Source organism: Leucopleurus acutus (assembly GCF_964270905.1).
Source record: "Leucopleurus acutus genome assembly, chromosome: 17".
Classification (NCBI taxonomy): Eukaryota; Metazoa; Chordata; class Mammalia; order Artiodactyla; family Delphinidae; genus Leucopleurus; species Leucopleurus acutus.
The window spans coordinates 69213668-69502025 of NC_139159.1; the positions used below are offsets into that span (position 1 = coordinate 69213668).

The 288358-nt window shown below is 44.9% G+C and overlaps 5 protein-coding genes across 8 annotated transcripts; 3 read left to right on the top strand and 2 right to left on the bottom strand.

The window, feature by feature from the left end:
* Positions 1–1905: 1905 nt before the first annotated feature.
* On the top strand, positions 1906–3943 carry TRMT12 (tRNA methyltransferase 12 homolog). The gene is given in 2 exon segments (XM_082858906.1): positions 1906–3273; positions 3276–3943. Coding segments are annotated over 2 exon segments (1359 nt in total). The 5' UTR covers positions 1906–1973; the 3' UTR covers positions 3335–3943.
* An 11807-nt stretch (positions 3944–15750) lies between these two features.
* Positions 15751–27514, top strand: RNF139 (ring finger protein 139). The gene is made up of 2 exons (XM_082858905.1): positions 15751–16080; positions 25688–27514. The coding sequence occupies exons 1-2, from the start codon at positions 15900–15902 to the stop codon at positions 27499–27501; spliced, it is 1995 nt and encodes a 664-aa protein (XP_082715031.1). The 5' UTR covers positions 15751–15899; the 3' UTR covers positions 27502–27514.
* Positions 27515–28405: 891 nt separating this feature from the next.
* On the bottom strand, positions 28406–66241 carry TATDN1 (TatD DNase domain containing 1). The gene is made up of 12 exons (XM_082858908.1): positions 66202–66241; positions 56107–56172; positions 55463–55512; positions 51353–51416; positions 49684–49827; positions 49540–49582; positions 41285–41370; positions 41115–41155; positions 39371–39447; positions 33033–33103; positions 31751–31877; positions 28406–28532 (listed from the first exon to the last, which is right to left on the bottom strand). The coding sequence occupies exons 1-12, from the start codon at positions 66221–66223 to the stop codon at positions 28430–28432; spliced, it is 894 nt and encodes a 297-aa protein (XP_082715034.1). The 5' UTR covers positions 66224–66241; the 3' UTR covers positions 28406–28429.
* On the top strand, positions 66238–74846 carry NDUFB9 (NADH:ubiquinone oxidoreductase subunit B9). Its single transcript, XM_082858907.1, has 4 exons — positions 66238–66459; positions 69424–69616; positions 70194–70307; positions 74578–74846. The coding sequence occupies exons 1-4, from the start codon at positions 66359–66361 to the stop codon at positions 74707–74709; spliced, it is 540 nt and encodes a 179-aa protein (XP_082715033.1). The 5' UTR covers positions 66238–66358; the 3' UTR covers positions 74710–74846.
* Positions 74847–75018: 172 nt separating this feature from the next.
* MTSS1 (MTSS I-BAR domain containing 1) lies at positions 75019–240062 on the bottom strand. 4 transcript variants are annotated; one of them, XM_082858902.1, is made up of 15 exons: positions 239930–240062; positions 238942–239176; positions 218227–218288; positions 215531–215604; positions 111835–111919; positions 109588–109679; positions 108142–108216; positions 91861–92018; positions 90547–90654; positions 89171–89268; positions 86677–86896; positions 81816–82010; positions 80366–80539; positions 79856–80018; positions 75019–78464 (listed from the first exon to the last, which is right to left on the bottom strand). In XM_082858902.1, the coding sequence occupies exons 2-15, from the start codon at positions 239011–239013 to the stop codon at positions 77764–77766; spliced, it is 2277 nt and encodes a 758-aa protein (XP_082715028.1). In that variant the 5' UTR covers positions 239014–239176; positions 239930–240062; the 3' UTR covers positions 75019–77763. The 4 variants fall into 4 exon arrangements, with proteins under 4 accessions (XP_082715028.1, XP_082715029.1, XP_082715027.1 ...); XM_082858903.1 differs by lacking the exon at positions 239930–240062 and adding an exon at positions 82843–82962 and having other exon boundaries at positions 238942–239689; XM_082858901.1 differs by lacking the exon at positions 239930–240062 and having other exon boundaries at positions 238942–239688.
* Between the last annotated feature and the right edge of the window lie 48296 nt (positions 240063–288358).

Below are 288358 nucleotides of genomic sequence, written 5' to 3' on the forward strand. Positions count from 1 at the left end.
TGGAATTAGATCTTTCTGGCCACTCTGGGAGGGTCAGTTTGTGAAAAAGTTTGCCCAACCTCCTCTCTCCTCTCCAGCTAATCTCCCTAACCTACTTCTCCTTTACTAAGTAACTATCCTCTTCTGTATTTGAACTCATGGGTTGTCTACAAGCTTGTTTATTATGGTCATTGCTGGTTACTTTTGCTTTGTTCTGATTTTAATGAGTTCAAGTGATGGAACTGGTGGGGAAAGTGAGGTCATGTGCTTGAGTGACGGGGATCAAAGTGGCCATCTACAAGTGTGGCTCATTTGTAAATCTGCAATTTTAAAAGGACCACTTCCAGCACTCAGACATTGCTGGCTTTCAATCATATCCCCCCATATTTTGTTTACCTCAGGTTAAAAGTAAGGTGTAGTCTGGGTCAAAGTTTGTATGACCTTAGTTTAATTATTGTTGCAAGATGTCAGACTGATGTTGGAACAGAAAGAAACCTAGAGAAAGAACATTTTGTAAGATATGACTTCTTCCATCCCCTGCTATAAATAATAAAGGGAGTTTTGATTTGTTTGAGACCCAGAAAAAATTTTTCCTGACTGCGTCATAGATTTTCTGCAGATTTTTCTAGTAAATAAAAATAACATTTGTTCATCATATACAATTTATAACTAGAGAAAATGTATAAAAGAAAATGGAATCATCTGTAATTGCATCACATTACAGGGAATCTCAGTGAGTCAATGTTCACATATTAGAGCATGCCCTAATAAATTTATTTATGTACAAAAATTAATAATTGCCATGATCTAAGGCACAATTATAGATTTTGCAGTTAGCACTGCAATAAGAGTAACATCCCATGTCATTAAAATTTCATATGATCATCATAATTGTATAATATTTCCATCAAAAGGATGTACCGTAATTCTTTTAACCTTTCATCTTTAGGTTTAAAACAACAAGGACCATTTTAGTGTATCAACCTTTGTCTGAATTTATGATCATTTCTACATTTATGGAATGGGTTAATAGTTAAATAAGTATGAACATGTTCAAGCCTGTTTGTGCTCAAAGCAATCATTCTCTTAATAACTATAGTATTTGCAAAGCCATTACTCATGGCCAGGAACTATACAAGATGCTGGGGCCATAGCAGTAAACAGAAAAAGAATATCCCTTATCCATGAGAACATTATTTGCTACCAGGGGAGAGGGGCTTTTAAGTATAAACAAATAAATAGCAAAACAAGAGCTAAAGAAGAAATTACAGTGTTAAATAGGCATAATGTGGAGGGAAGAGAGTGTTTAATGAAGGCCTCACAAGAAGATGACCTTCAGACAAATCACCAGCCATTGTATCTTCTAGGGGAAGGGCATTTCAGACAAAGGGGACAGCAAGTACAAAGGCAAGAGCACAAGAAAAGGTTTGGCCAATTTTATAAAGGAAGCGAAAGGAGATTGGTGTCCCTAGAATGTGTTTAGCCAAGGGAACAGTTCCATCTCAGGCTGAGATTTAGGTGCCAGATTTAGGCGCCAGATTTAGGTGCCAGATTTAGGCGCCAGATTTAGGTGCAGCACGGGACTACGGGAAGGCTTTCTCCAAATTTATTGCATCATTCCAGGTTCACTTCTTTCTTTTGATCTGTGAGCAGCATTGCAGAGAGTATCTGAGGGTTCTGGAGGATACCAACTAATCTGAAGTTTTTAAGCCGGCAGAATTCCTTCTTGTTATTAATTTCCCTTTAGGCAGGAACAAGGAACGGTTGGCCACAACAAAGATGGCGGCAGCGGCCTCACACGGCAACGGCAACGTCGACGCCATTCATCAACGAGCGCGATATCATATAGTTCCGCCTTGCCGGTCAAACGTCACTTCCGGCCCCAGCCAGCGGCGAGCGCGCCTGTCTTCCGGCTTTGGGCTTGGATGTGCGGACGGAGGTGAGCGGTCTCCGAGTCTCGCGGAGGGAATCGCAGGAAATGCGGGACCAGCAACATGGACAGGTCAGGCGGGAAGTCCGCGGCTGTTGTCGCAGTTGTGACTGAACCTCGGTATACGCAGCGATACAGGGAATATCTCGAGAAGCAGAAACTCCTGGAGGGACAGCACCGTGTGGAAAAGATGCCGGATGGCACCGTGGCGCTACCGGTGCTGGGAGAGGCCCTCACTGAGCAGCACCTGCTGGAGCTGAGGAATCGTGTGGCTCCAGGCAGCACCTGTGTGGTAACGCAGCTCCTGAATCCTGTTCCTTCAAAGAAGGCCCAGGCTTGTTCACCTGCCCAAAGGCTGTGTCTTGAGGTGAGTCGCTGGGTAGAGGGCCGCGGAGTGACTTGGTCAGCTCAGCTGGAGGCTGATCTGCCCCGATCTTGGCAACGACATGGCGACCTCTTGTTGCTGAGTGAGGACTGTTTCCAAGCCAAGCAATGGAGAAACTTGGAACCAGAACTCTGGGAGACGGTTGCCTCGGCACTTGGCGTCCAGCGTTTGGCCAAACGAGGGCGGGTGTCACCGGATGGCACTCGAACTCCAGCAGTGAATCTGCTGCTGGGCGACCATGGCTGGGTGGAGCATGTGGATAATGGGATCCGATATAAGTTTGACGTGACCCAGTGCATGTTCTCCTTCGGAAACATCACTGAGAAGCTTCGTGTGGCATCGCTGCCCTGTGCTGGAGAAGTGCTGGTGGATCTCTATGCAGGGATTGGTTATTTTACCTTGCCTTTCCTAGTTCATGCTGGTGCAGCCTTCGTCCATGCCTGCGAGTGGAACCCCCATGCTGTAGTTGCTCTGAGAAATAACCTTGAGCTCAATGGAGTAGCTGATCGATGCCAGATACACTTTGGGGATAACAGAAAACTGAAGCTCTCAAACATTGCGGACAGGGTGAACCTGGGGCTTATTCCCAGCTCTGAAGAAGGCTGGCCCATTGCCTGCCAAACGCTAAGACAGGATGCTGGAGGCATTTTGCATATTCACCAAAATGTGGAATCTTTCCCAGGGAAGACTCTCCAGCCTCCTGGAAGCAGTGAAATGGAAAAGGAGTATTGGTCTTCTCCTCAGCAAATGATCACCAACCAGTTGAAAAATGGAGCTGCCAGTGATTCTAGGAGAAAAATGCTGTCAGCCGCCACCAAGCCAGAGTGGCAAAGGTGGGCAGAAGCTGCAGCAACTCGAATTGCCACTCTTCTTCAACAGGTGTACGGGAAACCGTGGAAGACACAAATCCTGCACATCCAACCAGTGAAATCCTATGCTCCCCACGTGGATCACATAGTCCTGGATCTGGAATGCCGCCCCTGTCCTCTAGTTGGCTAGAGAAGGTGGATCCTGAGACAGGAGGATCTACGTGTGAGTGACCCTTAAAGCATCAACTCAGGCTGGGGCCTCACCCCTCTTGTCTCCTGGTAATCTATTTTAATATTTTGTTGCCCTAAAAGCAGGCTCTAAATCAATGCATATTATTTCATTTGTCTTCCATTAACACCCTACAGAATGAGCTACGTATCTGGAAGAAGTAGTGTGGCTCATTGAAATGAGGCCTGGCTGTGCAATCGTGAGTTCTGACCTCAGTTCTGTCTAACCTGGGGTACATGGTTCCAGTATTCCTTTGGCCTTGAATTTTCTCATTTGCAAAATGAGGGATTCTTGGCAAGGTCTCACATGGCTGTCACCTAATAAATAGTTATACACAGGGCATTGGTTATTTTAGAGTGAAGGACGCAGTGCTGTTTCCAAAATCACTGCAGCTACAGTATGGAAACTCACCTGAGTGGGGCCAGGATGGAAGCAGGGAGACGGGCGAGGAGGCTTCTGTGGTGGTTCAGGCATGAGATGATGGTGGCTCGGACTAGAGTGGTGGCAGTGGGAGGTGAATGGATTTGAGAAGTAAAATCAATGAGTCTGAGCATTGGAGTCCAAAGCAGGGCATTCGAGTGGTGCTGCTTGGCTATGACTGACTAAACTAGGGAGGGAAGAGGACAAAAATTACTCTAAATTACCTCCATTCGTCTTCTTCAGCATTCCTAAATGAGTAGGTGCGGGGAGGGTGTGTCTTAGGTTTATTGTAGTAGAGAAAGTGTTAAGAATGACTGCTTTAAATGACAGGGCAGGGAAACTAGATTTCCAGCCCTAGCTAGTGCAGTAGCTGCCAATTGCTAGCTCATTTTTAAAGTTTGAATTAAAATCTTAGATTTTTACAGGCCTCAGACTCCCTTTCCATCTTCCTTCCCTGGCCGAGAACATCAGGGTCAACATAAGGAGCTCTAAGGAATGTGAGATACTGTGTTTTCCAAGCCTCCCCTTATTTTATGGCTGTCTGCCAGTGCCATTGTTTACTGTTGGAATGACTACATGTAAGGAATCACTGTTTACCTTTAGGATGACTAATTGTCGAGAATCAATTTTCAGACCTTTGTTTTGGTGCACTTTGAAGCCATCTGGGCTTGTTTTCCTCATGAAGGAAATACAGAAAAGTGTGGTTTGGGACTTCCCTGGTGGCCCAGTGGTTAGGATTCTAGGCTTTCACTGCTATGGCCTGGGTTCAGTCCCTGGTAGGGGAACTGAGATCCCGCAAGCCGTGTGGCGAGGCCAAAAAAAGGAAAAAGGTAAAGTGTGGCTCTATCAGGATTTTGATTGTACCTGGCATTTGTCTGGCTGCGGTTGGGCTGGGCTGCTTGTTCTCTTGCAGCAGTGCCAGTAAGGACAGGATTGGTGCTGCTTGTGTTGTTCTGGAAATATTAAATGCCTACTATCAACATGAGCCACAGGAAATATGAAGAGCCATTAGATACTGTCTCTGAGGAGCTCCCAAGCTAGCAACAGACATAACACAAATGCTGCAAGAGTCAGAACGCAGTAAGTGCTGTATGAGTGATAGCTCGTTGTAGGAGTGTAAAGGTGGGGAAGGAAAAAAAGCTGAGAATTGAATGAGGAGGTCTTCAGAGAGCTAGTGTTTGAATTGGCTCTTAAAAACAGGGTGAGATTTTGTTAAGTGGAGTCTGATGCTGGTTGAAGAGACTAACAGGTGCCAGAGTTTGGAAGCTCAGAGTGTTTGGGGCGTGGCCATTAGATCAGTTTGGAACAGAAGCAGCAGTGAGAGATGTGCTGAAGGTGGGGGTCGCTGTAAGGATTAAAAAGAAGAGTGTCTAGTGCAGAGTAGGCCCCCAGGAAATGTTGGCTATCATGTGACCCCGCAGAGGGAGCCTGCTAGATTCCATTCCCATCCCACAGAACGGCCTTCCTGCCTTTGCCTTCATTTCACACACTGGGTTTCTTCTCACACCTGTGCCTACAGCAACCTCTCCTCAAGCTAAAGATGCCAGGCGGGGTTTGAGCCAATCCAGGGGGAGAAACAGGGAGGAAGATGAGTTGGAGCTGCATGTCCAGGGGCTGAGGAGTTAGCTTCCTGCCATAAGCTGTGGGAGAGGCGGCTGATGTCACGTGCACCCAAATGAATTCATTCAACTTGTTATACGTATCAGGCCCTGAGTGTTAGTGGGGAAGGAAGATTGACATGGGCTCTGCCTTCGTGGCATTTAGGTTCCACTCATTCAGCTCCTGGCTCCTCTACTTTCTATGTGACGTGAGGCAAGTCATGAATCTCTCATGATTTCGTTTCCTCGTCTGTATGCTGGAGTTAACAATTGAACATATCCTGAAGGAAAGTTGTTGGGTTTAAATGAGTTAACGTATGTTAACTGTCATCACAGTGACTGGTATATCGTGGATATTTCAGTCTTTGTATGAGGGGAACTACCATTTCCCAATTTGGCTGTGAGGGATTGCTGCACATCTGCTTTACTTACAGCAGAGTGACTTTATTTTGAAAGCCATTCACTGGTTTATTAGGATGTTCTGTGAATTTCCCCATCAGGCACTATGCGGAGGGCCAGGGACGTAGAGGTGAGTAAACCTGAGTCCTGCCCACAATGGAATCACCATCTGGTGACATGGACACAGATGAAGCAATGTCAGTACTGTGTACTAAGTGCACATATAGAAACAAGTGGGTTTTTACAGGCACATGTAGGATCTGGGTTCTGGGAGGTGGAGAGGGTGGCTGGGAAGGCGAGAGCAGGGATGCCTAAGCTGAGAGTTAGAGAGTGCGCAGAGTTACGTGTGATGGGAGAGAACAAGGGTCCCTTAATAAGCCTCTTCTCCACCTGAGTATATCCATTTACAGTACTGTTTTCTCCAAGCACTTGCTGGATGGCCTGACCTGGAAGAGACATTTAGTGGCACCAAGGAAAAAAGACCGAAGGGGTCAGGAGGCTCATGGCGTCCTTACGGATTCAATCCAGGAATTTGTAAAAGCTCTAAAGTCTTCCTTTACGGGCATTAGTATTAGTTGCTGATTAATGTACCCACTTGATGGAGAAGTTGTGATTAAAAAACAATAATAATGATTTTATCAAACTCCCTCAACCGTGAGCTGCTCTATTCATTCACTCCATAATTTTAATAAATTACATGCATGTATTAATACACGAATATAATGTATATATTTAAAAGGTACAAACAGAGAAATTTAAAACGATGAGACACAAATATATAGAAAAAGCATTTTTTTTTTTTTTTTTTTGAGGTACGCGGGCCTCTCACTGTTGTGGCCTCTCCCGTTGCGGAGCACAGGCTCTGGACGCGCAGGCTCAGCGGCCATGGCTCACGGGCCTAGCCGCTCTGCAGCACGTGGGATCTTCCCGGACCGGGGCACGAACCTGTGTCCCCTGCATCGGCAGGCGGACTCTCAACCACTGCGCCACCAGGGAAGCCCAGAACAAGCATTTTTAATTCAGTTTCTTCCACCCTGGGCACACGTGTGAGAAGAAACCCCAGTATATGTCACTCTGAACAGCCTCAAGGTGCAGCCACTTCACATGGGTGAGCCATAAGACTAGTCATTTTCAAACTAAACTATTATTTTAAATGATTAAAACTATTTTCATATTTTTAAAAGCATTTTTGAGTTTTGTTCTGGAATATAGTTAGGTTACTTGGAAACAGTTTGATCTCTTTGAGTCTTGCTTTTAAGCACTTGTTAGAGCAGCATATAGTCTAGGATTAATTTTTTTCTATTTTTGAAGCAAGACCTTTCTTCGTTCTCTGACGCCTTGTGAATTATGAGATTTTCCACTCTTGCTGTATGTAGGAACAGGAATTATCCACCACCCTGTGTGGTGTGAGCTCTGAGTATTTTTTCCTATAATCCTTTCTGGTGGGTCTTTTGTTGGCTTTTGGTAGTTTCCTATCATGTGGGCTGATCATTACTCAGCTGAAAACTTGTAAGGTAACAGTCGGCAGATCTCTGGAGTTCCCTTTGTGTGCGGCTTTCTCCTCCCTGGCATTCTACCCTGTGAACTCTACTTACTTGGGCTCCCAGGACTCACCTCCTCACCTCAGGGAGTTAGACTGCTGGCCTCCACTCCATCCTCGTGCCACAGCCTGGAAAACTTTTCCAGGCTGTAAGTTGGAGCAATTGTATGGCTCACCTGGTTTGCTTTCCACCTCTCATGGACCATTGCTCTTCATCGCCTATGTCCGATGCCTTGAGGGCCGTTTCATAAATTTTGTCAATTTTTGTTTAACTATTTAGAAGTTTATAATAATTGTTTTGACGTAAATGTACTAGCTTTCACAATCATTATTATTGATGAAATTCACTCTAGCGATAATATACATACTTCAGCTGACACAATGTTTCAACATGTAAAGCACATAAGAATTTCTTGCTACAATTATGTTTAGAATGCTTACCTATATTATAAAATGAATATTAAAATATTAGCGATGATATCTTTCTGATTAGATATAATAACTTGCAAGATTTCCTGACCAACAATCACACACAATTTCAGAGAGGCCAGAAACAGTGAGAAAATAGGTATTTGTCTCTTTGGGTTTTTAAAGGTCAAGGTTGAATCCAAGGTAAGTAGAAAATATTGAATATGATGCTAAAACTGAATTTTGGCACGACACACACATATTAGGTAGGTAGGTAGATACAGATGGATAGACTGTCCTAGTTTCCCTTTTTTTCTTTTAGTAATTGAATTTTATTTTAAGATCAAAGCTAAACGTACAGTTTCAAAATTCAAATAAAAGTAGCAAAACTTTATGGAAAAAACAAAGCAGTTCTGCAGCACCACGGTGAAGCAGCTGTCCTGCAGCTCCTTTCCCTTCACTTTGTGTGTCTACTTTCAGCACTTTCAAATGGACCTATGTGCCAAAGGAGATGCAGGACCTAACCTACATGTACCAACAGGAGCCGTGAGAGTCTGTTGAACTGGGTGCTGAGGGTGTGGGATGGGAAGCAGTTTGCATTCATATAGGACAGAGAACAGTACTTGCCCACCCTCTATCATAATATAGTCTGAAGAGATCTAGACCATCTCAACCTTCCACAGAATGTCACACTGACCTATTACATTCATGACATCATTACTACTTGGGCCAGGTAAACAATAAGTAGCTAGCATATTATACTCCCAAGGATAGGAAATAATCACTAATAAGAACAAGCAACCTTTTACATCAGTGAAATTTTTAGAGTCCAGTGGTCTGCTTGAGTGTCAAGATGTCTCCTTCGTAGTAAAGAACAAATTTTTGCATCTCACTCATTTTATCAATAATCGGCCACCAAGAATGCACACCAAGCTCCAGGCTTCTTTGTGGGAATTGAGAACTTGAGAATTCTGCTCCGACTCATATGCTGGGTGACTGGAAGGCTGCCAGTCTTCGGTGGGATCCAGAGCACATAAAGGCTCTGTAGCAGGTACAGGCTGCTGTGTAATGAGCCCTATTGCATGGGCCATTCAATACAGGAGATTCTACGGGACAAGAGTATCTGTGATAAGCATAGCAGCCATGGGAGTTTATGGCAAGCTGCAATTGGAGAATCGCAAGGTAGACTTCTAGGCTCTGTAGCAAAGCCAAAGCATCTGCAGTGGAGAACCACACGTCATTCAAAAATGGCCCCTTGCATGCTGATGGGCCTTGGTAGGAACTGAGCATCTCATGGGACATCAAGTAACCCTTCATGAGCTAGGTTTTGTCAGACCCACCAAGTCGGTCCATCATAAGGTGGAAGCGGTACACCTGGGATCGGTGACAAGTAGGGCCAGGGGAAATGAATAGGCAGATGGTCCAGACTCCCGTATCATATGTATAACACTTGAACCAGGGTCCCTCCCTCAGTTCACAACTGCGGCTGCTTGAGAGGCTCTTTTGTCTAGCTGATTCAGGACAAAAAAACCCAAGCTAAGTTCACCAGTGGGTTTATTGGAATATGGGTTCAAAACTAAAATAGACTTCTGCCCTACAGCCCAAATCAGGAGTGCTGTTAAAAGACAGGTGAATTCTCCAAAAAGGCAGAATTTGGGGCAGTATTCCTGGTCATCCACTTTGTGTGGAAAAAGTAGTGGCTTGAAGTAAGAATATATCTTCTTGGAAGGTGGCAAATAAGTTGGCTAGATGATCAGGGGCCTGGCATGAAAAAGATTAGATCAGGGACAGGGAAGCCTGGAGAAGAAGCAGTGGAGAAATCTGCGGGATTCGGCACATGAGTAAAGAACTTTGTGTTGTATAACAACGCCTACCAGGATAATCCACCACAGAACAGGCACTCAACAACCAGGTAAACAGACTTGGCCAGTCCTTCAGCAACCGCAGCCACCAGCTGTCCCAGTACTGGCACAATGGGCTGATGTACATTGTCATGTCCCAGGGATGCAGGTGAGCAAGAGGCCAACAGCACGGCTTCCACTCACCAAGTGGCCACTCCCTCATGTTCAGCACTGAGCCCTTGATACAATGGCATCCCTCAAGGAAACCAAGCAGCTACTTGGTAGCAAGTTGATTACATTGGGCGCCTATCCTGGAAGGACAGTGACTGACCTTTACTAGAATCTTCCTGTCTCCAGGTATGAGTTTGCCTTTCCTGTCCACAAGATGTTGGCTAGACTACTTGTCCAAGGGTTTACAAGTGTTTGATCCATCAATATGTATCCTGCATAATATTGCCTTTGACGTAGGGACCTACTTTACAGCAAAGGACTGTTTCATGACCATGGGGTTCACTGGTCCTATCACATACTCCAGAACCTAGAAAATGCTGGCCCGGTGGAGTGGTGAAAAATCCTTTTGAAACTTCAGCAAAAGCTTGGAAGATGTGAAGATGGGATGCCGTCCCCCAGGACTCAGTATACTAAATCAAACTCATTATATAGTGCCATGTCCAGTATAGAGAGAAAATGCAAGTCTGGGAATGAAAAGGTAGAAATAGAATTCCCCTTGTAGGCTAAATAATGGCCCCCAAATACGTCCGTGTCCTAATACCCAGAACCTGTGAATATGTGATCTTACATGGTAAAAGGGACTTGGCAGGTGTGATTAAGATGGGGAGAATAGCCTTGATGATCCAGGTGGACCCAATATAATCTCAGAGGTCCTTGTAAGAGGGAGATGGGAGCAAGTAGTAGGAGATCTGATGACCAAAGCAGGATGGAGTGATGTAAGGAAGAGACCATGAGCCAAGGAATGTAGGCAGAGCCTCCAGAAACAGAAAAAGGCAAATGGATTCTCTCCCAAAGCCTTCAGGAGAAACGCAGCCTTGCTGACACCTTGATTTTAGATTTCTGATCGCCATAATTTAAGAGAATAAATGTGTTGCTTTAAACCACTAAGTTTGTGGTAATTTATTATAGCAGCAGTAGGAAATTAATACACCCACTTTCTGTCTCCACTGATTCATGTGCTTCCCATCCCCACAACTCTGCTCTAGAGCAACGCTCCCCAACCTTTTTGGCACCAGGGACCGGTGTCGTGGAAGACAGTTTTTCCACGGACGGGGGGGAAGGTTCAGGCGGTAATGCGAGCGATGCAGAGAGGCGGATGAAACTTGCTCACTCGCCAGCCGCTCACCTGCTGTGCGGCCCGGTTCCGGTTCCGAACAGGCCCGGGGGTTGGGGACCCCGGCTCTAGAGGGCTGCTTCCTATCAGGGGAACTGTTTCATCAGGAGACACAATTAATAGATCCATTAAACTTTAACCTACTGAGGTTTCCCAGTAATTTGAGGCTCCTTGTGCCAAGAGGCCAGCAGACAAGAACGAATCACCATCCTGGCTGGAGTAATTGAACCTGATCAGGAGGAAGTGGAGTTACTGACAATGCGGGCAGAAAGGAATGTACTTCACACTCATTGCGTCCGCTAGGCTGTCTCTTTGATACTTCCCTACCCAATATCAGGAGTAAAATGGGCAACTTCCAAAATGGCAGAATAAGGACCTCCAAAAACTGGCTCTTCCATAAAAAGCAATGAGAACACTGGCAAAAATTGTCAAAATCAACCTTTTCAGAATTCTAGAAACTAAAGGCTTGCGACAATCTAAGGAGCATTCACTCAAGAAAAACAGCTAAGTCTTGATTAAAAAGGAAAGCTTCTGGCATTTTAACTTGCTCTATTCCCAGCCCCTCACTTATAATACAATGTTAAATTGTTCCTAATTTTAGGGAGAATGCCTGTACTGTGTTTGACCATTAAGTTATATGCTGTCCTTAGGTAGTATCCATAGAGTCCCATTATAGTGCTGTTTTTAAAAAAATCATCCTTTTTCCACTGCACTGTAGTGTCACTTTTATGATAAATCAGGTGATTGTATATGTGTGGGTCTATTTCTAGACTTTCTCTTCTGTTCCATGGGTCAGTTTTTCTATCCATGTACCACCAATACCATCTTGTCTAAATTAGAGCCTTAGAATAAGTCCTGATATGATACTGTAAATCATTCAACTTTATTCTTTAAGATTGCGTTAGTTATTCTTGATCTTTTGCATTTTCTTACGGATTTTAAAATCAGCTTGTCAATTTTTTGAAAAAAAGTCCTGCTGAGATTTTTTTTGGGGGGAGGAATTACATTGAACCTATAAGGTAAAGTTGACATCTTTGCAATATTGCATCTTTCACCTTGAAGCTTTTGTTCTACTCATTTGGGTGTAGCTATGAAATGAGAAGTGGTTATCAGAAGCCTGGATGACAGGATCCCGTCCAGGGTGAAGGATCCTGTATTTCCCGTCTGTCAGAGGGATACTATATCCATCTTCTCTAGGCTCCCTGCCTTGACAGATGTTTTTAACTTAGTATTACTTGTACTCTTTCTCTCAGCAGTATCTAATCCCTCAGATTATTCTTAACCATCACCTTAGATGACTAACATACTTGAGCCTATCCTATATTTATATCCTAATATAAATTCAGTACCACTGAATGGTTATCACATATAACAACCCACACTAATAAGCAGTATCTTCACAGTACTAACACAGTATGTATCATAGGGGTTCCAATGAGTATTTCTCCTAAAATCTGTTTACCATATACCATACTAAGTACCTAAAACATGTTGTTTTAATTTGTGTAACAAGCATGAGCAATTACTTGCAGAGGATCAGATCTTAGGCTGTGGAATCTGAAAAGTGTGAGTTAGAAACCTGCCACTCTTAATTGCCTGTGTCCTTGGACAGATTTGTGGAGGATTAAATTGGATAATACATGTTATATGTTTTGTATCTTACCTGACATTATTAACCTTTTTTTCTCTTTTTCCCAGATGAGGATACTGAAGATTAGAGCTTAAGTACATTGTCTAGAAACAGAGAACTAGTGAGAAGCAGAAGTGGGTAAGCATACTGCCAGGCATATAGAAAGTGCTCAGTAAATGTTGAATGAATGAATGAATGAATGAACCAAAGTCAGTCAGTATGTACACAACGTTGACTCCAAATGCCACTATATTCTCTCATGTTTCCTTTGTTAACTAAACAACAACAGAATCTTCCTATTCATTTGGCATTTACAAAACGAGAAAATTCAAATAGCTGAATTTCCATGAGCACATCTGAAATTTACTTTAATGAATGAGAAAAACTATGAAGTAATTTAGGATCAGAGATTATTTTCCAAGTAGTTCCCAAGGTCTGAGATAAAGTTATGATGTGTATTTATCCTTTTTGGGGCTATCAATACCTACCCTTCTTCCAGCATCCCCACCTTCCATTTGAAGGAAATACAAAATACGTTGGCAGGGAGAGCTGGGGTGGGTAATTCTAAGTGCTTGTTTCCTGCTGCTTTCTCCCACTAAGGAAGCTGCTTGTACCTGCCCTCTGGTACAGCTTGGGTACAGATACATGGTCCAATAAGCTTGACCAATTGCATAGTCACTCTTGGAACCTGAAATTCTGAAGAATAATTAAAATAATTCTTTAATAAATTCCCTTTTTGCTTAAGATAGCCCAGAATCAGTTCCTGTTGCGTGTAACAAAGACTTGGCTGATGTAAATATCAACCGAAAATTGAAACTAGTTTTTACACATTCTACATCTAAAGGCTTTTTAGAGGTACTAAAAGGCTTCTGAACCATTAAAGCCAAATGAACAGATTGTTATTTTTGAACATGGGTAATTTATGAATACACACACACACACACACACACACACACACACACACACACACACAGCTACCCCACATACTGTTCTGGGTAGACTCAATTTAATGTATACCTGAGTTGTGCAACATTCAAATCAATGTAGAAGCCAAAGAGATTAGATTCAGTGAATTGCAGCTATTTCTTTGAAAGCTTATCTTTTATCTTAAAAATCCCTAAAAGCATTCTAAAAACTACCTCATTAATGTAAATTTAGATTTAAGGTAGTATTTTAAAGTACTTGCCAGGATCTTATTCATACCTTCATTTTATAGATAGGGAGAGTGAGACCTAGTGAGTTTAAAGAGACATGCTTGAAGTCATATAAGATAACTGTGCCACCACTCCTGAAAGTTCTGGGCCCAAGGTGGAATTTAGTTTTAATTAGAAATTCTTATACTAATAAAATTTGTGCATCAAATTAAGATCAGAAACTGTTAAAACATGGATAGGCAAGAAAGTATAGAGGAGGGACAAAAATCTTTTCCTTCCTAGGTTCTGTGGCTGGGGCCCTGGAAATTAAACAAATAAAATAAAGATTAACAAGAGAAACACAAGAGTTTATTAACTCATGCCATGCACATACGTCCAGGAGAAACTAAGTGTTGAATAACTCAAAGAGGTGGCTACAATTCGGGGCTTATATAGCATCTTAACAAAGAACAATGCATTGTAGAGAAGTGATAAAGGAAAAGGGGTTTAGGCTTTTGGCGTGGCAGACTGTGGGAAGGTGAATGGGGGGAAACTAATGGATAAGGATTAGCTTAATAAGCTTTGCCACTGATTGAGTCTAAGAGTCGTCCTCTTCTTGGTAAGGGAGAGGGAGACACCTTTACCAATAGAAATTTATGTCCTATTTTCAGGCAAATGGGAAGGAGGGAAGTGTTGAGCTGGAGAGCTTTTTGTTCGTTCCTGCTGTTTCTCAACTGTCTTCAGTTCAAAATAATCATGTCAAAGTAACATATTTTGGGGTGGCATGTTCTGATCCTCTACAAAAACAAAAAAGTATGGCCTCTTCTGCCCTGAGAAGGAAAGAAGGCACTGACTGTGTGTTCTTACCTCAAAGATTAGAAACAAAGACAGAGGTCAGAGTTCTTGCCCTTAAGTCACATTAGTAATGAGTTCTTGGTACTTCCCTGGTGGCACAGTGGTTAAGAATTCCCCTGCCAGTGCAGGGGACACTGGTTGGAGCCCTGGTCCGGGAAGATCCCACATGCCGCGGAGCAACTAAGCCCGTGCAGCACAACTACTGAGCCTGCACTCTAGAGCCCGCAAGCTATAACTACTGAGCCTGCGTGCCAGAACTACTGAAGCCCGCACACCTAGAGCTCCGCAACAAGAGAAGTCACTGCAATGAGAAGCCTGCGCATCACAATGAAGAGTAGCCCCGGCTCGCTGAAACTAGAGAAAGCCCCCGTGCAGCAACAAAGACCCAACGCAGCCAAAAATAAATAAAAAACCAAAAAAAAAGGGTTCTTGCCCTTGACATTAGTATAATGTGGCCGACCACGGTCCGCAGTTCTGCCTAATCGGGTAGTAGATAGAAAGGATGATGTGCAGAGATGAGAGGGATGTTTTTCTCGGTAGCGCCTACCACTCCAAGCCCAATACCACGAAGGGTGCCCGCTCCATACACCGCACGCAGCGACGCCTCCGACAGGCGGCCTTGTAGCATCTTCCTCGGAAGGTCGACCGCTCAGACCCTGCTTCCCGGTGGGGTGGAGTAGCTCTGGCAGGCGGCGCCCTTTGGCTCTCCTCCTGCCAAGCAGTTCTGAATCATGTTTATGGGACGTTTAATGGGCTCTAATAAAGCAGCTAATAATTCCCTCCCGACGAAGCAGTGACTGCCTCACACGCCAACGCCTTTGCGGGTGAGGCGCCCACCCTGAGGCTGGAGGGCGCGGCTGCCCAACAGCGCCTGCGCCACTGGGTGGCGCCAAAAGCAGCAAAGGCGGCCCCGGCTCCGGAGATGGGCGGAAACCATGGCAACGATAGGGACGTCTGCTACGCCGAGCGTGGTGACCGCGAGGGGAGCGCCCCTAGCGCCGTATTATGACGCGAGCGTCGGCGCGCGGCTTCCGCGGTCTCGCGTGACCGCGGGAGCAGCCTCCGGGCCTGGCAACAGCAGCAACTGCAGAGGCGGGCGGGCGAGGTCAAGATGGTGGCTCCACGGGCGGGGGAGGCGGTGGAGGGAGGAGGAGCCAGACCATAGCCGGCCGGAAACACCGACACCCACAGGCCTCCCGGGAGCCGCCGCCGCCGCCTCCGCCGCCTGCTCCAGCTCGAGAGACGCGAGCGGGCGGCGGGGCGGGCCGTGAGAGAGACACGAGAGGAGGGAGGGCGGGGGCGGAGTCGCCCGCCTTCGCCTCCGCCCCCGGCCGCCGTCCCGGCCCCTGCCCCGCGCGGCTCTACCCGGCCCGCCCAGCCCCGGTGTGGCAGCGGCTTATGGCGGCGCTGGGGCCCCCGGAGCAGCAGGTGCGGATGGCCCATCAGCAGGTCTGGGCGGCGCTCGAAGTGGCGCTCCGGGTGCCCTGCCTCTACATCATCGACGCCATCTTCAACTCCTACTACGATTACAGCCAAAGCCGGTTCTGCATCGGGCTCCAGATCTTCCTCCGGCTCCTTGGTGAGGGGGACGGGGTAGCCTGCGTCCGGGGACGGCTCCGCGGGCCGAGACGTGCAGGAAGGAGAGGGCGGCCGAGCGCAGGCCGTGGGGTGTGTGTATGTATGTGTGTGTGTGTGTGTGTACGTACTAGTTTCGCGGGCCGAGACGTGCAAGAGGGAGAGGGCAGCCGCGCGCAGGCGGTGGTGTGTGTGTGTGTGTGTGTGTGGTGTGTGTGTGTGTGGTGTGTGTGTGTGCGCGCGCGCTAGTTTCGTTTCCCCCCTGGGGGCGTCTTTGCGGGCCGGACGGGAGGAGGAGATGACATTTGTCTCAGAGTTGACAGCGGAGTGGTCCTCCCTGCGAGTCAGTCTCCTGTTCATTTTTGCCTCTGAGGGAGGGCGGGGAGAAAGCAGCGAGGTGTGAGCATGCGGCTCTGTGCCTGCTGTTTCTCTAGGGGAATGAGTGCTTGACCGCGTTCTATGCGACAGCCTTGGAAAAACAGCAACTCTGCTTACGTTTTTGATCTCGCCGTGTGTGACCTTGGGCTCGTCGTGCCGAGGCCTGGGCCTCAGTTTCCCCCTTTCCAAAATGCAGGGTACTCGTATGTTGTCATTTAAATGACATCCAAACGAAAGAGAATGTCAGACCTTGAAACTGTTAGAAAAATCCTCACGAAGAAGGCGATACTTATAACGAGTCCTAAAATTTTCCATGAATAGAGAAGAAGGTATTGAGAACGGTTATAAAAACGTGGCTAGGAAGTGATAAGACTTGAAAATCAGTGTCTTGGTTGCATATGAATGGAGTGTTAAAAGAATCTTATACTTCACTCCCCATTTTCACTTGCATTACCAGAGTGAGAAGGATTTACGCTTAAAAGAAGTTTTTGAGTAATTGAAACGTGGCAAATTTTGTTGATGAGGTAATTCTTGTGTTAGTTTTTAGTGAGGCTGTGCTTTTGAAGTGTTGCTGAGGACGAGCTGATGGTGAGATCCTTACCAAGCCTTTCTGAATTAGGAGCCATCTGTTGCTGCTTTATTCCTACTCTTTAAAAAAGTGGTAATGTTGAGTTTTGTTTATAACACCACTTTACATTTGTTTGGTACTTTACTTTTGCAGTGCCTTTTCACTGGTATTATCTAACCTAACGTTCAAAAATCCCTCAAAGGAGGGTGGGTGGTGGTATTCTCATTTTACAAATGAGGAAACTGAGAGATAGAGGTTAAGTGTTTTGCTTTTGATACACGGCAAGTAATTGGTTGCCAGCACCTGGGCTTAACAATCTTCTGGCCTGGTTCGTCTTCCTCCTCAGTACAGCTGCAGTCCAGATACAGAATGCTATAATAATGATTATATGCTAGATCTTAAAACTAACAGATGTGAACGTGATGTTCTTTAGCACAAGACTTCTCAGTAACCCACCAGCTACTTAATCCCAGCCATCCTGCTTACCACTGCAAAATGTAATGCCCTCTTATTTGTGGCAAAAATGGAGCTGTGTGATTTCCAATGTATAGAAATAGCGAATCATTATGTTGTACACCTGAAACTAATATAATGTTATCTATTGATTATACCCCAATAAAAAAAGAACATTAGCTAGCTTTAATGTTTTGTACTTAACATATTTTGTTTAATTCTGATAGGGAATACAAGTGAGGTTAGTTAAATAATGTTACAATGAAATTAATAAGAATGGGGACCTGTTGGGAAAGCATTTTATTCCTGCCAGTTAGAAGTCACTCATTATGATCATAAATTAACAGGCAGTTGCTTGTCTCATTATAGAAAGGTGGTCCCAGCTGAGCCTGATAGATGCCAACCCCTCCCCGCGGTACCTCTCCACGTTAATTGATGACATGCGTGCAGTCAAGACCTGTGCTGACTCCTGGGTTGGGGAGACTGAGAAATGGAGAACACTGATCACTTCTATTCCTGAACCCCACAGGAGAAGAGAGAGTTTGCTAGAGAGAGAGCAGAGGCTCTAGGGAACTTTATGAAATTTGGGATTACCAAGTGTAGTTTTGGGCACTGAATAACCAAATGTATTGTAACATGGACTCGAGGGTGGTCGGAGGGGCTTTCCCTGCTTCTGCTTTGAGAGGAGGGAGGAGGCCATGGTGGAGGAGCTGGAAAAAAGAAACCAAAACAAAACTGGGTTTGAGAGGATTCACATACTCATTCTGCCAGTAGTGTAGCCACTGTCTTGAGTGTTCTTCTGGCATGTAACTACAGGGCCTCTGAGAGCCCCTTGGGGACCAGGTGCTTTAATGCATTGTGCTCAGAGTTGAGCTTCAGGCTAGGGAGCTTTAAAGGAGTATTTTCTTTAATTAAATCTTCTGTAGTTTAAGAACACTGAATAAAGTAATCTGGTGTTTTCCTTGTACTATATCCATGCTTCTTATTTTTGTAGTAAATCATGGAAGTTTGCATTTGAGAGGTTAAAGAAGAATGTGACCTCAGGCAAGTTACACCTGCTCTGTGCCTCCCTTTTCTTATCGGTACCTTTTTAAAGATGGATCATAATGGTGTATCTCTCTTATAGAGTGTTAAGGGCAATAAATAAGGACATAAGTTCTTGTAACAGTACCTGGAACCTAGTAAGGGCCATTTAATTGTTAGCTACTGGTAAACATGGTAGCTTTAAAAAAATTTTTGTAATACTTCAATTAAGACCATACTGTGTTACAGATATTTCAGTTTTTGGAAGTCATCAGCACAATGTTGGTGCTGTTTATTAGAAAATTTTGATCCCAGAGTATTCTCTGGGTCAGACTTTATGAGAGATACAAAATATTTTCCCAATCTATCATTTGACTGCTCCTCACATTATGGCAGTGTAATTATGCTAATTTATGACATTTGTAAGAATGATAAAATTATTAAAAACTGGTTTTGGTGGTAAAAAATTTCATCCTGAATAAAAACAAATGTCTTAACTATTTGAGGACCATTCGATGAAGCATCTTATTTGTTATGGAAAGTGACAGGTTTGTGTGTAAAAGATACCAAAGGATGGTTGAAATCAATTGTTCTATCTGGTTAGTTTTTTAATAATTGTAGACCTCTCTGTGCTACTGTATATAAATCTCAAAATTTGTCACTCTCACCTTTTTCCTTAAAATGGAATTGTAAACATGGAAATCTAGTCTGTATCCAGTTTTATTTAGTGTCTGAAGAATTTTGTCTCCTACCCCTACAAAAAACTATTACTACACTATACTTTTATTTGGTATCAAACTAATAAGAGAATTTCAGCAAGTCAGAATATAAAGCATCTCATTTTGGAGATCCAAATAAGGTCATATCACAATATATATAACTTTTAAGAATATTAAGCTATTCTTAGGAGGTGTTCAATGCTAAATGAAATGCAGCCCAGTGCAGTGTAATGCTGAATTAACAAGTCTAAATCCAAGGCAGAAAATGCAAGCATAGGAGTTTGTTTTAATAGTATTACTCATATAATGACAATTCATTGAAGTGGAAAGTCCTTTCTAAACATAAAAGAAAATCCAGAAGTTACAAGGGTAAATTTGAGTACATAAAAATGAAAAACTTCTTTATGAAAAAATTCTTTTTTTACAAAGATTCTTAAAAATGACACATTAAGGGGAAAATATTTGCATCATATTTAGTTGAAGTACTAATAAAAGTTTTACTCTGTCAATAAGAAAAACTTATACTCCCAGAGAAAAATGGGCCCAGGATAAGCATTTCACAGTAAATGAAATGCACATGGTCAATAAGCAAAACAAAAATTACTCAGCCTTATTTATAATTTAACAAATGTAGTTAAAACAAAATTTCACTTATGAGATTCGTGAAGAATTCAAAGTTTGAATAAAAACTAGTTTGGCAGAAGTATGGGGAAATAGATGAAGTTAAACAATTTTTGTAAGGTGTTATTTCTGTGTAAAGCCATTTGGTGCTATCAACTAAAATTCATCGTATACCTTTTGACTCACAATTCCAGTTCTGAGAACTTGGCCTGAAGATATAGTTGTGCAAAAACTGTTGGCAAGGGTATTCATTGCAGCATTGTTGGTAATAACAAAACAAAAACAAATTGTTAATCTAAATGTCTATTGAAAGAGAATCTGTTCATTGTACAATATTATCAGTTTCAGCCATGCAATGAAATTGTTGAAAACAATGAGATAGTTATTTTTGGTGCTGTAGAAAGAACTCAGAAAACCTGTGAAGTGAAGCAGTAGTAATTATGACTGCATTGGGATAGCCTTAGGGGTTCTCAGCAGAGATACCGTTGACATTTTAGATGGGATAATTCTTTGGTGGGGGCGTGGGGACTGTGGCCGGACGACTGGAGGGGAAGGGAGGGTGTGTAAACTGATCCTGGTTGAGAACTACTGAGGTGGACAAATAGACCAGTAAATAGCACAGAATAGAAAGCCCAGAAACAGACCACCCATGTATGTAGAGAAACTTGATGTGTTTCAGAGGTAGAATTGGAAGTATACAATACATTGAGGTAAATACAGACTATTAAGTTAGTGGTTATTTATTCACGTGAAAAAAATTATACTGGATCCCTACCTCACATCAATATATAAATAGTTCGGACTTCCTGGTGGCACAGTGGTTAAGAATCCACCTGCCATTGCAGGGGACACGGGTTCAAGCCCTGGTCCGGGAAGATCCCACATGCCGCAGAGCAACTAAGCCCGTGCGCCACAGCTACTGAGCTTGCGCTCTAGAGCCTGTGACACACCTACTGAAGCCCCTGCACCTAGGACCCGTGCTTTGCAACAAGAGAAGCCACCACGATGAGAAACCCGCGCACCTCAACGAAGAGTAGCCCCTGCTCACCGCAACTAGAGAACGCCCGCGTGCAGCAACAAAGACCCAACACAGCCAAAATAAATAAATAAATTTATAAAATATATATATAAATAGTTCTAAATGGATTAATATCTAAATGTGAAAAGCAGAACTTTAAAAGTTTTAGAAGAAAATATAGAATTTTTTTTTTTTAGGGTTAGAGTAAGGGAAAAGTTCTTTAGAAATATGTAAAAGCAAATGTATTAAATAATGATTGATAAGTTCAATCAAAAAAATATAGAATTTTTTTTTTAGGGTTAGAGTAAGGGAAAAGTTCTTTAGAAATATGTAAAAGCAAATGTATTAAATAATGATTGATAAGTTCAATGATATTAAAATTAAAACCCTCCGTTAATCATAAGCCAGCATCAGAAAGTGAAAAGAGCGGCCACACATCTGGAGAAGATATTTGCATTACAGATAGCTACAAAGAGTCCGTAGTCAGAATATTTTTTAAATGACTACAATTCAATAAGGAAAAACAACTCCGTAAATAATTGAGCAAAAGATAAACTGGCAATTCACAGAGGAAGAAACATTGAATGGTCAGTAAATCGAAAGGTGCCCTCTTTGATGAGTAATCAGAAATGTAATTTTTAGAAAAGGTTAAAAAACTCCACTATTATAATGAGATCTCCTTTGGGTAAAAAGCAAAAATAAGTATTTATCCATGAATGTGTGCTTATTTATGCAAAACTTGGTTAACTTTTCATTTAATACCTATAGGGTTGAACTTTTAAAAAAAAATCATGTTCCTATATTTCTTTTTAATAAACACATAGTTAAAAATTTAATTTAAAAGCAAAATTTATCTTATTAATAAAAAACTTAGAATACCCTTTTTTTAACCTAAAGTAAGAGTTTGATAGAAAAATTTTCTTTATGCTATAGTTTGTCAAGTACACCTACAGACTGACATCCCAAGATGTTTTATTTACTTTGTTCTATATTTCATTGCATATGGTTCTCTTGGGAGTAATGTAGTTAAAACATTTTTGTACTGTTCCGTCTTTATTCTGTCAGGCATTGAAATGTTTTTCCACAGCTTGCTTTAGATTTTATATTAAAGGTATTTAAGGTACCTGGGGAGTTATGTCTTATTTCCTTCTAATTTTTAGTCCCCAACTTCCAGAAAGGTTAAGGGTATGAATGGACTTTACACATAAAAGAATTAAACACTTTGCTGTGTAACATGCATGGTGGTTTCTTTTTTGTTTTCAGCTTGTTTTGTTTGCTCATTTTTGGTAATCCAAATTGAAAAGGCCCTGAACTCTTTCATGAATTGAGTTCATGTATATCTTCAAAGCTCTGAATTGATTTTGATACCTGCCGTTTTCCTACCTTGAGCACTTTAGTGAGGCTCTCTAATCACTGGAGAATTGGATCCCTGAATTGTGATTCCAGTTAATTCTATGCACCACTGTCCCAAGGTGATTTTTCTTTATAAAGTAGCATTTATATATAGCCTTGATTACTTGTTGCAGGTCACTCTTAAATCCTAATGAGGAAACTGTCCTGGGGCTTAATTTACTTAGGCCTACAGGTTAAATATCAAGAGTTGCATGTCTGAAGTTGTGAAAATGCAATGAAACTTTGATATTATTGACAACACTTCCCGAAGGCCATGAGAGGGAATATTACTTGAGAGATTTGGAAAGTTGACTTTTTTTTCCTGTGAAATGAGAGCTGATTCTACATTCCATACACAGGAACATGAGTATAAAGGAAAAATTTAAGAATTTTAAAAATTAAAATAATTTTAAATAATAAACAATAATAAAATTAAAATAATTTTATATTATTCTTGAAATGTTTGGTCATTATTAAATCTTGGGGAATAATTTTAATCAAGAAAGAGTAGTATCAGGGGCTTCCCTGATGGCACAGTGGTTAAGAATCTGCCTGCCAGTGCAGGGAACATGGGTTCGAGCCCTGGTCCGGGAAGGTCCCACATGCCAGGGAGCAACTAAGCCCGTGCGCCACAACTACTGAGCCTGCATGCCATAACTACTAAAGCCTGCACGTCTAGAGCCCGTGCTCCGCAACAAGAGAAGCCACTGCAATGAGAAGCCCGCGCACCGCAAGGAAGAGTAGCCCCCGCTCACTGCAACTAGAGAAAGCCCGCGCGCAGCATCGAAGACCCAACGCAGCCAAAAATAAAAATAAATAAATAAATTTAAAAAAAAGATTAAATGGAGACAAATCAACTTTAGGGGTGTTTACTTTAAAAAAAAAAAAAGTATCAGATTGTTACTTGCTAGGAGACATCCAAACTTTGAGGTAGTCTCACTACACTATTTGTCTATCACACTCTCTTTTGTCCAGAAGTATTTCTAAAACCCAAATAATTCCTTAATCTGTGTAAAAATAAGCATCGGGGAAAAAAAGCTATTAGAATAAAAAGATCTGGTTATAAGTTACAGCACAGTTCATGAATATTCACAAGTAAAGATTAATGTACCACTTTGTGAATAGCAAGTTAAAAATAATTTACAGTCCCTGCTTGACTTTCTCCCTTTTAAAAAGTAACATAATAGAACTGAAGTTATCATGGTTTTGTTTTGACGCATTTTAGGAGATTAAGTTTTGTTTCAGGAAAAAATACTTTTGTTTTTCTGTGTAGAGAAAGTAAGATTACATATGGCATATGGTGGCTGAGTAAATTCCATTTCCTGTTACCTTCCACAGGAAGGGTTTCTAAACCTGCTCAAAAAAAAAAAGCCCATTTTCTGTTGAAAGGGCTCTTTGGGAGGATTATTAGTGGCCCACTTGTTCAGCGAATTGGGTGGTTCTTGCGCAGAGGTTGATGTATCTTCCAGGTGATTGTTTTCTTTTGTTGTCCTTTTCACAAATGACCTGACAAATAGGCACAGGATAAAATTTTAAGTTTGTGGGCAAAGTCATCATTTGGAGGAACTTGGCCCTTGCTTTTAACTGCAGTAGATTGTGGAATGGCTCTATGGTATTATGCAGTGTTGGTCTTGGTTGCATGCTGAAATCAGATGGATAGATAGATGGATGTTTAATTTGGAGTTTGTCACTTTTTCGGTACTCCAAGGTCTGATTTCTCAGCTTTGTCTTACCTTTTCATAGGTTTCAATTTCCAAGTGGGCTGTATTTTATGGTTGCCTTTAAAAATAGAACACAGAATTCAACAGAAACGTTTATTTCCCCAATTATTTTATTTTCTACAAAATATTTCGGGATCTATAGATGTAAAAGGCAGGATCCTTGCTTGCTAGTAGGTACCTACTCAGATAACTACAAACTTCAGTGTCAGGTGGTATATGAGTATCAGGAGTTTCACCAAGTTCTGTAGATGTGCTGAAGGAACAGTCAGTATCAGGAAAAGTGGGTTTGTAGGATGGGTAGGATTTGAACAGTCAGGGATTTGGGAAGTTGATGGGGCCGTTCTGCCAGGCAAAGAGAAGAATGTAAATACAGCTGTAATCATGGCAGAGAAGAAGGGGTATGTTTGGGAAAGAAATCTGGAGCATTGGTGTGTGTGTTGGGAGGATTATTACTTTAAAGCAAATTGGGTCCTTGAATGTTAGGACAAGGAGTGTAGGTTTTAATTGATAGTAATTTCAGAGCTGCTGCAGTATTTTGAGCAGAGACATGAAGAAAGGCAATTTGGTGACGGCTTGTAGATGGATTTGGATGAGAGAGTTTTCAGAGACAGACTAATAGGTGGGTGTCACTGAGAAAAGGAAGGTATAGGTATTAGTAAAATTTGTCACTGATTGTCAGAGTTTGAGGATGAGGGGCTAGAGGTGCTGTTAGGAGAATAACAATGGTACCTCTGACTGACATTGGAAATCGCGAGGAAGAGCTGTTTGAGGTGAGAGTAGGTTCAGTAGGTTTTAGAAGTTTTGGGTGTTGCAGTTGTAATGTAGAAGTGTAAGTAGGTGAATATTTGGGTGTGGTTCCCATAGCTGAAACCTTGGATAATAATGTTTATCGTAATCTCACTTAAAAATTTGTCAGAGCACCAAGAAAGATGGTGCTGGATGCACAACAGACTATACATTGGTTGCTTACGGGGGGGGGGAGGGGGAAGATTTATTAAAACGTGTGGTTTTCTGAATGTTACTTTCGTAATTTGAAGAACAGTAAAAAGGGTTGACTATTTGAAGAAAAAGATTCAAACATACAGGAAAAAGGAAACTTGGAGGAAATGTCTGGTATCTGAGGAAAGTATGTACAGAAAAAAAGTGAATTTGGACCTGAAGGAGAATGCTCAAATTTAAGGGGCAGGAAAAATAAGAGCCAGCAGGAGTTCAGTTTGAGTAAAAGGAGGAATTAGGGGTAAGTGTGAAACTTAAACTTGATTTCCTAAAGAACACGTTTGAGAAAAAGAAATCTCAGATTTAATAGGAACAAGTTTTCCATTTGGGTTACTTTTAATTCTTAATGTTTTGGTAATGGAATTATCTTAAATATTTTTAATTATGAATATGTTCTTTCAGGTTTCAAACTTCTTAAACTGTATATCATGACAAACTCATCTTGAAGATAATTTAGTAATTTGGACATATACTACTACCTGAATTACTTTGGAAATTAGAAAATAAGGGGTAGGATTTTTAAGGATGTTTGATCTGTCCTGTTGAACTTTGACTTTACAAAAAACATTTATTGGCCTTTAAGCCTAAATTGTATTCAGGCTTAACATTCATCAGTTTGAAAATATTCATACTTCCTTACTAAAGGAAGAATATCATAACTGTTAGTGGAAAAAACATTCTTTAAAAATGTTTCATTCGAATGTCCTTTCTTTTTTTTTTAGGTATATTTGTATCCAGTATTGTTCTGATCTTGTCACAGCGATCACTTTTCAAGTTTTACATGTACAGCTCAGCCTTTCTATTAGCTGCAACTTCAGTGTTGGTAAATTATTATGCTGCTTTGCACATTGACTTCTATGGTGCCTACAACACATCAGCTTTTGGAATTGAGCTGCTTCCTCGAAAAGGGCCCTCGCTGTGGATGGCACTCATCGTTCTACAGCTAACATTTGGAATTGGATACATTACACTACTCCAAATTCATTCCGTCTATTCACAGTTAATTATTTTGGATCTCTTGGTTCCTGTAATAGGCTTAATCACAGAGCTACCATTACACATCCGAGAGACTTTAGTTTTTACCTCTTCCTTGATTCTCACGTTAAATACAGTGCTTGTCTTGGCAGTGAAACTTAAGTGGTTTTATTATTCCACAAGATACGTTTATCTTTTAGTAAGGCACATGTATCGAATTTATGGATTACAGTTATTAATGGAGGACACATGGAAGAGGATTCGTTTCCCAGCTGTACTGAGAGTCTTTTGGCTAACAAGAATTACAGCTCAGGCTACGGTATTAATGTACATTTTAAGGATGGCAAATGAAACTGATTCCTTCGTTATTTCTTGGGATGATTTCTGGGACCTCATTTGTAATCTTATAATTAGTGGATGTGATTCTACACTCACTGTACTGGGCATGAGTGCTGTAATTTCCTCAATAGCCCATTATTTGGGTCTTGGAATATTGGCCTTTATTGGATCAACTGAAGAAGATGACAGGCGGCTTGGCTTTGTAGCACCTGTTTTATTTTTTATTTTGGCTCTTCAGACTGGTTTAAGTGGGCTAAGACCAGAAGAGAGACTTATTCGCTTAAGTAGAAACATGTGCCTTTTATTAACAGCAGTCCTGCATTTCATCCACGGAATGACAGACCCTGTATTAATGTCTCTCAGTGCCTCTCATGTGTCATCTTTTCGTAGACATTTTCCTGTGCTCTTTGTCTCTGCTTGCCTGTTTATTCTTCCTGTTATACTCAGTTACGTTCTTTGGCATCACTATGCACTAAATACATGGTTGTTTGCAGTTACAGCCTTTTGTGTGGAACTCTGCTTAAAAGTAATTGTTTCTCTCACTGTTTATACGTTATTCATGATTGATGGCTACTATAATGTCCTCTGGGAAAAGCTTGATGATTATGTCTACTATGTTCGTTCAACAGGCAATATTATTGAATTTATATTTGGGGTGGTAATGTTTGGAAATGGGGCTTATACTATGATGTTTGAGTCAGGAAGTAAAATTCGGGCTTGTATGATGTGCTTACATGCCTATTTTAACATCTATTTACAAGCAAAAAATGGCTGGAAGACATTCATGAATCGTAGAACTGCTGTAAAAAAAATCAATTCACTTCCTGAAATAAAAGGGAGCCGCCTACAAGAAATAGATGATGTATGTGCAATCTGCTATCATGAGTTTACAACATCTGCTCGTATTACACCATGTAATCATTATTTCCATGCACTTTGCCTTCGGAAATGGCTGTACATTCAAGATACTTGTCCGATGTGCCATCAGAAAGTGTACATTGAAGATGATACCAAGGATAATTCAAATATATCTAACAACAATGGATTTATCGCACCCAATGAAAATCCAGAGGAAGCTGTAAGAGAAGCTGCTGCTGAATCTGACAGGGAATTGAATGACGACAGTTCAGACTGTGATGACGACGCTCAAAGAGAAAGAAATGGAGTGATTCAGCACACAGGCACAGCAGCTGAAGAACTGATTAATGATGATACTGATTAAAATAGCATTTACTAATCATTGAGGTATTTGTTTAAAATTCAGTTCATCCAAAATGGAGTAATATGCTTCACTTCAGTGTGTAACCAAGCACAAAAACAGTATCAATGTTGAATCTGTGAATGGTTTTCCGTTTACTGTGATGTGCTACTGTAAATATACCTCTTCAATTACTTCTGGTCTCTTTGGTGACCTATTTAAATTTGTGTACATTATTGTACATAGAATAAAATTTTCACATTTTTATGACAAATTTGAACAAATAACTTTTTAATAGATGTAATAATATGGTGCGTCAACTGTGCCAAAGATTCCTCAATGGAAGTATATAATGTATCTAACTCTGGACCCTAGTTTTTCTTTAAAATGGATGGGAGAGAATAAAAATGCAAATCAGGGGAAACCGTATTAAATCAAAGAAATCAGATAATTTGGACCAACCAGAGGATAAATGCTAAATGTAGAGTATTTTTAAAACTAAGGAAAAAAAATAGGCTGCCAGAAGTGATTGAGACACTTTTTTGAAATTTGAGAGTAGCATTGGGGTCGAGCTGGGTTTGAAAGTCACAATTCGGAGAGTGTGTGAGTTGAGAAACAGGCTTATTTATATATCAACTAACCTTTGGTATAAACCAGGATGTGCTATTTTGATGTAAAAATCACTATATTTGTTAGCCAATCTGTTTGCAGAGTTGACATAAAACTGTCCTTTTGAACTTTTGAAGAGATTACAACATGAAATATTTGGGGGATTTCACTATTTTAAACTAAGACATTAAGTGACTTTAAAAAATTCTCATCTGACTTCATGGGTGGCATACAGTGATATAATACCTCTTTAGACAACTTCCAGAGAATTCCTTTATTGAAACTTTTAAGTTTTACCATGAAATTTTATGTACATGATGGAAAAATGGGAGACACATACCAGTTACATGTCAGGAAAAAATATTTTAATAGTGTTGTTATATAGCGTATTGGCTAGTTCCAGTGGATCTTCATCTCTTACTGCTGACATTATTTCCAGTATTTGACTAAAACAGAACAAAAATGGATGGTTACATTTCTAAGTACATATTCTGTTTTAAAGGTATTATCTTTTTTCACATAAAGGAAAAGATACTGTTTTAGCATCTTTTAACATAAAAAGCCGAGCAGGCATTAAAGTTTTCAGCAACGTTAGCAGAAAGTTTAACTGCTAGGATATTTAAAACAGAGCAGTTAAAGACAAATTTCTGAGACAGTCTTGCATATAACTAGAGCCAGGCACCAGGTTCAAGTAAATTACAAAACCAGCCCATATTATGTGTACCACAATTACGGAATTAACCCAGTGGAAATGAAGAGTCCTTTTAAACTGTGGGTTAATTACACATTAGTGGGTCATGATGCGCTTTTAAAAAATAAAAAGGAAAAGCACACTGCATTTAGTAAGGCAAGTACTGTTTCATTTTTGTTTGGGTTTTATACATGCAAGTGTACTGAGTCACAGTGTGGTACTGTGGGGATAGCAGTTAAAATTTGAAAGCCACTGCTTAGAGAACTGGTCGTAAAGGACAGCAAGAAATTGCTGCATCACCACCAGCAGACTGACAACAAAGGAAGTTAGAGCAAGTTACTTAGAACAATGTATGGTTATTAGGGGGGATGGGGAGAGAGAACGTCCTATGTTTTCCCCTTCAACAGAAAGGTGTGAATCTTTCTGTTTCTTTGCCTAGAATAATGATAATTATCAGTAGCTGTTTTCTAGCAATATTATATGTAGACAATATTTCTTATACATGAATTAGAAAGTTCAAAGTCAGAATTAGACATTGAAATATTCTTTGTCTTAAGCTTTTTGTTCCCTTTATGGGTTTTTAAAATATGAACACCTAAAGGAATCAGGGACAGAGATTACAGATTAACTGGAACTTTTAAATTCTATAGGAGTAACAAAAGCCTTGTTTATATTAAATGAACTGACTATACAGTTTTTATCTGACAGTCAAAATAGGCTAAAAGCAAATCTGTTAACACTGAAAGTGACACTAAAGATTCAATTTTCTTAGCAAACTAGATTTTTCTTCTATTAACTACTTGGAATTGGAAATACATAATACTGGGAAATCAGTATGATTCCTGCCACCAATCTCCCTTCTGGTCCTTTCTCCACACTGATACCAGTTAATAGCTTTCCTGCTTAAAATCCTTTGGGTTCTGATAAAATCTAAATTCCTAAGGGTGGCACACAAAAGCCCTCACTCTCTGGCCTTACAGTACCTTCCCTATCACTTACCGAGCATCCTACTTTATGCCACACTGCAGTCATTGTTCCAAGCTCTTCTTCAGTCTGCCTTCGCTGAAGGTGTTTGTCTTGGTCTGGCCTAACTCCTGGTCCAACTTAGTAAACAGATGAAATGTCACCTTAGTTAAGCACTCCATTTCCCCTCAGGGCAGGCAGCTGCTCTGTCCTGTGGTCCCAGTTATATGTTCATACCTCTATAACAGCACTACTATCTTGGATTATACTTTTTATCTGCTTGTTTGCTCTAGGAGGATCCTTGTCAGACTTGGTTAACGCCTTAACTAAAGTGCCTGGCACAGTGTACCTACTCATCTGGTGGGATGAGGGTGGGAACGGTCTTGATTCTTCTGTGTAGTCTCAGTAACTTGTACCTTTCCTGATATTTGGCAAGAGCTCCAAAATGTATTTCAAGGAACTTATAATCTAATGGGGGCGGGGGGTGGGGGCAGAGATCTCTATACAAATAATTGGAACATAAAACTCTTAACAGATGGAGTTTATAAAAATGACTGTAAGTAGGAATTAACTTGCTAATTAATATTTCGCATTAGACTAGGGGCATGTGTATTTCTGAAATGTGGTTTAAAATTTTTCAGTTTGCAAATGTTGATTTTCCCAAGCTCTGCCTACTCAGAACTGGTATTCATGATTGCAGTAGATACTCAAAAGCCTTCTTGGTTCTTAATAGTCTGCATTTAGAAACACCTTAAAATTTTGTCTTGAAAATATGCAGCTAAAGTCAACAGCTATACTTTTACTTAAGATTAAGGCAGTGTGGAAAACCAATTTAGATACACTGTTGGCAACTACTTCCTCTAAGCTGGCTGCTGGAAAACTGCCAGTTTCTTGTCTCTACTGTCCTTTTAAATCTCCAAAGAATTACTGAAATGTCTCTGGACTGAACTTGCAAGTACCTACATTTCATAAAAATTACAAGTGTTTCTTTACTAATCAGAGTTTAAATATATTCCTCACCCTACAGATTTTAAAACATTCAGTTTTAAAGTCTTTGCCAACATCAGCATGTTAATAAAGGAAAATCTTTCCAGTGTTTCTTTATAGAATAATTCTTTATTTTTCTGCTCACTGAATTTTAGATCTGGCTTATCTAATATATTCTTACCTGTTAAAACTACTAAAAAAAGATGGAGCATATTAAAGGAATTACTACAACAATCCTATATTAATTTTTATGAATGTGTGATAAATATATCCAGTTGCCCGAACTGGTAAGCCATACTAGATTGATACAGTCAGATTTAAATTACTGCTTGTGCAACAAAAGAAACTGGATGACAGGCCCATTAAAATAAACTTTTCCTATAAATTACAATATGCTGTACAGCTCCTTGGCAGTTAGATGTGTAATACCGCCCTTTTCACATGTGCTCTGTATTAGTTTAAAAAATGATTCTGAATTAGTTTTTTTTTCCCTAGGAAATAAAATTCTATAAAGTTCTGCCCTTTTTCTCGGTTGGAAAAAGGAAATCATTTCTATAATTTGTCCTTTTGTTCAGAGGCTTAAAGAACTGTGTTATTTCTTAGGTTCATTCAAGCTGTCAAATCACTTAAAATACAGATACCATTAAAAAAAGGTCTTCTGCTAAGACTGTGCTTTTATACATCAGCAGGAAACCTGCAAGATAACAGAACTTAAGCCAGGTAAGGTGATTCTATGTATGGATAGCTTTAAGATCTTTTTCCCTCCCTACAAAATGACAAATGACCAAGATCACATGAAGTTCTTACTCTGTAATAAAACCACTCTGGGTTGAGAGGATATGAAAAAAGGAGCTGATACACAGCAATTAGGCACGAATTCCTCCAAATAACTGCATTAAAATGGTGTTTGATAACTTCACTTGGATTTCACCCAACTTTAATTCTGTCCCTTGAGTTCATTTTGTAAATGGCATTTGATGGTTGACTTCAATGTTCTGGAGACCATGAAAACAAGATACTTACATTATATGGCAGGGTTCATTTCTGTCTTTCAAACAGTGCCCATTTTCCCACTTCTTTTTGGTGGGAAATGAAGTTTTTATATATTTTGATCCAGCATGTGTACTTTTGACTCCACACCAAGGTGCATCTAGAGTTAAGCGAAGAAAGAGAAGTCTCTCAAAGAGATTTTTACCTTTTTAAATTATTGTTTTTTTAATGAATATTATTAAACTATTATATAACCTCTAAAATATACACCATGATTCAGCTTAAAAAATGGTAAAAGGCAACAGAAAACAGCTTTAAGAAAAGTACAAGATAAAATCTTGAACTGTACAAATTCTTAAACTTTTATTTCTTTTTTTCCCCACTAACAGTATTGTTGGTGTATGGTATGCTTTAAAAAATCTAAAGCTAAAAGAAATACAACTGTAACATGAAAACATTTAAGTTAAACTTCTGTTTGCCCCTACTGAATGTAAAACAGTGGCTTTGATTTTTTTTGTTTTTTGTTGTTGTTTGTTTTTTTTGGCTGTGCCACGTGGCATGCGGGATCCTAGTTCCCTGATGACCAGGGATCGAACCCCGTCCCCCCTCCAGTGGAAGCTTAATCACTGGACGGCCAGGGAAGTCCCAAAAACAGTGGCTTTGAATACTGGGATTATTTACTTACCTAAATCTCTAATAAAGAATTGTAGTAGTTTACACATTTTACAACCATTGTATTTTTAATAAGATAATTTAGTTTTCATGACTCCCCAAGGAAATACACCTGATTTCTTCAGAATGGCTCAGTCTTGACTTTACTAAAAAAGTCCATGTGTATAAGAAGAGCCTTGAGCTCAGGGTAGAGATAAAATTTTTAGCTTCTAACTTTGTCTTACTTTGAGAGGCAGCAGATTAATTGCTAAAATTCTTAAATCCAATTGATTTAAATGTTTGCACTTTACTTAAAAAGTATTGTACAATTAAGCCATTACAAAGAAGACATTGTTTAAAAAAAATTCTGAATAGTTTTTGAAAGCCTGAGGTGAAATGCTTAGTTAAGACTCCTGTTTAATACAACAGCCTCCTTAGTTACCCACATGGTCTGACGTTCCATTCTTAAGTGCTTAGGCTTAGTCAGACTTCTAAAATTGAAAAACTCGCTTGTGTAAATATTTTCCATTACAGCTCCCAAAGACTTCCTGAAAAGTATAATTGTTGAGGTGGAGCATGCTAATAAAATAATACTTGTTTACTTTTCTCTAGCTCTTTTTGGGTATGGTTTAATATGAAAATTAAGTTCTAAAAGCAAACTTACCAGTCTCAATCATTAATTTTTCACTAGGTATTGACTTCAGAACTTCCAAATTAGCCTCAGTTTTCAGTGAGCTTGAAAAAAAAAAGTTATTCATATATAAAATAAAAAGGTGCATTTAATGAACAGCAACTTTTTCATATTATAAACTTGTCTAAAACAGATTACAGAACTAACCCAAAATCCTGAAACAAAACTTTGGTTGGCTACAATGGAAGTATACTTTAGAAAGTATTCGCACATTCCCATCCTTACAGAATCCAGGTTAAGATCTATTCCAACCAGATCCTGCCTTTAGGGGGTGCAATTTTTTGTGCCTTCGGTTGATCGTCCAATAACTTTCTGTAACAGTCTATGTTAAACAATTCTTTGAAAAGAATTTATTTGCGTCTCTGGGTAATTTGCATAATTTAGAGCTCATAAGGCTGCATTTGAAGGTATGGCCAATTTCTTTATGGGCCAAATACCCAGGGATTCACTGGTATGAAGGAATCAGATACTCAAGGTTCATGTTTCACTAATCAGAAATAGAATCTTCACAAAGGATGAAAATCACAACCACTGTTAGAACTATGAGTATTTAACATGGTATGAAACTAGAAAGCTGGTTAGGAGATGCCAGTTTTATTATTCCTGTTTAGACCCCACCACAACCCACCCACAAATCTGGAAACTTTTAAGATCTTCCATTACTCCTGATATTCTGAAATGTGATAATGTGTCCGGGCATAAAACCTTTTCATCCATTTAGGCAGCTGGAATCTTCCAATTTAGACTCTTCCCCACCCCTAACTGGGAACATATTATGGAAAAACAGGGCTTTTCCTCTTTCATTTTCTTTCTTCTCTCTGGGACTTCTATTAGTCAATTTTAGGACTCCTGAATTGGTCTCCGAGGCCGTGTTTCTTTCATACCTTTTTTTCTGGGGAATTAATTTTCATTTTCACACCCTGAGATAGACAGGATTATTGGTTCCAATTCTCTCTCATTTGACAGAATTACATATCTGCACCCTTGCCATGATTTCTTAGTAGGAAGAAGGAACCTGACTCTGGCCATGGCCTCAAGACTTGCTTTGACCAATGGGATGATATGGCCAAGAGGCTTGGAATGCACTTTCGTGATTTGCAATGGCACCCTCATGATCTTCTGAGATTAGCATGCACTAAGTAACTGTTACCTCTTTAGCCTGGGCATCCCGAATGAAAACACATGGCGAAGATCTGAACCCAACATGGAGCCTGTGGCAGAGTTCACCTCTATCAATTAAACCCCAGCTGACCCAAAGACCCATGAGTGTTTAAAAAAAAAAAAAAAAGTTTACTGTAATATGTCAATGAGTTTTGGGATGGTTTGCTATATATGTGATGACATACTGTCCTTATGTTGCATTTTTAACTTCAGGACTTGATATAACTTTTCATTAATGGAGAGTTTCAAATATACACATAACTAGAATAACACAGCACCCCCTTCTCCATGTATCTATTACCTATAGCCCCATCAATTATCAACTCCTGGATGATCCCGTCCCACCCACTGAATGCTTTCCTCTGGGATCGACATAAGCATTCCAAGTCTTAGTCCTCAATAATCCAGTTTGTTCAGGTTTCTTGAGAAAAAATTACTTTCCCCCCTGAGTATAAATGCTTGCTCCTTTGTACTCTGTGCATGGGAGTGGATATGGGGATTGGTATCTTTCTCTATATAGGCCTTCAATCACCCTGTTTTGGTCGCCATTCTAAGTCCGAAGCCTTTCTGGGATTCTGTCTGCAACACCTGCTCCCATCTCCTCTGAGGCCCTTTAGTGGTACAGTCGTCTAAGTTTTCTCTTCCAATTTAATCTGTCTTCCAGAAATCTACAAAACATTTCTCCATTAGCAAAACTTTGGCCTTTTTTTCTTTACTTTTCCTTTTTGAATATAATTTTATTTTAGCATTTTAGGAGGGGTAGGAGGGAAATGTGTGTCTGGTTTACCGTAAGTACCAGCCTTTTGTTAGTGTTCTCTAGAAAAAAACAAAATTCTTATTTTCAACCAGCTTAATACTTGGTCAATATATTTTCTAAAATATGCTGATATATTTGATATGGATACTAAATTTAAAACATGACCAAATTTTTGGAGTATTTGCATATTTTTAATCTCATGAAAACAAACTGTCTGATTGACTCTTTTCCTACATATATTAATGCTTGTAAAAACTGATCTACACAGACATAGAAAACAAACTTATGGTTACCAAAGGGGAAAGGGAGGCGGGGAGGGATAAACTGGGAGTATGGTATTAACAGATGTACACTACCATATATAAATAGACAAACGAGAAGGATTTGCTGTATAGCACGGGGAACTGTATTCAATATCTTGTCATAAACTATAATGGAAAAGATGTATAACTGAATCACTTTGCTGTACACTTGAAACAATATTTAAATAAACTACACATCAGTTAAAAAAAAAACTGATCTAAATACAGAACTATATACTATCAGAAGAAATATTTTTAATCAAAGCCAGAATCTCTATTAAGGTTTCCCATTTAAGGAAGAGCATGTGCATAATTCTGTGGTCAAATTTGAAACTTTCCCATTTTCTTGGGGGGAAAAATTCTAATTTAATCTTTAGAAACCAAAGACTATATCATAATGTAAACAGATTAAATTACCATACCCCAGAAACTCAGATTAAGACTACTCTAAACTGAATTTCAAAAGAAGTACAGAAATATTGACTTCAACTAAATAAACTACTGACCCATTAATTCTGAGTTAATGTAGGAGAAAAAAAAAATCAAGTAATTAGCTTAAAGCCAAGTCTTTATAAACTCAAGATCACTTAGAAACCTCTAAGACAGAAGTACAGTTCAAGTTTGTGAAATAAAGGTCTCTACCCCGTTCTCTTGAAAATCATCCCAAAATAAGAAGAAACAGCATGTTTTGATGAAACTAGGAGACATTTCTAACTCATCACAAAATATAAAGCAGAAAGTAGATAGAGAAGTGGTAAACGATCTATGTTTACGTGCTAAGTGACTTAAGTGCTATGTGCTTGTAGAGAGATACTGAAGATAAGCCAACCAATTCTCCCAAGGAAGTTCTAAGAACTGGAAGAACTAGGTACCTAGAAAGGATGGGGCAGGGCAGGGGACTGAAATGGGGATTGCTTGAAAAGTCAGGGTAAAGAGAAGATGGGATTCTCAGATTACTTTCCAATAAATTGGTGCAGAGATGACAACTGCCCGGTACCCTGGCCCGAGAGAGAGAGGCAGAGACAGAGAGAGAGATGTGTGCCGTCTCTGGACTGGAAGACAAGCAGCACAGAGGAGGGCAGGGTGAGGCATGGACTAGAAATGGAGACTGACTGCTTACTGAACGGAGACATCCCCTCTCCAGCACCATCCTGCTTCAGAACATAGGTATGTTTATGAATTCTCATCCCATTTTCCCACCAGGGATCAGAGGAGCCCTCTCTGGAGAAACTGAACAAACCCAGAGGAAGATCTTGACAAGCTGACACTAAGGATTCCCCGGCGAGAAAGTCAGTTGGCCATCTGTGGGCCTGCAGTTGATGGGCTATCTCCCCACGGAGCTTCCAACAGCTTTTCCCCCTTCACTCTTAAAATATACAGCAAAGAACTGCCTGACATTTGAAGAAAGCCTCTATCATGATAGAGACCAAAACAAAGAGGAAAAGGAACTCAGAGGAAATAAAAGCATTAAATGGCATATATATATAACATATCTTTAGAGAGATGGGAAGATGCTGCATCTACCAAACAAGAATACGGTAGGAAAAAAAACGAGAGCTTTCAGAGACTGAAAACAAAAGCTTAAGTAAGTTTCCTTAAAAAGTTGAAAAAGGGAACTCCCTGGCAGTCCAGTGGTTAGGACTCCAGGCTTCCACTGCAGGGAGCACAGGTTTGATCCCTGTTCGGGGAACTAAAATCCTGCAAGCCGTGTGGTACAGCCAAAAAAAAAAAAGGTTGAAAAATAAAGCACTTGTTTGAGAGGAGGAAAAAAATTAGCTAGAAATTGTAGAATAAAAAAATGAGATCAGGGACTTCCCTGGTGGCGCAGTGGTTAAGAATCTGCCTGCCAATGCAGGGGACACGTGTTAGAGCCCTGGTCCAGGAAGATCCCACATGCCATGGAGCAACTAAGCCCGTGCGCCACAGCTACTGAGCCTGTACTCTAGAGCCCATGAGCCACAACTACTGAGCCCACGTGGTGCAGCTACTGAAGCCCGTGTGCCTAGGGCCTGTGCTCTGCAACAAGAGAAGCCACAGCAATAAGAAACCCACACACCGCAATGAAGAGCAGCCCCACTCGCCGCAAATAGAGAAAGCCCACGCATTGCAACAAAGACCCAACACAGCCAAAAATCAATCAATCAATAAATAATTTTAAAAATGAGATCAGAGTATCAGCCTGGAAGGTACAAAGAAAGAATAGAAAAAAAAAAAAATTGAGAAAACTTCTCAGGCCTGACAAAGATGAGCCTCTAGCTGGAAGGGGCCAGTGGAGAATGACAAAAACCCATCAAAACACCTTTGCACATTTTGATAATACCAGAGATAAATAACTAAAATATTCCACAGGGAAAGAAGTATGTCACAGGTAATGTATTGGGAAACAGAATAGAGACTGGAACCTAGAACTGGGATATTGTAAATCATCAGTGAAAATGATCTCTAATCTAGAATTTTATGCCTAGAAAAAATATCAAGTGAAAGTATGTTTTTCTTTTTTCCCCTTTCATTGACTATCCAGGTAAACTTTCAAGATGAAGAGAATTAATTCATTTGCAAACATGTGTTCCATCAAAACAAAATAGAATACATGGGATTTAAAAATAGGAGTTCTATCACAGAAAAGACACTAGTCCAAACTGTAGCAGAAAGATAGAAGGGTCAGGAACTAACGAATTATCTGATTATCCACACAGGTTTCCTTATGTGGAAAAATAGAAAAAAGCATTTTACAGAGTTGTTGAAAAGTGTGAAGAAGGCTTCAAGTTTTGAAGAAAGCCAAGTAAATAAAAATATGAGGAAAGTTACTCCAGGAAAATAAAAAAGTGGTACATCACATGGTTCAGCAGTCAACAATATTTTACACAGACATAATAATGAAAACACGTAATATGCATATAACCAAAAATTCTCAAATAACTACATTGAGAGGGCTATAGAGGAAATAATGGAGGTGCGGGGGCAGTACTGGATAAAGAACTAAAGTGCTCAAACACCTTAATGGGAATAGACAAAGGGAATGAATTAAGAGTTAATAGCATATATGTAATATTTAGATACAAGGTGATAAAGAGTAAAGTGGTTGGCTCTGGAAAAATTAACTTGGGGTAGATGGCATGCTGGGAGACTGTGCTTATAAGTCTTTTAATACTACTTTATGCATGCATTATTTCCATGTTAATATATAAATTAATCAAATCATCAATTTATTTAAAATATGAAAGAAGCATCTAGGACATTTAAATAAGTCTGAACTCTATAGCAAATAATTAATTTCATGATTCTATATTCCAAAGTGGAGTTTAGTAAAAAAAAAAAATTAAAAAAAATAAAAGTACTTGGAAAAGTAGTGATTTGAAGGAAATGAAACACTGAAGAGGGAAAGGAAGTCTTACTTTTTGCAATTTATTTTGCAGTTTATTTCATGAGCTACACTGATAACCTGAGGAAAGACACTGGTAGAAGCTCATCAAATTATTTGGAAGAAAATGAGCCCAGGGACCCAGCTATGCTAGCAGACTGTAGTGGGTGCACGAGGTTTAGTGTGTATAACAGCAGGAAGGTCACCAAGTGAGGAAGAGGATACAGGTTCTCACACTTTGAGTGACTTTACACCTGTTTCTTAACTTCTCTGAGCCTCAATTTCTTGGCCTACAGAGATACAGAAGACGATTATGTCATAGTATGACCCTTCCCCCATAGGTGGACATCACTTGTGTATATGTATATGCAATGCTGTGAACACATACGTTTTAAAGGGATAAACTGATCCGAGAATAAACTGCATTGCCAGAGAAAGGTACCTGCTAACCTCAACAGAAAATTATTTTCCATTACTGGAAAGGATAGCAGTTTATAGCTTTCAAGATAGCAGTTTATAGCTTTCAAGCTTTAATTTGTAATAGTAACATACTGTTTAATTTCTTACATTTATCACTAAAATTCACAGACCAAAGTCAATGCAAAACACATAAATTTTAATAAAAACAAATTTAAATCTTTATCAGTAATTCCCTATAAAACAATTTAAGGAATCTGCTTAATTATAAAAGTTAAAAAAACGAAAACCAAAAAACAACTCAAGGACCTACCAACCATTAAATCCTATGTAGAGACCCAAGTCCATCAAAGCAGCTGCTGCTTCCTTGGTACCGTCAAATGAATGCACCTAAGGACATGAAGGCATAATTTTATTATAATAATTACTTTTCTTTAAAATTCTAAATAACATTAATAGGACTGTCTAAGCAAAAATATAAACGCAGTAGGGGTTTTTTGAACATGGGGTTTCAAATGTGGCCCCTACAATTTTTATTTTCAAATCAAATTTCACAATTATAACCTGTCATCATCTCCAACGTGATGAGGCAAGGAGACGGCTGCCTAGAATTTCTGTCTGTGGCTGTGCTGAGGTCTCTGCACCAGCACTACTGCTGTACCTCCAGGAAAGGGGACTGGAGGAGAGAGCCACATTCTAGGCAAAAGCATGAGGAAAAGGTAAAATGTTACAAGACTATTTAAAAAATATTTTTAAATGTTCAATTTTTTTGTTACAGGATGCTTTTTTTTCCTAGAAGAGAAGTGAATTTTAAGAGAAAAATTTAAGATGTATAGAGATTGTTAGAACATTGCTTAGAAACTGTAAATTGTTATACAGTCAATAATATCAGCTCAGCAAGCAAAAAGGGTTGAGATGGAATTTTTCTCCTTCAAAGATAAAGGAGTTAAAGCAAAATTTTTCACACTTCAGATGTATTTATGTAATCATAAGTGACAAGACTCCTTTAAACACACCTAACAAGTGAAGTCACACTAATATAGCATCCAGAGAGTCTGAATACACTGTGGGTAAGATGTTTCTCAAAAGTAACTGTTACACAGCTGCTCAAAAGGGTTTGTTCTTCCCCTCAGCACTTCCAGCTGACTAGAAAGAAAACATAGCCTCCATCAATATAAGATAATTTTAAATACGACCCTCATAAACCATTTTAGAAAATTAGTTATTAATTCTTTATTTGGCAATTTTCTTTTGATAAAAGTCAAACATTTAGGTTGGATTTGTTGTTGCTGTTAAGTTTTTTAAACTACAGCTGACCCTTTAACAACACAGGCCTGAACTGAGAAAGTCCACTTACATGTGGATAACAGCTTTTTTGCTAGAGACCAGTGAGTCTCTCCTAAAATTACATGTGAAAATTCTACATATGAGCATTTTTCTGAGGCAGATTTTCAAAGGAGTCCATGATCCAAAAAAAAAAAATTAAAAATCACTGCTATGGATACCCAAGCTAAGTGATAGACAGATACTATTTATGGAACTTTCTCAAGACTAATGACTGAAATGACCATAGAGAAGTGTTTCGAGCAGAAGCAAACTACAGAAATGAGAATATGTCTCTAATCAGAGTGGTAACAGTAAATAATTACAGTTGACAAGAAATTAAGAAGGCAAACCTGAAAAGAGTGCTAAAATATTTTAAAATATTATTAAATTTCGTTTATATTTTGCTCAAAATTTAAATTGAAGAACACTAAAGAACGGCTGATGGAAGAAGCGGAGAAAAAGAAGATCATGCAGACTATTACAATGTGCAGGACTAAATTCATGGGATTTTCTTGTGAACAGAATTCTGTACTCATTTTTGTACTCTGAACAAAGTAAATGTAACTAAAATAGTGTGGTTTATGTTTGTACCATATCTGATCTATAGATTTAACAGTAAATTTATATGCCCTTCTAATAAGAGAGAGCAGAACCTTCGTAACTTTATTGCTGACATCTGAATCACTTTATAGAGGCCAACATCATTTATTAAAAGCAGTTTCTATACTTACCACTCCACCTACACACCGATCTCTATTCCTTCTCATTATGTCTGTGAATTTAAAACAGAAACAACTTGATCTTTGCAAATTCTTAAATTTTAAATGAGATTTTAGCTTTAGCAAATAGCTTGATATCTGCAAATTCTTAAATTTTAAATGAGATTTTAGCTTTAACTCACCCAAAAATTCAGCATGTGAGTTCCGACAATGAAGAAACATTGGTAATTTTGTTTGTTCTGACAGTTCAAACTGTTTTTCAAAATATCTGCAAAATGGAAAAAAAAATTTCCTCATTAAAAATTTTATTTTAGCATGAGAAAAATAATTGTCAAGTGATTTTTTTTTTAAGTTAAAGGGCTTTTATTCTCTAGAAATGATAGAACAGAAATAGTGAATTCAGGCATTTAAAACACATCAGGCCTAGCCGAAAGCTTTTATAAAAACTTCCTGAAAGGGTTACTTCATTTTCTGGGATTACAAAATTATTTTCAGAAATGTTTGTTAGTTTTTCCATTGTAACTGCCAGGTAAATTAGGTAGCACTTTACCATTGATCGCTAGAAGTAAAGAGCTGTAATGTTTAAGTTTACAGACTGTTCCCCCAAATAATTACTTTTAACTAGCTTTCTGACTAAATCCCAACAAATGAAGTGGACACCCTCCTATTACCCGTGGGATCCCTTCCCCGAAGCATGTGTTGGTGGCCGAAAAGACATGGCCAGCCCCTTGTCCCGAGAGCTGGCTGAGCACCACCAGTGGGCATCAACTCACTCCAGTGAGAAGCCACTTCTACTCAGTGTTTTCTATGTGCTGTTATACAAGGAGTTATTGCCACTGAGCAAAAAGAAGGATTCCCTTAAAAACTAAACACAAAGAATTTATGAAACAAATGAGCACAAAAACTGAAATACTCTATTTTTCAGAAAAATGAAAATTACATGATAAAATGGCAGTCCTGAACATTTTAGAGTACTTTATAAAAAGAGTTTTAAGTGCCTTATACCATTGTCTCATCTAATCCTCAAAATAACCCTAGGATAGATAGGACAAGAGCTGGTGTCAGAGGGGTGTAAGACCTTGTCCAAGATCACAACACACAAGAGGCTTTCAAGAAGCCTCTTCCCGGTCCCGGCATTTAAGGACAATATCCAGAGGACATGACAGGGTGGGAGTTCTGTGTGTCTTCATTTCAGCAGTGTTCCCTCTCGTTCTCATTAATGGTCATGTAGTTTAAGCTAAACCAGGAGTTACAGACAATAGGTGTCGTATTATTTTCTTAAGGGGTTTACCTCTTCTAGGCCCCTAATTTGGGGGACCAATTTCTCCGTGTATAACTTAAATCTCTTTTGCTGTGTTTTCCTATATCTTGTCTCCTTGAAGTGCCAGACAGCTATTTTCCTAAGAGCACCCCCTTTGTAAAACTCTTGAAAATGCTACATTTTAAAATTAGAAATAGAAATGTACTTCTCAAAGAAATAGTCATCCTAAAATTGGTGGTCTGTGTCTTTATTATCCAATTTTTTTTTTCAGATTCTGCTGGACTAGAATAAGCAAAAATATTTTTAGTTAGCATGGTGCTGAAACTTCACAGTGTAGGAAATATAAACGATCACTGGGACAAAATATTTTAATAATTACTACTGGTCACTATTTCCATAACCTCTAAAGTAATTCAGATGTCAGCAGTTAAGTGCTCTCCAGTCATTATGTAAACTTTACTCTATGTTTGGCTTCTGGCTACACACAGCCATACAACCAAGCCACAGATGTACAGAATCTAATGATCAGCTTGGAAATAAGCCTTCCTATCGCAGAGTAGGCAAAAGTACAATTTATGAAAATAACAGACACCCAAGCAACGTGCTTACAGAATTTTATATAATACGAGAAAAGAAAAGGTCGACGTGCTCAAGCCAGCTAGGTATCATAAGAAAACCATGTGGTAAAAAATCATTCCCAATGATACAAATTGAGGATAATTGGTACTTAACATCAAATGACTAGGGTCTTTAAAGAAAAAACAACCCACTACGGTAACTAGGAATAACAAAAGAAGCTAAAGGGCAGGAAGTGGCACCTATATTTTTTTAACTCAGGTGTTTTTTAAAAAATATTTATTGATTTATTTATTATCTATTTATCTATTTATGGCTGCATTGGGTCTTGTTGCTGCACACAGGCTTTCTCTAGTTGCGGCGAGTGGGGGCTACTCTTCGTTGCGGTGCGCGGGCTTCTCATTGCAGTGGCTTCTCTTGCGGCAGAACACGGGCTCTAGGCGCGTGGCACTCGGGCTCAGTGGTTGTGGCACGCAGGCTCTGGGCGCAGGCTCAGTAGTTGTGGCGCACGGGCTTAGTTGCTCTGAGGCATGTGGGAATTTCCTGGACCAGGGTTTGAACCCATGTCCCCTGCACTGGCAGGTGGATTCTTAACCACTGCGCCATCAGGGAAGTCCAGTGGCACCTATTAAGAGACTTCTCTGCTTCTTTTAAGATTTTTAAAAATTCATAAATGAGAATCATTCTTTGAGTTGGATTTGCTCACTTTAGCAAAGCTGTAATTTGCTTCTGATTGTAAATATTACTGCTTCTTACATTTTAGGGTCAACAATAGCTAAGGTCAGGGCTTGAAAAGTTCAACTTCAGAGTACCAGCTGTTATTACAGGCATACCTTGTTTTACTGAGCTTCTTGGATACTGTTTTTTTGTTTGTTTTTACAAATTGAAGATCTGTGGCAACTCTACGTGAAGCCAGTCTATCGGCCATTTTTCCAACAGCATTCGCTCACTTTGTGTCTCTGTGTCACGTTTTGGCAAGTCTTGCAATATTTCAAACTTTTTCATTACTGCATTTGTATTGTATTATTGTATTTTCATTATTGTATCTGTGATCAGTGGTCCTTGATGTTACTATAGCAATTGTTTTGGAGAGCCACAAACCTTGCCCATACCAGACAGCGAACTTAACAAATATTCTGTGTGTTCTGACCTACCAGCATGTTCCCTGGTCTCTCTTCCTCTCCTTGGGCCTCTCTATTCCCTGAGACACAACAGCACTGAAATTAAGCAACTAATAACACTACAATGAATTGCCTCTAAGTGTTCAAGTTAAAGGAAGCGTTTCATGTCTCACACTTTAAATCAAAAGCTAGAAATGTTTAAGCTTAGTGAGGAAGGCATGTTTAAAGCCACAACAGGCCAAAAGCTAGGCCTCTTGAGCCAGTCAGCCAAGTTGTGAATGCAAAGTTAAAGTTCCAAAACAAAATTCAAAGTGCTACTCCCGTGAACACACAAATGATAAGAAAGCAGAACAGCCTTACTGCTGACATGGAGAAAGTTTTAGTAGTTTAGATATGACATCAAACCAGCCACAACATTCCCTTAAGCCAAAGCCTGATCCAGAGCAAGGCCCTAATTAACTTTGACTCTATGAAGGCTGAGAGAGGTGAGGAAGCTGCAGGAGATAAGTTTGAAGCCAGCAGAGGTTGGTTCATGAGGTTTAAGGAAAGAAGCCATCTTCATAACATAAACGTGCAAGGCGAAGCGGCAAGTGCTGGTGCAGAAGCTGTAGCAAGGTATCCAGAAGATCTAGTGAAGATAATGAATGAAGGTCGCTGCACCAAACAATAGATTTTCAATGTAGATGAAACAGCCTTAAGTTGAAAAAAGATACCATCTAGGACTTTCATAGCTAGAGAGGAGAAGTCATTGCCTGGCTTCAAAGGACAGGCTGACTCTCTTGTTCGGGGCTAATGCAACTGGTGACTTTAAGTTGAAGCCTATGCTCATCTACCAACCTGAAAATCCTAGAACCCTTAAGAATTATGCTAAATCTACTCTGCCTGTGCTCTATAAATGGAATAACAAAAGCCTGGATGACAGAACATCTGTTTACAACATGGTTTACTGAATAGTTTAAGCATACTGTTGAGACTTAATGCTCAGAAAAAAAGATTCCTTTCAAAATATTACTGTTCATTGACAATGCACCCATTCATCCAAGAGCTCTGATGGGGATGTACAATGAGATTCATGTTGTTGTCATGCCTGCTAACAACGTTCATTCTGCAGCCCATGGATCAAGGAGTAATTTTTACTTTCTCGTCTTCTTATTTAAGAAAAAACATTTTGTAAGGTTATAGCTGCCACAGATGATGGATCTGGGCAAAGTAAATTGAAAACCTGGAAAGTATTCACCATTCTAGATGCCATTAAGAATATTCGTGATTCGTGGGAAAAGGTCAAAATATCAACATTAACAGGAGTTTGGAAGAAGTTGATTTCAACACTCATAGATGACTTTGAAGGGTTTAAGACTTGAGTGGAGAAAGTAACTGCAGATGTGATGGAAACAGCAAGAGAACTAGAATTAGAAGTGGAGCCTGAAGATGGGACTGAATTGCTGCAATCTCATGATAAAACTTTTAAGGAATGAGAAGTTTCTTTTTATGGATGAGCAGAGAAAGTGGGTTCTTGAGATGGAATCTACTCCTGGTGAAGATACTGTGAAGACTGTTGAAATGACATGACAGACTTAGTTGATGAAGCAGTGGCAGGGTTTGAGAGGACTGACTCCAATTTTGAAAGAAGTTCTACTGTGGGTAAAATGCTATCAAACATCATCGCGGGCTACCAAGAAATAGTTCGTGATAGGAAGAGTCAATCAAAGCAGCAAACTTCACTGCTGTCTTATTTTAAGAAACTGCCACCGCCAGCCCAGCCTTCAGCACCACCACCCTGATCAGCCAGCAGCCACCAACACTGAGGCAAGACCCTCCACCAGCACAAAGACTGACTCGCTGAAGTCTCAGATGATGGTTAGCATTTTTTAGCAATAAAGTATTTTTTAATTAAAGTCTGTACATTGTTTTTTTACACATAATCCTATCACACACTTAACCGACTACAGTATAGCGTAAACATAACTTTTATATGCACTGGGAAACCAAAACATTCCTGTGATTGGCTTTATTGTGATGGTCTGGAACTGAACCCCCAGTATCTCAGAGGAATGCCTGTAAGTTGGACTGAGGCAACTCCAGAAGACCCAAAGCATTCCAGCAGCGCACCTGAACCCAGTGTTACTCCCTCCTCTAAGCCAGAGGAGAGACTGAGGCTCCTTGCCATCATCTCTGAGGTTTCCTAAATCCGCAAATGATTATTTTGAAATTTTGTCTGATGTCTGACTAAAAAAAAGAAAATGACCTGCACAGTAGTAACCCCAAGAAAAATGCCCGAAGCAAATGCCTCCCACTCAAGTGAACAGAACTCTAACTTGCAACAAGGAAAGGAGTGTAGTAGCACAAGGCAGAGAAACTGAAAATACAGGGTATGCCTAAAGGCTAACCTTTCCATAACTAAATCAGGTCTTTTCCTTGTCTTCTTGCTTTTCTTCTCTTTTTGCTCTTTAAAAAGCACTTTTCAAAAATCCCACACAGAAACTACGGCCAGTAGCTTCCTTTAGGTTGGCAGTATTTCTAAGAATAATACAACAGCCACAATTTATGGAGCTCTGACTCTGTGCCAGGCACGGCACAATGGCTTTACATACTAAATGTTAAAAAGGCAGGTGGTATTATCCCCATTTTAAAGATGAGGAAATTGAGATTTACAAAGGAATATATAGATACCAAAAGGCAGTTATGATTCAAACCTAAAGATCTGTTGATTCCAAAGGTCTTTTAATACTATGTTATCTACTGCCTTTACTTACCATTATTTTTCAGATACTTTGTCTATTGCACAGTAGTGGGTGTTTTTTCGGTCTTGCCTCCTAATCCATTATACTAATTTATTTTCTATTTTTCTCTTCTCACAGGTCTTTTTTTTGACTATACTTTTTTACTTAAAAAGTAAAACAAAAATGACAATCACACACAGTTAATTGTTTCAGATGGACAACTGGCATATATAAGCACAGACCAAAATGTAAATTCTTTCAATAGACTCAACAGTAAAAGCTGAATTATAGGCTTTTTATCCATCATGCTCTACAGGAATCAAAAAGACACTTTCCTTATTATTAAAAATTCAGTGCACATTTACGACGTGCTAAGAGTACTGTGCTAGGCGCCATAGGAACTAGAACATGAGGAAGGCTTGGTCTGTGCCTTTGAAGAACTCAGAGACACTAGTTTGTTGTGGGAGCGGAAGTGGTAACACAAACACTTTTATTACAATGTGAGAAATGCTGAAACAAGTACAGAGTGCTATGTGGCAGAGAATAGGGGTGATGCTGTTAGTACGTGCTATAGGAAAGGAGGGAGCAAAGGTAGAAGACATGGGTATATGTTTCCATAACAACAATCCAAATGCAATTACTACTGGTTTGTCACTCTTTTACTAAATCATTTGATTATCTATAATAAAATGAAATTTCAAACTCAACTGCCCATCTATTCAAAATTTCTACTGTACTTTAATTCGTCCTTAGCCTTACCTGTTCTGGAAGAGGCCTAGGTCACATCCCATCACCTTAGCAAAGCCTTCTGACTCCCCCCAGAAAGTGAGTCTTTCCCTCTGCTGTTCACATACCTTTTTGATAGCACTTTCCAACCTATTTTAATTATTTATGTCCTCTCTTATCTGTAGAGGCACTTATTCTTCTTTGTATCCGACTGAGGAGACACTTGGTAATCATTCACCTAATCAATGGAGTTCAACTCTATTACAGATCAACATCTGGACAACTGGCATGTGTGTTGAAGCATAAACTATATACTGCTATATATACATCGTTTTAAGTTCTGATCTGAAGATGATGGAGCAGTAAAAGAGAGCTGATACTATCAATGTTTTCATTAAACACACACACAGATCAGGTTTAAAGTATTTAAGTTGCATTTTAGAATCAGTTTAAGTCATCTGGATGAAAAGTCATATGGAGGACTCTGCCACTGTCCTTGATGGTCACACCACACAATCTGTTTGCCTCATGAGGCTCATCTTGGCCAAAAACAGACATGAAAGTGGAGGAATTGAGATGTGTGGGCTTAACCAAAGAAGGTATTACAGCCAACTGTTTCTCTTTTTAAATGTGAATATGTGAACTTTTAAGGTTAAGTGAACTGACCTACATGATATTCGAGAGGGGTACAGAGATTTAATAATCCTGCCAGTAATCACGTGAATGTCCCTGAAAAACACGGCAAATAATATGCTGCTAACTAAACAGCTCTGAAAGGTTCTATAACTGTGAATGAAGCCTGAAAGCAAGAGTCCATAGAACATTACTCTAACCCATCCTGTGTCACCTGGTTATGGTCCTTCAGGAATTCTGGGCCCTGAAGTCCAGGGTACGACAGGCTCACTGGTCAATCTGCGCCTCACTGGAGGCACTTTCACCTGGACCAGTCACACTGGGATTGCGTGTGTGGGCAGGGGAGGGAGTGGGAGGAAGTACACTTCTGGCAGGTATGGTTTAAAAAGTCCCTTCAGGCCATCAAGCACTGGCTTAATCAAGATCATATGACAAGAAATAGTTAATTATTAAATATTATGAGACAGCTAGATGGTATCTTGAGAGAATGTGATCCAGACTCCTCTTTCATGTATGAGAAACTAAGCAGGATGGAGGGTTGTTTATTCTTAAATGGCTCCAGGAACAGATACTATACCTTATTCATAGTTTTGTATACTATGAGTATACTATGAGTTCCCAGCAGTTTCTAGCACATATTACTCCATAAATATTTGCTGAATAGATGAATAACTAAATTAGCCTCCTTTAGAAACTCATTTTAATGTTTTACTGTCTTGACAAGTAATACACTGTTTTTGAAATTCAACAAAATGCTTATGTCTTAAATTAAGCCTATAACATAATTTTTCTTTTCAGCCTTCAACACTACCCACCAGTCTGGTGACAGGAGTTCCAACTAACAGCTACAGGCAATGGGTTGTAAGAAGTCTCTGAGGCTTGTGAGCTTGGAGTTTCCTCAGAAGCCACCACTCCCAACATGGATCCTATGAAAGGATTCTCAGGTTCCAAACTGACAATATTCAACACCCAGCAAGAGTAAAATATGCTTTTCTAGCTTTGGTGATTGATCCTATAATCTCTTTTTATTAATAATATCTTTTACTCTTAAATCATATGCCCCACAACTGAATTTAATTCATTTTATTGGAATGGTTCATGTATGAATGCTCTTATTAAACAAACAAAAATCGAAAGTCTATCACGTAAACTCATCCCTGTTTCTACCATTAAAATCAAGTTAAATGGTTAAACAATTAGGGAACTATATGCTTCCATACCTTATGAATTCCATTCAAGTACACATGGAATTTGTTTCACTTAACTTTTAATATACAAAGGGAAAAACAAAAAAAGCCTCATGCTTAATCTAACTACATTCTGAACTGATAAAATCTACTTAAAAATCACCCTTAAGATTTTACAATACGATAATTTCTAAAGACAACAAATTTCCTTACTTGAGCTGAGTACCTTTAGGACAAAACTGCAGTCGGTCAAAATCTTTAAAAGATAAAAAAGAATCAATAATTACTCATGACTTGTACACAACAAATCAATTATTTTCAAACAAAGTCACTCTAACGGGATAAGTTGGCACTTACCAAGTCCACATTCCCCTATTGCTACAACTTTCCCCTTGTTGTTTTCAGCGAGATTTAATAACTCCATCAAGTAAAGATCAGGGTTATTCTTTTCAAATTCATCACATCTTGTAGGATGACACCCAACTGTACTGAAAAACATATCTAGCACAAAATAATGTCTTAGGATTATTTTCAAAATATTTTTTCATATTTAATATGCAAAAATGATATAATATCAAATAATTTCAACTGGTCAGTTTTTAACAATACCCATAAACTAGTCAAACTACCAGAATTGCACTGGGTTAATCACATAAGAATTTTTGGAATACTAACAAAGTAGGACATGAATATGAAAATTGCCTTAATGTACTGGTAAAAATAATTCAACTCTTCCAAAGTTTGGTATTTACTGAGCCTTTTGAATGGAAAATGAAACAGTTTCTTAGGTAATGACATTTCATTCTACAATTTTATCTTTAATATTCACTGTTTACGTGACTCAGGTTTCATGTATTAACAGTTAAAATGCACTCCTTTCCCTTAAAAAGGGTAACAGAGGTGGAAGTAGGATTCATTTTTCTAATAGAAAATAAAGCTCACTTATTTGGAGGCTGTACTTTGGTATCTTAATTGTATGGAACACAAGTGTGAGGTTGAAAAGGGCTTAAAAAGCTTAAGGCGCTTGCACCTGATGAACCCATGGGAGAGACCTGTTGCCTTCCTCAGGCTCCCACGAATATGTTCATGCATAAAAGGAGCTTTTAAAGCAGTGAGGTAGCAGGTATACGCAGAGGAGTGGAAAAGGGTTGACAATGGAGATCCGAGAACTTTTAAAAGCATATCTGTTTGGGGAATAACAAGTATGCAAGATAATATTCTTATACACATCAAAAGCTTCTGGGAAGATGATTATTTTTATGACTTTAATCACTAAGAAAAAGTGTCAGTGGATCCTGAAGAGAAGTATGCATTTTAGAAAGATTTCAATAAAAAACAGCTTTTAATGAATAAACCAGTATTTTGAAAAATAACATGGAATGCCTAATTCTTCAGTGTCTAGCACATGAAGTATGCTCCCTGCTGCTCCCCAGCAAAAAACAAACCAAAAAAAGGTTAGGTACATGAATGCCAGGTAAAGGAGGTGTTTTATGTAACTAGGATTCTTGTAGGAATCAACTCCAAAACTTTACAGACTTTAAATAAATGCAAATATATGAACATAAAGTGAGCACATGAGGGATTATACATTATATTATTATTTGCATTCCTGGGGCCTTGCACAGTGTCTCTGATCTGCATGATGAATATTTATAAATATTTATAAATGATCTTTTCACAGCCTAAGTTAAAAAAGAGCAAATAAAAAGCAACTCATATCTTAAACACATTATGGCATATACACAAAAATTCTACATCAGGAATATCTGAGGTTAAATTTTATGCCTAGTGAACTTAATTCTCATTAACTGAAATCTTAAAATAATCCTTATTAAATACAAGAGGGTTCATCAAGCATCTGATATAACAATGGGCACTTTCAATTTTTTCATCTTAATCGTGTCACACTGAAATTGGTCTATCTTCCTGTTGTGTCTACAGTATCTGTACCTGAGGCAGTTCTCAGAAAGACTTCTTCAAAATAACTTAATTCACATTTTGGGGGGTAAAAGTAATATGAGGATACCATTTGTCTGTGCCAAATGCAGTGCATCTTTACTGTCTTGTAGATTTCCACCTGTAATCACAAACTGAAACAGAAAGAAATAAGTCCACTTTAACAGGGTGTCAACCACAGTTTCCAAAACGTGCTTTCCTGCTGCTTTTTTCCAGAATGCTTCTCTCTCTGTCACATACCAACCCTCCTTTAAAAATTCAGCTGAAAGATCACCTCCTGTGCAGAGTGGATCCTGAATACCCTCTCCACGTGCGCACACACGCACACGCACACACACACTACAAAGAATTTGTGACTCCTACTAAAATGTATTCACATGTCTGTCTTTCCTATTAGACCATGAGTTTCTTGAGGACAGAGATCACATTAGGAAAGAATGAATAACTAAAAACTTCTGAATTTAGAATTCTGTTAATCTAAATTAGAGATTCAATAGTGTTGACTAAACAGTTCTCCAGGTGTGGTCCTGGACTCTCCAGGGGATATGTTAGGTCAAAACTATTATCATAATAATACTAAGATGTTATTTGCCTATTCACTCTCACCTGTCATGCGTGTGCAGTCAAGTATTCCAGAGGCTACATGATGTGTAACATCACAAAAGACTGCAGCAACAGACATGAAAGCTCAGCAGTCTTCTATTAAGTCAGACATTTAAAAGATATTAAAAAAAATACAAATTCCACTCATGTCACTAAATATTTTTGGTTTAGAAAATACTTTTCATAAAAATATGCTATTTATTTTACATAATGGTCTACTGTTTTAAAATGAATTAACATATAGATACAGTTGACCCTTGAACAATGTGGAGGTTAGGGGCGCCATTGAAAATCTGTATATTACCTATAGTCGGCCCTCTGTATCAGGGGTTCCACATCTACATATTCACCCAACCTCAGGTCACGTAATACTGTAGTGTTTACCACTGGAAAAAAATCTGTGTCTAAGTGAACTCACAGTTCAAACCAGTGTTATTCAAAGACAACTGCATTTAAAACTTTTCTGTTTTAATCTCTAATACAATATATATCAATAGATAGAACCCACATAAGAGCTCTTTAGGGTCCTCAATAATCTTAAAGAATATGAAGGGGTTCTGAGGCCAAGTTTGACAATCACTGGATTAATGTATATTGATAAAATTCTTTGTAGGGAAATGTATAGCTCTTGGCAAGGAAGCCCTTCTACAGAGGTAGCTATCAGAGTCCACTGCAGTTAGAACACCATCTTTGCTAACCTGTTTAAGGGAAAATGTCACTAAAGAGCTATGTGTTGATGGTGACTACTGAGGCAGTGCTGCTTAAGTGCACATTCTTCTGAAGAAGTGATTTAAACACACTGAGGTATATATTTTAAAGCATACTTCAAGAGACTCACTGAGCTAAAATGAAGAATTCATTCTAGGTACACACGTAAATAGAACACACAGAAAACACAGGAGATAGTGCAAATGATAAACAGACATTTTCACAGAGTGATAAACTTCTGAAATGATAGACACTGAGTATCTATTCTGCCTGTAAAACATAGTATATATTAACAAAAATATTGAGAAAACTATTGTTTACTAACACTACCTAATTCTTTAATAAAGGATGAGGTGGGGACTTGCCTGGTGGCACAGTGGTTAAGAATCCGCCTGTCAATGCAGGGGACACGGGATCGATCCCTGGTCCCAGAAGATCCCACGTGCCGCGGAGCCACTAACCCCGTGTGCCACAACTACTGAGCCTGCGCTCTAGAGCCCGCGAGCCACAACTACTGAGCCCGCATGCCACAACTACTGAAGCCTGCGTGCCTAGAGCCCGTGCTCCGCAACAAGAGAACCAACTGCAATGAGAAGCCCACGCACCACAATGAAGAGTAGCCCCCGCTCGCCACAACTAGAGAAAGCCTGCGCACAGCAATGAAGACCCAACACAGCCAAAAATAAATTAATTAAAATAAAATACTCTGTAATGTCCTATATGGGAAAAGAATCTAAAAAAGAGTGGATATATGTATAACTGATTCACTTTGCTGTACACCTGAAACATGTTATAAATCAACCGTATGCCAATAAAAATTAAAAAAAAAGGATCAGGTGCCCACATCCAGTTTTCAATTATGTAAAATAGTTTGTAATCAAATCTAAGGACAAGACTAAGGGACATATACTTTCCTCTCCCAGTTTACGATGATGACGATGATGATGACAACAATGACAGCTTCCACTATAAACATAATAAATGTTGCTTACTTTATGCCAGGTACAATATCAACTGCTTTGCATTCTATATTTTATTTAATCTTCACAACAATTCTGTTTATTAGCTATTATTATCATTCTTGATTTAGGGATGAGAAAACTGAAGTCTAGAGAGATGAAGCACCCCAGGTTACAAAGCTCTGAAGAAGGAAGCTGGGGCTGGAACCAAGGGTTGTGATGCTGTAACTGTGCTTTTAATCACTACCATAAAGCTACAAGGCATTGGATTAAATTTCAGTTTGGAACCATGTCCAAGTAAATTTGATTTCAATTCTTCAGTTCAGTCATTCCTAAATCCATGTGGGTGTTATAAATGTTAAGATTAAACTATTCACGGATGACACACGAAAACTGTCTACGAAAAATGTCTCCTGCCGTATCAGTCAACACAGGATGTTATGGTCATCAAGCCCTCAGCCACTGCAGCCGCCTCAGACTGTGCACCCTGAGGAGACTCAGGATGGCGAAAAACAGGATACTTGCTCTAGATAGTGAAGGTGCACATCAAAGGAATGATTTCAATGAGCCCAGACTCTTGCATCTTCCCATATGTAGAAAAGTGCTAAATTCATTAACTTGAGATTTTTTTCTTTAACTAGGAGTAATCTTTTGATGTTCCACTACCTGTTTTTTGTTGTTGTTGTTTTGGGTTTTTTTGGCGAAACTCCCATATATCCTGGCTCCTCCCTTCCCTCTTCGGAGCAGTCCCTCAGAGCCACCTGAGAGGATTAGGCAACTACTAGTTGCCTCTTAAGAAGCCTGGTAATTCAGCAAGTATGCCAAATAAAACATAATTCTCAACCTTTAGGTTATGCAGTTTTTTTCAGTTGACAAAATTTAGGAGATTGGTATTTCAGAGTTTGCAGAAAAACATTTTATAAAGTGATTTACCAAGCAAAGAATGACCACATAATGAGAAATTATGTTGTAACTTTTATCTTTATTACTTCTGAATAATAACTAATATAATTTTAGAGTTGAAGACTGCAGAACTCATTTAGCCAGAAGTATCAGTTTTTAAAACTGAGGTTTATTTAACTTAGAAACAGTAGCTACTAAGTGCCCTGATACACTACGGAGTTTAATCTTTTTTTTTTTTTTTTTAATATTTATTTATTTGGCTGTGCTGGGTCTTAGTTGCGGCATGCGGGTTCTTTTAGTTGCTGCATGTGGGATCTCGTTCCCTGACCAGGGATCGAAGCAAGGCCCCCTGCTTTGGGAGCGTGCAGTCTTACCCACTGGACCACCAGGGAAGTCCCCTTTGGAACTTAATCTTATTTCTTGTGTGCATGTGTGGGCTAGCTTGCTACTTAAAAAAAATACTGATTAAAAAGAAATATATATTCAAAAAATGTGACACCAAACTAAAATTCTTTTGCTTAGAACACTCTAAAAGTAGTAGGAATTCTCCTGATTATCAAATTACCACCATAAAAATTAAAGTGTTCTCTCAGTTATTTGAAATGTTATACATGGTATAAAAGCTAAACTTGGTGATTAGATACATGTCTTTTTGATGATTGCTTACTTCTAACAAACGCTAAATTGTTACAAAATCTACTAACAGTTGCCTCTTAAGAAGCCTGGTAATTTAGATGCGTTTTAAAAAACTTTTCCAGGGAGACTTGGCCATTTACTACACTTCTGATCACATGGAAGATCCACTCACAAGGTTTGTGTCACTTAAATTGCTGAGAACAGAATATTTTGATATTTTATTTCATTAACTTGATAACATTACATGTTGACGATACATATCACAAAATGCTAAATGTGGTTTGGCTTTCTCTTCTTTTCTGCAGTATTTTAACCAAAATTTAGTTTTTTTAAAAAAAAAACCCATAAGGGTAACAAAAATGAAATGTTACCTTTTTAACACCAATCTGAACAGCTCTCTCTATTACATCCTGTAAGTCATCTGTAAAAGATGAACCCCACATTAAGAAAATGTAACTATAAATTCACTTACCCATAATTTAGTTATCCTTTATTAAAAGAAAAATACATAGAAAAATCATATTTACTGAAGTCAAATCAATACTATTTGATGAGTGCTTATCATATAAGCAAAGACCTAGCGATACTTTAAAAAAAAAAGAAACCCATATAAGGCAAAATAGATGAACAGTTATCCATTCAATTGTATTTTTATTCTGTTGACCACAAAGGGGAAAAGTCTGTTTGGCTTTATGGTTTGCCTTTTATGCATATGGTTATCTAAAGTTCTATATTCAAAGTTATAAACTTCTACAGATAAGAAGGGCTTGATAACACTTTGTTGTAATAGGTATTTTATAAATGTTCATGATCATGTTTTACCAATATAGCTTATATGTGTTTCACTTTGTTTATAGTTTTATCCAAGATGCACAATAAATTCTTTAATATTTCAATTGTAAGAGTGGATGAAGCTTCTTATGGTCTCCCTTGAGTCAGAAAGTTTGTCTTCACAGATAAACTGTTTACCTTAATAAAAGAAACATTTACCAAAAAAAAAAAAAGAAACATTTACCTTGATGCTTTTGAACCCCCCTATAAATTCCTCTGAACACAGGATCTGTCAAGTTGATACCAATGTCTGTAGAAAGCAAAAATAAAACACATGATCATTAAGAGCCTCTATTTGAAACTTTTACTTTAAAGAAAAGGTCCTGTTACTAACCTTTTCATTCACACATTCATTCATTCAAACAAAATCTAAGTGCCTACTGTTTGTCAGTCACTATGCTAGACACCTGGGATACAAAGATGAAAGATATTAAGTCCTGCTCTCAAGAAACTCACTGTAGAATTGGGAAGGCATTCCCATTAACAATTAAGAAATCACAAGTAGATACTAGCACGGTGGGACACAGAGGAGGCCCACCCAACTTAGTCTGGTAGTTAGCCCATAAGGGGCTTCCAGAAAGAATGGATTCTTGAACTGAATCTTAAAGGATGAGTTGGAATTACCCAGTAGAAGACAGGAAATTGCAGATAAGAGGAAGCAGCAGAAGCAAAGCTTCTGGGGTCTGAAATAGCACGGTGATCACGGAGAGCTGTTACAGGCTGTTCTGACTGGTGGAGAGAAGTGTAGGGAAGGGAGTGACCAGAAAAGGGCAGACTCAGCTATGTTACAGACACTTGTCTTTAAAATACCAGATGCAACAAGAAGCACTGATGGCTTCTGAGATTTGTATTCTGGACATCTCATTCTGGTGTCTTTGTAGAAGGTGGGATTAAAGGGGGCAAATGGAGTCAGGATAGTTTACTTGGAAACAGGCAAGAGCTCATATCTGCAATGAAGAGAACCTGAATTAGGGTAATACGAGTGGAGACGCAGAGAGGGCAATAAATTATTTATTTCCTTTATTCACCAAATACTTAGGAAGACCAACACTATGTCAAATACTATGTAAGGAGTTGGGGGTGATGAACAAGACCTGACGCTTGGTCCCTGCCTTCCAGGAATTCACAGTCTATATGGGAACTACAAATAATTCGTGATATATAAGAAGCTGGACTGTGAGCAACATGAGGCAAGAAATGTTTATCTTCTTCAATGCTGTATCCCTAGAACCTAGCACGATAGCTGGTATATAGTAGGATCTCTATACACTTGTTTTTTTTTAAAATTTACTTATTTTTGGCTGCGCGGCTGCGTGTGGGCTTTCTCTAGTTGCGGCGAGCGGGGGCTACTTTGTTGCGGTGCGCAGGCTTCTCATTGCAGTGGCTTCTCTTGTTGCAGAGCACGGGCTCTAGGGCACACGGGCTTCAGTAGTTGTGGCTCGCGGCCTCTAGAGCACAGGCTCAGTAGTTGTGGCACACGGGCTTAATTGCTCCGTGGCATGTAGGATCTTCCCGGACCAGGGCTTGAACCCGTGTCTCATGCATTGGCAGGCGGATTCTTAACCACTGTGCCACTAGGGAAGCCCTCTCTATACACTTTTAAGCCTGTAAATAATTATTTTATAGCTTTGTGCTTTGGAGCACAAAGAAGTAGCACTAACAGTTTTGGCAAGAATGATGAAAAAGGTTCACATAAGAGCTAGATCTTGAAAGCTGAAGCTTAGAAGCTGACAAACAGAAGAGGCATTCTACATACAGGTGTGTGTAGGTACACACTGCATCCGGAGAACTGGAAGAGACTCACTGTGCCTGTGGAGCTGAGGTTCACAATGCAGAGCGATTCTGCAGTGCCTCTCTTCTTCTAACCTCTCCCCTCCCAGCCTTCCCCCACCCCAACATTCAGCAATGTCTGTATTCATTTCTAGTTGTCACACAGAGGGGAGTGCAATTGGCATCTAGGCTTGAGGCCATGGGTGCTGCTAAATATCCTACAATGCACAGGATAGCCTCTCACAACAAAGAATAATCTTACCCCCACACCAAGTGCTGTTCTTGATAAATCCTGCTGCAGAGTATAAGGCGACGAGGGGAATAACGACATGTGAAGTCAGCTTGTGATGGCCATGGGCAACAAAAACACCTTCCCTATGTAAAATATACACCCTTTAGCTTTTAGCACTAGGAGAACCTCCAAGTTCATGGTTGGGTAGGACAGTTGCCTACCCACAGACCCCCAAATTATTTCTGCTGAGTTTCAGCTGCTTCTTGGTATATTCTCACTGATTTCTACCAAGCTAGCCCTCAACAAGCTGTGCTGCTTCAACATTAAGCCAGACCTTGAAAGATGAATGGGAATTTGGAAAATCCAAGAGATGGTGGGGAGAGTATTCTAGTCATTTGTAACAGCAAGAGAAAGGCACAATGCAAAAAACTTCAAAGATATTTGGGCAACAGCATATATGTCAATAGAGGGTAGGAGATGAATTCACAATTGATACCCTTTATAGGGCTATTAACACACAAATGTTACCGAATACTATAAATACAAGGTAGGGGTTCAGTGGAATGGCCCAAATCACAAGAAATCAGCATCTACTTTCTTTTCAAGTAAGGAGGGGCAGACTGAAAAAGGAACCCAGGGAAGGGTGCAGAGGTCTTTCTGCCTGCAATACCCCTTCATACGCTCAGTCTACGGTCACCCGCCACGGATGGGCATTAGGAACACAGAAACGGCCTGTGTCTCTTCTGGCCCATTTTATTTGTGCAGCAAAGAGATCAGAATTTTTCTAAAGCAATCTTTTGCTAGAAAACAAAGTGAAAAACAAATGAAACAGCAAGCAAATTTAACTAGTGAACTTTATGATGCTAATTTTAAAAGCAAATTGAAGATTAACTTGGAGGCTCAGTTTATGAAGCCTTCCCGTGTCCCTGTCTCAACCCTAACAGGAATGGATGCTAAATCTTCCATGCTCTGAGGCCAACTCCAGGTGATGGATGCTGCTGCTTCTTAGAACCTACCTCTTCCTGACGTGGGTCAGTCTTTGAGGCCCCGAGTCATAGTGTACATCAAAGGTCTATATTCAGCTTTGGACCCAGGTGAGCCTTGGGCTTTACGATATCCTGCACTGGCTCAGCCACTAATTTCTTCCTTTTTACGAAAAGAATCTCTTGTGACTTATAGCTCTTGGCCCTTTCCTTTCTGACATGTGGTTTGCCTGAAGTGTATTCCCCAGCCAGTTATTAAAGCTGCTTTCTATCCTCTGATGAATAGGCTGCTTCACCTTAGTCAGGTTTGGTGAAGGGGCTCAGGATGTCACCCCAAAATATGCTGCTTTGCCATATTGGCAAAGAACATTCTTATCACCAGAGACTGGGAGTCAAGTGGAAATGGATCTGTACAACCAAACCCAAAATAACTCCTATCTTCCATTAGTTTCCCCATTTTTTCCTAGTCACTGTCCCACAATTTGCATAACTTAAGTCCCTTTGTCTTATCACATCCCCACTTGGCCTTTCGGTAAGCTTTCTGGTCTAAAAGCTTCTTTGGGTCTTCATTTTCCTTTTGAAAACTCCCATGTATGTGAAAAAAAAAAAAAAGTATGCTTTTCTCCTGTTAATCTGCCTTATGTCAGTTTTATTCTTAGGCCCAGCCACAGAACCTAAGAGGGTAGGAGGAAGTTTTTCCTCCCCTATGCAGGCAAGTAGCTTCTTTTTCTGGACACTGTGATTCACTTCTGTCTCCTCTCTCCTATCCTGGGTGGCCTCTGGGCCTCTCACTCCCCACCCACCGACTCCCCAGAAAACACCAACAGAGTGATTAAGATAATTAACAAGTCAACTTAGAGGCGTCAAAGAAAAGTTCAAATTGATCATCAAAAAATATTCAATCTGTGAGCAACTTCCAAGAAATACAATAAAATGGGGAACTGCAGTTTTGGAAAGAGAATGGGCTTTGGAATCAGAATTCTTGGAATTATGACTCATCAGCTGAATGATTTGGGGGCAAATGAGTAGGCCTCTGAGCCTCAGCTTCCTCACTAATAGGGAGGGTGGGCATAAAATTTCTCCTTCCAGGAGTGAAATGTGGCTCAAATTGGAAAATGAATGTGAAAGTATCTTGCAAATTAAAAGCCTTATAAAATGTAATTATTATTAGTATTATTAGTATTATTACTGGACACAGTATAAATTCTGTAACATGCGAACAACAAATGGAATTTTAGTCAACATTAGCTATACTGTCATACTACCTTAAGTGGTTAACACTCCCAATCAAGACCTCATTATTAAATAGCCAAATGTAAGTCAGTTTGGTTATGATTCAGGATGCAACCACGAAAATAAACCAGTCAAAATCCTATTTATTTAACTTGTTCGAAATGTTCTGATATATAAGGGACAGTATCTTTTAAATTCAAAAATTCCTATCAGATGTATGCCTACTGTCAGTAAACTAAAAAAATTAAATCCTGTACAAACATCGACTTCTAGCTTGAAAAACTAAGTACATGAGAGGTAAGGGTGAGAGAGCACGACAGGAAGAAAAAAAGGCAAAGCAGAAAATCACTAACTCTGATTGGGGGGGGAATACTGAGGGATTCATACATTTAGTGGCATGCCATCTTATAAGGATAAGCAATGTTTCTTTTCCATTAATTTTCTCCTTAATTAGCTGGCTTTAAAAGCATTACTGCATTACTGCTAAGAACTGTTGCCAGTATTAATGAGTTTTATTTTTCAAAACAATAAAAGAGTGGAAAACTGTTTGTAACCAAAAGAAAAATACATCTCCAAACTGATGCCTCACTGGTCTCAATGAATCATGTCATACCACTGTCACCATGAACTAGGGATACAAAGGGACAGCAAGTAGAGAATTTACGATTGTTTTAGCCTTTAGATATAACTTCAAGTTTACAGGAAATAAAAGCGATTAGAGAACAAGCTAACCACCACTACATGGCAGACCAAGTTGCTTCTGCAAGGCAGTGCCATGAAGAAATGCACTAGATCAAGGGGTTGGCAAGCTACGGCCTGCGTGCCATTGTCTATTTTTGTTTGCCCCTAAGGTAAGAATCGTTTAAAAGTTGAAAAAAAAAAGTCAAAAGAAGAATAGCTCTTATGACATGTAAAAATTATAAGAAACTAAGGTTTCACAGTGTTCACAAAGTTTTATTGGAACATGGCCACACCCATTTGTTTATATAGTATCTATCTATGGCTGTTTTTGAGTGACAGGTCAGAGTTGAGTAGTTGCAACAGATGTATAGCCTGCAAAATAAAAAATATATATCATATGACCCTTTAAGGGAAAGCTGGCCAATTTCTGTGCTAGATTCAAAATCTGAAGGACACTCAAATACATGGCTCCAGATTGGATATTGTTTTGGACAAGACCACCTTGTAAAAGAGGCTCCAGAGAGATCCTTTGCCCCTTCTTCCATGTGAGGACACAGTAAGAGGGCACCAGCCACGAACCAGGAAGAGGGTCCTCACCAGAACGTAATCATGCCAGCACTCTGATCTTAGATTTCCCAGCCTCCAGAACTGTGAGAAGTAAATTTCTGTTGTTTATAAGCTACCCAGTCTGTGCTATTTTGTTACAACAGCTCAAAACGGACTAAGACAATCTATGGCATCACCTTCTCTCTCAATCTGTATATACCAAGTAGGTGGATTTTATCTCCTAAGCTCTCAATCCGTGCACTTTTTTCCATCTCCACTACCACCATAACACCTGAAGCAACCAACTCCAGCTTGGATGCTACTCTGACCCCCTTTCATTCTGTTCTCCACCTGACTGAAGGTTTCTTTTCATTCATAAATCAGATCATGGTACTCTTACCTGTCACTCCTGATACACCCTTAACATGGTAGGATCTTAGCTCTGCAAACCTCTAGCTGATTCTGTACAATTCTCCCTCCTCCCTCAACCCCTTCCCCATTTCTCTCTGCTCCAGACCCGCTGGTCTTCTTTCAGTTTCTCAAAAGTGCTATGCACCCTTCTGCCACAGAATGTTTGCACAGGCTGTTGTATTTGGAACCTTCCCCCTGCCTTTCTTTGCCTACTTAACTCTTAATCTTTCAGAGCTCAGTCCAAGTGACACTTCCTCAAGGAAGCTTTTTCAGACCTCCCAGTCTAAGTTCTGTTCCTCATCAAACGCCCAGAGAACCATATTCCTTTTCTTCAGGGCCCTCTTCTCTGTCACTGTGGTAAAGTCATTAGTGCACTTAAGAGGCTGTCTCCACCACTAGACTGTAACCTAGTTTCTACCCACCACTGAGTCCTAGCATTTAGCACATCAGGTGGCACACAGCAGAGATTCAGTAAATATTTGTAGAATGAATGAATGAATGAATGACAAGGTTGCTCAAGGGAATCCAAGACAGGGAATAGAAAATAAGGTCCAGTCCCTAGCGAGATGGGATTTGTAAGAGATGGCCAGCAGCCCCAATCAGCCTGCTTCTAGGGACACAGGGCAGGATCAGAATCCCGTTAAAATAACACAACTACTGATAAATCTTAGATACCTAACAGCCCCCAGCTGGTTGGCCCCAAGGGGTAGTTGCTACTAATTACTGCCAGCTGCTCACTGGCTCATTTGGTGGGAGGCAGTGCAGAGGCTATTAGATAGGAATCACCTTAAACCTATGCTTCTCAAAGGAGGGGTATTCCAGAGTATGTAACACCCTGAGATTCCCTGGAGTATCAATTTTACTTTGGAAGATTTAGGGGATAAAATATCTTTTAATTTTAAAAGGGCACTATGTTATTTCAAAGTTAAACACAGGACATCCAAAGAAATGTTTTAAATGCATCCAGATTTACACATCACTGCTGCCACCCCATCACCCCTGGGGTATACTCCACTCTTATGTCCTTAAGTGACCTTTGGTGGGTGAGTTTCAGAGCATGAACCAGCCAGCATTGAAAAGAGAGCTTCCACTCCATCCCAAGTTCTATCACTTTGCAATGATTAAGCATAGATTCTTATTGCTTTCAGACTGAGGATATAGTCATCTGTGGTATGATACTCAATGTCACAGAAATTAGTCTCAAGTATAACCGAGGACACAATGTTGAAGTGTCCTCTAGGAGGGAGCAATGTTTCCCATAAAACACAAATACATCTGCTTCCCGCCCTCCTTCCCCACATTAGAAACACTGGTTGTAGTTGTAAGGGGCAGCCATTGGTTACGTAATTTGAGAAGGGGGAAATTTAGGATTACAACCTGGTGATAGTCAGCTGTCCTAAATCAAAATCTAAGGCTGCTCTTATAACACTGGTTTTTCTATTACTATTATTAAATTTAAAAATTTTTGGCCGTGCCAGGCGTCTTGTGGGATTTCAGTTGCCCGATCAGGGACTGAACCCGGGCAATGGCAATAAAATCCCCGAATTGCAACCACTAGACCACCAGGGAACTTCCTCCACTGGTTTAATTCTTCATGCAACTGTTCCATGTAAAGCTTGTTCATGGACCAATTGTCCATGGGCCTAATATGTTGTTTTCCAAAGTACTGCTCATGACTATTTTGGGCAGAGATTTGAGTAGTGGGTCATAGGCAGAACTTTTTAAATGGCATGGAATAAATATTAACCATCAGTAAGTCACAAAACAAAGATAGAATGTATAGTATGATTCCATTTTTGTTGTAAAAAACACATCGAATATATTTGCATATTTTTATGATTCTGTATAAATTTTAAAATATGGGAAGGATATAAACTTTAGACACCGGTTACCTCAGGAGAGTGGAAATGAAGGAGAGCATACAAAAAAAAATTGTTCCAATTAAGCCCACCTTCTTTAAGAAGTCTTTTCTAGCTTATCTGGTTGAGATTCCTTTATAAATTTTCTTACAAACTTAGTACTAAAATAACACATCTTGTTTTACCCACTCATTCATACTTCCATTGAACAGTCACTGTACTAAGCCCCTGGGAAACAAAGATAAATACCACCAAGTACCTGCCTTAAAAGAGTGTTGTCTAGTGGGAAAGGCACATACATATTTTAATTATAAAATAACGGGGTGAAGTAAAGGGTAGAGTTATGTAGTATTAAAGAACAGGTAAAAATCAAACAGGCAAGAGGAGATTAGAGGCAGAGGGGACATTACAACCCCAAACTGCCACTCTAAAACCTTATCATAGGCAAGAAACAGCACCTCCAAGTGTTCATAGAGCATAAAAAGGATGAGGCCGGAAAAGCGGGCAGGACCACACCACAGAAAGCTCTGTATGCTATGTTAAGGCACTTGAACTGTCCTGAGGACAGTGACTGAAAGATTTGAAGCACAAGAAAAATGTAGCTGACTTGGTTTTTATAAAGACCACTCTGGAGGCTACACCACAGAGCATGGATTTAAGGAGACAAAACCTGAGGCAGGGATTTAGTTTTTTTATTACAATACAAACACAAACCTTTAAAAGAAAAAAATAATTGTCTTTTGTGAGGTGTTTCATGGCTCTTACCCCATCTCCCCCATCAATTATATCACAGATTGCAATAAACAGGCTGAGAGACACCACACCTGGATAGTGTCTAAACCTCTGATGACCTTCCCATCCCCCAACCCCACCCCAGGCTCTCCGACAGCATTTTTAAAAACCTCTTTTGTGGCACTTTAACAATGTGCTACTTAAACATTCTCCCCTGCATTTGCTTTGACTGTACATACCTCTCCAGTCTGAAAACTAACTGCACCACTAGATTCTTTATAATTCCACATACTTAGTACAATGTCTCTGTAAAAAATATTGCCTAAAGTAACTGTTCTAAGTTTATAATCCTAAGCTCTCTCCTGAGTGCCAGGCATTTCCAATTGCCCAATAAATGTCTCCACCTGGATGTCCTGTAAGAATCTCAAATTTAACCTAATCCAAATGGATCTCGTTACAACTCCCACCCACTGCCAAACTACCCATGCTTCCATTTCATGTTTAGGTAGGTATTTATCCCAACACCGAGTCATCTCTGACTGTTCACTCTTCCTTACCTGCCATAAACACTCAGCTGCTAAATGCTGCATATGTACCTCTCTTCCATTTCTCTCTCCCTTTTCCAGTGCCCTTGTTCAAGCTCTGAAATGCTTCCCTGTCTGTCCCTATGACCCACCAAACCTACACAACAGCTGTCTACCTTACTAAAGCAGAGACGTGATCACTGTCGTTTTCCACCTTCAGGTAGCTGGAAACTTCACAAAGACAAGGATCATGCCCAGCTTCACCCACTGCTGTATGCCATAGCTCAAGGCTCCCAATATGTAACTGGCATTCAATGATTTACTTAATGAATGCTCCTTGTCAAAAGCCTTCAGTGAAGCTCTACTCTATACACAGAAAATTAAACTCAGCAACACATTCGAGTTCCAAGTCACCCTTCCAATCCTAGCTCTTACAACCTCCCCCAGGCTTTCCTAAGTCTGGTACTAAATATGCTTACTCCTTTAGTTTCTGTCGAATTTCCCATCTCTTGTTCTACCGATGCCAAATAGATTATTGTACTTGCCAAGTATAAAACTTGTTTCTCTTCCCACTGGGTGTGTCCTCCAGTTCCCCCACCAGATGGTGATGCCAGCAGAGCAGGGGCCGTGTCTGTGTTCCTAGGCCAGTGCCTGGCCCACCAGAGGCGCCCAGTTACTGTGATATGAATTAGTGAGTCAACGAGTCCCTCGAAGCCATCTTCCTCTCCGCCAAAGAAAAGGGAAACCGCGGGGAGGTGCACGTGGGATGGAGGAGAACATAGTGACAGGCCTTTCGTTTGCTTTTTAGTAGTTTTATTTCCTTTTTTTTTTATTGAACACAACACATATGTTGGAAAAAGCATAAACCGTAACTGCGCAGCTCGTGAATTTTCACAAAGAAGCACACCCGTGAAGCCAGCACCCATACTGAGATCCAGAACACTACCGACACCCAGAGGCCTCCCCTCACCCTCCTCCAGAGTGCACTTTCAACCCTCAAAAAGCCGGACAGCGGGCTTCCCTGGTGGCGCAGTGGTTGAGAGTCTGCCTGCCTTTGCAGGGGACAAGGGTTCGTGCCCCGGTCCGGGAAGATCCCACATGCCGCGGAGCGGCTGGGCCCGTGAGCCATGGCCGCTGAGTCTGCGCGTCCGGAGCCTGTGCTCCGCAACGGGAGAGGCCACAACAGTGAGAGGCCCGCGTACCGCAAAAAAGAAAAAAAGCCGGAGAGCTCACGTCCTGGGCACTGTGGCCGCGGTGCGCGAGACCCAGGAACCGAAAGAAAGGCCCCAAACCCGGGAAAAGTCTTACCTACAAATTTGAAGCGACTCATGACTGCGGCCCCAACTCCTCCCTGACGGAAGCGGAAGCGGTCGTCCGTCGCTCCGCCCGCCGGAAGCCCCGCCCCTCGCCGCCGACGTCCGGCTTCCCGGCATACCCCGCGGCCGCTGAAGGTGAAGTGGTAGTCATGGCGCTCTCGGTGCCGGCTGCCTACCTGACCCACCAGCAGAAGGTGCTGCGGCTTTATAAGCGGGCGCTGCGACACCTGGAGTCGTGGTGCATCCACAGGTGGGCGAGGGGTACCCAGGGCGCGGGGAGGTGACCCCGGGGGCCGCCACAGAGGCTGAGAGGCTCTGGGGACCGAGCGGCTCAAGGACTTCTGGGACGGGGTGGGAAGGCGGCCCCTTGCCCCGCGGAGCCCTCCCCTAGACCCGGGTTCGAATGCAGGTTTCGTCGCCCACATCTGGGACACTTTGAAGACTTGTGTATCTGGCCCGGGCCTCAGTTTTCTAATCAGGAAAACGGACGCGGGACCCAGCGCAGAGGGTTGCATGACGATTAAGAGAAAGGAAGTGTCAAACATGGAAATGGTCATGCCTCCAAGCGCTCACTAAATAATAGCTTCCTTCGTGACTTTCTCGTTCCTGGTACTGGCAGTAATCATAAATGCGTTATTTTCTTTAGTTCTCACAACTCTGGGTGTTAGGGGTTATTTAGCCTTATTTTATAGATGAGAAAATAAGAGGCTAAAATAAGAGGCAAGAGACTGACTTGCTCAAGGCCCAGCAGCTGGTAAGTGGCCGAGCCAGGATTACAACTCAGGTGTCTTAACTCCAAAAGATCATCATCACCCCTCCCATCAGCTTTTCTCTTTTTAGCTTCCTTCAGTCCTTTTCATTAGCTTCACATCCCACCGAATTCTTTACCTCCCACATAATTCTCTACTTCTTTTCTCCCTCTGTCCATCTGGGACTAGTCTTAGAACACAGTCTTAAAACATATAGGCTTTCGTGATCTAGATGCAATGCATGGTGGGGTGACAACCCAAGATGTATGAATGCCAGGCCTCCGTGCCCTTAGCAGAATCCTAAAACCTAGTGTCAGGAGAAGGGCTTCTGAGAAAAACCTCTAAACAATGGGAAACTGAGTACATCTGGAAGAGTTGTGGAGAGGATCCTGGAAGCCCAGATTGTATATTTGGGATTATTGTAAAGTCATTGATCTACTTCTCTTTACTAGGCAGGAAGATGGCCAGGTTCAAGGCTGTAGGGTTAGTTACTTCCCTAATTCTTTTATTCGTCTGAAAATTTGCAATTCAGGTTCTGTGGTGGTTGACAAAAGTTAATAAGGCTTCTTTCTTAGCTGTAGCAATTTATGGATTAATGAGGAAGATGGACATATAAACAAACAGATAACATACAGAATTATCTTTCATAAAGATGAAGGAAGTCAAGCCATCAGGCATTCAGGTATTGTTGAACTACATCTGAGAATATTAATATTGGAGGAAAGGATAAAAGTAGTTACTGTGATAACACTGACTCGTCATTTCTTTAAATCTCACTGACATCTTTTCTCAGTACTTGCCTGATTTTTTTCCTTCCATTTGCCCTCATAGTGCTATTTGTTCTGTGTGGGTCCATCCTAGGCCCTTGGTCATTGCTGTGTATACTTTGGGCAGCCTCATCTAACGCTGGGACTTGAGTTACCACCTATGCTCACTTGTCTGTAGAGCTGTATTTCCAGCTGTTTGCTAGATTACCTACAGTTCTCTAAAACTGAACGTATGTTTCTTTTCACTACCTCATTTTGATTCTCTTCCCAAATTCCCTGCCTCAGCTAATGGCATTACTAGTAATACAGTCACTCAGCTTTAAGTCTTAGCATTATTTTCAAGTACTCCCTACTTACCCCTCTGCCAACAACATACATACTTGTATGCCGTTGGACACTGATTTTTGTAAATTCTCTCCCCAGTGTAATAATGTTCGTAGCTTACGTTGGGCACCAAGGATGTACCAAGCACTGTCTGAAGTGTGCTGATATGTTTTAGCTTATCCAATCTTTAGGACAACCCTAAGATATAGGTACTGTTATTAACTCTTTTATTAACTCTTCCATGGCCTAAAGACTTTAAATAATTTACCCTAGGTTACACAGCTAGGAACTGCAGAGCTGAAACAGTCTTAAGCTATCTGACTCCATAGCCTATTCTTGTAACTTTGTAGTCTAAATGTTTTTCTCTTGTCACCATCCATCACTGTTGCCTGCTTCAAGCCCTTGTCATCTGTGGCCTGGATTATCAAAGCCCCATTACTACTGAACCATAAAAAAGAATGAAATAATGCCACTTGCAGCAACATGGATGGACCTAGAGATTATATATTAAGTGAAGTAAGTCAAACGGAAAGATAAATATCACTTATATGTGGAATCTAAAATAAGGTACAAATGAACTTAATTACAAAACAGAAACAGACTCACAGACAAAGAAAAATTTATGGTTACCAAAGGGGAAATTGGGGGGAGGGATTAATTAGGAGTTTGGGATTAGCAGATACAGACTACTGTATATAAACTAAACAACAGGGTCCTACTGTATAGCACAGGGAACAATTATTTAATATCTTGTGATAAACAATAATGAAAAAGTATATATATGTATGTCTAACGGAATCACTTTGCTGTACACCAGAAACTAACACAAATTGTAAATCAACTACAATAAAAAATAAAAAAAAATCTTAAAGCCCCGTAAATGATCTCTGCCCATGGTTTCTTCTAGAACCTGACCGAAACTTGCCTAAGGTCAGGCAGCTAGTGTCAGTCAGAATTGAAACCCAGGTCTGTCTGATTTGAGCAACACTCTTTGCACCATGTATCAGTAATACGTGCCTTCTACATCTTTGTGTCTCCAGAATTTAGCACAGTGCCGCACAAGGTAGGAGGAAATGCAGAAAGTTGTCATTGAATGAATGTTGAATGATCCTACAGAGGCGATAGAGGAGACAGGGGAAAGGGGTTAGGTTGTATTTATCAGTAATACAGTAGCTTTTTGTTGCTGGTGTTTGGGGTCTGTCAGGGAAGCCGTCGTAATGATGTGGCTGCTCCATTGACAGGGTCCAGGGAGGGGCTGGGAAGTCACGCTACTCACCTGAAAGGTGTTAGTGGAAGTACTGCCTCTTGTCAGACAGTAATACTGCCTAATTGAGTAGATACCATTTCTAATCTCCAAAATCATTTTGGTTTAAGGGACAAGTACCGGTACTTTGCTTGTTTGATGAGAGCTCGGTTTGATGAACATAAGGATGAAAAGGACATGGTGAAGGCCACCCAGCTGCTGAGGGAGGCAGAGGAAGAGTTCTGGCACTGTCAGCATCCTCAGCCATACATCTTCCCTGAGTCTCCTGGGGGTACCTCCTATGAGAGATACGAGTGTTACAAGGTAGGTGAGGACCACAGGTGTCTCAAATCCCGAACCTCAGCCTTGGAAACCACTTGCCCTTTTAGGGGCAGCTAGGACATTTCTTTCCTGACAGTTACACTTTTTTTTTTTCAGTGTCAGTTTTCTCTCTCCCAGATGCCATCACGACTTTTCTTTCCCACTTCAGTGCCAAGGTCTTGCAGTAAACTTTCCGGCAAAGCAAAGTGCTAAAGGAATTGGTAAATAACTCATTTTTGGACCTTAAAGTTAACCAATTTCAATTGGTGCTTAGTATTCTAAGTGATATTTCCAAATAACATACAGCCACGTTGGATCTTTAGAGAACTCAGGTAGGGGAGGAATGATGCCGGTTCTCTTTGGACTGACCTTGCTGTTTTTCATCCCTAGGCTGTTTCACTCTAAGGCATTCTCCTTTGTCTCGGTCCTCTGCTGTTTTGCTTAGTGTCAGAAACAGTCTGATACTTGGAATGGTTATAAAAATGCACCTTGATTTTTGTCTTCTGTCTCTTGAGCAGGCCCTACCCTTGACATGTAAATGTGTCCTGTGGAATGACGCCGTGATTTCCTCTCCTGACAGGTTCCCGAGTGGTGCTTAGATAACTGGCATCCTTCCGAGAAGGCAATGTATCCTGATTACTTTGCCAAGAGAGAGCAGTGGAAGAAACTGCGGAGAGAAAGCTGGGAGCGAGAGGTGAGTCTTGCCTGTGTTTTACCATGTAGTTTGGCCCACATGGTCAACACCTGGAAGGAGCTGAGGTTTGGTTCCCCACGTGCAGAGGTCCAGATTCCAGCTCCGACAGTTACTCTGGCCCCTTGCCTCTCAGATATACTTTCTCTTTCAAGTGTGTTAAATGTAACGTTTACCGCCATCTTAGGAATAGGTTAAAATGTGTTCCCTGGTCTTCTGGCTTTTCTGTTCTCTGATTTTGCTTCTTCCCTCCTTCCCCTCCATAGTCCTCTGCCTGACCTTGCTCTGCCCTACAGTCCCTTAACCTTCTCCACCAGCACCTTGGGTATTTTTCCACTCATGATGTCTGATTTATATTTTAAAAAAGTCAGTCTTGCTGTAGTGTGAAAAATATATTGGAGAGGGCAAGTGGAGAATTGGCGAGACCAGTTTGGGGTTATTGCAGTAGATTAGTCCAAGAATTATGGCAACTAGCACTAGGGTGGATGCAGTGGATATGGAAGGAAGTAAATTCAGGATATTGTCTGCAGGGATGTGAAGAGGGATTGGATGAGGGGTGGGGGTGGTGGGTAGTGAAGGACAGGGAAGAATCAAGAATGATTTCTAGGTTTTAAACTTCAACATCTGGAGGATGGTTGTGGTGTTTATTGAGATAAGGAAGAGGGGAAAAAACAGATATCAAAGGGACAATCAAGTGTTCAGTTTTAAATGTTAAATTTAGGAATGTTAAATTTGAGAATCCTGTGAGACATCAGGTGCAGGTGTCAGAGGGTGACTTTGGATGTACGAATCTGGAACTCAACTCAAAGGAGAGATTTGAGCTCAAAATAGAAATGTGGGAGTTATCAGTTGTTTTAAAAGCCACAGAATGAGGGTCTCTTCTGGGTGCCCTCTCCCCCATAAAGAAAGTGGAGGGAAAGCCACAGAAATGTTTGAGATCCTTAGATCCAAGAGAAAGTGTTTCAGGAATGGCCGGGGGATTTCCCTGTCAGCCCAGTGGTTAAGACTCTGCACTTCCACTGCATGGGACATGGGTTCGATCCCTGGTGGGGGAACTAAGATCCCACATGCTGTGCCACATGGCCAAAAAAAAATAAACAAGAATGGCTGCGGCCAAGTCATCTTTGATTTGATGGAATAGAGTGAGTACTAGAAATAACATCCAAAGGTTTTGGCTACAGGAAGGGCATTAGTGGCCTTGATTAGAGCCATTTCTATCACACGAAGACTGATCAGAAGGTGAGGAAGAGTAAACAGGAGGGAGTGATGACTCTTGAGAAGATTTCCTGAGGAGAACGAAGAAATGGGGCAGTAACTGGAGGCTGGGGGGATTACTTTCTTTTAAGATAAATGGTGCGTATATGCTGATTAGATCTGGGGTGAGGGAGAAATTGGTAGTGCTGAAGAGAGGAAAGTTTTTGAGAAGAGGGGTGGGATCCCAAGCATGTGTGGGGGCCTTTGGAAGGAGAAGGGATTCTTCCTCCATTCTAATTGGACAAAAGATGTGTATAAATACATTTGGGTTAGAAGTTTTGATGATGGGGAAATGACAGACTTCGATGTGATGGCTTCTCTTTTTTAAGTGAAGTCAGGAAAAGCCAGGAAGTGGGCAAAGCATGTTTGGAGAATGTGGAAAAGGTGTGATAATTGTGGGCAGAGGATGAGCTTGCTGGAGAATAGTAGTAAGATTGCCACGTGGTGGTGAAGGCCCATGTGAAGTTGGGAATAATTAACATGTTGTGACACCAGTTTGTTCCAGTATTTTTTTTTCTTTTTAGCAATACTGAGCTGTATGGTTGCAGGTTTGAAGGTAGACGGTGTGGTTGTCCACTGTCAAGAGTGACGAGGAACTTGTCGTGATAGAATCTAGGTGGATAAAGGAGGGAAGTAGACAGGGAGGCTGATGCAGAAAGAAGGGCAAGTTGGGTGTGAGGACCTGTGAACTGGCAGCATCTGTGAGTTTCAAGAATTATTTTCAAGGGGGCATTTAAGCAAATGAGCTGGAAGGGGACACTGGTTGGATAGTGGGTTACTTAAATTCATGATTTTGTGACCAAGGAGGGCAGTGTTTTCTAAGAAGTGTGTCAGCATTTGGGAACTCAAGGCATATTGATTCATGGAGAGCAGCAGATTCATCCTGCAGGTGGTCACTGTGATAACCACTTCTCCCCAAAACATTCCTCCTTTACCAGTTCTGTCTCTTTGACATTATTAAACAGCACATGTGCTTGAGGCTCAGATTAGCCACAATCCAGAGTTGGTTTTTTTGGAGGAAGCTTCAAAAAATCATGGATCTGGAAAGTGGGTGTCTTAGGTCTTCTCCTCTATTAGGACAGTGATGGTCTCGGAGATCGCTGGAAAAGGGGTAGCTGGGCAGTGGGGGCAGAACTGAGCACACTTGTACCTGTGATTTCATGTTATTTCTTGTCCTCATTGCTATTTGGGGGGCTTTTAAATTAACATCCCTAATGTATTCAAATTGAAGCTTCTTAATAGTGCTTTTGGAGACCTCTTAGCTGAGACACAAAAATAAACATTTTGGGGGGGAAGAGGTGGGGGAACCATAACAAGGGGGAATTGGAATGGTAATTGTCAGGGTTTTGCTTAATGAGTAAGAGGTGGGGTAGGAGGGTTTGTTCTCAGCATTGCTGTTTTAAGAATGGGAAAACATTTAAGGAGAACGGCTTTTGTGTCTGAGTTAAAATGTGGGCATAAAGATAATGCAGTTATAGAGTCCCTCCCATCAAACCTCTTAAGATAGCCTCATCCACCGGAGGGCAGAGAGTAGAAGCAAGAAGAACTACAATACTGCAGCCTGTGGAACAAAAACCACATTTACAGAAAGATGACAAGATGAAAAGGCAGAGGGCTCTGTACCAGATGAAGGAACAAGATAAAACCCCAGAAAAACAACTAAATGAAGTGGAGATAGGCAACCTTCCAGAAAAAGAATTCAGAATAATGATAGTGAAGATGATCCAGGACCTTGGAAAAACAATGGAGGCAAAGATCGAGAGGATGCAAGAAATGTTTAACAATGACCTAGAAGAATTAAAGAACAAACAGAGATGAACAATATAATAACTGAAATGAAAACTACACTAGAAGGAATCAATAGCAGAATAATGGAGGCAGAAGAACGGATAAGGGACCTGGAAGACAAAATGGTGGGATTCAGTGCTGTGGAACAGAAGAAAGAAAGACGAATGAAAAGAAATGAAAACAGCCTAAGAGACCTCTGGGACAACATTAAATGCAACAACATTCGCATTATAGGGGTCCCAGAAGGAGAAGAGAGAGAGAAGGGACCAGAGAAAATATTTGAAGAGATTATAGTCGAAAACTTCCGTAACATGGAAAAGGAAATAGCCACCCAAGTCCAGGAAGTACAGTGAGTCCCATACAGGATAAACCCAAGGAGAAACACGCCAAGACACATAGTAATCAAATTGGCAAAAAAAAATTGACAAAGAAAAATTATTGAAAGCAGCAAGGGAAAAACGAAAAATAACATACAAGGGAACTCCCATAAGGTTAACAGCTGATTTCTCAGCAGAAACTCTACAAGCCAGAAGGGAGTGGCATGATATACGTAAAGTGATGAAAGGGAAGCACCTACAACCAAGATTACTCTGCCCGGCAAGGCTCTCATTCAGATTCGAAGGAGAAATCAAAAGCTTTACAGACAAGCAAAAGCTAAGAGAATTCAGCACCACCAAAGCAGCTCTACAACAAATGCTAAAGGAACTTCTGTAAGTGGGAAACACAAGAGAAGAAAAGGATCTACAAAAACAAACCCCAAACAATTAAGAAAATGGTCATAGGAACATACATATTGATAATTACCTTAAATTAGATGAATGGATTAGATGCTCCAACCAAAAGACACAGGCTTGCTGAATGGACACAAAAACAAGACCCACATATATGCTGTCTATAAGAGATCCAGTTCAGACCTAGGGACACATACAGACTGAAAGTGAAGGGATGCGAAAAGATATTCCATGCAAATGGAAATCAAAAGCTGGAGTAGCAATACTCATATCAGATAAAATAGACTTTAAAATAAAGAATGTTACAAGAGACAAGGAAGGACACTACATTAAAAAAAAAAAGATAATGCAGGTATATACAAACAACACTTTTCAGTAGTGAGGATCAGGGTGTGTCATGTGACACAGTAGAAACAATGCCGACACTTCCCTGTAGCAGAGAGATTGGACAGTCAGTTCAACTCCTTTTCTAATTGTTCCTTCCTTACCCCCCCTTCTAGGTTAAGCAGCTGCAGGAGGAAACCCCGCTTGGTGGTCCCAGAACTGAAGCTTTGCCCCCAGCCCGAAAGGAAGGTGATTTGCCCCCACTGTGGTGGCATGTTGTGACCAGGCCCCGGGAGCAGCCCATGTAGAGAAAGAGAGGAAGATGCCTCACCAGTCACGCTCGCAAGTGAAATAAGTTACAGGACATACACTTGCCCTAATAAAATAACTCCATATGGTATGACTGACGTGTTCTTCTGAAGAGTAACATGATGCCAGGTGACTGGGCCACTGTCGTTTTCTTAGCAGTTGTGCATATAAAGAAAAGTACCTGAAACGTAGTCAGATGTATTCTGTTCTTCCCCATTAAGTCATATCGATAACACATGGAATCGAGGGAAAACTGCAGCACAACTAGATACAAGGTTTACTCTGAAGATTTAGTTGAACAAACTTGAGTTGAAGGCTTAAACTAGCTATGGTGACTGGAGGGCATAAGAAGCCAAGAAGAGGCACGCCAGTACTGAGGACATAAGATACCTTTTCTGTTTTCTAGATTCCACTAATGGAATTTTAGCTCTGATTAAAGGACTACTCTAAGAAGCACGCATTCAGCAAATAAGCATGGAGTTCACGGGGTTCTCAGGAGTGGAGTTTGATGGCATCCAATGTGGGTGACACTTATTTTGGAGGCAGTTTTCCAGCTTTGCTCCCTCTACCGTAGCTTGGATTGTCTGAAGACACAAAGGTAAGGGTAGCAGAACTCTAAATGTTTGAAGTTTCTTTTTTTAAGGGTAAAGCCATTTTTAAAGCTCAACCAAGCCCAGCTAGTTTTAGTTCTTGGTAACTCACTGTTTAGGCAACTAGTGTTCTTAAAATGCACAAAAATGATGTTGTCAGCTTTCTAACTAAGCTCAATCTGAGTCTCAGGCCATTTTCTAACACTTCACTAAGACCTCCACCTGAATTTCAATAAGACTTGAAATGCAGGGCTTTTTTTTTCTAGTGGTTCTTTATTTATAATGTAGGCTGAAGCAACTGATACAAGGTAAAAGGGAGACACGTTACACAATTGTTATTTATACAAGTTTAGAACAAAAAACTGCACAGGGAGAGGTCAACTCTCAGTACAAACTAGCAACTAAACCACAATAATTTACCTTTAGAAACGATTTCTTTATTTTTAGCTGTGACACTGCTTTTACAATATGCAAAAACACAAACAGAACTACCCAAGGCGTTTTGTCACATTCTTTCTACATTGAATTTGGCAACATTTTATATTAAATTTATTCAGATTATACTAACGTTTAAAAACTAAACAAGTGAAAAGCTGTACCAAGGTACAGTTACATCCATTTATTTGAAAGGTTTAAAATACCACTTTTATCTATCGTAATTACCTTGCAGTGATTTCTGCTTTTGCAAAAACCATCTCAAGCATCATATGCACAATGCATCAGCTACTTTTAGTCATCAAGATTGGTGGGCTAAACCACAGGCACTACTGTTGCTTATATTCTGTAAATGGAGCTTGTTTTTCAAAGAAAAAAAGCTTAAACAATTTCTAATAATCATGCCTTTGCTTGAAAGCTGTAACATAAAATGTTTTTGAGCAATCACAGCAGTGTTAAATGTTAATATAGAGAACACTGACTATACAGGTACGTTTCTTTCACATCCAGTGCAGTTATGTATTAAAGCAGAAGATTATGTAATTGAAGATTGGAGCCAACAGAGATCTGCAGGACCCACCAGGCTCCTATTCCTTGAGAGGTTCGGTCCCAAACGAGCACTTTCAACTGACCCGAAGGGGCTGGCTTTTTTAAACACCATTGCATTCCTCAAACGTGGTCCCTTTAAATCTACACATCTCTGCTGGCTTTAGGGGATGGGCATTGTAACAAATTTAACTTTCACTTAGAAAAGACAGAAATCCATTCCAAAAAACACTGCCTAGAATACAAAAAAAAAGGGACAGTATGGTGGTCAGATTCCCAGTGACAGAAATAAATCCTCCTCTCTTCGATGTTTAGTGTGAAGCCAATTAACTGCCATTATTTAAAAGAAGATAAGAAAAACAAGCCTCCAGACTGGTAAACACATTGGCAAGTTGCCAGACTCCAAGCTGGTTACCCTTGTTAAATCCGCTCCAGTTTTTCCAAAATATTTGGGCTTTTCAACGCGCCCAGCCTGCTAGGCACAGTTAAGTAAAAGGCATTTGCTATATCTAAGAATTCCCTGCTATCAATCATTTTTAAATGTTTTCACATTTTTAAAACTGCCTTACCCTTCTGGATGTGTTTGGATTCAGTGAAAGTGGGTATAACTAACAGGTAACTGAAGTGGGGGGTTCTATGTCTACCCGGTGGCGGCAGCATGCATGGGACTGGAGGTGGGTGCTGTGTGCAGTCAGGGGTGATCGTGGGAGAAAGGAAGTCCTTAAACACCCTGCAGAAACAAACACTGCAACCCAGTGTGGCTTATTCGGATGCATTTACCATGAAGCTACTAGAAATTCAACCTACGAGGCTACTGTTAAATGTAACAGGATCGGCTGTGTTGACAGTGTGCCCCTCCCGCGACCCTCCCCCCAGTCCCAACACAGCCTCTACCATTTCCAGAGTTCCCTCACTCCTAATGTTGCGCATCAGCTGACTCCCGCTTTCCTCATTCCGAATGTAGTATACTTGAATAAGGATTTTTACCCCTTACCCATTTTGTTTGTACATTACACTAACTTGAATTTGTGTCTAAGCCAGACTACTACAATGCATCTACAAAAGCTTGCAGGAAAGAAAAGAAAAGAAAAAAAAGCTAAGTATAGTTATCCTTTTTTCTGAAATTACTACTTCGTGGTTCCCCTGCCCGACCTCCCCCCCTTATTATGCATTTAAAATTTTACAAAGACTTGTAAAAAATGGAATTTGGCACCTTCAGAAAAATCAAAAGGGAAACTTAAGATTAAAATGTGCAGAAAGAAAACTCAATATTTACAAATTAAAAGATCAAGGTTATGTCAGTTACATATGTTGCTTTTAATTCTTATCTAAAGGTGTCGAGTACTTTCAAAAGAGCTGTGTTCTGAGTTGCCTACAAAATCTTTTGTTTGATTACAGATTGGAATGGATCAAGACAAACTAGGTCTATTAATTAGACAGTTCGTTCCCCACTGGCAGCATTTCTTGTGAGCCTAAGAGAGCCTAAGTGAAGCGCGGGGCTGAGCGGTCGTTTGTCGTGGTCTTCTTCAGTTTCACGCCCCTGCGGATGGCGTTCAGCATGTCTTCTCCTTGCGGGGCATCCCTTGGGCTCAGGTCTGCAGGGTCACTCTCTGGAATCTGGCCTGGGGAGGCAGTGGCACTTGGGGGATCCCTTTCCTGGTCTTCGGCCTCGCTTTCTGGAATTGCTTGTCTGTGCTCCTCGGGGATGCTCGGCTTCGGGCCTGGAAGAGGAGGGTTGACGGAGGCTTGGCCGCTCCACATTGAGGAGGGCATGCTGGTGCCACCCTGGGGGCCCTCACCCACGGACGGCGACTCGGGGCTGTGCTCACCCCGCTCCTCGGGCCCATCTGGAGGGGCTGACAACACCCCAGGGAGGTCTGGGACGGTGGGGGTCTTGACAGGGATCACAGGTGTTTTGATGGGGATGGGACCAGCTCCTATGGTCCCCCGGCGGACAGAAGGCTTGGTGGAAGGGGTCCGTCGGATGGTTGCAACCCCTGGGGTGACCATAGCAGGTCCGAGGGTGGTGGGGAGGCCAGCAGTTGAGGCTGGGCGCTTCGCTTGGAACATCCGTCGGTAGGACTGGCTGATGTCGCTGTTTCTCGGAATGGTGGAGGATTTGTCAAACTCCTGCTGATCTGCCTCCTGGTCACCACTTACAGAGAAATAATCGTAATCTGAAACTGATCATAGGATCCGATTAGAAATCGCCGAGGCAGTGGCTGTGCTCTTTGATTCTTTTGTGTTGGGAGGACAAAGGGCCCCAGAGGCCAGGTACTTCACCCGCAATCTCATCCCAAGCCTTCCAGGGTTTCCGGGCCAGGCTTAGCAGCCCTCACCATCTAAGAACTCCCTGACAGGGACCGTCGTTTCGTTCACCAAGGGAACGCTCAGCACCAAGAGCAGCGCTGGACACAGCAGGCCCGCACTCAAACACCGCTGAGCGGTGAAGAATGCAAAACCACCAGGCCGCAGTGAGGCTACCTCTGAGCACCTCTGGGAGGAATAAAGGGGGTGGCAAGAGGAAATAACCTCTACAAGCCCTCCAGCCCGGAATTTGACTTGAGAGACAAGCCCCACACGGACCATCACAGACCTCACTACGTCCCTCATGATCAACTCGTTAGGCGAGGGCTAGAAAAGCAATGGAGCTACTGGTAACAAGTCTCCGAAAACAAGGCAGAGACAGGTTCCATCAGTGAGGGGTGCTCACTTTCTCTCCAAAAATGGGGTCACGTCGGAGGGGGAAGCATACAGACTGAACAGCATAGAGCTCGTTTCTGAAGAGCAGCGCTCTGACATTCGGGTAAGTTCTGTGTGGTGGGGTGGAGCTGTGTGCTGTATGAGGGGGTGGTCAGCAGCGTCCCTGGCCATCTACCAGATGCCAGCAGCACGCCCTCCAGTTGTGACCATTAAAAATGTCTCTAGCCGTTGCCCAATGTCCCCTGGGCAGCAGAGTGGCCCTCCACTGAGACCCACTGTCCTAGAGACTTGGACTGAAGGACTGCTGACAGGCTTGGTCAGCTCTCATAGATCTTTCCTAGCGGCTGGCCTGCCATCTTGCTGGCTTGTGTGTGTGTGTGCTGGGGAGGGCGGTGAGGGAGGCAAGTTCATAGAGAATTTGGCTGGAGTTTGGGCTTCAGACTCTGACAGACCTTCGACCCAAACTCCAGCTCTGCTGCTTATTGTGTGAACTTGGGCCTCAGTCTCCATGTATGTAAAATGGGGATAAACAGACTTATGACATAAACGATTGTGAAGAATTAATGGGAAATTAAAGGAAGTGCTTGGTACAAAGTGCCAAACACAAATGATGTTATCATTAACAGCATCTGTCTGCCTTCAAATTGGGACATCCCTGTAACCCTGATGGTGAGAAACCAAGTTGTGAAATCTGGCCACTTTGCTGCATGGCAGTGACCTGACAACTACAGACGAGCCCTCCAGAGCATTCCAAGATGCTCTACTGTGGCTGGACGGACTCTCGCACGTCTGCCTCCTCCCAGCGGGGAGGACCCCCTTCCTCACCTGGCACTGCTCAGGAAGCCCGGCTGGAAAGCTCAGGCTCTCCTACCTTGGGAGGGGATGGTGTCCTCAGAGCAGCAGGGGGTGGTGGTCTGGGTGCTGTAGCCGCTGGAGCACTGAAGCGAGTCCCGGCTGCTCCTCTGGGTGTCAAGCTGGAGGCCCCGAGACAGGGCCAGGGCCAGTTCCTCACAAGCCTCCATCTCCTCTCCAGGCTGCAGGTGGGAGGAGAGAGACAGATGAGCCACCGGGGCCGCGAGTCCCCTGTCTGATACCCCCAGAGCCTTTCTGCACTCCTCGTCCAGTGGGGGCCTCAACAGGACTCCTGCTCCCGTGACCACCACTGCCTGTGGGCCCAGGGGGCCGCCAACTTGCTTGGACCCTACCCAGGCTCTAGAAAGTTCTAGAGTCTAATTCCCATACAAGACCTTCCCTGGGGGCCTTCTAAACGCTGTAGCAGGGAGTAGGGGAAAGGGGCTCGGATCCCTCCAGTTGCTGGCCAGCACGTGGCCCCCGCCAGGTCTCGAGGGGCCCAGCCAGCTGTAGAGAACAAGAGCGTCACCCTGGCGGCGGCCGACACGGTCATGCTCCGCGGCCTCTGAGCCTCCTCGGCAGCGGTGGGCGTGCCTCCCGCTGCGACGGGGCCTCCACCGCTGGGGTCTGGCTCTCGCTTGTCTTTGCGGCGCTGAAGGGTGTTCACCAGAGGCTGATCGTAAGGTCCTGGCTTGGCCCAGTCCTAAGTGGAACAAGTGTGGTCAGGTGCCAGGGCCTCTGCCTCCACCGGGAGGCCACAGAAGCCTCCAGACAGCTGCCCGCCCACAGAAGGTAGCTGGTCCCCTCGGGGGAAGCTCAGGCTGGGACAGGCCAGCAGCCCCTCCTCTGCCCCCACCCGGCACTAGAAGAAGGGAGCAGAAAATCCTCTGGGGGTCCCCTGGGTACCTGCCCTTTCCTCACATCCACCCAAAGACTGAAAACCCACAACAAGGGGTCAGGTAGCCTGAGGGAGACTCTTAGTTACAGCCATCAAACAACTGACCAACTGCCTATGGTGTCTGAAGGCACCGGCCAGTGGAGAGCACATCCCCAGGGACCAGGCCCTCCCTTCCCATGTCTGGGGCCCCCCCGCTGGGGCCTAGCAGCTCAAATGACCTCACTCGCCTGGAGTGGCCACCAGGGGGCGCTAAAGGTACTTCAGCCACTCTCCCTGAGGCTGAACCTCACTTCTGGGAAACTGCCCCAAAGGGCGCTTCAGGATGTACTCTCTGAGGTCCTCACAGAGGAAGGGAAGGCCCCTGGGCCAGAAGAAAGATTCTGAGGGGTCCGCACCACTTGTGAGGGAGGCAGTCAAGGCCTGCTCGAGATGGCGGGCTGCCTAGGGGCCTACTATTCAAGTTAGGGACCTCCTCTCCAAATAAAGGTAGAACATCCTCCTGGCATCAATCAGACTTGCTAGGAAATAATATAAAAACTTTTCGTTTTTATATTAAAGCAAACATGTTTTAAGACTAAAAATAAAGTCTGCAGGTACTTTTAAGATAAAACATAATAAGCCAAACCGTATTTTGGGGCATGGTTCTGTTACCATGGCCCAGTAAGGGTTTAAGGGAACAGTCTGGGGAACATGGCCGAGGAGGAGAGCCCCTCCCTGATAACAGTGACACCCTCAGGAAACCCCCAGGAGGGCAGAACTTGGACTTACAACTTGGGAGCGACTTCCCTACAATGCCGCATCTGGGTCTACTGGGGTCTAACAGGGGTTAACTGGCGTCTCCTAAAGGGAGCTCCTCCAATCTCAGCTCCGTGTGGACATACCCGTCTCAGCGCTGCCTGCTGCTTTCCGGTTCTCCCCAGTGGGAATTTACTTAGGGAGGAGGTGTTATGGGGAAGAAGGCAGAGTGTGAGAGGAAAGGGGTGGGGTGGGGTGGGGTGAGAATCGTGGGGCAGCAGGGGGGTGAGCACAGAGGCAATGAGGGACGGGGGAGAGGGCGAGAGGAGGGCGGAGAGACACAAACCTTCCAGCTAGGGATCTGAGATGACGGGAACATGCCGGGCCCAATGGTGTAATAATGAGCGTAGTCTGGAAGGTGGACAGAGGTGGCCCGAGGGAGCAGGCGGGAGGCGGGCAGGCAATGAGGGAAAAGGCTCGCCCCTACGGGCCCCACGTGGGGCTCGCTTGATAAACTATAGTGAGAAAACCCGTTAGACAACTGGAAACAAACAAAAAAAGGGAGGAAAAAAGGAAAAAAAATTAATATAAGAGGATGAGTGTGGAGATACAAGATGGCATTGACATTCAAGGGATGGGGGAGATCTGAATATCTGCAAATAAAACAAACATCAGGGCTCTGCCACTCATGGATGGTCCAGGATGCGAGAGAAAAACGCTAGCTACGGTGCAAACAATGCCTGCGTATTTGACACCAAGTATTCAGTTGGGGAAATATTTTATCTACATTTTAGAATAGTTTGGAAATGATCCGTGTCCCTAATGTGTGGCGCTCTCAATGGTTTTCGATTATTTCACTAATAATTTCACAGTGACGGTGATTCGCTCATCTCATTGTGCAAATTTTAAAATTCAAAAGCGTCAACTGAAAGCTGTTCATTCCAGGTTTCCAAAATCATCACTGTTCAGGAGATTCCAAATCAGGGTGAAGGGTGGGGTGATGGCAACTAAAAGGCAGGAAAGCACACAGCCTCTGACGCAGTGAAGTGTCACATCCAAGGGCACGGTGAAGAGGAGGCCATGGTGGGTGGGGTGCAGGGGAGGGGAAGGGGGGAAGACGGATGACCATCCATGTCCTGGGAAGAAGCCTTCACACCTCCAAGTTCCCCATACCCCTTTCTCTCCCTCTGGACGACCGCAGAGTCATTGCTCAGGGCCAGGCCCCCATTCTGGAAAAAGCCCTCAGTCCTGTCCCTCCCTCTGGCCCCAAGAGGGGCCACGCTTGGTGGAGATTTTGAGTTTCCAGGTTCCTGCGGCTGTGCGGGGAGCAGCTGGCAGGGGATGGGGGAGAGGCTGGGACCCCAGCCAGTCACCTTCTCTGTGGACGCCCAGGCGCCCATGGTGGAGCCTGAGCTGACTGAGGTAGGCGAGCTGCACTCGCTCACGGACTGGCAGGTTTCCGAGGCTTCAGAGGAGGCCGAGCTGGACGAGTTCTGCAGCCGGGGAGGGGCCACACACCACCGAAAAAGGACAGTCATAAAAAATAAAAAGATGGGGGGGGGCAGGAGGGGAGAAGGGCACGCACGGAGACAGACATGCATACAGAAGAGGGAAGGATGAGAGAAGCAGAGGGTTAGGGTTATTTTTTCCCCCAAAGCTGCACCAACACAGAGGCCTCCAAGCCCTGGAAAGGAAGCATGAGACCCAGCGAGCCCCAGACCTGCCAGACTGCAAGGCCCCCAGAACCCCGCCATCTGTGTGTGTGCCTGTTTCAGGGGAGTGTGGTCAAGGCGCTGGACTCCCTGTGTTCTCTAGGGCCTTTCTTCCTGTGCCATAGGCCCAGGGCCCAAGGGATGCCATGACTTTTACATCTCTCAGGTGTCCAGGCGTTATTGCAAGAGGACTGACCCCCAACTTGGGTTTTTGCTCCATGTCTGCCTGGAATGGCCCTAATTCCTGGACTCACTTCCTTCATCCCATGCAACCTCTGGATGTGGGTGGCTTCCAGCTATGAAGCTGCATCTTCACAAGACATGATTTTAGGTCTCTCTGCCTGGGGAGTGATTCTGAGGTTTGAGGCAGTGAATCCCAGTGGTTAGGGCAATGTTTCCAGTGGCCGCATAGGGAGAAATGAAGCATCCTGGCGACCTCTGGGACATCACGGAAAGGAGGTCTGGCTTGCGAAAACATCTCTTCAGCCTGATTTTATTAACCATCCAGTCCCTGCCAGTCTCCTGGTGTCGGCCAGGGAAACCGCTCCCAGCTCCTAACCTTCAGCAGAGGCAGAGACTGCCTGTTAGCTCACCACTACATCGCGACATTCTGGTCCTGTCCTGGCATGTGGCAGGTGTTTAAAAGTGGTGAATGGATGAGTGACAATGACCATATCTCTTCCATGTAACTGGGTCCCCCAGGATAGTGCTTTGGGCCCACCCAGGTATCTGCTTTAAGTTTTCTTCGCTGTTAACTGCAATCTCATCCCATTTGTATAAGGAAGTCTGCGCCTTCTCTACTATTTCCCTGGAAGTGTCCCTGTATTCACTGGCAAGGAAGCCAGATCCGTGTTTCTGTCCACCCCTTTCACCCGCCAAAGAAAGGTTCCTACAAAAGGACAGATCCTTAGCCTCCCATCCTGCAAGAGCAAGGAACTGAAAAGGCATTCCACAATGTATGCAGCTCCGAGGAGCCCAAGCAAGGCCAGGCCCCGTGGTGGAGGTTCTGGCCACTTCCCCAGCTCGGTGTCTGGTTAGCCATCCAGGATCTGAAGTCTGAAGGTTCAGATTGAAGTCTTTTTTCTGCCACTTCCCAGTCAAGGAACCATGGACTTAATCTCTCTAAACCTCAAATATTTTTTCATCTTTAGAATAGGGATTAATAATATCTATCAGATGAAGATTAAATGAGATATTGTGTGCGTGTACCTCTGTATATAGTGCTTAATCAACTATAAATAAAAATCAGTTATCACTGTAATTTACCAGGACTATTTATTTTGGTTCCTGTAACTCAAATGTGTTCAATTTGAAAAAAGAACCAGTAAATCATCCCAGGACTGCAGGTTCGTATTTTCTTTTGACTTCTACTCATTTTTTTCCTGAAGAACTCCTTGCCTTGATGGAGTGAACGGTTCTAGGCAGGAGCCTTAGCTGCACACGTGGTCCATGACTCCTGGGCACACATGGCATAATTTGAAAAGAGCAGAGTGGAGGAAAACGGGAGAATTCTGAACACATCCTGCCACGTGGCATCCATTTGCATCCGTGTACCTGAGGGATCGCCCCCTTTCAGACGTTTGCTTCCTTCCTCCCACCCAAATTAAGGTAACACTACTTCCTCCAGGAGACTGTACCTACCCTCTGGTCTGTGTGATGTGTACAATTTCTTTAAATTTCCCCTCTGCCTTAGAAGCAGCTGTAATGCCTTTTTTAAAAAATAGAATTCTCAATTAAATTTTGTAGTATCCCTGATTTTATTAAAACTACCCTGGAGTTGCTAGTCAAGCATATCTTTGGTACCGGCTTTCAGATTTCAGTAAATCCCAACAAGCTGCCTTCCGCTTCCCTCGACATTACTGGAGACAGAAAGCCCGCTTCATTCAGCCTGATCCACACACGCACAGCAAGGCTGGAACACACAGCTTCTTTTTTTTTAGAAAGCAGTGTCAGTGCACAATACTTTGTTAATGTGTCAGTTGTTAAAAACACACACAGAATGACGCTGCACATTAGAAAAGCCTTTGAGGAACCGCAAATCCCTGCTCCCCCTCTGACCACTCTCACTCTCTGCTTGCAAGACATGCAGGTGCTGTTTAGCGCCACACATAGTGGGGACGGACAGGGGACAGGTGGTGACCCCTCAGAGACTGAGCCAAAGCACCCCAAGCACATCAGGACTTAAAGCTGCAGCTCTGGCTCCAAGCGTTTCCATTTGAAATTGAGTGTCAACCCCAGGAAGACAGAGAGAGGCCACAGTCCCTGGGGACGGCTGTAAAATGCCGAAAGGAGCACCGGGCTGAGCAGCTCTGGGTTCACCAATGTCAGCCATGTCAGGCGAGTGACCTAGGCTCCCCAAACACCTCAGATGCTTCTTCTACGTAGAGTGCTCCCCAGAACACTCTGCCAGGGGCACCTTATGGCCAGGGCGGTGCAGAAAGGGTGCTGGACCAGTTGCCAGAAACCCTGGTTCCAGATCCTCAACCTGCAGGTCACATAACTGTGCAACTCGGGCAAATTGCGTTACATCTCTGAGCCTCCATTTCCACACAAAACAGGGGTAACAACACTCTGCATGGTTGTTGGCACTACACAGTTAACACAGGCAGACGCTCCTAGGATGGTGCCCGGCACACAGGAGATATTTGGTGACTGTCAGGCAAACTGGATACCTGGATGAACAAGACAAGCACGTGACCTTCTGAATCCCAAGCAGCTTGAACCAAAGGCTGTGGTCAGCCTCAAAATGTACACGACGGGCTTGGAGCCACCATGCTCCCCAGCGGATGGCGCTGAGAGGCACCCTGGAGGTTCACGTTTCCCAGTGTCTACAGGTCAGGTCGTGCTGCTTATTAATCTAGAGGCCAACCCACTGGCACAAAAAGAGGACAGAGGGGAGCAGGTGAAGGGTGGTCCAATGCCCAGCTCCTGCCTTCTGCTCTGGCTGGACCCACTGGGCTGGGCGCCTAGCGCCATCTAACCCAACTGTGGTCAGAGACTCAACACCTCCCCTTCTCCCAGGAGCAAGGTGCCAACAGAACTACCTGCGTGGGCTCTGAAGATGCTTTCTCATTCTCAACACAAATTGATAAAACGAAGCTGAGAGTGCCAGGGCAGGTCTCCAAGGCACTGTTCAGGGACAGAATCTCCACCCCCATTGGCAAATGCCCATTAATTACTACATCACGCTAAGCTGGGCACTTACAGGGACGCCAGGGAGTGGCCAAACCTCTTAGAGTCTGTGTACGTGTGAAACCTCCCCAAATCAATGCAGTGACTCAACCATCACCGGCATAATGATCGTAAGCGTCAACCCCCCACTTACGGTATCTCTCCCTTTAGGAGAGCAGCTCCTCTAGAGATGAGAAATTAAACCAGAGGTTTCCCGTCAGAAGACAGGGGTCTGTCCAAGCCCAGGTCCCTCTCCGGTTCCAGCCACTGAGGGTGGTCCAGACCCCAGGTGCTGCGGCTGCTCCAGGAGCCAAGGACCCTTACCTGGTTGGGGGCCTCCGGCGGCATGGGGGATGGCGACTTGGACTGGAAGGCGTCCTGGGAGATGAACCCTGAGTCATGGGAGGACACGCTGGACAGCCTCACAGGCGCCTGCTGGGCCAGGCTGGAGCCGCGGTAGCGGTAGTGGGAGCTGGGCGAGTGCGAGTGGGAGCCGTGGGAACCGCTGGACCGCGAGTCGCTGCTGTTGACACTGTTCAGGCTACTGCGGGGGCAGCGGGGGAAGGGGGACAGACGACACGGGACGACAGGGGAGAACATCATGCAATCAGCCCCCGGCCCCAAGAAGCAGTGCAAACGGCGAGCCATGTTTTCTAAACACCCAATCATTAAGCTAGTAAACAAAAGTGTTTTCCTGTGAGCAAGGGGGGGGAACACCAGCCACAGAGACTCAGTTCTCCGACGGCACAATGAGGCGTCCTTAGGATGGAGGTCCGTGACTCTAAAGCTCTGCTCTGTCACCTGCCACCAAAGCCAGGGGACCCGATGTCCGCAGCACGAAAAGGGCTCATCTCATCTGCTCGCGACCACTGTGACCCTGAAGCCAAAACCGCTAAGGCTTCAGCATGACCCGGTTGGAACACCCAAGCGTCTCCTTTCGATGGACCATCTGGGTCCAGGAAACCAAAGTCAACCCGGCCAACCATCGCTCGGCACCCAGAGACTCCTCAAGGAGTCCCCCGTACAGAGTATCAGCAAATCGACTCTCTTTGTGTCCATGTGTTTTACATTTTATTTACAAAGTTGGTGCTTTAATGAATGGCTTGACCCTGAACACAGGTGTTTCTCTGTTAAAATACCTGTGGGCCCAGCAAACAGAACACCAGGCAAGAGGCAGGCAGCTTTCAGGGACTAAAGGTCATCAATCTAAGCTGTTTGCTTCCAGGATGGAACGGTAAACAGGATTTCAGAAAATGACACATGCCCTCTGGTGTTCTGTCTGCGTTCCATTTCCAGTCGTAAGAGACAGGTCCTACACTCTGTCTAATCACTCAGATTACGAAACCCAGAAAACTGGACAAAGTCTTGTGGTCCAAACAAGCAGAGATGACATACAAGAGCAGCTGGAGAAGCATCAGAAGGCGTGAAATAAACAACCCAGCCTGGGATTAGGATGTTTGTGGTTTCTGCTCCTAAACCCGCAAGAGATTCTTGTCAAATTTTGCAAACTCGGACAGCTAATAAGGTAGTCTAGGGCTGCGTGACTGTTCTATACCAGAATTACTTGTTCCAACAGATATAGGGCAGTGTGCTGGAGGGAAATCACTGGGGACATTTGCCAGGGATAATTATCATGATTTTTTGCTTTTCCCCCAGTCAGCCAGAGGAGGGCACTTGGACACTGACAACAAAGCTCATTGCAATTCCACTGCAGCAAGCTCAGAACTGGTGGTGTCCACGTGACATGATTTTCTATTGAAACTAAAACTGTAGAAAGAAAAGATACTTATGCAGCTTTGTTTTACACTAATCGAGATAGAGTTTTCTTGGTTACCAAACAAAAAACGTCCTCAGTAAAAAACTTAAGTAGGTGTGTCATACACACGAACACACACGCAGCGCACAAAGGATGACAAGAAACCAACCTCTTCAGGTTGCTGAACGTCAGGATAAGCATCTTAAGTCTGAACTTCCTGCTCCGTGTACACCGCACAAGCTCAAATATGAAATGAAACACACGCACACATGTGCAGAGAGATATTACCAGACACAGATTCGGCAGATCTATCCTGCTCTTTGCTCTCAACGCTAATTCACAGGAAGTGGGAATTCATTTGGCTTTGAAAAGTCAAAGAAAAAGATGAGCAGGTGAAGTGTACCAAGAAAGGAATGATGCACAAGGATGTTTCCACCCTCACGGGAGGAGAATAAACTTGGCGGTCAGCAAGCCAAGAATGGTGCTCAACAGAAAACTGCCAGGAAACAGCGTTGCCAATGGCAGAACTATTCCAATGGATTCTCACTGTGAGTCACTAGGTAACGCTAGTGCTTCACAGAGCAGTGATGGGAGTGGTTAACAGATCAAGAATTCTATTTACTTTATGAAGCCCTGAGACCAAAACTGGGGGGCAAATGAGGGCATGAGCCACTGTTACTGCCTTCACTTGTTCTGGCGACAGCAAGATGAGTCTGCACAAGAATCAACCTCTGTTTGCCCTTTTTTTTAGCCCATGTGCTTCTTACTCTGCTAAACAGGAAGATCCAATGCGAATTCGTAAGATGGGAAAATCCGTACAACGTACACTGAGTGAGAAAGCTGTGGCCACTGGTCTAAGACCTGATGGGATTTTCCTTATGACCCGAAACTAATCCAGAGACTAAAGAGTGAGACCAAAATCATGATGGGATCCTTTCACCTGATCACCATTTCCTGTTTCAAATGAGCCATTTTAGAGCTCAAGACTGACTCTAATGCTCACATTAGCATAAAGAAAAATGCTGTGTCCCTAAAGCGGTGGCCCAGCCCGGCCTCACTTACCTGCAGACACTTGATTTGCGGGACATGGTGGTGCTGGGGGAAGAGGGTGGAGTCTGGTACGACCAACTGTAATCAGAACCTTTCAAGTCCAAAATCACCTAAGGGGACAGAGCCAGGAGGGTAAGCAAGGTGTTGAGAAGCGAAACATTATCTGTCCAATCTTAACAGCCATCATAACGTCGAAATTCTGCCATCATCGAGGAGTGGGGATCAAAGAAAAACATGTTGTTAAGATTTTTTTTTTTTAATTAAAGAATCATAGTACCAATCCATCAACATCACAATCCTTTTTCTGAGACAAGCAAAAATATAATTAATGCGAAGAGGGGAGGAAAACCACGACATATCCGTCAAAAAAGAAAAAGAAAGATTTACAGTTAGTTACATTAACAATTTATAAGAGCCACTTACACCCAAGGTTAGAATTTGTAGGGTTTTTGCTTACACCACCACATAGACAATAATGGTTTCAGGACGTGTTGATCTTATTACATCTTAGCTACCTGATATTCAGTGGTCACTTGTGCCCTGTTTGACCCTTAAAACCTGACAGAATCAAGAGAAACCAATTCTTTCACAATTACTTCTACATCTGTCTCCCTCACTTGACAAAGAGCTGTTTGAGTATAAGGTCTACCTTCCATTCATACAGTAGGTGCTCAATAAATGTCTACTTACTGAGTGAATGCCTGCAGGCTATAGTCTGATAAACACAATTTCATAGGATGGAAAATATAAGCTCCCAAATTTGTCTCCCTAGTTGGCTCCCAAGGCAGTGATAAGAATTTTATACAAAAGGCAAAGGCCAGCACATGATTTATCACCTGTTCACCCAAATATGTCTCTTCCCACTGGATACAGTGTTAATGTCACATGAACCAAATGAATCAACATTTAAAAAGTCACCTTTTTCATAAGATAAGAGAAATCCTCATGCACTACATACTTAGAATGGGAGAAATTCAGTAAGAATGATTCACAATGATGACCAAGGTACACCACTGTCATGTCCCTAGCAGAGTTTATTTCTAGAGGGTCAGTGAACACATGGTTAAGAGCATGGGTTCTGGAAATTGACAGCTTGGTTTAAGTCCCAGTTTTACCAGTAACTACCTGATTAAGTGACTTTATCTCTCATTGCCTCAAGGTCCTCCTCTGTAAAATGGGGATAATAGTAGAGGAAGTCTATGTAAAGAGCTTAGAGCAGAGCCTGGTACACAGTAGGTGCTGTATAATGACTAAGGAAGATGATTACTATGCTTCACAGTGTAAAACATGAATGTCATTTAAAATGAGATATTGCTGCAAGGAACCCTCAGGGCCTTGAACCTTTGTCTCTTTGGCTTTCTCTCCCACGCTTACCCCTTGACTCCTACCTGTTCACTTGAAGAGGGCAGCTTGTGAGGGTCCATGGTCAGGCTTTTCAGATCTTCTGATATGGTCTGCAGGTGAGTTATTTCCCCTAGCATTGAGATTTCTTCTTCCTGAAAGTAATTCACAACCTGTTATGAGTGACTCACTTTATCATCTTGATCCAACTGTTTTTATTAGGGACACTATCTAACACTTTCAGCTTTTCAGAAAAGGCATGCAGGGACTGATGCATCTTTGCCGAAGCTATTACCAGCCCTTTTTTGGAGGAAGTGGAGAGGAAAACGAAATCAGCCACAATCATGGAGAGACCTGTGCACCTGGGACAGGGGTGAACGAGCCACAGCCAACACGTGGGCCTTCCTCGAAGTGTCTGGGGGCTGGCGGGCCTGCTAGGGTGGCCCACCTGTGTGTCCTCACGGGATCCTGCAGCACAGCCCCTCTGCAGGCCATGACCCGCCCTCCCCACCCCCGAAGTCACTCGGCTTCAGTGGACGGCAACTATTTGGAGATGCTTTGGTCCAGATCTGATAGCCCTTTGTGACAGCACAAGTGTGTTCACTGGAGGTTAACTTCCCCCTTCTTTCTTGGTTTTTTCCACCAACGGAATCAATGGCAAGTGAGGCAGGAACGGGGGACTATGGAAGAAACAGCCATTCACGTTACCAGTGCACCAAGCTGCAGCTGTGGGACCAGGGAAGCACGAGTCAGGGAAAAGTGCTACGCTCAGGGGAAGAACTCGGATTTGGGCATCTTGCTACGGCTGAGCAGAGGGAGTTGGGGCACGTCTACCAGCTTCAAGAACACCTACAGTGTAAGTTTTCAAGGCATGCAGCCGATTTACTTAAAAAATAAGTCTGCGTTGATTCACTGCGGCTTTTCCCATATTAACCTCACAGTCACTCCTTGGCATTCAGCTTGGTCAGTGGGTCTCAAAATCAGCTGGAGGACTTGTTTAAAACCCAGATGACTGGGTCCTCATCCCCAGAGTTGTGGATTCAGTAGGGCTGGGTTGGGCCTGAGCATGTACGTTTCTAACCAGTTCCCAGGTGCTGCGGCTGGCCTGGGGACCACGCTTTGAGAACCACTCTGCAGGGCCTTCTTGACTTGGGGAGAAAAAGTAAGTGGAACCATCAGGGCTTAGAATATAGAGTGGGCCATGCAGCCATCAGCAACTTGCAGACAACTATTCACCCATAAAAATGACTCCACCATCATGATTCCTGACACACTGCAGCTTCTCAATGCCTCCAGGATAAATAAGGAGGCTCTCCTCCAAACTGCCAGTTTATGCCTTCTGGAACTTTCCACCAACTCACAATCACGGGCCGCAGCATAGAGATGAAGGTGCAGAACCGGCCACGTTCTTCGATCAAAGCCTTCCGAACTGCCTGCTTTTCTGTTTCTTCCAACAGGAGATACTTATCGTTGACGTCTTGGAGCGCGCTGTCCAACTGGGGCTGGATGTCACCTCGCCCTGCAAACGAAACAAAGCCCCAAGCTTGGCATGCTGAAACACCAGCTCCTGGAACCAATGCCCTCCTCCCTCAGGTCCTTGCTGGAGTAGAAACCACAATCTTCCAGGACTTTTAAAAAGTATGTATTTATACCCAGAAAGGATTTAAAGAAGCTGTTTTTCTAGGGCCAGCCACTTCCAATTTCCAACGCCCAAAGAGCACATTTATCCTGGTTTATTCACGACAAGTAAAATTTCCTGGGGTAACTCGTCCTGACCTGCATTCTGAAGAGGCTAAGGGATGAACAAGGTGAGGGCCTATGGATTTTTCCAAAAATGGGCACAAGCTGGCTTTGTTGGGTCATCCTCAATGAAAGAGCCTCTGTTTAGACAGAAGTTTCTGTCCCGGAAGACAAAGGTGGCAGGCATCAGCTCTCTTGGCTCTGGGGGGCCCCTGGGACGCCCTGGCAGTTACTTTAATTCCCTAGTGGAGAGTCCTGAATGCCCTTCCTGTAGAACAAGCCCAGCAGCAGAAACACCTGCAGTCAGGTCTCCGCTGGTGGAGGACTGAAGGGGGCCTGGGTGCGGAGCCTGGCCCATGCCCGGGAGTCATCTGGCCCTGTCCACACAGCCCGGTTATGCAGAGGCACCCATTTCTAGACTTGTCGACAACTCTAGAACTTGGTGAGGCAACTATCTTCATAAAGTCTTATTTGAATGCGGCCATGCCCATTCATTTACAGGTTGTCTATACCCGCTCTCGTCACAACTGCCGAGTAAAGTTGTTGCGACACAGACTGTTTGGACCCTGGACTGAGAAGGTTTACAATCTGGCCTTTTACAGAAGTCTGTCTAAACATGGGCAAACAGGCACTGTGTCAGAGGGCATGGCTACTGTAAACGTGATCTGGGGACAAGAAGGGGACTGTCCCCGAGACCAGCTCCTGAGCTTCCACACTGGGCTCCCATGCTCACCTACCACCTGAACCAGAGGAAGAATTTCTAAACTCCTTCAGGACGGAGGCTTGGACTCTCCGAGTCCAGCCCCCAGTGAAATGCCACCTGTGTATACAAGTACTCAATAGGTGTATACAACAAGTACTCAATAGATGCTTTAAACAGAATATTGGAGTGGAGGGGCAGTAGGGGTTATCCAAGCAAACCTGCTCCCAGTTCAGAGGAGGTGGAGGCCTAGAGAAGGGGAGGGGCTGTCCAGGGCCATTCAGGGGTGCAGGCAGAGTCAGGGCAGAGCCCACACGGCCTGACCCTCTGACACTGGACCCCTCCTCCTCCTCCGCCGGCTGCCTCAAGCCGAGGGACTGGATTCCACTCGCCTCCTGGGAAGGGGCCTGACTGGCCACCACGTACCCCTCCTTAACAATGCAAATGCCATAGAGCAGGAGGCCCCAACCCCTGGCCTGTCGGAGGCCTGTTAGGAACCGGGCTGCACAGCAGAAGGTGAGCGGTGGGCGAGTGAGGGAAGCTTCGTGTGCCGCTCCCCACCCCTCCCCATTGATCCCCATCGCTCCCTACACCTCCCCATCGCTCCCGTCGCTCGCCACCCCTCCCCACCGCTCCCCGTCGCTCCCCACCCCTCCCCGTCGCTCCCCACCCCTCCCCGTCACTCCCCATCACTCCCCGTCGCTCCCCACCCCTCCCCGTCGCTCCCCACCACTCCCTGTCTCTCCCCATCGCTCCCCACCCCTCCCTGTCGCTCCCCACCACTCCCCATCACTCCCCGTCGCTCCCCACCCCTCCCCGTCGCTCCCCGTAGCTCCCCACCCCTCCCCATCGCTCCCCACCCCTCCCCGTCACTCCCCCGTTGCACCCCATTGCTAGCATCACTGCCTGAACCTCCCTCCCCAGCCCCTGTCCATGGAAAAATTGTCTTCCACGAAACCAGTCCCTGCTGCCAAAAAGGCTGGGGAGCGCTGCCGTAGAGAACACTAAATGCAATGTGTTATCTGGTTTGAAAAAGTAGAGGGTCAGGGAAAACTGCCTCGTATGTAGGAATATATTCTGTATTTTCTCACAAGCAGATGAGAAAGCTTCATTTGGAAACAGAGGCAGTCAGGCGTCAACAACATCCAACTAGCAAAAGTCACTGGATTTTTGGCAGGGGTTAAGTCCTAAGTTAGCACAAAAAGGGACTATCATGGGCAGTCAAAGGTCACCCTCGAAACCGCCTTAGATGGCATTCAAGTATAGTCCGTGCTCCGTATGTGGAGCCCTCACTAGTCAGGTGAGCACAAATGTATGCTGGGTACAGCAATACACAGTGTTTAATTCCATGCTGGAGGGATTTTATCCAACGATTACATTACGTGAGAATTTGCTCTGAGAAGTTTCGCTGTACTTTCAAGGTCACCCACTCACCCATTCCTCCACTCAGTCATCGGTCACCATCTCCCATCCTACACCCCCCATAATTCTACCAGTTTTTCCAGTTTCTCTACCATGGTCACTGTTTCCATTCCTTCCGCCAGGATGCCAGAGAGCCACCCTCACACATTACCTGGCCCCTGAGTCACAGGTTTCCCAAGTTTTCAGTGGACAAGACACTTGTCAAAGCATCCTCCCATTCTCCCAGGGGACTTGCAGGGAAGCAAGGGCTCCCTCTTGACACAGGCCTCATGGAGGGTGGGCGGGTGGGTGCACCTCCAGCCCCATGAGATTGGGAGTTTTCTCTATTTTTTTTTTGGCCACGCAGCACGCTGCCGTCAGGGATCTTAGCTCCCCGATCAGGGATCGAACCCAGGCCCTCAGCAGTGAAAGCACGGACCGCTAACCACTGGACCACCAAGGAATTCCCCAGCATTTTAAAATAGAGGAACCTCTGGGAATTCCCTGGAGGTCCAGTGGTCAGGGCTCCATGCTTTCACTGCGGAGGGCCCGGGGTTCGATCCCTGGTCGGGGATCTAACATCCTGCAAGCCCTGAGGCAAGGCCAAAAAAAGGTTTTTTTTAAATAAATAAAATGCTGACTTGCGCAGATGAATCCACATACACCGAATGTGTACATGATACAAGTCCTCTGGTAATGAAACTCCCCGTGTCTCTGCAACCTGCCAAACAGCCTGGCCAACCCCGGGCCCTGCAGGTGAGGCCACATGCTTGCGGCTGCTCCAGAGGCCTCCTTGTAAGCCTCTCAGCCTCTCCAAGGATGCTCCAACTAAGGAACCACAGAGGGCTGCAGACCGGGTCAGCATGTTCTTAACTCCAGAGCAGGGAGGGCTGATGATGGTAGCAATTTCTTTCAATACCAACTTATAACTATAAGAAATTGGGGAGGTATCTTTATGTCCTTTCACAAGTTATAAGGCACACACCTATCTGTAATTAATGACACTGACTTTTAAAAATACACTGACATAGGAAAGCAAAGTGACTAGACCCAAGTGTTACCTAATCTGGTAAATATAAGCTTAAATTAGTCTATGATTAGTCAAGTTATTTTCAATGTGTATTATGTTATAACTAAAGGACTTCCAAACTGTAGTATTCTAAAATAAGTATAATCTATAAAGACTGCTATAATTATAGTGAGTACATTTCCATGTGGGATATATCATAACCTAAAAACACAATGTTTATTTCTTAAATTCACTAACACAACATGAATTATATTTATTAAAAAACGACTGTGGAAGAAATTATTCCATGTCCCTGTTGGATGTACTGGTTTTAAGATACAGTCATCTTTCTAGATCCACAAATTCAGAGTTGTATTGGCACTGACTTAATATACAAAAACCTGTTCATTTCCCTCCCATCAGCAATGCGAGGAGAGCCACTGCCGATGACCTCAGTACAGGTCCTGGCCATGCCAGCTCCCACATGGACTTGACCCTGTCACCTATTTCACCTCTGCTACTGCCACCCTCACTGTGCCACCTTCATCTCTCACCTGGACAGCTCCATCAGCCCCTAATAGGCCACCCTGATTGCATTGAGACCAGCTCGCCCAGAACAGCCCCAAATTCCTTTCAAAATCTTATCACTTTTCAGTAGCTCCCATTGCTTTCAAGAAAAGTCTAATGTCCTTAACAGGGCCTGGCCTGCAAGGCATGCGTGGGTCAACTTCTTAGACCACCCTCTGCCTTTCCTCCTCCCCTCCTCTGTCCACATCCCAGGCGCTTCTCCAGGGTCTGGCTCCATACCTACACATCCACTCTCCCTCCCCACCTGTCTAGCACCTGTTCATCCTGCAGGTCCCGGTTCTTCACGAAAGCCCTCCTTGAACTCTTTCGCCAGACTAAATCCTCTTACTTGATTCTCAGAAGCTCCTTATACACAGCCTTCACGACACTCCTCCCAATTCTAAGTTTATCTTTATTTCTCCAGTTCTTTGATTGACGGCAGTCTCCCCTACTGATCAGGAAGCCCCACGAGGACAGAAACCACAAATATTTTTGCTCAGTGCGGTATCTTCTCTGTCAGCACACCTGCTTGTAAGGCAGGTACTCAAATATTTGCGAATGAATGAGGCACTGATATAACAGCCTGATCTGAGTTTGCTCACTGGCTCAACCGTCACGCCCTTAAATGGCCTAACAATGGAAAATGAGCAAATTCCAGGGCTGTCCATCAGCCAAAAGAAGAGAGGAGGTGCCTTCAACAGGCTTTCCAGACAAAATTCCTGAGCAAAGCATCGCTTGTGACCTTTTCTGGAAAATCTAAGTCAACTCAGTCTCGAGAATTTTTTTTTCCCCTGCTGGTTTCCAGGTCTTGGTTGGATTCATGCTGGAGAATTCCGCTGAACAACAGCCAGCAGCCCCTTACTCCCTGCACAGGGGAAGTCATATGGTTATTCTCTTTACAAAAAATGCTCCTGGGGCAAAGCACTATTAATGGGCACCGTGTCATGGGCCAAAGCAGCACCCCTAAAGGAGAAAAGATTTGACTTTTTTTTTTTTAAAGGAGATAGAGGTCACAAAGCATTCTGGAACGAAACCAAGATCCCGTATTTTCCCAACATTTACATTTTAATTTTCCTTAACCTACATACACATAAACATTCAACGCAGGAATTAACACCCCCATTTGGCAGAGGGGGAAACTGAGACTGAGGGAACCAGGGTGGCTTGCAAGTCCCTGAGCTAGGAATGGGCGCAGACAGATGCAACCCTCCGTCTTTCTCATTCAGAAGCCCACATTCTTTGTAGCTTCATGCTCACAGCAAACATAAACCCTGGGGACAAGGCGGAAGGGGCTGAACGTTCTACATAGTAACAGCCTGATCAAAAAGGCAGTCAAGTGATTAGCATCATCTGGAACCTCCCAGCCTCTCCCTGCAGCCCATACCTGAGCCTCGGGGCTGAACCAAGCCAGATGCAGGCAAAGGGCTTTCCAACGGGGCGAGAACCAACCCAAGACACACTGGGCCAAGCTCACCATCAGGAACACATCCGAAGTCCTCTTTTCCCCCAGACAGACGTATGGAGAAGCCATTGGAACCCCACAAAATGACTTCCATCTGCCCCTGACACACTCATGCAAATACCGTATTCCATCTGAAGACGCCCACTTTTTCACGTTTATACCTTACAAATTAAGATGTCTTACAGTCGGTGGGGATGTCATCGTGTAATCGGCATTTTTGTTTTCTTTTTTCATCAGTCAGAAAATAATAGTGGGCTTCCCTGGTGGCGCAGTGGTTGAGAGTCCGCCTGCCTTTGCAGGGGACACGGGTTCTTACCCCGGTCCGGGAAGATCCCACATGCCGCGGAGCGGCTGGGCCCGTGAGCCATGGCCGCTGAGCCTGCGCGTCCGGAGCCTGTGCTCCGCAATGGGAGAGGCCACAACAGTGAGAGGCCCGCGTACCGCAAAAGAAAGAAAAAAGAAAATAATAGTTCATCTTACAACTGATGGCATCTGAAGTCAATGGAATACGGGATATAAATACTTTTGAAACATGGGGGTATAGTTTCAGAAATAGACATGCAAGGTGATGCTGGAGATTAGAATTTGGAGTGAAAAATTCTTTTTCCACCAAAAGGTGGCTATCCTTATTATCGCTACATATATCATCTTCTACTCTTAATATCCTGCAGCGGTTTTTGATCGATTCCCCAAAGCAAAACCAACCAGAAATCAAGAGAGAGAGAGATTTGATCAGATAAGATTGGAAGCTTTTGGACTTAACCATTTTCTTTTTTTTTTTCTTTTGACTTAAACGTTTTCAAACAAACTCAATTTCTGTTATTCTTTCAACAGGCTGTGCCTCAGTTTCCACTCATCTGTTAAATATAAAAAACAGTACCGGGTTCACATGGTTGATGTAAGACCAACCAAGTGGACTCATTCACTAGAGCATTCAGCGCAACGGCCAGCAGGTGGTCAGTGCTCGGGAAGTGGCAGGTGCCGTCGGCAGTCGCGCAGCATCTCTGAAGTCCTCCTTCTAACCCGGGGCACCGCAGCCGGGGACGGCATGCCTCCGTAACGATAAAATGCGACAGAAACTCTGAAGCGGCGAGCTCCAGTGAATCCATCAGCGTGCCTGGCGAGGGCACAGAAGCTCTGTGCCCACCCCCGCCCCACCTTGCATCCTACGGAGCTCTTCACCTGGACGCTCACTGGTTTCCTTTATAATAAGTCAGCAGTTGTAAGTACCGTGCTTTCCTGAGTTCTGCGAGTCCTTATCACAAATTGTCAAACCTGAGGCGGTTCACGTGAGAGCCTAAGTTTGAGATGGGCTGGGCGGAAGGGTGGGTAGCCTGCGGACCCCACTTGTGGCTGGTGAATCTTGAAGAGGAGGAAGTCTTGTGGGACTGAGTCCTTAGCTAAGCCAACTCCGGTAGTTAGTATCTGAACTGATGTGACTTGCAGGACACCCTGTTGGTGTCAGAGGACTGATGTTAGAACGTAAAGGCCTCCACCATCCCGGAGACGGCTTGAGGGCAGAGGTTCCTTCTGCTTCCGTGGCTGCCAAGGGGGTGCAGCCCAGAGGAGGCGCTTTATATCTACTTCCTGAATGAGCGAAGATGCGCACTTGCCTCACAGGGCTCCTCTGCGGCGGTCACTGGGGATGTATGAACGAAAGAGAGGCGCCGCAATAAACCCCCCGAAAGCTGTGAATGGCTTGCAACTCAAGAAAGGCAGGACTACACCCCCAGTCCTGCACCCGCACCACCGGCTCAGCGTTCTCGGGGTAAATCAAAACCACATTGTGCAAGGAATCAGTATTTCAAGCACGTCGTCCTTTTTGTCCTCCGGCAAAATTAACACGGAGACAAGCACTGGGCTCCTGCTGGGCGCTCTCCCTGCCCCCTCCCCCACTGTAAATACATCTTCCCAGCTTCTAAATGCAGCCACAGGGAAGCCAGGCGCTCCAAACCTTGACAACAGTCTCGTCACGCGCAGGGACGTTTCAGGGCATCTGTTTCCGCTCCTGCAACGAGCCATCTGTAGCCAAAGTCACAAGCAAGGCACCTGATGAGCTGCGTCGGGGCGAGGCTTTCCCAGAGACCAGCTCTGCGGAGGAAGGGAGCTCGCAGCTCTGGGCCTCGGGGGGATCTGTTCGGTCTGTTTTTACCTAGAATTCCCTGGTGTGAAGAATGACGAATGAGTCCCCTGGCCTCCAAGGACTACATGCTTTCATCTCAAAATGCAACAGTCCCTTTCAGGAACTTCTTGGGTGGGATTCCAACATCTCTATCGACTGCAGTTAGGTACAGCGTTCCGAATGCCACCCGGGGTCTAAAAAGTAAAGTTTGACCGCTGCTGCTTGTACTAAGATAGAAGGAGTCGGGCCGCCCCTTCGTTATGCTTTCCCCCGTCGGCCCGTTAGCACAGGCTGGCAGGGTCGGCTGCCATCACCCACTGACCTCTCCCTTCTCTCTCCTTGCTCTGCTGACTGCTTTACCTGGCACTTCTAGGGCCAGAACCTTATGTGGGGCTGTGGTTCTCTAACACTGACTCATTAAAAAGTCCATTTCACACAGGTTGCCTCATTTAGTAAAACTGTACCCATTCCATTATTTCCTGCATAATTAAATGTGTGCACTCCTATAACACCTTTCCCAAGCCTAGAATGAAGCAGTGACTCAATAATCTTCCCTGCTACGTTACGTGCAGTTGCATCTAAATATCCAGAAAGACCACAAGGCTACATACAAGTAAGTGGTCAAGCAACCCCTGGAGGTCTAAGCGATCACCCGTCTGCATCTACAGTCACCCCCTTGACCTCAGAAGGAACTTTTCCAGCTTTAGTTCCAATAGAGAACAATCATTGGTTTGGGCTCAAAGTACCCTTTGCCCAATCGCACTGGTGTGGCAATCCATCCCCCTCCAGGGATGCCCACTGGAGGTGAGCGGGAAGTGGGGAAGACGCCTGGAATCATGGACCAGCTCTTTTCACCACCTCACGTCAGCATTCAGAAAGGACCGTTGTTATTTTCGGTTGTCCCTTTGCAGACAGCTGACACACATCACGGGGAGGTGGTCGGAGAAAACGTCCAGAGGAGATTTCTGGGGGTCGCTGCCTTCTTCCAGGGCTGGGTCTTGCAACCTAGATCACCGGCAATACAGGGCGGGCCACCCGTGGCTCCATGCTGACTCCAGGGGCCCAGAAGGTCCTGGGGGCATGACAATTCCTGACCACTCCTGGAGGCACACCCACGACAGATGGGGTTAACCGCTGAGAGAGTCTCTTTGTGCAGGCCACACCACCTTCTGAGCAGTCTGCTTCTTCTCCACCTCCCCTATCTCGGCAGTGGGAACGGAGCAAAGAAGCCTCTGCACTGTGCCAGGCGAGAAAGTCAGCTGACCCATGAACAGATAACCCAGACTTCAGATTTGTAGGTGGGAGCTCCCTCCGGGCAGGAGGGCTCCCAGGGCTACTCCTTTTCAAAACCCAAAGGGGGAGTGGATGGAGGTGACTGAGACATACTGTTTTCACCACTGAGGCAGGGAGAGTGATCCACTCGTTGACTGCAGTTTCCGGGGCATCCTGAGAATGGTTTTTGCCAGTTTTGTAAGCACAGAAGAAATGGGTGAGGAAATGCAAACATTCACCCTGATGCAGCCAGGGGCCGCGGAAACCACTGCGCCAGTGGAAAGGCTTCAGCACTGCACAGGCTTTTTGCTTTCTCCGCATGGAAGAAAAGAAGGGTGATGGGTGGAGAAGTTGAGTCCAGTATGGGGTCTGATCACAAATGGGGCCGAGTGATAGAACCATCTGGAGGCAGGTAGCTGAGACTGACACGGGGTGTCACTGTGGTTCTCAGTCCACCCAAGGTGGAACTGTCAGTCTCCCCAAAAGGTGACTTGGGGTATCACCCGCACTCCCCCACCGCAGCATGGTCACCTTTCCCACGGTTCTGGTGCTCCCGTCTCAATGGTGAGGGCTCGCACTGTCCCCTCTACCTTGAGCAGCCCTCGTCCCATTCTCCACCAGCTGACCCCTCTTCATCTTCCTCATCACCCACCCACACCAAGCGTGCATGGGTTCCTTGCACCTTGCCTACACCTTCCGCTTATACTCATCATGGTGCTGAGCTCACCAGATTAAACTACAGCTGACCCTTGAACAACACGGGTTTGAACACGGGTCCACTTATGTATGGATCTTTTTCGATAAATATGGAATCGGCTTCCAAATCCACAGGTTCCGCATTCAACCAACCATGGATCGTGCGCTATGTTAACAATCCTTGGTTGAACTCGCAGATGCGGAACCGTGGATATGGAGGGCGGACTATAGGACTTGAGCATCGCATAGTCTGAGGCAGGTCCTGGAACCAATGCCCCTCGGATACCGAGGAACGACCATAATTGGTTTCCTTCCACTAGAGTCTCAATTCCTGGAGGGAGCAGTGTATCCCTGGCTCAGTACACTTTACTGAGTTGTAAATTTCTCCCCTGTGGAGGCCCCCAGTCATTGCTTATGCAAGATTCAAGGTAAATACTTCTAACTGACAGAGGGAAAGTTCTGTATATACATATTATTTTCTTCTTTTGTTAAACCAGGACATTTTTTTTTTTTTTTTTTTTTTTTTTTTTTTAGGTACCGGGGCCTCTCACTGCTGTGGCCTCTCCCGTTGCGGAGCGGGCCCGGCCGCTCTGCGGCATGTGGGATCTTCCCGGACCGGGGCACGAACCCGTGTCCCCTGCATCGGCAGGCGGACTGTCAACCACTGCGCCACCAGGGAAGCCCAGGACATTTTAACTACCATGAAACTTGGTTAAAATACAGATCTCCAGGTTCAAACATGATTTAAAACTTGTAAACTAAAATTTATGAGGGCTTCAAGCCACACAGCTTTCTGAAGTTTTTACGCCCAAGTTCACTGCTATAATCATATGCCACTGTGGCTTAGCCCCCCTGCAAGACAGAGAACTAGAGGGGGCTGCAGAGATTCTCCCTAAGATGAGCAGAATCTAAGTCACAAAAGCCTGCGTGGTTCCTCTACTCATCCCTAATCCTACTGTCTGTCACTTAAAACAAATAGCATGCCCCATTTACTCCACAGACTCATGCCAGGCTTTCAAGCAAAGGTTCCAGTAAAAGTCTGAGTCCTCAAATAGGCCACATATTGTATGATTCCCTTTATAAGAAATGTCCAGAATAGGCAAAGCCAGAGAGACAGGAAGCAGAGGAACAGTTGTCACGGGCTGGGGGAGGGAGAATGGGGCACGGCAGCTTTAAAAGGAAAGGGATTTCTTTCTGGGGTGATGAAAACGTTCTGAAATTAGACAGTAGTGATGGTTGCACAGCATTGAGAATGCACTAGAGCCACTGAAATGTACACTTTAAAATGGTTAAAACAGTGCATTTTATGTTATATGAATTTTATCACGATAAGCAAAAGAATGGCTGTGTCTTACCTTCCTCCCAAAGGTGCACTAAAAACTGTTCAAGCTGTCTCTGAACCACAACACTGAGGACTGGAGAGAATTATCACCTTTAAAAGCTGGGGGACACTGGGCTTCCCTGGTGGCGCAGCGGTTGAGAGTCCGCCTGCCGATGCAGGGGACGCGGGTTCGTGCCCCAGTCCGGGAAGATCCCATATGCCGCGGAGCGGCTGGGCCCGTGAGCCATGGCCGCTGAGCCTGCGCATCCGGAGCCTGTGCTCCGCAACGGGAGAGGCCACAACAGTGAGAGGCCCGCGTACCGCAAAAAAAAATAAAAATAAATAAAACAACAGCATCTTAAAAAAAAAAAAAAAAGGTGGGGGACACTATCCCAACATCAACGTGACGGGAGGGAGGCAGAGCTGTGTCCCCCGTGACAGCTGGTCATCCCAGCCGCACCTGTCAGAGGAGACCTGTGTGCTTCGGGTTCATCGTAGATGACAAAATCCGACGCAAAAACCTCTTTGGAGCTGCTCAATGCAAAGGCTCAGAGAACACTCGGGCACACTCAGGCAAGATAAACTACACGGACGGCTCACAGACAGACCTTTCCGAGACACAGGGACAGCCACGAGACACCGAAAGCGACTTGAGGTTTTTAGTAGCGTTGTCACCCACAGAATGAGGGTCAATTTTCAGTCAAGAAGAATCATTTTGATTTACTGAATTTGAAGATCTGATACCTTTGAAATGAAGCATTCCACAAACTCTGCTGAAATAAGAAATACTTTCGATTTTTTAAAAATAAATGGTTGGTTTTGAAAAAACTATATGGTCCTGGGGGGACAAAGTTAAAGATATGTGGCAAGCTTAATACAACCAAATCCGATCTGGGAATTATTCTGAGGAGTTATTTAGCGTAGCTCTCCACGTTTTGTTTGTGATATAAATACACACATATACACCTAGATATGTATGTATAGTTATATTTATTTCGCGTGGAAGGGAGGGTTTAAGTCACTCTGTATTTCTTTTTTCCATGAGTCTAATGCTGAATTATGAGGATGCAGAGACTCCTAGAATGTTGAGCTAACCATTAAAGGGCCAGACTTCAAAGAAAGAAAATGATTGACTGAAACACACACACACACACACACACAGAGTTTTCTTAAAGTTATGGAAGATTAAGTAGGCACCATTGATTGTTCTGAACTGGCAGGAAAACTGGGGCAACTAGCATAGGTCTGGACAACCACGGAAAGCCCACAGTAAGGACCACACCGTGACCAGCCACCAGAGATTCAGGATGACAGACTTACCGAGAGCGTCCACTGGCAGGGGGGGGGCGTGCGGTGAGAAAGTGCAGGATACACAATTGACACAAAAAGGAAAATAATAAAGTCAAACTGGTATTCGAGCAGCAGTCTTACCTTTCTTTCATGTGTTAAAACAGTCCGTGGCTTGCCACCGAATTTTACATTGGGGCGATTAAACCCACATCCACCAAGAGCTGCAAATCCAAGTTCCCTTCCTTCACTTGCTAATGGTCTTTCCTTCTCATCTAAACAGACATCTTCCTAGTTAGTGATCAGCACCCCTAGAGAATGCAGCAAGGTTTTTTCTTAAAAAGATAAATGAAGACTATATTCCTGTAAGAAGCCAATTAAGATGCTTTAACAAGAAGAGCTTTCAAGTGTAATTTACTGTAACTTTAAAAGTAACTAGGGAAACCAGGTTCAAAAGTTCAAGCTGGGGTGAAAATGAAACTTTTAAAAAATTTTTAAAAATTTAAAGAACTTAAAATTTTCGTATAATAGCAAATAATATGCTAATATGGGACTCTGGGAGTCTGTTTCTTAGGTTTATAATATTAGCTTTGCAGCCTCTGGTGAAAACAACTATTTCTACGTCAGGCTCAAGGCTTAACATATTAAAATGTTCCAGTTCCCTCCCTCAAAGTCTCTGATAAACTTCTAGTAGTTACAGATGGAAAGAGAAGGCTTTACCATAATTAATTTTTTAATTAAAATTAATAATAACATGAGAGCTAACTAAATGAGAAATAAGGCTTACCGTCTGTACAGTAAGGCGGCAGAAGTGGGCGAACAGCATAAAATGTTTCCCACTTCTGATCCTCTTACTTCCCCCAGCTGGGTTACAACCAGCTCTAGGACCTCAAGGGTCACGAGCTGACGTCAAGCAGCAGGGCTCGATGAGGGTTCAAGAGATGCCACTCAGAACCTGGGGCTGCTGGGTCAGCCCCACAGCCCCTCCCCACCCTCCTGGCTGCCTCTGTCTTGTCCCCCTGACCACTCAACAAGGCAGCTCTGCCCCATGCACCGACCCTGGGCGCTGGCCTGGAACTTCTCGGAGGGCCGGGACCATTCCTCCAGCCCCCAACTCCCTGCCTAGTTTTTACGCCCGGTAGGCGTTCGGTAGCCTGCCTTCCACAAAAATAGGTACATTCACCCACAGTTGGAGCACATGTCAAGTTGTTTTAAAATGATTTTAAGATAAAGTCTAATCAAACCCCAAAAACCATTCAGAGTTTTTTGACAGTGATATTTAAATACCTTTAGAGTACAAATTACCCTTCTATATAGTATAGTAAAAAACAGTCAAACAAAGAATGTGGCAAAAGGTGATACAGCTGCAGAGTGAAAGTTAAGGTAAATTAGTCACACACAAAAATAACACCCCATATGTGCCTGCCTAGGTCAAAGGGAGCGCCAGAACCATGCTTAAATGTATAAACGCATTTCAACTTTGAAAAGGAGAGTCAGAAGATTTTTTTAGATCAAAGATCACAGTTTTGGAAAAAGGAGTGGCAGAAAGCTGTTTGATGCCCTTCTGAAAACATATTTAAGAGGAAGTGATTACTGCGCTGTATAAACCAGATTCAGTTCTATCAAGACAAAAAAAAATGTATCCAAAGCATTGGATAACTCTCAGAAGGAACTACCAACACTTTACAAGAGTCTAGGAAGCTACCACTTGAGCACCTGAGGGAGATGAAACCGACAGAGAGGCCTTTAGGCAAAAGGGGAAACCGCAGCTAACCAGACCCCAAAATAACTGTGAGTCTCAAATAACCAGATTTCTTCCAGCCCTTAGCTTGTATTGTTTCCATTCTCAGGCCATACTGCTTCCAGGAGAGCACTTCATTAACATTCACTCAGAACGATAACTCTGGTACCTCCTAGAAAGCTCCATTCACCCCAGAAATATACAAATGTGAGTTTTAAAGGCACTTACATATTTTAGAAAAAAATTTTTTTATAAAGGAAAGCAACAAAAACTGTCTTCTGGTTGTTCACTGGAGTATCTAGAAAGTCATCCAGAACATTCTAAGCTACTGACCTGACTCGGCCTAAGAACACCATCACTGCTACCTCGTCTGGAAAGGATATGGTGCCCAAGACCATCAGATATACGACTGGGGCTGACAAGATGGATGCTTCCGAAACCCCTGATCACAGCCTCTACTGTCTCAGCCTTCAGGCCTAAGTGCCACCAAGAAACCTCACAACTACAAGCCAATTACTCCCGAGTCCCAGGACCAGAAGCAGCCCCTCATGTCATACAGTCCGGCACCTCCATGTGTCCTGAACCTTTCTATCCAGCGCTTTAATGGGAAGGTCGTTATCCTCTCTAGGCAGCCTAAGCAGAGCTGGGCGAGTCTAATTACCAGCAACTTCCTTTTGTGTTGCACCGCAATCAACCTACCAGGCATCCCCTGTAGGTCCAAATTCTGCTAATTGGACAATGCCAGTGACTTTGAGTCACAGATGAAGACTGTTTCAGCCTCCATGTAAAATTCAGATAAAAGGATTATCACTGCAGCCAAGAACTTAAGGCCTCTGAAAAGAAAACTCTGGAAGAGGGAAAGGAAAACCGCTACTTCTTCTTACCCCATCCTTTTCACCAAATTCCCAAACCTTCTCCAAGCCACAGATCTTCCTTGGACCCTCTTCTCCAAACTCATTAATCTCGCCTATCTCAAAGCTGGCATGTTGTCAACTAGGTAGAGTTCAGCTCCAAATTTTTACCATCCTGTTCTTTTATAGAACCTCAGATTCAATGTAATATGGTGGCAGTTTTATCTACATTTACCTTTAGACTCACTACAACGTTACTGGCCACAAACCCTATTCCACTTGTCGAATGCTAGCTCTCAGGCACCTGAATTAGACAGAACATAAACTGCACAAGCACCAAGACCAGGAAAACACATCCAAAAGAAACAAGTGGGGCCAATACTAACGGAAAAACTGATCGTGGGTGAATATCCTGCTGTCTTTATCTTGAAATGGTCTCCTGGTTATTATAAGAACTGGGGGGGACGTTTTTCAGAAATGCCAAAGCTTGAAAACTTTGTCCTCTCCTTGCCCCTCTTCTACCAAAGAATCCCATCTCTCCAGATGTTCCTTTTAATTCCAAATGAGAACTGCTTGCTTAGGAAAGAGGAAATTTGGTTTGAGGGATGTCTACCTAAAAAAGTTGTTGTCTCAAACAAACGCTCAATACTACCCACCCACAGAGCATCCTGATGGGGGGGGGAAATACCCACTTTATCAGTTGTGATGCAGCAAATTCCAAATCGTGGTATCAAGAAGAATTAGTCTAGAGGGAATGTCACCTGCTCAAGTTCGAGAGAGAGTCCCTACGTCTTGTTAGGTCTTAGTAAAATGTTACGAATGCTTTCAAAGTGGATGGAGCTAGATTCTTCTCTTAAAACTCCCAGTTCAAGCCGGAAGAGCAAAGCTGGGTCATGGATCCGATAATTAACTGGTTTGCAAATGACAATCAGCTGGGGGGGGGGGAGGAGGGGCCTCTTGCACCAGCAGCCTCATTTTCCTTATCCAGCTCCCACCCTCATGAGCACCATGAAAAATCTCCCTACACAGCAATGATTCCCGGCTCCCACTGCAGCCTTTTCTAACATTCTCACGAGACTTAATAAAGGGTTTCAGAGATTATAGGCTGTGAAGGACAGAGGACAAAATGACATCATTTCTGCAATAATTACTATACAACATTTGCAGAGAGGCTTTTATGCATTATCCCAAGGCTTCCAAGAAATTTACAGGTCTCATCACAATGTACAATAAGCATGGAAACTGTCAAATTTCGGAGACCAGGTTGGGGGGAAGGAATGAGTCAAGTACAACTTTGCAAGGGTCTCAAATTAATAGATATTCTGCACTTGGGGACTTCAGATAGATTCTATTAGCTCCTATCTGTTCACAGGACCACTACACGTAAGGCAGTCTGACTGAAGACTTTCCACTTCAAAGAAAAATCAAGCACGTGCTCATTTTCCCCAAGTAACACATTAACAGCAGAATTACCTTTTTTTGCTTTCTTCTGCAGTTTCAGTGTATCTGAGGACTTCTTTTTTATCTCTTGGCGAGCTTTTTTATATTCTAAGAGAAAGCAGAATATTGAATAATTTTACCACTTAGCTCAACAGAAAACACTTTAGCAACAGCCACTACTTTCATCACCAAAAGCATAAACTATGACATGCAATAAATAGCTTTACTGGAATACGAAATGATAAAACTCTCGTGAGGACCTTTGACAGCAAAGGGGCTATGAACACAAAAACCAACAAAATGCACTGGGGTCTTTCCCTACAGTATTCATTCATACCAGCTTTGGGGAAACATGGTACCTGGGAACATTTTAATAAAAATTCTAAAATTCACAATTTCTCAGCTTAAGTATCAGGAAATATTTTCAGTATTATCTACTTTCCCAAGGCCCAAATCCACAGTGCTTCAAAGAACCCACGTGGCAAGACGCTGGCCAGATGTTACAATTCAGAAAAGAGCCCCTCAGACTACAGCAGGAGAAACTAGACCGCATGGAAAAGAACTGGGAAAGGCCCAGCTGCTTTATTTTCACATTAGTACCAAGGCCAGACACTGTGGACATGGAGGAGGGGCGGCCCACGTGACTCACATCCCCACCGGCCACTTCCTCTTCCCCCACCAGCCTACACCCACCCTGGACTTTTCCATTTCTGTTGTTGGCATCTCCGTCACCCAGGCATGAACATCTGAAATGACAGTCACCTCTGATACTTCTCTCCTTTGCTACCCTCATCAACTAATCGCCAACTGGACCGGCTCCCACAAAGCCATCCCCGACCTTTCCCTCCCACCAGCCCTGAGCCTATCAGAGCAGGGCTCTCTCTTATATGCTCTTGGTAGCACCTATGAGTCAACTCTTTCCTGTTTCATCTCCTCAGATCTGCCCACACGCTTTCCCTCCACCACACTTACTGCAGGTTGTATGATCCGTGGAGCAAAGTCTCCTGCCCCTTCCGTACCACCAGCACCCCACCCTTCGGCTCCAGGAAGACTGACAGGGGTGGCGTCTGCCTGGACCATTCTGTCCCCAGACCTAGCACATGAGGTACTGAGACCCACTGGTTGAAGGTTAGCTTACATCATTAAAAGTTTGGTTTTCAAAATGTGCTGAAATGCCCTAAGTGCATCTCTGGCATTTAAGCCTGCTGTTACAAATCACTTTTAATTCAGCTGATCACAATTAATGTCACAGAGCGTGATCAGGCTACCCACTGAGTGATGCTTCCTGCCCCAAACCCAGCACTGAGCCCTGCAATGGGATCACTTTTGACCCCTCATCCTCCAACACTGAGATGTCCACAGCAGCAGCGGTGAAAGAGCAGGTCCTCTGGGTGACATCAATGAACCCAGCAGAGGCACAGGCAGCAGCTGGCAACATGCCGCCTGGGACTAATATGCACCTGCCGCCTTGCCCAGTACCTTTTGCGTGGTCTTTATCCAGTTGGTTGGCCACTTTCTTCCATTCTTCCATCTGCTCTTGAAGTGGGTTTATCAGACAGTCGATTAAAGCACTTGTACCAAAGGAGAAAGAGAAGGAGACATTAAACAGACACATTCTGTTGTCAAGGTTTACACTCAGTTGTCAAAACGTACCTGAATCACGATTACCTGAAGCAAGACAAGGCAGCATACTAAGCCCAAGTTCACATCCAAATCCCCCAATTTCACAGCAACCGTGTCCTCAGGAGGTTTTTCAATGACTGCTAAGAAGCTGTACCCGTGACTGGTGGGCGCGACCTCTTCTCATGGCCCCCTTTCTCTATTCCCACACTCTATTAACAAGCAACGCTGCAGATCAGTGGGGTCACACCTCTGGCTGCACAAGGGAACCAGCTGGAGAGCTTTGAAAAGGCGAGGACACCGGGGCCTCACCCCATACCTGATATAAACTTGGAGGGTGGGGGGCCAGCATTACCTTTTTTTAAAAAAGGCCCACATGATTCTGACGTGCATTTAGGATAAGTCATAAATGTAGACTGTGGATAGCCTAGGCAGGATCAGAGGGGTGAGGGGTCTCCAGGTACATCCCTTCTTATTTTGTGCACTCTCTCAGACTGCAGTTAAATGAGTGGAAAGGTAGCTCCCAACAGAGAGGGATCACGAGTCAGGGGAGCCGGGGTTTTTTGTGCAATGGAAGTAGGATCGACCCGATCCTACATTACAGAGATGTTGTTGGGAACTCAGAGAATGCCCATGAACTGTTTGAATGGCACTGGTGAGAACTGCAACAAAGGTATTCTCAGACTGTTTTTTGATGCTGGGCCTCCTGAAAATCTCCAAGCTTTTGGTACCACCCCCTCTTCTCTTACCAGGGTCTAGTGGTAACATGCCCCTCGCAGGCGCATCCTCTGGCCTCACTTCCTCCAGCTCTGTCCAAACCCTCCTTCTGAACAGACACGCTCCCTAACCAGCCTGTGTCCAAGAGCCGCCACCCACCTCATCCCCTGTGTTCCTTCTCCTGTCATTCATCACCGCCTGACACTCTATCAGGTTTATACAGTGTCTGGAGCGTAAGCTTCATGAGTGCAGGATGTGTTTCCTACTCAGGGCTATGCCCTGTACACCTAAGACAATGCCGGCACATAGTAGCTGCTCAATACACAGTGGCTGTTGAACTGGCATCTCTTCATCACTAAAATGGAACGACGTGTCACAGGATGGGCCCCAGAATAGACAAGATGACGTGCGTGGGAGGAGGCGCAGAGGGTGCCTTCACGGGGAGCGCTCCCCAGGGCCGAGGAGGGAAGAAGGAAGCCAGATTTTATCACACACCCCGGCAGGTGCTTTCCACTGCGTGGACGCTGCGTGCATCTGCACAAGAACACTTCAGAGACTACTACGCCCATCTGACAGGGGCTGAGAGCCCAGCCCAAGATTACGGCCTGTCAGCGGCCAGCCCGGGGTTCAAACCTAGGCCCGGGTGACTCCAAGACCAGGTGCTTCCCACGACATCCTGCAGCCTCCTGAGGTGGTCCTGCAAGAGGGTCAGAGGGATTCCACCGTGACAGCCTCTCACGCAACTTGCAATTCACAAAGCAGAGCGGTGCAGAAGTGCTGAATTATGCTGATCTGTTTGGGAGAACGTCCCACTCTCACTGGAACACTGGTGACTGCAGACCCCCGTGCCAGCCACGGCCATTTCTACCCATCCTGGACGCTTGTGAAACAGACAAGAGGCTGGCAGCGTGGAAGGTTCTATGAGCCGCCCCCGCCCTCCTCGGTGGGCCTGGAGGACGTACACAGGTCCCGGGTAACAGGGCGGCAGTGCACGCCTCACTCTCCAGCACGGCAGCTCCTCCTCCTATGAGGTTCCTGCAGGGGTGGGGGACCCAGGGGTCTCAGCAGGGTGCTCGGCGCCTCACACTGATGAAGCGTGAGGAGAGACACAGAGAAGATCCCAGAGCGGGGTGCAGGCTCCATGAGGCAGGGACCCAGGCTGTCTGGTCCTTCACTGGAGCCCCAGGGCCCAGACCACCGTGCGGCAGAGGCCCAGCCAAGTACTTGTTCAGTGAGTGCACAGAGGGACGGGCTGTGACGAGAGATGGGCTGTGGGGATTCAACGTTATGGGAAACCAGTACTGCCTGAGGCGAGTTATGCTCTGTCTCACCGCTTCCTTAACCTGAAATCAGCAAGGGCGTCAGGTCTGGGAGAAACACGGTCCTCACCTGGAAAACTGCCTCAGCTTGGCTTCTATGCTCCGATGCCTCATGCACATCCTGGTTAAGGCCGAGCCAATCTCCCTGGTACCACCTGGAAAAGCAACAGAAGCAAACATGAGGGACAGGAGACAAGTAGGACTCACTCAGGTCCTTAAAGGGACAATGAGAGGATTACAAAACTGGCCAGATTTCACCATGTTATGAAACCCAAGCCACGGTCTCGCAGACTTCTCACCAGGCTTGTGCACACAGACGTAAACAGCTACGTATGGCTACATATCTTGAAATCATCATCAAAACAAAAGCTACCTTTACTATACACAATACCCTCTAATATTTTCTATTGGTTTTTTTTTTTTGGTTTTTAGATGCTGATTGTGACCCAGAAGTTGATTTTACAACCCATTCATGGGTCTGAAAAATACCTCTCAAGGAAGATGATTAAAACAGTATCTGATATTTAGGGGAAAGCTGTAGTTTTACTTTTTCCACTTCTGGCAAAATAATCCTCTTAGCATTACTCAGAACCACCAATGAAGCCACTCCATAAAGCCACATATTCTAGAACACAGGTAACGTACAGAAGAGCAGGGCTAAAGCAAGACGAGAGCAGGGTATGTTTTTTGATGGGTTTGGGTAACGCCAGAAAGAGAAGTCCTCAAACGCAGCAAACGTTGAGTAAACTGAAATACAGCTTAGTGCTCCCGAAATTCTTGTCATACTTTTCCCTTCAGGCACACCCTTTTCTAAGATTATTTTTGAAGTTCCCTTCCTTCCTCCCCTCAGAAACAATGCTTAAATCAGCATTTACTTGGGCGTGGAGGAGGGGAAGTAGACTGTATCTGCAGATGGTCACTCTGCACTAAGCACTGGAAAGCACAATTATAAATGTTATGAAAACACTGGGGCTCATGAAATCGGAGGGAAAAGGGTCCCCAAAACCACTGTGTTTTTTTTAATTTAATTTCTTTTACAGACAAGGCCTTCAAGGGGAAGCACAGGAATTTATGGCAGGTTTAACCAAATCAAGTTAATAGGAAAAAAATTCCCTCCCCTATTAGTACTTGTGACATTATTATGGGCTGTATTTTCCACTCCGCCTTCTCTCCTAGAAATGCCAGTGCGCTGCTTCACTTCCACCTGTTTTCCATTTTATTCTGCAAAACGATCAGGTTTCCAGAACCAAAAAATAAATAGTGGTGATACATATTTAATATTTCTATATTTTATTTCAGTCTGAAAAGAAGTCTTCTGGAGCAATTCTTCCATTCTTCTAAAACAGGGTTGCTCAATCTGAACCCGATTGACACAAAGGGGCAGGACGATTCTTTGTTAGGGGGCCGTCCTTTGCGTTGTAGGATGGTTTGCCGCATCCCTGGCCTCAACCTACCAAAAGCCAGTAGCAGCCCCCCAGCCTGTGATATCCAAAAATGTTTCCAGACAGTACCAAGGGCTCCCTGGGGAGCAAACTCTCCCCCAGTTGAGAAGCACTTCTGTAAAAGAAACTGAGTAAGAATGAAAGGTCATCGGAGGCTGACTTACTAAATGGCCAGAAGTATAAAATGTTGCCCTAGAGCTCCTGGCACCTGTCAGGAGTTAGTGACCACCGGAGCCTCACCATCTACACTGTAGCTTGCACCTCTCCACCCGGGAAAACCAGTAGAGGGCGCTGTTTTCACATGAGCCACTTGCCTTCTGGGCTCATTTCAGGTTCTTAAGCCTTTATTGCTTATAAGCAAGGACGAGGAACACTTAATCCGCAGGGAAATACCTCTTATTTTTCCTGGGCCTTCATTTAATTAAAAGTTAATAACCCGGCCATGCAAGGAAACGGGCACACTCATTCACAGCTGGTAAGAGTGTAAACCAGCACTTTTCTGGAGGAAAAGTTGGCAGCATTTATCAAGAAATGCCTTAAAAACAAGCCCCCTCTTTGACCCAGCAATTCTACCCCTAGAAATTTTACCAGAGGAAACAATTAAGGGTGAGAGCAAATCTTTACCTATGAGGACAGTCACGGAAATGTTGCTTACGGCAGTAAAAACTGGAAATAACATCCCATTCTAGGGAGCAGGTTGAATAGACCCTAGGACACAGCCACACAACGGACGAGCATGCAGTCACCCGAAGTGCTGGAGAGCGATGGTCAGGTCCCAGGAAGTGAGTCGTTTGTAGAGACCTGAGGATGTGCTGGGCCCTGGGATGAGTGCTTTGCACACGTGAGCTCATTTAATCCTCCCAACAAGCCCAGGTGTGCTGGTGTTACTATCATCCCAGACAGGAAGAAAGCTTTCCGTAATTTGGCCAACGTCACCCTAGTAAGTGGGATTCTATCCCAGGCCACATCTACGGAGTCCATGCATGTAACCAGTCAGCACATGGTACTTACTACAGACAAAGGGAGAAGGGAGAGGGCAGAGCCCAAAACACTCCGCTGAGCTAACCTAACTACACACTCTTATGGATGTTGAGGCTTTATGGTCCAGCTCTCAAATTTTTGTTCCTGAGCCTAGAACTGTTGAACTGGCACCACGGGAACTAAGCTCCAATCTTTGCTAAGCTGTTAACACAGAGCTAAGTGACCGAGAGCTGCTTCGTTGATTACCCATGAGTTTGAGTCTCCCCAAAATAAGATTCTGCAGCTGGAAAAGATCACCTCAAAGCTCAGCTCCCTAACCCCATTCCTCTGCTCCCGACTTCTGTCAGCTTCCCAGATATTTTCATACATTGCCACTGGTCATTTATCATCCCCAAGAAAGCCCTAGGCTTCCCAGAGACAGCTGAACTGTGGGATGAGAACAAGCAGTTTCTCAACATGCTGTGTGCAACCCACCACTGTGCTCTGCAGCACAGGGCTTCCTGTGAGAGAAGGAAATGAAGAACCAGAGCAAACTCTCAAATTGCAGTGTCTCTGTCCAAGTGGCACAAGGGCAGGAGACAGGCAGCTGACATCCTCCGTGGACCCCAGGACCCAACCATTAGAATTTGCTGCTGATCTCAGCCACGCAGGGCCCTCTAAAAATAGCTCCATCCATGGATGTGCTTCACAGGGTCTTCTGCTCTTCCTGACCCCTTGCTAAGAACTAGAAAAAAAAAAATCAGCAGGTTTGAAAAAGCTTCAGAGGAAGCTGGCTTTAGTTACAATGCCAGAGCCGACATCTGGAAGAGCTCTGAGCTGACAGAGAGAATATTTATGGAATCAAATGACTGCGATGTACTCAGCAGCTTGCGAGTAAGGACAAGATCTTACTTGTTTTCTGTTTTCCCTGCACCCAGCACTGGTACAGACTGAAGAAACCAACATGGACCACTTGGAGAGCATTTTTTTTGCTATACCTGGAGGTGGAGCAAGGGACTGGGTTTGCCTTTCGTTTAACACATAAGTATTTGTGTATCATCTTTGGCACACAACAGAAGACTCAAAATGAATACAAGATCCTTATTATCTTACAAAAGGTCTATACTGATTCAAGGTCAGCCTGGAGAAACAATGGTGTATTAGTTTTTTTTTAATGGCAGTATAGTTGACTTACTATGTTGTGTTAGTTTCTGGTGTACAGCAAAGTGATTCATATCTATATATTCTTTTTCAGATTCTTCTCCATTATAGGTTATTACAAGATATTGAATGTAGTTCCCTGTGCTATACAGTAGGACCCTGTTGTTTATCTAATTTTCTATTGTTGCTGTAATAAATTATCACAAACTTAAATTTTAATTTTAAATATATTAAATTTATCAATATTTTAATTTAAAGCAGCACACAGCTATTATCTTACAGTTCTGGAAATTGGAAGTCCAAAATCAATTTCTCCAGGCTAAAATCAAGGTGTCAGGAGGGCTTCGTTCCTCTGGAGGCCCAGAGAATCTGTGTCCTTGCCTCTTCCAGCTTCTACCGGCCGCCTGCACTCCTTGGCTCCTGGCACCTTCCCCCACCTTCAAAGTCAGTGTTGTCACAACTTCAGCCTTCTCTAACCTCTGCTTCTGTCCTCACATCTTCTCTGACTCTGATCCTCCTTCCTCCTTCTTATAAGAACTCTTGTGCTGTACTGGACCCACCTTAATAATTCAAGATAATCTCCCCCATCTCAAGATCCTTAGCTGAATCATATCTGCAAAGCCCCTTTTGTCACGTACAGTAACATATTCACAGGTTCTGGGGTTGAGGACGTGGGTGTTTGGGGGGGCATTATTCTGCCTACCAAAGATGAATAGGAGTTGTTAATTTGGGGAGAGGGCAAGGGGCACTATGGTCCACTCTCCAGAGTCCATCTATTCCTCCCCAGAGGATTAATCAGGGCCAATGATCGAATGCCATCCCCTTTGGCAGTGGCTGGTTCAGGGATGAGACAAAGATGGAGAGGTTGATGGGGAGGCCTTTGGGGAAAATGTCCCTATGTCCCTGATCTTTTTTTTTTTTAATAAATTAATTAATTTATTTTTGGCTGTGTTGGGTCTTCGTTGCTGTGCATGGGCTTCAGTAGTTGTGGCACACGGGCTCAGTAGTTGCGGCACATGGGCTCTAGAGCGCGGGCTCAGTAGTTGTGGCGCACAGGCTTAGTTGCTCTGCGGCATGTGGGATCTTCCCAGACCAGGGCTCAAACCCACGTGCCCTGCATTGGCAGGAGGATTCTTAACCACTGCACCACCAGGGAAGTCCCAAAAATGTTCCTGATCTTAAGAGCAACACACCGAAGAGACCCCACAGGTCATGAACTGGAAGCAGGCGGCCCAGCTGCTGTGGTCAGCCAGCTTTCTGGCCGTGGGGACACCTGCCTTAGGAGGAGGCCCGTCCTGTGGACAAAAACACAGAAGGAGCCCGAGTCTCCAGTGACCTCGCTGGGCTGCCAAATTAACACAGTGGGGAGCCTGCTCTCCTGGACCTGGGGCTCCTGTTTTGCAAATTCACACATCTCCTTATTTTTAAAGCAACTTTGATTTGGTTCTCTCTTTTGCCAGTTTAAAGAAGACGGAAGGGAGCAACAGCCTCGTGCTTCCTCACAGCACCAGGAACCACCCCGTGGCCAAAAGAAATACTAAGTCCATCACTCGCTGCTGAGAAAGGCACAGATACTTTATGGCAAAAATCTTCATTCTTTTCAGTGTGATACACGTTAAGAATTTTCTCCCATAACAAGCAAAGGTTTTTATGATAAATTAGTACAAAATCAGCTGACGATCAAAACTGGGGGATCTGCAAAGGAGATGATCAGTGGAAAGAAAGAAGTAAAAAGCCTAGAGGTTAGACTATCAAAGTATGAACATGGGGGCAGAATACGATGAGTTTTGCACATGAAGACACAAATTCCACAAACATTTATTCAGTATTGTATTAGTTTCCTAGGGCTGCTGTAACAAAGTACCCCAAACTGGTTGGTTTAAAACAACCAAAATTTACTGTCTCACCATTCTGGAGGTTAGAAGTCCCAAAACCAAGGTGTCGGCAGGGCCCTGCTCCCTCTGAAAGCTGCAGGGGAAGAATTCTTCCCTGCCTCTTCCTAGCTCTGGTGGTTGCTGGCAATCCACAGCTGGTAGATGCGTCACTCCAGTCTCTGCGTCTGTCTACACATGGCAATTTCCCCGTGTGTCCGTCTTCACGTGAGACATATGCGAAGGCATTCTCTTCTCTGCCTGTATCTGTGTCCAAATTTCTTTCTTCTTGTAAAGACACCAGTTGTATTGGATTAGGGCCTACCCTAACGACCTCATGTTAACTTGATTACACCTGCAAAGACTTTATGTCCAACTGAGGTCACATTCACAGGTACCGAGTTAGAATGCAAATTGTCTTTTTGGGGGGAATACAACACACCCCATAATAAGTATCTACCATACAACAAGGATTAAAGTCATTCCAAAGATGACAGAGACCTAGCCCTGGAGGGGCTCACAGACTGGCTGGGGGATTGCTATGAAATGGTGCAGGGAATGATTGTTGCAGCAACCCTATGACGTAGGTACTATTGTCCGCATCGTATAAATGGAAAAAACTGAGGCTCTGCCTGGTTAACTAACTGGCTGAGGGCCACAGAACTGGTAAGCGGTAGAGCTAAGATCCAAGCCCTGCTTTTACAGATACCGACAGGCTCTCTCCCACCGTGACAAGCTGGAGGCATTCCCCACCGAGGACAAAGAGACACATTAAAGTCCCCAACATAATACACACCTTTTAATGCCTATTGGGGGAGGACACAGGCAGCGGGGGGATAAGGAGAGGAGAGCCACTGACCCACTGTTCCTTCCCCCCGCAAAGCCTGACATGGCTACACCCTCCAGACTGCCACCTGCCACGGTGGCTTTGCAGACAGAGGTGGGCCGGTGGCATCCATCTAGTGGCATCGCCCATCCCTCCATGCTGCCTCACTTGCAGGTGGCGTCCATCTCCCCACGCAGCGGAGGACTAATGGACAGGCCATCCTGGGGTTTACAGTGTGCAGGTGGTGAACGAGGCCTGAAAAGCTGTTCTTTCAGGCTTGGCTTCTGCTGCAGGAGGGGTCGGGGCTGGAGGAAGCGAGCTGTAAGAAGTGCCCAGGTGGAACGCACGGCTGCGATAAGGTGCTGTGCGTCTTGGCCACCCCTCTGAGCGCCAGTGTTGTTGGGAGGCTAAGTAAGCATCAGACGGCACCCCTGGGACGGGAAAGTGCTCTCTGAAACCTCTGCAGGGGAGAGGGTCACAGGCACAGGCCCACCCAGGGCAGGTCCTGACCTCAGCACTGCTGACATTTTGGACCAGATCCGTCTTTGCTGAGGGAGCTGTCCTGGGCACTGCAGGCTGTTTTGGTTAGCCCTCCTCCGCGCAAGTCAAGTCGACCAGGAATGTCTCCAGACATTGTCAATCGGCCCCTGGGTGCAAAATTGCCCCCGTTACGAAGCACTGGCCTAGGGGAACATGTGTCCACCCACGAGGAGGGTCGCTGACTCCGGGCCGGACCTCGGGAAGCCTCAGCTGACACTGTCACGGCAGCTGCTATGGGAGCTATTAGCTGGCTGCCCACCCCCAGCTTCACAGCCTCAGACAGGCAACTCCTGTCCCCACAATGAAGAAAAGACTCCACTTGCCACTAGAGACACACTGATTTCAGAATACGAAATTGACATTCCCCACAAAGTCAATAGGCACAAACTCCCTCACCCACAGACTTAGGGACACAGGAATTCAACCAGAGGCAGGATGTGTTCAAGTCCAGAATAGGAGAATACCCAAAGGATTACGAAAGAGCCCAAAGCCCACGGCAGGCAGAATCTAAGCACAGAAGTCCCACCATCTGTATGGTTAGGAGAACTCCTCTGTGAGGCCAACAAGAGGCAGGGGAGTAAGACACTGACCTCAAACCACTCAATGACTTGTGACTTCTCCCTGGACACCAGCCAGCGATGCACTGTCAGCCCAAAGCGTCTCTGAAAATCTGTGACTCTGGACACCAAACAGGCACCAAGCACACCTAACCTGACAGGCGCTCTCTCTCTCTGTGGATATGTGAAACTGCCTGCTGCACCCAGTTGTTTATAAGTTTAAAAGCTCTGGGGCTTCCCTGGTGGCGCAGTGGTTGGGAGTCCGCCTGCCGATGCAGGGGACGCGGGTTTGTGCCCCCGTCCGGGAGGATCCCACATGCCGCGGAGCGGCTGGGCCCGTGAGCCATGGCCGCTGAGCCTGCGTGTCCGGAGCCTGTGCTCCGCAACGGGAGAGGCCACAACAGTGGACACCCCTGTACCGCAAAAAAAAAAAAAGTTCTAAGAGAGGTGGCCATGTTCCCAGGCACATAACCACCAAACATACCAAACATCAAATACAACTATAGGTTGCCCCGTGACATATTTTTATCAGAAATCTTTTTCCAAAACATATGTTTATCCACACCCAATCTTACCTGTTGAGGTGTAAGTGGGCCCCCTCGCCTGTCCATTGACCCCCAAAAGAGTCCTGGGGGCACCTTAGCAGCTGTATCCCACCCTCTCTCTCCTCCGTGCCACACACCTGGGTGACAGGCAGACCCTAAGCTGCCTGCAAGCCGCAGAGCGTCCCAAGCAGCCGCTTTCCCACTGTGGCTGGTTTGGAATCTTAGCACAAACTCCTTGGCATCTCCCGAATTAGCGCGAGGGTCAGGAGGAAAAGCAGTAGAGCCGAAGGGTTAAGAGCTTGGCTCTGAAATCAGACCATGTGGATTCAAAGCCCAGCTCCCCCCGTTTACCAACTGCGTGACCTTGGGAAGGGTCTAACTTGCTTAGATTCAAATGCTGATGACTGTACTCCAAAACAATGGTTATGCCTATTGGGGTTTCATGTCATCTTTGTTGCATACAAACACCACATCCCAAATGCATCATCTGTAATTTCCAGCTGGGGCTTCTTGTGAAACAATCTGAGGTATCCTAGATTTTTGTTTTGTTTTGTTTTGTTTTGTTTTTTACGATTTTTGTCCCCGATCTTTTACAACTGCCTCATCCATATTTAATTCGATGGCAATATATATATATATTTTGAAAAGCAACTTACTTTTATCTTTCTAAACATTCCACTTATTCTGCAGAAACAACCAATCTTGATTTTCACACTCCTATCCCAAAGATTTAGGTACCTTATAATTAAATAATGTAATGACATACAATTGGCATATACAGGTCTGGGAACACACACAACTGACCCTTGGTTAAGCTGACAGCTCAGGGAGAAGAAGTGTGTGGACACAGAGTGAAGCCTACTTAGCTTCGAGCTTGTTGCAGGCAGGGGTTGGTATATTTTATAGAGAAAATAAAGAGCCCTGGTTGCATCGATGGGCCAATTAAGTAGGACTTTGATGTAGCAATAATCGGCCAAGTCCTACAAAAGGGCGAAGGCCAGAGTAATTAACTCAGGCCTGGTTGGAGTGTCCATCCACAGTGACGCGTTAGCCAGCGTGTGAGAGCCCTCACTTCTCCCGCATGTAATATCGCCCTTCCCCGAGGAGCTAGCTAATGGGTACACAGAAGGCAAGGTAAGAGTCCACAGGAACAAAGCCAGAATTGTTCCGCTGGGGCTCAGGGTGGGCCGCCCCCAAATATGCCATACTGGCAAATTGATTATTTTGAATTAAAGTTACTTAAGAAATGGCCAATGCAAGAGAGACACTCTGACCCTCCTTTCTGTCTCCCTGAAAGCAGGAAAGACATCTCTCATGTGAAAGGTGCCCTCCCTGCATCTGAAAAGTAGAAGGACACCCTTTTGGCCAGAGAGGGGGAATGTGGGCCAAGTAACCTTGTTACTCCTTTCGTTTACTACGCCAAAACCAAACTCTGTTCAGATTCTTCCCTAATTGGGCACACAAAACCTACATTTGTTTGTCCTGTCAATTTCTTACAAATTTATCGTGTTTTTTGTCTAAAAAGTCTCAAAGTTGCCTGCTCTGGCCCTTTTGTTGGTCCCATTTCTATGAGACCTCCACGCACACGAATTAAAATGTGTATCTTTTTCTCCTGCTAATCTGTCTTGGGTCAATGTTATTATTAGTGCAGCCACAAGAACTCAAGATAGGTAGAGGGGGCACCTTCCACCTCTTTGACAGTTCCTTCTTCCCTAACATCTTCGAAGACCAAAGGCCAAGAAGGAGTAAGTCCAGAGGGCCCGCCGGGGAAGGATCTCCTCCTTACCAGCAGTTATGCACCAACCAAGTGGTCACTGGATGGAACTCAAAGCTGTAGCGCTGAGAGGTTCACGGTCAAGCAACTGCAGTGAGCCCATCTCTCGGTGGTCCCCACCTTCCTGGCTAACCAGCTTAAAGGTGCCCCCAGCCCGAGATCTCTCTTCGTTGTTTACTTTCATGTCACAAAGCTCAAGACCGTTGTGTCATCAGCCTCCTGCTAACAAAGAATGGAAAGGAAAGTTCCTATGGAATCCAGGACCACTTCCGCAATGACCTGCGTCAGGTTGTGGGTTCAGCAAACAAGGAAAGAATGTCTCACTCTCCTTCCTCTCAAGCCCCTGCTCTCAGAGCCCAGAACCCTGACGGCACCTTGACGGCAGGCAAGAGGGCTGCCTGGGCTGCGCATCACGGGAGCCACGTCTGCGTGTACCAGCCGCCACTCTGGCCGTCCCGGCGGGCACACCATCTGCCAGCCCGGGGGGTGCCGGGGGCCCCCACGGTTCCACAGCCGCCACGCCAGCGTCACGCCTGACGGTGAAGCCAGTGTGCTCGGGGATGCTTTCATTTCACAAGCTTAAGTGCTGGTACACAGACTGCGAGAGGCAGAGTGAGAACGTCTCAAAGTGGCACCTGGGTGTGAGGCTGAATTCTAAGAATAAAGAAGGGAACTCAATTCTGATGTCCGAAGAGACTCAACCATGACACCCAGCTAACAAAGACCACACTTTTCCCAAATGTTCAGTCCAAGGGACCGAGTCCAAAAGGCCATTAGATGGACCCCTACAGTGAGACCAACAACAGGGTCAGCAGGGAGGCCTCGGGCACTCCAGGCAGGGGACCAGCAGGACCTCAGGGGGAGGCTGGCACACCTGCTTGAGGTTCCAGGCAGCGGATCTTCCAGGTGACCTCCAGGCTGGATTAGATGAGCCCCCTTTACCGCTGTAAGAAAAATGATCTAATGGCATCTGGGATGCTGGAAGAGAGACAAGGGGCGTTCCTACATTCCACAAACACTACTGTGTTCGATGCTACTGTGGTCTGACTCTTGGACTGTCAGCAGAGGAGACAACCCCTGCCCTCCTGGGATGCAGCTCATCTAAACTCGGAAGCCACAGATTTCAGGGTGACCTTAGGGCTGGGAGGTGCCTCGGAAAACTCACGAGGCAACAAACCAGTGGTTCCTTACTGCTCGGCACCCAACGCTTGCCTTTAACGAGCAGAGAAGCTCCAGATGCCCCCCCAGGAGTCCCTCACTCACTGCCGTTTCTCTTGCTCAGGGAAATGCATCCGTGTCCTTCACTGTGTCCCTGTGAGAAGGCTGGTTCCTGGCGGGGGCGCTGTCATTTTCATTAAAGGTCTAAGGAGGCACTCAGGGTATTAAGAATATCAAAAAACCAAACTGTTTCTTCTGGCTTCCTCAGCATTTTATTTTTATTCTTGGGCGCAGACAGATGGACAGCATTGAGGTGGTATCATTTAATGCCCTGCATCTGTCTGACTACAGGGAGGGAAGGGAAAGGGACAAACAACTAGTTCCTGGTATTACGAGTTACCATACAGACCATCTATCATTTATATCGGCCACTCAGTAGAGACACTGGTCATCCATAAATCACTGAAGAGTATCCAGATACCTCATGCTAGTCCTTAAAATGGTTTCAATACTATCCAAACATTTCTGTATGTGCTATTTAAACCACCGAAATATTCTTGCAACAAATACACGATCTGATTTCAAGGAAACGAACGAATGAGAAACATGAGTAATATTTTAAGCAGTGGAAGGATCTGTCCCTTTGTCTTCAGAGGGTTACTTAGGACAAAAGTGGAAAAACTTAAAAGATTTTCAAAAATAAACCCGGAAAGCTCCTGGACAAAGGAAGCCTGACTTCCCTTTTGCTACAATGGCAGTTCTAACCTGCGTCCATCCTCAAGGAAGAGAAAAACATGCAGAGTTTCCCGTTCAGAAACTGTACTCTTGGGCTACTGTATGTGGCTGAGATGTGTGGGACAATCCAGCTGGTGTTCATGGGGCACCTACTACTGCGCATGCAGCAAATGCTGGGCACAGGTTTCGGGAAGATGCCCTTGTGCCCACACCCGGGGCGGAAGATACCGCAAACTGTTATCAGCTGACAATCTTTCAGCCAATCTCACACTTCGCAGCTTCTCCCACTTCACGACTTTTCAAAAAGCAGAGGAAACAAGAAAGAAAGAAAGAAAGAAAAAACTACACACAGTCCCACCACCATCTGGTGGCTTCAGACCAGCAAGCACGAGATTCTGGCATGCACGGTACTGGCAGCCACAAAGACCAACATTCCTCTCCTTATGTTGCTATTTCAAAAGCAAAGTGAGACTGGTAATATGGAAACACAAAAACACAGACACGCTCGCACTTCTAGGAAAAACCCTGGTAGGAGCAAAGGCATTCCGACAGGGACTCTTCTCCACCTTCACTTCTGATGGAATGGCGCCTGGCTGAAAAGTACTACGGGAGTGTCACCTGGGAAATGCCGCCGGCTCCCCGACATCTGCCACCATGAACTCCCGCTGCCAGGGTCTGCCTCTGCTGTATGGGTGCAGAAAGATGCTCTGGCTGGAGCCAGGCCTGAGCAACTCGAGGACGCCAACACACGCCAGCAAAGCAGATGTGGGTTGATGTGCAAAACCGCACGTCGATTTCTTAGCTCATGAAATTGAACTGTCAGGCAGATAAGATGCTCACAGCCACTGATCTGAGCATTACCTCCCAGGCGGCTTTCAGGGATAAATCTCAAGATGGCTTGAGGAATATGGAAGCAGAGGAGGGCAGTTCGTGTTTTAGGGGCCAGAGTTAAGAGCCTGAGGCACCCATCTCCCCCAAACGGTTGAGACCCCAGAAATGATGCCTCTTTAGCTACTCCTCTGGCTCTGCTTCTGTAGGTGACCCAGACCCCTCGTGACAGAGATTAGCCTTAGGACAGTTTATCCTAAAACCTCCAGTATCTAGAGTCAGGTTACCCTTGTGTGCTGCTGGCCTAAGAGCTACTCTACTCTTTTAAGGGGCTTCTATACCTCCCTGAACTACGCCAGAATGTGCTGGCTTTACCATCTCTCAGGAAGCAATCTTGCTGCTTTCCAAATTATTAAGAGCAGCTACCATTTGCTGAGCGTTGGCAATCTAACAGGCACTTGTAAGCACACTGTATTCAATTTTTTAAATCTCATGATACTCCTTCCACAGGTATCATTGTAAGGTAAGGATTATTAGCCTCATTTTACAGATGAGGACAAGGGTGCTCAGAGAAGTTAAGTAATTTGCCCACGGTTGCACAGGAGAATTCAGGACTTGCATCCAGGGCTGGGTCCATAGTTAGAACTTTTAACCATCTGTGAAGACATCTCATTGTTGCTAACATGTACCAACATATTTGGTGGATGAGAAGTTGGGTTTTTGCTCTCCAGCCCCATCCTGTGATTGAAGGAAAATAAAAACCCTGCCACCCAGACATCTGTGTTATCAGCCAGACTCACACTGCCGCCACTTCAACTGTGTGTGAGCGGGCTGGTCTGCATGCAAGGCCCTGGGATCAGGTGGGCATGGGCTGTCTCAGCACGCCTCACCTCCTGCAAGCTTCCTGTGGCACTAGGGTGCTATTTATTCGCTATTATTTGTGCAGAGGACCCTTCCCTACTTGCCAGAAGACTCCTTCCCCAAATCACCCTTTCAGCTACTGACCCATCCCAGGAAGGGCCGCTGAAGTATCGTTTCCCACAAACTGCCATCCCTGCTTAGCTGAATTCAGCATCCCTTGGTCTTCTACAAACACTGTGTTTCTCATAAAACAGCACCTAAAGTGCATATCTTTGGACATAGTAGGTGCTCAACAAACCTGCCTAAGTGGGACCTGGCAGATAGGCCAAGCTTCAAGTTCTAGGCCCGTAACACTGGCTCTTCCCAATTCTCTTAGTACATCTCCCTCCTCCCCATTCTTTTCTCCATCCCTACTCCACACCCCACCCATCCCTGTAATAAGGAACCCATCAGGAGAGGTTAAGATTTAAGATTCCAAGGGAAAAGTGGTTGCACTTAGGCCGAGACTACACCCGTGGCACTGGAAATGCAGTCAAGAGTTCCCTTTTGTAGCTAACTTCCTAGCCAAATTCACTTAAGATCATTCAAACAGACTTAATTACCATCCTAGTGTTTTCTTCCCCTCAGTTTCTATTTCGAGTCGTACCTTCCCCCAGCGGTTTCTGAATGAATGTTTGGATGGTTTCTGACCTAAGAGTAACTGAAATTCTAACCCTGGTACAGCCAACAGGAGGCTGACTCTTACAGCCAAACCGAGAAAGCAGGTCTAAGGCTCCAGGTGGCAAGAAAGCAGCACCGTGACACAACCAACGTGTCCTTAGGACCCTACAAGCCAGGCCAGCCCTGACCTCCCATCCTCCATCCAGGGTGCAAACTGGTTTTAGTTCCTAGCTCCCCAACTGAGTCTCAAGGTCAAGCAGTAGTAATGTGGGTCCAAAAACTACTCCTCTCCCTGATTCCCTGAGAACTCCACCACCACGCAGACCGTGGCAGGTGAAATGCAGGTGGACCAGGTGCCCTGGACAGGGAGGACAGACACGTGGAACGTGACTGTTCACCGTGTTGCACGCCCATAGGACACGGGGGTTTTGCTGGGACAGGCTGCTGCTGGTGAAGCTTCCCCACCCCTGCCAGGTGTCTTCCTGCCAACAGAGAAACGGCAACTCTGGGTCCAGAGAAAAGAGGAGGCTTTGGGAGCATCAGACAACGTTTGAGGGCAAAGTGGCTCAATGGAAGCTGAGAGCGGGTCACAGAGTGGTCCTCGGTTCCCATTGGCCTCCATCCCTCCCCATGCCTGGGACAATAAGAAGCCTGCAGAGAACTCAGTATAAAAAGGTGGACGAAAAAAGAAAAAAAAAAAAAAAAAAAAGGTGGACATGGGGCTTCCCTGGTGGTGCAGTGGTTGAGAGTCCACCTGCCAATGCAGGGGACATGGGTTCGTGCCCCGGTCCGGGAAGATCTCACATGCCGCGGAGCGGCTGGGCCCGTGAGCCATGGCCGCTGAGCCTGCGCGTCCGGAGCCTGTGCTCCGCAACGGGAGAGGCCACAACGTGAGAGGCCCGCGTACTGGGGAAAAAAAAAAAAAAAGGTGGGTGTGGAGTAATGTTTCTCCTCTGCCTTGCACAGGACTAGAAGCTCAAAGGCCTCCAGCACTGGCACTTAAGGATGGGATAATGGAGGGAAGGAGCGAATAAGGGGGCCGGGGCCAGATGATCACTAGCTCACCTCCCCGTTCCCATGCATATATACACGTCGTCACACTTGTAGCGCTGTCCTGGGTTTACTACTTCTTGGGCCTGTTTCCCCCACTGATAGGGGACCTCCAGTGACAGTTTCTGAACCACCCCTGAATTCCCAGTGTCTGGCAAGATACATGACCCATCTTTGACTCAACAGATATTTTGCAGATAAAGGAAACCAAAAAAAGCAAAAAAAAAAAAAAAAAAAGAAAGAAAGAAAAGTTTAATAATTGGATAATATCCTATTCTGAAGAGCTGAGCTAAATGTGAGCTCCCAGGAGAGGCTGCTAAGAGGTTGTTTTTGAGTGTTAGACTCACCCCTGGATCCACGCTGCCATGATGTGAAGACAAAAGGGAACAGGGGTTCTGGATGGAAAAGCTGTGAATTCTGGGAGTCCTGCCTGGTTTAAGGTTCAATATCGTCTAGGGAAAGAGCATCATACCTAAATGCTAATTTGATAAAGAATATTTAGTCCAATGTTTGGCTATTCTGCCAACCTTTCAAATGAAATATCTGAGCACCTACTACATGCAAGCCGTTGAGGAATCATAGAGGGTGAGTCCTCTTCCAGGTAAGAGCTCACACAGAAGAAAAACAAAGAATCGAGTCTTTTTGTTTGAAGATTCGGGGCTGATAATGGACCTCAAAAATCCCCATTAGGATGGAAGAGGGTCCATGAAAATGTTCACAATATTCCGAGCATATTTTTTTTAGAAGATAATTACTAAGAATCTCAGGAAGCTTCAGATCCCCTTATATGCTGTTAGAAAAGCCTTTGCAGGAGCAGCTCTGTTGCCATGACAACAATCACTTGGCTGAGTAGAAAGGAGGACGAGGGACCTACCAGATGGTATTCTCGACAGTCAGCCCTGAGATTTTTTGAAGGCACTTTCTAAAGGACCTTCAGCATCTCGGAGTTACAGAATTTACAAGCTGAATGAGACCTTAGGAGTAACCTAGTTTTTGCAAGTCACCGCAACTTCTCTTTTCTCACCCTTGCCTGAGTTGCCTAGACTCAGCTGAAACATCTCTAGGGCCAGAGACCGTACTCTGCCCCACGTTCATAGGAAGATGGCAGGGAGCTCTCTATCCCCATAATCCTTAGAGTGGAGTGAGCATAGGTTTAGGAAGAGAGGGAGTTATTTGAAGAAACCTTCCCTCCCCAGGCAGAAGGTTTGGGTAAAGCATTCTGGCCTCTTTGGCAATGGCTGCCACCGCTCAGTGAGTCTGAACAAAACAAGAACAGCCATGGAAGGTAGCTCCTCCCAGGTCTTAAGCGCAGAGCTGGTTTCTAATTCCAGCCATCGAGTACTACCTGGAAATTCGTAACTGTCACCTAAACAGAAAGAGTACCAAGGACCCTGGCGGTACTCGGTAAACCACTTAGGAGGCTGCATATGGCAAAAACATAACCACATGGCTTCTCTCCACCTGCTGTATACACAGCGCACACGTGTGCGTGCACATGCACACAAACCCACCACGATGTGCCTCTTTACTCACCCTGCAGAGCATCATTGAGGATGGCTTCTCCCAGGGCCCTGGTCATTTTTTGAGATGAATGCATGTGGATTCTTAGGTAACTCCCAGGGGGACACATTTATGTAGACCAGGATTGGGAGAAGAGGACAGGGTGAGCTGGGGGGATTGCAGGGTAAGTAATTCATAAAAGTGGGTGCAAGCCTTACTGAAGGGGAAAACCCACACCTCGCCCACATGTGCTGCTATGAGAAGCGGCACAGCCTGCAGAGGAGCCTTCCAGATCAAGCCAACGTGAAGAAGCGACCTCCAGGCATCTCCTGACCCCACCCCCATCATGGTGAGGTACCAAGACAGCAGGTGCCCGGGAAGCTCTCCTAGGTGCCTGCTTCCATTCTGTCCGCAGCTTCCTTCAATTCACTGTGCCCTGCACCTCACCACTTCCCAGATGGCTCTGGACACCATCTGTATCTTCCAACAGACACTCTGGGCCAGTGCAGCGGTACCTGGGACCACCACCATGAAGCAAGCTTAATGGCTCATTTCATATGCGAAAGAGTCAGAAAAGTGTAAAGGAAAGAATCTATTTTTAAACTCCAGTGTACTTGGCGCCTTATAAAGAATGTCTACCATCCCAAAAGAAGACTTTGAAAAAATGAAAAAGATTTGCATGACCTACAGTACTCTCCCTGATACCAGACACCCAAGTGGGCTTATTTTCACAGGAACAGATTTGACATGAAGACAGCACCAGTGAGCAGGGGTCTCCCCAAAAGGCTGCCATGCAGCCCCCCCAGGGTTTGCCACCAACGTTTCCAATCAGGAACCCAGCACTCCTTCGGTGAAGAACCCAGCAAACCATCTTGCTAGTACTCCATCGGCAAACTTTTAAGTTTGAGGCAGGAATTAACTCCAGTAAGAATCCGTGTCGATTCTGTGAGCATCCCAGAGAGATGGCATTACACCACTCCAAACCAGTGGTGACAACTGGGGGAGACAAAGGCAGAGAGCGGCTCCCAACCAGAAGGCGGAGGAGAAAGAGGGTGGGACAGGCAGGCGTAGGCTCGTTCCTGGTCCACAGAAAGAGCTGGCCCTCCCCCTCTGCGGGCCTGTCAGCCAAGTTTCCAGAGGACCACGCAGGGCCGCAGGAAATGGTACAGGCGGACAGCCATGAGGTAAGAATGGCTCTGTGTCCGGATGGCTGAAAAGACCAGCTCCCAGCCCTGGAGAGGCTGGTTTATTTTAGGAGACAATTACCAGTTATTACAAAGCTGAAACTGACCATTCAGGTAGAAGTCTTAGCATTGGGGATCTTCTGGTTCCAAGCAAGAAAACAGGAAAAGCTATGACATTTGAATGAGGCCAAGTATAAAGAGTGTGTCTGTGTGCATCTGTGTGTCTGGGTGTCTATGAGAGACAGATACAGACACGAGTGAACCCAAGAGTAGGGACAGGTTAAGGCACCTGACAATACTGAACCACTAGGTTAACACAGAATTGTATTCAGCCCACAGACAAGCATTCAAAAGCAGATTAAGAACTGCTTAAAAAAAGAGAGAGACTAAAGAAACCCAATTTTCTTATTTTTTAAGGTCAAAAGACTGAGACCCATCTGGTGGATTAATAAGCCCAGGACACCCACCAGCCAGCTGAGTGCCCCACCAGAGAAACAACCAAACCCCATATGCAGGCTATTTCTCTAATTTCTTTCTTCGGGAAACAGGGAGAAGGGAACCCTAGGGAACGTTTCTCTGGCCCTGGAGAGATGGCCTGTTACTGAACGCCTGAGACGGACAGTAACAGGCCCAGTCGAGCACGAATCTAGACGCAGGCCCTCGGGTACACCACCTCTCAGCTAGCGCAGGGCAAGCCAGCCAAGCAGCAGTGTCCCACCAAGGTCCAGAACTGGGTTCAGGTCTTGGACATCTCTCATCACTGTTCCAGCTCTCCCTCCAACCAATGGTATAACCTTGGGTGATACCCACTCTGAACCTCAGTTTCCTCCTCAGACGGTAACTCCTCCACAGACCCACTGAGTGAGATAATCCAAGCAGGATGCTGAGCACCAGGCCCTGTGCGGACGGAGTTAAGTATATGCAACACGTACTTGCTAGTAACATTCAAAACTGCAGCTCTGGGCTTCCCTGGTGGCGCAGTGGTTGAGAGTCCGCCTGCCGATGCAGGGGACACGGGTTTGTGCCCCGGTCCGGGAAGATCCCACAGGCTGTAGAGCGGCTGGGCCCGTGAGCCATGGCCGCTGAGCCTGCGTGTCCGGAGCCTGTGCTCCGCAAGGGGAGAGGCCACAACAGTGAGAGGCCCGCGTACCGCAATAAAAAAACAAAAACAAAACTGCAGCTCTGTTTCCAGACCTCTTCACTGCCTTTATGCGCACACAAGACTTCACAACTAAATCTGGTTTGGGATTTACATCTCGACTCATTCCAAGATCATTTGAGTTTTCTGTTTAGTACCCCAACGGCAGCGAAAATTTGTGTTACGATCAATTAAGAGGAGGAGGTTACTGCCTTCAAAGACAGCCACAGGCCCCTCAAGCCTCTTGGGGCTGCTATATATGGCTGCACAGGCTGTGCACTGCACAACTCCAGGGGATACCATTCCCACAGACAATGAGTCGTGAGCATCCTGAAGTCTGGTTTCTATCCCAGTCAAGTCTGGAATGAGGTCTGGGTGGAATCTGAGTCATGGCACTGCCAGCTCTGCCACCCCCCATCCCACACCCTCTTCTTTCGTTTCGTCTCTTGGTAAGCTTTAAAATAGACTAATTCACTCTCAGCAAAGGGACAGCTCCCACCCCAGACAGCTGGAGGACAGAATGGGATGACTATTTACTACTGAAACCTGGTTTAAACAGAGGGTAGTACCGATGGCCCACCCACATATGTTAAAAAAAAAAAAAAAAAAGTCACACCTTAAATTCTCGGGAATTACTCAACTAAGAATGAGGTTGCAACACCCTTTTCCTCTCCTTTCTGGGTGGATGGGTAGATTTGTTTTCCTGATGTAGAGAGGACCACTCATCTTTGCCCTCATTATGGGGCTGGAAAATCATCTCTGATTTCCAAACCAACAGCAGACTCACCAGCTGACTTCAACTTACCAAAGAGGTGCATGTTCCAGAAAACTTTATACTTCAGCTGTTTTGGAAATAGACATGATTTTTTTCCCCCAAAGAAGCAATGTCGTGAATGGTAATTATGTTGTCAGGGTAACTGACAAACTGAACCCATTACATATCTAACCCAGGTACTACTGAACCTAAGTGTTTCTATCGGAAAAAAGTAGTCATTTTCAACTTGGGACATGGGTTTTAGTGGCAAAGAGAAAAGGGCAGAGAGAGAGAAGAGGAGGAGACTCCTGCATTTGAAAGGACAACACTTCCTGCACTTAATAAATATTCTACACCCACCACGCACAAAAAACCACAATGAGTCAATAAAACAGTCCTTGCTTTAAAAAAAGCTCCCAAGTCTGTGGTACAAAACGACAGCTAAGTAGGAATGGATGATCCAAGGTGATAAGTTTCCAGATTTGGGGAGTCAAGAAGAGCTTGTCTAAGCTGAGACAGAAGGGCCCAGACAGGCTAAGACGGGATACTGGAGGGTCGGGAAGGTTGGGAAGATAGAGCATTCCAGACAGAGAGAAGAACATGTGCAAAGGCCAGACAGCAAGAGGGAACAGTGTGTGTCTGGGGTCCTCTAAGGAGTCCAAAGTGGCTAGAGCATCACAGACATGGGGGTTGCTCAGAGGATGAGGCTGGAGGGAGAGGGCAGACTTTGAAATGGTCTCAGCAATAAGGTCAAGTTTGGGGGGCGGGTAACTTCACCCCAAGGCAAATGGGAGCCACAGAAAGGTTTAGAAGAAGGTGCATGGCCAAGAGGTGGAAGCAACCCATGTCTGCCCACAGATGATGGATAAACAAGATGTGGTATATACACACGATGGAATATAATTCAGCCTTTAAAAAGGAAGGAAATCCAGTGACATGCTACAAACATGGGTGAACCTCGGGGGTATTACATCAAGTGAAGAAAGCCAGACACAAAAAGGCAAATACTGTATGAGTCTACATATATGAGGTGCCTCACATGGTCAAGTTCACAGAGAAGAAAGTAGAATGGTGGTTCTCAGGGGCTGGGGGCAGGGGGAAATGGAGAATTGTTTAATGGGTATAGAGTCAGTTTGCAAGATGAAAAAGTTCTGGAGATCTGCTGCAGAACAACGTAGATATATTTAACACTACTGGACTGTATACTTTCAATGGTTAAGGTGATAATTCATCAACTAATGTAAAAGTCAGGTGTGAATGGCAGAGGTCCCGGATGAAACGATCAGTCCTTGGCTATAGGTTTTTCTTTTTTCAAAAAAATAAAAAATAATAGTCACTCAAATCCATTTTAAGCTCTCTGATAGCAGGGACCGCCTCTCATGAAACAAGTGTCCACTGGCATTGGCAGGTGGAAGATCTGTGAATGAGATGCTCCTACAGGAAGTGCCTGCTTTCATGCCTGCCTGCAACGACCTACTTAAGCCCGGGTCGCTTCTGATACACATACCCCACAACTCCTCTGTGCACTGAGTTAGTTATTTGTCTCCCCTCTCGCCTGTGTTCCTAATAGAAAGCCCAGTCCTTGGCCAGTGCCCCCGGAAGAACAGTGGTTCAAGGGCACAAGCACCAGAGTCAGAACTTGCTTCAAATCCCAGTTCCCCCAGTCCCTACCAGTCCTCACCTTCCCAAGCCTCAGTGTCCTCATCTCTAAAGTGAGGGGTAGGGCTTCCCTGGTGGCGCAGTGGTTGAGAGTCCGCCTGACGATGCAGGGGACGCGGGTTCGTGCCCCAGTCTGGGAAGGTCCCACATGCCACGGAGCAGCTGGGCCCGTGAGCCATGGCCGCTGAGCCTACGTGTCCGGAACCTGTGCTCCGCAACGGGAGAGGCCACAACAGAGAGAAGCCGGCGTACCGCAAAAAAAATAAAAAAAATAAAGTGAGGGGTAACAGTACCAGGTTGTTGAGAGGACTCAGTGAGAAGGCACCTATGAGACACGGGGCCAAGCACACAGTCAGCACTAACGCGGTGGCTGTTATTTGTAGAGTCCCTAACACCGTATCCAGCGCAATTAATAAATTTTTTTTTTTAACGGTAATGTCCATTCAAAACTATTCAACAAAATGGCAGCTGTGGCTTCCAGGCCCAAGTGAAGCAGTAGCCGAACCTTTCAACAAATGCAACAGTCATGCTTGGTTCACATGAATCATAACACTTCTTAAAAGCAGAGGAAGTGGCCCAGGGGGCCCTCAGAAAAAATGAGCAATAGCATGTGGGCAAGCTAAAGGGCCCCTAAGTCCATCCGTCACTCCTCAGCAGTACAAATACACACTCAAAGCAGCTCTGCGAGAGGATATAATCAAACCTTAAGAAGGAGAGAAATCCTGACACAGGCTATGGCACGGGGGAACCTTGAAGACATTCTGCTGAGTGAAATAAGACGGTCACAAAAAGACAAATACTGTCTGCTTCTACTCACAGGAGGTGTCTAGAGTAATGCAAACCATGGAAACAGAGTGTGGAAAAGCCAGGGGCTGGAGTTAGAAGAAAATGGGGAGCTGTCATCTAACGGGTATAGCTTCAATTTTGCAAGACGGGCAAGTGCTAGAGACTGGCTACACGACAGTGTGAATATACTTAACACTACTGAGCTGTACACTGAAAAATGGCATTTCTTAATATAAAGATGGAAATTGTTATATTATATGTATTTCCCCACTATTAAAAGTTAAATGAAAAATTTCAAAGGATCGCAACAATGTCATCTCAGATGGTTCTGGAGGAGGAACTGAGGCCAGCACAGGAATGTGATGCCGTGTCTGACCAGATCAGTCTGGTGGCCTTAGAACGAGTCATGCAGAATCACAGGGTGAACCAGCCCAGGCCCCAGGGCCTTTGAACCTGCAGGGTCCCCTGTCCCTCCTCAGTACCACTTTCCCCTTTGCCACCATCAGAGGTGACAACATCAGGTCCTCACGGCTCTGGGCCACATGTGCCTCCAACCGAAACAGGAATGCAATTTCATGTTTGCAAATGCAGGGCACGGATCCACCAGAACAAATATGAAGACACTCAGCGTACAAAGGAGCATGCAAGCACTGTGCCGAGACTGTGCCAGAAGGCTCTGCACTGTCCTAGGCTTGAGTCTGCAACACGTGACTCCAGGGCAGTGAACTGCACACAGAGCCATGTTCATGTGCATCTGGGCTGATAAGGAAGCTGGTGGAGGTTAAGAACACGGGCTCAGGCACCTTCACAGTCTGTTTGTGTTGCTGCTGCTGCCACTGCTGCAAGTGTGCTTGGTCTTGAGCAGTACAAACACACCATCAGCATTGCTCCGTTACGTGGGCTTAGCCCACCGATATGCCTCAGTATGTCCTGACATCCTGCCCACACACCAGCGCTGGGCACGGGAGGTATAGAAACAAGTAAGGCCATCCCTGCTGCCAAGAGTCTGTGGTCTCATAAGAGCGTCAGATACGTAAGCTAGTGGGCACCTGTTCCTCACAGGTACTATGATGGACCAGAGAGACATGAAAGGAAGAAGATGGAATAAATGGATCTGGTGAGCACCCCTCCCCCCGCCAATCCTCTAACACTCCCTTTCTGAGTCTGAAGTGATTGCCGCTGCTGCTAATACCTGGGAGAGAATTAAACTCTTTCTCAATTCACCCCTCGAGCAATAAGGCATTTTGCTGTTGAAATCTTGATTGCTTTTTCATTTCAGATTTTGAGCTCCTTTAGGAAAACAGGGATTGATTAGCAAACAATCGGATTAACTCGCAGAAATCCACACCTAAGGACTAGCAGTTCATCGGCTCTCTGCCTGCAGCAAATCCTAAAGTTTTTCCAATCAGGATTATGTAAGTAGGCGGCCCACAGCTAGAAAGGCACTCTCTGCTCAGAGTGAGGGCAGGGTGTCTCCTTCAGCCTTCAAAGTCCGTGCCTAATGTTCTTCCCAGGATTCCTTCCCAGAACACTGGTGGCAAAAAGATGCTTTGCAGGCGGCCTGGGCATCCAGTGAGGGCTTCCTCCCTGCTGTAAGAGGTAGTGATGTGGCTGCCACGCAGCCTAGGATCATCGGGAGACCAGCAGCTGCCGCCACGAGGCAGGGATCCCGTGCCTCTCCCTTCCATTTGCAGGAGAACAAGTACCCACCAGAGGACCAGTGGGGTCCCAGAGAGTCCCCATTCAGGTCAGGAGGTAGCAGACATTCAGGCGCAAATGCCATTAACTCCCTGAACCCACTTACTTAAATTTTCCTGGCCAGTCAATGATAGAAGACCTAAAATTCAGTTCTTCTACTCCTTAGGAATGAGAGAACCAGGGGAGCCGGGAGGATCCTTGAAAAACCATCTGGTACTTCAGAAGGGATCTTGCCTGAACCAGAGGCTTGCAAAAGAGTAACTTTTAAGCAGCAAAATGCTATTTAGATTTGAGATGTTTCAATGGAGAAAAGAGGTCCAGCTCTGGCCAGAGCGGATGGGGACGTGCAAGGGGTCTTTGCAGACACCATTCTCCACCCCAAGGGCCTGGGCACCCTCCAAGAGCGCACCCACCTGACAATGCCACTGAAAACCAGAGCATACCCGAACTTTAGAGACCTCTGAGATCTAAAAACAAAACAAAAGGGCCACTGGCAACGAGGTGTTACAATTCCTGCTTGGGACAGCAATCTCGTGCTATAGGCAACGCATATACTGTATTTCTAGTATTCATGTCAACGTTTGTGGTGGGCATGAATATTCCCATCACGGATGAGGAAAATGAGCTACAGAGACTACAGTGATTCCAAGAGGTGGCCTGGTGCTTTATCCCTCACCCTGCCCCCAACTCTATTTTTGGAAGGGGGACCCTTTACATACGCTATGCGTGCTCTCTCAGTCCTGTGTAAGTACCATGTAAAAGTACTCCTTCCAGATGGACTACTATTTAAACACTTCCTCTAAAACATTCTCAAGCTGCCTGTGCACAGAAAGGGTAAGTAACCTGCCACAGGTCACACAGCTAACATGCAAGGGAGCTGGCCTGCAGATCAGATTCTGTGCCTCCAAAGCCCATGCACCTTCCATCAGACCCCACTGCTTCTCTAACTGAAATCCCTAGGGCTGCTGACCAGGCCTCAGGGGAAGCTAAGGAGGACCAGTCACCACTCCACTCCGTACCAATCTTTCACATGCGAGCAGACAAGTACCCAAAACACACTCTTCTGCTTCACAACGCTTCTGGCCTTCGTTCATGCAGAGAGGAAGCGGCCACCACTGCGTCGTTGCACATTATCACAAGACAGGTTTCCAAAGATGACGTCAACGGGACAGAGTCTGAGTGCCAAGCTTTTCATATTTAATCTGCAGTTGACAAAACAAATGCCTGGGCAGCTGGCAGAGCAGACTCGGTGACCCTGCTAAAACCACACTGCCTTGTACGTGTTGTGACCAGGTGGAGGGACAGCAAAGAGGGGCAGGAGCCCGCTCTCACTCCTTTCATTCCCAAGGGGACTCCAAGTATGGGGTTCCCTGCACAGCCTTCCCCGAATCAGCTCTGCGTTGACCCTGGTCCCCAGCAACCTTCATAAGTCAGCAGCCTGCTCACCCACAGCACCACAGACGTGGGGCAAGAAGAAGAGGCTCCCCCAGACACAAGGGACAAGGACGGAAAAGCAAACAAGCCCCCCAAAGCATCGGCTAATAATAAGCATACTGAAATACGGTTCTAATGGCCAACGTAAAAGGGAACAGATGTGATACAGTGTCGGGTTGAACAATGACTTTTGCACACCCTCCAAGTCGTTCCACGACAACAGATTTATAACATTTGGGATAAAATGGCTGGAAAATGTAAAGATGAAGTGCTTTGCTCCAAATGATTTGGTCAGATGCTCACTAAACTGCTTTATTGCAAATTTCCTTGTACGCGGTTAACAGGAGGTAATTAGTATGCACGGGAGGAGGATTTCACCTGAATTTCATAGAGTTGACATCTATTAAAGTCAACAGACAGAAAGGCAGAGCTGTGAATGTTCTTTTAAACTGGCACCTGAGAGTCTCTGCAAAAAACAATCGGCACCAACTGCCAACACACACGTTCCAGACGCCAGGCTTCCCAGCAGCTCCCAAATACCCCGTCCTCCCTTCCCCTTGTCTCTGGGCCTCGGTACACGCCGTTCCCTCCGCTGGGACTCTGCCCTGCCTGCCGGCGTCTGTGCCCCCGTGTGACCCTGCCTGGGTGTCACTGGGACTAAGCAGTACTCCGGGAGCTCTGCCTGCAAGTGGCCCCCTCTCTGCTTGATCTGTGCGCCCATCACACACCGTCCTGCCACTGCTCCTTCACGCTGTCTCCTCCGTCAAGACTAGGCTTCTTGCAGGTGGGGCTCCTGTCCATTGCACAGTGCCCGGCATGGGCAACACTCAAAAGATATTTGCTGAATAATGGAAACCGGGAAGCTGGGAAGGAAGAAATCCCTTGGGAAATGGTGGGTGATGGTGGTGCGGTTCGTTAAAGCCAATGGGAATGCAAACAAATTCACACAAAATAGATCTGGTTTCTCTTTTCAGACTTGCTTCAAAAGACTTTGACATCTCTAGCTGGTTAGATATTAAGTACCACAGAGTTTATTAGACTCATGGAACTGGAAGGGATCCTCGGTCACGTGGCCCAGCGTCTGTATAATGCAGGAAACATGTCTGCTTTGCTCCCAAACACACCACTGATGCTCTGTTACCCTGGGAGACATTTCTCCCCCCAAAAGTCATCCACTGCAAGCCGAGAATAACAGTACACACATTACAGCCGAATTCTTTTCTTCCCACTGCTTCAGCTTTCTCCCTGCTTGTCCTCTCCAACAGATGCAAAGACACTTGGGAGTTAGGGTTTCATACCCACAGCTGGGCATGTTTGTCCTCGGAAAAATGGCATGGAGCAGTCTTCTGAAAGGGACAGCTTCTGCTCGTCCCCTCTAGGTAAGGCACTCAGGGAGGTCATCGGGCCAACTCTAACTCCCAAGGGTGCTTAGCAAGGTCTTGGCATGCAGTGGACACTCAAAATATTTCACAGTTGGTCTTTACCAACATCAATCCAGTGTCAACCACACACCTTCCCTTTCGAGGTCCTCAATTCCTTCCCCTTAAATTCCCATCAGGTAGAGCAGGACGAAGCACTTTCTAGGACTCACCTAAAGCTAATTAAGTCAACCAGTTTTAGAGCAGAGTCTGTGTGAGGACAGACATTACAGTGGCAAGAACGGCTGGCTTGGGCACACAGCAATAACACTCCCAGAATTTCCAGACATCTTTTCTTCTGCCTGCTTGCAAAATTAAATTAAAAAGCAGAACAGGGCTTCCCTGGTGGCACAGTGATTGAGAGTCCGCCTGCCGATGCAGGGGACACGGGTTCGTGCCCCGGTCCGGGAAGATCCCACATGCCGCGGAGCGGCTGGGCCCGTGAGCCATGGCCGCTGAGCCTGCGCGTCCGGAGCCTGTGCTCCACAACGGGAGAGGCCACAACAGTGAGAGGCCCGCGTACCGCAAAAAAAAACCCCAAAAACAACAACAACAAAAAAAACAGAACAATGGGATTTCAATGCCTCACCGAGCTCTGAGACGGCAAATGAAACACTATCTTGAATGGCTGGACAGGGAATACGGTTTCTCCTATTGAGCTCGGCTGTCTAGTTCAAAGGCCGTCCTCGCCCACATTCCAGCCCTTTCCCAGCATCCCTCTGGAGAATCAAGACAAGAGAAGGCAAAAAAAAAAGGAAAAAAAGAAAAGCACAGCCACCCTGACCACCTGGAATCCCTTTACCCATAAAGGCAACTTCTATCAAAGCATCTGCCTTCCCACACGCCCCTTTCTTCCCATTCCCCACCCAAACCCACAAGGAAAGAAAACAATGACGCCACTGCAATCACCATGACTCTGACCTTTAAATGTTTAACCAGGGATCTATTTTTTTAAGGGCCCGATAAAAAGGCAGGTGATTTGTTTTCAACATGAGTCACAAAATCCCCGCAGTGAAATAATTCAATTAAATATTTAATGGCCTTAGGTTTTGTCTGAGGCACCGCTGATGGCTGTGCCGTGTCAGCGCTGGCCATGGTCTCATGAGTGAAGGGGTTGGCCCCAGGAAAGGAGAGGGGCTCAGGGGAGGGCGGGCTGCCCTAAACCAGAGCTGGGAAGCAGGCTCGGGGGTGGGAGCGGGGCCAGCACTGTAGCATCATCTGTCGATAACACAGAAGCAGAGGCCGTGACCTCTCATGGACTATTTCCTATCGCTTTTCCCAGAGAAATCCTTCTTAACCCTTGGAGGGACACCAGGATTCTCGAGGGGGTTCTTGGCACTGAACTGTACGGTTCAGGATTTGGTTGGGTTTTGTTTCTCTGGGGTGATGTGCTACCATGAGCTGGCTTTACTCTCTCAGTTCAAAAGACCCTCCCTGACTGGAGTCGCAAGAAAATAAGGGGAGGGGGCCTAAGGGCAAGGTCAGAGTACAGACATACACACACACACCACCCCACTACAAGAGGAAGAACAAGCCAACCTGCTTGCCGTTATCAGTCCTTTCAGGAGCTGACGTCTTGGGTGTTAGGGGAAGCATCCAGGTGATACCTAATCCAGAGAACTGTTTCATCCGAAGGATTCCAGTAACAAAAGACTCCCCAAACTACTCCATTTAGCTGTTACAGGGGATGGTTACCCTATGGAAAATGTTTAACTTCACACAGATATTTATCCTTCTTACAAAGAACGCAGGGGACTAAACTGCACGTGTTCATACGTAGGTATTAAACTTGTCATATTTCCCCCAGATAATTTCCATTAAGGTACTGATCCGTCATCTTCACAGGTGGCAAATACTGAAAGGCTGAAATTATTAGGAAACGTGGTTTAGGCTCAATTCTGTGAACACCACATCTCCTTTTCACCCAACATAAATAAATCCAGCACCCAAAATAGTTTGGTGCCCTGACCTCCCAAAACCTCTCATCTGCACAGTGAATTTCTGCTGAATCAACAAATCGGCCAGAAAGCGCAATTTATAATAACAACCATCCAGTTTAAGCATTTGGCTTAAAAAACAAAATCAAACAAATAAAAAGCACCTAAAACACAGAAACACCTTCCAAACTATGTTGCCATCTTGTCCTTCCCTGAGAAGATAGGAAACTCGGCCTTCTCTCGTCAGCTCATCAGAGCTGTCAACCATTGCTTCCCTGGGTGAATGGATAAGTGCTGCTTAAATCAGCTTAAAACAAAGGGGAGAGATTTCCTTGCAGGCCCCATTGAAACACGCTAGTCAGCACCCAAGCACAGAGTCGAGAAAACTCGTCAGTGTGCAAAGACCTGTACAGACAAAAGCAGAACAAGACAGCCCTGCTCCCAAGGACTGGATCCCAGAGTAGGGGAGATGGGAGCCCGCACATACTGTTTCACATGAGCTACGAAAGAGCTCCAAAGCGATGGCAACGGAGCGCCATCTTTCGGAGCAGGGCAGGGCCGTGGCGCAAGATTTTCTGTCCAGGTTGCGGAAGGGCCGGTGAGAGGCACGGACCAAAGTTCAGAGGGGAGGTGATCCAAAGCAGTCTAGACTCAGGGGGTGATGTGACAGAGAGAGAAAAAAAGGAAGGCATGGGTATGGGAGGGCTGCAGGGAGCAGCATCTGTTCACCCTGAGAGCGGAGGGTGATGAGCGAGGCAGGACCAGGAATGGAAAGTAAGTTTGACATCCAAGGCGCAGGCAACCTCGACTGGGAGTTCTATGAACAGACACGGGAATCAAGAGGCAGCAGTTTGGCCTGGCTGAGTCTCGGGCGCCACCGGGAGGGCCAAATATCCCTGTATTGTGCCAGGTGTGTTGATGGCGCTGAAGTAGATGCCTGTCCCGATAAATGGAGACCAACCAGCAGACAGCGGGAGAAGACGGCAGGCTGACCCAAAGGGGTGGACTGGCCCAGAGCGGGGAAGTGTGGGCACGAGAATGAACGAAGCGCTCACCCAAAGCTGTTCCCTGCCCTCCACCTGACAAATGGCAGATGTCTGGCAAATGCCTGGAAACTTCCTGACACTCAGCTCCTTGTCCTTGTTTCATAGATAAATGCTATAAACGACACGGCCACATTTCCCCGATAGATACTTCAGCGGCTGGAAGAGCACGGAGGCCCCCAATCTGTCGGGGCCTGGGTATGTGGATTTCAGACCCAAATATGCAAATCATCCCCTTTTAGGGGAAATGGTTTTCTGGGCAGGACTTGGGGCTTGGGAGCCAGAAAGAAGAGTGAATGAGAAGGCACATGCGAACGGCTGTCCTCTTTGTTGGGCAGAATCAGACTCATGTCCGGGCTCGGCCTCCTGCTAGTTATGCGACCCTGGGAAGGATTTCTCTGAGCCTCGGCGTGCTTGTCAGCAAAGTGGGCCTTTTAAGATTCTACTCAGGGAACATATGAGATAAATCACCTGAGAATACACTACAAAATGCAAAGAGCTCCACAAGGGCAAGTGGCAGAATCCTTCTCATCTTTGCAGTGAACCTATCACAATAATTCTGACTCATTCTTATAGGCCGGAGTCCAGTCCAGAGAAATGAACGTGTGGTAGAGAACTTAAGGATAATAATAAAACCCAAACACACACACAAAACTGCAGCTTTGAGAACCACTGTGAAAGGCACTTAAATGCTCCAGCTGCAAGCACAGCTATGCTGCCTTCTTTAAACACATCGAGTTTTCTTTAATTTCTTAATGAACAGACTCCTAGGCGCTGCTACAGAACAGGAAGGCTACACATCCATTTTCATGAGCAAACCCTCATACACAGCAGTGTGTCCATCCAAGAAATCCAGATGACAGGATTACATCCGGGCAATGTCCCCAGTGCCCGCCTGCACCTCCCAGTGGGCTGACAGGGTCAATTTTCCATAGTGTGTGCCTTTGATATAAGCAAAATGAGCACCCACTACAGGCAGGGTACTGTGCAAAGCCTGACGAGGACAGGAAGGGGGAGGCTGAGATTCAAACCCCATTATGACTCCAGGGCCAGGGCTCTTAAGCACAACACTATGCTGACAAGGATGAGGATGAGGATGAGGATGAGGATGAGGATGAGGGGAATGAGTGAAGGGACCAGACAAAGGCCAAACCACAGCCAATCTGAAGGACTGCAGGAGAGGAAGTTGGGGTGCATGGATCTTCCAGAAGTAGAATAATTTCTCACTACATGGAGTCTTTCTAATGTTTCACTGGTTCTTTTCTGGAGAACCTTCTACATTTATTCTACATGCGTTGGTCCAGACCACGGACAGCTTTTCAGCTGCCTTTTCTGCCAAGATGCTTGAGCTAGAAAACAATCCCATAGCCCAGGTAGCCCCAGTCAAAAAGACCTGAGAAGCATGAAGTCCAGAAATTAGCAATCTCAGCCACAGAGCAGGGGGTCATAGGAATCTAGTGTGATTCCATTCCATGAGGCAGTGTTTATTGGGAAACACTCCTCCTGCCCTTGGAAAAGAGGTGATGAGATGTACCTGATCACAGGATAGGGTGGATAGAAATGACCAAAACTCAGTGAGAACAGATCAGAGTGCCCTGCAAATTCCGCCTGGGATATCTGGTTGCAGGTTTCTTCCTCTGGGCGTGGTCCCAGCCTCTGCTCCAGCAGACAGAAGAGAAGGGAAGCAGGGATGGCATCTATATGGTGACGGTCGCAGGGGCTGATGCATGCCGCCCTGGCACTAAGGTCTCCCGAGGCATCTCCCGGTCACTGTGGCTGATGAGACAGCAGTTTGTTCCCAGGCCCTGGCCAGCCTGCACACCTGGAGTCGGAAGTGAGCCCGTCACAGGACACTGCTCCACCGCTGGGGTCCCCCCCACATTCCCGTTCACCAGGTCAAAGTTCGCACAGAGAAAACTTTCCAGGGCCTCAAGAAGCTGTCAGCCAGTTCTCAAAAGAGAAACTGAGGCTATGTTTATCCTCTCCCGCTCCCTGGCACCTCTGATGGCGTCTTCACGGTGCCTTCGGGGTACCTGAAGACCCGGAGTCCTCTTAAACTATCTAGAGCTGGTTCCATTAAATTATTTAAGTGAGTGCTCGAAGGATGAGGGTTGGCGATCAGGGAGAAACTGGAGCCCAATCACTGCATGAGCTAACACTTCTGGGCTCCACTGCATGCACTGGGCACTCGACACTTCCCCTTCTCCACAATCCCACAAGGCAGGCACCTCTACTTGATAAAGAAGACTGAGGCTCACAGAGGTGGTCACTTCTCCAAGGTCACAAGATGAGAATGTGTTGGAGCAAGGATTCAAACCGGGGCTGTCAGGTCCCAAAACCCCATTCTCAACTCCTCCAAAACAGAGCTGCAGCCAAGGAGAAGAGGTGACAGGGGACCAGGAAGGCAGGAAGGTGCCAGGAATAAGTCACAGAGAAGGCAGGATGGGATCAGAGCCCGAGTGGCACCGTGGGTCCCCCAGGGACCACCCAGGGGGTCAGGTAGGGAGTTGAGAGGCCTCGGGTGCCAGCCTGAGGTGTCTGAATTTCCACAGGTCACAGAGAGCCAGGGAAAGAAGACCGGGGAAGCCACATGAGCCGCACTTTAGAAAAAAAAAAAATCGCCATTTCCTAGGGATAGAACCACCCGATGGATAGAACACTCGCTGTGGTGCACGGTACAGGACAGGCCCCTAAAAGGAGCAGAGGCTAAAAGCTTGGCAGGGGAAGAGGGGTGCTTCCCATCACAGGCAACAGGTCTGAGCTCCATCAACCTTGCCGCCCCTGGCCTTCTCACTCCTGGATCATGCTCCCAGTACACAGCTCCAATTATCTGTTCCAATTACACCACTGCCACAGGACACTAGATCCAATGACACGAACCAGCAGCAGGATGCTTACCCAGCCCCGGGCTGGCATTTATGCCCCTGAGTAGCAGGAAGGCTTCATCTCCAGCTCCCCACAGCTCGCCCGAGGAACCTGGGACCGTAGGTGAGCCCAGCGGGACCCCCACCTCCGTCCCCCACAGGCCCGCACAGCAGGGGCTCTGGAAAAGGGCTAGAAGACACCGCCGGGAGGACCTGGAGAAGACAGGGCTCGCTCACCTTCAAGTCCACTGTCCTGGGCAAGGAGGCTTTCGGGATGCCAAAAGCAATGGCACCAATCCCAAAGGGGGTTCTTTTCCCACTGACAAGAGCAATTTACAGAACATCCAAGTTCCAAGTGTTTTGTTAGTTCACTAATAGACTCCTGAGCTTGGGTGTCTACAGTGGGCCAGAAACTGTGAGAAGCACTGGATATAATTTCATTTACTCCTCACTCATGGCAACCCTCGGAGACAAGTGTTACGTTACCCACCTCCTTCCATTTTATTATTTATTTATTTAATTTATTATTTATTTTTGGCTGCATCGGGTCTGAATTGCGGCACGTGGGATCTTCCGTTGAGGCACGCGGGCTTCTCTCTAGTTGTGGCACTCGGGCTTCTCTCTAGTTGTGGCGTGCGGGCTCCAGAGCACGTGGGCTCTGTAGTTGCAGCACGTGGGCTCCCTAGTTGTGGCGTGCAGGCTTAGCTGCCCTGCAGCATGTGGGATCTTAGTCCCCGGACCAGGGATTGAACTGGCGTCCCCTGTATTGCAAGACAGATTCTTAACCAATGGACCACCAGGGAAGTCCCCACCTCCGTATTAAAGATGGGGAAACTGAGGCTAAGAGAAAGTTGCTGTATGTGGGTCAACCCAGGATTCAAATCCAGATAGGGTCTAGCTCCAAAGTCTGTCCTTCAGGTCCCATTACACCATGGCACGTTCTGGAAGGAACATGCATAGATTTCGTGTCATCCTAGACTATCTAAAGGAGAGTTTTATCCACCAAGAGGGCCCACGGGCAAAAAGGGCAAATGACAGTTAACATACACGGAGAGCTCAGGAGCCAGGCCAAGGTTTAAGCTCTATACACACGTTAATTTATTTTAGTTCCTCTAGCAAACTTGTGAGGAGGTACTATTATCATGCCCATTTTATAGATGAGGAAACTGAGACTCAGGGCAATTAGGTCACTTAAAGTGACAGAGCTTAAGAAATGCTCAAGCTGGGTACTGAGCTCTAAGGGCACCTGACTCTGACACCCAAGATCTGACCACTGAGCCACACTACAGCTGGATTTTGTGTAAGCCCCTCCCCAAAACAGACCCCAAGTACAAGCGCCTACGTTCCCAGTTGCTGAGACAGACAAGCGCCTCCGATGTAAGTAGCCTCCTGTCCTGGTGGAGGTTGGGCAGGCATTGTTTCCATCCCAACCCACAGAGAGCCTGACTGAAGAGTGGGTCCTTTCTCCCAGAGAGCACAGCGCAAGGCCTCCCCAACACCCTGGAAGAACAAGAGGTCTCCCTAAGTGAATCATCCGGACAACTAAAATTCCCTCTGTGAGCATCATGAGTCTTCATCTTCATTTTTTTTTTTTTTTTTTTTTTTTTTTTGCGGCACGCGGGCCTCTCACTGTTGTGGCCTCTCCCGTTGCGGAGCACAGGCTCCGGACGCGCGTGTTCAGCGGCCATGGCTCACGGGCCCAGCCGTTCCACAGCATGTGGGATCTTCCCGGACCGAGGCACGAACCCGTGTCCCCTGCATTGGCAGGCGGACTCTCAACCACTGTACCACCAGGGAAGCCCCATCTTCATTTTAACTATGAGTTTTTCAAAAACACATTGCACATATTATACCATCTGTCAACACAGCCATCGAGAGCCAAGCAGGCCCGTTACACAGGTGGGTGTCATTCACTCAGGGAAAAGGTGACTCGGGGATGGAGCAGGGGCAGAGCATGAGAACTGGAAGCTGAGGAAGGGGAAGGACTGGGAAGAAAAGGACGAGAGAGGTCACTGAGAGTTTTCATTATCTTGATTTTCTTTTTATTTATTTATTTTTGGCTGCGTTGGGTCTTCGTTGCTGCACGGGCTTTCTCTATTTTGAGAGCGCAGGCTCAGTAGTTGTGGCGCACAGATTTAGTTGCTCCACGGCATGTGGGATCCTCCCGGACCAGATCCCGAACCTGTGTCCCCTGCATTGGCAGGAGGACTCTTAACCACTGCGCCACCAGGGAAGCCCCTGATTTTCAAAGATGTCACATCTACGATCTGATTTCTCCCCACAATTCTAAGGAAGGAGGAGCAAACAAGAACTGATGTCCTTGGTTTACAAATAGTGGAAGTGAGAGTCAAAGAAATTCAGCCACATACCAGGTGGTATAGACGCTGGCTATACAACGGGACCCACGGACCAGCAGCAAGACCTGGGAGCCCCTGCTCCAGACCTCCTACATCACGGCCTGCATCCCAACAAGAACCCCAGTGGTTTGCAGGCACTTTCAAGTTTGAGATATGCTGGTCTAGTGCACAGGCTTCGAGGTCAGAAAAATCTGGGTTCCGGTTCCAGCAACACTACTCACTGGCCATGTGACTTAGAGCAAGCTACGCAGCCCAACAGGCCTGAACACTCTCATCTGTAAAGCAGTACTTATTTACAAGGTAGTTGTAAGAAGTAAACAAAATAATGCATGTAAAGCACTTAGCACGAAATCATTACCCGCCCCCCAAAATAGCAGTGAGCTCCGCTATTGCCAACATTTAAGGGTAGAACCCAAGTCACCACATCCCGCCTCTCATCACTTTCATCCTTCAGGAAACTTCTGGCCATGGCACTCCAGAACCCGCCTGGTAGTTTGCAACGTTCTGCCACCCACCACTGTGTTCTTAAATACACAATTTAACACAGCATCATCATCGAGACAAAGCTGCCAACCACACTTGGAGCCAAAGACCCACTTGTGTAAGGAAGGGAAAACAGTGCCTAACGGTGGCACTTAAACATCTCGTCCGCCAGCACCACAAGGCTTTGCCCTTGAGCCTAAAGCACCTCACACACCAGGCACTGAGGTCAAAGGCAAGGAGGCCGGGGGACGGGGCAGGCTGGCGCTTCTGGACTCTGATTCCAGGCGAGTTGCCACAGCTGGGGGCCCTGAGGACACGGTCACTACCTTGACCCAGGAATCTCCCCATTGACACAAAATGTCCTTTACTTCAGGGCCAGCAAACGCAAGACACACAACACGTGAGCCCTTGCAGACACTGAAGGCACGTACGAAGTAAAGGTTTTGTCTACACGACAGGGTCCCAACACCTCTGTGCAGGTCAGAGCCTGTCCCGGGCAGCTGGCCATTACCCCACTCACAGCCCTGCTTTTCCCCTGGGCCTCACCAGGCACTCGGCCTCGAGTCCTGGTCAACTCTTACCTGTCCCTCACTCATCTCAAGGCTCCCCAACTGTGTCCTAAGATGTCTCTGGCTCCATACCGTGCACTTCACTCCCAAAGGCTCCCGGGTCTACCGGCTTCTGTCTCTTCCCAGCTCAAACCATTTGCAGCACCACTCTCGTCTTTGTCAACCTCCTACAACAGATCCTGCCTCATCGGGCCCTACTGCTTACAGAATAAGACCCAGGGTTCTCCAGAGTCAAAGGCAGCAAAGCTAAGGCTCCCATCACTGCCCGACCACCCACACCCAGACTCCTGGCCTCGCCCCTGAGATAACAGATCTGGAGTTGACACATGGTGATGGTTGTCCTGCAGGTTTGGTTTTAACAGAAGGTAAACAGAACAGGGAGGAAGAGGTAAGGAGCTGACTCTCCACACTGCCCTTTATTAGCGCGCACACACCACAAACCAAAGTCAGCAAAAAATACGCTGGATCTTGTTACCAACTGGAAATTTCTCCAACCAAGGGGCTGTTGCTGTCTTGGGAGCCAACACTTTAATAAACCTACTGTTGGTCAGAAACTTTTGGGAACTCACATTGAAGAACAGCATTCAGAATCAGGTTTATAAGTAACTTAAGAAAACCCGTTTCTGCGACTGTTTCACGGTCATACGCACGTTCTGATCGTAAGCGGTACTGAACAGCTTTGTCACCCAACCTGGTACCAGGACTTGGCTCCAACTCCTATTGGAAAAATTAGGTCCGATCTCAGTGGGGTACAAAGTTACCACAGTGGGGACTTCCCTGGTGGCACCGTGGTTAGGAATCCACCTGCCAGAGCAGGGGACACGGGTTTGAGCCCTGGTCTGGGAAGATCTCACATGCCGCGGAGCAACTAAGCCCGTGTGTCACAACTACTGAGCCCGCGCTCTAGAGCCCACGAGCCACAACTACTGAGCCCTCATGCCTAGAGCCCGTGCTCCGCAACAAGAGAAGCCACTGCAATGAGAAGCCCGCGCACCACCATGAGTAGCTCCCACTCGTTGCAACTAGAGAGAAGCCCGCGCACAGCAACAAAGACCCAACGCAGCCAAATATAAATTAATTAATTATTTTAAAAAACAGGGCTTCCCTGGTGGCGCAGTGGTTGGGAGTCCGCCTGCCGATGCAGGGGACGTGGGTTCGTGCCCTGGTCCAGGAGGATCCCACATGCCGCGGAGCGGCTGGGCCCGTGAGCCATGGCCGCTGAGCCTGCGTGTCTGGAGCCTGTGCTCCACAACGGGAGAGGCCACAACAGTGAGAGGCCCGCGTACCGCAAAAAACAACAACAACAACAAAAAACAAAGTTACCACAGTGAATGGTTTTAAAGTAATGTTTGTTGATTCCAATTCGATATTTGTGTAGAGTTCTGATGGTAGTTCTAGAAATGGTTTCCTGGAAGATCTGAGCAATGGCCACACTGGTGGAGCAAAGTGAAATTAGTTGCCGAGAGCAATTAATGCAATGACTGCTCTCACACTTCAAGCTGTGATCCCGATCCAAATTTAGGTATGAAAGTAGACATTCATCAAAAGGACAAAATAGCCATGACCTTCTCCAGGTAGCTTCCTTTGAGACCAGTAAGAAGGATACTGTATAGGCCAGTCCTTCTTCTAAATGAGATCTACAAAGCTCCAATGACCCCTATGTTTCTTTGTACTTTCCTTCATCATCCTTTCAAACCACCCTGTATAAATATTTACAAATACGAAGAGATCTCCACCTGTCATCAAGGACACACCCTTTACCAAAAGGGTTAGGACAACTGGAAAATGTAAGTCACCAGCCTGATTTCTGTGATCAGCTAACTAGAGCCTTCACATTTTCCTTGGTCTAAATCCCTTTTCTTCCCTGTTGCTAAAAACAACAACTGGCAGATGTACAGTCCATGCCCTTGGTGTTCAGTGCGTGGTCCCTGGGTCAGGAGCCCCAACATCCAGGAGCTCCACAGGAATGCAGCATCCCCGGCCTCACCCAGACTGGCCGCCTCAGAACCCGCATCTGACAGGACCCCCAAGTGATGCCTGTACACATCAGTGTTTGAAAAATGCTGCTCTATGGGACAATTTTAAAAGACAGCAAATGATTTTAAAGAGCCCTAATGAATGTTTTGTCTTTACAAAATAATGAACCCTCAACGTTTTGTTTTTGCAAAACACCAAACTCGCCTCTGACTCCGTTTCCTCATTTACTAAAAGGGAACACGGCACGTTCTCAACCCTGCACAATCTCCCTGGATTTGTGTTAAGTTAATGCTGAATCAGCCTTGCTCAGAGCCTGGAACATAAAAGAGGGCGCCATTAAACGCCCACTTCTTAACCCTCCAATCGTCACTTCTCTCCTCTCCCTTTCTTCCTCTAAGCAAACCTCACTTTGGGGTTGAAAACGAGAAATATTAAGGAACAGCACTTGAGAGAAGAGGAGGAAACAAACGCAGAGAACAAGTCACAGGACACAGCTGCTCTACGTTGCCTCACAAGTCAGTAAAGTGAGAGTATGCTGGTTGTAGCTTCCCCTTCAGACAGCAGATCAACTCCAGTTAGCCCAGAAACATGGCTGCCGTCTCCAAAGTTTAAGAAGACTTGGATTTCTTTCCTAAAATGCTCATCTGTAAATTTACATGTAAACAGAGAAATGTGTAATGCCTGATACATCCCAGCCAAAGGTCCTAACACCGCTGTTCCTATAAAGCCCCAGGTCCCTCTAGCCAGAGCGCAGGAAAATCCTTATCACTGTCACTTATTGTGGGTTATCTCCCATCTGCCACGCTAAGTTGCTTGAGGCTGGGGAGAGTGGCTTACTCATCTTTACACCCTCCAAAGCACTGCCAGACCCAGGAGACAGCGGGTGCTCAATCACTGCTGTTGTGAGGATGTCCTGAAGCTGTTATTGTCTGTACTGCAATTGCCCTATTTCGAGGTGGAGTCCACTTATCCACTTATTTTATGGCTCCCCGATTTCTCTTTTGTTCGACTGCTATCATGCTTTCCATCTGGCTGCTAAACAAAATAATGAGGAAGTTTACTTTCTCAGTATTCTCACCTAGGCTAAATAAAATGCCCTGTACATACACCAAGTATTGAACGAGTCTCTGAGGAAGGTCTTGAACACAAAGGTGAGAGGGTCTGTTTGCCAGGCTCCTCAGGCTATGACACAAAGTCCAAAGCAGCCTCTGACACAGGTTCTGGGTTTATTTGCAGTTACCGGCAGATTTCTTTCTCTTTTTTTTATTAAACATGTTTTGAGACTCCAAATGCGAGGAAACTGTAACAAAGGTTATTATTAACTCAGGGAGCTTACCTCCAAAAAGTTTTCCAAAGGGCAGCCAATGTGACACGATCATTGTGACAGCTATGACAAATTAAGCTTTATTTGCCCAAGAGCCCTCCCTGTTCATTTAGCTGTGATCACTGAGGCCTCATGATCCTGGCTGAGGAAATGCACACCCAGCTGTCACTCAGAGCCTCAGAGCTCGCAGACTGAGTCTCCAAGGGTTCCTGTACAACGAACAGAAAGCACCCGAACACCATCACCATCGGGAAGGGCGCCCTCGAGAGGGGGCTGCTTCACATCTCGGTACGTGGGGCTCCATCATGACCTTGTGTGATGGCCTCAGAGCCTCTTTAGAGGAACCAAAGGTCAGCGTTTGCTGTGGGCAGGGAGCCAATGGCAACTGACTCTACCGACTGCATGATCTTTCAGGACTGGCTTACATCATTTAAAAATTCAAAGTATAAAACCTGGAACTAAGATGAGACTTTCCTCTGGTGTCCATGGAAATGGCTAAGGAAGGAAGGATCTTTTAATCTTCTGCTGCATGCCCTGTACCTTACATGGTCCCCTGCTCTGATATCACAACAACCCAGAGAGTCAGACATTTAACCCAAAGACCAGGAAACTGTGGCCCTGCTAAGGCCCCAGAAGTAAGTACCAGGCTCCAGGACTGTCTACTCCAAAACAAGTACACTTGTTCATACTTTCCTAAAGGGCCATCCTGCTCCCTCAAAAGAGAGTTCAGATTAAGGTGGCTGGATTTTAAAATGAATTTATTAATCTAATCCCTCCCAAGTATATATTCTGTGAAAGAGAATAGAGAAATGGAGTGGGAACTAGAGAAGCAAACAGAAGCAAGAGAGGTTTCGGATGGTGACAATAAAGAATCACTCATGGGGGGCTTCCCTGGTGGCGCAGTGGTTAAGAATCCGCCTGCCAGTGCAGGGGACACGGGTTCAAGCCCTGGTCCGGAAAGATCCCACATGCCGCAGAGCAACTGAGCCCGTGCGCCACAACTACTGAGCCTGAGGTCTAGAGCCTGCGAGCCACAACTACTGAGCCCTCATGCCTAGAGCCCGTGCTCCACAACAAGAGAAGCCACCACAATGAGAAGCCTGCGCACCGCAATGAACGGTAGCCCCCGCTCAACGCAACTAGAGAAAGCCCGTGTGCAGCAACAAAGATCCAGTGCAGCTAAAAATAAAAATAAATAATTTAAAATAAAAAAAAGAATCACTCATGGGACTTCTCTGGTGGTGCAGTGATTAAGAATCCACTTGCCAATGCAGGGGACACGGGTTCGAACCCTGGTCCGGGAAGATCCCACATGCCACAGAGCAACTAAGCCCGTGCGCCATAACTACTGAGCCTGCACTCTGGAGCCCGCGAGCCACAACTACTGAAGCCGGTGTGCCTAGAGACCATGCTCTGCAACAAGAGAAGCCACCGCAATGAGAAGCCCGCACACGGCAACAAAGAGTAGCCCCCGCTCGCCGCCAACTAGAGAAAGCCCGCGCACAGCAACAAAGACCCAACGCAGCCGAAAGTAAATTAATTAATTAATTTAAAAAAAAAAAGCATCACTCACGGCCAGTACCAAATGAGGGATGCATGGGGTGAGGCGCCTGAGTGGGCTGAGGCGGGGATACAAGCCCAAGGAAGCCCTTCTCCCAAGGGGGAAGCAGAGTACAGGGCTCTGATGGATGGGCTGGTGCGGGGCTTGGTACTGGAGGGTGAGCACCAAACACTTGCAGAAATGCAGGCAGGAGGGGGTGAGAGCATCTGCAAACTTTTGGCCTTGATCCAGCTGCTGTTTCATGCTGGGGCCTGCAGGAAACAGGTGGTCATTTCCATTCACATCCTGGCAGGAGTGGAATTTCTGTGTCACATTTGGGCCTCAGATTCTTCACCCAAAGCAGTGTTCTCCTGATGAGCCTTTAAGTGAAGGGGTGATCGGCCTCTAAAAGCTAGAGGGCTGGGTTTCATAGCTACACTTGGGATGCGTGCACTTGCTCATTCGTTCATTTCATACAAACTCCCACTGAGCCCAGGTGTGAAGGTTGCTATGGGAACACGAAACCAAATCAGTCTGAACTTGCCCTCAAAGAAAGTCTGCTCTCATAGAAGACTCAGACACGAGTTAGATAAATTCAGGAGGTGAAACAGGTTTGGGACTTTATAAAGGAGATATATTAATTTCAGTTGCGAGTTAGGATAGCGTTTCCCAAGCTTTACTGTGCATAATAAAAATCACCCGAGAAACCTCCCCTTCCTTCTCATGAAATTCCGTGATTCCTCTATCTTTTTAGGGCAGAAGACATTGACTTTATGGTATTATCCTTTAAGTCAGAGAATGTAGCCTTTGACAATAAATCTAATAAAGATGTTAATCATAATTTTTTTTAACCTTAGAGAGATCTAAGGAAATTTCAAATGTCATGACTACAAAAGGTTTAAAGATTGAACACTGCTACCCAATGTTAAAGGTCTTTCCCTTTGATCAATGGAGAAGACATAGTTAAGAAAGTACACGGAAGTGTTTGTGATCAAATCCACAACCAAACGGGCCCTTAGAATTCAGTAACGCTGCTGAATGGAGCTTCAAAGGAAGCCCCAATCATCCAAAAGATAAGCTTGGAAAGAGAAGAAACAGGAAAAGGGATCACACTCGGACATTCCATTTTCAAAGTTCCTTCCCTGGAGGAGATCCGTGCCCTCTAGAACACTGGCAGGAAACCGCAGGGTCCATGATGGGATAAGCAGACACCTGCGGTCCCCACAGCCTCAGAGCAGTTCTGGTCTCCCCGGTGCTCCAAGAGAACAGAAAGGGCCACAGAGCTAATTACTACCATTCAAGCATGAAGCTGAAATATCCCCCAAAAGCTTCCCTTATAATAACCTAGGAGCTTTTAGATTAACACCCATCATAGACATACTTCCTGCCACTTTGGTCAGGACACAGGAGGGTGACGGGGACCCTGAGGCCACAAAAGAATGAGTAGCAGAGGACAGTGATGCATTTCTTAATCACTAGTGATTATTGCCTTAACGTTAAAAGCAAACAAGTGATAAATATCATGTCGGAAATACAGGAACAGCTCCCACAAGGTAAAGAATTTTAATTAACTGGGAAGGCCACTTTGAATTCATCAAAAGGCTGAACTGGCGATACAAATGGATGTATTAACTAGACATTTTAACAACAAAAAAAGGACTACTATTTTTCAAATGCATATACAGTAATGAGCTAGGTTAAAAGGTGTTGGCAAGCAGAAGTCGGAGCAACCTGCTTTAATGAAGATGTAAAATTCTCACAACAAAACTCTGTTTTGTTCTCTGTTAGAGAACAAGCTTCTCTAAAGTGCCATAAAAGCAGATGCTATTAAACAGATGATCTTTCTGATAGTATTAACTTGCCTCACAGATTTCTTTTCTATGTAGTGTTAAGACCGTTACTGTCTAAATGTGCATAAACTTGTGAGGTGGGAAGCCTAATTGAACAAGATTTCTGCTAAACTGCCTGCCCCCCAAAACTCATAATAATAGTGAGTGAGATAAACATTATAAAGACAGACTAATATAATAAGCCTATCACACTGAGCTGACATTTAATGAGCACCTACCATGTGAAAGGCTCTTTCACATATACTGTTTACTAGCTGGACCCTTCTCAACTTCAGTGCTGAAGAAGAGCTGTTCATCCCATTTCACAGATGAGGAAACTGAGTGGCTTCCCTTAGTTCTTACAACTGATCATGCTGGGCTACGAACCCAGTTCTCTCGACTCCCAGGCAGCCCACTCCCTATTCTTTCACCCTCTTGAGCCTATTTCCCACCAAGCAACTGGAGGCAATGCTAAGAAAATGCAGTCACTCTGGGTCAGTAGAAAAACTATCCTGTCTGATGTGATGGTTGTTTGATTATTTTAAGAAGTCAGAGCAGGAAAGGACTCAGAAATTATACACACCCTTTAAACACTTTAACTTAAAACATTCATTCTTCAGTCTTGTGATAAAGGGCCAAGGTCTTTCCTTTCGAGTATGGATCTGCTGTATGGAGGTCTGTGGTCTTTCTAGCAAAAAACCACACCCTGCAATGTATGATTTCAAGTTCCTTTAAGGAGAGTTTCACTACTTGCAAAGAGAAGAATCCTTCTAGATTTTAACCACCACGATCCCCCCACCACTTCACTTAAACCGATTCAGCTCAACCATACCTAAAACACCAGAATTGTTTTTTAATAAGTTGTTTTTCAAGTCTTTCCAAAACACACAATGTAGTTTCAAGAAAAACCATGTCTCTTCACCCTCAGGATTCATCCATTAATATATTTCATTCAATTACATAATTACAAAAAGCAAGTACTAGAGGTAAAAACAACTTTGGGGGACAAAACACAACTAACCAGGAAGCACAGCACACTCTTCTGGAGGGAGCAGATGTGGTAGGGGACAGACAAGGGAGCAATCACACCCCCACTGTGGACCACAGGGAGGGAGGGCAGCATCTCTGCCCACTGGAGGCCAGTTAAGACAGCGTTTGTCACACACACCTGTAAGTGCCTTGGGACAAACACTGGGCGATGCCATCAGAAAGCAGAGCAGTATTCGAGCAGGAGAAAAGGTGAGCCCCAACAAACATGGGTCTAAGTAACCATGACCTTCACAAGCCCCAGGACCCCTGTGAGCCTCAATCCCCGGAATGAGTGGTTAAAACAGTGCTCCTCACGCAGCTGCCACAAAAATTCAATAAGAATATAGAGAAAGCACCCAGCCCCAGCCTTGGAACATAGAAATGCTCGATAATCATGAGCTCCTTCTCTGCCTGTGTACCTTTCTCCCTCAGAGGCTAGCAACGTGCTTCAAAGTTGAAAGCACTGAAGATAGATGGATGGATGGACGGACGGACAGACGGAGAGCCAGATGGACAGCTGGTGTGGTGGCAGAACTTTAAAAACCCTTCATTTTAGTAACTTCCTTGGCTCAAACAGCCCAAATAAATGAATCAAGAAGCTATATCCTGAAGCAGAGTTTTCCCCCACCAGAAGATGAATGAATTCTAATTTCATCAACAACATGGATAAAAGGAAGAGAGGCAAGCAGAAGAGAATTCAGAAAGTATCAGTCCCGGATGTTAAACAAAAGAACTGGCTCACTGGTGGCTACATCTTTTTTCCCTCTTCCTTCCAATTGCAGTTACTGAGAATGAGGATACAGGAGAATAAGTGTGGTTTTTTTCCAAGGGGCAGAGAAATGCATAGACAACTAAATCCAGCAAAAAGTTAAATTATTTACCTTTTGTTTTCAATAAACAGCATGTCTAAAAAGGTTAAAAGGAAAATAGTTCCAGAAGGACAACCATGTGGCTTGGTTTCAAGCACAATACTTAGCATTTCATAAAATGCACAGTTAACTGGAAAGATGTTTAAACTCTGAAATGAAGCAGGTGCAGAATACACACTTTCTGTGGTGGAAGTGGTATGAATGAAAAAGCAGGCAGAATAGAAGGCCCTAAGCTCAGCACATCTTAAGTTTTTTTAATGGAATCAATCACAGCAGATAAAGCTTTCACTCATTCCGTAGATTTTTTCTTTTAAACAAAAGCTCAAAGTTCAAGAAGACACACCCAAAATACCTTGGGAGGGGACACTATACTCAGAAGAAAAACATCTCAATTTTAAAAGGAGCCAAAGTCAGCCTACTCTTCTCAGTTTCAGCTAATTCTCATCTTCCTTCCAACAACCCATGTGGGTCTCACTGAGCTTTAATACTCCAGATATTTCCTCAGCTAGTAACATATGCATTAACCCACCCAATTGGGAAATAATGAGTCTCTTAAGGCAACCTCACTTTTCTTCTATGTAACTTAAAGAAAATATGAAAACAGTCAACGGCCTCTGTTTCTCTAAGCCTCAGTTTCCTCATCTGTGAAATGGGGATAGTGGAACCTATTTCAGACAGCTGTTGTGAGAACTAAAGATACATAACAGACTTAGAACTCCCTGCATAATAACTCTTCAATCCATAGTAGCTGCTATCATTCTTCTGCTCTATATAATTAGCAAAAAAATAAATAAATAAAAAGTAAGGATCTTCGATCAATAAACTTGTCAGAGTGAAAAAAACTGCTAACACTTAGTGTAAAGGAGACAACTCTCCATCTAGTGAGAGGGTATCTGGCCAAATCCTTCCAAAACAAGCATTTGGCAATAAAGAACAAAGCCTTAAAAATGCTTGTGCCTTGACTCAGTAATTCTACCTTAGGACTCTAACCTAGGGAAATCAGATATGCAAAAAAAAAAAATGCACAGGAATGCTTGCTGTGGCATCATTTATAATACTGGAATGCTGGGAACAAAGATATAATCAAAAGCCGGGAAATGGCTGAAGAAACAGTTGCATGTTCATATGAGTTCATGTTTCTGCAGCCATGAAAAAATTATTACAATATAATTTAAAAATTAAAATCTAGGGCTTCCCTGGTGGTGCAGTGGTTGAGAGTCTGCCTGCCGATGCTGGGGATACGGGTTTGTGCCCCGGTCCGGGAGGATCCCGTGTGCCGCGGAGCGGCTAGGCCCGTGAGCCATGGCCACTGAGCCTGCGCGTCCAGTGCCTGTGCTCCGCAACGGGAAAGGCCACAACATTAAGAGGCCCGCGTACCGCAAAAAAAAAATAAAAAAATCTGTACCCCAAACTTAGAGGCTTTATGTGCAATATATTAATATATTTAAAATATTGTGCATTCACACAGTTGAACTATACACATATGCATGTATATATGTATATACATATTTATGGAAAAATATTAGAAGTACAATAAAATATTATGTTAGGTATTTCCAGGCGGTGAAATTAAAGGTTATTTTTATACATTTGTAAGAGGATAACTGCTCTGTGTTTTTGAAATTCTGTGCAAAGAATTTATTTTAAAAATCAGAAAAAAAAGTTATCAAAAAGTTTGTGGGAGAGGGAAGGGGGAGGGGCAGTATAGGGGTAGAAGATTATTAGGTATAAAACAAGCTACAAGGATGTATTTATTTTACAACATGGGGAATATAGCCAATATTTTATAATAACTATAAAAAGTATAAAAAAAGGTTTGTGAAGTGTGTGTGATGGAGAGAGAGAAAGTACACTAAAGAGATATCTCCACAGCCTACCTTCATGAAAACCAATTGGAAGCGCACTGTTAGTAGCTGATGCTTGAACCCACTGAAAGAGGGGACAGAATATGATCCCCTTAGGCCCACAGTTTGAGACACATTAAGCCTGGGGTCATTTCCTTGAAGACCTGGGCACATGGTCATTGCCCATTTCCACGTATGTATGATCGTGTGTGTGTGTGTGTGTGTGTGTGTGTGTGTGTGTGTGTGTGTGTGTGTGTGTGTGTGTGTGTGTGTGTGTGTGTGTGTGTGTGAGCTCCCAAACCAACACCATATTTAAATGCGTGAGTAGCACATAATTCGGTAGCACTCTCGTTTCCCCGGCAACCTTATCTCTGTCTTCTTTGATCTCAGCCACAGATGAAATCATCTTGGTCCTCCAAAGTCCCTGAGATCCACTGCCTGCTCCAGAGTGGCTGACTGCGGCAGAATGCTCACTCGCTAAGAAAGAAGTTCTAATCAACAAATTTGTTCATAACACAACGGATCTTAAAGAGTGGAATCTTGATATCTTCACCATTTGAGTTCCAAACTGTCTGATTTTCATATGTTACCAAAATTTAATTTTAGCATCACGTAAACATAATTAACCTTTTTCACTAAGAGGAAGGAAAAAGGAAATTACATTTAAGTCTCTAACTTTGCTAAACTGTACCCATGTCTAAACATTTACCTGCTGTCTCCACCTGGGGTCCCTTGAGCAGCAAGTGGGGGGTTTCCCAGACCTAATTTTAACAATTGAATGTCAAAATGGGGAAAAAAACCTTCCAGGGTCTGTGAGCAAGGCTTTGACATCTGAACACTAAAGGCAGAATATGGAGAAACCAGGAGATTATTTCAAACAGGGGATGAGGAAACTTTAAGTCATCCATTTATGATGTGGTAACTGTAAGAGGACTTAAAACATTTTATGAAAATGTGTCTGCCCCTTAAGTCATTTTTCTAAGGATGTGTCTGTCTAAATAAACTGGCTAAAGTTAGGCATGTCATGCAGTTCTTTAACCATAAACATTAGTGGGGACCGACCATTAGGTTGGCATTGTGATAGGTCTTGGGGACCCAAAGGTGAAAAAAGGTCGCCTGACTCAGACACTTTCTCGGGTTTGTCAAAATATACATCTTTCTGTGTACAGGACAAAACGGGGGCTCCCACACATGCAGGGTGGCTGGTAGAACTGTTCTTCCCCACAAGAACCCTAATGACACTGATCTTAGAGCAGCTACAATAATGTGCGTCCATTGTGGAATCACAAGCTTAAAGCATGCCCCTTCACAAAAAAAATTTTAAACTATTTTCCCAAGTCTCATTTTCTCTCTTATAGCTCAGCATGATTTCCAATTTTAAGCTCAAACCTTTGACTTCAACTCCTTATCATAAGTGCCCGGAAAGCAATAATGACCACGTGCATCTTACTATTCTGAGAGCTTCTAAGCTTTCAATGGAAACAGCAGTCCAAGTTCCCAAACAGACAAAACCCAGCGTCCTTCTCCCTCAGCCCAGGTGGTAACACAAGGACCTTTGCTCTCTAGGGGCAGAAAGGTCAATGACCCTCACCTAACTTCAAAGAGACTGTGGTACCACCAAGAGCTGCTAAGGCAAACGAATCCCAATAGCTCCTGCTGTATTTCTCCCCACCCCCCCCCCACTGTAAATATGTCTATTTAGAAAAAATGATGACGTATTCAAAATACACTTAATGGACAGTGGGTTTTTTTTTAAATTGTATTTAATTCTTTTCTTTTTTTTGGCGGCACCACACGGCATGCAGGATCTTAGTTCCCCAACCAGGGATCGAACCCGTGCCCCTGAAGTGGAAGCGCGGAGTCTTAACCACCAGGGGAGTCCTTAATTCATTTTTTAAAGGCAGTCCTGGGCCAAGCTGAAACCTCAACTTCAGGAAACCAGGAATCCATTTCCTTTGTATTTTCTTCCCTTCCTCCCAAGGTAATATTACCAAGGCTGAGTTCAGTCCTTTAACCTAATGGCTCTGCCATCTCATCTTTAGTCAATTATATATTAAACAGTTTATGATCTGGAAAATGTGCAATAATAAATATAGCTGACATCTAATCAGCATTTCTTTGTAAATAAATGGAATAAATAATCAGATACTAGGAAATTTTTTTTAAGCTTCTAAACGTATTTTCCTGGATCACAAAGAATAAGTCCTGGAGTTTCTCAAATTATCTTTTAAATAAGGCATCTCTTACACATTCACTGATTTTTAAAGGCAAGTTAAATCCACACTTTGATAATTTAGACAACCTGCAAGAAATCCAATGGCAAATCCTTCAAAACTTAAACTACTACTGAGAAAATGGTATGCAATATTTGGATACAACAGAACCAAGGTTTCCCAAGTGCTTTAAAAAACTAAATGCCGGGCTTCCCTGGTGGCACAGTGGTTAAGAATCCACCTGCCAATGCAGGGGACGCAGGTTCAAGCCCTGGTCCAGGAAGATCCCACATGCTGCAGAGCAACTAAGCCTGTGTGCCACAACTACTGAACCTGAGCTCTAGAGCCCATGAGCCACAACTACTGAGCCAGCGTGCTGCAACTACTGAAGCCCGTGAGCCTAGAGCCCGTGCTCCACAACAAGAGAAGCCACTATAATGAGAAAACAAAGAGTAGCCACTGTAATGAGAAAACAGAGTAGCGCCTTCACCACAACTAGAGAAAGCCCGTGCACAGCAACGAAGACCCAACACAACCAAAAATAAACAAATACATTTATTTTTTTAAAAAAGACTAAATGCCCCTGAGTTTTAAGCCTTTCATACTGAAGAGAGCCATTAGAAAGCTATTACCCACTCACTGAGAGTTCACTTTGCCCTCCTCCCCTAATTCCTCAGGCCCACAAAGAAGCTCATCTAGCTCCTGAGCAAGACTTCAAGACTAGCACCCACAGGAGTGCACCCTGTTTCCAGAAAATACGGTAACTTGGAAAGGCTTGGGGCCTTTGCACCAAAGCCAGTGGGAAGCTCAGTGACATTTCCCAAGGAAGCCCAGCAGCCACCCATGCCCTGGTCTCAGGTTCAGGAGGCAGGAAGCAAAAGCCACCCTCCCCTCAAACTGCATCCACTCCCAGCTCCTGACCAGGATATTTCATCGCAAAGTGAGATAAAGTGAGACTCCAAGGCTGCGGGACCTGCAGTGAAACAGACACCACATGGCTGTGACTATGCCACGATGAAAAATGCCTAATTTAACCAACACCCATGGGGTCCACATCTGCAATCACCAAGCCGTGGGGTGCACACACCCAGCCCTCCCACAGCTTCTACGATATCCAGCCTCAAGCAAGAATGGATTGTGATTGAATCTCCTCCAAAAAAGAGTTACTCTTCCTATCTTTTGTGAGCTACCTGTTATCCATCTTCCAAAAGTGTCAGAAAGTTAATAGTCCTAATAATAATAGCCATTTCCATTCAGACTAAACCCTTAATCAGGAGTTGGCAAACCACACACTGCAGGCCAACTCAGGCCCACTGCCTATGTTTGTAAATAAAGTTTTATTGAAACACAGCCAGGCCCACCCATTTTCCTATTTCCTTTGGCTGCTTTTGCTCAACAATGGCAGAGTTGGGCAGTTGTGACAGAGACGCGATGGCTCTCAAAGACTAAACTATTTACTCTGTGGCCTTTACAGAAAAATTTTCCCCTAAATGGCACAAAGCATTTAAACCTCTAGGATGTACATACCATTATCAGCAGGAAGCAGCCCTTATACCTAAACAATGCGCTGGTGTGGACAGAGGGCTGGGGCCCTGCTTCTTACCAGTTTTCATGACCACCACATGACCCTGGCAGGCTGCAGCTCCTCTGTCTATACAATAAGGGCATCAATACCAGCTTTACAAGGCTGTTGTGAGGCTCAGACAAGAAGGCATATATAAAAAGCCCCTAGAACCAGGCCTGGTTCTTCAAGGTCCTGCATGAATGCTTATGACCCACCACGGCTCCCTGAGTAAGAATTTAGAACTAAATGTGAATCACTGAGATAGTACTTTTAGTCATTAAGGCCCCTCTCGCCGTGATCTCGAAAGATCACAGACTCAGAGCGCTATAATGCAAGGAAAGGGTGCAATGCTCTTAAAAAGTTATAGAAAGTTAAAGGCTCAGGATTTTGTTCTTATGCTTGGGGGAAAATACTGTGAACTGTTTGAGGATGAACTCCTTCAATACTAAATGGAAGGCTACCTCCTGGATACGGAAAAGACCAGAGCTTAGCCAGCCACCCAGAGTCTGCCTTATTAACAGGCATCAGGTGGAACGGGGGACCCCCAGATGGTGACCAAATCATACCACGGGCCAGCCAGGGAGGTGAGGAGACGGCATTTTAATGGGCTGTGAAATCAGGCTCCTGTTGCTTCATGCTGAGAGGAGGGGTCACTCCAGCCAGAGCACATAGTGATGACAAGGAACCAGGTCACCAGGATGTGGTGTCCGACACAACCAAATCACGACAACGTCCCGGGCCAGGGCAGCCGTGTCTCCTCCCCCGCCACTCCTGCCCTCCCGTTTCCACCCCATCTTCTTGGACATTTACAAACCAGAGCCACGCACACACTCAACCTTCAACCACCCCAGACTGCCCCCAAACATTAACATGACATCTCCCTATGTCAGGGCAACTGACCCTAAAAAACGAATCTCATAAAGTAGGCAGGGTTTGGGTACCAGTTTTAGAGTTGGGGAAACTGAGGCTCAGAAAGTCGGTATGTCCTAGCAGCAAAATCACAGCTATCAGACTTATCCACCACTCCACATCCATCGCTGGGGCCAGCAGGACCTTGATAGCTAATATGGGTGCCCATCTACTAGCTGTTGACCTTGGGGATGTCAATTTACCTCCCTCTGCCCAAGTCCATTCCTCTGTGAAATGGAAAAAACAGTAACCTAGAACACGGGGTTGTCATGAGGCCTAAGTGAGTTAATACCTGAAGTGTGCCCAGGACAGTGCCTACCACCAAGTATGAATCCATTAAATGGTGGCCATCTGCTGAATCAAGTCTATCTGACTTCAACCCAAATCTCTGGACCACCTCTGCTTTCTCATTCACACTGTCATTGCCCGCACACACGTATGGCAATTTTTAAAATTATGATCTAAGAAAAGCCACCTCCTAGGTTGTGTTAAAGCACCAGGCAACAAGAGTCTTTTTCCAAAGGACATCTGGCTTAAGCTGATAACATGCCACAAAGAAAGCTGATAGCACCCACTGGTCATGCGAGGAAGTCTAAAACGAGAACTTGAGTAGGACACGCCCCCTCAAAGAGCGTTTCTGTTACACACGCGTAGCACGCTCACAGAAGTTACACTGTTCAGCTCCACCTGCTTCGAGCTACCAAACAAGGTCCTCGCGGCCCATTTTTTTGGCCAGAGATGACTATAGTTGGGAACATGTCACATTAAAAACATTTCTCTAGAATTCTGACTGTAGAAGGGCCCTTCCCTGAAACCACAGACCAGGTAAAGAACAATGTGAAAGCCTTCACAAGAAAAGCAGTTATTTCAGCCAATCTGGGACCTGAGTCTCCACCGAGTCGCACAGTCCCCGCTGACACCCAGCAGGAAAAATCCCTCGCTCAGGAAGAACTTGCTAAATCGCCCAAGGGGCACAAGGACAGGAAAATGCACTGAGCCTGAGTCACCCTGATCCCCGGATTAGGGGACCCAGTGACTTCCTGTTTGCTGGGTTTCACCCTTTCCTGTCTCAGAGCTGCCACACACGCCATCCTAGAGGGAGAGCTTCTTTTGTGATTGTCTCCCAGACCCCTGTTCCTCCTCGGTGGCGGGCGTGGGCCATGCCTGTCTGTCAGAGAGGGCCCCATTCTGTTTCCTTTTTCCCTAAAGGATTTTCACTCCCCAGCTTCAAAACTCAGTCTAAAGGCCACCTTCCCCTGGAGCCCTTTCCTGCTAGTTCCACCCATTTCAACCATCCCTGCGGGTCCCTTCTCCATATCCTCCCTCCCTGTCTATCCATAATCATAAACTCTTTAATAACTAGATGAGACCCAGAGAATAGCCATTCTAATTTCCTACCCAGTACAGGAATGTACTTATACATTAGCAATGTCCAAGAGAAACATTAGGCAAGCCACATAAGTAATTTTCAAATTTCTAGTGACCACATTAACATAAAAAGAGATGGGTGAAAATAATTTTAATAAAATGTTTTATGTAACCCAATATATCTACAATATTGCCATTTCCATATGAAACCAACATACAAATTATTCAAGAGATATTTTAATTCTTTCTTTCCCCATACTAAGTCTTTGGAATCTAGTATGTGATTTCCACTGGAAAATACATCTCCGTCAAGACCAGTCTTATCTCAAGTGCTCAAGAGCTGTACGTGGCCAGTGGCTACAGTATGGGACAGGGCAGTTCTACACCATGGTCTGTGCAAGGAGTGTGCTCCTTTAAACAATACATAGGAAAAACACAGTTCCTTCCTACAAACACAGCACATTAGTAAATCAGCAAAGGCTACCATGGCTGGGAAACACAGGGCATATGCAGGAGGCCCAGCATTTCCCTGTTAATTTACTAGAACAGGAAGGGACCTGAGTGGTTTCATTGTCCAACTTGACAGATGAGGACACTGAGACCCAGAAAATGTACGTGAATAATCTGAAATCACACAGATAATAGCAGACGGAGGCCTCAAATCTAGATGTCCAGTCACGGGGTCTTCAAATATTAAATATCACACACACACACACACACACACACACACACACAACCATATATCTACTTGGTCACCACCGTTGTAGTCTACGCATAATTGAAGATCAAAACTGTTTTAGAAGGCAGCACAGCTCTGCTTCCTCCAAATAAGCCCTAAATTTCTGAGATGTAGGAAATTCAACAGAGTCTCACCAATTCAGTCCAATGTTCCCCTTCCCATCCTTAACTGGGATGTGAGGAATAGCACAAGAAAAAACAAAAAGATAGCCACAGGCACACCAAGCATGCCTCTTAACTAAACGTACAAAATAAGCAGTATTTCTCTAGTCTAGAGGCCTTTAAGACACACCCACCTCCTCCTTCCACCTCCAATGGACATACTAAGACAGTGACCCTTTCTGTGAAAACTGGATAGGAATCTGTAATAACTGCCACCAAAAGTGCTTTCCAAACATTGATCCCGTTGGTTCTGCTTTAACGACTAACCACCTAAACACTCTGAAGTTCTGCCCTTGTGTGAGGTACCTGTGAGGAGTTCATCTCTGCAATCTCGTTCACATCAATGGCTTGACCGAAATGAATTCTCTGCCTCACCTGGACCACCTGTATTCCAAGCTATCGGTCCATTTGGGGGCAACTTTCAAAAGGAAGTGACTGGGGAATTCCCTGGCAGTCCAGTGGTTAGGGCTCGCGCTTCCACTGCAGGGGGCATGGGTTCGATCCCTGGTCAGGAAACTAAGATCCCGCGTGCTGCACAGCGAGGCCAAAAAAAAAAAAAAAAAAAGTGACCGATTTAAAGCCAAGACATATTCCGTTCTGTGCCCAGATACATGGGGGCTGGTCTTTATCTGGACTGCCTGGATGGCGCACAAGCACAAGGCAGATGGGAGTGGGGGAGGAGATGGGGTGGGAATTCAGAAAGCTGAATCTGATAGGAAAGCGCAGACTGGTTCCTGGGCCAACAAGGGGGTAACCAGCAGCCCTCTGTGCACTGACAGTTGGGGACAGTACAGAAAGGCTTCGCTCAAAGTTATGCCAAGTACACCGTGTGGCTTTAGTTTGCCATCTTGAGGGGCTTCCCTGGTGGCGCAGTGGTTGAGAGTCCGCCTGCCGATGCAGGGGACGCGGGTTCGTGCCCCGGTCCGGGAAGATCCCACATGCCGCGGAGCGGCTGGGCCCGTGAGCCACGGCCCGTGGCCGCTGAGCCTGCGCTCCGCAACGGGAGAGGCCACAACAGTGAGAGGCCCGCGTACCGCAAAAAAAAAAAAAAAAAAAAAAAAGGCCGGCTAATAACTTTCCACATGCTGTGGCTTTTATAAGTTTTTCTTCATTACAACTATGTTGGTAGAACATCAGGGAAAAGGAGATACGTGCTATCTTTTTTTTAAAAAAAATTTTATTGGCGTAGAGTTGATTTACAAAATCGTGTTAGTTTCAGGTGTACAGCAAAGTGATTCAGTTATACATATATTCATTCTTTTTCAGATTCTTTACCCGTATAGGTTATTACAGAATATTGGGTAGAGTTCCCTCTGCTATACAGTAGGTCCTTGTTGAATATCTATTTTATATATAGCAGTGTGTGTATGTTAATCCCAAGCTCCTGATTTATCCCTCCATCACACTCCCGCCCCCGCAACCACATCTCTCCTTTGGTAACCATAGGTTTGTTTTCGAAATCTGAGTCTGTTTCTGTTTTGTAAATAAGTTCATTTGTATCATGTTTTAAAATTAGATTCTACATATGAGTGATATCATATATTTGTCCTTCTCTGTCTTATTTCACTTAGTATGATAATCTCTAGGTCCATCCATGATATGTGCTATCTTTAAAACAGTACAGAACAGGCCTTCATAACATTACTATGCATAAAAATACTCCTTTCCTCCTAGGACATACAACACGTATGACTTTCTGTGACAATGTTGGGGGAGGTCTACAGTCCACAGAACCACTAGAAGTAACATGCTCTCGAAGAATGCTGAAAACTTTAAAAAATCTTAACTCACTGATCCGCCCCCTCCCCACCCCCCAGTGCCCATCAGGAGGCAGCTGGAGGCCTTGGCTGCAGAGAAGTCCTCTTTCCTATCACAGACTGAGGAAGAGCAACAACGTCTCAGGTTATTTGCATTCCAGAGCTCCTACTGCTGGGCGGATGCCTCCGGAAATATCTTACCACTACCCCACAACACGAGGGTAATGAGGTGTATCGGCATCACTAACCGGCCAGCTAACAGAGCAGCCTCAACTCCACAGAAAGGAAGGACAGGCCTGAGGCATGCCTGAGGACAGTTGCCAAGAACATCCTGAGGATGAAGATCTCTGCCAAATGAATTATTAACCTATATTTAAACGTTTGACCCTCTTCTCCCATCCAGTCTTCATTTAAAAGAAACGCGTCATTAGCAAAGAAAGAATGCGCTGTCTTGAGAAGCGTAACAGGAGCAAGTCCCTGCCTCTCCCTCAGTCTCTGCCGCTTTCCATGGGGATAACAGCGTCTGTAAATGCAAAGCGCGTTCAATTATATAGCAGAGAAGTCCTTCTTCTCTCTCCATAGATCACGAGAAAGGATAAATCAAAACTATGGAGAGTTTTAAGAAAAACAAGAGTTCCATCAAGTATAAACAAAGGTTCATACTAAACCACATGACGTATATTCTTATGCCAAGAACACCAAGAACCTTGACCCTAAACCCAGCTCAATCACTACTAACAAGGTAACTTTAACCAGCTGGGAAACTTTCTAGGTCTCAGATGCTGTACTAACAAAGGGAGGGCATAACTCATACGACAATTCTGTGAGGAGCACAATGTAACCTACCTATTAGCAAACCTGGTAACTAACGTGAATAGCCTTTATGGTTCACTTAACACGTCTCAACCAAAGAAGTAGTCTCTTCTGCACATTCTAGAAAAGAACAAGTTGAGGCTCAAATACAGGCACACCTCATTTCATTGTGCTTTGTTATACTGCGCTTCACAGATATTGCTTTTTTATATATATAAATTGAAGGTTTGTAGCAATCCTGCGTTGAGCAAGTCTACCGGTGCCATTTTTCCAACAAAAATTGCTCACTTTGGGCCTCTGTGTCACATTTTGGTAATTCTTGCAGTATTTCAAACTTTTTCATTATTATATTTGTTATGGTGACCTGTGATCAAGGGTCTTTGATGTTACTATTGCAAAAAGATGACGACTCAATGAAGGCTCAATTGATAGTATTTTTTAGCAATAAAGTATTTTTTTTTTATTAAGGAACGTACATTGTTGTTTTAGACATAATGCTATTATACCACTTAATAGACTTACAGTAGAGCATAGATGTAACTTTTATGTGTGTTGGGAAACAAAAAAAGTTCATGTGACTCGTTTTATTGCAATGTTTGGTTTATTGCAGTGGTCTGGACTCAAACCCACAATACCTCCGAGGTCTGCCTGTAACACTGATAAGCTGTTGAAGGCCACAAAGTCAGAAAGTAATAGAACAGGGTGTCGGGCTCTGGTTTTCCGATGCCAATACTTCTAAGAGTCTAATAATAAGGCTCAAAGATCAATTAGGCACTTGATTCTGAATCCTAAAACCACTTCCCGAGTGAAGCACCACGCCACCCTCCCTCTTCTGCTCTGCAGAAGCAGAACGTGGCCTGGAAAATAATGCCGTCATGAGAGAGGAGCGATCACTGCAGCTCTAACTGTTGACACCCAGGCTTGGGCACCTGCCAGGAGGGCCCACAGAGCTCTGCCTGGCCTACAAACCAAGTCTACTGACCCCTTCTAGGGACGCTTTTGTTCCTGAAGTCACTGCAAATGGTTCTCAAAGGCAACATGAGAGACGCTGGCTCCGCTGCCACAGCCAGCTGGACAAAGAGAAAGGCATTTCTGGGTGCCTGGGACTTCCGACTCTCACAGCTGGGCCTAGAGGTCCATGGAATTCCCGAGTATGGAGTCACATATCCCTTTGCTGACGTCAGCAGAGCAAGAAGAGGTCACCACAGTGCCCTCAACACAGGTGAGAGCTATCAGAGTCCATGAAACTCCACAAATATTCGACTTATACCATGTCCTGGGACATGGACTTGCCTGGCAAAAGTCAAAGATGAAGATTAAAGCTTTCTGCTTTCCATATTAAAAAGTTCTTTTTTAAATGAAGTCACAAAGATTAGAACAGAAAGATGGTTTTCCTTCTTCTCTAGACACATGACTAAAGGCAGTCAGCTTAAAAAAAAAGAGAGAGAAAAAGGACACAGTCACAGGTGGACTGGGTGTGAACAGAGGCTAGTTCCCTCTGCACAGAGCAAAAACAGAGTGTGAAGACACAAAGACTCATCAGCAACACTGTGCCAAAGAGGGTTCCGGGGTCAGCCCCAAGCCTACAGCACATACACTGTGGACAAGGCAACTGTCCCATCCAAATTTAACCAGGAGACCAGGACTGCACAGGACCCCCAGGTACCTACCTCCATAAATGAAGCATGAGACCCTCGGCTCACATGTGCATCCGCAAGTGGGGTGGAACCCACCCCAAAATCTCACTGTTGACCCATTTCAAGTTGTCAGGTTACAACAAGCATTATGAAATGAAGTCCCTCTCCAACTGCCATGGCTGAATGTTTGTGGACCCCCAGAATTCATATATCGAAGCCCTAATCCTCAGTGTGATTGTATTTGAAGGTAGGGCCTTTGAGAGGTAATTAGATCGTGAGGGTGGAGCCCTCACAAATGGGATTAGTGCCCTTATAAGAAGAGACACAAGAGACATGATCTTTCTCTGCCATGTGAGGACACAGCAAGAAGGTGGCCGTCTGCAAATCAGGAAGAAGCCCCTCCCAAAGAACCGAATTGCCTGGCACTTTGATCTTGGACTTTCCAGCCTACAGAACTATGAAAAATAAATTTCTGTTGGTTAAGCCACCCAGTCTATGATATTTTTGTTACAGCAGCCCGAACTGAATAAGACACCATCTTTGCATTATTTCAAATGAATCTGAATAAACCCCAGTGATTTTGAACTTTGTTATATACGCTAACAATCTATCAATTTAATTCTGATAAATAATTCCTTTACAAGAACTTAACACTGGTTAAGGACCTGATATAACTAGAATCATGGATGATCAGAGATGAATTCCACAATTTGCTATGAAAATGACCTTTCTGCCCTGTTCAGAAACGTTATTTCTGACATTAGGGCAACTTTAATAATAGCCAAATGGTATCCATTACCACACTGATTTAAGAGCTCAGATTCTGTGTGTCTGAAAGTTACCATTTATTAAATTTTCCCCATGAGTCTTAATCCATTTCAGTAACTTACATCTCAGGAATGATCATAGATATGGCGTGACTTTATTTGACAATATCAGGAAAGTGTCCCTTTAAATAAAGCAAAACACTTGGACCAGAACACATGGATCACCACTCTAGGCTTCCTCCAGAAAAGCTACCTAAACATCACATGGAGCTACTCAGCTCCTTTCTCAGGAGATTAAGGCTGAGAATTATGATTTGACTTCAGAAGCACAGAGCCAATACACTTAAACCAAATTGTTCCCATTGGTTACATTATAAAGTCCACAGAATCTTGGGAGGAAACAAAATACAGTGGTCACAGTATCAAAAGGGACCACATAAAAGTACCTGGTCATCATCTGGATCCTCTCCCTAAGCACACTGATGAGACAGCACCTGGGCCACTCCACTCCCACCTGGGTGCCCTCCCTGCCCTCTTACAGAAGCCCCTCCAGCCCCTGGACCCCGTTTTCCCTGGGGCTGGTTTCCCAGGGATATGTCCATCTAAACCAAGTCCCTGAAGGAGAGGCCTGTGACCCACACATCTCCAAATCAGCAGCATCAAGCACCATGCCTGGCACATAGCTGGCACTCAAATGCCTGCTGAGTGAACAGCAGGTGGATGGATGGATGTGCAGGGAACCCGTATCCTGAAAAATTAATGAAATATACAGAAGAAACAGAATGAACTAAAATACTCTGACATTAAAGAAAGGTATGGATATTTATATGAGGAACAATTAAATCAACTTCAGGCAGTGAGAGCTGTCCTGAACATAGAATTAAATGAGAGTCCAAATAAAATAACTACATAAGTAGAAATACATCCACATATACACCACCGGAAGGAATAATGCCTCCTGCTGACTCTCTCTGTGTGCCTGTTAAAACCAGACCTTGTGCTCCATTTCCCAAGGAGCTTGAATAACAAAAGCCACAGAGAATTAGAGACAGTCTCTATTTTCACAGACTCAAAGGCTCTGCCTCGTCCCCCATGCCAAATGTGGCAGGTGGGATGATCGTTCTAACCAGGTAGATACCACACAACTGTCCCAAGCATCCACCCACAGCCACGTCAGAAAAGAACTTTGAAAAGCCCTACGTTTCTCTGGGCTCAACTGTGGGAGATAAAAAGGCACCTGGCAGCCCAGAGTTAGGTTTCAAAACAGCACAAATAATCATTGGAGCGGGTTAGAATAGGCTGGGCCCCAGAAACACAAGGCCTAAACAGGAAGCATTTTAACCCACAGAAAGTCAACAGCAGAGGGAGGGGGCAGGGAACCAACGACGCAAGTTTATAATTAGAAGGTATATTTTGGTATTTAGAAGGAAGTACACACACACACACACACACACACACACACACACACACACACACACACACACCCTTAAACAGGGGAGGCAAGATCACGGCAATAAACCAGCAAGGCCTCTCCCACAACAGCACAGATCACTACCCCATCCCTCCAAAAGAACGGCACCTCCTGGGTTGGAGCTTAACCCCCTCCCACATGCCTCCCACCGTAGGCCAAAAATGAGGCCATGGCTTCATGGGGGAATCCACACAGTCACAATACTTCTTTCTGTGAAGCGCGTTCTCAGTGCATATGACACCAATGGTTCTGAAATTCTGCACGTGGTACAGTTTCGAGCTAGTTCAATCCCAGAAGCCCCCGAACTCTTCCACGCCTCCCTCCCTCCTGGGTCCACCCCCTCCCCGGGATATCCCGGCTCTCCCCTCTGTGAAGGGGCTTCTTTCAGTATCTTCTCCAGGAGGGCAAAAGGATGAGGGACTGACACCCTAAAGGCACCTGTGATCGCAGGCACACACACGTACACACACGTACACACAATTAATCTGGATCACACTCTGTCCTCTAAAAGGCGCCACCTCTCAGCCCTGAGGCCATTTTTAATCTACAAAGACAAACTGGGACAAGGAGCCACGACTGGTGAACAGGAAAAACCAGAAACAGCCCCCAAGCAAAATGCCAGAGGGCAGGCGGATGAGTTTGGTCAGTAGAACGTTTATCACTCAGAACCTTCACCCTCTGAGGAAAATGAGTTTCCGTAAGAAAAACTCACTAACACATCCCTGTTTTCTAAAATAAAGTTGATCGGGGCTTCCCTGGTGGCGCAGTGGTTGAGAGTCCACCTGCCAATGCAGGGGACACGGGTTCGAGCCCTGGTCTGGGAAGATCCCACATGCCGCGGAGCAACTAGGCCCGTAAGCCACAACTACTGAGCCTGCGCGTCTGGAGCCTGTGCTCTGCAACGAGAGAGGCCGTGATAGTGAGAGGCCCGCGCACCGCGATGAAGAGTGGCCCCCGCTTGCCGCAACTAAAGAAAGCCCTTGCACAGAAACAAAGACCCAACACAGCCATAAATAAATAAATAAATAAATAAAATTAAAAAAAAATTTAAAAAAAAATAATAAATAAAATAAAATAAAATAAAGTTGATCGCTTTTTCCAACACCAAAGGGGAACCAGTGAAACGTAAAAAGGCTGGGAAACCAACACCCATAAAACCCACCACCCAGAAACAACTCCAAAAATTATACATGTCAGTTTATTTCCTTCTGGGGTTTTTCGGTCCTGTAAACAGATGGATATTTGCAAACAGTTCATGCCTGCACAAGCTGATTATTACAGTATCTCCACAAAGAGCAAGCTTCATCATCCCCAGTTCCCACCAGAGCGCTCCCTCTTAGAAACAGAAGCTACTATTGTCTCAGGCTAATTCAAAAAGAACCCTGCAGTTGGGACTATGCACATGACCATCACGCAGGAAAACTGGCCAAATGGTCAGCTAGTGGGATCCTAGCAAAGCCGCAGGGGCAGACATCACTGAGAGAGAACATAAACCAGAGCCTCCCCCGCCCAGGTGAGGAGTGCAAGGCTTCCTTCCTGGACCAGCCTCATCCTTCACAGAGGAGGCCGGGGGGACCTGGGGATCAGCACAGCCCCGTAAAGGATTCCCCTATTCACTGAAACCACCAAAGCCGCTTTAGTGATGAGCCTGTTCACAGTTTGCGCAACACACATTCAGAACCTGTTACGCTTCTTTGCATGTGTCTGTCTCCCAACTTAGACTAAGCAATCCTTAAGGTTTGGGGCTGTGCTTCCTTCATCTTCGTGCCCTGTGTGTCTAGTCGGTGCTCAAGAAATGTTTACCGAGTACTAACCCGCGAATACAAGGAGTGGATGGAAGAGACAAGCCTTGAAAGTGAAAGAGGTGGCCAACTTCAGCTTCCTTTTACATTAAAGGGGCAGGATCCATCCCAGTCTTGTCTGCAGGCTCTGTTCTTTAGTCTTAATGGGAAAGTCATGGTTGGAGTTTTAGATCTATTTACCCCGTTTGCTAAGACTGACAATATTCCAGGGGTCCCTTCTTGGTGAGCCGGGCTCCAGGTTCACTGTGGGAAAGGGGGTAACCTCCATGCTGTCGATACTTGGTACCTCCCTGATGGTACCTGGGAAGTCCAGGATCCAGTGATGCCTGAGAATGAAGAGAAGCCGGTCTCCACACTTCCTTGCATCTAACACAAACAGGGATCCCCCACTCGGGGGGGAAGCTCCAGGAGTACCAACAACAGTGGTGCTCAGCACAGTATTCCAGGGCCTGGCCCACAGCAGGTGTTCAATAAACATTTCTGAGTGAATGATAAAAGGTACTACATGCCAGGTAGAGCAGGGGACCCCAAGATATACATAGGACTCAGTCTCTGTCACCAAGAAGCCTTCCCACCTAAGGCAGTGGTTCTTGATCTAGGCACCCATAACAATCACCCTTTCCAAAATACTCAGGAGCCATGCTCTGCCCTGGGCCTCCTGAACTACCTCTGAAGACAGGCTCTGGCATGCGTACTTTTCAAAGAGCTACCCAAGTGATTCTGACACTAAGTTAAGAAGCTCTGCTCCAGAGAGTAAAATCAAGCTCTCGTTACAATATTTGTAAATAGTGGAGCGCAGGCTTGTCTTCTTTTTTTGTAAGCACTAATACCTTCCTTCCCACCCTCAGCTTTTCTAACCCTGACAGCACTTTGCCATAATGCAACGCGGGCAGAGATCAAGGGCAACTCCCTAAGGGTCCAGGTGGATAGAGCCATGACGCTGGGCCATTTCGGAGCGGAGGGGCAGCTGCTCTCTTTAGCCACATGAGGACATTGGATGTCAGGTCCCCCACTTGACACCACCTCTTGGGGCCACTGTGCCAGGAGTTGCCTACGTGGTCTCCAGAAAGTGGCAGCCAACGCTGGCCTGCTCCCTGAGGTCTGTGAGCACGTCTCTTCAGGAAAGAAGGAGCGCCCGCAGCCCGAAACTCCCTTTTGGGAATTAGCAGCACACTGTGCTTGGAGGTCTCCTTAGGCCACCTGCTGAAACCTCACGCTAAGTGAACACTGCACGTTTGTTGAGAAAGCTGTAGCCTCAGGTGCCCTCTGCTTCCAGAGGCCCCGGCAAAGAGGTGCAGTGGAGTTTCTTCCCTGGAGTGAAGAAAATCCCAGCATCTGGCGCGCGCTGAATGGTCCATAGCCCCCTCCTCCCAAAGCCTCCAAGGGCAGGACTGGGGACTCAGGAGGCCAATAGGAACCTAGGTTCACGTGTGCACGACCAGCCCTGCACCATCCACCTGCCCGGGCCACGCCCCCATCAACGTCAAGTAGGGGCCCTCACCTCCCTTCCCCCACACTCCTTACTGCAGCAGACTTGGTGAATTCTCTTCCCTGTCTTGGCTCCCCTGCCCATGTGGTCACTATTCATTTGCATTCAAGAGCTGCCCTTCCCTTCCTCCTCCTACAAGAAGGCTCAGAGGATCACCTTTGCTATTCTGCTTTGTCCACTCCAGTGCCCTTTTGTAAACAGCCTGCTATGTGCCAAGCACAGTAGACACAAAGATAAATAAGATGCAAAGACACGGAGAAGAGAAAATTATGATAGAAAAACACAACAAAAGAGATAAGCCAGGGCATCTCAGGAGCACAGGGGCTGAGTGAGGATCATGGACAGCCTTCTGGGAGGTGGTGCCCAGCTTGAGTCCAAAAGACCAAGGACGAGGCGGGGATGGCCGAGTGGTGTTTGCAGACCGTAAGCAAAGCACAGAAGGAACCCTGTGTCTGGGTCTGCAGGAAGAAACTCGACACCTGAGCATGACGAGCAGGTGCAGTACAGGTGGGGTATGGCAGGCAGGGGCCAGCGCTGCAGGGCCACCCTCTCTTGAATCCCCAAGGTGCCACCCACAGTTTGGCTAGGCTTTTCCCAGGAGTGGTTTCATGACATAGAACCACAGACCTTACTTCAACCTGTCATCACAGGGCAACCCAGTCTATGGCCCTAATTAAAGTTGCCTGAGCACAGGCGTGGCCATCTCCTCCCAGCAAGGCCTGTCACTACATAAAGGCTTCTCGACCACAAGCGCCAGAGGCTAGGTTCTCCAAGCAGCTTCTCACTGGCCTTTAATTTGGTAGCACCCAGGCACTCTGGCCTGCACCGGACCATTATGGTTACAAAATGTCTCTCTAATGGTTGGGAATGTATAGATCAGCGCGCAGGGCTAAGGCGAGATTAGAGGCCAGGCCCTGCAATTGAGCCCTTTGCTCCCCTCAGGCTTGGAAAAGCTCGATGACCACTGGGTTGTATCATGCCTAAAAGCATACACGGTCACAGCCTGCAGTAACACGGAATTACAGGCAACAGGGGCTCTCGCCTGTCCGGAGACCCGGCCAGTCTGAGATCTGCAAACTCTGCAAAAAGAGCACTTCCCTGATAGCTTTTGCTTGCATCAAGTCATTAGACACTACAGCCTCCAGACCTGCTTCCTTCTTTATATAAATATCACCACAGCGGTCTGAGTAATTACTGCGTGTCCAGCACTGTCCACAGTAACCCTACGAAGTAGCTACTGTATTTCACTGATTCTAGGACAATCCTAGACTCAATTCTGTGGCCAATCCTTTTGTGCCCCACATTTTAACATCTCTGAAAAGCATGTCGCAGTTTCATTGGCAGGATTTTTTTCCTTAGTGGTACGAAAAATTAAAGTTGCAGCTTAACTGAGGTTATCTCAAGTTTGAGGAAGTATCTATTTTTATCCTGCTCTTCCTGATAGGGACACTGCGAAGGGAGAGGGTAAATAACTTGCCCTAATGCAAAGGCTTATGCCAGGTAATCTGTTGGGTGCTTTTCAGCACGTAAATACTTGAACGTGTGTATATTCAAGAAGCAACGCTGCCTTCCAACACTGAAAACAAAAATTAGCCCTGCAGGGTCTAAGACATTTCACTCTCTGGGGTTCTTTAAAGATTCCTCTGCTCAATTCAACAATCTGCTCAGTGGTTAATTCTATTTTTTCCCTCAGTCTATTCAGTGAACACTGCCTTCCTCCCCCCTTTCCTAGCTCTACAGACCTTTGTTCATAAAATTTCATCCCAAGTTCATTCACTCGCTCAGCCTTGCCTTTGGCCCTTGGCTTACTTTGTCTCTATCCTGCACCCTCCTCCAGGAAGCCTTCAGGGATTTCCTCTTGGCTACACACACACACACACACACACTCTCTCTCTCTCTCTTTCTCTCTCTCCTCGCCTCCTGCCTCCTGTAGGGTCCTGGCTTCCTGGTTAGTCTATGGGGAGAGTAGAGGGAGAATGAAAGGGGTCACACATTTCAGAATAAGCCCAGCTGGAAGAGGGTTAGAATGCTAGTTGGCAGAGTTTGAGGTTTATTATGCAGCAATGGGGAGCCATGGAGGGTTTTCAAATAGGGAAGTGGGGTGATCATATTTGAACTGCAGGAAAGAAAACCCATCAGCACACGGAGGCTGACCAGGAGAGAGGAAGAGGAAGACAGGTTGGGAGACTGCTGGTGGAGTTCAGGACAGAGAGATGCAAAAGCGTGTGAGAATAAGAACAGAGAGCACGGTTCCCATTTGAGTAGCAAGGAAATGCTCCAGTGCCCCGCAGACAGAAGTCTAGCCTTGTGAGCTCTATAACGAGGAAAGAAGAACAAATCAGGAAGCAGGCTGGGGTTCAAGTGGAGGGGAAAGCAATTCCTCCATTTCCTCCTCTCTTAGAATTTGATTTTAGTTTGTAAGTTGGAGGTGTGGGCAGGACATCCATGGGTCACTCTTCCCGGGGGATCTAGAGTGTCGTCGTTGGCGAGAACTTCAGCAGAATGTAACAGCAAGCCTCATTTTTCCTAAGTCTCAACCCACCCTCAGTGACAGATCAGGGAATAGGGTACGCATTCACTGAGAAAAATGCATCTTTGTAGACGGTACCAATTGACATAACAGATTCTTAGGATATGTCCAACATTTAAGACAGCAAACCCTCTTGAGTTGTGATGTGGTAGAAAAGACACCATGGAGCCAAAAATCCTGGGTTCAAATCTCAGTTCTTTTAGGGGAGAGAATGGGGAATTTTTGTTTAATTGGGTATAGGTTTTCGGTTTGGGAAAATGAAACAGTTCTGCAGACGGATGGACAACAATGTGAATGTACTCGATGTCACTGAACTGTACACTTAAAGATGGTGAAAGTGGTGGGAATTCCCTGGCTGTCCAGTGGTTAGGGCTCTGTGCGTCCAATGCAACGGGCACAGGTTCAATTCCTGGATGGGGAACTAAAAATCCCATATGCTGCGTGGCGTGGCCAAAAAAATTTAAAAAATGGTGAAAGTGGTAAATTTTATGTTATATATATTTTACTTCAATAAAAAATAACCCTGCAAGGGAGGTGTTATTATCACTTCAGGCAAGTGAGGAAACTGAGGCTTAGAAAGGTTCTGTAATTACGACGCGGTCACACAGCTGCTAAGCTGCAGTGCTAAGATCCAAAGGCTCTACGGCTTTCACCCCCACCGCTGACTCTACAACCAAGATGGCAGCAGTATGGGGGCAGTCCAGGTCAACAGGCCACTTGAGTTCCCACAGTGCTGCTGAGGGGCTGGAGGAGGGCGGCATGACAGAATCTCTACTCTATTGTTGTGTTCTTACAAGCTCGATCAGCTCCACATGCCACATCTTGTCAGGCATGTTTTATTATGGCCCTAAACCTACAGATGTCTGCATGGAGAATGACGCTGTAGACAGGAGGTGTCACCAGACCTGCTTGATCCAAAAGACACAAAGCTAGGTTGCCACACCTCAGTTCACAGTTACAGCAGGAATTTCATCCCATCTCTTCTCCATTGTCAACCTCCCCTTTCTCTTTCCTACCCCTACTGGGTCTGCAAACGGATTCCCCACTCCATGTGACCACGGCCAGCTAAAAACTTCCCATCCGCCATTTTATTTCAGCCATTCTGTTTAGACCTACAAGGTCAACTTCACATACATCCTTGACACTAGTCAACAACACGGCAGATTTGGTTATGGGGGCGGGGGGCGGGGGCGAGGGTGGGAATCAATACCTCTGAATGTGACCAGACAACCAAAATGCAAAGATGCCTAAAAGCAGTGAAGTTGAAATCAAGATCTCAGTGTATGCAGTCAACCAGTCAAAACTGACCACCCCTTTGAAAACAACTCCTATACCCAGAACCAAACTCCATTCTTAGCTTTATCTACAGATCTCACCTGCTCCAAGCTTTGATCCAGCAAATTCTACAAAGCTTATCAAGGCTTGACTCACTTTGTTCCCGTGACATAAAAGAAACACCTTTTGGTACACACGGGCCCTTTCCATCCAGCTATGGGCCTTCAAAGACGTCTTGAATGTACCAGCCTCCTAGTCAAAGCTGCTCAATGAACACAAGCCTCATGGTTTAGATGGACATTTTTGGTCTATTTGGCTTCTAAACCCTTGTTTCAGAGTGGGTTTACTGCCACTGGATTTCATTTTGCTGCACTTGAAACTTGCAGCAGAATCTCTCAGCAAACACCAGCAGCAAAATAAGACCCGTACCACCTACACACTCCAAAAGTGCAATCCTCAGGAGATGGTGATAACATGGTACAATGAGAGAAGGTTTCATCCCCACAGGTTTAGATTTTCCCTATAAATACTTCCTCATTTTCTAATTACACAAACCATTAGTAGAAAGCACAGCCTGAGAAACTACGTGGGTGTCACCATCTTACTACACGGAGATAGTGTGACAAACGATGCTAGCCAAGGGGCGAATAAAACACGTCTGGCTCCAAACATTTACACAAGCTGTGATGACCCATCCAGCCTGACTTTTAAAACACAGCTTGCTCCAAATCTGAAATATACACTCTTAATGACAGACATCCTAAATGGAAAACAGTCCCTTTAGATATAGCCTAGATTTCTTGGACTGGGTGGGAAGAAAAAAAAAAAAAAAAGAGCTGGCTAGGTAATACATCAAGGCAGGTTTTTTGTTTGTTGTTTTTATAGGATGCTCCAGTACTGCAAAAGGTCCCAGCCAGAAATGAGTCAAAGACAATGAACCACATATTTCTGGTTGGTTTTTACTGATGTTCAGCATCCCTGCCTACACAGACTCAGGGATACAAGGCAAAGCGATGACCTTTATAGCTCATGTGCTAAAATGGGCTCATTCCACTTGACTAAGCAAAGTTCATATTTGTTCTTCTTGGTTTAGTTCTGGTAAAGAAAATGGATAGTTGTAACACTAGAGTCTCCCTCCACTGCATAAAGGCAGATGGTACGAGCGTCTCGCTCCTGCTCTACTAATAGTATCCAAATATCATCTCCGCAGAAGGATGTGTCTGCAAGCACAGGCTATTTTTAAGTTCATTCATTTAAAATTCTGATTCATTCATTCATTCAATAAATCTTTACTGAGTGCCAGGTACCGTGGATACAGAGATACACTGCCCTCCCGGAGGGCAGAATTTATCTCTTTCCTTTCCACTTACGCGCTAGTGGAAAGGAAAGAGATGCAACAGGTTATGCAAACAAATTAAAGCTCCACATAATTCCAAGTGCCATAAAACACGGCTGTGGAAGAGAGAGTGAATGTGGGAAGGAGAGCGCAGAATAAGGAGGATGGGGGTATTTTATCCAGACTGGTCAGAAGGTCCGTCCGAGATTACATTTGAGCTGAAACCATACAGAAGTCTGGGGAAGAAAACTCCAGGCAGAGGAACCTGCAAGTACAATAATCCTGGGATGGAAAAACATCCTGCCAGTATGATTGAGCACCATAAACTGGGGGGACAAGTGATGGGGGGGTGGGTTAGAGATCAGGAAGTGGTACCATGCAGCCTTGCAGGCTGTGGTTAGGAACTTTTGACTGTGTTCTACCTGCAAAGGAGTCACAGAAATCAACAAAGAGCTACTACTTTAAATACAAATATACGGACGCTCTCGGCAAACATACTACATTTAGAATTGATGGTTTTGGAGGATAAAAATAAGGAAGTGGGCTTATGATAAACACCATTTGTATAGCACCCTAGGGCCTACCAACAGCGTTCACAGCATCTCATTTAGATGGTCATGTCGAAGGCAAGGAGCGTCAGAGGTTAAGAACAAGCTCTTAATTACTAGAAACCAATTCATCCCATCCCTAAAGTGGTTAAAGAAGACAACTCCAGAGACTGCAGGTGGCTTTAGGGCTCTTCTCCCACTAAAGACTTCAAACCATCTCTTTAACACAGCTTCAGACACAGACCCATGAGTCCAAAAGGCCTGGTCACCAAAAATAAGAGAAAACAAACAACAAAACCCACACCTGTCATATTAAAATACAAGACATAGGCATCCTTAATTCTCCATGTTGATTGGTTCCCCTGAGACCTTCTGGAACACTTGCCTTTTGGGGGGCGGTGTGTATGTTTGTTTGTTCCTGGAGTGCCTCTGCATCCCTACTCCTGCTAAGTTCATCAGGTCTGGGTGGCTCCAACCACCATCTTTCTAAACTGGGCTCCTTTCCGGGTCCATCTAGCCCTCCTTAGATACTTCTCTCCAAGTATACTCCTTCCCCAAGAAATCCCGCCACGATCAACATCCATTTCCTTTGTAAACACAACTTAGGAAAAAGATTGAGAGCCTCTATTCATAAACATCATGATCAAAACTATTTGTACAGGACAAGAAGACGACAAACAAAAGCTCAATTTCTGCTATTTTCAGTGGCTTCACAGGAAAATTCCCAACCGATGCAACACACACTAAGGACACACGTCTCCACACCAAGTACTATTCTGCAGAAGTTTTAAGGGAAATCAAGCAGTCAAAACCACACTGCATCTTTAGGGATGTCAACTGCAATACATGCTTCATAATCAACTCAAGGAATGCTAATTAAGATGTACTTTCTTTAAGCATGTGTGGAATAACAAGATGCACCCAAACTGTAAGGGACACATAAGGCAGTATCAACCCATTCATATTATTTTCATCCACTTAAAATTATGGAGAAAGGAGAAGGGCATCATGAGAAATACGGCCTTTCATTCATTGTCCAGGAAAGAGAATCAAGCTGACTTCTACTTCCTCTCCTCCTAAGTTAAACCTCAAGAACCCAATCCATGCACCTGGCTCTGGGGCTAAGCAGTCAGGGTCTCCTCCAGGGACTCCCCAAGTTTAAAATGAAAAGCTCCACACTGGACTCATGTGTTATGTTAGTAAGGCGAGCTTTGCTCTAAAGTGGTTCTCAAATACCCAACGACAGCTCCATAGGGGTGAAGGAGGGCAGGCCACGTGAAATGAAACACTAAGCCAAAGAGGAGACCACACACATTCTCCCTCTCGAAGAAAATCACTCCTAGGAGGGCTGCGCATGGAGCAAAGCTGGTCACGAGCACACGCCTGACCCAGATGTGGCTGTGCCAAGTGAGCCCAGCATGGGCCGAGATGCTGAAATCCTGGGTGAAAGTCCCCAAGGGAGATTAGAGAGAGACGGCTGCTGTCGGCCCCGCCACCCTGAGCTATTTTCAGCACCATGACTTCATTCTTGTTTGTTCTGAAGCAGCACAGATGGGCCGCATCAATTTCTGTTACTACAGGAAGATAAGGAGACCCAGGCTGGAAGCAGCATCTCTCTCTTGCCTCCTGTTAGGGCATCAACAAGCTGGAACCGTGGCATGCAAGCAGTTGAAAACACTGTTGCTTTGCTTTTCTTTCCCTTTTTTTTTTTTAAAAAAACCAAGAGCATTTCACAAACATTGCCATGTTTCTTAGAACTAGAAACCTGATCCACCTGAAAAATGGCACAAGGTCAACTGCTGGGAAAGCACTTTAGCCTCTTTGGTTTTGTCAAAGCCACCCAGCTGCAAGAACAGCCCCAGCCACTCTAGACACGGGAAGGCTGGTGCTGGTCAGAGAGCAGAAGAAGGGAAGATGCCCACAATTCAAGCCGGAGCTCAGTTTAAGGTCACTGGGGTTCCCACACATCTCATTATGCAAATATACCTCTAAAGGCACAGAGCTTTTCCTCGAAGCTTGCCAAGAAACTTAATGAGCCAGACTGTACAAGGGGCAGGTATATACGTAACAGATTACAGTTACTACACCTCTCCCAGGCGTTGCACATCTTATGAAGAACTCCTAACAATCCTCTTATAATTCTTATCACTTCTATTTTAAAAGAAAGAAAACCAGCTCAAAGAGGCGGGGTAAGAACCAGGCCAAAAACACACAGCTAGTAAGAGTCCAAGCAAAGACGAACCCTTCCGCGCCGTGGTGGGGACTGCCAAGAAATTCTCTCTTTGAGAGAGGCAGACATGAAGCTTCAGGAGGAATCCTGATCCTTCCCTAGTCTATCCGGCTTGTCAGCTTCTGCCACCCTGCCAGCGACCATCATATGGAAGTAGAGAAGATGGACAGGAAAACCCAGGAGCCAGTCCTACAACTGCCACTTCCTAATGACCCTCGAGCCTCACCCTTGAGCCTCAGGCCCCCCATATGCAAAGCTGTGTTTCGTTCTCCCTCTGTTACAGGCTGGAGACCAAGCACATCAAGGACTGACAATTCCTGGCAATTCAGCAGGTGTGCCATACATGGTGGCATTGACACAGGTGTTATGTGTGTGTATGTATGTGTGTGCGTATATATATACACACCTTTTTTAATGGAATTGAAATTGACATAAAAGTAGCCATTTTAAAGTGAACAGTTCAGTGGCATTTAGTATATTCACCACAACTTTGTGCAATGACCACCTCCACCTAATTCCAAAATATTTTTATCGCTGCAAAATAAACTCCCATGCCCACATGGCAGTCAGTCTCCATTTCCCCTTCCCACCACAAACATGCTTTTCGCCTCTGTGGATTTACCTATTCTGAACATTTCACATAAGTGGAATCATATGAGACCTTCTGTGCCTTTCATGCAGCATAATGTTTTCAAGGTCCATCCGAGTTGTAGCAAATACCAGTACTTCATTCCTTTTTATAGTTGAATAATATTCCATTGTGTGGATATATCATATTAGTTTATCCATTCATCCCAGGATGGATAGCAGGGCTGTTTCCACCTTTTAGCTATTGTGAACAGTGCTGCTATGAACATTCTACGTGTAGCAGGTTCTCTCTTAAAGCACTTTTACATTTGATCCTGACAAGTCTGTGAGGTAGATCTCAGTCCTACAAATAATATTTGAGATGCGCTGCCTTCTTCATTAATTTATCACACCCGAATCTCTCCCCCTTTTTTCTAATCAATAAAAATGACTCCGGGGCATATATCCAGAAAAGATGAAAACTCTCATTTGAAAAGATACATGTACTCCAATGTTCACTGCAGCACTATTCACAATAGCCAAGACTTGGAAGCAAACTAAATGTCCATCAACAGATAAATGGATAAAGTTGTGGTATATATACATACACACACACATACACACAATGGAATATTACTCAGCCATAAAAAACAACGAAATAATGCCATTTGCAGCAACATGGATGGACCTAGAAATTATCATACTAAGTGAAGTTAAGTCAAAGATAAATATCACATATATGATATCTGATACAATATCACGTATATGTGGAATCTAAAAACATGATATTTATAAAACACAAACAGACTCACAGATATAGAAAACAAGTTTATGATTACCAAAGGGGAAGGGTGGAGGAGAGATAAATTAGGAATTTGGGATTAACAGATACAAACTACCATATATAAAATAAACAACAAGGACCTACTATATAGCACAGGGAACTATATTCAATATCCTGTAATAACCTATAATGGAAAAGAATCTGAAAAAGAATATATGTATAAAACTAAATAACTTTGCTATACACCGGAAACTAACTCAACATTGTAGATCAACTGTACTTCAATTTAAAAAAAAAAGAAAAGAAATACACTACTTAATAACCAAGAGATCACTGAAGAAATCAAAGAGGAAATCAAAAAATACCTAGAAACAAATGACAATGAAAACATGATGACCCAAAACCTATGGATGCAGCAAAAGCAGTTCTAAGGGGAAGTTTATAGCAATACAATTACCTCAAGAAACAAGAAACATCTCAAATAAACAACCTAACCTTACACCTAAAGCAATTAGAAAAAGAAGAACAAAAAACCCTCCCAAAGTTAGAAGGAAAGAAATCATAAAGATCAGATCAGAAATAAATGAAGGAAATGATAGCAAAGATCAATAAAACTAAAAGCTGGTTCTTTGAGAAGATAAACAAAATTGATAAACCATTAGCCAGACTCATCAAGAAAAAAAGGGAGAAGACTAAAATCAACAGAATTAGAAATAAAAAAGAAATAACAACTGACACTGCAGAAATACAAAGGATCTTGAGAGATTACTACAAGCAACTATATGCCAATAAAATGGACAACCTGGAAGAAATGGACAAATTCTTAGAAATGTATAACTTTATGAGACTGAACCAGGAAGAAACAGAAAATAGGAACAGACGAATCACAAGCACTGAAATTGAAACTGTGATTAAAAATCTTCCAAAAAACAGGGCTTCCCTGGTGGTGCAGTGGTTGAGAGTTTGCCTGCCAATGCAGGGGACATGGGTTTGTGCCCCAGTCTGGGAAGATCCCACATACTGCGGAGCAGCTGGGCCCGTGAGCCATGGCTGCTGATCCTGCACGTCTGGAGCCTGTGCTCCGCAACGGGAGAGGCCACACAGTCAGAGGCCCACCTATCCCCCCAACAAAAAAAAAAATCTTCCAAAAAACAAAAGCCCAGGACCAGATGGCTTCACAGGTGAATTCTATCAAACATTTAGAGAAGAGCTAACACCTATGCTTCTCAAACTCTTCCAAAATACAGCAGAGGGAGGAATACTACCAAACTCATCCTACGAGGCCACCATCACCCTGATACCAAAACCAGACAAAGAGGTCACAAAGAAAGAAAACTACAGGCCAGTATCACTGATGAACACAGATGTAAAAATCCTCAACAAAATACTAGCAAACAGAATCCAACAGCACATGAAAAGGATCATACACCATGATCAAGTGGGGTTTATCCCAGGAATGCAAGGATTCTTCAATATATGCAAATCAATCAATGTGATACACCATATTAACAAACTGAAGGAGAAAAACCATATGATCATCTCAACAGATGCAGAGAAAGCGTTCGACAAAATTCAACACCCATTTATGATAAAAACCCTCCAGAAAGTAGGCACAGAGGGAACTTTCTTCAACATAATAAAGGCCATATATGACAAACCCACAGCCCACATCATCCTCAATGGTGAAAAACTGAAACCATTTCCATTAAGATCAGGAACAAGACAAGGTTGCCCACTCTCACCACTATTATTCAACATAGTTTTGGAAGTTTTAGCCACAGCAATCAGAGAAGAAAAAGAAATAAAATGAATCCAAATTGGAAAAGAAGAAGTAAAGCTGCCACTGTTTGCAGATGACATGATATTATACATAGAGAATCTTAAAGATGCTACCAGAAAACTACTAGAGCTAATCAATGAATTTGGTAAAGCAGCAGGATACAATATTAGTGCAGAGAAATCTCTTGCATTCCTATACACTAATGATGAAAAATCTGAAACACTTCCATTTACCATTGCAACAAAAAGAATAAAATACATAGGAATAAACCTACCAAAGGAGACAAAAGACCTGTATGCACAAAACTATAAGACACTGATGAAAGAAATTCAAGATGATACAAACAGATGGAGAGATATACCATGTTCTTGGATTGGAAGAATCAACATTGTGAAAATGACTCTACTACCCAAAGCAATCTACAGATTCAATGCAATCCCTATCAAACTACCAATGGCATTTTTCACAGAACTAGAACAAAAACTTCCACAATTTGTATGGAAATACAAAAGACCTCGAATAGCCAAAGCAATCTTGAGAAAGAAAAATGGATCTGGAGGAATCAGGCTCCTTGACTTCAGACTATATTACAAAGCTACAGTAATCAAGACAGCATAGTACTGGGACAAAACCAGAAATATAGATAAATGGAACAGGACAGAAAGCCCAGAGATAAACCCATGCACATATGGTCATCTTATCTTTGATAAAGGAGGCAAGAATATACAGTGGAGAAATGACAGCCTCTTCAATAAGTGGTGCTGGGAAAACTGGACAGCTACATGTAAAAGAATGAAATTAGAACACTCCCTAACACCGTACACAAAAATAAACTCAAAATGGATTAAAGACCTAAATGTAAGGCCAGACACTATCAAACTCTTAGAGGAAAACATAGGCAGAACACTCTATGACATAAATCACAGCAAGATCCTTTTAGACCCACCTCCCAGAGAAATGGAAATAAAAATAAACAAATGGGACCTAATGAAACTTAAAAGCTTTCGTACAGCAAAGGAAAGCATAAACAAGACGAAAAAACAAACCTCAGAATGGGAGAAAATATTTGCAAATGAAGCAACTGACAAAGGATTAATCTCCAAAATTTACAAGCAGCTCATGCAGCTCAATATCAAAAAAACAAACAACCCAATCCAAAAATGGGCAGAAGACCTAAATAGACACTTCTCCAAAGAAGATATACAGACTGCCAATAAACACATGAAAGAATGCTCAACATCATTAATCATCAGAGAAATGCAAATAAAACTACAATGAGATATCATCTCACTCCGGTCAGAATGGCCATCATCAAAAAATCTACAAACAATAAATGCTGGAGAGGGTGTGGAGAAAAGGGAACCCTCTTGCACTGTTGATGGGAATGTAAACTGATACAGCCACTATGGAGAACAGTATGGAAGCTCCTTAGAAAACTAAAAATAGAACTACCATACGACCCAACAATCCCACTACTGGGCATATACCCTGAGAAAGTCATAATTCAAAAAGAGTCATGGGGCTTCCCTGGTGGCACAGTGGTTGGGAGTCCGCCTGCTGATGCAGGGCACACGGGTTCGTGCCCCGGTCCGGGAAGATCCCACATGCCACGGAGCAGCTAGGCCCGTGAGCCATGGCCGCTGAGCGCGTCCGGAGCCTGTACTCTGCAACGGGAGAGGCCACAGCAGTGAGAGGCCCGCGTACCGCAAAAAAAAAAAAAAAAAAAAAAAAAGAGTCATGTACCACAATGTTCACTGCAGCTCTATTTACAATAGCCAGGACATGGAAGCAACCTAAATGTCCATCAACAGATGAATGGATAAAGAAGATATGGCACATATATACAATGGAATATTACTCAGCCATAAAAAGAAACGAAACTGAGTTATCTGTAGTGAGGTAGATGGACCTATAGTCTGTCATACAGAGTGAAGTAAGTCAGAAAGAGAAAAACAAATACCATATGCTAACACATATATGTGGAATCTAAAAAACAAACAAACAAAAATGGTCATGAAGACCCTAGGGGCAAGACGGGAATAAAGATGCAGACTTACTAGAGAATGGCCTTGAGGATACGGGGAGGGGGAAGGGTAAGCTGGGATGAAGTGAGAGAGTGGAATTGACATATGTACACTACCAAACGTAAAAAAGATAGCTAGTGGGAAGCAGCCACATAGCACAGGGAGATCAGCTCAGTGCATACTGTGTCCCCTATGTAATGCAAAGGAAAAAACTGACTGTTCAAATTGTTAAAGGTCTTGGGGTGAGACACAGAAGGGAAGGGGGTGAGAACCACATGACTCCTTTTGCTGAAAACTGTATCAGAGCCTCTTCCTTTTCGCTGTCACCACTATCACCACTTGTTAATTTTTTTCTTTTGTCTTCCCCAATCAAGACTCTGAATTCAGGGATATGCAAATCAGGAGGGGGGAAAAACTTTAAGAGATTCATTTTAAACATTCAAATTTTACCCAAAGCAGGAGAAAAGTAAGGAATAACATATTTTCTACCTCTACTCCCCCTACCCCCCACTCCCTCTTCTCAAGCTCCATTGTTTTTTTTTTTTTTTAATTTTTATTGGAGTATAGTTGATTTACAATGGTGTGTTAGTTTCAGGTGTACAGCAAGGTGAATAGGTTATACATATACATGTATCCACTCTTTTTTAGAGTCTTTTCCCATACAGGCCATTGCAGAGTATTGAGTAGAGTTCCCTGTGCTCTACAGTAGGTCCTTATTAGTTATCTATTTTATATGTAGTAGTGTGTATACATCAATCCCAATCTCCCAGTTTATCCCTCACTCCCCATCCCCCCGGGTAACCATAAGTTTGTTTTCTACATTTAAGCTACTTGGCTTTAAATCAGGGGTCGGCACACTTTTTCTGTAAGGGGTCATTTAGTAAATATTTCAGGCTTTGTGGGCCATTCAGTCTCTGTTCCTCCACTCTGCCGTGGCTGCACAGACCAACTGTGAACAAAAATGGGCTGGCTGCGTTCCAATAAAGCTTTATGGATGGACTTTTAAATTTGAATTTCACATTAACTTTCACATGTCACAAAATATTAGTCTTTTCATTTTTTTCCAACTATTTAAAACAAACATTCTTAGCTTGTAGGCCAGCAGTAGGCTGAATTTGGTCATGGGTTATAGTTTGCCAACCCTTTAAATTTTTAGGGATGCAGTATATATGGTTTTCTCTTTCTTTTTTTTTTTTAGAGGCAAGGGAGGCTTAGAGTTCTGCGTAAAGCAGAACAGAACTAAGGAAGGGGAGTGTTACAACAGTATATATTTCAGAAAGAAAACACATACCTCTGTTACATAAATCCCAAGACACTTGGAAAACTCTTTTAATCACCTCTTGGCAAAGGGCTACAAATTTTAAAATGTGCCTGCTTACTTCTAAAAGTTAAATGTTTCACTCCCTTCTCGTCTAAAGAAGTATATAAGAGACATTATTTATATCTTCTGAATCAGGTCGGTAGGTACTCACTAGATGCCTCTGTGTGTCCAGCACTGGTCACGCTGATGGATGTAAAGGACATCAAAATATATCTTTTCCCCTAAAGGTCTTTGATCCCCAAGAGGTTTCAGGGGTAGAGCCTCAGAATGGAGGCGACAGAATGAGCTGATCCCTCCCAAATCATGATCCCAGTTGATCCTCCTTTGATCCACTGCACGCATTTTAGAGACGATTTTAGCTAGGGGTCAGCAGTATACATATTTATAGCAACGAAGTTCGCACGGTCCTGTAGGAACAATTCCAGACTTTAAAATACTGATTCTGCCACTTAGCTCTGCAACCCTGGGAAAACTAATTAACCTCTCCAAATCCTCTATCCTAATAAGAACAAAAATAAAAATTTCCTCAAATAATCCTGACGCTCTAGTGCAGGGCCCCGTAGGCACTAATTCATCCTCTCATTCAACAAAGGTTCAATGAGCCCCTACAATGTACAGGGCCCCAGGAACACAATGAACAAGGCAGATCCAGTCTCCAACACTGTGGAACTTACAGACCCATGGGAACTTGTTGGTTTTTTCTTTAAAAACAAATATGCATGCCTAAAACACTCCTTAGACTATAAAACGCTGATCCTTCCTTCACTTTCTCCACTTTTAATTCCATTTCAACCTGTAATTCTGAGAGTGACACCAGCTTTGGAATCTTACAGACCCAGATCAACGCACAACATCTATCAAATACCTGCCATTTTTGCATGATTTCAGGAGACCACTGGCATTCAATGATTTAAACGTTGCTGATTGAGACGACGCTTAAAAAATTCTATAGTCCATGGCGAGCGCTAACTCATGGTTTTGCCAAGGCAAGGCTTGAATCCCATCTCAGGATATGCCGCTCCCAAAGATGCCGCTTCCGTGTAAGAAATATCTTCAACTGAAGGGATTTGAGAAACGGCAGGTGCAGGAAGCACTCGCTGACCTCGGAGGGGCGCTGAGAGGGATCCAAGCAAACAGTCCTTGCTGTGTGTTCCCCAGTAACAGCCCTTAGTTCATTCCCTTCCGTCCCATCACATTTTCCCACGACTTTCCACTCTTCCTTAAACTTACTATAAAAACGCTCAGGTGTAACTGTTTCTCAGGGGCTTCATTTCCTTGTGAAGGCTCTCACGTCACATAAAACTTACATTAAATAGATCTGTATGCTTTTCTCTCGTTAACCTGTCTTGCATCAGTCCAATTGACAGTGCCCCAGCCAGAAAGCCTAGGAAGGTCATAGAAAAAGACATTTTTTCCTCCCCTACAGAGGCAAGGTTGGTTTGTGAGCGCAAGTAGTTTGGCTAGTGAGTAAGCCAAGCCTAGCACCCGCATCTCAACGCACTTTTGTTCTTTTCACTTAACCCATGGTTTTATTTTATCCTTGCAAGTACTCTAAGAGATAGTTATAACCATCTTCATTGACCACGTATGGAATCTGAAAGTAACTGCACACAGTACAGGTTTTTTAGCATTTGAAAATCCACAGGGATCTTGCGCTGTCACCCTCCAACGTTTAGGGTCTAAGCAGGGGTTCCTGACCTCGGCTGCCCTTACAATCAACCTGGGAGCTTCAGAAAATACTGATGCCCAGGCCCCACTGCCAATGAGTCAAATCAGACCATCTGGGAGTGAGCCCCAAGCATTAGGACTTTTTAAAGGCGCCTCTGAATCTCTGGGTGGAGGTTGGACAGTGACAGCCCATGAGCCAAATTTAGCCTGCAAGCTCTTAAAAATCAGAGGATTTCACATAATGCCCAGACCCTGGCTGCATCTACAACGACGCTGCCCAACACAGTAGCCGTGAGTCACCTGTGGCTCTTGAAATTAATTCAACTGAAATAAAATTAGGAATTCGATTCCTTGTCATACTAGCCACATTTCAAGGGCTCAAGAACCACATGTGGCCGCCTTCCTGGATGACGCAGATATGGGACACTTCCATCATCACCAAGCCTTCTATTGGACAGTGCTGTTCATAAAAATCCAAGAATCGAGGCCCACGTTCCAACAATACGACACTGGCCAGGGGGTCGTCTGTCTGCTCTAGGCAGGGTGCGCACTTTCGCATCGTCAGCCTGACTCCATTCATTCATTTACACGACCTGCCCGTCCCTTAGACCTCATATGCAAACCCTACCTAGACATTACACGTGCTACATAAAACTTGCCCAAGGGCTTGATCAGACAGATTCAAAGTCTTCACCTCTAAAGCCTAACTGCATGGACTGTGTGTCTCCTTTCTCCCTCCCTCCCTCCTTGCATCTCCCTCTCTGTTTTTACTACAGCAGGAGAGTTAACCAGTATGACAGTGGAATCTACCTGACACATGACCTTCTGGCTTTTGGAGTCGGTCTCTGCATGATGAACGTGTACTTGTCCTACATGGTTCCCTGTGATTTGAAAGATCAGGTTCATCCCCTGCCTACCAATATCTCAATACCCATAGAAATGGTCCCTTTCTCCTTTGAGGGATAGGTGTTAAGGTACATGAATTCTCTCCCATTCTGGACAGTTAGCCCTTCTGGGCCCAATCCTTGCCCGATCTGCTTCAGAAGCTCCTTCCAGAAGCTGGCCCAGTCCTCTAACTGTGGAACATGCTCAGACTATGTTGGCTGAACCAAGGAACCAACCGCCATTAGGTCACAATGGGAAACCTGGATGCAGTGCAGAAACCCACAATCGTCGACTTACAACTGTTCCTTATCCGGGCTCTAAATGAACTTCAGAGAACGCCAACAGAAGATTTAGAGATGTGGGCATCTCAAAACTACCCACACATTCGCAACAGGGTTTAGGAGAAAGAGCTTGGGAAGCTGTGTAACTAACTCTTCAATGGGAGAAAATTCATACAACACTTTGTACCTGGATTTAACCAGGACTAAACCCAACAGTCACCCTCAAAAAGGGAATGAATCTCACAAAGCCACTAGTTTCAGATTTAATTAAAATCTCCTCTAACCACTGCCAAGACATTCTTTAGTCTTTTATTATCCTCTCCAGAACTTTTCTTTTTTAGGATCTAGGGTTAGCAAAACAGTAAGTCAGGTTCTCCTGATTGCTTTGTATACTAAGCCCTGGGAAACAAACAGGGAAAATGAAGTCACATGGGAGTTTCAGTTTTTAGTAAAGTGTGAAAGACAGAATGGTCCCCTCAGAAGAGATTTTTAAGTGGCAACGGCTTTCCCTCTGGCTCAGACCACATCTGGAACGTGGGGCTTCTCCCAAGCACAACAACTCAATCCCCAGCTCAGGAATCGGGTGTTGATACAGAGTACCAGGCGAGGCCCAGAGGCAGGCAGCCCGGACTGGGAAGGGGATGAGTCACCTCCAGGCCTTCACCCTCCACATCAAACCTGCAGGGGCCAGGGCCAGCCAGCTGCAGCCTCCAGTCTCAGCTAAAAGGGACAAAGAAGGAAGCCCCGTGCAAGGTTAGGGTACGCGGAGAGGAGGGCATTAGTCCAAGGGAAAGGTAGGGAAGAGGATTATAAGAAAAAACAAAGGCTCTTCACATGCCACAACTAGGGCGCTTAGCTTCCAGAATCCAATATACCATTTCTATTGTATTAGTAGTATATAATGTACCTATTACACTAACAGAATGCTATTACAGTACTTCTATTACAGTCGTCTCTTTGAAAGAACACCTTTGAAAAGACCTGACCACCAAGGTACTCTTAACAGAGAAACATGACAACCCATCACCTGTGTCAGAGAACATTCGCTGGGGCCCGGCACAGGGTTTCTACCATATGAATGAAGGGCACGTCCCTCAGCAAAGCAGGGCAGGCTGCAGGAGCTCTCACTGCCACCCCCGCTGCCTCTAACGCCCTGCTTACTCTACATTTATTCTTACCCCAGCCCTCCTTCCTATGGGAGGAAAGCTAAGCCAGGCCACAAAGACCCTCGAGGCCAGAGTGGTGGTTTCCTTAGACCACAGGGAAGGAGCTCCCTAATCACATGTAAGCAAGTCAATGATCTATTCAAGGCCACCTGGGGATGAAGCCGCAGAGCACAGAGTAGGAAGGTTTCCCTGCGTGGAGTAAACTCCAAAGGTCAGTGTTAGAAACAAAAAGGAGGATTATTTCATTCAGCCTCCTCCCAAGTGAAAAACTGGACTTTGGAATCCTTACACAGACTGTCGAGTTCAGAACAACACAGGGAAGCGGTAGCATGCTTTAAAAACATAAAGCAAATGATAAACTCAAGTAACTAACCTTCCGCTCGGAGTCACTAATCCCCTCTCGACAGAGAGAAATGCCAGCCGCAGGACTCCTGCATCTGGTTACATCGAGAAGCTATTTCAGGCACGAAAGGGACTCTTTTGTACCATTCCTGGTTGTGGTCGCTGGCGGGGGTGTGTTATTTAAAATACCCACAATGAAAATGTACCCATCCTACATATATTTCATATTGTTTCAATGATGGAGGCAACCTGACCACTGTTTAGTTTAAAGCACCACCACCTGTCTCAGAATAACTCTCTATAAAAATTAATATAATCTATACATACCAAGCACGTAGCACAGTGCCTGGCACATTCGTGTGTACTGATACACAGGAGCGCTCCTTATTCACAATAATAGCTTCTAAAGGCTACCACGGACCAGGCACTGAACTCTGCCCTTTACACACATTCTCAAAGACTCTTCCCCACAATCCTACATAGGTGCCATTATCAAGTTCAATTTACAGACAATAAAACTGATGTACACGGAGGTTAAAGCAACTTGCCAAAGGTCATGCTGCAAAAAAAAGCAGGCTGTGATTTAATCTAAATCGAAGGTTCTTCACCAGCACGCCTTGCAATTTCCTAACTAACAACAGGGCAGCGTGCGCACCAGAATCATCTACCCTCTCTTCCATTTCATGCTGCAATGATTTTTGTGGTCTCTTTTATGTGGAATGAGAGCAGGGTGGGGAAGCCGTTTATCAACGTGTGTGCCCATCACCACCTTTGGCAGCCGCCCTCATGCGGGGCTCAGCCCTGCTTGCTGAGGTTCTCCCTGTAGCCTCAATTCTTACAGGGTAAGAAGATAGCAGACAGGAGCCTGGAGTGGCCTGTCTTGGCCCCTGGGAGGCAAGAGGAAGCCTGGAGTCAGGAAGCGGGGGTCCAGGCTACTGGAAGGAGTACAGAGAGTGAAGTGAGCTGCCAGGGCCAGTGGCTAACTGCAAGGCCAGGTCAGCTCAACTGCCCACAAAGTTCTTACTTCAGAGAAGGGGGACAGAGTGACAAACTGGGGAGAGGCAAGGACATGGTAGAACATCTTCCTATGGTGCGCAAGTGCGCACACACACACACACACACACACACACACACACACAGAGCCCATGACTAGATACAGTAATGTCAAATAGCATTTCATGCCAAATTTATACTAAATACAATCAAAGGAAACAACAGAGTTTCTAAAGCCAAATCACACTACGAAGAAAACACAAATGGATGGGCTTAAGCATTATTTACAACTGCCAAGATACAGAAGCAACCTAAGTGTCCATCAACCGATGAATGGATAAAGAAGATGTGGTACATATATATACACACACACGCAAATATATACGTACACATGTATATATAATGGAATACTACTCAGCCATAAAAAAGAATGAAAATTTGCCATTTGCAGCAACATGGATGGACCTGGAGGGCATTATGCGAAGTGAAAAGTCAGAGAGAGACAAATACTATATATGATATCACTTATCTGTGTAATCTAAAAAATACAACAAACTAGCGAATATAACAAAAAAGAAGCAGACTCACAGATACAGAGAACAAACTAGTGTTTACCAGTGCGGAGAGGGAAGGGGGGAGGGGCCATACAGGAGTAGAGGATTAAGAGGTACAAACTGTCAGGTATAAAATAAGCTATAAGCATAGGGACTTCCCTGGTGGCACTATGGTTAAGAATCCGCCTGCCAATGCAGGGGACACAGGTTCAATCCCTGGTCCGGGAAGATCCCACATGCTGCAGAGCAACTAAACCCATGCGCCACAACTACTGAGCCTGTGCTCCACAGCCCGCGAGCCACAACTACTGAGCCCACATGCCACAACTACTGAATCCCGCGTGCCTAGAGCCCATGCTCCAAAGCAAGAGAAGCCACCGCAATGAGAAGCCCACGAGCCGCAATGAAGAGTAACACCCGCTCGCCACAACTAGAGAAAGCCCACTCACAGCAACAAAGACCCAACGCAGCCAAAACTAAATAAAATAAAATAGATTAATTTAAAAAAAAAGCTACAAGCATATATTGCATATCACCGGGCATATAACCAATATTTTATAATAACTACAAATGGAGCATAACCTTTAAAAATTGTGAATCACTATATTGTACACCTGTAACTTATATAACACTGTACAGCAACTATACTTCAATTTAAAAAATATGGAAAGACAGGAAAAGAATGGATGGGCTTAGAAATATGGCTAACCGTCTGTCTTGTTTTTTAAACACTGACAAGTGGGCGTCCGGCCCTTCCTTGCTCAACCTCTGACCATAACAGGCCATCTTGGATACTCTCCTGATGTTTTCTAAAGTAGTCAATCAACAATACATTGAACTGTCTGGCCCGTTTTCTTTCCATGTGACCTAAGCCAGATGGGTTCATGTTTAATGTTATAGTGCTTCCGTTTAAAGTAAGCCAAAAATGAGAATAATAAAGTTTCTTACGCACAAATGCCTTTGGTTCAAAAGGAAGTGTCCATTTCTCTAGGAGGTGGGTCAAAAAGGATCTTGCTGTGATTTATGTCATAGAGTGTTCTGCGTATGTTTTCCTCTAAGAGTTTTATAGTGTCTGGCCTTACATTAAGGTCTTTAATCCATTTTGAGGTTAAACTGATACAGCCACTATGGAAAACAGTATGGAGTTTCCTTAAAAAACTAAAAATAGAACTACCATATGACCCACCAATCCCACTACTGGGCATATACCCTGAGAAAACCGTAATTCAAAATGAGTCAGGTACCACAATGTTCACTGCAGCTCTATTTACAGTAGCCAGGACACGGAAGCAACTTAAGTGTCCATTGACAGATGAATGGATATAGAAGATGTGGCATATATATACAATGAAATATTACTCAGCCATTAAAAAAAAAAACGAAATTGAGTTATTTGTAATGAGGTGGATGGACCTAGAGTCTGTCATACAGAGTAAAGCAAGTTAGAAAGAGAAAAACAAATACTGTGTGCTAATGCATACATATGGAATCTAAAAAAAAAATGGTTCAGATGAACCTAGGGGCAGGACAGGAATAAAGACACAGACATAGAGAATGGACTTGAGGACACAGGGAGGCGGAAGGGTAAGCTGGGATGAAGTGAGAGAGTGGCATGGACATATATACACTACCAAATGTAAAATAGAGAGCTAGTGGGAAGCAGCCGCATATCACAGGGAGATCAGCTCGGTGCTTTGTGACCACCTAGAGGGATGGGATAGGGAGGGTGGAAGGGTGGGAGACGCAAGAGGGAGGGGATGTGGGGATATACGTATGCATACAGCTGATTCACTTTATTATATAGCAGAAACCAACACAACATTGTAAAGCGATTATACTCCAATAAAGATGTTTAAAAAAAAGGAAGTGTCCAAAATTCAAAAACAGAAAATTAAATTTTAAAACAGAAGGGGGACAGTGAACCAAAACATCCTTTCTCAAGAAACTGAGCAGAAACCAAGTCTTTCAACAACCTGTGGCATATTAACAAATAATAGCACATGCATGAACACATGCACACACAAAATCTCTGAGCCTTGAGCTCTAAACTTAGGAATGTAACAACATAGGTCCATCTCCAGTCTAGAAAACCCCAGCTGGAGGCCAGAGGCAAGACAACCTCTTCCCAGGGTTTTAACACGAAGGACCACATCTGGGTCAACTTCTCTGGCAGCAAATACAGGATACAGGGCAAGTAGGGACATCAGAAACTGACTCACTGAGATGGTCAACCGATGGCTGGGCAGACACACTCAGGACTGAGGCAACGGAACATGGTGGTAAAAAGCCTGAAGGTTGTGAAATCAGACCCTAGCTCACTTCCTGCAGTGGTAGGAATAGAAGCTACCCTGTGACTGTAGTGAAGCCATAATGGTTCAGTGATGGCAAACAGTGAGGGCTGACTGGCTACCAACGCCCCTTCCATCACCTCCCATCCCATCACCTCCATCGCCAAACCAAGAGTGAGCTTCAGCCCCTCAGAGGGTGGGCAATAAGGTGACCTGAGTCTTGGGGTTCTCCAGCACTGATCATCTGAACAAATGGAATTTTGCATCTGTCAACAGCAGAACACTTTAGAGAACGATCCTTTGGTTTGCAGCCATGACTAAAACTTTGAGACCTCAAATGCATTACAAGAGTGGAAACGGCCACATTAAAACCAAAACCTTTCATTATGTTTTGTTTTGTTTTTTCTAGACAAATGAACAGTAAGCTACTCTGCATTCTTTTCAGCTTTTTTTTTAGTATCTGATACCATGGCTATTAAAAACAATCTCTAAAAGTCTTTGTTGAGCATCAGAATGAGACAGCTGGGATATTGGCATGAGGAAATGTTCAATCTTGTCATTTTGCAAAAGGAATTCATATTCATAATTAATGATGCTTTTGTCTAAGCCAGAAAGAAAATCTAGAGGCTCAACGATGCTTAAGTAAATTCTACCCAAGCCAACTGCAATACAATTTTATAAATTATAGAGCAACAGAGAAAAACAAGATTTTGTGACTTGTGAGCAGAAAGAAAAGGATTAACAAGGCAGCCACACTTCAAGGACAAAATCGGAGTAAAAATGTTGATTTCTGAAAGGACGGTTTCATTTTCTGTCTCCTCCATAAGAAAGAGTAATCAAAAACTTTTAACATCCTTAGATGTGATACGACTACATGTATTTGAAAGACTCTTTGTTCCCAAGTGTGCCAGACACACATCACCAGGTACAGAACCAAGACCACCATTATCAGCCCAAAATGTCAACTAAAAATAACCAAGATGGGCAGATAAACTTACAAATTAGCTTTGGTTTAAGAGGCGTTTCTATGGAGATATTGGTAGAGAAGTAGAAAACCCTTAAATAAGTAAATAGCCTTAAAGATAACTTTTCGCATTACAGAGCTATTGAAGAGATTACAAAAACAAATCAGTTGTCTTTGTACAGCTCCCATTACAGAGCTGTTGAAGAGATGACAAAGTTTTATTTAGTAACAACTTTGTTAATGGCTAAGGAAATAATGATGAATACAACACAAAACAGGCCAGGGTAAGGGAGGGAAGAGTAAATGCTTAATGGGCATGGTTTTTTGTTTTCTTGTGGTGAAATATACCTAACATAAGATTTACCATTATAACCATTTTTTAATTAGGATTTTATTTCTTTAAAGCAGTTTAAGGTTCATAGCAAAACTGAGGGGAAAGTACTGAGATTTCTCATATATTCCCTGTCCCATACATGCATAGTTTCCCTAACTAATCAACATCCACCAATAAAGTGGTACATCTGTTACAACTGATGAATTTTACACAAATACATCATTATCACCCGAAGTCCCCAGGTTACATTAGGGTTCACCGTTGGTGTTGTACATTCTATGGATGTGAACAAATGTTTAAGTACACGTATCCATTATATGGTATCACAGAGAGTGTTTTCACTGCCCTAAAAGTCGGCTTTGCACTGTAACCATTTTTAAGGCTACAGTTCAGTGGCATTCAAGTACATTCACACAGCTGTACAACCAACACCACTATCCTAGCCATCCCCAGACCTCTTTCATCATCCTGGGTCCAGGGTTTAATCTGGGGTGATGCAAGTGCTTTGCAAGCAGACAAGGGTGGTGGTTGCACAATACTAAATGCCACTGAATCATTCACTTTAAGTCGGTTAATTTTGTGCTGTGTGAATTTCACATTAAAACAGAACAACAGTGCCTGGCACACCACGGCACTCACTATTTGTTAATAAATGAATGAGTCCTGGCCTTAAGGAAGCTCACGGGTTGGTAAGGGGAACAGGGAGAGAGCAGGAGGTGCCCAGATTCTGGGCTTGGAGCAAAACGGCACAGCTCCTAACCCCTTTGAGGACTGAGAAAAGGGTTCCCAGAGGACAGACTGCCTGAGAGAAACCTTAAGGGATCAGTTGGAGTATGCGGGGGGAGGTAAGGGAGAAGAACATCCCACGCAGGGGAAGGTGACATTCCCTATCCACGAGCATGGGGGAGATAACTAAAACACTCAACGTTCATTTCACAAACTGGTAACTATGACAGGTGATGCATCTATTAATTAACTTGACTGTGGACATCGTTTCGTAACGTACAATATGTATATTAAGTTATCACGCTGTACAACTTTAAAAATCTCACTGTACAACCTAAATATACACATTTTCACTTGCCAGTCATACTTTAGTAAAGCAGGAAAAAAAATGAAACATTATTAAAAGAAAAATCAAAATTCATTCATTTTCCCATTATAATACCCCTAATCTAATAAGCAGTATAATAAAATAATTATATGTAATATATATAAATATTTGTAATAATTAGAAAAAACATAATAAAATGTAAGAGTAATAAACAAAATAGTAATGGGGAACTTGTAAATGTCAAAAAAAGTATTTTGGGAGGAAAAACAGTGACCTCAATGGATCTAGAGTAGGGGCAAAAGCTGGGAGGAGACAGGCAAACAAATCAGAAGTGGAATCAGGAGTGAGTGCCGGGATCTAGAAGTGACCGGGAACCCACTGCATCTGATGTGAGCAGAGGCCCCAGAAGGGACAGGTAATCTTGTGTCAAAGCTGTTTGGGGTTCTCACGGCCTCGACCTCATTGGAGCTCCACGGTCACCCTGACAAGCAGGTACAGCAGACCCAACTGTCCTCTCATATATGACAAAACCAAAGGGTGTCCGCTCAGACTGACCCACCAAGGCCACACGGCCTGCATGGCCTGCAGCCAGCCTCCTGACCCAGGCACAGCCTCTCCGAGAAGGAGGGCAGCTCAGCTAGAATGAAAACTCCAACACTCCGTTCAACTCCTTCACTGTTCTTATTTGAGTTAATCTTTTTTTTTGGGGGGGGGGGAACCCTGCATATTTTCACTGTGGGAAATGGCCTTCAAGTAAAAAAGGAAGCATTCCTTTTTGGTAAGATGTGGACTCTTAATGAAGTTTTACACACAACTCAGCATGGTGGTCATTTCCCAGATGAAACAATGCATGGACCGTCAAATTTCTAAAATCCTAAAATAGTTACAAATAACTTAAAGCCTAGCTTAAATGAACCAAGCTGTCCACAACTGCCTCAAGAAAAGGCAGAGCCGCGGGTCCATTAAACTGTCAAATAAAAACACCTAAGAGGTCTAGCTCAGTGGTTCTCAATCAGGGTCATTTTGTCCCACCAGGGGACATTCAGCAATGGCTACAAATATTTTTGATTTTCACAACCGGGGAACAGAGACCAGAGATGCTGCTAAACAGCCTGTAATGCACAGGAGAGCCCTCACAACAAAGAATTATGCAGCCCGAAATGTCTAGAGTGCTGGACTGAGATTCTAAATTCCCAGGTGATTCCATATATCCAACTGAACTCAGAGGTGGAAAGAAGGTGGATTGACGGGTCCTGAAGAGCGGATACACACACTCCAGGCTCTGCTGCTTCAGAGCTGTGTGGCATTTTAACCAAGGCACTTCAAGTCACCGGCCCGTTTCCCTTGTTTGCAAAACGGGGTTCCTACTACCTTCCTCAATGAGATCAGGCTAGCTGAGAGCCTCAACAGGTAGAGGGCCCTCCGTAGATCCTCAAGGCCAAGGCTGGACTAAGGTCCCAGCCGCCTGCAACAGGCAAAGGCTCCAAGGTACTTCACTGTTTCCGAATAGCACACACTCCTGGCATTTGCTTTATACACACACATTTGGAAAAGCAAACACCAGAGCACAAAGGCATCCGTCTAACATGGTTGGATGCAGTTTTATTATCCTTCAGTCTCATGAAACAGGAGTCTGTTGATGGGCAGTGGGAGCCTGGCGTTGGGTATCACTGCATCTCCCTCACAAACGTGCTGGAAGCCCACCTGTGGCCAGTGACCAACAGGACCACCACCAGTGGGAGGTCAGGGGTGTGTTGACACGGTTCATTTTTTCCTCCGGGTCCAGCACAAGCAACGCATCTTGCGCTTGGCTTTAAATGCTATCATCCGAATGAAGTACCGCTCTCATAATCAGCACTGCCTTTCAATAAGCACAGATGGCACTCACGTGCTTAAATGGCAAATCGAGGGCTAAAATTCGGGGGAGCTCTCCAGGCTCTCAGATCTGGTTCTCTGGGTGGGTTCTGAGAGAGAGGGGTAAGGAAATGGAGGGTGGGGCTTCCCTGGTGGCGCAGTGGTTGACAGTCCGCCTGCCGATGCGGGGGACACGGGTTCGTGCCCCGGTCCGGGAGGATCCCACATGCCGCGGAGCGGCTGGGCCCGTGAGCCATGGCTGCTGAGCCTGCGCGTCCGGAGTCTGTGCTCCGCAACGGGAGAGGCCACAACGGTGAGAGGCCCGCGTACCGCAAAAAAAAAAAAAAAAAAAAAAAAAAAGGAAATGGAGAGTGGCAGGCACGTGCAGAGTGCTGAAGGTCTTTTTTGTCTGCCGTCAAGCCCTTGCGACAAACTGAACGGGCTCAACCAGAGTCAGTGGGAATAAAGCCCGTGTCAGTCTTGCACGCTCGTCATTCCCAAAAAGAAGCCTGCAGGTCAGTAGCACAGGATGAAGGTTCCATTTTCACTATCTCCTCCACAATTCCTTTGTATTTTATCAGGTACCTTTAGCCATCTTCAGAGAACTGTATTGCCCCACTATGGGCAATCACACTAAAACAGTACATTTTAAAGATCTCTTTCTGCCTTGGCTGGAACAGTAGTTTCTTTTTATTTATAATCACTCAGCATTTTCCCCCTCCTAATTTGAAAGGGGGTGGGGGGAAGATGCAGCACTGTAGCTGACTGCAAAATGCACTCACATGCAGCTCTAAAGGAAAGCACCACCCAGCGGCTCCATGTTGGTTTCCATGGTAACCGGGGTCCCTGGGCCCTGGCACTCACAGCAGGAAATGCTGCAGATTTCCACAGCAGTATCTTTTTACTAGACATAAGATGTCCCATGGCAATTTTAAACATTTGGGAATCAAAAAACATACCGTGTGTGTATGTGTGTATATATTGATCTATGCGCACGCACACACGCGCATAGATCAATATATTTACAAAACTAAGACAACGTAGATGAAAGAAGCCAAGTTATTCTTACAGATAAATATGCTTATGTCAGACATAACAGATGATTAAAATATAGCAAAACAGGCTGTCACACACTCACACACACACACACAGAGGGCTAAAAGAAAACAAAAACATCTTCCATAGAAAAAGAAAGGACTGCAATGGAAGTGGAAAACTATTTTGGGAAACCAGACAACCAAGGATTCCGTATAAACAAACAAGCCAACAAAAATCTTGACTAACGATAATCAACTGAGAGCCCAGGACCGAGCTTTTTTCCATAGCTCATGTTCTTTCCTACTTGAATGGTCTCAAGAGCTGAAGTCAACAAGCGGTTGGCCAGGTGGCTTTCAGGGGAAACCACAGGACAGAAAGCCCTGACCTAGAGTGAGAATCCCACTGTCCCCACTGCAAGCTGAGCGGCCTCAGGCAAGTGACTTCAGCTCGCTGAGTGTGCTCTGTAAAAATGAAAAGGTTGCACTACATACTAGATGGTCTACAAGAGAGACTCTACCTTCTAAAAATGAAAGACCAGAGCATTATGTTAAACAAGACAAAACAAGGCATCAAACCTCCAGGTAATTCTCATGTCAGGCCACAGATATGTTTCCAAAAGCAGTGTATAAGAATCAAATTTCTTTATATTATATCAGGAGAATTCACTGCCAGACTCTGGGTGAGGCAAGACCTTTGGGATATTCTTTTTCTCTCACTTTCTCTCTTCTCTGAGTGATTTCCCAATACCACATGTTTCTTCCAGCAGAGCACAAGTGAACAGCTAAGGTAAAATTTTTAGTTCAAAGTAGTTTTCACATTTCGTGCATGTTTTCAGGCTGGGGCTTTATGTGAGCAGAGGGGAGGCAGCTATGCAATCAGGCAGAATAGACTCAGCCTAGAAAAATACTGGTTTGACAACTTCTAGTGTCTTCAAGTTCACGTTTACACTCCAAATGGTTATTTTTATCTGAGGCAGGCAGAACAAACCAAGTTCACAACTCTATGGCAAATGATCTTCCATAAGCAAGCATTGTTTAAAAAAAAAAATTGCCTCGTCTGTATGAATTCAAATAATTGCACTTTTTCATTAATGCGAATTTATATTTTACCAAACGTGACTCTGGTATGTCTGTGTGTGTGGCAGCGGGATGGGGCGGAGGGGTTTAGTTATTTTAAGCCAAAACGAAAAGCAAAGGGAAAGAGCTAGGGTGGGGAGGAGGGCGGGAGGGAGATGATGGTGGGAGAGTCCCCCCCCTGCTTGTGCAGACAGCCCCGCAGGCAGCTGGAAGGATGGAGCTGCTGAGTAGACCACTTCATTATGTAAACTGCCTAATGACACAAATAACCATGCTGCACGCAGACCGACCCAGTCACCCATAAAAACACACATCCCCTCCACGCTTGGACCTTCCTCCCCACTGCCACTGCTACCACCGCCACCGCTACCACCGCCACCATGTAATTCACCAGCGTTTATTAAGGCTGCCGAGGTTAAACAGAACAGCATGCATCATATTTTCCCTGGCATTGCTTGAATTAAGTCAAACCAGAGAAACACTACTGACTTCAGTGGGAGCAAATGCTCCTCTTGGTCAGTGGGAGGACAAGCCTTAACTGGACACAAGGGCTTGGGTGTGGGATTTTTACATCCCTAACTCTCCCTGGTAGAGGATATTAGGATTCTAGTGACATCCTGCTCTGGACACCCAGAAGATACGTATGTAAAAGTGGGACCCAGGTTAGTGCCCTTCAGGCTAACGCACAATAACTGTTCAAGGGCATTTCGGGAAGGTGCAATGAAAAGCCAAATACCATCTAGGCAGGCCACAAGGAACCACAAGGAACCACAAGGAAACAGCCCAGCTCTGGCAACTGTTGCTACCCAATCAAAGATCAATAATAAGCCACCTGTAGAGCGGGAAACGCTGCTCCTGTCAGGGATCACTTTTAGTATCAAGATGGGATTGGAAATGAGGGATTTTCATTTCAGCACCAGTGATGCTTGACTCATGATTCCAAATCTCCTGGAATATACAAATTTGCCCATCAAATTAATTGAGTATACAAAGTCCCCATCTCCTAACTCCTCTAACACAACAAAGGAGGGGGAAAAAACAGAAAATAACCTTTTCTTTTAGAAATTTATTCAATGAAAATACTCAATAAATATATGGATTCCTTTGTTATTCCTCGTCCTTACCTATAGTGTGCTGTGTTAAAAAAAAGAAAAAAAAAGTTTAAAATCCACATGTCTCCCTACTGCGCTAGACTCAACACCAAGTCTGAGTTTCATGTAAAGCAAACCAAAAACTAATGGCATTTTTAAACAATGGAAAATGGTAGGACAAACCTCACATTCACAGGGCCATTTTTAAAAAGTTGTTTTATCCTAAGCAGAGTATGTAGGATTAAATGTATTGTGCTGATGAGTTAAAATGACTCCAGGTCTATCAGAGTAGAAAAACATCAAAATAATGAAACCCAGAGCAGAATGCACATTTATGAGCTCATTTCAAAAGGCATTATATCTTTTTATGTCATCCCTTACTAGGTCAATGATAGCTCCAAAATCTCAGAAGAGATGGAAACTTTATATCTTGAAGTTATATTTAATAGGCATACAGTTTTTAGCTAGGTTACATATTATTAGAAATAGCAATCATTTACAAAATTTTTTTGTACTTCATATAAGATTGAAACTCATAGGTATTCAATAGAAACAGATTACATACACATATATGTACACAGATTCGGAGCGGCCTGAGGGGCTGAAGGAAGTGGCTAAGGCTACACTAAAGCTATTCCAGGTTTTGGTCCCACCATAGCCCTCAGCAAAGTTGCAAGCATATCAAAGATGAGCTCCACATAGAAACCAGCTGTCCTGGAACAGAGAATTTGTCTCTCTGTCATTCTAAGCAAGAATCTGCTACTAAGACCAGTCCAATGCTTCAGTTCTTTCAGCTAATATATATATGTATGTATAGGTATATGCTTACATATACATACACACACACGTGTATATATATGTTATACACAAAGGTTGTTATATATGTTGTTACAGATACTGGCTGTATAGATATGTGTGTGTATAGACAGACAGACACACACACATATCCTCATTAAAAGGATTACAGTCACAAAGCCCAATTAATAAAGGGCAGTTTGACACAACCCAGCGTTAAAGTTGTTCTTTGCATTCATCACGATTCAGAATATTTACAAATGGTGAATACATAACCGTGAGAAGGCAACCCAGTCTTGGATGCCTCTGAATCCACTTATTGTTCAACACTAGGTGACTTTCTGACTACAGAATCTGGTGATACGGATTCATTTTGCCAAGATATTTCAAGTAAAGGAGATACACCAACAGCAATCACCCTCCTCAGGTTCATGAAAATTCCTTAAATGCACCTTGAAGGGGGCAACAAGCAAAAGGCTGACCTTTCTTAAAAGTTAGGCTTCATCACAAAACAGTTTTCTCAAGCTTGTCCGTTTTTTCTGCTCCCATAAAGAGCCTTTTTTGGACACATTTTTCCTAATCACCCCTCTCCTCATAAAACGTTAATTCCACAGACCTATGTATGTCTGCGTATTACTGTATGCATATCTGTACCTGACACATAAAAAGGGTAAGAACCCCTTCTCTCCTCAAGAACCAATTTCCACCCCCTTTGGAATGATATCTTATCCACTGAGAATGCATGAAACGGACATGCTATAAAAAGAAGGTGGAAGCATTTATTGCTGGGAATTATTATTGTTTACATGTACCTCTCCACCTAACACTCCACCACCACATGCCCGTCTAAACCTTTCTACCACCCACCGACCCAGTGCCTCAGAAACAACACCTCTTTGCATTCTTTACTAGGTATACAGGAAGCTCTCAGTAAAGCTTTCTGATATAAAACAGAATAAATCAGATGACTCATAAAATATGTACATTTCCTGTTAGCCTTTCTTTGTAGGAATTGTTATACTCCTTATATCCATGCTGTGTCATGTGGTAGCCACTAGGTATATGTGGCTATTTAAATTAAAATTAATTAAAATTTTAAAATTATAAATTCAGTTCTTCAGTTACACTAGCCACCTTTTAAGTGCTTGATAATCTCAAGCTACCATACTGGACAGCAAAAACACATAACGTTTCCATCATCACAGAAAATTCTATCACAGAGAACAGCCTTGGCCCAGCCTAAAAGCTCCACGAGGCCAGGACCGCATCGGGGTCACTCACCATGGCACACGCAGGATGTGTTAAGCCCTGGCAAAAAAGCAGTGCAATTAAAAGGAAACAAGAAATATGGGAGAAAAGTTAGCTTTGTCTTGGCTCATCCAATTTCCTACTTTAAATCAACTACAAATGTTCTTATTTTTCATAGCTTTGCTCTTACTTACTCCCCACACCCACCTACAATACAGCAATGAGAATTTTCAAGATGTAACTACTGGGCTTCCCTGGTGGCACAGTGGTTAAGAATCTGCCTGCCAATGCAGGGGACACGGGTTCGAGCACTGGTCCGGGGAGCAACTAAGCCCGTGCGCCACAACTACTGAGCCTGCGCTCTAGAGCCCGCAAGCCACAACTCCTGAGCCCTCACACATAGAGCCCGTGCTCCGTGAGAAGAGAAGCCACCGCAATGAGAAGCCCATGCACCGCAACGAAGAGCAGCCCCCGCTCGCGGCAACTAGAGAAAGCCCGCGCGCGGTAACAAAGACCCAACACAGCCGAAAAATAAATAAAAATTAAAAATAAATAAATTTTTTAAAAAAAGATGTAACTACCAGCAGGGCAAAATTGGCTTCGGGCTTCCTCAGAATAATTCATATGAATCAAAATCAAGAGGTCAAATTCAAAACCCCAAAAATGAAAGGCAATAGAGAGTTCCTAGGTCATTGTCAATACAGCCTGCCTAGATTCATGTTTTAAAACATTAGAGAAACCAGCTGCTGGTCTATCCACTATGCAAGCAACATATGAAGTACTTTCACTTTATCAATTTTTATTTAACAAATCAGCAACTGTTTCCTGGGCATCTATAATGTGCTACGGCTCCAGAAAATCAGAGCTTGGCACTATGGCAACCATATACAGACTCTAAGTAAAATTAACACCAGCAGGTTTCCATAAAACTTTGAGGCTCCAGATGCATCCTGCTAGATTCCTTTTGCTCGCCATTATCTATAAAGCCTCAGTTGGAGTAAGATCATCAGAAAAATTAATACACTCTCCTTGAATCTTTCAAAACAATAAGCTTGGCTCTTAAAGGAAAATTACAACTGAGCTGTTTCTCAAATACTCATAAGGTCTCTCCTCCTTTAAGAATCCTAAGGACAATAACCAAAAAATAACTAAGGAGGGGCTTCCCTGGTGGCGCAGTGGTTGGAAGTCCACCTGCCGATGCAGGGGACACGGGTTCGTGCCCCGGTCCGGGAAGATCCCACATGCCACGGAGCGGCTGGGCCCGTGAGCCATGGCCGCTGAGCCTGCGCGTCCAGAGCCTGTGCTCCGCAACGGGAGAGGCCACCACAGTGAGAGGCCCGCGTACCGCAAAAAATAAAAGTAAAAAAATAACTAAGGAACCTGAACTGGCACATCCAAGTACAAAACCAGTTTAGTGATCTATTGCCACATCTATAGATTAGCGGGTTGCAGTTTTATGCCTCTTTATTTTTAATTAAGTGAATGAAAGCGTCCATGTTTCTTTAAGGTCATCTTCAAAGAATATGCAGTTCCAGGCCTGCATAAAAGTTTTTTTATGACCTTATTTTATTTTATTTATTTTTTTCAGTTTGTGGCTGAGTAGCTTCCTAGGTAGAAATCATGACTTAATTACATGAAAGAAAGTTCAGGTCTCAAACACCGAAGTCAATCCAGAAGTTAAGGGCCAGTGAAGTTTCAATTAAACAACCTGGTTAAAGTAAAACTTGGGGGCAAACAAAACCAGTCTGGCTGCCTCTTGAAAACAGCTTCCTGTCGCCTCCTCCCCTAAAAGCGAAGATTCCCCCTTTTCCCCCACCCCAGCCAAGAGCAGGTAGCTGCCTTTAACCTACCTGTCCCCTTCCTGTGACCTCCATCATGGATTTGCTGGGCCCTCTTTGGCTACAATGAAATACAAACTCACTCAGTCCTGAGACTCAACCTCAGAGAAGGGTCCCAAGATTCAAATTCTGAACTCCTAAGTGGAATCTGGCCAAAGACCCCATCTCACCAGCCTCCTGCCCCCAGAGATGACAGCCTTCTTCACCTGGACCCTCCAAGGGCTGCTTACAAACACTGTCTGCCCCCTGCTAAATGCCAGATACTTACCAGCATTTGGGAACCTGGGTTCCTCAGAGAGAAGCAGGATGCAGGCCCTGCCCTGGAGGCAGTTGAGTCTAGTGGGGAAGATGGTGACCACACAGGGAGGTCAACACTCTAGCGGGAGAAGGTGCTACAGAGGCCTCAGGCCTGAGACCCAATTTACCCTGGGGACAGAGGAGTGGGAGTGGTGGGGGACAAAAGGTTCACAGGTGATGTGACTGTCAAACTGGCTCTAGGAAGACAAGCCGAAGATCCTCAAACATCTAAAGGGGGCAGAGAGGGGGTGGGCTGGGAAGGGCACTCCAGGTCTGGAATGCACATGTGCAAGAAGAAAGGGATCAAAGGTTTTAAGGGATTCAGGGAGCAGAGAGCATTTTTTTGTGGGTGGAACTGCCGGCCGTGGGTAGAGATGTCATTGGACAGGTGGGTGACGGCAAGATGGCGAGAGGCCTTATTCTCCTGGGAAGCCTTAAAAAATCTGAGATTCCTAAGCGCCATCCCACTCCCCCCTCACCCCCCAGTTAATCAGTAACCACAGGTATAAGGCAGGGCTCTGAAATCTGTACCTTAAAACAAGCCTCCTGAGCGACAGGATCCACGCAGCGAGATGAGGAGAGCGTGGCGTTTAACGAACTCTATACTAAAAACACAACGTATTTTTAAGAACCACGACTGTGCCATTCAGTGTTAAGCTGTGGAGACTGTCTTCATCAAGACAGTCTCCACAGTCAGTGAAGACTGTCTTCACCTCGGCAATCCAGGCTCACTGATTAAAGTCCACCTCTGACCGCCTGGACCTCGCTGGCTGTTGTGAAAGTTCCAGCTTCCACCTGCCCTCCTCACGCACACATTGCGGGTCTCTTCTAACCGTATTTCTCGCCTAACCTTCTCTCTCCTTTATCCTCTGCTTAACCTCTACTTCCTTCCACTCCCTTTGTCCCCAGAGTGAAAACTGGAAACTCTAAAGATAATATAGAAAGAGAAATTTTAGACTGTCCAACTTCATTCGTATTTTAAGATTTAATAGGGCCAAAAGGAGATTTTAAATCGTAGAATATTAGAGCTGAAAAAGGTTACCTGCGATCATCTAGGACCCACTAGGTCCTGGGAAAACCCCTTTTACCAGTGGGGAAATCAAAGCCCAGAGAAGTGAAACAAAATTATTCAGGGTCACATAGCTGGCCAAGCAGAAGACAAACCCAGGCATCCCGGCTCCCAATCTATTCATTACTCCAAAGTGCTACATAGATTGTTTTTTTTTTTAATGCATTCAGGATCAAGGAACTTTAAAAGCAAACTTAAGTTTATACTAAATCCAGGAGCACCTTACATGAGGAATCATAATTTAATGGTTAAAATCTAGACTCTGGGCCAGGCTTCAGTCTCCCCACTTCCAAGCCATGTGACCTTGGTCGGTTTAGCTCTCTTCGTCCAGATTTCATCATCTAGAATGGAGGTCATAAGCACTGACCTCACAGTGCTGTTTCGAGAATAAAAAGACTCAATCCATGTAAAGCACGAAGGACACAGCCCAGCCCGTGTTACGTATTCAATAAAGGTGATTAGAGATGATCTAGCCGTCTGGGGATCCATTTCCTTCCTTCTTAGAATCTTAAACTCCTCACTCTGGGTTTGGTGTATTATCATCTCAACATCCCGGAGATGGTTTTTCAAAGCTATAAAGTAATTACAGAGGCACACTGAGGCAGCCAAAAATGAAAGTCACACAGCATTATGCTCTCAAAGGCCCTAGCTGACACAAGCAAATGATGCAAGGGCCACGAAGGGCCACTGCTAACTAAGACGTGCCCCTGCCTTCCAGTGAAAGGGGGGCACCAGGCTGCATGCTTACAGGTGTAGGAGTGCTACTCCCCAACACCAGCCACCGAGGGTTGAGAAGCCTCCCCCCACCTTTGTTCTTTTCCTTTTCTTTTTTTAAGCAACCCAGACAAATGCACACCAGTCAGTTCAACAACTCCTATGACAGCCTGTGTGCTGGTCCATCACGGACACGAAGAAAATGGAGACCCTGCCTCACAAAAGTCAGGCATCCTTTGTACAACAAATGCCTAGACACTAATTCTTTGCGGCCAATAACACAGAAACAGGGGTACTTTCACATTCAACACAAGTTGTACATTCATTCCAGAGTGCAAACATCAAAAAAATATGGAACTGTATGTATTATGGTGTTGATTAACTCTTAAATTTCATTATGGTTTAATTATTCACCTAAACATGTACATTATAATAGCGACTTACACTCTTTCGTTAAAAAAAATGAATAGAGGGCTTCCCTGGTGGCGCAGTGGTTGAGAGTCCGCCTGCCGATGCAGGGGACACGGGTTCGTGCCCCGGTCCGGGAAGATCCCAGGTGCCGCGGAGTGGCTGGGCCCGTGAGCCATGGCTGCTGAGCCTGCGCGTCCGGAGCCTGTACCCCGCAACGGGAGAGGCCACAACAGTGAGAGGCCCGCGTACCACAAAAAAAAAAAAAAGAATACAACAGAGTTCTAATGTACTTCCACGTTCTACTTAATAGCTATATGACTAGATTGATTTTGCTCTTATAATGCCTAGCTTTAGAAGATTTTCCTAAATAAATTATATTCATAGCTACTGCAAAATATTTGCTAAAAAGGACAAAGACCTTTCAGAGCCATTCCCTTTGGGAAACAAGATGGAATGCTAATATTTTGGAAACCAGAGACCTGCTAGCTTGAGATTCTGGATACCAGCCCAAAAGAGACTCATTTAAGAATAACTGCTATTGCCTTCTCATCTTTCCAGCAAGAAAGACTCAAAAAATATGATATCTAAAGGCTCTAAGCAAGAGACTGGACTTTCCATAGAGGGTAGATATCAAACTTCAAACTGCATCAGAGTTACACCCTGTAATGACCACAAGCCCAAATATATTTGCTGCTGACCAAAACAGATGGAAGCTTTTTTTTTTTTTTTTAACAGATTCTTCATTTTCTTGGAGGTGCATACACCATTAAAAGAGATTACCCATAGATCTCCAAAAGGATGTATACATGGACATTAACTGCAGTGTAGCTTGTAACAGTACGTAAGTGGAGATAATCTAAATATTCCTCAAAATAAAAATGATTTGGGCTTCCCTGGTGGCGCAGTGGTTGAGAGTCCGCCTGCCGATGCAGGGGACGCGGGTTCGTCCCCTGGTCCGGGAAGATCCCACGTGCCGCGGAGCGGCTGGGCCCGTGAGCCACGGCCGCTGAGCCTGTGCGTCGGAGCCTGTGCTCCACAACGGGAGAGGCCACAGCAGTGAGAGGCCCGCGTACAGAAAAAAAAAAAAAAAAAAAAAAAAAAAAAATGATTAAATCGTGCTACATCCAGACAGTGAAATTCCATTTGGCTGGTAGAACCAATGAGGTAGATCTCTAGGTACCGACATAGAAAGATAATTATAATATACTGGGGAGTAAAAGCACGGGAACAATGTTTCTTACAGGCTACCTTTTGAAAAAGATCTTACAAATATATTTTATTCCATATATCAACCTACCTATTGTTCTACGAGTAATTTTTCTCCCGTATGTGTTTAAGTATGCAAAAAAGTCCATAAAAGACACCAAGCCCAATCTCTGCAAATGGTACTGAGAGGGTAGATTTTACTTTATATACTTCGTTACATGACTTGTTTTTAAACTAAAGAGCATGTTCTATATTTTTCAATTGTTAAGTAAAAATTAACTTAATACAACTAATTTGATGCTTACTGAACATAAGATGTGCATTCAAGTTTCTCTCTTATCATCTCCATAAAATATATCTTTTTTGTATCAACCATACATTTTTTAGGTCATGTGAGTTCTCACACTCCCATATTCAATAAAGTTATTTCCTCCCAGTGCATATGGATTCTAGACATCGAGATGTAAAGTATTCTGGTATTGCTAAAAGTGACCTAAAATCAAATGGTTTAAAAATATATCAAAGCAGGGGGCTTCCTTAGTGGCGCAGTAGTTAAGAATCCACCTGCCAATGCAGGGGACACGGGTTCGAGCCCTGGTCCGGGAAGATCCCACATGCCGCAGAGCTACTAAGCCCGTGCGCCACAACTACTGAGCCTGCACTCTAGGGCCCATGAGCCACAACTACTGAGCCCACGCACCACAACTACTGAAGCCCGTGCGCCTAGAGCCCTGCTCCGCGACAAGAGAAGCCACTGCAATGAGAAGCCCGCGCACCACAGCGAAGAGTAGCCCCCGCTTGCCGCAACTAGAGAAAGCTCAAGCACAGCAACGAAGACCCAACACAGCCAAAAATAAAATAAATAAAATAAATTAATTAAATATATATATATATATATAAATATATAAAATCTCAAAGCAGGGATCTTGTTCCCTGTGACATTATTTGTCTTTTGTCAACGACATCACCTCCAAACTCCTTCTCTACCTCCACCAGCACCACAGAGAGGCTACTCTGGTTTCTTTTCCCACAAATAATTGTTTTTCCTCCCTTCAACCATGAGAACTTGCAGGCCCTTCAATTTCCCACCGAGAACCACTCTCAGAAGCGGCGTTTGCAAAAACCCAGGTTCGCACTGCAGGAAATTATGGACAATCAGGGGATACATCTCTATTCCATCCTTTAGGGTCCATCCAGTAATTAAACCTTAAAATATAAACTTACGAACCACAGAGCCTCAAAAATGCAACACCAGATACGTTAAGTTCTTTAAAATAATGGAGTAACTCTTTTAAGAAAGACACACTCCGATGGCTATTCTAGAAAGACATCCATATGACTGATGAGTCCAATTCCAGATCCTGCTGCGGTCGAAGAAAATATGATAAAACCGACCCAATAACACTAACAGCAGTGAACACTGGCATGACCATTGTATTCCTCTTTATACTTGTATATTCTAAAGGTTCCATAACACACACATATGTGTGACGTAACAAAATTTTTAAGGGGTTTAGAAAAAGGTACTGGGTAAGACCCATGTCAAGCTGACAAACCAGGTGAAGAAACCACTGCTCTGATGTCTCCACCACACTCTCATAGGGAACCTTCTGAAACACCGCCGGCATCTTGGAAATGAGGAGAAATACTACTTCCTGGGAGAATTTCCTCGACTCCCTGAGCTGAGTTAATTGCTCGCTTCTCCGCGCTCCCCCAGCACTCTGTTCTACCACTATTACCATACCAAACATATTATTTCCACACTGAAATTCTTTATTTGCGCATAGCGTCCCCCCGCCCCCCTGCCACTACAAGCTCCTCCAGGACGTGTCGAGTAATATATTGATTTTTGTGGCCCCATGACACTGCCTGAAATATCAGCAGTTTTCAAGCATCTTAAATGAGAAGAATCCTCACTGCAAATTCATTTGAATGTTTAATTAAGCACCTATGGTAAATGGGTACATACTGAAACCCAGTGGAGGTACATACCCATCATGGGCTTCAGATAAGCTTAACTCTTGTGTGACTGGGAACAATCCCCCCAACACTGGCCTCCAACACCCACATTTTCCCATGTCACCAAGACAATGACAAGAACAGGCATATAGCCGTCAGTGCACAAGCAGACGCAGAAAGAAGGCCAAAAAAAGAGGCAGGAGAGATTCTCTGAGAATGAAAACGAAAGCACCCCCTTTGAATGGGGGGGTCTCTAGGTTATGGGTAATGTCACATTTCTAATGATGGTGCTGGATACAGACAGATTTACTTTCTTCCCTACACCTTTCACATGTTATGAATATTCTTTTCTACGATTCACAGTCACTGAAAAACCATTACATTTTCAAAAGATTTCCCTTTGTTCATTGATTTAATCAACATACTTTAAACACTTACTGTGTTCCAGGCACTATGTTTTGGGAGGGTTCAGACACGCACACGTCACCGTCTAGTCTATACCTGTAGGGGTTTGCAGTCAAATGTGGGAGACACACAAACAGAGACAACACAATAGGACGCTACTTATAATAGGTTTCCTCGTTTTATGGGAACCTAGAAAAAATGGTCTAACCCATCATTCTCACTGCTTCTCATTCCACAAGGGATTGAGGAAAATCTTAAGATGACACATGAGAGGGAAAAACAAATTGCAAGCAAACACACAGCTCAGGACTCTACAACCAGCACATCATTAAAAGTGATCACAAAAACATATCAAGCCAGGACTTCCCCGGTGGCGCAGTGGTTAAGAATCCACCCGCCAATGCAGGGGACATCGGTTTGACCCCTAGTCCGGGAAGATCCCACATGCCATGGAGCAACTAAGCCCGGGCGCCACAACTACTGAGCCTGTGCTCCAGAGCCCTCGAGCCACAACTACTGAGCCCACGCACCTAGAGCCCGTGCTCCGCAACAAGAGAAGCCACCGCAATGAGAAGCCCACGCACCACAAAGAAGAGTAGCCCCTGCTCGCCGCAACTAGAGAAAGCCCGCGTGCAGCAATGCAGACCCAAGGCAGCCAATTAATTAACTGATTGATTAATTAATTTAAAAACACAACAAGCCATCTCAGGCATAAATAGTGGTTCCTTTCATTTATTTTTCACTCTTCTCGTGCACTTTATTATCTAGAGAACGATTTGCAGCTTCTACGATGTGGAATCCCACAGAATTAAAAAATCTATATATTTTTAAATATGAGTCAGCTAAGCTCTGATAACTTAAGCTCTATATTCTTGTAAAGCGCCCAAGGGTAAGAGCCCACACGCTGAGCGCCGTCAATGCTGGGAGCCATCCCTCCACCTGCTTACCACGTGTGTTGGTGGCCATGTCAGCCACTTTCTGAAAGGCATCCAAGAAGGCAGCTGCTGCTACTACTGTTGTCCTAAGATGCAAACAGAAAACAAAAGCATGAGGAATGTCTCACACTAGCAGATGCAAGACAGCAAAAAGGCTGCAACTGCTGCTGAGGACTGAAAGTAACCCTCCAGGAGAGAGAACCCGACTGGACATGGACAACCATTGGCTTTGTGGACCCACGTTATTCTTAAGAAAACTTTCTCCTTCTCATATTAGCACTCTCCCCCGATAACGTCCAGGTCGTGCAGCGCTAGTCAATAAATGCTAGCAATTCTTCCCACCCCATTCCACCCAACAGTATAAATTATCACCAGGTTAAAATTTCACCAATGAGGAAAAAGGTATTTCTGCCTAAAAGAACAATTTATTAAAAAATATAAATGGTATACGTGAAAGTGATTTTAGAGTAGGAAAACAATATAGCTATATGGATTGGCAGAAGGAATCTTGGAGAGTGATCGTCTAGGTTAAACAATTCATTTTAGAGTTGGGAAAACTGAGACCACAGCTACATAGTGATTTTCAAGATCACTAGCTCATACCAGGGCTGAGACCAGTAGCCCAGCATGACTTACAGTGCCGTGTTCATCCTACTACAAGATCCAGGCTATGTGACTTTTCCCCCTAAATCATAATTATAGGGAAACTGAGATACTATTTTTTTCAACGTTAGAATGCTACCTAAACAGCATCTTCTGAATTCCTAAAAGCTGAGAATGAGGAGGAGTTACTATACTCATTCGCTGTCCTAGAAGTTATTCTGAATTCTTCACATCCCCTTGAGCACTGGAAGATGCCTTGAGCACTCTGTGGTCTCCTGGTTCCTAGAGTCGTGGTCCAAGATGTCACTGAATGAAAAGTAAGCACTGCTGCATCTCAGGGCCGTGATTACCCAGGACAAGCAAGCAAGCCCCAGGCTCACTCACAAGAACTCTGTAACAGAATTTACAGCCTGATGCTAATTTCCAAGTATTTCACACATGAATCCAGCCCCCACTGAGCATTCCTAACAATGCAAAATTGCTGAAGGATGAAGATGAGAATAAGGACTAAAAAGGAATGAGTTCAAATCAGAGGGAAAAAAAAGAAAGAAATGACCTTTGAACATAAGCAAGAGTAGCTATGAAGCAAAAGGTTCCCGGAAGGTGATGGAGTGGTCCCCAGGAAAACCTGGGCAATAGTCCCTCAGAGCCAAACTTCAAAACGAGGCCTGGGGGTTTCCCTGGTGGCGCAGTGGTTGAGAGTCCGCCTGCCGATGCAGGGGACACGGGTTCGTGCCCCAGTCCGGGAAGATCCCACATGCCATGGAGCGGCTGGGCCCGTGAGCCATGGCCGCTGGGCCTGCGCATCCGGAGCCTATGCTCCGCAACGGGAGAGGCCACAACAGTGAGAGGCCCGCGTACCGCAAAAAAAAAAAAAAAAAAAAGAGGCCTGATATTTTCCAGTAGAGCAAGAGAACATTCTGCTCAAAAAAAAAAAAACCACAATGAGACATACACACTAAACCAAAACCAAAACAAAACAAAACAAACACACCACTTCAAAGTATATTTCTTAAAGAGTTGGCACCATGGAAAAGTTAGCTTTATCAAACACTCTGAGAGTTACAAATGGCTCGTTCTGATTTATAATTAATATCTGATACAAGTGCTGGGTTTATTCTTATTCAAGTCAAGGCCGATCTTCCAAATTTAATGAGCCACAGCTGGAGAGGTGCCTTGAGTATTACACAGTCACCAGGGCTCCTGTGAAAACAAGACTGTGGTCAAGTGTGACGAATTAAGAGCTTTTAAACACCGACTTCCGATGAGCCATATTTCACTGACTGCTTTTTTCACAGGACATCTTAGCTCTCTCTAATGGGGCCAAGCAAACACGCATCCATCAGCAGGAGAAAGGAGTGCTTCAGCTTACACGCTCCAAGACTATTTGCCTCTTCTACGGTCTTATCCTCATGCACTCCCTAACACAGAAAATTAAACCCTGTGCTTGAGGCTCCTACGGTGCTCTCAGCCAGGTACTAGTAGTTTGACAAAATAAGGAAACGGTCCCTGCCCTCAGGAGGCCTACGTACTGTTAAAAAATATATATACACACACACATATATATGGTACTTTGTACCAGTGGGGATAAGATTGCTTTAAGTCTCACTCTGTATGTTTAAGACAGCTAATCAGTTAATTATTTTAAACTTTAGCATCCTCATTGTGGAGGATGTGGAGCCAGACTGCCTCAGATCAATTCCCTGCTCTGTCATTTATCAATACTAGCTGTGTGACTTTGGATAAGTTATTCAGCTTATCTGTGCCTCAGTTATCTCATCAGCAAAATGGGGTAACAAGACTATTAATCTCTTGGGGTTGTGAGATTTAACTGTTACCATGTACCTGGCCCATTCTGACCTTACATATAATACTTCATCTGACTCTCAAAATTCCAGTGGAAGGAGGCAGAGCGGATATGAGTTTAATTTTACATACGGGAATCAGAGGTCAGGACACATGGCTAGTAAGTGGCAACGCCACTGCATGCTTCTCTATCTGCAACACTTCCAAAACTAACGCTAATTTGCCTCTTGGGTCCATCCTATTCCATCCTTTGTCTAAGGATGCTGCCGTTTTCCTAGGGATGACATGCTTCTACTTACCGAAGCTGGGACTGTAGCTTTCCGGCTTTGTTTATGAAATCTTCCCAAACTGGATAGCTCCCCTATAACAAAACAAAGCCATACGTCAGTAAGTCATGCTGTGATAGACATCTGATGAAGACATTGACAGCACACTCAATTCCAATTATACAGAAAACAGTATATGCTCTCTTCCTTTGCAGTCTATGACATGTTGCCCAGATGACTGTACATACAAGTGTATTGGCCCAGAAATGGGTAATGAATGTGCTCCGTCCCTGTGATCCTGTAAACACTACAGATACCAAGTGGAACAAGTTTGGCAGATCTAAGCCATATATCGATGCATCACTTTTTGAGTCAACAGATGGGTGGGTCCAAATTCAAGATATGTAGACCATTTAAGGCTCTACCCTGAACCACCTGATCATGGCTCTGGCTCTTCTCACCCTTATCCCAGAAGGCAGGGAGGGGGGAACCAGAGTGACTGAGGCTCCTCTCCAGGAGAGGAGACTACTGGGAAGCATTATTAGACTAGCAGAATCTCGAGGTTGGGAAGTTACCTGAATACAGCTGCTTCAGCTGATGGCTTGAGCCCAGCACCTACATACAGCATGATTACAGGTGGTTCCCCAGCACATTGCAGCTGACAGGAAACTCATCACCCTCCACGGCAGCCTACCTACATCAGCCACCCTGTCCTTTAGGTCCATGCAGCCCTAGTTCTAACCTTCTAGGGATCCACAGAGTTAAGATCAATCCTGCTTCCACACACACATCTTTTCAAAGAACGGAGGATAGCAGCACATTCATCCACAGCTTTCCTTCTTTCAGCTCCCAGACGGAATTCTGTGTCTACACGGGCCCCTGCCTCACATCCCCATAGCATCTTGGGGACACTCCATCACATGTCTCTACTTTTCTTCTAAGTATGGTGCTCAGACACGAACTCAAAACTGCAGGTGCAATTCTGATGGGGGCAAACTAGGGCGGGGGGCGGTTACAGCTGCAGGCTAGAATGTGAATGTTACGAACCTTGACAAGGTAAAAATAACGTATGACACCTCTTGATTTTGTCATTAGGAGAGGGGATGGGAAAACTGTAATGAAGTTAATCATCTCATCTTTTATTACAGAAGCCCCATCAAAATAGTCTAAAACTGAAACTGACCTAAAACAATGATTTCACCTTCCTAATGGTTTTAATAATCTTTTTCTCTTATGCTTAGGAGCAGTTTCTCTACCTTGCCACTACTGACATTTTGAGCCAGATAATTCTTCCTTTCTTTCTTTTGCTGGGGCGGGGGGGTGGGGGAGGGGTTCCTGTACGTTGCAGGGTGCTTAGCAGGATCCCTGACCTCTATTCACCAGATGTCAGGAACATTCACAGATGCCACTGGATGTGACAAAATGTCTCCAGACACTGCCAGATGGCTCCTACAGGGCAAAGTCACCCCCAGTTAAGAACCACTGCCTTAGAAGAATGTCTGAGAAACTGATTTCTTCTAGTGAAGAAACAGTTATCTGAAGTTCTGCAATTTCTTCAGTATTACTTCACTTCAGTTTCAATTCTTCCGTTCAGTGAAAGTAAAATTAAATATATTTTTATTTTGAAAATATCTTGCATAGAACATGTTAATAAAAGTGCCCATGTATACATTTCTCGAGCTATCAAGTCTGTCTGAAAATGTGCACAGAGACATCTGGAAAACCGTCTACCAAATATTATAATGGAATATTTCTGGGAGCTAAGATTTGGACCAATGTGTTGTTTTCTTGTTTGTACTTTCCCCCATGGCCATAGTTTTGTTTTGTTTTTTTAAATAAGGGTCATGTATCATTTTTATAAAAACAATGAAGTCATTACATTAAAAAACTTTAAGATCAAATTAGCATTTCTGGCAACAACAGCACCGTGAATTTACAATACACCCAAACCCTAAAGTCTGTTTCGTGCATGCTGCTAGATCACAACCATCAGTTCTGCATTTGGGACCTGCTTGGCCCAACTGCAGGCGCTGGATTTATTCCTGCAAGCGGCAGCGTGCTCCCAACAGGACACTGAGCCGCACCAGGCCAGGGATGCTGTCTGGCTGGCTACTGGCAGAAGTCCTTTGGCAGCTACATCTGAGCTACTGACACCAACATCCATGCACAGGTCCTGTCATCATCTGCTAAACCACTTAGCCTCCATCCCATCTTTGTGGCCCAGGGGTTCTCTTCAACCCAAAAGCATAACTTTATTTGTGTTGAATGAAACCTTGTGAGGGCTCAGGCTACCTTTCCACTGTGGGGAATCCCAAGTATAGCACCTAATTAATATACTTACCATTTTCTTATCAAGTCCTGGTATGAACATGCCTTCTACATCTACATCCAAGTAATTAAGGGTAAAGGCTGAGATCAGAGTCCTCTGGCTGGTCACTAGAGATCTCTGTCCAGATGGAAATCAGTTAAGCATCCTTAAGAGCACAAGAGTGCAACTAACCAATCACAGCCTCAGCCAGGCATCCCTTCTCTTTCTGGTCCACAAGACAGTATGAGAAGCTTTAGGAAAGGCCTGAGGATGTTCAGAGACACGGACCATCAACTTCTAGCCAAAGGAACCATCATCGCTCATCTGCACATAGGACACGAGAGCCAGGTCCTCCTCTCCCCAGCTGCAGCCACTCCCATCCACGGAACCCCTGGAGAAGGTCACTGAGATGATCCATAATATTTCTTAAGAAAAAGGTGAGGGGCTTCCCTGGTGGTTCAGTGGTTAAGAATCCGCCTGCCAATGCAGGAGACAGGGGTTCGAGCCGTGGTCCAGGAAGATCCCACACGCCACGGAGCAACTAAGCCCGTGCACTGCAACTCCTGAGCCTGCGCTCTAGAGCCCGCGAGCCACAACTGCTGAAGCCTGCGTGCCCAGAGCCCGTGCTCCACAACGAGAAGCCACCACAACGAGAAGCCTGCACACCGCAACGAAGAGTAGCCCCCCGCTCACCGCAACTAGAGAAAGCCTGCATGCAGCAACGAAGACCCACTGCGGCCAAAAATAAATTAATTAATTAAATTAAAAAAGAAAAAGGTGAGGCACATTCACTGAAAACACGCCAGAATGGCCAAAGGCCTGCACAGGGAGCCCCAAATCCTGAGTTCTAGCCACAGCCCCGGCAGTAAATTATGGGGGGTAAGTCACTTGACCTCTCAGGCCAGTTTCTTATAACGACCAACAAAAAAAATGCATAATTCCATCACTGTTATTGAACACTGACATCACGGAACACTGAAAGAATGTTGGGAAGGAATAAGGAACACAAACTCCAGGGGCCCATCTCCTGGCTAGAATCCTAGCTCTCCCGTCTGCCATGGGACACCGGGCAGGTCATCCGACCTCTGCCTGGGTAAGTCACCACTGCCCAGGGCTGGTGTGAGGAAGAAATGAAGTCAGACATCTAAAGTGCTCAGAGCAGTGCCAGGCACTCAGTAAGTGTCCAATGACCTTTGACAGGATTGATCCCAGCGTCTGCAGGCTCCCAGGAATCTCCTTCGGGATGCTGGGAGAGATGTTTAAAACTCTCAAGGTCAGATGGTCCACCCAGGCTGGGATCCCTCATTCTTAGTCCTAAGTACAGTTCGGACTGTGCATCTCACTATGAGTTCACCATAGTTAAAGCAGACACAGAGCATGGCAGTGGGACACACAGTATCAGTCAATGTCTCTGCCGTTCCCAAGTACATGGCAGGTGGAGTACTTAAACCCCAGATGAATGTGCCTGAAAACAGCTGCTCAAACCACTTTAAAAACTACTTATCTATCTGCCCCCACTGGGAGCCTCATTCCAGTCTTTACCAAATTAGCAACAAAAGGAGGGTCCCCGCTCCAGTTAGGGGGTACAGCACCCAGCTCTCTGCCTACGAACACCCACTCAGCCAGAAGAAGGCTGCCAACCGCAGCTCTCTCCCCACTTGATGATATTTGACAGTCTCTCAAAGAGTGTCAGGCCCACCTGTTTTAGGCAATATATAATTTAATGGATTCTTTAAAAAAAAAAAAAAAGAAGAACTTCTAAGAACAGAAGACAAAAACCTCCTTGTTGAGAATTTTTTTTTAAGTGTATAAATGTTATTAAAATTTAAAGGCAAGGTGATGTTGGGTTGTTTCAGATTTTTTTTTTTTAAAGTTTCTTTCAAGGAAAAACAAAAAGTTTCTACCCACCTGAAAGTTTTACTACAAAAATTCAAACGCTTGGAGGAAGTGAGGAAGGAGGGAGAAGGCACCCGTAGGAAGATAAAATGGTAATTGAGAGAAAAAGCGCTGGGTTGTTCTAGACGACAAGGCTGGGCAAAGGGGAGCAGACTCAAATTTCAGAAGAAATTTGCCAGTCGAGACACTGTGTACACTGAGAATCCTTTCAGAAAGCAAGTCCAATGTGGTCCTTAATTTTCTAATCTGTGCCGCCCACCAAGAAGTCCCAGAAAGCTGTCTCCTGAGGCTATGTGTCTGGCGGGCTCTATTCACCATGCATCCCCAGAGCTATGAGAAAGCCTCAACACAGACCCCACTGCGGAGTTCACCAGAGAACACGGAAGGGTTTCACAGCTTTCCAGACATACCAAAGTCAACGAAAATAAGACGCCCACTGAGCGCCTGGGCTCTGCCAAGTCCAAAGTCACAGGTGAAGGGAAACAGGCTCTCCTCCCTCTGGAACCCCCTGAATTTCTTTGGAGAGGCGGGCAGGGAGGTTGTGAAGCCCTGACAGTTTGTTGAGAATAGAACTCAGATCACACAGGGTTCTGGGAGAATGGAAGAGTTCCCCGTCAAAGCTGGTGTGTTTACAAGCACGTGGAGGGGCTTCCCTGGTGGCACAGTGGTTGGGAGTCCGCCTGCCGATGCAGGGGACACGGGTTCGTGCCCTGGTCCGGGAGGATCCCACGTGCCGCGGAGCGGCTGGGCCCGTGAGCCATGGCCGCTGAGCCTGCACGTCTGGAGCCTGTGCTCCGCAACGGGAGAGGCCACAACAGTGAGAGGCCCGCATACCGCAAAAAACAACAACAACAATAAAAAAAAAACCCAGCAAGCACGTGGAGGGCTCTCTGCATCTAGCTGCCTGACCGTCTCCACTTCCCTGCAGGGAGAGAGATGGGGCTTCCCTGAAGACGGGCTCTAACTCTGCAGCCACCAGTCGGGGCGCCCACCACACAGCCCCTCCGAAGGCTGTTCTCTCTTCTAACCTCCAGGGGGATTCAGCGATCTGGAAAACTCCTACTCGGCCGTCACCACCCAGCTCAAATGTCACCTTCTGCAGAGTATCCTGGGACCCATCTGCTTCCCTCATATCACGCAGTTGGCCGTCTCTGAGCCTGAGTCTCCCCCGCTGAACTGTGGGCTCGAGGACAGAAAAATGGAGGGAGGAAGGAAAAGCGTTTCCCATAAGAGGAACAAAGACAGGGAAGCAGAAACAGCACAAGTGGGCTCCTCCGACGGACATCGGAGTGGCACATTTATGCTGGGAGAAGCAGGAGATGGAAGGATGGACAAGGGGACCATGGGCGGCCATCCAGGCCAAGATCCAGCGTTGAACTACAAACGGGGCCTTCATCCAGATGGCGAGTGACATAATCCCAAACCAGCATGGTGACAAGAGAAGCTGGCTACCGCATCGCATACCTGACAGCAGCCTGGTCCCTTGGGGAGTGGGGAGGAGAATGAAGTTATTCTCTTACTTCTGACGGAAAAAGGCCATCTGATCTCCGTCGACTCCCCAAGAGTTTGGTGGCCACCTAAGCAAACATGCAAGTGGGCTGCCCTGCCTACCCTCAAGGTTGAGCTCCAAGAACACCCCCGAGTTCCTGTCCTCTCCTCTGCTTTCCCCACAGCCAGACGGCTGGGCAGGCCACTTGCCTAACCCGAGTGCAGGGCTCAGCCAGGGGTCATGCTGACTGGGGGCTCTGTTTTGCTTTGCTTTGTTTTGTATTAAACAGAGGCCTGGGATGGCATCCCACACACGGCGCAGCAGAATAAACTGCGTGTAACTCATCAGTCCGGCTGGTTAACGATGCCCCATAAATAATGCAGCAACTGCTTCTCCCAGCCCCGCCGCTGTGATGGCAGAACCTCGGGGGACAGCTGAGGGAATCAGACACCAGTGCGGCCACTTGGGGAACAGAGAGGAGCCGGGAGCCTTGGTGAGAGAAGGGACCGTCTGAGAGGAGCCAGAGACTGGAGGGGACTCTCACGAGGAGGCAGAATTCGGCTCAGCTGAGAATGAAACAGGGACCAGCGGGGACAGGCTATAGGGAGTCGGGTTCCAGCTCAAAACTTCCAGACAGAGGCTGGCTCACCAGTGGTCATGGCTGATGAGAATCCAAGTCTTGGATATACGACTGGACAGGTCCTCTCCCAAGCCCTTATTTTCACCTTGACAAGCATCACTGTCACCACCATCATCATTCAGCATCACCACGTTCTAAACGGTTGCTAGATGCCCGATACATAGATCAGCATTTCTCCAATGTTAACTTTCATATCCATCACCCGGGGATCTTGCAAAAATGCAGGTTCTGATTCCCTTGGTCTGAGGTGGGGCCTGGATGTTGCATGTTTAATCTGAGTAAGGCCGAGGCTGCTGGTCCATAGACCACACACGGAGGAGCACAGCTTGATACACACATGTATCACCTGTTCACAAAAACCCAGTGAGGCGGGTGCTCCTAATTATCTCACAGCTGAAGAAACCAAGGACCAGGAAGGTTGCATCCTAGTGGTCTAGGCTGAAACTTGATCCTAAATCTGCCTGATTTTGTGGCCCAAGCACTGCCCTGATTCTGCTAAGTGCAAGCAGCAAGATGCACAGACCCAGCCTCCCGGCCCAGCCCCAGGGCTGCAGAAAGCCACTCAGTAGGCAGGCTGGGTCCTGCTTTATACTGGGTTCAGTAGGAGCCCAGACAAAGTAAAGTGGAGACCAAGGGCTCCGAACACATAACCCCCGATTACAACTGCAAAGGCCCTGGACAAGCTGTAACGTCGACCTAGGAATGGTCAAGATTCTCAACCATGTGAAAAAAGAAAACACAAAACAAAGAAAAGCTCTTGGTGCAAAAAACGTCTGATAGAAATGCACGGGAAATGTTCAGTCACCACCATTAGCAGTGTGATTATGGATAATTCTGTGAAGTCTTCAGGTTTCCTGTGGATACTAGAACTGATCTGCTTCTCCCAGGAGGTTGGAGAGCCTGTCTGGAGCATCTCTATAGGCTGCTGCCACCACCCCTGCCACCGGGTCTCTCCCCAGGGTGGGTGTGAGGAACACAGTCCATATCATCCCTCTCCTTCTTCTTCTAGGGACACCCCTTAGTGACCTCAGGCTTTAGGGAAACGAAAAGCAAAGCTTCAAGAGGAAGTTTCTGACCAAAGCAGGAGTGCCTCTGGACTCCATGCTTCTTGAAGCACAAGGCAGGAATGTGCAGCTTCCAGAAGTGGGTGCCTGTCACAGCTTTGTCCCCAAAGCCATCCTTCCCCACCCCATCCTACAAGATGAAGGGCTCCCAAGATCCTCTGATGAAAGGCGCTGCGTAAGCCCAGCCATCATCAAAACCATTCCTGGGCTTTTATTTTCTGATTGGGGCTTGCCTAATCCACTAATTATCCCTGTCCATCAAGTGGATGGCAGCCACTCGGATAATCAGTGGTTGCCTCCTTGCACGCCCACCCTCACCCACCTACTCAAGCTCACCAGCAATAAATATGCCTGTGAAAAGGACCTTACGGCTCTGTGCACACTTCGTGGGCACTGCCACCTTCCACTAAACAGATTTCCCCTTCCACTGAACTCCACAAGCCCCAATTCCCAGCCGGGCTATTAGGAATGACACCTGGGTGGGTACCACAAAAAAGGGCCGTGTTTGTTACTTCTATAGTCATTGCCCTTTTTTAGTGTCTTTCCACTGAATGTCCTTCTCTTTGCCTGGATAGAGGGCCCTGATGGGCAGTCTAATCCAGTGTCTAAAAGGATCAGTGTGGTCTAGTGGGTTGAGTCAGGCTGCCCAACTTCAGATCTCCCCGCTGGAGACCTAAGTGACTCAGTTATCCATTGCCGCTCTGTCTTCACCTGTAAAGGATAGCCCCGGTAGTTCCCACCTCAAAGGATGTTAACGAGAGTAAGTGAAAGAATACAAGGGCATAGAAGGATGACTAGCACTTAGAAACTTAGAACTCCAGAAATGCCAGCAATTGCTATTTTAATGAGTCAACATACAAGGCCAGCCACCCTGACTGGGACATTTAATGAGCACCTACTATGCACAGGCACCGGGGGGCGGGGGGGTTGTTAAAACAGGCCAGAGTGTTGAGGAATGCTGCTGCGTAAGCCACCAATCCCAAAGCCTTCGGAGGGCGCCACATTCCAGATATAAAGCGCTGGAAGGTGGGGTTGGTGCAAATTTCTGGAGGGGGGTGATTCCTCACCGAGGTCTTAAAAGGACAAAAGGGAATTTTCTGGGCCAAGAGGAAGGAAAGAAAGGACAGGAGGAAGCATTCCCTGCAGAAGAAAGAGAATTAGCAAAGGATAGGAAGTATAGAAGACTATGCTCCATTCAGACATGAGTCATTCTGTTCACCTGGAACACATCCAGGGAAGGTGGGATCTGGGGGGCGGTGACGGGGTGGGAAGAGCAGGGAGATCCTTCCTACTCACTTCCTGAGCTGCAGAGGAGGCTCCTGGTGGCTCAGGGGGGCCCAAGAGCCACCCCCACTTCTACTTACTCATGGTACACTCCCAGCACGACCTCCCAGAGACTCACCACCGGGGAATGTCTGCTAAACCTGCAGATGCCTGAGCCCCGCCCCAGATCTGCACATCAGAATCTCTGGGGGTGGGACCCAGGGGTCTGCATTTAACACATTCCCCAGGGGAAACTCATGCTCTCATGGCTAAAATCACATACAGATTTGAGAATTATCGCTCTAGATAAGATGCCACATCCCTCTGAAGTCTTGGATGCTGTGGTCTCAGCAATTTCTCAGTCCTGATGTTCAGACCTTGCTCCTTCAGAAGTAATCCCTGGTGATAAGCACTTGCACATGGGAATGTGAACTCATACACATTTTCTGAAAGGCATCTGGCAATGGGTTTCAAGAGCCATGAAAGTATGTACCTTTGACCCAGGATAAATCCTTCTGGGGAAACCACCAGTGTAAATCAACGTGTAGCTACAAGGATATATTCACTGGAGTGCTGCTTATAATTAGTGAAAAACGGGACACAGCCTAATCACAAATCAGTATGTAACTGGCTCCCACCTCAGGGCCTTTGCACATGTTCTTCGCTTGCCTGGAACATTCATTATTTCTCTAATATCCACATACTTCATAAGCTGTTGCTCAAATGTCCCCTTCTCTGTGAAGCCTTCCCTATTTAAAAACTGCCACACTGGGCCTGCTTTATTTTTTCCCATTGCACATATCCTTCTAAAATATAACACAATTGACTTATTCAGTTTGTCTGTCCCAGACCCCCACCCCCTCTCCACTAGAATGTAAGTTCCAAGAGGGCAGAGATCTGTGTCCATTTTATTTACTGCTGTGTCCCCAGCACTTAACACAGAACCTGGCACACGGCAGGTCCTCAAATGTGTGTCAACTAAATGAATTAACTACAAACAAACAAAACAATGGACCACCACACGGCCATTAAAACTGACCTGGCTTCTAATTACACGCACAGAAAGCGCAAGTAAAAAGCTAAGTGTTAAAAGAAACTTCTGGCAGGGCACAGGCCGCAAGAGCCTTCATCTAAAACGTGTGTCCATAACCCACTTTGTAATCAAGTGGTTATGGGTGACTTTTATTTTTTACTTGCCTGAGGTTTTAGTTTTCCTTTCATTAACTTTCTATTACTTACATAATCTTGGAGAAGTAATCCCTCATGAAATGCTCTCAAAACATTTGCTACTGCTTTATGCTAAATGTAGAGGAAAGCTCTCTCCTTGGTGATTTAATTAGGGTGTCCCTAATTAAGGCCAGCACAACATCAAAGAGGCCAGGTTCCAGGGGATCCTTGCTTCAGGTCTACTCCCGGTTGCAAGATGATCCCCTCCCCCCCCAGCAGCAGCTCAGAGCCTCCCAGTGCCCGGACGCCAAGGGCCTGGCCATCAGCTAGCTACTCCTGGCCCTGCTCCCCGCTACTTGCTTCCTATTGGGGTGCTTCATCCAATTATCCAGGCCCCAGATCACACCCTGCTGCAGAGCTGGCTTTGAAGGTTCAGTAAACAATCACTTCAAAACAAAGAGGGACCATTAAACCAAACTCAAAGACTTCCTTAATGGCCTCCTCCTCAGCTGCCGGAGCTGCCGCCCGGGCTGGGGCAAGCCGGGCCTCAGAAGCGACACTGAGGTCTCCCTGTGAACTAATCTCGAAGCCTTTCCAGCCTCCTACTGCACACAGCCCCCTTTCCTGAGGTGCAATCGTGTGGGTTGCAGAGCCATTACTGGGGCGACCCTGACAGAGGGGGTTTCTCCAGCAAAACAAACATGTGTCATGTGGTTGTCACCTCGGACAAACTGTGTCAGACCCTTGGGAACCACACCCCGCCTGCCCCCCACATACTTTCCTCTGCTGACGAATCAGCGGCCCCCGGCTGAGTCCACCGCCCAACAACTTCATGTCGTTGGCGGGTCCAACTCCTCTTGAAATAAAGGGAGGCCTCCTGGGCCTCCTGAAGCAGCTCAGAGGACAGCCTAGATTTTTGTTGCTTTTTCTGGTTCATCCTGAGTCCTAAAGCTATAGGTAGAATAATCTTCAAAGTAATTGATAACACACACCCATTATGGACTCTGAAAAGGAAACCCTAAAATGCTGTGAGAGACAGCTCAGCACTGTGGATTAAGGGTACAGACTCCGGAGCCAGACTACCTGGGCTCAACTCCCAGTTGTACCTCTTGATAGTTGTAAGATGGGGGCAAATGGCTTAACCGTTCTGCACCTCAGTTTCCCCATCTGCAAAATGGGAATTATAGCAGTAATTCCCTCACTGTTAGATGGACTAGTATTGAATAACTACGTCATTGGGCTGTTGGGAGGATTAAGAGTCTTTGTAAAGCACTAGAATAGTGCCTGGTTGTACCATAAAAATGCTTGTTAAGTAAGTAAAATAAAACTCAGGTCTCAGCTTGGGGGTCACCTGTATCAAAAGCCTCCCCCTGATTCTGTCTTCCTACTCCAAATGAGAATCAGAGGCCTTCCCCAGGCCCCCCTCAAACTCTTGTGCTGACATCTATCATGGCACAGATCACACAGATTTCTAGTTACTTGTCTCTTCCTCCTCTAGACTAAACAATTTTCGGGCAAGGTCATAGGTGTATCTCTACCCCCCAGCAGTGCCTGGCACAGAGCAGTCGTCATATTCGTTGAGTATGTATACTGTGTTCTCTCAAATTATTTACACGCTGAAAGCTGAAAAGCATTTCACTCTTGTCTATTGCATTATCAAAGCGAAGATATAGGTTTCTTATATTTTCTGAAACATCTGAGTGTCGCTGTCAGCAGGGTACTCTGCTGGAAATTACTAGGTTGGCTCCGATAGATACGTAAGAGAGTTTTATTCAGCATTCATTTTGTGCTAAGCCCTTTACATATATTTTCTCTTTTAATCCTCCACAACTTTAATAGAAGAGTATTACTCTACCCATTTTACAGGTAAGAAAACTAAGTGTCAAGGAACAAGAGTAACTTGCCCAGAGTAATAGAGCTAGGAAGTGGCAGAGCCAGGCTTCAAAGCCCAAGGGCAACCACTTAAGGTAGAATGTAGTAAGTACTAGGTAGAATCAACATGAACTTGGAAAAAATGCCCAAGGACATCTGACCTGGTAGGCAGATGAGGGTCCAGAAATGAGGTAACTTTCTGGTGAGGCCCTGAAGGATGAGAAAGATTTCGATAAGGCCAAAAACGGCACAGAAGCTCTTCCAAGCGGGACCAACAGCAAGAAAGAGGAGCACAGGATGTGTTCAAAGAAGCCAGGGAATCCAGGCGGGGAGACACTGGGCACAGAGCAGGTCACTCTGCTGGGCCAAGTCCCAGGTGGCCCCCAAGGTCTGGCTAAGACAGGTGGGCCATATTCAGCAAGTAGGCAGGTAGGAAGAACCCAAATATGGCCAAGTCTTGGGAAGGGACAGAAGCCAGTACGAAGCTGCTGCTAAAAGGCAGACTAGAGGCAAATGAGGTACTTCTCTGGTAGTCACTCCGGAAAAAGAAGGGGCGACTCAAACAAGGTGAACATAAAAAGACGGCCCTTATGAAGCAACTCAGTCTCCCCTTACACTGGTGTAAACATCTCTAAAAGGTTTTTTTCTTTTACGCATTAAATTAAAGGCCCTGAGGACCTCTGCCAGGTACACAGCCCTTCCCTGCCTTTATATACAGACAGAGGGTTTGCAAACAGAGAAATGCCAACAGGCCCTACCGAGCCAGATGAGGTTATAATGAACTCAGGAGTGATTTACTCAGCAAGAAAAAAAAAAAAACCTCAACTTCTCCATTTCCTGCATCTTCACTGCAAGCTCTAAATACAGCTCAGTAAAGGGTGTGGTCATGTTTGCCCTAAGAAGTGGTGGAGATAATTACTGATTTCAAAACTTCAGAATACTTCACTCCCAAATCTGCAAGACAGAAAACCAGCAGCTAACATCTGAGTGCATGTATGTCAGGCACTGTGTGAAACCCTTTACAAGTACGATCTCATTTCAGAATCCCCCCCAACAACCCGATAAGATGGGTACTTTATGAGACCCATTTTACAGAAAAGGAAAATGAGGCTCAGAGAGATGAAGAAATTTGCCCACAGGATTTAAAACCAGACCTCTCTGACTCCAAGGTCAGCAATAGCTCCAGAATTTCTACAGGAGGGGTTTAGGGGCAGTGATGTGGCCAGGAGGAAACAGAATGTGGGCAGGAAGCCGTGTTGCCAGGCAAGCTCACTGTTTTTACTTAGGTGGTATATTATAGATCTGCACTGTCCGATATGCAGCCACTAGTCACATATGACTGTTTAAACTTAAACAAATTACAAGTAAATAAAATTTAAAAATCAGTTCCTCGGTTGCACTAGCCACACGTCAAGTGCTCAAAAGTCACATGTGGCTAGTGGCTAATGTATCTGACAGTTTCCATGACTGCAGAAAATCATGCTGGACAGGACTATTACAGATCAACTAAAAACAGCCAAGGATTCTAAAGATGCTTTTTCTGTTGTTATTTTCCAATGTGTTCACTTTAACGTTGTTTCACTATAAATTTATTCTTATTTTTAGTAACTGTAGTAAATACACATAAAATTTACCATCCTGAAGCCCAGCAGCGTTAAGCATATGCTCATTGCTGTGTGACCATGTAAAGATGCTTTTACTCAGACTTAGGCAAGATTGAGAAAACACGTTGAGGGTGCTTAAACTGTGTATAGCTGGGGGTGCTTTCAAAACTCCTAATGTCCAGGATGTACTCCAGAAGCACTGAATCAGACCCTCTGAGGAATTAGGGTCCAGGCATCAGTGTCTTATGGCTCCCAGGGAATCCAATGCGCTCATCCCTGTGACCATGCCCATTCTACCAAAATGGGCACACCTGCCCAGAGCTGCCTCTTCCTCCTCCAGCAAGACCCCCTCCTCCGGGACCCTGGAGACCCCTGTCTGTGGGAGGGGGCAGGGAAGGGAGGCCCAGGCAAAACCTTCCGTCCACCAAACCTGTCATCCACCTCCAGGATTCGGGAGGCGGCGGGTGCTGACCAAGCTAATACTTTCACTACTGCCCAAATTCTTTGGGGGAAGCAAATAAAAAGACACACAGCTCAAAAGGCACCCCACTGATTTTTTTTTCCACCCACTTAAACTAGACAGGAAAAGAAAAACCACTTAGAAACTATGACCAAGGTCATATATGCCAAGAAATCAGCACAGAAAGGAGGTTTTTTGGCAATTCCATCAACTTCCCCAAACACAATCTTGCAATGGCTCGATTGACTCAACCCAACTCGAGGGTGACCGGGAAATAATTAAATACGGAAAGCCCTTTTACAAGAGTGTTCCAGGGCTGGACATAATATGAGTTCAAGGCAAGGAGTTCTCTTTGAGGAGTAACTGAACTCCGGGTGAATTTATTTAATTCATATAATTAGGGGGACCGATGGGCATAGTCACCCAACCTTAGGGACCAATGGGCTCCCCAGACACATAAAGGCAGACCTCTGGCCAGTCACGGAGAAGACTGCAGGTGCTTTGTATGGGGACAAGGACAGAAGCCAAGGATGGAGGTGACTTTCCTCTCTGCGCACCCAGGGGAAGGAGAGGAGAGGGGAAAGGCTGGTTGTCTGTCAGAGAAGATTGGTAAGTGGGAGAAGGAAGGAAGCCACAATATGTCGATACATCACAAATTAAACCATTTCCACAAAAGTGACAGCCAGATGGGAGCTGTGCACCACCCCCACCCCCAGAGTTCTCCCAGCATCTCAGCTCAGGCTCACACCTCCAGGCTGCAGGCACAGAAATGTGACCTTGATTCCTTCCTTGGGCCTCCTGCAAGACTCAGGCAAGTGAAATGCTGTGGAAATAAATCCACAGCCCCCTCTCTACCTTAGGCATGCTCTAAAGAGCTCCAGCTTTAAGGTCAAATAAACCAAGGTCTGAATGCCAGCCCACCTCACCACGGCATTAAACAAATTACCGACTCCAAGCCTCAGTGTTCTCATCTGTAAAGTGGGGGTGATGGTGAGGATGACAGGAAATCCTGGCACCCAGGAGATTCTCACCGAGTCCCTTGCTGCCCCCTGTTCACTACATGCAATGATTACAGAGCACCTACCACGGACCAGGTGGCACCAAGAGCATCTTAAATTGGGAAGCAGCAGACGACACAGCCCCATGCCAAGGTCTTCCCTAGGCTAAGAGGTGGGAAACATTAATAATGGGTGGGCTGCTCTGGAATCTACGCTGGGTGGATTTTGGTTTTGCTTTTGGAGGGGGGCTGTATATATATATATGTGTATATGTGTATGTGTGTGTCTGTGTGTCTGTGTGTGTGTCTGTGTGTGTGTCTGTGTGTGTGTTGCGTGCGCACACTCAGATGCAACCTTCTGCATTCTCCAGCTCATTCGAGGGAGAACCTTGGCAGTCAAATACAATGGGCTTCCTCAATGCTCATCCAATTAATTTATTCCATTTGTCTCTCTGGTTTGCTACTTAATAAGGCCAAATCGGCAGTGCAATCTGCAATCTGAGTTAAACGGCTTCAGGCATCAGTCAGTTCCCTTTCAGGAGTCCCAAATGCGTATTGTCTGCTGTCCTAGGCAGCTGAATCTGTCCTTTGGCTTTTTTTTGGTTCAGGGAGAGGTATTTCTTTGTTTTTGCAAACGTGTGGGTTTTGCAAAGGTGTGGGTTTTAGGGGAAAGTGTCCTGAAGACAGTTCCAAGAAGTAATGGCAAACTCAAAATGATCTCATTTTTCCATACCCGATATAAACATCTAAATGGTCTTGCTACAGAAGGATCTGGCCAGCTCTCGACCGTCCCTAGGAAGATGGAAAAAGCCTAGATGAAAATTATAGATAAAGCACCTAACGGATCAATAGTTTCAACCTTTTCACCCTCCAAGCATTTTAACAACCTCAAGTGAGCTGGCCAAATGGACAGGCATTGTTTTAACTTTTTCCTTTTCCCTCCCTCAAGAGGCAAAAGAGTTCCGAGGCCAAGAGGTCAGCAGTAGAGTGTGGGTGGGACATACTTGTACTAAAAACTTGTTCACTGTTTCTCTGAAATTCAAATTTAACTGGGAATTCTGTATCTTGACTTGCTGATATCAAGCTCGGTGCTTGCAATGTCACTGATGCTCAATCAATACTGTAGGATTATGAGTTCATGCTACTCTCATAAAGAGCTAAGCGATAGCTGAACCGGGCAAAATTCGAACTCAGCCTACCTTCCATGCAAACCGTGACTAAGAATGACCTTCTCTCTCCATCTGGGGCATTACCAACTAGGATCTCAGAACGTAAACGTTCACAGCATCAAACAACAATTTGTTTAAATATGACGTACAAGGGATTTTCCCCACAGAGACACTCAAGCCAAGACCAAAAAAATGACTTCTTCCCAAACCTCGATGACAAGATTTGCACCTAAAAGCCCCCAAAGATTGATCTACAGAGAATAGGCCCTAAATCTCTCAACAGGCACCATTCTGGGCAGTTCCCTGCCGCTGGTTTTATGACATCTTCACTTCTCCTTCTTCTCCCACAGGTCTAAACTGAGGAAGCTGTAAAAGCCTGGACAAACACAGCCATTTGCTAAGAGAAAAGGCAACATGGGGCCCATCTGTACTTTACAAGGGCTTTGCTTGTCTACCTTTGTGTGTCACCGTTTACAGAGCAGCCCGCCTCCCTCAGAGTACCTGGCCACTGGCGGAGGCCTTGGCTGGGTTTTCGCTATCTTCCTAGAGAAAACACTTTTTTTTTTTTTTTGAAAAGTCAAAAGGAAGGCCTGCAGGGGCTGACGGATGTCCCTCCCCAGGCTGGACTACCAGCCCTTCCTTCATGACCGCCATATTGAACTGAACTGGACAAGCAACTCTCCAAGGACAGCCCTTGTGGATCTCTGGTTCCTCACAGCCCAGCAAAAGGCCTTCCACACAGCAGGCCCTCAATAAACACCGAGGAAGTGAACCTCTTGTCTGACAGACACCCCAGAGCCAAAGCAAAACAGCAGAGGTGAAAAACAACCCTGAAATCATTATCCAGGGCTGGATCCACTGCCCACATTCTTGATCTTGTGATAAGTAAGGAAAAATATCATGACATGTCTTTGAACCACAGAAGATTTCCATGGAATTCAAGAAGTCCCTTAAGCAGGTCTAATTTTAGGTAGAACTTAGGAGAGAGGATACTGGTGGCAAACAGAGGTGGGGGGCAGTGGAGGAAAACTGAACAAGGCCCCTATTCTGCTCAGCACAGGTGCTGGTAACAGGACACCCCTGCCTCAAGTGAGACGTGGGGTGGAGAATTCAAGGTGTGCTTGGGTATTTTTTTCACCCCCAGTCACATTATACAACCCCGAACACACTCTCCAACCCAGTACAAAGTTCTCCCTGCATCAGGCCCAATGCAGCTCCTGACATGCTGATTCTTGAGCAACAAGGCTGAGGAAAATATTTGATTTTAGCGTCCAACTATTTTCTTTAAACTAAGTTAGTTATTAAAAGAAGACAGACATCTACAGGCTGAGCTGCCCTCAAGTTTGGCCAGGGTCTCCTGGTCTTAAAAGCTCTCCAAACATCACTGAATTCTACATGCTGGTTCAATTACTTAACTAAAAAAATTTAAAAATACAAATATCAAATCGGCATGTCGTACACCCGAAACTAATGTTATATATTCATTACAGCTCAAGTTTTAAAAAAGAAAAAGTAATGGCACAAATCTGCTGTTTGAAGCATTAGCCTGTCTTTCCCGGGACTTGGAGAGAAATTCCAAAAAGATTCCAGGATCTCCTTAACGCAGTCAACAGTGTTTAAACATCAGAAGTCAGTCATCTGGCCTTCCACAGTCACTTCCAAGCTACTGTCCCCTAAACAAACTGGCAATGGGCCCTTGCCTCCAGCCACATGAATCCCTAGTCTCCCCTTCCCTTTGGGACCAGCTCACTCCAGACAACCTGATTTATGCGGACGGCGGAAGGGCACCAGTAAGCGATTTTGCACACCACCATTCATTAGTGACCACCAGAGTAGGATGGAAGAAAGGAAAAAACCACAGGGTTTTCCCTCATCAAGGAATCAATAAGTTATTTAACAGCTGCTGCAGGATCCCAATGGAAGAAAAGTGAGGGTTTCTTCACTGCACCCGACCCCCTGAAAAGGATAAAACACACACCCTGACAGCCCAGGACTTAGCCAGATGAAAGATCGTTAGAAGAATGCACAAAGAATCCTCTCCAGCTTTTCCATGTCTTGAGGTTCTTTGGTTTGGGAAGATGGATGGTGCTAGGCCTGGAAATTACTCCATTTTTTGTTGTTTTCTCTCTTTTTTTTTTTTTTTCTCCAAAGAGGAAATTGACTCCCTTCCTGTGCTGCTGTACATTTTGGAGAATCAAATGCTACTTTAAAAAAAAAAAAGTTTCCTTACCCTCCCCCCCCAACTCCAACAACACTTCTGAGCAAATAACCTGAAAATGTTCTCAAGATGGCATTCCAAATGGGTTTCCAACATTTACATGTGTCCTTCGTAGCAAACAGAAAGGGAACCAAAGGCGTCATAAACCTATCATGGGAGTTCAAGGAAGTGAAAAGGAGGATAAGCAGGTCCTTAGAAAGACAGCCCATTTCAGATATTAAAAATTGACTTTTGTTGCTGGTAACTCCATGCATAAGCATACTATACACTGCTTATCCTAAATGCCCAAATTTTAAAATTCCCTTTTAAAATGTCACTGCCATCTACTCCATGAAGAAGCCTTTTAAAAAGAAAACTCCACGAAAACACTGTCTTAGGCATAAACAATCTTGGAAATTAGACACCGCCCCTCTCTTTTTCCTTCTTATCTCTCTATTCCCCCAAAGTCTGAAATTCTGCAGACCCCAAGGCATGTTTTCATCTTCCACTCCACTTCGCTTTTAAAATCTCTGACTGCCAAAACAAAATAAACCTTTAAAATAAATGTCTTCCCAACAGGATGTTGAACAAACCCAACTCAATTCAAAGGGAAAGAACTCATGAACCACAAACTATAGATCCAGCACTAAAAGGGCATTAAGTAAGTATTTTTAACTGGAATCCTGGGGAGGGAGAAGCATGCCACCTTAGCCCCCAGGCAGAAAGCGCTGCAGGACAGTCCCGGGATGGCAGGTAGAAAGCATTAGGGCCTACCTTCAAGTGAGTTACTTTCTGAAGGGCTTTGGGTTCAAACCTGTAAATTGGAAGAACTGAACCTAGATTCTGGATTAAGGAACAAAGAGCGAGGAAAAAACTCCAGATGTGAACACTCTGGGACTGCAGTGGGTTGATTAGGGTTAGGTCACTGGGTTCTTGTTACTACAGAGGGACTGGAAACATCCATTTCTCCCCTCCAAAAAAACACAAGCAGCTCTCCCAACCCATCTCGGATTCTTCCCCTGGTGATCAGAATACACGTGTGCCTCAAACCAAATCCTGTTTGATTATAAGGCCTATAGAATTTCAGTTAACAAGAAAGACCCCAGAGTCTACAGAGGGAACACCGAGCTTTGTCTCAAAAGAGCACTTCAATTATTCAATGTGGATTGGGGGCAAAGGAATGAAAGGGCTTCCTTTGAACAGGGAATAATCCATCTAATTCCAAGGGGTTGGATTAGAGGCATTCCTGGGCAAGCAGGGTCCCACTGAAGATAAGGCTACACGGATGTCAATTTCTGACAAAAGGCACAGGCTCTGGATAAGGATTTCAAAATGGACAAGACCAGGACGGAGGCACCTGGGAAAAAGTTCACCCCGGGTGAGGTGGCAGTTGGTTCTAAGAGGGGGAAACAGGCCATGACAGCTGAGCATTCCTTCCCAAAGTCCATCTCCGAGGCCGAACCCTCTCCAAACCTTACACTTCAACAGACAAAAGCTCCCGCAGGCGCCGAGGCAGCGGCTGAAGAGGGGCTGTCCACACCCACTCGCTGCACAGCTTTCCAAACCTGCCCACTCGTTTTGGAAGCCGAGCTTTCAATTAAACACCACCTCCCCGGATCTGTTGAGGCAAACTGGGGCTGGGCTACAGCCAAAGAGAAGCTCCCTAAATACACATGAAAAAAAATCCCCCCACCGCCCCCAATTCCCACCTCCAGCCAGCTCGCTCGTATACATTTCCTTTGGATTAGTAACACAGGGCCCTGGTCTATCTCTGTGCACAGAAAATCCACATCCAAGGATCAGGTTATCCCCAGTCCCACCCTTCGCAGGAAAATGCCAGGGTGTTGTTCCCCGCCCTCATCACACACACGCGCGCCCGCGCGCGGTCGGACACACACACTGAGTCTCCACCATCCTTCCAAGAGAAAACCTGGAGTCTGTTTGTGCTGGGTGGCTAGGTGATACAGTTGTTTAAGGTGCCCCAGTCTGGACCTCAGGCTGGGAGCCTCAGCCAGGGGAAGTGGGGTCCTCGCAAAACTGCTCTGGGAACTTCTCCGCGCCCCGGGGGAGGGCCGAGGGGAGGCACGCACTCCTTCGCCAGCTTTGGAAGAGCCTAATTAATACCTAATTTGCTCAGATCTCCCCCAGGTGGACCTGAAAGCCAACAAGGGAGAGGGAGGTCCCTCCCAGTCTCTCGAGTCGGGGGGCTCCTTCCCACGGCTGGGAAGAGCCCCCGCCCTGTACCCCAGGGAATCAGGTGTCCGCCCAGGCATCCAGCCTCCGCGGGTCGCGGACACTCCGTCCAGCGACAGACAATGGAAAACTTGGGAGCCGGGGCCCTGGGCCCCCAGGGAAACGAGACGGTGCCGTCCCCTGGGACAATGAGCGGGGAGAGGTCAAGAGGCATCATATACCCCCAGAAAAGCCGCCCGCCCGGTGACCCAGCAGAGCCCGGAGCGGCGCCCCGGTGAGCAGGTGACACCCGGGCCGGAGCGCTGCCGCAGGTGGCCGGAGGCCACGGCGCAGGCAAGGGCCGGGCGGCTGGCCCAGGGCGGAGGCGAAGCCCCGTGGCGAGGTCAGTGCGCGGCGGCCGCCGCCGCAGCCGCGCCCCCAGCGTCCTACCTTCATGTCGCTGATGATGGTCTGGAAGAGGCCTCCGAGCGCGCTGCATTCCTTCTCAATCACAGCCTCCATTTTCCCGGCGTCGTCAGGGACAGGACACACACTCGGGGCTGCCTGGACTATGAGCGGGGCCGAGGATCTCTCACCCCGGGAGGAATTTCAGCCTCAGAGCGACCCACCGCCGACTCGCAGCCTCTTCTCCACAGAGGACGAATGCCCGAGAATCGAATGTTCTCTGCCCAAAATAAGAATAATAATTTAAAAAGCCAAACCGTTCTGTAGGGCGCCTACATGCAGCGCTCAGCTCCTGGCCTTAAAAATGCCCAGAGAAGACTGACAATCAGGCCACCACTGGTGCCGACGACAGAAACGGCAAAGCCCATCTTGAAGCAGCGAAAACCACCCGCTGACCCAGGGCCAGCGCCATTTAAAAATGCAAGATTTTCTAATTTAATAAATGTTTTTGAAATTAAACAAACAAACAAAAAAAAACGCCCAACAGCAGAGTGGGTCTGCTCGCGGAACCCGGATCTGTTGCTCGCAGCCGCGGCCGCCGCCTCCTTTTCAGTCCTGCGCGACCGGCCCCGGCGCTCGCTCCTGCTCGGCTCCCGGGGACGTTCGCGGGGGCGCACGCGCGCTCGCGGCCGTGCGTCCGCCGCGGAGGCACGGGGAGGGCGCGCGCCCGGGGCCGTGAGGCCGCCGCACGCGGGCGGGGCAGGGAGCGCGTGCCCGTGCCCGCGAGGCGCGTGGGGCGCCGGCTGCAGAGAGGAGCAGGCAGGCGCGCGGGCGGTGCGGGGAGGATCCAACCCCCGCGCGAGCCTCCTCCGCGAGCACCACCCCCATCCCTTGGCCGCGGGTCGCTGAGCCGAGAGGGCGTGTCAGCACGCGGCTAGGCGAGCGCCCACCCCACAATGGCTGCGAGCGCCCAGCGCGGAGGGTGCAGCCGCCGACCCCCGGGACTTGCACGGTGGCACGCTTAGCGCAGTACCTCGCAACTAGGGAGCAGTCGGTAGGGCGGGAAAACTACCTCTGCTGCCGCTGCTGCCGCTACTACTGCAGGCTTCTGAGAAGAGGCCGCTTCTCTGATATCAGGACTGCAGCGCCGAGTCACGATTGCAAACAGCCAAATACGTAATTAAGGAGAGTTCGGCGACGTATCCCGCAGCGGGATCCGAGTTCAATAAAGTTGCAGGATGCTGGGAAAGTCGATTGATTTTGCCCTTGCGAAATAAATGGCATTAGAGCTTCCGTGTACTGTTCGTCAGTTTATGGAGATGGCTGACTGCCCGTGACTTGGACGGTTGTTTTTCAGGCGCGCTGAGGGCATCGGGTGGTGGTGTCACTACAGAGAGCCCTGTTGGGAGGTTTAACCTGAAAATAGCACAAATGCGCCCAGGTTGATTTTGAGGCTGGTGGTTTATTTTCCCAGCTCCACCGCCTAACTGCACAGCCGGGTCTCATTTAGATCAACATCAAATAGGCAAGGAGGAGGGGAATCAAATGAGCAGCTTTTTTAAAGACCTTAAAACGTGAGCCCCCAACTCTGGGCTGTTCCCTTGACCAGGTTCTGTGCTAGTGTCTCCTTATTCTGATGAGACTCGGAGGAGTGAGACCCAGTTCTCAAGAATTTTCCAGCCACTGGCTGCCTGGAACTAATCCAAATCCACCAGATAAAGTACAACAAGCTGGTCCTGGTTTTACTTCTTGCTGCTAGACCACAAGAAGTGCTAATCTTCTCCCAAAGCTCATTGCGCTTATGTCCCAGACCCATCTTGAAACAACTTCCCAAACACAGGGTGCAGACGACTTAGCTTCACAGCATTTTGTTTTAGAACAAAAGAAAAAGCTTAGGTATTTAGGTGTCTGCAACCCAATAAATCCCTGGTACACTGCTACCACCCCCAAATCCAATGCAATCTAGAGCTGTTAAAACAAGTACAGACCAAGGAGGTATAGTGTACACTGTGATGCTGGCTTACTTTGTATGACCCTTTAAAAAGGACATTGAAAAACCAGCACCTGTTTGGGGACCAGCTGACCCTTTGAAGCACAAAGCGGGACAAAAGGGAAATAGCTGGGGGTAGTAACAAAAGAAACCAAGTGCAAAAGGCTGTATAGACTCGTATCAGACTCCGCAATAGGAAAAGGTCTGGCTTTGAAAACTGCATGAACCAAAGAGATGCAGGGAGGTAAATATCACAGCTGTGGAAGATTATTTTCCCCTGGGCCACTCTGCCCCACTCTTAACCACAACCCACCTCTCCATCCCTCTTCTCCAAATCATGAAGAGCGTTACTTCTGGAATTAACTGTTCTCTTGGGCAACCCTGCTGCTCATTTGGATGCAAAAGCCTCATCTTCACCTTGCCAGTAACAGTGCTTGACACACAGTTTGCTCTTAATCATGATCATTATGATGATTTTAATACTCTCGGTATTACAGTGATCAGGATCACTGCTTGCAGAGCCAAATGCCTGGGTTCAAACCCCAGTTTAAAACCCACTAACGGTATGGCCCATACTAAGTGGGCCTCAGTTTCTTCATCTGTAAATGGGGATAAAGATAGCATCTACCTCATAGGGTTGTTGTGAGTTTTCCCTGCACTAATATATATAAAGCACTTATACCAGTTCCTGGCCTATAGTAAAAAGCACTCAATAAATCTCATCAACAGAAATAGATTCATTGCAGCACCATTCACAATAGCCAAGATGTGGGAACAACCTACGTATCCATGGCAGATGAATGGATAAAGAAGATGTGGTCTATACATACAATGATGTATCAGCCTTAAAAAAGAAGGAAATCCTGTGGTATAGAACAACATGGATGAATCTTGAGGACATTATGCTAAGTGAAATGAGCCAGTCACAGGACAGATACTGCACGATTCCACTTATATGAAGTATTTAAAATAGTCAAGCTCACAGAATCAGAGAGAGTAGAATGGTGGTCGCCAGGAGCTGGGGGTGAGGGGATAGGGGAATTTCTAATCAGTGGTCATGAAGTCTTAATTACACAAGATGAACAAGTTCTAGAGATCCGCTGTACAACATTGTGCTTATAATTAACAATGCCATATTGCATACTTTAAAATTTGTCAAGAGGTTAGGTCCAATGTTGTGTTCTTATCACAATGAAATAAAAATTTTTAAAAGATGTAGGGACCAGGTCAAGGTTCATTCCAGCCCTGGTCCTAGAACGCATGACACAAGCCTATAATTTTGGCATGCTGTCCCGCTGACATTGCTAAGGGCCTACTATATACAGTCTAGGTGTTTTACCTGTATTATATCTAATCCTCCCCACAGTCTTGAGAAGGAGGTTGTCATCCTAGCCTTCATTTTACTGTTGGAAATTGACAGGCAGAACTCTAACTCTGTTTTTCTGACTCCCATGCCTGAGGGGTCCCTTCTACCCAATCTCCAACCCTCCTGGGATAGGGGCCCCATGCCTTAGCCCAAAGATGCTGTGTCCTGCTTTCCTGCCCCATGCCTGCGTTTAGATGCCCCGAACCCCCAACCCTAGCAATGTTTGCCAAAGCTCACCTCTCTTGCCTCCTTATTCTTTGGCTTTACACTGGCCTCGGGCCTGAGAGGCAGGCCCTTCTCTTTCATGAGTAAGTGAAGCGTCCAAAACCACCTTGAGGGGGAGTCTGGGAGTGTTCCATGAGGCAGGAAAGGCCTAGAGGTGGGATGACACTTGGCGTTTTTAACAAAGTGAGTCTGGTGAATGGAGGGATTTTGAGCAGAAAAATGACAAGGTCAGATTTACAGCCCCTACGTTACATTCTTTCCCCATGTTTGAGCATCTCTCTAACTTTTCCTCCTTTCGAAACACCCAGCACTCACTGGGCAGGCATTAAGATTCGATTAACAGGGACTTCCCTGGTAGCGCAGTGGTTAAGAATCTGCCTACCAATGCAGGGTACACGGGTTCGAGCCCTGGTCCGGGAAGATCTCACATGCTGCAGAGCAACTAAGCCCGGGCACCACAAATACTGAGCCTGCGCTCTAGAGCCCACGAGCCACAACTACTGAGACTGAGTGCCACAACTCCTGAAGCCCACATGCCTAGAGCCCGTGCTCCGCAACAAGAGGAGCCACCGCAATGAGAAGCCCGCGCACTGCAACAATGAGTAGCCCCTGCTCCCCACAACTAGAGAAAGCCCACATGCAGCAACCGAGACCCAATGCAGCCAAAAATAATTAAATAAATTTAAAAAGGAAAACAAAAAAGATTTGATTAACATGCAATTCTTCCCAGGGGTATCTGCTTTGCTTTTTAATAGCTCTTAGGTGGAGGAACCCAAAGTAATGAATCTTTACTAAAGGAATTTCAACTCCCATGATCTTGGGAAGTAGAGTTTGGGAGGCAATGAAACCTTCCCAAAGCAGCTCCCATCACCCTCCTTGTGGACAGTAGATCAGGATGCCCACAACCATCTCCCAGCCCTGTGACCTTGGGGAGGCTATTTGATCTCTAGAGCCAGCCTCCTGGGGAACCGGTTCCTAACCCATGGGCTGTTCCCGGGACTGCAATGGACATCAACTGTCTATCACATAGTAATGCTGCACACCAGAGTTCGCTTCCCTCCTGGAAGTGATTCTCAGCCCTGGCTTCAGGAGGGCCCTGCCTGGTTCTCAGACTTGGCAAATGACATGCCCTGGGGGAATATTAAAACACCCACGCCTGGGCTCCACTCTCAGGGAGCCTGATTTAATTGGCCTGTGGCCTGGACTGCAGGACTTTTTAAAGCCTCCCAGATGAGTCTAATGTGCAGCAAATTTAAGAAACCTGATCTAAGGATGGTGCAAAGAAGATACCCATGCCCAGGTCCTACCCTTAAATAACTAAAGTAGAATCTCTGGGGACTGAGATCCAGAATTTTTAAAATGTATCATACATATGCCATTCCATCTTCCTGTAAGGATATATAGGCATGCCTGTGTGTATTTTGTCACTATTTGCTGTACACAGATGGGATCGTATCACACATATGTTTCTGGATCTTGTTATTAACACTTTCATTAACACCTCTTGCTATCAACAATTCCTGTAGAAATCCCTTCAGGTCAGCTAATATCGTCCTACTACATTCTTTATTTACTTTCACTTTGTTTTATTTTGATGAAATTTCAGATGAACAGAAACACTACAAGAATAGTGCAGAGCTTTCCCATTACTCTTCATTAGAGTTCCCAAATGGTAACCCATTGTGGTATTTGCTCCATGCCTGGGTATGGTTTAAAGGCTTCTCAGCTGATTCTAATGTGGCCAGGTTGCTGTGTGAAGCCCACAGGTTGCTATGAGACTTCAGGCAATGTTTGTGAAACCCCTGACCCTCGTGAGGGGGTCTTTGCATTAGAAGCAGCTGTGCAAGGTAGTCCAGCGGGTAGGCTCAGAGTCAGGCTGCCTGGGTTTGAATTCTGACTCATCCTCGCCCCAGCTCTCTGTGCCTCAGTTTCTTCATCTGTAAACTAGATCATGGAAATACAAGCACTTAAAGCAGTGTGAGGCCTGAATGGGATTACTTAGTCTAGTGCTTGGCACACAGTAAGTACTCAATAAATGTTAGCTATTAACATGCATTCATCATTACCATGGCTCATCTATGAAATAAAATTGGTTTAAGCTCACTCTCATGACCCCTAAGCAGAATTCTTTATATGAATTTTTTATATTTTTTTATATATTTATATTTATATCAATTTTTAATATATTAAAAATTGGGGAGTTGTCAGTATATTAAAAAGTGTCTCAAATTTAGAGACAGAGCCCCTTTTGAAAATGAAACTAGCAAGAATCAACAAATATCTGTGGCAATGACTCACCTCGAGATGTCTGGGATGTGTTTGTGGATGGTGGCCTGGGACACACCCAAGTATAACCTCAGTGTGCAGAATGTGTCACTGGGGCAGGAAACTAATGAAAGAAGGTATCACCTCATGAACTGATGGGTTGCCAGGCCCACGTAATGCTGGAACAGCCGAGTCACAAGCTCGTACCCGTGGGGGTCAGGCAGCGTACCTGTGTGAATGAGGCCAGGTGTACGTTCACAGGGGGCAGGGAGACTGTCAAGATCTGAAGAGCAAGTTCCCCTCCAAGGGCCAGCTGCTCCCCAGTCCAAGGCCAAATGGGAACGTGGGCCCTTAATTGCCGCATGTTCCAATCCTTCCAGAGGGGCTGAAACCTTGGATCACGATGTGAAGTTTCCCCAGATCAAAATATTTTAAAATTTCCCCATTTTTAGAAACTCTTCTAGAAGCCAATTAGCAGCTTCTGATCATGGGAATCAAGTATTGGGTTTGGTTCACACGGAAGATATGAAAAAGGGAAAGAAGGTGTAAACATTTTTGTTTCTCTGGAGCTGTACAAGGAAGGGAGACCCTACCAGATGGTTTCAGGTCACCAGGAGAGTGCGTCTGCCCCATACTGGGGTAGGGATGGTTCAGCGAGTTCCTGTTTTGTTTTGTTTTGTGGGCCCCACATCATGCGGGATCCTAGTTCCCCGACGAGGGATCGCACCCGTCCCCCCTGCAGTGGAAGCACGGAGTCTCAACCACTGGACCACTAGGGAAGTCCCCTTGAGATGTTTCTTAAGTATCTACTCTGAGCCAAGACACACTAGTCCTCCCAGGAGCCTCTGATATCCTTCTCTTTATTTATATTCTCCCAAATTGCCTGCTGACTACTAACTTGGCTTCTGAGTTACCCAGATATTGAGAATGGTGCTCCCAGGGGAGCAGATCTCCCCACTGCAAATTGTAGAACAAGACCGTCCAGGGCCTGATCTCTTCCTCTTCTGAAGCTTAGCTTTTACTGTTCAATACAAGTCCGATGAGAAAAAGGAACATTTTGTATGTAAGATATGAGTTCTGGTTAGAGTAGCAGTGAAAGAAATGGAAAGTATATTATTTGAGAAAACCCTACTTTTAACACACCATGCGAAGCCATTGAAAACCATCTGGTTATTTCTAATCATTCAGAGGAACCTGAGTTGACCTAGAAATGGAAAATATTACACATTACACAAAACCCAACATTTTGTGATGTAAACAGTCTAAAAAGGGGACTTCCAGTTTTCATGGAGGCAGATTCTATAACATGAAACCCCCTCCTGCTACAGCCATGGAGACAAACTAGGTAAAACATAACCAGAATTCTTTAAAATACATGGCGGGCTTCCCTGGTGGCGCAGTGGTTGAGGGTCCGCCTGCCGATGCAGGGGACACGGGTTCGTGCCCCGGTCCGGGAAGAGCCCACATGCCGCGGAGCGGCTGGGCCCGTGAGCCATGGCCGCTGGGCCTGCGCGTCCGAAGCCTGTGCTCCGCAACGGGAGAGGCCACAGCAGTGAGAGGCCCGCGTACCGCAAATAAATAAAAATAATAAATAAATAAATAAATAAATAAATAAATAAATAAATAAAATAAAATACATGGCAGAGCTCGCAAGGAAGAAGGGAAATCCTCAGGGGCCAGAAGCAAAGAAGAAGCTGACGACCAGCAGAGAATATGTGAAAGCTGGTGCCTCGATTGCCCTGGAAGGAGTCCTTGGTTTCAGTAACCCAGGGGCCTGGGTGTTCACCCACAAAGGGGGATCAGAAAAAGAGGCCCTGAACCCATGTATGGAGGACACATAGCTAAGAGCCCCCTCACAGAGTCAGGACACTCCCACCCCCCATGATCATACAGTTTCAAGGACGGGTGGGCCAGGAAGCAATGTGCCTAGCAGGACAGGCAGCCAATACACAGTGTGATAGCTTTGGTCCAGGCTCTGGTAGGGGGCTGAAAGCATACCCTGAGAATTTGTAACCGGAGGCCTGCTCCACATCTGTGTTTGGAGTTTGAATTTGCTTTACCTTGAACAGATCCAAAATGCCCAAGATAAGAATTAATGTGAAAACTTGTTACTGGCCTAAAATAATCCTTGGTAACCGGCAGAAGCAAAAGAGAAATGGCTCTGAGGGGACCCACTTTCAATCAAGTCCTCATAGGAAATCCCACAGATAAAGGCCCTGAAATGAGTTCACAATTCAAAACTATAAATTATATAAAGAAACAGTCTATTCGTCATGATCAAGAGTCAGCACACACAACTAATATCAGGATTTAACCCACAAGAGTTAAAGATAATCCAACAGTCTGATAGAGATAAATATACTTAAAATGATTAAAATATGGACAGAAACAAAAACACAACACACTGTGAAAAGAGGAAAAGCACCGTGAAAAAAATTAAATTGCCTAGCAATGAAAAACATAATCATTGAAATTACCGCATGTATTTGAACACAGTATGGATACGTTAGGAAGCCGAATAGACACAGAGCTGAAGAGAGAATTTTTGATCAGAAAGATCAGAAGAAAGCACACAGAAATAAAGGAGTAGAAAATAGAAAAAATAGGAGACTAGGACACAAGGAGAATGAAGCTTATTGTTAGAGAAGCAGGTGGGAGAGGAGAGAACAGATATTCCAAGAGATATTGGCTGAGAATTCTCCAGAGTTGATGAAATACATAAATCCTCAGATTTCGGTAGTACAGCACATTCTGAGCAAGATAAACCCAATGAATATATATTCTCATACTGAAAATTGTAATTTCTGCTGTATCCTCATTTCCTTCACAGTGGTTTAAAAAAAAAACCCTTACAATAATAAAATCGTATTTACTGGAATATCCTTGTTGCTGGAGGGTGGAGTAAAATCACTTATTATCAGAACTTACTGTCAGGATTAACAAACATCTGCAGAAACTGAAGGAGGGTTGGTGCAACGGCTCTTTGGAAGAGATCTAGCGGTGTCACTGTGCTGACCACACTTTTCCTTGTCAAATTTCTCTTTCAGGCTGTTTATCTGGAGTTTTGTATCAGTAGGGTGCTGGCAGGAAACAGATGGCCCACTGCAACTGAAAATGGAGGAAGTTTAAGAAAGAGACACGGGCAGGGTTTAAGGAAACCAGTGGGATCGTGCAGTACGGGGGCAGGGGACCAAGGCAGCATGCCACTGCCACTCCTGGGACTGAAGGGCAAGGAGAGGGGTGGAGCCTGGAACCCAGAGAGGCAGCAGCATGGAGAGGGCCACCTGCCAGGAGCTGTAGCCCTCAGTAGAGTGATGCAGCCAACCTGCACTGCAGGGACCAACCCCCAACAGAACCAGGACCCCTGGTTTGCCCAAGAGAGTTTGTTCATCTCCATTCTTCTTCCTCAAAAGTGTTCCAGTTTAGACAATAAATTATTTGATCACTTGCATAAAGGCGCTTGTTGGTACAATCCATAGCGTCAGCTTCCTGGGGAGCAAGCAGAGTAGGGAAGGATGGAGCGTGAACTGGGGTGGGGAGAGCAATAGAAGGGATGCAGGATGAGCAACTCCTGCTTAGCAGTAAATTTCTTTAAAAATAGCTTTTTTATTCACATACCATAAAAATGCACCCTTTTCAAGTATAAAATTTCCTGATTTTTATTTACAGAGCAGTGCAACCTTCACTACAACCAATTTTAGAACATTTTCATCACCCCTCAAGGTCACTCTCTATCCATTAGCATCACTCCCCGTTTCCCCCCAACTTCCCCAGCCCCAGCCTAGGCAAACACTAATCTACTTTTTTGTCTCTATAGATTTACCTATTCTGGACATTTCATATAAATGGATCATAAAATATGTGGCTTTTATGTCTGGCTCCTTTCATGTAGCATAATGTTTTCAAGGTTCATCCATGTCATAGCACATGTCAGTACTTCATTCCTTTTGATGGCAGAATAATATTCCATTATATGGATATACCACATTTTGTTTATTCATTCATCAATTCATGGACATTGGAATTGTTTCCACCTACTGGCTATTATGAATAAAGATACTGTGAACAACTGTGAACAAGTTTTTATGTGGACATATGTTTTCAATTCTCCTGGGCATCTACCTATAGTGGAACCGCTGGGTCATATGGAAAATCTATTTGTAAACTTTTGAAGAATTGTCTGACTGTTTCCCAGTAAATGGATTTTTTTTACTCCATATATTCATAAGGTTTCTTCACAACATGGAGTAGCTCTGATGGAGTCACTGTCTCTTTATAACAGTAACACCATCCGTGCACATCAAGATATTTGCCTGCTTTGTCATCCCCAACTAGTCATTGGTGGTGTGGTAAATCTATTACCCAGCACTGCACTCATAACAAGTTGTTTCTGGAGTCTTCCAATAGCATAATTTTAGAGATTTTAAAACTTATTTTAGAATAATCCCATTGCTGAAATGCTTCTAGCACTAAGACTCCTAGGTAAACAGAATTCTACCATAGCCAATTAACATTCTACCTATACATCTGTCTCTTATAAGTTTGGTTAGTGGGAGTCTATCACCACGAGTCAGTTAACTCTAGATTCACTGGCAAGGCCAAGATCCTGGACCTGTAAAGCTGCATTCTGATTTGTTTGGACGGCAGAGTGCATAAAGTGGCATAAGAATTAGGCAGGCATGGGGGCAAGATACTGAGCACCAGGAACTTAGCATCAACAGTCATTGCTCCACCCACTTCACACATTTAAGTGACCTAGGTGGCCCAGGGCTCCCTCTCCCCTGCAACCCCACAAGCATGCCTGCAATTTCAGGAGGTTTTGCCAGGGCAGACGCAAGCTTCCTTCTACTATGTCTTGAGCTTTTCTTTGAAATCAACAGCAAAAACAGGAGCACAGGAGACCTGTCTTTAATGGCGCAACATGCCAGGATGGAATGGGTGTGGGTTTTGGAGTCATAGAGATTCAAGGTCAGATCCTCATGGCTTTGTATTTCAGCTGTGTCCATGAACAAATTACTTGACCTGCCCATACCATCACTGGCAAAATGCAAACTATAATGCCCACTTTTAAATCTTAAGGATTAGAGATAATGTGCTTCTTGAGCCTAACCTGTAACAGGTACTCAGAAGTGGGGAGCGCTCTTCTTAACAAGACATTGCTGGTATTCCCCCTTTAGATCTTAAATAAGAGAGGCTTTGTTTGGGGTAACAGGGGTGAATTTCAGCCAGGACACATTTAATCAATCGTTGCAAAACAGTTCTGCCTGTTTACTTTTAATAATGGGTTTGTTTGCTTTTAATAATAAGAACCAGAGGCAACCCTCCTATTTTCTGAAGCTTGTGAGCTGGAGCTCGGTAGCAATCTTGGCAGGCACAAGTGGCCAGTGGCCATGGGCAACAAGTGAAAACAGGTTGTGTGCAGGGAAACATTTCATTTGCAGAGTAAGATCCTATCCAGCAACTTCACAAGTGGTGGCAGGGGGCTTCCCTGGTGGCGCAGTGGTTGAGAGTCCGCCTGCCGATGCAGGGGACACGGGTTCGTGCCCTGATCCGGGAAGATCCCACATGCCGCGGAGCGGCTGGGCCCGTGAGCCATGGCCACTGAGCCTGCGCGTCCGGAGCCTGTGCTCCGCAACAGGAGAGGCCACAACAGTGAGAGGCCCGTGTACCGCAAAAAAAAAAAAAAAAACAAAAAAAAAAAACTGGTGGCAAGCATCACCCAACTAATGCGCACAACACCCCCTGGTTCCCTGTCCTCAAGGCAGGAATGATGCTCTGTAGTAATCTCCCCACTGACGCCCATCAGGAGGCAGGGCCAGAAGAAAGGACTCTGTGACCCCGGGGGAGTCACAGATCCTCTCTAGGCGTCACTGTCCCCATTTGTAAAAGGAGAGTTGGTCCCTTCCGGGTGAGGTTAAAGGTGTCTTCCATGTGAATCCAGGACTGAATTTAGGCTCTCTCTGGATTCTGAGTCAGCTTTAGATATAGGTGTCAATGTCTGTCTCTGCGGGTATGTGTCTGTTTCTGTTTGGCAAACAGCTGGAAAAAGAGATTAGAGAAGGAATGTGTGCTGTTTGCTCCAGGCAGTGACTCAGTGAAAGAAGAAAGCGACTTCTCAGAAGATGCTAAATGCTTCCCCTCCCCCCACCTGGATGCACACATAAATGCAAACAGCTGGATTCCCCCATCAGTGGAAAAAACAGGGTAAGAGCTACCCATCATCTCATCCCCTTGCCCGCCGGCAACTGGGACAATTCCTTCCCCTACCTCCTCCTCCCCGCCCATTGTTTTTATTTATTTTACCCTAAAGCTATTTTAACCTAAACTTATAGAAGTAGGAGAGGTTTGCCCAACTCATGCCTCTTGTAGAGGCCTCCTATCTGTCTTTTCCAGAACAAATTCAAACCCAATCTTCAAATGAAAATAGATTTCCACACAGTTGTTCCCATAATCTAAATGTTTCTGACAGGGAGCTTAATACTGCAGATGGCAACCCCTTCCCTTGTTGATCATAACTGCTTGAAATATTTCCTTTACCCTGAGTTGAAATCTTTTCCCCTTGTTGAAATGAATTTCTTAAGGACTTAAAAACAGGCACTACCTTTCCTTAAACATTATCTCCCAGAGGAGAAATGTAAATATAGCCATACAATTCACGTGCTTTCACCACAGCTCACCACTGTGTCTCAATAACTTATTATTATAGAAATTGCATTCGATATGTTATACAGAATATACCATATTATACGCATATATTTATATATTCTATAATTTCTGTATATACTTTAGCATATACTACAATATATAAAAATAATGATTTGAAAATTGGATTATAAAGAGTCAACTTTAGAAAAAGCAGTTCTATCAGGGGCCTCATTCATGAAAATGGAAAGATCCTTTACCAAGTAATTCCCCCCGGGGGCCTTTAAACAGCAATCTCTCCCCCTCCCCACCCCGCATTTTGATTCAGTCTGTAGCAATCCCATTTAGCTGCATTACTGGACCACCTCCTTGTGTAAAAGGAAGGTCAATTGTGTTGGTAACCGTTTGGCTCTCTCTTTTTTTCCAGCTTGCTACTAATTCGTTTGGCCATTAATAGGGCTTTCCCCAGAGGCCATTTGATCTGTTTGGAGGATGAGCAGGGAGGTAGGGCCCCTCCTCCAGCTGCGATGGTTTCCAGAAGCAGACAATCCAAGGGGACGTTGTAGGTATGACAGAAATGATTAACTGAATAACTCACTTGAAAATTGTGTGCCGCTTTAAAGACCTAATAGCTGATCAAGTAAGACTCCACGTTGTAACCTGGCTGAGAACAATGCCAGGGGAAAAAAATAAATTTTTTTTTTAAAGAATCCCATTAATGGATTCATTAAAATGCTGGAAGCATGATTTCAGGCAATAACATTTCTATCATCCTGATACTATTCACTTACATTTGCATAACTCTACACAGTTTATGAAGCATTTTCACAAATAGTGTTGCCAGGAGGATGGCTGTGAAAGAACTAAGCTGGACTCGGGCTCCAGAAATGGAAGCAGATTTGGAGCTATTGAGTTCCCAAAGGCACAGGGCTAGGGAACGGTAGAAGTGGCACCAGAGCCCAGGGCTTCTAATTCAGTCTCTTCTCACGGCACACGGAACCATCTCCCCAGGGCACCACAGCTAAAGCCACCTTGTTGAACTCTTACCCAGGAGAGAAGGGCACACTGACTGAGAACTCTGCTCTAAGCCTGGGAAACATCGGGTACACAAAGGTACAGACAATATTGCTACCCACAAAAAGGCACCTAAGTCCCAGGATACGTGCCAGCAATATTTTCCGATATTTTAGAGCAATGGATTCCTTTCGTGGGCTGTGAATTTACTGCAAGGTGTCCATACATCCCTATGAACCACTAAGCTTCATGTATTGAGAGACAATATATAAACAGACAATGGTCAGATCATATAAAAAAATCAGAACTTTGACCCGCAACCTGCCCACTAACCTAACCCTTTATCTACAATATATGACTCAGGTAGTCAGCCTGCTCTAAGTCAAGCTTTTGCAGGAAGCCAGATAGCAATCTCCACTGACAATCCAGGAAGCTAAACAATAATTCTGTAAAAATCAGCCCCAAACGTCCAGGGCTTAATAACAGCCTACCTAGTTTTTGTCCCTGCTTCCAACCACATATGTATCCCCTAACAAGTAGGATACCCGGCTTCTAGTTAGCTGGGAGATTCCCCAAGCCAACAGCCTCCAATCAGGGCCCAACTGAAGCCCTCCATTCCTTCCGCTAGAAACCTCTCCCACTCCTCTGCCTGCCTTTGAGTCTCTGCCAAAATGCAAGAGACAGCGGCTGACTCCCTTGCTATTGTAAGCTCAATATAAATAGCCTTTGCTTTTTCTCATTTGGTTGGTCTTGGTTTATTCCCAAGGTATAAATCAAAGATATAATATGGCTCATTCGTACACATACCGCTCCCTTCAAATATCTGCAGCTGCTGTTGCATGTTGCAAAGCACAAGTGCATTTAGAACGCACGATGATGCAGTCTCTGAAATGCTGTCACGTTAAAAAGATGAAGTCTATCTAGTCTATTAGTACTAACTTGAAAAAATACTAAGTGTCAAAGCAAGTTGCAGAACTGTATGTATGTTATGATCCCAATTTGCAGACATAACAAAAAACTGAATGATTAACAAATGCCCACAGCAAATTGGACGTAAGATGAAAGAGCAGCAGCAGAAACGAAGGCTGTTACTTTTTGAATATCCAGTCCTCACGATAACCCCAAAATGTGGGTTCTGTCACTAACCTCACTTAACAAGGCAAGGAACCGAGGTTAGGAGAAGCCAAGTAGTTTGCTCATGTTCATGAAACTCGTCAGTGGTGGAGCTGGGGTGTAAGCCCTGGTCCACTGGACTCGAGTTTGCCACTGATTTTTAATTCCGGTTGCCATTTGCCTCTGTAAACCCTTGTTCTGCTTGGCCATGCCACAGGTGATACTAATGTCTGTTACAGTGGGGCACCGGCTTTTATATTTTAGTCTGAGGATCAGAGTCCTATTGTAGTTGTGTCTGCAGTAAGTGTCCATCAGGACAAAAGACGCTAGATCAGAACACAGGAGCCTGGGTCCTAGTCTAGACTCTGCCACCAACTGCACATCCAGCTCTGAGATTAGTTTCTCTTGGTAAGTGTTTCCAATACATGCGGCCCTACCAGTCTCCTTCCTAGTTCCCAGGGCATTTGACATTCCTTGCTCAAAGCAGGCCTGCTCAGCCCCTCTGGCCAGCAGTAATAATAACAACAGCCACAGCTAAAACATATTGAATGGCAGGCACTTTTTCTGAGTACTTCATGGGTATTATCTTATTTAAGCCTTTCCCTGACCCCACGAGGTGAATGCTAGTAGCATCTCCTTTTTGCAGATGGGGAAACTGAGGTATGGCACTGTTAGGTAACCTTGTTCAAGATCATGCAGCTGGTGTGACGGAACCAGGACTCTTCACAGGCAACTTGAATATTTGTTTACTTATTTAGGCTGCACCAGGCGGCAGGCGGACTTCTTAGTTGCGGCATGCACGTGGGATCCAGCTCCCCAAACAGGGATCACACCCAGGCCCCCTGCACTGAGAGCGTGGAATCCCACCCACTGGACCACAAGGGAAGTCCCTTCACAGTCAATATGAACCTCACCACTACAAGTCCACCCTCTGTAACGTCAGTTGCATGTGGTAAGAGGCCAGGGCCGCCTGTGCCCCACTGAATTCCCAGCACCTACCTCAGTGCTTAGTACATAAACCGGTCTTTACAGAATGAATGGAGAATGAATGAATGGCTTCTATCTAATCTGTACAGGGCCTAACACAACATCCCATATACACAGGAAGTTAATACTATTCAGTGTCCCTGATCGAGTTGATCCCATTTTCTCCCGAGTTATCATTAACAACCAAAGAGAAAGGCTTTACTACACACAAATAGTTGTTTGTTTACCCTGCCCCCACCAGACTTCCGTTTGTATTTACCTGATATCTAATCATATCTTTTGTTATATTTGGATGTCCTATAGGATGAAAAGGCACATTTGTTTCAACAGGTGCTAGAAAAATAAGATCATTTGCTTCTTGCCCACCCAGATCTTTATCCGTAATTCACTTCTCTTTCCCTTTGGGTGTGTTGTTTTTATTTCCCAATAAGTGACTCTGTCATGAACGCTTCCAAAGAGCCCTCACCTGGGGGTCCCCTTCTCTTACCCTCTCTCTGGAGCTCACTCACTTCTCCTTGACACCATTTACAGGAAGCGGTGCTAAGTTTACAGCCTCATGAACAGCCGCTCCAGGAACCCAATTCGCACACACTGAATACCGCGGGATCCTGTTCGCTGCTGGCAGCTTTATTTGGGTTGTTCATTTCCCCGGCATGGCAGTAATAACTTTTTCAGACATCTCCGGGGATGTGGACTATTTTGCATTTGTAAGCCACCTTTATGGAAAGGGCCTCCAGGTTTGAAGTGTCCTGTGACCACTTATTCAGTTGGAGACGTGTCAAGGCCACATTCATCAGAAAGTGAAAGCGTGGCCCAGGGTGACATTGCGAGTGTCCTTGGGGCACTGGATGTTCATGCGGGACTTCGGTGGGGCTGAAATAATGTTGGAAAAAAAACTGGATTTTTACTGACACAAGGGTCATTCTGCTATTGCTTTAAAGTAGGGTAGTGTGTAAAAAGGAAGTACAATTGTGTGGGGAGAGGCTCAGAAAAGAGGAAAGGAAGGAAGTGTTCAGTCTGAAGACTGGAAGATTTTGCCCTTCCAATGCCAGGGCAGGGGATCCACCCAAATCCAATTATCATCCTGTCGCCTCTGTCTGATTTGAAGACAGAGAGATGTCTCTGAACTATAATTTTGATCCCTTCTTTAAGCTAGGCATTCTTTCATTATTTAATTTTCACGAGATCACTGTAAGAACGTTACTATTGACTTACTTTGTAGTTGGGGAAACTGACGCTCAGGGAAAGGGCATGACTTGGCCAATGTCGCACTGCTAAGTGACTGAATCACTATTCAAGTTCAAGGTTGCCTGACGGCAAAGTCAGGCTTTTCCCTCTACGCCACTCAAGTACTGACTTGTAAGGCAAACAAATCATGACATAAGGTCCTGTTACATTTCCTCTATTAGACGTTGCTCTTTTTGCTATTTTGGGGATTCTCCCACCGTGTCCCCTTGGTGTTTAGTAGTAAAACCCCGTTCCAACAACACGGAACAGCACTTTCCCTTGTAGGAAACTGAATTCTCTGCAACAGATAATCTTGGTGGGGAAGGATGCCCCAGAAGATAAAGTAGTTGATGGCAGGTACTATAAAAGGAAAGTCCGTTGTGGGGAGGAAGAAAGGCAGCAGCAGGAACTGGCCAGACACTTGAGTCATCTGGGGGCTTAACCTCGGAAAAGCCTGAGGAGGCCCTGGTGTTTGTTTGTTTCCATGACTCCCCAGCCATCCCCGGCAGAATTTATTTCGTCAACGGTGCTCCCTCATGCTTTGGGCATTCCTTCTACTCGTCTAATATTTGTTGAGTGTTTCCACAGGTTAGCACACAGATACGATTAGGTTCTGCTGCATATAGTAACAGAAGCACATGTGGTGGCTTACACAAGACAGAAGTTTCTCTCTCTCTTATGTCCAAGACTACATGTTGGCCATGCAGGACGAGTATGGCAGCTCCGTGGTGTCATCAGGGACTCAGGCTCCTATCTTTCTGCTCTTCGCTCCTATCTTGTGGCTTCTTCCTCAAAGCCACCTCATGGTCCAGGACGGCTGCTGGAGCCCTTTGTAGGATGGAAGAAGGAGGAAAAGCACAGGGGCAGAAAGAGGCCCTTCCCAAATGAATCAGTCCTTTGAAACAGCCTTCCAAGCAGTCCCAAATAATGCTTCCACCTACATCTCATTGGCTAGAATCTAATCACATGGCCACATGTGGCTGCAGGGGTAGCTGAGAAGTATAGTTGTGTTTTGGAGACGGTTGACCAGCAATATGCATGGCTAAAAGTGAAGACTTACTAATGGAAGAGTGGCTATTATAACAGACCGGGGGTCAGCAAACTATGGCCCACAGCCAAACCTGGCCCACCGCCTCGTTTTGGAAGTAAAGTTTTATTGGAACACAGTCAGGTTCAACCTGTTACGTATTTTCTATGGCTATTTTTGTGCTACAACAGCAGAGTTAAGGAGTTGTGACAAGATACGGCCTGCAAAGCCTAAAATATTTACTATCTGACACTTTACAGAAGTTTGCTGACACCTGGAATAGGCAAATAGCAAGCAGTAATAGCAGACAAATAGCCTACAGCCAGGCACTGGGCTCTGCACGAGAGTACATGGATACAGGTTCTGTCCTCAAGCAGCTTACAGTCAAGTGAGTGAGAAGCCAAGTGAATTACTAATTACAGTATGATGTGGTGAGTGGAACAGTAGAATTCTGTTCAGGGTGCCATGGGACCACAGAGAAAGAGCATCTAAAAAGGACCATGGAGATGGAGGTCAGGCAAGTTTTCCAGATGAGCTAGAAGGATGAGCAGCTTGAAAAGAGAGAGAGAAAGGACTTCCAAGCACAGAGGAAAGCATGAGCAAAGATTGGAGGAGTGAAGTGCCCATCAGTATGCATTCATCACACCGCACGTCATGGTTGCCCATGAGTCGGTTTCCTTAGCTGTGTGTTGCATAGGTGTGTGTAGTGCCTTGCAGGGGCCTCCAAACGCTCTTCAGTTAGCTGATTACATTAGCATCACCTGGGATCCTGTTATACCAATTCCTGGGGGCCCTGGCCCACTGAACCAGAATTTAGAGTGGGTGAGGGGGGGGGTGGAGGGATACTGTTCCAATTCCAGGATTGGAAGTCACTAGGTAAAAGCAAGTTCTTTGGATTAAAATCCGAGCCCCACCCCTTCTGACCTTGCATAAGCCTGGACAAGTTGTTCAGCTTTTCAGAGCTTTCTTCTTCTTCATCCATAAGGATGGGGACAGCATCATGAGTTTGTAAGGGGTTTTCTACCTTGGTGCTATTGACGTTTTGGGCCGGAGCATTCTTTGCTACGAGGGACTGTCTTCTGCACCAGAGGGTGTTTGGTGGCATTCACGACCCCAGCACACTGGATGCCGGTAGCATCCCTCGAGTTGTGACAACCAAAACTGTCTCCAGACATTGCCAAGTGTCCCCTGAGGAGGCAAAATCATCCCTGGTTGAGACCTGATGAGCTAGTGGAAAGATTAAATGAGATAATGTATATAACATGTGTAAGTGTGATAACTATTACCGTTATTGTCATCAGTGCTCAGAAAATATTAGTTGAAGAAAAGATTTGTCTTGGGTTAAAAAAAAAAAGAAAGAAAGAAAAGAAAAGAATAGTTGAAAGAACTAATGCACGTCAAGGAACAAGAACAAAAATCTCATAGAAACTATGTCTGGTTTTAGGCTGGCAAACTCAGGAGAGGTCTTAGCCACGAATAACAAGCTTTTCTGTTAAACCCACCTGTCCGGAATCTACATTATTTTAGGAATGTTGGCTGAGAGGCATGTTCAAGTGAGCTGTCAGGGACATCTGTTGTTTTGTTGCCTATTTCTCCAGCTGCTTGAATTAAGTTTTGGGGGAAATACTCACCCCCACTTTCAGCCATGTGCTTTGCATGGAGCTGACCCTCTAGGTTGGTTCTGGCCATGAATCATGGGGAAGACCATTCTCCTGGCCACAGGGTTTGGTCCAGGAGTTGGAAGAGGGCTCAAGCCAAGGCCCAATCAGAGGCGCCCAGGGGTTCGCCTGGACAGCTCCAAAGATGGGGTTTCCCTTCCCCACTGGACTTGACCGAGAGAGGTCCTAAGAGCCAGATTGCAACTGGGAAGGGAGTTTGTGACTGAGGACAAGGCTGTCACGTGGAGGAGGGCAGAGTTGAGCAGGGAGATGGGGAGAAACTGAGCTCTGTGATTTCATCTGAGCTGCTGTATTCAGCTATGCCTGAGACCCAGTTTCTTCACTAACTGTTCATGTTCTGAGCTAATAAATTCTATCTTTGCCTGTTTGTTTGGGCTAGTTTTTCTGTCCTTGAAACCAGAGGACTCTTCCCTTCCCAGTTGATACTTGACCTTGGTTATATTAAAACACCTCATGAGTATATTTGTACATTTTGAAAAATAACCTTTGGGGACTTCCCTGGTGGCGCAGTGGTTAAGAATCCACCTGCCAATGCAGGGGGCAGGGGTTCGAGCCCTGGTCCAGGAAGATCCCACAGGCCGCAGAGCAACTAAGCCTGTGCACCACAAGTACTGAGCCTGCGCTCTAGAGCCCACTAGCCACAACTACTGAGCCCACGTGCCACAACTACTGAGCCCGCATGCCTAGAGCCCATGCTCTGCAACGAAGAGTAGCCCCCGCTCGCCACAACTAGAGAAAGGCCACGTGCAGCAACGAAGACCCAACACAGCCAAAAATAAACAAACAAAAGTTAAGAAAAAAAAAAGAAAAATAACCTTTGGATCAGCTGAAATTCTTTGGGTGACAAATAAAAGAAAATCCAACTCTAAATGGCTAAAGCAATCAAGGCAATTCATTGGCTTGGTCTTCAAAATGCCCAGAAGTATGCTGGCTTTAGCTCCATGTCTCTGCACGTCTCTCGGCTTAACTGTCCTCCTTGTGCTGCCTTGCTTTAGGCTAGCTTCCCCAGTAGCAAAACTGTGGTAGAGTTTCCAGGCCTCGTGGATAAACACCACCAGAAAAGAGACAGGAAGAAGAGTCTTCTCAGCTCGAAACCAGCAAACAGAAGTCCTGGCTTTACTGCAGTTAGATCAATACAGATCACGTGCTCAGCCTTACACGGAGGCGACGGGGAGGAGAGCTCCAGGGTTTGCAGCCAGGGCCTGAAGCTGGACCTGGGGATGGCATCGGCGCCATCCGGAGCTCAGAGCTGCTACCCAGTGGGGAAGGGGCATGGGTGCTGGGAGGCACGCCCACTGCTCACTTTAAAACAAGAAAATAATATTACATGTCAACTAAAATGTCATCTTTTAGTGACACCTTTCAGCTTCATCCTTGGATATCAGCATTCCTTCTGGGCTCTTTCAGGATTTGCCTGTTGATATATTAGCAATTATATCACTGCTGTCAGCGTTGCTTATCTAATATCTATTTTCCTCATTAGACAATATGGGCAGAGACCAAATCCAACATCTTTTCTTCAGGCCAAACCTGTACTCAGTGGAGGGTCTCTCTCTGTCTCATAGAGTTTGGCTTTATTTTATTTGCCAGATCCAGGAAGAATATGCCTGGCATATTCTTCATGGCACCAAGGGGCTCTCTTCTGAATCAGAGTGGCTCAGTAATGGAAGCCTGTTGTTTGTGAGAAAGAATTCTTTGATTAGCAATACAACTAGCCTATCTGCAATAATCTGCCCATGAACTTCAGTCCAGATGTTGAAAGACTAGTCCTGAAATAAGGGAGAAGTGTATTAACTCAGTCCAATAATTGCTTTCATTTAACAGGTGTTCTGTTGTTTCTATTTTTTCTTAATCTGATTAAATTTGTTCCTCCACAAAGCAAGGACAGAGAGTTCAAGCCCAGCTGGCCAAAAGAGTCTAGAAGCTCTGAATTGTAGTTCTATGACTAAAGTTAGAAGCTCTCCTCCATACTTCCTGACTGTATGACCTTGGACAAGTTACTCAACCTGACTAAACCTCAGTTTCCTCAGCTGTAAAATGGAGATAAGAGCATTACCCACCTTATAGAGTTATTTGGAAATATAAATGAAATAGTATCTATAAAAGTGCTTAGTGCAGGCCTAACTCATGAGAAGTGCTCAGTAATGGCAGCTGTTAACATGACGGCTTTTTCTTTTTTAATCATCGGGTGTGTGAGTTTGACCAAATCGGACAAATCTGCCAAGGCAACAGTTTCTTCATGTGTGAAAGCAGGACAAGCGTCCCGCGTTACAAGGCTGTTGTGAAGAGCATAGGGTAGGTGTTAACTAAACGTTCTCTCCAATTCACTTCCACCCACGCCCATCCCAACATGGAAGAGGAGAGAGGGCACCCTTCATTCCCCCACCCCTCCCATTGGTAGAAGAGGCATTTGAGAACCTAAAGGTTTGTTTTACAAATAATCACGAATCTAGGGCAAAGAAACCCTGCCTGGCTTAGAGCGACATTATGGTTGAGATCTGATAGTCACAGATCAAGCAATCCAGCCTCTGTGGTTCCTGTTTCAACCATTGTTGACCACACTGGGCTTTCAGACAAACCTGCGACAGTAAGACTGAAACTTCAGTTGGAATAGGAGAGGGAAATGTATATGGGCAGCTGCAAAATGTTCTGACTTATGTCCATGAAACACAATGCTAGTCCGTGCAGGGAGACCCTGTTGCATTTTTCTAAGTTAATGAGTTTTTTTCTCCCCTTTGGATGCTTCCAGTTGCCTTGGTGGGGTTGTGTTTCCCAGGACGCAAGCCACTGTTTAAGATGGCAGCTGACACGTTTGGAAACTACTAGCCTGAAAAAAGATTCCCAGTCTGAAATACCCCTTGGTTTCCAGACAGTGGTTTATGCACTAGTGGGAGTGTTTGGAGGATGGGGGGATTTCTACTCTATCCCATTATTCTCTTCCATGTTCCAGGCCCCTAGCACAGTACCTGACACCGAGTCCAGGCTTAGTAGATGTCTGGCAAGTGAGTTAGAGGAGGAAGTCAGTAATTAAACGGGTCAATGCACAAACAGTGAATTCTGACCAAGGGTGTTTATAGCCTATTGATGACGAAGAATTTCTAGGCTGGCCAGAGGCTTGTTTTGACAGTTACTGACTTGTATTTACAGCAAGACCAGGAGGGAACCTGTTAGGGCCAGTTGATCCTAATTTTCAGTTAGGATAATGGGTGTTGTCAGCCCAGGCAGAATGACCTATGAGCTTTGGATGTAATTGGCCTGGAGCCAGCCAGTTCCGCTCGGGAACAGGACCATGAAGCCACTGCTGCCAAGTGCCTGTAAGGTCACTGCATTCAGGTTTGGGATCATGACATTATTTCCTGGCCTCCCAGTCATCTCCTGCTCGGCAGAACTTCTGTCTGCTTATAGCACGGTGAAACACAGGCCCCGAGGAGGTTGCACTTGGAAGGGACCAGTGTTTAGTCACTGGGCCTGCTGACCATGAGCATCAGAATCACCTGGGGTACTGATTCATTTTACATGTGACAAAATTGAAGACCAGAGAGGTAGAGTGACTCCCCCAAGGTCACACAGCTGGTTTGCAGCAGCAGATGATCACACTGTAGTATCATTAGAGCTGTATTCTGTTTGTTTGTTTATTTTTTGGCTGTGTTGGGTCTTTGTTGCTGTGTGCAGGCTTTCTCTAGTTGTGGTGAGCAGGGGCTACTCTTCATTGCGGTGCGTGGGTTTCTCACTGCAGTGGCTTCTCTTGTTGCGGAGCACGGGCTCTAGGTGCACAGGCTCAGTAGTTGTGGTACAGAGGCTCAGTAGCTGTGGCTCGTGGGCTCTAGAGCGCAGGCTCAGTAGTTGTGGTGCACGGGCTTAGTAGCTCCGTGGCATGTGGGATCTTCCCGGACCAGGGCTCGAACCCCTGCCCCCTGCATTGGCAGGTGGATTGGCAGGTGGATTTTTAACCACTGCGCCACCAGGGAAGTCCCCAAAGGTTATTTTTCAAAATGTACAAATATACTCGTGACGTCTCCCTCTCTCCCTCTCTCCCTCTCTCCCTCTCTCCCTCCCTCTCTCCCTCTCTCTCTCTCTCTCTCTCTCTCTCTCTCTCTCTCTCTCTCTGTTCAATGGCCTTGAGCAGTTTCCAACCGGTGCAACTGTGCATGTCAGCCCTGCTCTCCAGGAAGAGGAACTTGTCTTGTACTTTGGTTTGAATTCCGCAACATCTAGCAGTAGGACTGGAACCTCTGATTCTAGGCATGGCCTCAGGTGGCCTCATGCAGGAGAGGGTAAACATTAAGCTAGTAAGCTGTCCATATTCCATCTCTTGGAGAATCAGCCAGTATAATTTTTTTTTTAATTATATATCATGCTTTTAATACAAACTTAAAAAAATCTGGAACAATATAAACTGTACAGATTTGCTCAATCTTTTTGTTTTGTTTTTAAACGAAATCTCTAAACACACCAATGTTGCATTCCAAAATATTGCACAACATTCTGAATACAAAACACTTAATTGTATTCCTCCTTCACTAAAGAAAGCAAATTCATTACCCTGCTCCCGCGAGCTCCTCTCCGTGTTGCCTCAGTGCCCCCCTTCCCATCCCCAGGGCTCAAACTATAGAACCTACAGCTCACTGCATTAAGAAGAAGACATCATTCTGGACTAAAAGTTTACTTGCTTCACAAGACAATCCACGTTTTGATTTGTTCCTGGGAAAGAGGGGTAGACAGAGAGAGGATGGGGAAAGGGGAGAAATAGATTTTATTCTCCTTTTTTTTTTTTTTTTTTTTTTTTGCGGTACGCGGGCCTCTCACTGCTGTGGCCTCTCCCGCTGCGGAGCACAGGCTCTGGACGCGCAGGCTCAGCGGCCATGGCTCATGGGCCCAGCCGCTCCGCGGCACGTGGGATCCTCCCGGACCGGGGCACGAACCCGTGTCCCCTGCATCGGCAGGCGGACTCCCAACCACCGCGCCACCAGGGAAGCCCTCTCCTCTTTTTTTATTTTAAAGTTTGTTTTTCCTGAAAAAATATCTTTCCCTCCTCTTCAGAAAAAATCTTGAAAAGAAAAAAATTACTTTTACGTTAGATATATACATATATTATATATACCTCTGACATTTTACAAATGTAGCAAATTATTCAATACAAACGGACACCAAAAAATGTAAAAAATTAAAAGTTTTCCTACGAAACCAGGTAAATTAGTGCAGATTTTTGTTTTCTTTTCTTAAAAAAATAAAATAAAATTGAAGCAAAAATGCCTAGATTTGAGACAGACAGACTCAAGTGGGCCCAAGAGCCCAGCACAGGAGTCATGCTCCGGATCCCACATTTTTCTTCGTGTTTCAAAAGACACTAAGGGGCTGGTCTCCCCCTCCCTGTATGTGGTGAGGAACAAGCCGCCTGGTGTGGTGCGTGCCTGTGTGCATGAGTCGGGGAAGAGGGGCTGGAAAGGGGCATAAGGCAGCATCCAACCTTTCCCAGAGAGCAGCCTGGGCCTGTCACCTGTGCGGGAGCTGAGGGCTCGGCAGAGGGTGGCCCAGACGGGGCCGGCCCCTGAGAAGTCTAGGGGGGACAGACAGTGCCGGGCCGAGGAGCCAGGGCATTGCCCCGCACGGGGAGGTAGAGCTGATGCCCACTGCAGGGAGAGGAGGCTGGCAGTGTCCGTCTGGGCCGGACCCGCTGCCACAGCAGTTGCCCACTTGGGGTCGCTGGGGAGGACAGGGTGGGGTGCCAAAGACTTTGGTACTTTCTGGTGGTGGGGGCCCTGACGCTACGTGCCCACTTGCCAAAGTGTCATGGCGTGGAAGCTAGCCCACTAGGGTTGGGTCAAGGAAACATCTCTCCAGCAGAGGTGGGGAGGGCTCTCCAAGAACCCAGACACGCCCCCTGCCGTGGCCAAGCGCCTGTTCAGAGATGCTCGAGATCATTCCTCGCAGCATCGGGCCCAGTGGGCCTGGGTCGGGCAGTGAGGGGATGGCAAGAGGTACCAAGAAGTTCTCACGCAGGCAGGGGAAGAAATGCATTAAAGCAACATCTACAGCCAAAAGACCAAAGTCTCAATTCAAGGCTTTGGACTGCCCACTCCAGGCACTGACCCAAAACTCCCACCTGCCAGGGCGCTCAGGGGAGCATTTCCCACCCTGGGCTAAGGTCACACAATAGGAGGGTCCGAGTCCAGGGACTTCTCTTAGGTATCAGAGGCTGGGTATTCCCTCAGCCCCTCACTGCTAACCTTTTTTTTTTTTTTTTGGTCAAAACCAAACAAAAGTGCAGATCCCTCCGCAGTCTGGAAACCAGTTCCTTGTGCAATGCTAACCGCTGGAAGCATCAGGTTCAGCCACAGTCTCGCGCCACCACGTGAAACGCCCCACAAAGGACTGACAACCCACCCCCAGTGCATTCCCCACCCTCACCCATAAATAAACATTTGCTGCAACCTGGAATCACATCCAGAGGGGAAGTTTCACGTGGCTCGGAATCCTTTCAAACAGGAGAGCAAATCACGCACGCACGCATGCGCACGCACACCTGCACTCACCCCACCTCCCTACCCATGAACTCAGGCCCAGGAAAGAAGGGGCTACATGAGAGAGCCCCATGTGCCAATGGCTGGGTCTCCAGGGCCTCGGTGATGGTCTGGGCCAGGTGGGAATGGTGGCATGGGGCCACAGGACAGAGATGAAAGGGACACCAGACAGAGTGCTAACCTCCCTGGAGTCACAGACTTCAGCTCTAGGGGGAGGGTGGCAAGTGGCCAGCTGGCAGCTCCCTAGGGCCCAGGCCTGAGAGGAAGCAGGGGCTGGAGTCAGACCCATCTGGGTGGCAGGGCCCGAGGAGGCCTGCTGAGGTTGGATGGCTCTGAGTGAGAGGATAGCTGTGTGACAAAGGCAGTGACACTGGGCAGTCTCTCCCTGTTCTGAGGAGGGCCAGGCCCCAGTTGCGGTTCTTCCTTCCCTGTGAGCGGGGACACACCAACCCTAAACCAGGCATGTGAAGGAGGGAGGGAGGGAGGGAGGGAGCAGGGAGCAGCAATTCACATCTGGACCATTCTTAGTCGGCCAGTATAAATCAGTTCACCAAAAATAAAGCACCTTGGGGTGACCCCTGAAAACCACTTTGAAGTCTAGGCGGGATTTGTAGTGCCCCCGCCCTAGATGTGAGCATTGGGAAGTAGAGTTGGAAACAGCCTGATGCCCCCAACCCTTTAAGAATTCAAAGTCCATCCTCTGTGTTTGGCAGAAGCTAAGTAAGAGTTTCCATATGAGGAGCAAACCTCCCCCCACCCTCCATTCCTGCCTCCACCCCCCCACCCTGCCCCAAAAGGTATAAACACCTGAAGAGGTTTCCTGGGCAGCCCCACCTGGCCCATAATCATGGTAGTGACACTCTGGCCTCGTAATAAGCATGCGATTCTTAGCCTTTTTATTACACTGCTCCATGTTATCCCAGAGCGGTGGCCCATCTCCTCAGGCTGTCCCTGGAGAGAACCTTTCCATGGCCCAGGGATGGAACCTTCTCAGCTTCAGCTATACATAGCAGCAGTTGCCAACTTTTATCAAGCTCTTCTCAGGGGCCAGGCCATGGGTTCAAAGCTTTACTGGGTCATCTTATTTCATGCCCACAATCGCCCTGTGATGTAGGCATTATCATGCCCATTTTACAGATGAGGAAACTGAGAGTCAGAGGAGTTAAGTAACCCGCTCAAGGTCACACAGCTAGTAAGTGGTGAAGCCAGGACTGGAACTCACACCCCAGGGTGTCTGACACCAAGCCTGTGTTGCTGACCATAGTGCTACCCTGTCCTCAGTCTTGTTTGATCACGCACCATATTAGGTGCTGGGCACAGAGATTTAGGGACAATCCTGTCCTTTTTGTGTGCGTGTTTGCTTGGCTACATTTACTGAGTGCTTACCGTATGCCCAACACCACGCTAAGCAGCTCTCGTGGATTTACATGCGTTTCATTCATTCATTCATTTATTTATCTTGGCTGCACCGTGTCGGGATCTTTGTTGCAGCACACGAGATCTTTAGTTGTGGCAGGTGGACTTTTAGTTGCAGCATGCATGTGGGATTAAGTTCCCCGACCAGGGGTCGAACCCCGGCTCCCTGCATTGGGAGCACGGAGTCTTACCCACTGGATCACCGGGGAAGTCCCTACATGCATTTCCTTTTAATCCTCAAAGCAAACCTATGAGTAAGTACCACTGCCCCCACTTTCCTTGTGAGATCAAGTTATTAATTCAAGGAAAAGGTAGGATTCCAACTCCAGGCCTGCTTGACTCTAAAGCATGTTCTCCCCCAAAAGGCGAGTGTGTGTCAAAGTGCGGTCCAGGGGCTACCCTCATCTAAATCTGGGGGCGCATCAGAAATGCAGATCCCTAGGCCACGTGCTAGGCCTATGGAACCAGGACCTCTGACAATGGGGCCAGGAAATCTGCATTCCCTCCAAGTACTCCAGGGTTTTTTGTTTGTTTGTTGTTTGTTTTGGCTGCAGCTCACGGCTTGTGGGATCTTAGTTCCCCAGCAGGGCCCTCGGCAGTGAAAGCATGGAGTCCTAACCACTGGACCACCAGGGAATTTCTCTATGTTGGTGCTGTTAACATGGCATGTTCAGTTTTGAAAATTCATGAAGTTGTATGTTTCTGATTTCTCACTTTTCTCTGTGTCTGTTATCTCTTAATGAAAAGTTTACTTTAAAAAATCCCCTCCCGTCTAGGACCTGGTCTCTTTCCTACGAGCACTTTGCTGCTCTGCTTGTCCATCACACACATCGTCACGTTGTTACATCTCCAACGTTGATTCCCACAGGGCCCCTCAGAGCACTGGGCCTGAAAAATCAGGCTATGAGCGTCCCAGAATCACCTCTTTCCTGCCCAAGGCCAGCACACTAAGGTTACTGGCAGTTCTCATTTTCTTTTCTCCAGATAATTCCTCCAAAATAGATCACCCAAGTGCCTTACTCTGAAAACTTCCATCAGGTTCCTTCAACCCTGAAACCCAAATCGGTACAAACCGGTCCCCTGGGGCCTCCTGCTGCCTAATCACCCACATTTCCGCCCCCAGGTCACGGGGGTGGTCCTGGGGATGTCTCTCTGGGGGCTTATCCGTCTGTGAGTCACTCTGAGACTAACCCTCTCATCTGTTCTTTTCCCCTGAACACCTGGTGAGGGTTTTCTCCTCTTCCGGCCTCCCTTGTCTTCTGGAACCTCAAAAGAACCCCACGTCAGAAATGATCTTACTCTTCAACCTCCATTGATTGATTCATTTATTCTTGCATTCACTCACTTATTTATAGACCTTTATTAAGCACCCGTACATACCAGAAACTCTGCTAGGGACGAGAGTTTGGAAAATAAATAGGATGTGGGCCCTTTTCTCGTGGAGTATCAAGTGATTCCAAATCACTTTTGGCAGATTCTTCTGGACCTACTTCTTTTGTTTTTGTTTTTGGTTTTTTTTTTGCGGTACGCGGGCCTCTCACTGTTGTGGCCTCTCCCATCGCGGAGCACAGGCTCCGGACGCGCAGGCTCAGTGGCCATGGCTCACGGGCCCAGCCGCTCCGAGGCATGTGGATCTTCCCGGACCGGGGCATGAACCCGCGTCCCCTGCATGGCAGGTGGACTCTCAACCACTGCGCCACCAGGAAAGCCCCTGGACCTACTTCTTTTAATAATAATGTTCTTGTTGATGAGGACACTGATGCTAAGTGGGGGTGGGGGGATGGTGTTTTTTGAGCCCTTTCTCCACGGCAGACCCTCTAACAATCATTTTAGATGTGTTACTCAATTCCCTCCACAACCCCATGAGGTTGGTACTATTATTATCTCCATTTTACGGATGAGGCTATATAGGTCCAGAGAAGTTGAGTAATTTTCCCAAGGTCACACAGTTTGTAAAGGCTAAATCTTAGAGCTGATCTGAAGTCTGACCCCAGAGACAAGCCTCTCTGATAATCAATCTGAGTTCTCAAAACCATGAAATGAGAAGTATCAGAAGCGTAAGGAAAGGAATTCCCTGGTGGTCCAGTGGTTAGAACTCTGCACTTCCACTGCAGGGGGCATGGGTTTGATCCCTAGTCAGGGAACTAAGGTCCCGCATGCCCCAAGGCATGGCCCAAAAAAAGAAAAAAAAAAAAAAAGTTCAAGGAAAACAGACTAAAAGAGAGAAGACAAAGGAGAAATGAGAAACAAAGAACCTGGTGAGAACATAACTTCATTCTGGTTGGCTCTGGACTAAGGGATTCTGAAAGGTACATTGGCTGTAGAAGCATGGTCCTAGCTGTGTTGGAGCTGTTCGGTCCAAAAGATAGCGTTTTCCCCAAATCACAGAACTGTAAAATCTCAGGGCTGGGAAGGATGTTGACGTGGTGTAATCAAACCCCATTAGAGGCTGAATCCTTTTACAGCTTTGTCTCCAGGTGCACATCCAGTCTGTCTGGAATACCTCCAGGCATGGGGAGATCACTACCCTCTGAGATAGCTTATTCTGTTCATTGTAAACCCATGTAATGGATGGCTTGGTTTTGCCTGCCTGGCATTCCTCCCTCCTTCTTTGGTAACAGCATCCCAAGTTTCCTTTGGGTAGCTGCCCACCCCCATTTCAAGGGGTTCTACTAGAGGCTGTCAGTCAGCAAGAGAATGGGTATATGATCCCAAATTAGGCCAATCGGACTGTCTCTTACTGGAATCTGAGTCTGGAACCAAGGGGCATACGGATAGAAAACTGATAGAACTGAGTCACAGCAAAGAGAAATGACCCATGAGGGCTCCAGGCAGCTCCCGGACTCCTGACCTTCCTCAGCCTTCCCTTCAATTCTGTGAACTGTATCCTTCCATCAAATCCCTTTTTTCCTTGTTCTGCTGAGATGCCAGAATTGGATTTTGATGCTTGCACCAAATCCACTTAGCTGGTAAATCCACTTGTTTTTTCTTCCTGTTGCGTTGCATTATTAAATTTGTTTCTTCATCATAAATGTAATTCATGAACATGGTTTAAAAACATTTTCAAGTGGCACACAGGGGTAATTTCAAATGGTGCCTCCCCCTGGTCCCTCCTCCCTGGAGGTAACCACTGTGAATAGTTTCTTATGCTCCCTCCAGAAACTTCTGTTTCATTTAGTAACAGCTCTGACTGTTAGACAGTTCTTCCTTAGACTGAGTTGAAATCTGTCAGCCCGTGACTCCCATTCATTTGCGCAAGCTCAGGGTTTGGGGAACCACCAAACAGGTTTCACTGACAGCCTTTTGGGTAACTGATGATTCTCGGACCACATGCCCCAAACCTCCCTTGGAACCAGACACTCTCAGTTCCTTTAGCCATTGGCCATGGGGCACCATCAGGAGGACCCTTACCACCCTTGCCCCTTGCCTTCTCAATACATGCTACTATGCTGTATCCTTCCAGAACTGGGACGCCCAGAACTGCACAGGCTCCTCTGCAGTGACCTGATTCAGGAGAGCAAACTCTCGCTGCTGCCCTCGCCTTGCTTGCTTTCCTGTAATATGCAGCCTGAGATTCCCCAAGTAACTTCCACCAGCAGCTTTATTATCCCATCGACCTTACTGTCCCCTAACACACACACACACACACACACACACACACACACACTTGCTTAATCACATCTCCTTGATTATGAATGTCTGCTATTTGTTTTTTTGAACCCAAGTACTGGAACCAATACATATCCACATTCAGTTCTCTCTAGTGTGTAGATGCATGTTAAAACTGTAGGCCCTCACTCTATCACTTATTCCCGATAAGGTCCCGGTCCCCAAGAGTCTATCCTGAAAGCACAGTCTCACTCTGTGTAAGCTGAACCTCTGCGCAATGAGATATAGCACCAACATCAATGTGGGTAGCAAAAGCCTTAGGTTTCTGCATACCTCGTGGCGCACCAAGTCTACTTGTAGGATGTTCTTTGAAACACTGTTGAAATAATAAACCCAGTAATTCGTCTGTTATTCCCAAATAAACTAATTTTGCTAGTGGAAAAAAAAAAACACAAAAAACCCCAAACTTCAAACCCATAAAGAGGGACTTGGTTAAATAAGCCAAAGGATGGTCATATGATGAAATATCATGTGGTTATTAAAGATCATGCTAGAGAGGAATAATTAATAATGTAAAAAGCCACTGATGCTGTACTGTTAAGTTTAAAAAAAAAAAAGGGACTTCCCTGGTGGCACAGTGGTTAAGAATCCGCTTGCCAATGCAGGGGACACGGGTTTGAGACCTGCTCCAGGAAGATCCCACCTGCCGCAGAGCAACTAAGCCCTTGTGCCACAGCTACGGAGCCTGCGCTCTAGAGCCTGTGAGCCACAACTACTGAGCCCGTGAGCCACAACTACTGAAGCCCGCGCCCCAGAGTCCGTGCTCTGCAACAAGAGAAGCCACCGCAGTAAGAAGGCCGCGCACCGCAATGAAGAGTAGCCCCCGCTCACCGCAACTAGAGAAAGCCTGCGTGCAGCAACAAAAACCCAATGCAGCCGAAAAAAAAAAAAAAAGATTATAAAACTCTTGGGGTGTGGGATAGGGAGGGTGGGAGGGAGACACAAGAGGGAGGAGATATGGGGATATATGTATAGCTGATTCACTTTGTTATAAAGTAGAAACTAACACGCCATTGTAAAGCAATTATACTCCAATAAAGATGTTAAAAAAACCCACCAACTCTTGGGGTAATACAATCCCACTCTCCTAGGAATTTAAATGCATAGAACAAAGATTGGAAGGATGGACACAAAACTGTTAACAGAGGTTATCTCTGGGTAAAGGGATTCTGACTGATTTTTGTTTTCTCCTTTTTGTCTTATGTGTACTTTCAGGTATGTTTCTATTATCAACACTACTTCTATAAAAAATATTTTATAAAGAAGAAATATGGAATTGATACCTCATAGAACGATCCAGAGAGAGCACTACGCTGAGATAAAAAAATTAAGTTTGCAACTCATCGGGCTAACTGGAAGTTCTCATGTTCTTTGGTTCATATGTCCACACCTGAGTCAAATCCATCTAGGTTTCAGTGAAACCACAAAACACTCCATGTCCTGGACCTCCTGGCTCCTTCTGAAATACTAGAGGCAGCAGGTGCTCAGTGATGTACACCAAGGGTCATCTACCTCAGGGGTCTCAAGCTCAAACGCCTTCAGGGTCAGTCAAGTTCCATAAATGAGGGAAGCAGGCAGAGAACTGTGATGAACTTAGTTAGTTAGTTAAACAGCACACGCGACTCAGTTCTGGCCAGTGATCTCCAGGCGGGAAGGCAGGCCCTGTCCTGCCAGATCTTCCAACTTTTCAAGAAGAGCCAGAAATCCTAACACAACATTATAAATCAACTATACTCCAATAAAAATTAAAAAAAAGAGAAGTCAGAAATCTAAATTTTTTTCAGTGTGAAGTTTTCTAATGTTTAAATGTTGAGAACCAATTCAAATTTTTAAAGTATGGTGTAGGCCAAATACCGTGTCACAGGTCGTCTCAGATTCCTGAGTGGCCAGTTTGGGACCTCTGGTCCATGGGTGATGGGAAGCCTGGAAAAGAGGCATTAGGAGGATGACACGCAGAACTGAGTCGTCCTATAAGTGGAGAGCAGGCAGCAGGCTCAGGACTGAGAGCTAGAGAGCTATCCTGGGTGAGGCGAAGCCAGCCGGGAGGAGAGGCGGGTTGCAAGCAATCCTTGAGTTACACAGAATTGTTCAGAGTTACTTCAAATTGTGTTCCTAGTTCCCAGGAATAGAAGGTGACCACCACGAGGAAGGACTGTAGATTTCCCCCTTTTGATGCCTCTGACAACACAGCTTATTTGTTGAAGGTATATATTCAAGTTTGTAATCCTTAAATAAATTTTAAACACTATAAAAGGAATTTTATGGAAAACTGGCTCTCATAACAGCAATTATTTTCTTTGTATGCCTTGTCTATAATTTTTATCTAAGTAGTAGTCTTATTGATTATGTGACCGTCAATATACCTTTGATGCTGTTGTAGAAAGGCTGGAGTCGTCAGTAGGCATCGGTTCTATACTCAGCTCTTTCAAGCTGTGTGACCTTAAGAAGGTAGTTAACCTTCGTGGGCCTCTCTTAGTATATGTCTCTCATTTGTAAGATGAGAGCATCTTGAAGATTCTATCAGGAATGAGCAGAGAAAGAGCTCTTTAAATGCAAGCCTTCATTACTCTCAGGACTGCAGGAAAGTCTGTGCTGTTAGTCAAGGGAGTCATTCTGGTTGCCATCATCTAAGGGTCCATGCAATAGTTAACACTCTGGACTGGAAAATGGCTTTAATGCGCTCTGAGAATGGAGAACACAAGGTAAAGATGCTTTCCCTCCTCAAAAAAAAAAAATCCCATTTCCTTAGATGACATTTGGAGACATGGCTTGTCAAACCTTCCTCAGAAACACCCCTCAAATACTGCTTCTTTGCCTCCTTCACCTTGACCTCAGTCTAAACCTTCTTGCTGATCTCCCATCCTTTAGTTTCTCCTCTCTCAGAGGTGTCTTCCCAAAATGAGCATCCTATTCTCCTGGTGAAAAAACAGTGAACTGCCCAGTTCCCACAGGATCAAGTCAAACACCTTGGCCTGATATTCATACAAGGTGGCCCCATCTCCTGTCTTCTTCCCCCACAGACCCTATGCTCCGCCAAAGGGAACTCTGTTGCTGTGCAAGGAAACCAACCCCTCTCATGACCGTGCATTTCCAAATGTTGCTCCCTCTGCACGGGTTGTTTATTCTCATCTTGGCAACCCGTCATCATCTTTCTAAGTCCTGGGGATTTGATGGTATATTTAAGAGAGAAGTCATTCCTGTCCACACACAGCCTGCACTGTACCTGACAAATGGCAGTAAGAAGGTTCTCAATGAATGTTATTTTGATGGATGAGTGAATGAATGAATGGATGGATAGATGGATAAGTCCTTCAATGCGTGAATGAACCAATGAATGAATGAATCAATAAACAGATGGTTGGAAGGATGAATAAAAGAGTGAATGAAGAAGTGAACAGATGAATAAATGAATATACAAATGTAGGCAATTAATTCAGAGAGTTTTAACAAAGCCAGATTCAGTGGTCAGAAAACAGAAATGGAAGACGAAAGACTAGTTAAAGCCAAGCGCTGGTAGCCGCCACTTTCTTTTGTTTCTCTGCAGCTACTAAAGAGGGTTAATGTTGCTGTCTGTTCTCCATGGCCCCAGCCTCAATTTTTCTTCTATCCTCGGTGCCCTTGCCCTTGGCAGTCTGAGAAGAAGCCAACCCTTTGCCTGGACACCTTCTGCTCTTTCCTCCACCGTGTTCTCAGGACGGACATGAGAATGCTTGCCTGCTATGGCTCTTGTAGGAGGGAGCAAGAAAGGAGATGCTGGGAAGATGAGTTCTGGGGTCTCACATTGACAAAAAGAAGAAAGGCCATAGATTTTCTTTCCTGTTAATATGTTGAAAGTCTTGCAGTCACCCCAAGGGAGCCAAGGAACCTTGGGATGTCATCCTGCTGGGTCCCTAGAAGGGTTTCTTCACTGATAGCCTAGTCTTCACTGCAGGAGGCTCCAAGCCTGTGTGCATTTCCACACTTCCCTGCATTTCAGCTTAAACTTGACCCCATTCCCTATTGGGCAGTCACAGTACTAATCGCTGCCATTTATTGAGTACTGAGCATTTCCCACATATTATCTCATTTAGTCTTTACAACAACCTATGCAGTAGGGACTCTCACCCTCATTATACAGGTACAGAAACTGTAGTTCAAAGAGGTTAAGGAAGGAGGCTGAGATCAGACAGTGACCTGTATGTATTGAAGCCGGGACGCAAATATAGTTTTGTTTGACACCAAAGTCCACATTCTTAAGCAGTATGTTGTACAGCTATTAAGGTTTCTTCAAGGGTGTATCCAAGGATCCCAGCACAAAACAGATGACGCGTTCTAAATGAGTTACTGGGCTACTTGTATGTATTGTCTTTTCTCTTTAAACAATTTTTAGACAAGGTCACATTTTCTTCTTTCTTTGTACCAGTTAATTTTGGATAGTATATTTGACACTGTGACATATGTTTTAGAAACTCTGGACTTTGTTTTTTTTTAAGCCTGGCTGTCTAGGAGTCACCCTTGTGTCTGCATAACCTAGTCATCATCAACTGTGCTCAGACACCTCAAGCCTGTGAGCCTTCCACCCTCTGTTGCTCTCCACAGGTGTGTGGGAGTGTACTGGGTCACAGCTAGTTCTCAAGTTTCCCTGGCTTTCACTTTCTGCCAGGTTGCCTCTGGTCTCCTTCAGGCGGGAGTTCCTCATTCAGTCAGGGATGTCTGGAGAGCTTATCTCAGCTCCTCTACAGCTCTTTCACTTCCAGGCTCTCCCAGTAAACCTCTAGCTGCTCCATTGCTTGCCTTGAACTGGGACAACAAAGCTGTGGGTTTTCCCTGTCCATTCCCACCCAGTCCCACCACTTTCAGTTGGGAAAGCACTGCCTCCTCATTCAAATCCCTCGTCTTATGGCATCAGAGTTGCTGGTTTCCGTGCCCAGCTCCAGGGTGATAAAGCTATATCTCCCCTCTACTGAGCTGGAGGTGTGCTGGATGAGAGTAGCCAGAGGCAAGAAGGCCACAGACTTTGCCATTCTCACCTGTAGCTCTAGTAGTTCTTCAAGAAAAAATACTTCTCAATATTTTTTGCCTTTAGTCAACTTCCAGTGCCCCCAAATGGTTGTTTTTGATAATTTTGTCCAGTTTATCATTGCTCATTTGTGCAGAAGGGATTGTGGTCCTTACTCGACCGTTATTGGAAGTCCTTTCCCGCTTTATCCTTAATAACATGTTTGGACCTAATGTCTCCTTACGTTGCCCCAGGTTTCTTTAGTTTAATCTTCTCCAGTCCATTTCCTTTCAACCTTTCAGAGTTCTTATATACCTCTCACAGTAGCGTAAAGTTGAATTTTGTTTTTCTTTTTATCCAGTCTGAAAATCTTTGCTTTTTAATTGGAATATTTAACCTGTTTTCTTTTCATATGGTTACTGATGCGTTCCGGTTTAAATTGACCATGCTATTATTTGTTTTCTATTTGTCTATGTTTTCAGTGTTTTCCTCTCCTTTCTTTTTTCTTATTACTTCATTTTCCCACTATGTCAGCTTGTTAGTTATACATCCTTTTACCATTCTTTTCGTGGTGACCCTAGATATTTCAGTGTGCATTCTTTTTTTTTTTTTTTTTTTTTTTTTGTGGTACGCGGGCCTCTCTCACTGTTGTGGCCTCTCCCGTTGCGGAGCACAGGCTCCAGACGTGCAGGCTCAGCGGCCATGGCTCACGGGCCCAGCCGCTCCGCGGCATGTGGGATCTTCCCAGACCGGGGCACGAACCCGTGTCCCCTGCATCGGCAGGTGGACTCTCAACCACTGCGCCACCAGGGAAGCCCTCAGCGTGCATTCTTAACTTACTACTGTTAATATAAAGGACACTTCCACGCAGTGCACCTTTATCACCTCCCAGAAAATGCAAGGACCTCAAAGCACTTGATTTTCATTTCCCCTCTTGCCTTTGTGTTCATATTCTTCCATTAAAAATATATATATATTAAAAAGTGTATATATAAAATATATATTTAAAAATATATAAAATATACATATTAAAAATATATATATAAAACCCAGAGAGAGCATATACCAAAAAGTTAACATTATTACCTCTGGGGGGGGGCATAGGCTTGGGGGGTGGTGATACATTTTTTATATGTAAATTTTGCTTTTTCAACAATAAGCCTGTGTTTTAGTCAAAAAAAATTTCTTAAGAAAAAGAAAATTTGTCACGCAGGCACATTAAGCCAGAGCACTTCCTCCCTGCTCAGCGGCTGGGCACAGACGCCTGTGTCTCCACGGGCTAGCAGGGTGAATCAGAAGCGGGCTGGGCTCTGCGGGAGGGGAAGGCCCTCAGGCCTGTGAGGGTTGCGCAGTCTGCGCAGGACGAGGAACTGGGGCGGCCCAGTCGAGGCTTGCTCACCAGCCGGCCTGTTCCCAGGGCTGATCACCACTGGCCAGTCGACCCAGGATGACGAGCAGCCTCTGGTTGTGGACGTGACAGGACGTTGTGCAACGACTGGGCACATCCAGAGCCCTCTTCTCTCAGAGCCAGTGGATACTGCCAGCAGGGCTGGGCCCATATGAAACAGGGAATTAGGCACAAATCCACAGTAGCCTCTTTTTCTCCACGTTGCCTTCTCAGCCCTGGTTTTGGTCCAAGTCATGAGCAGGCCAAGCTCAGGGCTCCAGACCTCCCCTTCCTGCCTCTGACTTCCTGAGTCCATCCCCTCAAAACCCAGCTGTCCTGGGGTCTCAGTTAGATATGCAAAGCTCCACTCTGTGCTAAATGACAAGGGGTTGAATAAGTGAAAACACTGCTTTGTGTTTCTCTAATGCTTTTGAAGTACTTCCAACCTGATTATATTTTTTGAGTCCTACCACAAGAGAATACAGAAAACACCATATGTGAAAGCTCTGAGTTTTGTATCATCACACGCATAAAAGGACCTACATCTGTACCAATTCTCTATTTCCTTCCTGGCATCACAGAGGAAGGATCTCTTCCATAAGAGGCAACTTCTTTCACATGAGCTATGGATTCCCTCCTTGCTTACCTTCTCAAGAACATTTATATTCATTGGTCTACATTTTCTACCTCTCCTTCTGCTGGGTCCTTTTTCTCAATGTTCAATTACACTATAGTATCTCCAATGTTTAAAAACAAGCCTCAACAATCTAATCAAAGGCAGAAATTGTCAGATTGGATTAAAAAAAATAGATTCAGCCATATGCTATGTATAGGATACAAACTTTAGTTCAACAAATAGGTTGAAAGTAAAAGAATGGAAAAAGATATATCAAGCCAACAACAACCATAAAAGAGCTGGAGGGCTTTCCTGGTGGCGCAGTGGTTGAGAGTCCGCCTGCCGATGCAGGGGACACGGGTTCGTGCCCTGGTCCGGGAAGATCCCACATGCCGTGGAGCGGCTGGGCCCGTGAGCCATGGCCACTGAGCCTGAGCGTCTGGAGCCTGTGCTCCGCAACGGGAGAGGCCACAACAGTGAGAGGCCCGCATACTGCAAAAAACAAAAAACAGAAAAGAAAAAACAAAAAAACAAAAAAAGAGCTGGAGAGGCTGTACTAATATCAGACAAAATAGACTTTAAAAAATGTCACTGGGGGGCTTCCCTGGTGGCGCAGTGGTTGGGAATCTGCCTGCTAATGCAGGGGACACGGGTTCAAGCCCTGGTCTGGGAGGATCCCACATGCCGCGGAGCAACTAGGCCCGTGAGCCACAACTACTGAGCCTGCGCATCTGGAGCCTGTGCTCCGCAACAGGAGAGGCCGCGATAGTGAGAGGCCCGCGCACCGCGATGAAGAGTGGCCCCCGGTGGCCACAACTAGAGAAAGCCCTCGCACAGAAACGAAGACCCAACAAAGCAAAAATAAATAAATAAATAAACTCCTACCCCCAACATCTTCTTAAAAAAAAAAAAAAAAAGTCACTGGAAATAAAGAGGGACCTTTCATAATGATAAGAGGGTTGGTACTCAATAAATATTTATTGAATAAATGAATAGAGTTGACAGAATGGAACCTCCTTTCACAGGTGAGAAAAATGGAGGCCCAGAGAAGCCTGGCAGTTGTTAAGGCTCCTGTGGATAATTATTTGATGATCCAGGTCTTGGACTTAGATCTTTTTCCTCTCTACTAACCTGCCTCTTTAGCAACGGTGACAACGACAATCATTACTCTGTACTGGCATTATGTGCTTTTCATACGTTAAATGCATTTAATTTCCGTAGTCCCCATAAATGTATGGGGATGGTACTATTATCTCCATTTGATATACGAGGAAGTTAAACCAAAGAGTGTCAAGTAACTTGCCCAATATCACCCAGCTAGAAAGAGGCGGAACCTAGATTTGAACACACGCAGTCTGATTCTAGAATCTATTGATTAAACTACCATGCAATATTGCCTCAATAAAATAATCTTGTTAATAGGTTAGTTCAATAATATGTAATTATCTCTCAGAGAATGATATCTAACTCAACACAAGATCATAAGGGTCAGGGGAGCCATTCCAGAGAAAGCAACATTTATGCAAAGTCCTGAAGATTGGTAGGAATTAGCCAGCCAAAGAGAGAATTGTACGCGTAAAGGCTTAGCCAAGAGACATAGCAAGACACATTTAAGGAATCAAAAGGAGAACAGGGCATGAAAGCGTTGGGATCAAGTGGAGAGACACATGGCAGGATGAGGAGGCACCATGTATGAAGGCCTTAAAGCACGTATAACCATTAGAATGATTTTAGCTGTGGCAGGTTACAAAAGCTAGACTCAAACTGACTTAAATAGTAAAGTTTCTGATTTAACATTATGAGAGGTTCAAAGGTGGGTGGCTTCAGAGTTTGCTGATTCAGTGGAGCCAGAATCTTTAGCTCATTGCTCTGTCATTCTCAGCCTGTTTCTCCTCATGGTCACAAAGGGGCTGCCAGCAGTGACTGAAACAACAGACTCCCTTGCTGATTAAGAACAATTGATAATTACCAGAGATTGCCATGCACTGGAGGACAGACAGTTCAAGTCCCCTCTGAAATTAGGAGTGAAGTGTTTACATGAACAAGTAGAGGTGTAGTTGGGAAGGGGAGAATGAATATTATGTAGGCAACCAATACTGTCCACTACATCATGTTAGAGTTTGGAATTTTTTCCTAATATCAGTGGAAAGCCACTGGAGGATTTTGAGCAAACACTTGCTTAGTGATGAAGTTGGTGGAAGTAAAGATAGTTTCCTGATATTCTCACTTGCACGGACAAACCTACTGTTTCTCTCTACTTTTCTTCCCTCCCTCCCTCCCTTCCTCCCTCCCACCCTCCCTCCCTTCCTTCTTTCCTTCCTTCCTTCCTCCCTTCTTTCCTTCTTTCTTTTCTCTAAGTGGTTGGTTAAGTGTAAACTCTCCCCTTTCTTCAAAAATTCAGAGCTAGATTTCCCTATTGACTTTTTACTCAGTACCTGGGAACTGACAAAGTTGAGAAATATTCCATTTCTTTCAAATTTGGAAGCACTATAAATCTGAAAATTTCAAGACTATTGTTTTACAGTTTTAGTATGAAAAAGAGTAATTTGAAACTTTTAAAAACGTATTGCCTTTGCACTTTAAGTATGCTTTGTTAAATGCCTGGCACGTAGTATATGCTCAATAAATGAATGAGGACAACGAAATTGTGCCATGGTCTTGCCATCCTAGCTGCAGGATATAAACTTTCTGTAAAACTTAGGGTGATGGCGTTAAAGCACTCTCATCAAGTCCGGAACATTCATATTAAAACATTTTACTCCTTGTTTGATAAAATATTTCTCTTTTAAAAAACACTAAGCAAGCAAAGTTTAAACAAATACTACAATTAACATTCTTACGGACTTAAAAAATATGAACTAGGGAGATGTATTTCAATCTCTCGTCAACAAATTTAATTCTCACAATTCTTTGTCTTTGCCTTCTTTTATACCTATAAAATGATAATCCGTTTTGCTATGTGCCCTGTGCTGTCTATGTATGATCTCATTTTCTCTTCCCTAGGAACTCCTCCATGAAGTAGATTCTAGTAAGATCTCCCTTCACAGACACAGGAACTAAGGCTTTTACATGAAGTAAATGGCTTTCCCAGCATCTTAGAGCCAAGAGTGCAAGATCCGGTCTTGGAACCCAAGCTCACACTCAATCATCTCTCTTTACTTTCTTGGTTTGTTTATTATAGAAGCTGTATACATGTCTTTCGCTTACCTAATTAAATTTCAGTCAAAAGTAAATTCTCAATGATTTGCCTTTAACCTTATCCAAATTCAACAGCATTGACTATCTACTGAGTGCAAGGCATTGCGCCAGATGTTATGGTGAAGAGGGCATACAAAAGTGCAAGAACTGGCGTCTTTCCTGCAAGGACTTTGGACTCTAGAAAGAAGTTGGGGATGGTATGAAAGTGATCTACATCACTCTAATGCAAGGCAAAATGAACCAAGGTAGAAACTAACACTGGTTGAACATTCTACTTTGTGCCAGGAACTACGGCTACTTTATTTACATGGTCTCATTTAATTTTCTGATTTTACGGAGAAGGAATCAGGGACTCGGGTTCCTTGATAACTTGCCCAAGGAACACGTGTAGAAACTGGGAGATCCCAACAAACCAGGGTTTGAACAAACCTTGTCCCTAACTCCTGCCTCAAGAACAAATGGAATTTGCAAGGAATGAAAAGTCACTTGAATTTTAGGGGATGAGCAAAAGCACGACTGAAGTAGAGGTGGCCTTTGGAATCGTTCTTAAGGGAAGGGAAGATTGACGAGGGGATCAAGCAAAGAGGGCACTGCAGTTGCGGGAATAACGATGTGAGCAAAGGAAGGAGTAGGACTTGGGCTCTGTGTTTGAAGAATGGCACACAGCCCATTGATTGGAGGACGTGATGTGCAGGTGAGGGAAAATGCTTAGGAAGGTGGGTTGGGTTCCATTAGAAGGACTTTCTCTTGACAGGTGTTGGGGAGATGAAGGAGTGAGTAGGTGAGTGATGTAACCAGAGCTGCGTTTTTGGAAGATTAACCTTACGAGCTTCAGGCTGACTCATAGCTGATGTTACTCCTGCTGTTCTGCCCCCCAAGCTGCTTTTTCTCAGCTTCTCCTTCTCCCAAGCAGAGAAAGGAAGAAACCTCCAAGAATGAAAACAAACGGTATTCAGTGTGGATCCCCACTGCTCCCTCCTTGAAGAGTTTCTGCCTTTCATCTTCCCCTTAAAGTCAACGATAAAACATCCTTCCTCAGGGAAAATGGCTAATGAATGTACCAAAAAATTTTTAGATTCACTAGTACTAGAGAAATACTAATTAAAATTAAGCAAGTCAGCGCCAAATTAATAATGATTTTAAAAACTGATAATACTGTTTTGTGAGGATGTGGTGAGGCAGATGCTAACATGCTGTGCTTGGAGGGGTGTAAATTGATGGACACTGTCCGAGAATTCCACTTGTAGGAATTCGTGCAAAGGAAATCACTGAAGATTAAGACAACGATTTGTACCCAGAGAGGTTCACCACAAAATTATTGAACGTAGCTAAGAATCCGACACAATTCTGCTGTCTGATCTGAGAAGAAAGTTTAAGTAAAATAAGGTGCAGCCATTATTAATATTAAACAATATAATATTAAACAATATATTAATATTAACATATTAAACAATATATTAAACAATATAATATTAATATGATTAATATTAAACAATATAATGATGACTATAATAAAGTCTAACTGAAAAATAATTTCGATTATATATGTTACACTTAAAAACTTAAATTTCTCTCTCTCTTTTCAAATTGACCATTGCTGGTAAACCTAATATCCCCTGTTTTCCTCCATCCGTCTCTCTGTTCTTCCTCTGTCTCTCTCCAGAGTAACCACTGTTTTGAGTGTGAAGTGTGTCCATTCAGAGCTTTACAAAAACACTTTCCACACGTGCATAGAAAATACACATTAGTATTTTGGATGGTGATTTTCCTGGTATTGGGCTAAATGTATTATGCTGCAACTTGCTTCCCTTCCTGATAATGTGTTTTTAATTACCTGGGAAAATACCTGTGGCCTTCCAAGTGGAAACACAAGGGATGGTATTATACAAACAGCATCATCTCAAGCACCTACACCTGATCTCATGCTTAGAGAAGAGACTAAAAGAGAATGTGCCAAAGATATTGGTAGTTTAGTGCCTTGGGGGGAGTGGGATTTAGAGAAATTGCTCTTTTCTTTATATTTGTCTGTTTTCTTCCCCCAATTTTAGCACAGATTAATTTTATAGTCAGAATAAAGTTATGAAAAATATGTATAATGGATCAAAAATGTCCCTTTACCTGGGAAACACCAGCCTCTTCCTCTCCCCCACCCCCAAAGAAGAATTTTTTCTACTTTATTCTCAAGAAGAGGAGGAAACATAAGACATGACACCATAAAACTCCTAGAAGAGATCATAGGCAAAACAGTCTCTAAATTGTACCAACGTTTTCTTAGGTCAGTCTCCCAACGCAGTAGAAATAAAAAGAAAAGTAAACAAATGGGCCTAATCAAACTTACAAGCTTTTGCACAGCAAAGGAAACCATAAACAAACGAGAAGACAACCTAAAGAATGGGAGAAAATATTTGCAAATGATGCGACCTACAAGGACTTAATTTCCAAAATATACAAACAGTTCATACAACTCAGCAACAAAAAAACAAACAACCCAATCGAAAAATGGGAAGACCTATATAGACATTTTTCCAAAGAAAAAGTGCAGATGGCCAATAGGCACATGAAAAGATGCTCAACATCGCTAATTATTAGAGAAACGCAAATCACAACTACAATGAGGTATCACCTCACACCAGTTAAAATGGGCATCATCAAAAAGTCTACAAATAACAAATGCTGGAGAGGGCGTGGAGAAAAGGGAACCCTCCTACACTGTTGGTGGAATGTAAGTTGGTACAGCAACTGTGGAAAGCAGTATGGATGTTCCTCAGAAAACTAAAAATAGAACTACTATATGATCCAGCAATTCCACTCCTGGTCATATATCCAGACAAAACTATAATTCAAAAAGATACATGCACCTCTATGTTCATAGCAGCACTATTCACAATAGCCAAGACATGGAAATAACCTAAATGTCCATCAACAGATGAATGGAAAAAGAAGAAGTGGTACATATGTACAATGGAATACTTCTCAGCCATAAAAAAGAAAAAAATAGTGCCATTTGCAGTCACACGGATGCAACTAGAGATTATCATACTAAGTGAAGTAAGTCAGAAAGACAAATACCATATGATATCACTTATATGGGGAATCTAAAATATGTCACAAATGAACCTGTCTATGAAACGGAAACAGACTCACGGACATAGAGAACACACTGGTGGCTGCCAAGAGGGAGGGGTTTGGGGGAGGGATGGAGTGGGAGGTTGGGGTCAGTAGATGTAAGCTTTTAGATATAGAATGCATAAACAACAAGGTCCTACTGTATAGCACAGAGAACTGTATTCAATATCCTATGATAAATCATAATGGAAAAAATTATAAAAAAAAGAATGTGTACATATGTGTAACTGAATCACTTTGCTGTACAGCAGAAATTAACACAACATTGTAAATCAACTATACTTCAATAAAAAAAATTTTTTTTAATTTGAAGAAGAGGAGGGATCCTCCTTCCCCCATTTCTCTCCATGTGTCTCACAGATGGTGACAGAGATTTGTAAGCTTTTCACCTAGAACAGCTTTAGCATCTTTGCTGCAAGAATTTCAAATAATCATGTTCTTCCACACCGAACAGAACATTCCGAACTAGAAATCACCACACTGGATGGCACTGTGTGAGTAGTGCTTACGTTTAACCAACCTCCTAAGTAGTTTCAAAAGACATAGTTGCCTGGTCCCATGTCAAGGCAGACAGGGCTCAGATTATGAGGAAGCACATCCGCGTGACGTGCCTGCGCGTCTCCGAGCCTCTTCTGACATCCTCCACCAGTGATCTCATCAGGACCGTACACCCGAGTTGAGTCTGTCTTCCTCGTATCCAGGACAATGGGCAGCCCACAGCAGGCACTCAGGGATGAAAAGAGAAAGACGATGAGGAAAGCCGGGAGAAGAGGAAGGGGGGAAAGCCTAGAAGTCACTACCATCCCCAGGAGGCCCCTAGGAAGGGGTGCATCTGAAGTTTAACAGGCCATTTGTAAGATGGGCAAAAAACAAGGCCTTGAGAACAGAACCTAGGCCTTCAAAAGGAGCAGAGATTCATTCATTCATTCATTCATTCCTCAGTGAAGAGCTACATAGTGCCTACTATGTGTGTCTAGCTGTGCCAGGGCTGGGGTAGAGCTGTGAGCCGGGGGCAGGTTCCCTTGTGCTGTTATGGGGCAGTTGAGGGAAGGGGCCAAGGTGGCGGAGACAGAGGATAAGCAAGTAAACAGATAAACAACAGAGCGGATAGAAATGCTGTGGAGAAGACAAAGCAGGGTGATGTGACAGTGCCCGGGGCAGGAGCCAGTGGGGGCAAGTCTGGACCAGGTGGTCAGCCTCTCAGCTTTGCCTCAGAACAAATCCCTGAATCCCAATATCCCATTCTGCCTCCGTCCCCCTTGGTCAGCCTCAACTGTACCATCTCCACTGCTCTCATTCATTCATTCATTCATTCACTCATTCTAGAGTTTATTAAACTCTGTTGTCAGACACCGTGCTTGGCACTGAGGCTACAAGAATGAAACGACACAGCCTCTGGCCTCCTGAGCTCACAGTGTGGCAAGGTGATGGCAAAGCCATGTGACCTGCGCCATAAGGAGCCCAGGCAGCTCGATGGGGGTGGGGGTCTGGGGTGGAAGGAAGCCTGCAGTGGAGGTTTTCATGGAAGAAATGTGGGCCTTGAGGCGAAGAGTTTACAACATAAGGAAAAAAAATGAGAGTGTCCAGGATTTGCATTTCTTGTCGAAGGAACCAGAAAGAGGAGCAGTGGCACAGAGAAGGGGCAGCTTCTCTTCATGACTCCCCCCAGGCAGAGGGTGACTGTGCCTAGGAGCTGCTGTGGCCCTTGATTCTTCCACCATCCCAGCCAAGGACGGCACCAAAGTACAGCAGTCACTTAGGGCCCGGGCTGGGCCTCAGGCCAAGGAGTTGCTACAGGTCAAGGAGGGCTCCTTTGGGAGGGGGTCCCAGCCAGTTGCTCTTGGCAAAAGGTAGGAGTTGGTCATGTTGGTGGCATATCAAAAGTTAATTAAAGTACTTAAAAAGACATGCGCATTCGCAGCCCCCTTCCTTCTTCCAGGGGTGTGTGTGTGTGTGTGTGTGTGTGTGTGTGTGTGTGTGTCGTGGATGCATCAGCCTGCTGGGCTGGCTTCTGTACAAACGTGGGGGTTGTGGCTGGGGAGCGTGGCCCCTTCTTTTCCTATCAGCTGCTGGTTTGGATTCTTGCTCTGCTCCCTGCCTGGGGCACCACTCCCAGCCTCCAAGTTGGACCTTGAGCTCTTCCCCCGCAGACAGACTCTGCTGTGTGCCTCCCTGTGCTTTGGAGATGGAGGAAAGACAGTACCACCCAGTGACCTCCTGGGCCAGACTCTGTTTTGGAACTACTTCCTCTGGCATTTGACAAAGTCAGTGGATGAAAAGTCTTCTCACGGGGCCAAGGAATTTTGGGTCCCAAGGGGATCTGTTACAACTATCTTTGGTTGTTTTTCTTCTCTTTAAAAATAACGTATAGATAAGTTTCTTTATTGTAAAGAAGTATATGCTTCTTTGTGTTTAAAAATAGAAGATACAGATAACTGAAAAGAAGAAAAATGAAACACAGGCACACAATGCACTCAGATCTTGGTTTCTAAATGCCATCATTCACTAAAAGCATGCAGTCCCCTTGGAGAAATGGCTAATTCCAAAGCTGGGGCACAGAAGATACAAGATAAGCCTAGAACATCTTCCTGCACCAGAAAGAAAGACAGGAGGGGCTTCCCTGGTGGCGCAGTAGTTAAGAATCTCCCTGCCAATGCAGGGGACACGGGTTCCTGCTCTGGTCCGGGAATATCCCACATGCCGCGGAGCAACTGAGCCCGTGCGCCACAACTACTGAGCCTGTGCTCTAGAGCCCACAAGCCACAACTACTGAGCTCGCGTGCTGCAACTGCTGAAGCCCGTGCACCTAGAGCCCATGCTCCACAGCAAGAGAAGCCACCGCAACGAGGAGCCCGCGCATCACAACGAAGAGTAGCCCCCGCTCGCCGCAACTAAAGAAAGCCTGCGCACAGCAACGAAGGCCCAACACAGCCAAAAAATAAATAAAGAAATAAAATAAATAAGGGAATAGAAAAAAAAAAAAGACAGGAAATGCTCAAAATTTTTAAAAATGATTGTAGAGCATGTCAAAGGGCACAAGAACCAGCTTAAATGGGCTCTTACTGGCCAAACCTATGACAATTTTGAGCATCAAAATAAATACAGACAGTAATGGATTGTAACCTGTTGAATAAAATAAGACCCTATAGTCCATTTTGATAATAAATAAATAAGTTCTTTCTTACAATTAATAAATGTAAAAGGAATGATTAGATTTTCAAAAATCACCATTTTGCAACTATATATTAATAGTAAAAATTGATTCAAGTAAGATTCATTAACGGATTCTATGTGGGAGGTGGGGAAGAAGTCCAATAAGGAATAGGAAATTTACAGTCTCAAAGTATCTTCTCACAAATTAGTTATCAGTTACAAAAGGAGCGATAGAAAACCATACTGTGGAAAAGGCACACTTGATAACTAAGGGGTGAAAGCTACTATCACCACAAAGGGACAAATAGACATCAAGTGTTTCTAGATGTGATACCTTGAGAAGGACACAACATCACTTATGTCATATTCCAGCCCCCAAATGCAGAGCCTGAATCAAATTATGAGGAAACATCAAATAACCTAAAAGTCTAGGTTTCTTAAATACTGTCAATGTAGTGAAAGATAAAGAAAGATGATGAACTGTTCCAGATAAAGGAGACAAAAAAAATGGGACAGTGGAATACAGTGCACTGGATTCTGGACAAGGAGAAAAGAAGTTCCTATAATAGACATAATGGGGACAATTGATTAAGCTGGACTGTGGACAGTAGCTTAGATAAAAGTGTGGTATCAATATTATATTTCTGGAATTTGCTAGTGGTTCTGTGGCCATGTATTGTAAAAGAATACCCTTTCTCTTAAGAAATGCATATTTAAACATTAAGGGGTAAAGGGACATGACATATATAACTTACTCTCAAATGTTTCATAAAAAATAATTATGTGAGCACAAATAGAGACAGTGAGAGAAGAGAGAGAAATAACACGATGAATCAAAGTTTTAAAAACTGGTGGCTCTAAGTGAAAGGTATGCAAGAGTTCTTTGTACTATTCTTGCAACTTTTCTGTAAGTTAGAAATTATTTCTAAGTAATACATTTTAAAAATAAAGATAACACTGGAATTACCCATTTTGGAGTAATTAAAACTCAGCTGCAAAGAAAGAACACCTGTCATCTTATTAACCTCAGGGGATTCTTGCTTACACCACGGTGGCTATCAATACAGAATTGTTGTTCAAAATAAAATGCACCTAAGCCATCAAAAAAAAAAAGAAAGAAAATCAGATTTAAGCCAAGACTTGTTAGTAAAAGCAAAGTATTACAAATGGCTTTCCTCTATACATACACACATCATTTATAATTAATTATAAATATTAACAGTATTTATCATTATTTTGTATTATTCAATTATATAAAAGTGCCTTCTAGCTGCCAAATGTATAATAAGTTGCTTCCAGTTTTCCCAGTTATTTCATGATACAAATAATTCGTATTTCATCAAATCTAAGGACACATTGCTTGCAAAATACATCACCATTATTTTATGTACCCTTCAAAAAGAAAAATACATCCCAATCTCTGAGATGTTGGAAAACGTGCATTTAGGATTTGTGAAATACGCCCTTTTTCTTAAATGCCAAGGAGAGCTGTGGTCTGATGGCTCAGATTCAGGTCAGAAAATGAGGCCGCCTGGAGCCCTGTGTGATGGGCAAGTTGCTTAACCTTCCAGGAGGATTCGCAAGTTCTTTGGGATTTTTCAAAACCTAAGAGTCATTATTAAATGAAGATAATGATACCTTTCCTGACCAACTTGTTTTTTACTTTTACTAATGTTTACTAACCACTGATGTTCTGTGTCATTCACAGCATCTGCACGTAAGAGGTTTGCATTTTAATGGGGAGACAAGCAAATAATTGTTCTGCCTGGGGAAATCAGGTCTGGCTAAGGGAGAGGGAGGAGGGTGGTGGGAGAGGGAAAGAGGAAGCTGAGGAGAGGAGTGGGGGAGGGGGACAGGGAGAGA

What these genes read in the sequence shown, in the direction of transcription:
- TATDN1 (XM_082858908.1), bottom strand. Translation starts at nt 66,223, where the DNA reads ATGAGTCGCTTCAAATTTGTAG. An exon ending in GGGGGTTCAAAAGCATCAAG is followed by an intron (nt 55,513 to 56,106) that starts GTAAATGTTTCT and finishes CATCTTTTACAG; the next exon opens with ATGACTTACAGGATGTAATA. An exon ending in TTCAGATTGGTGTTAAAAAG is followed by an intron (nt 51,417 to 55,462) that starts GTAACATTTCAT and finishes TTTCTGTTTCAG; the next exon opens with TTTGTGATTACAGGTGGAAA.
- RNF139 (XM_082858905.1), top strand. Translation starts at nt 15,900, where the DNA reads ATGGCGGCGCTGGGGCCCCCGGAGCAGCAGGTGCGGATGGCCCATCAG. An exon ending in GATCTTCCTCCGGCTCCTTG is followed by an intron (nt 16,081 to 25,687) that starts GTGAGGGGGACG and finishes TTTTTTTTTTAG; the next exon opens with GTATATTTGTATCCAGTATT.
- NDUFB9 (XM_082858907.1), top strand. Translation starts at nt 66,359, where the DNA reads ATGGCGCTCTCGGTGCCGGCTGCCTACCTGACCCACCAGCAGAAGGTG. An exon ending in AGAGATACGAGTGTTACAAG is followed by an intron (nt 69,617 to 70,193) that starts GTAGGTGAGGAC and finishes CTCTCCTGACAG; the next exon opens with GTTCCCGAGTGGTGCTTAGA. An exon ending in GAGAAAGCTGGGAGCGAGAG is followed by an intron (nt 70,308 to 74,577) that starts GTGAGTCTTGCC and finishes CCCCCCTTCTAG; the next exon opens with GTTAAGCAGCTGCAGGAGGA.
- MTSS1 (XM_082858903.1), bottom strand. Translation starts at nt 239,013, where the DNA reads ATGGAGGCTGTGATTGAGAAGGAATGCAGCGCGCTCGGAGGCCTCTTC. An exon ending in GCAGAAGAAAGCAAAAAAAG is followed by an intron (nt 92,019 to 108,141) that starts GTAATTCTGCTG and finishes TTTCGTTTGCAG; the next exon opens with GGCGAGGTGACATCCAGCCC. An exon ending in TGCCCTCTTCAAGTGAACAG is followed by an intron (nt 89,269 to 90,546) that starts GTAGGAGTCAAG and finishes CTGTCCCCTTAG; the next exon opens with GTGATTTTGGACTTGAAAGG.